At 37.5% G+C, this 243,793-nt stretch overlaps 9 protein-coding genes, 2 non-coding genes and 1 pseudogene across 15 annotated transcripts; 5 read left to right on the forward strand and 7 right to left on the reverse strand.

The window, feature by feature from the left end:
- The first annotated feature begins 9,850 nt into the window (after positions 1–9,850).
- LOC127654299 (transcription factor Sox-21-A-like) lies at positions 9,851–10,555 on the forward strand. The gene has a single exon (XM_052141423.1). It carries the CDS (start codon positions 9,851–9,853, stop codon positions 10,553–10,555), a length of 705 nt encoding a protein of 234 aa, XP_051997383.1.
- Positions 10,556–25,880: 15,325 nt separating this feature from the next.
- LOC127654231 (peptidyl-prolyl cis-trans isomerase FKBP11-like) lies at positions 25,881–30,928 on the reverse strand. The gene is made up of 7 exons (XM_052141326.1): positions 29,954–30,928; positions 29,617–29,758; positions 29,343–29,405; positions 27,933–28,020; positions 27,037–27,070; positions 26,754–26,824; positions 25,881–26,431 (listed from the first exon to the last, which is right to left on the reverse strand). The coding sequence occupies exons 2-7, from the start codon at positions 29,728–29,730 to the stop codon at positions 26,226–26,228; spliced, it is 576 nt and encodes a 191-aa protein (XP_051997286.1). The 5' UTR covers positions 29,731–29,758; positions 29,954–30,928; the 3' UTR covers positions 25,881–26,225.
- Positions 30,929–35,192: 4,264 nt separating this feature from the next.
- LOC127654300 (ADP-ribosylation factor 3) lies at positions 35,193–49,481 on the forward strand. The gene is made up of 5 exons (XM_052141424.1): positions 35,193–35,262; positions 38,777–39,058; positions 42,636–42,746; positions 43,514–43,638; positions 46,325–49,481. The coding sequence occupies exons 2-5, from the start codon at positions 38,911–38,913 to the stop codon at positions 46,484–46,486; spliced, it is 546 nt and encodes a 181-aa protein (XP_051997384.1). The 5' UTR covers positions 35,193–35,262; positions 38,777–38,910; the 3' UTR covers positions 46,487–49,481.
- Positions 49,482–52,681: 3,200 nt separating this feature from the next.
- Positions 52,682–55,610, forward strand: LOC127654312 (receptor tyrosine-protein kinase erbB-3-like; annotated as a pseudogene).
- A 13,417-nt stretch (positions 55,611–69,027) lies between these two features.
- On the forward strand, positions 69,028–87,098 carry LOC127653938 (proliferation-associated protein 2G4-like). The gene is made up of 13 exons (XM_052140809.1): positions 69,028–69,214; positions 72,269–72,397; positions 74,880–74,985; positions 76,169–76,238; positions 76,358–76,450; positions 76,687–76,750; positions 77,105–77,183; positions 77,872–77,950; positions 80,209–80,342; positions 82,641–82,735; positions 82,822–82,949; positions 83,039–83,092; positions 86,123–87,098. Exons 1-13 carry the CDS (start codon positions 69,130–69,132, stop codon positions 86,186–86,188), a joined length of 1,182 nt encoding a protein of 393 aa, XP_051996769.1. The 5' UTR covers positions 69,028–69,129; the 3' UTR covers positions 86,189–87,098.
- A 2,255-nt stretch (positions 87,099–89,353) lies between these two features.
- LOC127653664 (myosin-10-like) lies at positions 89,354–187,193 on the forward strand. Its single transcript, XM_052140428.1, has 43 exons — positions 89,354–89,503; positions 91,399–91,773; positions 98,131–98,287; positions 133,120–133,147; positions 136,340–136,442; positions 137,078–137,107; positions 141,541–141,558; positions 147,142–147,234; positions 148,773–148,836; positions 149,064–149,162; positions 149,269–149,412; positions 150,055–150,150; positions 151,226–151,344; positions 152,203–152,355; positions 152,843–153,016; positions 153,247–153,420; positions 155,585–155,699; positions 167,036–167,229; positions 167,446–167,567; positions 167,718–167,787; positions 168,313–168,473; positions 168,609–168,717; positions 168,880–169,011; positions 169,438–169,644; positions 169,881–170,018; positions 170,240–170,363; positions 170,491–170,662; positions 171,206–171,418; positions 171,939–172,083; positions 173,789–173,995; positions 174,298–174,402; positions 174,577–174,729; positions 177,009–177,257; positions 177,386–177,598; positions 178,222–178,434; positions 178,679–178,840; positions 179,059–179,187; positions 179,408–179,496; positions 180,766–180,889; positions 182,252–182,460; positions 182,540–182,648; positions 182,897–183,069; positions 185,274–187,193. The coding sequence occupies exons 2-43, from the start codon at positions 91,420–91,422 to the stop codon at positions 185,407–185,409; spliced, it is 5,979 nt and encodes a 1,992-aa protein (XP_051996388.1). The 5' UTR covers positions 89,354–89,503; positions 91,399–91,419; the 3' UTR covers positions 185,410–187,193.
- A 179-nt stretch (positions 187,194–187,372) lies between these two features.
- On the reverse strand, positions 187,373–203,889 carry LOC127653665 (ubinuclein-2-like). Of its 2 annotated transcripts, XM_052140429.1 has the most exons (17): positions 203,335–203,889; positions 201,173–201,289; positions 200,943–201,044; positions 200,537–200,665; positions 200,326–200,426; positions 198,007–198,520; positions 196,497–196,567; positions 196,245–196,374; positions 194,859–194,968; positions 194,473–194,583; positions 194,241–194,381; positions 194,105–194,152; positions 193,963–194,008; positions 191,495–192,829; positions 190,181–190,388; positions 189,824–189,892; positions 187,373–189,047 (listed from the first exon to the last, which is right to left on the reverse strand). In XM_052140429.1, exons 1-17 carry the CDS (start codon positions 203,641–203,643, stop codon positions 189,001–189,003), a joined length of 3,588 nt encoding a protein of 1,195 aa, XP_051996389.1. In that variant the 5' UTR covers positions 203,644–203,889; the 3' UTR covers positions 187,373–189,000. The 2 variants fall into 2 exon arrangements, with proteins under 2 accessions (XP_051996389.1, XP_051996390.1); XM_052140430.1 differs by lacking the exon at positions 189,824–189,892.
- Positions 203,890–205,209: 1,320 nt separating this feature from the next.
- Positions 205,210–219,021, reverse strand: LOC127654414 (intraflagellar transport protein 56-like). 4 transcript variants are annotated; one of them, XM_052141599.1, is made up of 18 exons: positions 218,792–219,021; positions 218,629–218,700; positions 218,070–218,216; positions 217,302–217,394; positions 215,916–216,030; positions 215,767–215,816; positions 215,526–215,671; positions 213,899–214,070; positions 212,202–212,379; positions 212,056–212,111; positions 211,891–211,944; positions 211,693–211,756; positions 210,394–210,482; positions 210,224–210,307; positions 210,065–210,134; positions 209,847–209,953; positions 205,782–205,915; positions 205,210–205,565 (listed from the first exon to the last, which is right to left on the reverse strand). In XM_052141599.1, the coding sequence occupies exons 2-18, from the start codon at positions 218,629–218,631 to the stop codon at positions 205,454–205,456; spliced, it is 1,674 nt and encodes a 557-aa protein (XP_051997559.1). In that variant the 5' UTR covers positions 218,632–218,700; positions 218,792–219,021; the 3' UTR covers positions 205,210–205,453. The 4 variants fall into 4 exon arrangements, 2 of the variants coding, with proteins under 2 accessions (XP_051997559.1, XP_051997560.1); XM_052141600.1 differs by having other exon boundaries at positions 218,629–218,667; positions 218,769–219,021; XR_007971929.1 differs by lacking the exon at positions 205,210–205,565 and adding an exon at positions 209,153–209,264.
- A 1,397-nt stretch (positions 219,022–220,418) lies between these two features.
- Positions 220,419–225,529, reverse strand: LOC127654356 (40S ribosomal protein SA). Its single transcript, XM_052141493.1, has 8 exons — positions 225,475–225,529; positions 224,710–224,881; positions 224,208–224,326; positions 223,668–223,913; positions 222,380–222,508; positions 222,072–222,240; positions 221,871–221,906; positions 220,419–220,580 (listed from the first exon to the last, which is right to left on the reverse strand). Exons 2-8 carry the CDS (start codon positions 224,840–224,842, stop codon positions 220,486–220,488), a joined length of 927 nt encoding a protein of 308 aa, XP_051997453.1. The 5' UTR covers positions 224,843–224,881; positions 225,475–225,529; the 3' UTR covers positions 220,419–220,485.
- LOC127654501 (small nucleolar RNA SNORA62/SNORA6 family) lies at positions 223,996–224,136 on the reverse strand. The gene has a single exon (XR_007971939.1). It is a non-coding gene; the product is annotated as a small nucleolar RNA SNORA62/SNORA6 family (small nucleolar RNA).
- LOC127654502 (small nucleolar RNA SNORA62/SNORA6 family) lies at positions 224,966–225,107 on the reverse strand. Its single transcript, XR_007971940.1, has one exon. It is a non-coding gene; the product is annotated as a small nucleolar RNA SNORA62/SNORA6 family (small nucleolar RNA).
- Positions 225,530–226,973: 1,444 nt separating the features above from the next.
- Positions 226,974–243,280, reverse strand: LOC127653972 (mitochondrial glycine transporter B-like). The gene is made up of 9 exons (XM_052140860.1): positions 243,093–243,280; positions 242,630–242,719; positions 242,278–242,427; positions 236,554–236,678; positions 235,408–235,503; positions 234,580–234,760; positions 232,370–232,538; positions 231,918–232,084; positions 226,974–230,048 (listed from the first exon to the last, which is right to left on the reverse strand). Exons 3-9 carry the CDS (start codon positions 242,413–242,415, stop codon positions 229,926–229,928), a joined length of 999 nt encoding a protein of 332 aa, XP_051996820.1. The 5' UTR covers positions 242,416–242,427; positions 242,630–242,719; positions 243,093–243,280; the 3' UTR covers positions 226,974–229,925.
- Positions 243,281–243,793: the final 513 nt, after the last annotated feature.

Genomic DNA, 243,793 nt, shown 5'->3' on the forward strand with positions numbered 1-243,793 from the left:
AGAGTGAATGTGATTAGGTGAAATTGAGTAGACAAAAACACTGGTCATTGTCCTGCCATTTGCTCCCATTGTTCCCATTCTCTGCAGTGAAACCATCAGAACATTAGCCACACAGTTTGACCATCCTTCACTCTCACTGGAGCTGCGCTTTTTCTCCTTTCACATTCACTGGATTCATTACGGCCTACAAAAGACAGCCAACAAAACAGCTTGTGATGTCAGCTGGATTCTGGGTTCCTCGTGGGAGGGCTGTGTGGTCGACGCTGCAGTGGGTGAAAGCCGAGCAGAAAAGACTCAGGACCCCTGTAATGGCTGAGTAAAGGCATGTCAAGCCATGGGTGGCCATTTGTTTAGGGCATATTGGAGGTAGACGCTGGAATCTAGATATTTCATCCAAGTTGAAGGACTCAGTATATATAATTATCAGAATTTCTAGTGCAGTGAAACTGAATTTTTTTTAAATAAAAAAATATTTGGCATTCAATACAAGTTAAGCTCAGTCAACAGCACTTGATACATAATGTTGATTACCTCAAAAAATAGCTTTGACTTGTCAATTCTTTTCTTAAAAAAAAAATATAAATAAATGTGAGGCAGAAATGTGAAACTTATAATTTTACAAAAGCACTTACATTCGTGCTTTTGTTGAAACTCATGTAATATTAGCTGTAAAGTTATACAAATAGTTGTTTTTATGGTCATCTTAGGGTTTTAGGGTTTACAACGTTACGTTACCATGGAAACAAAGTTTTAAAATTGGATATAACTTTAGACAGAAAAGGTTAGTTTGCAATTTTATCACACAAAAATCATGTTAACACACATATTGTTTATATTTTTTGGCAATACTTTTAAAACGGAGAGGATTTTAACATTGACTGATTGGTCCTATTCACTTACATTGTAAGGGCTTTACTGTTACTCTGCTTTTTTTAAAGAAAATGAGGGACAAGTCCAAATTATTTTTTGAGGTTATATTCCTTCAAGGTTTAATGATTGGATCTTAGACAACTTTTACTAAAGATGAAACATTGCAGATCTTCTCAAAGCTTGGAAATTCTTCTACATTGGTTGCTCTTTATTGGAATTCTTGGTAATCCCTGGGAATTGAAGTAACTACTTCTAAAACACACTCTTCTTTCTAGTTTGTCTTCATTTCATTCATTCAAATTAAATAGTGGTGCTTGCTAAGGAATGTAATTATTGCTCTTACAGTAGTAAGTGTTACACTTCAGCATCTAACTTGTTCTGTAAATTTGTACTACAGACTTGAATGATACTTCAAATTATGCAGCTTGTTGAGGAGAGGTGAATTCTTTTTCTAAGCAATCAGTTTGACAAAAAATCACCTAGACTTATGCTGAATGAGGCACCTGAGCCTCCTAGGGTCCAGAATGTCACATAGACTTGGGGGTGGGCTCTTTTGACTTGTGCCTGTAAGCAACCACCAAGAACCACATAGCAATGCCCTGGCAACCACCTACAACACCCTAGCTACTTGCCCTAATCAGGATGTTATCTGTGTGACATAGTTATTTAACTGATTTTTACAGCAACACACACTTGTTTTCTAGAACACAAATGTGAAAAGCACTAAAAGCTTATAGGTGGTTCTGTCCATGTACTGTGGAGACAAAGTACTGAGGGCAGGGTGAAGCTGTACATAGAATGGCCCTTAGCTGAAAATTAAAGGATTTCTCCTATTCTTCTTTCATTGTTCTTTTCTTCCACTCTTCCCCAAAGGTCTTTCTTTTCCTTTCTGCTAAATAAGCTTCTCTTTGAGAGATACAGAGAGCACTCAAGCAATTCCAAGATGTGTTCTGCGATGTTTTCAAGAGCATAAAGAGAGGCTAAACACAGAGCAAGTTTTAAGAGTCATTTGTTCCTTTAATTACTTCAGAGCATATTGTTGTGGTGTAGTCCTGATTCATGAAAGACCTCTCTTAGTTCTCAGGGTATGAGCACTCCATATGAACAATTACAAAAGGAACTTACCACTTCCTGTCTATATGAAAAGATGGTGATAGATAGATAGATAGATAGATAGATAGATAGATAGATAGATAGATAGATAGATAGATAGATAGATAGATAGATAGATAGATAGATAGATAGATAGATAGATAGATAGATCTAGTAAAGTCATCAAAACTATGGAATAACATAAATTGATCTATGTTTTGACTAAACAAAATCCAAAATAAATCAAAACTGTGTTGTATTTTAGCATCTTCAAAGTAGTCACCCTTTGCCTAGGATTTGCAGACCCTTGACATTTTCTCAACCAACTTCTTGAGGAATCACCCTGGGATGCTTTTTAAACAGTATTGAAAGAGTTCCCATCTATGTTGGGCACTTATTGGCTGCTTTTCTTTATTAATTGGTCCCAGTAATCAATTTCAGAAACTTTATTTTTAATAAAATTTTAGTTTAGTATTTGGTAATGGTATAATGGTGGTAAGTTTGGTGGTATAAATAATTATATTTTTGCCTACAATACTAATTTCAAACATTTTTAAGATCATGAGAAACATTTCAGTCAAGTGTTTCAAAACTTTTGACCAGTAGAGTAAATATATATATATATATACACACACACTCACCTAAAGGATTATTAGGAACACCATACTAATACTGTGTTTGACCCCCTTTCGCCTTCAGAACTGCCTTAATTCTACATGGCATTGATTCAACAAGGTGCTGAAAGCATTCTTTAGAAATGTTGGCCCATATTGATAGGATAGCATCTTGCAGTTGATGGAGATTTGTGGGATGCACATCCAGGGCACGAAGCTCCCGTTCCACCACATCCCAAAGATGCTCTATTGGGTTGAGATCTGGTGACTGTGGGGGCCATTTTAGTACAGTGAACTCATTGTCATGTTCAAGAAACCGATTTGAAATGATTCAAGCTTTGTGACATGGTGCATTATCCTGCTGGAAGTAGCCATCAGAGGATGGGTACATGGTGGCAATAAAGGGATGGACATGGTCAGAAACAATGCTCAGGTAGGCCGTGGCATTTAAACGATGCCCAATTGGCACTAAGGGGCCTAAAGTGTGCCAAGAAAACATCCCCCACACCATTACACCACCACCACCAACCTGCACAGTGGTAACAAGGCATGATGGATCCATGTTCTCATTCTGTTTACGCCAAATTCTGACTCTACCATCTGAATGTCTCAACAGAAATCGAGACTCATCAGACCAGGCAACATTTTTCCAGTCTTCAACTGTCCAATTTTGGTGAGCTCTTGCAAATTGTAGCCTCTTTTTCCTATTTGTAGTGGAGATGAGTGGTACCCGGTGGGGTCTTCTGCTGTTGTAGCCCATCCGCCTCAAAGTTGTGCGTGTTGTGGCTTCACAAATGCTTTGCTGCATACCTCGGTTGTAACGAGTGGTTATTTCAGGCAAAGTTGCTCTTCTATCAGCTTGAATCAGTCGGCCCATTCTCCTCTGACCTCTAGCATCAACAAGGCATTTTCGCCCACAGGACTGCCACATACTGGATGTTTTTCCCTTTTCACACCATTCTTTGTAAACCCTAGAAATGGTTGTGCATGAAAATCCCAGTAACTGAGCAGATTGTGAAATACTCAGACCGGCCCGTCTGGCACCAACAACCATGCCACGCTCAAAATTGCTTAAATCACCTTTCTTTCCCATTCTAACATTCAGTTTGGAGTTCAGGAGATTGTCTTGACCAGGACCACACCCCTAAATGCATTGAAGAAACTGCCATGTGATTGGTTGATTAGATAATTGCATTAATGAGAAATTGAACAGGTGTTCCTAATAATCCTTTAGGTGAGTGTGTGTATATATATATATATATATATATATATACACAGTACTCAGCATTAATGAGTACACCCCCAATTCTCAGTGAACACCAAAACAATTAGCAGAATTTTGACAAAACTGAGTTTTATTAAACCTTTGTTTTACTATGAACATAAAAGGTTGGTCACCAACACATTTAGGATAAGAAAATAATACATTTTATTCAAATGATGTGTTGCAATAATGAATGCACCCTACAACAAATTCCACAAAATATAATATTTTGTATGGCCTCCATGATTTTTCAGAGCAGCACCAACTCTTCTAGACATAGAGTGAAGAAGTTGGCGACACACTCCCACGTCTATTTTTGTGTTTTGAATGAGCTTTTTCAGAGCCTGGATGCTGGATGGAGAATGATGATCGACCTGTCTTTTCGGAACTCCCCACAGGTGTTCTATTGGGTTGAGGTCGGGTGACATGTTTGGCCACTCAATCACTTTTACCCTGTTCTTCCTCAGAAATGCAGCAGAGGCCTTGGATGTATGCTTTGGGTCATTATTATGTTGAAAGAGTGCTCGCCGACTCAGGGCACGGAGAGATGTTAGCATCTTCTCTTTCAGTATTTTGCAGAACATCTCTGAATTCATGATGCCATCAATGAAGTGCAATTCCCCGACACCTGCAGCACTCATACAATCCCACAGAAGAAGACTGCCACCTCCATGTTTTACTGTGGGTAGCATGCATTTTTTTATTGTTCTCTTTGCCCTTCGACACCATACAATTTGGATGTCATCAGCTCAAAAAATATTTACCTTTGTCTCATCAGACCAAAGTATGGAGTCCCAATACTCTACACCTTTGTCAACATAAAAGCTAAACGGGCTTTTTTGAGCATGGGCTTCAGCAGTGGCTTTCTTTGTGGATGACACCGTTGCATGCTACTCCTCTGCAGAATACGTCTTATTGTGTCATGTGAAACAGTCACCCCAGTTTGAATTTTTACAGCATTAGCTAACTGTGATGAACTTGCATGGAGATTTTCTTCATCTCTTCTTAGCATAAAACGCTCATCTCGAGGTGTTAGCTTCCTTGGATGGCCTGGACATCTCAGAGAGCTTGCCACAAGTCCATTCTTTGTGTGATGATTGATTAGACTCATCTGTTGTTGAATTCCCGTTAATTTGAATTTTATAAAGTTTGATTCCTGAAACCTTCATTGGGCTGTACTCATTTTTGCACCATGTTCTTAAATCATTTTGGTTAAAAAAAAATATATATTTTTCTTTTTTGTACTGACAAATCTAATTTGCAACCAGAGTTGCTGGAATATTATATTGTATAGGATCCCATAGAAAGTATTAATTCTAAAAAGAGATTTTCTGAGAAATCTGTTGGGGTGTACTCATTTATGCTGTGTACTTTATCCAGGGTTGGGGAGTAATGGAATAAATTTAATGGGATTACATATTTAAAATACTAATTAGAATTAAAATAGGTAGAAATAGGTCATTAGAATACAGTTCCAGGCTTCCAGGTGGCCTTGATATATTATAAAAAATATCAAGCTTTTACCATATTGTACCATCACTGTACCATGATACTGCCACAGCAGGCATTTGAGAAAGATTACTTTGATAAACTTCATCTTGTGCTGTGTAATGTGAAAAGGTGTCAATAAGTTTATAGTCCATAGTTTCATGCTACATAATATATAGTATGTAGGCTACTTAAGTAAATGTTCAAATGATGCTCCTAAAATAACCAAAAATTTGGTGCTGTTTTTGCAAAAAAAAAAAAAGTAAAATCACCAGGGGGAACATGTCCCAGACCCCCTTACAACATCAATAGACAATAGACTTGATGGGCCCCAGACTCCCCAGTAATGATGAAAGCCAGTAAATGTCCCTGCTGTGAAACATACTGTACAATGCGCATAGATTTGCTTTTTTCTATTTTTTTTCTTTCGTTCTTTCCTTTTGTTTATTTTATTTATTTATTGAACACCTTAGACCACTTGGTTTGGTTTTCGTGCACTTTACATTAAGTTTATTTCTATACATGGTGATGCCAATTTAAGACACCTACTTAAGAGGCCATAACATGTTTCTTCCCAACATTGTTTTTACTGCGTCTCGCCTATGGTGCCAAATGGGTTAGGACCGGCACTGAGACCTTTTGTTATTAGGACAAAAATCACATTCTTTATAATATTTTTTTAATTAAATGTTAAAATATCTAAAAATCCATAAAACAACACAGCATAAGATATTTAGGTTTTTCAGAGAATGTATTTTTAACATGTGTATTTTGTCTTACTGTACTGGCAGAGTTTTATTCAAAACAAGTCATTTTACAGCATGTATTCTGTAATCTGTAGTGGAATACATTTCAAAAGTAACCCTACCAACCCAGTGTGTATATATATATATATATATATATATATATATATATGTGTGTGCGTGTGTATGGTTTTTACAATATCCATAAAGCTTTTTTATGAAGCGCTGTAAAACAGTTTTATATTACAAAGGTGTGGGACATGTATAAAGTCATTTCTACCATCCAAACTGTAACTGATAACGTTGTCTATGGATAGGACATCCATGGTTACAACAAGATTATGGACAATTAAGTGCATGCAAACTGATATTGTTAAGATAAACGACAGAGTGATAGAATATCCACTTGAAAAAAAAGAAGCACTTCCCTGAGCTTCTCCTTGGTAATAATAATCCTCTTTTGAAAACCATTCAACAGAATGTGTTACAGTCACATAGTGACAGACAAACATGACATGAAGTATGGACAAAATGTTAGTTGAACCTGCCTACATCTCTTTGAATGACACATTAGGTTTCGACAGCCTATTGTTTATTAACTTGACCTTATAGCTTCTAACCATCTTCAAATGAAAAGTATAATAATTATAATTATTATTTCAGTTTTATGGTTTTGTATATAAGTCTTGAATGGCTTAGATAACTGCTATAAAACTATAAATACAAAATACAATGTAATGTGAGGAATTTGAAACATGACATTTTACAACAGAATATTGATCATACTGGACAACTCTTTGTCAAACATGGTTAAACACTACATTAAAACACATCTAAGCCATTATACTGTCATGCATCAGAATTATAAACTTATAAATCCATCTCTGAACCCACACAAACACTACTGGTTGTCACATCCAAATGGAAATCATGGCCTTGCAAGCAAAAAGCAAAATGATCCCTAACATGCAAGTTCCACCACTGAGACAGAACCTTACTCTCAATGTTAATAAAAGAGCAAAATCTTTAATAAGACATAACTTATGTCAATAATCCATGTACTGTATATTAAAATATGAATAGACCACATTTTTCTGATTAACAATTTTTTATTGATTCACATTCTGAACACAGAAAAACAAAACATACAAATACAGAATCAACAATTATCCCCCATTATCAACCCTCCCCAATCCCCAACCCCACCCTGGCCCCCAACAACATCCTAGTGGTCGTACATGATTATAGACACACTCAAAAAAATAAATAAAAAGAATAATCAAAGATCCTGCAACGTCAGATATCTGCCCCATTTCTCGATAAACAAATTCAGTTTCCCTAGTCTTCTAAATGACCCTTCTTTAAAGGCTGCCACCCTTCCCATCTCCGAGCACCACCTCTAAATAAGGGCGCTCCAACTGACCTCCAACCCCTAAAAAGAATCTGTCTGGCTATCAAGACACTGGTTAGGAACCAACCCTTTATGTGTCTATTCTCAACATCGATGACCATCCCATTATCCAAAATACAGAGTCTGGGGCAAAATGAAACCTGAGTGGCCAATACATCACCCACAAAACTCTGAACCTTCAACCAAAACTCATGGATCGTAGCACACCCCCAAAAGATATGGGTTATGTCAATATCCTCTAATTGGCATCAGGTGGTGGGTGTGTCTTTAAGACCAAGCCTATACAATCTAGCCCCTCTAGGTCCAATCTCTTGATGCAGACTTGATGTTTTTTAGATTCCTAGCCCACTCTCCCTCCTCCAATACCAAGTTTAAATCTTTCTCCCATAATCTCTTGAGAGAAGTTGAAGCTCTGTCACCCTGACTCTGAATTAGCATGGAGTAATATGCTGATGCCTCATGACCTTTTCCAAAAGCAGCAATCCCCACTCCCAGAGTATCTGCCGCTCCATGGGGGTGTATACTAATCCCAAAAATAGTACAGAATAGTACAGAAAAATTGTTTGAAAAGCTACATAATTTTAAGCTGCAGTTAAGATACTCTAAATATGCTGCCAGATCATCGGATGTTTTGCCAGAAAAAGTTTGGCTTCTACGCAATAAGGAAGGCTATTTGTTATGCCGTATGGACCCGCAACTTTACGGATTTTCACCCGTCAGAAGGATTGGGTTACATCTGCTACAGAGAAGGAGAATGAACTAACCTCTGTAGCTTCTGCTGCGAGGACTCCATTAGGGCAGTGTTGTTTCCCTTGAAACGAGCATAAAATGTATTAAGCTCATCCGGGAGAGTCTGTGATGATATTAATTCCCTGCCACGTGCTTCTAGAGTTGGTGTTGAACAGTCCTTCAATCTTGTCCCTGTACTGGAATTTGGCTGCTCTGATAGTTTTGCGTAGGGCATAACTGGCTTGTTTATGCTCCTCCGCTTTCCCAGAATTAAAAGCGGATGTCCATGCATTAAGTGCTGCATGAACATTGCAGTTAATCCATGATTTCTGGTTAGGGTTTTGGTCGGCACTACATCATCTATGCACTTCCTGATGAAACACGTTACGTATCTACTGGAACTTCTCCCCATCCACGTGATCAAAACAGTCCTGTAGCATAAAATCTAATTGGTCCGACCAGCACTGTAAGCGGGTAGATGCAGAATGGAATTGTGGTCCGATTTCCAAATGGTGGATTTGTAGTCATCATGGAAGGGAGAGTAGCGATGGTCCAAAACCCGGTCCCCTCGTGTGTTGCATCTGATGTGTTGGAAGTATTTTGGTGTGATTGACTTGAAGTTGGCTTTATTAAAGTCCTATTAAAGGTTTCATGCATACTTATACTCCCATACAGATGCTTGAGTGCCCGATAACAATGTGACAATGACCGCTGTGAATTCCCTCGGAAGCCAGAATGGTCAACACAGAAGCCTTAGAAACTCCAGATTAGGAGAGAAGAAAGACTTGATAGAATGTATTTCCACTGTGGTCTCAGACATTTGGACTCCCATTGTATTATCTATTTCAAATGACTAACTTTTGTAGAATAATATATACAATTTTTACATTATATAATAAGTAATAATGTTAACATAATGTTTTAATAATATATAACATTGATACACAGTATATATATATATATAGATATATATATATCTTTTTTTTTTTTTTTGTTACATTATACAATAACAAATCGGTAGCACTAAGTAACTTAGTTTGCCTATAGGGAGAACACCGGCACAAACTAATTATGTTGACTGTTATATATTATTATAATGTAAAAATTATTAGCTATTGTATAATTAACAATGCCTGATAACAAAATTATTATAAATGGTTAGGTAAATAAAAAAATTCCTACCAAAGTAAGAACAAAAACTGCCGCACAGCGCCGCTCGGCGGGACATGCAGTGATGTCATTGATTCTCTGTATGAAGTGACACGCCCACTTCATTCAAAACTCTGCGCAGGGCAGGTGATACAATGTAACTAACCACTGTGCACTCAGTGAAATCTCAAATCACTTTAGAGATTCAGACTGCCTGCTTGCTTCAAACACACTGTGCGTCCATGGATAACAACTTCAACCATCGGGACTTGTTTGAGGACCTATCAGAATATCTTACTGCTTTTTAATAAGACACTTAGTTAACACATAATCGGACTGGTTGTATTTTACTTTTTTTTTTTTGGGACGCAGACTCAGATTTTGGTGCCATGTTACAGAGGTAAACATATTCAAGTCGTATTGAACTGTGCGTCAAAGAAACCTTTGGATTCTTAGATAGTTTTTGGACCATAGAGAAAAGAAATCAGAAATGGCGAAACCCATGGACCACGTGAAGCGTCCAATGAACGCTTTTATGGTGTGGTCGAGAGCGCAGAGGAGGAAGATGGCACTGGACAATCCGAAGATGCACAACTCTGAGATCAGCAAGCGCCTCGGAGGAGAATGGAAACTTCTGTCGGACACTGAAAAAAGACCTTTTATAGACGAGGCGAAACGTCTCAGAGCTGTTCACATGAAGGAGCATCCGGATTACAAATACAGACCCCGACGGAAGCCTAAAAACCTCGTTAAAAAAGACACGTATCACTTTAATGTGGCGTATAATTTGGGTGACATGGACCAGCTGAAAAGTGCGCGGTTACCCGGCGACGCGCTCGCGGACTCGATGATGGGGAACGCGGAGAAAACTTCAGCGGCTACCAGAATGTTTTTCGGTCACCATCTGTCCGCCAACCCCTATCCATTTCTCGACGTGACCTCTAAAATGTCGGAATTACCCCATGCACCATTTCCATCTTATTCTGTGCTCGGTTATCCCGCTGGAATCTCCGCGTTTCCCGGGATGGGGATCCTGGCTGGCGCGTCACACGCACATCCGTCTCCGTGTAACCAGGGCCACATGTTGCACTACAACTATCCGGGCTGGCCGCCGGGTTCTGCGGCTGCTGTTCCTTCAGCTTATTTGCTTTTACCAAGAATGACCAAAGCCATGCATGAACCTTATCTGGCGTAGGCGGCGGCCTATGATTGACGAAACTCTTTATGTGGTATAAAGTCATTTGCACATGTTTAAAGTTTTGAATTTGTAAAAATATACAAAATAAAATGAAAAATATGAATTGTACAAAGGTTGCTTTTAATATTTTGAAGTAAAATACATGAAGTCATGAAACAAGCTGATTTATGACTGGCCCTTTCATCCAGTTTTGCATAATAAGTGTATTACACTGGAAAAAGTGAACCTAAAAATGTGCTTCATGTGGTAACAAATAAATTAACTGGTTTTATTTTAAGTCAAACATACTGTATATTATTTAACATCACTGAATTAACCTTAATACATTAGGTTACACCAATAATATATAACAATATTCTGTTGAAAGTATAAAATATTGAGAAGATGACCAAACAATTCACATTAGTCCTGATGGTGGAAATCAAATAGCTAATCTCTCAAAATAAAGGTTATATAACTAGAACTAAAAAGGCCTTTGTAACCCAGTGCCATGGTTAAACTTATATAACTCTAGTAAGATAGTAAACAAAATATTCTCTTGTCAGTTAGGCCTACGCTAACATATAACATATGACAGAAACCAATACACTGATCTGAAGAACATATAATGTAACACCAAGAAATATTTTAATCTTCATATTGGCAACTCAAGAACTCTGTATGGTTCTTGATGAGAAGATCCTCCTTTGCAGTGCCCAATTCTGAAAAGAACTATTGAAGAACATTTTTACGAGTATAAACCTCCACAAAACAGTTCAGATTTTATCTGATGCATTTAGCAAGATGGAGATATTGAGGGTCAACTGGGAACAGCAGAAACAATAGACAGAGAGTGATGTATGAGCTAATGAAAAGCAACAGACTAAATCTGTGAACATCTGAAATATGATATAGAGCAACAGATGAGCAGAAAAGTGACAGAATGGCAAAAATGTGGAAACAATCTGTTGAGAGGGTACACTGTAAAATATCAGTAATTTTAACAGTAGAAGAATGCTACCAGTAAAAAAATTGCATTATATTTATATTTATATTTATATTTATATTTATGCATTTGGCAGACGCTTTATCCAAGCACTTACAGTCAATATTAGGGACAATCCCGAACACCTGGAGTTAAGTGCCTTGCTCAAGACACAATGGTGGTGGCGGGGTTAGAACCAGCGACTTCTGATTAACAGCCCTGTGCTTAGCCACTCCACCACCACATATTTAACAAGACAATACATGTAATCTGATGGTAAAATGTTGAAAACGTTTAGCTTTTTAGATAAAAAAAAAGTATAATTTTAAAATTTCAAAAATTATATTATGTTTAAAAAGAGAAAACATACTTTGTACTGCAAACTATTGTTAAAATGATAGTAAAATACAATAGTGGGGTGTTCCCAGATGTCACTTCATGCGTGACCCATCACATTTAATATTTTATGGAAATAGATATGTTTCCCAAATCTGTTATGTACATTGGGGGGTTCAGTGTTTTATTTTATGTAGTTTAGTTATTGTTTATTGCATTATTGTAGTGTCACATGTGTTAACCTGATGGTGTTTTGTGTTTGTGACACTGTCTCTACATATGTTTTACTTATCAATACTGGAAGGGCCACTCTTGAACTTTAAGTCATCATGTGGCCTTTTGTAGTTAGGGATTACATGTGAATGTCATGTGAATATGTTTATATATACTAGCTTTATTATATATAACAAAGCTAGTTAATTCTAAAGGTGGCTCAGTGTAGCACTGTTGCCTCACAGCAAGAAGGTCTCAGTTTCGAGTCCTGCCTGAACCGGGCCTTTCTGTGTGGAGTTTGCATGTTCTCCCCATGTTCATGTGGATTTTCTCCAGGTGCTTCGGTTTCCCCCACAAGTCCAAAAACATGCAGGTTAATTGAATTGGACACACTAATTGCCCCGTAGTGCCAAGTCAAATATGCGGATCACGGATCTGCAGCCGAAAGAAGAAGAAGAATAAAACCAGTTCATTTTGAAGTTAACAAATGAAGCACATTGTTAAATTTACATTTTACATTTATCTCCAAACAAGCTATACATTTTTCCATAGAATGTTTCATATAATATATATATATATATATATATATATATATATATATATATATATATATATAGCCACCAGTTAACTCCAATAAATGGTGCCACTGAATATTTTAAGTTTAGCAAAGGGCCTTTAACCATGAACACCCTCCTTGGCATATAGATATCACAGCACAGCAACTGGCATGCTGAGGTCACTTGCTGAAGAATGGGAGAACAAGAAGATCCTGAAGTAGATTTGATATCATTAATGGTCTGTGGTTGCAGGTTTAGGGTAGTATCAGGGAATTCCAACAAGATTAGTGCAATCTGGGTTATTTTTCCAAAGGTCCAAATAAAGCAACACAAACTGTCGTTGTAATGAGAACAAATTATGTTCTCGGTTATATATATGTATAACTGAGAGTTACACCACAAAGTTCTCAATATATACTGTATATACAGAATAAATATACACACACTCAAAAAACATTTGTGTATTTTTACGGATTTCAATTTCATTACAAATATACATCAACTTGAATTGTGTCATTTTAGCTAAATTGAATATTTAAAATATGTTTTACAAAATTCAATTTTATGAAAATTTTTAATAAAATTCACTTTTTTGTTAAAGATTACACAATTGAATTTAATTTTGTTGTGAAATTGAAATACATAAATCTTTAAATAATTTGAGATAATAAGATCTCAAACACCTTACACAGCATAAGCTTCAACACTGTCATCTAAACATTGGGAACAGGTTTCAAAGATCATGAGTATTTATCTGCAGCTTGTGTTTTATATTAGTATAAAGATAACAAATCATTAGCAGCAGAATGATTATGCTATCTACAAATGTCAGTTCTGTGATGCAATAAATAAGTTATTCATATCTTTTTCTTTATAGCTATAAACCCAATAATATTGATTTATATAAACAAAGCCTTTTGTTCAGCTATAAAACAACAGTAATATAAAAAGACAATGGGCACCTGATTTGCATTAAAACAAACTAGAAAGAAGTCATCATTAAATACAGTGTCCTGTGGCCAAAAACAAACTAAAAGCCATAGAGCTGTCATTGTTTCTTACTGATTTTTTTTCTCCCAAAAATACCGACCTTAACAATCTTAAAGAACATTTTAGGAGTATATTGAGGATGATAACTATATCACTCAACAACCCTGTTTTACATGAGATAAACTTTCACACAAACTCTTGGCTCTTTTTCAGTCAAGAACATTTTGCAGCCACAGCTCCATCTGTTGCTGACAACCAGTATAACTGTCAATTAAGAGAAACTAAAGTTATAGTTCAACCAAAAATTTAAATTCTTTCTTCAGCAGAACACAAAGATTTTTAGAAGAATATTTCAGCTCTGTAAGTCCATACAATTCAAGGGAATGGGTGCCAAAACTTTTGCACATAAACATAGCATACAAGTAATCCACAAGACTCCAGTGGTTAAATCCATGTCTTCTGAAGTTATATGATAGGTGTGGGTGAGAAACAGATACATATTTAAGTATTAAGTAAGAATAAATGTTCCTCCCTGCCCAGTCAGTGGCAATATGCACAAAGAATGCAAAACCCCAAAAACAAAAGAAGAATGTAAAAGTAAATGTGGTGTATTAAAGGATTTAAATATTGAACTGTTTCTCACCCTCACCTATCATATCGCTTCAGGTGATATGGATTTAAACACTGGAGTGTGATGATTACTTCTATGCTGTTTATGTGCATTTTGGAGCTTCAAAATTTCTGCACCCATTCACTTGCATTGCATGGACCTACAGAGCTGAAATATTTTTCTAAAAATCTTTGTGTTCAGCAGAATAAAGAAAGTCATACACATCTGAGATGGCATGAAGGTGAGTAAATGAGAGATTTTAAATTTTTGGGTTAAGTAGGCCCTGACCCTCTAACACATTACTAAATAATAAAAATGGTAGAGATAATTCTGCCTAAATGATCCAAAAGAAAAAATGTGTTCACATATCTGTACCCACGCACAACTTATCATGATTTATCACGATTAATGTAAATTCACCATCTGCCACTGTCTGGCCCCTCACCAATGTCTTGTAATTGTGTTCACAAGATTTCTCAGGTGATGTTAAAGATACTAGATTTACAGTTCAGCAAACAATATGAAGGTTTGGTTACAGTGAAATGAAGTTTTGTTTCTAGTCTTTGGGAATATCAGGAGCCATGTTACGTAAATAATGTGAAAAGCCAAATTATCTTTTACTGTCCCAAGTGTTAATCATCATAATTGCATTTTAATAGTAAGAATTCCAATTAGAGAGCTCTCGAATTTTACTGCTAAGAATTACTTACAGAGCTCCCTCACAAATTTGTACTAGTAAGAATTCCAATTAGAGCGCTACAATTACATTTTATTTGTAAAACATTTTTACAATTACTACAATTGAATATTTGCTTGTCATATGTTTCCATTGACTTCCATTACATATTTGATGAAGAAGCTCTAAAATAAACATTGTACTGGTAAGAAGTTTAATAAGAGAGCTCTAATTGAATTCTTACTAGTAATAAATCTAAATACAGAGCTCTTTATTTTAATTATTACTTGTAAAAATCAATTATGTGATTCGATTCTTAGTTTTAGAAAAGTTATCTAAACAAAACATTAGGCTACTTGTATTGCAATTACTGCGAGTAACTCTGGGACCATTAAAAGCCAAATCAGCTTGCCATACAGTTGTACGATATGTTTTCCTTACAATAATGGTAGTTATTTGTAAAGGACTTACTACCATGGTTGTTTCAGCCAAAAAATAATATTTGATATTATATTTCCTATAACACTTGTGGGAAAAGGGCTGCAATATTTCATACCATTTTATGAAATAAACGTTATTTGATCTAATATAACAACTACATCTGTTGTTCTTCTAGTGGAAACCACATATCGTAAAATAGACTGCACCTGCTGGACAGATGTGGTAGTACAGCCACGTTTGGCTGCTAGGAAACGGTCAACGAGCCACGGAACTCCAGCGGGCCTACATCAGAAGATAGGACAAACCTAAATAATACTAGTAGCCTTATGAATAACATTTCATATTTACAATTCAATTACATGTGTATTTAGCCTCTCAGTAAATGCTGGCTAGTTCTCCTGCTTCATTAAAACACTGCGTTCAGGCAAGCCTCCACTTGAAAAAACATGGTCAAGATAGCCCCCAAAGTTGTTTTGTGGTACGCGTATACAGTGAACATTTATTTAAATAAAAATACCTTAGTTTTTGTATCAAAATAAAATGCCAAATAATTTGTTGGGAAAAAATATTAATTTTGTATCCAAAAATTTAAAATTGTCTATTCAATTAAGTATCACTATTAGGCTGAAATCTATCTGGACCTATTCTGAATGCAAAGAAAATTATGCTGTACAATTGCTTAGAAACTTTTGTTTTCATTTCACCTACCTCTTCAATCAATTAAAGACAATTTTATAAATAAACAGGTTCATCATTTCAAACTTACATAGTGCAAAATACCAAATAGCAGTAATTTCTAAAATAATTTCTGTCTAGGTTACCCAGCAGCTTGCTATTGCTTGTGGCAAACCCTATTAAATAAATCATGTGTAAAACAGTGGGTATGCTTCTTGTTCTCTGGCAAGGATTAATGCTTTGTTACGCCCCTATTAATCTAGGGGTATCGGAGGGACATCAACATAAACCAGTACAGAACCAACTAGAACAACCTTGTGCAAATAAACAGAAAGCTTAAGCAGACCATCAACAAGGCTTGAAGCGTAAGCAGGCTTTAATGAGAATAATTAAATATATTTACATACATATGATCCAACAAAAGAAAACACAAAAATTGTGAAAAAGGGAACGAGAGTGTTGCCAACAAAAAGAAACAAGGAAAACCAAAAACCAACTACCCAAAAGGCTGAAAAGTCTTACTGAAAACAAAAACACAATATAAATCTGCCTACTCTAGCTAAAAAAAAAACTTACAATTGGTGGCAACCACTCCATACCTGGTGTTACTAGACAGTGTTTAGGTCTACATGTTGCAACATGTGCAGGGCCCCTAATCTGTTCCCAATTCAAAAATATAACATATATCCAGAAATTCCAATGACCTTACAAAGTTGAAAGAAGAAAACAAACTGAGAGACTTGTCAATAAAATACACAAGCAATACAAAACAGGTCCTCTCATATAACAGCCATCTTGGATTTTATAGACCTAGGTGATCTCAGGACTCCACATGCGATTGGCTGATCACACAAGACAGGCAGTGATTGGCTGGAACAAATGCAAATGGAGGAACCAATGGGGGCAGGCTCCTGCTAAAGAAAACACACAGAGAGAAAACAAAACACATATGCCTAGAGGGTGTAACATTTAGACACTTGATTAGTTAGTAAATAAACACGCAGTTGCTAACACCAACAACCGATTAGCTAGCAAGGCTGACTTGCTAACACTAATGTCCAGTGTTATTTACCTTTGCCAGTGCTCTTTTATTCATTCAAGTTAACTAAAGGCAAATCTGAATGATGTTCCATTTTAGCTTGCTAGCTAGCGACTTAGCTATCGATAGCTAGTGAACTCCTAACCTTATCTTATGCTGCGTTCCATTCAACTCAGGAAGTTGGAAAATTGCAATGGAACACCACTTCAAGTAGGAATTCCAACATTGTAAACTCGTGCAAAACGTTTCAACACGTGCCCTTCAAGTGGAATCAGAAAAATGGTAATGACAATTTCCGAGCAAATGAATGACGTCTATTCATCGTATTAATGAATAGGAAACTCAAGAGATCTAGATGAGTGTTTCCGAGTTGGGACATTGGAAGGGGCATGTAGACATGAAAGATGATGAAAAGCAATAATTAAGCAAAGTTATATACGTTATATATGACTCACTAATGACTCGCCCTTCACTGTTTGTTTTAAGCAATTAATTTATAATATGTTAGAAACCATGCATTAATAAATAATGTATGTTGTTTATAAGTGATGCAGGTTTACTCACTAATGTTTACTCACCGGTACAACAGAAAAATGGCTTTTGCCATTGTTCGTTGCATAATTGTTTAAGTTTGGCTTGTTCCGTATTATGTTTCCCACATGAATGAGTGATATGTTTTTGCAACAAATGCATGACATTGAGGAACGAGCTTTCAAAGTGCACTTGAAGGCAGCATCCAGTTTCGCAAGAGATGCAGATGATTGACGTCACACAGTTTTTTTTCCATGCATGTCATTTTCTGGCCATCTGGCACTGGAATGCTTTTATGGTCAGAGATCTGAGATATCAAGTAGGAATATTCCATATCCGAGTTGAATGGAACGCAGCGTGACTCCATATTTACTTGCAGGAATGCAGAAAATTTGCTAACCCAATGCTAGATGGAGCCGCTCTCTCTGACATCTGCAGCTCAAGTGCATTAAAGTTGGGGTTGGGGGGCATGCCTGAACAAGTTGATACAGGAAATCAGCAGCCTAACAAAGAGGTTTACAGGCACAAAGTATTTTATGTATTTTATGAAAATACACAAATACCAAGCTTAAATGTATTTAAATACAAATTACATTAGATTTTTTTTCAAAGACTTTGAAATACAAAGTACAAAATAGTATTTTGTATTTCAAATGCATATTTCAAATACATGTATCTGAAATATTGCCCATCCCTACACGGATATACTATGCATTACAGTAAGAGCGTGTAAGAACTGATTTCAAAATAAAAAAGACCTTCCGGTGAACATCATTTCACATTCAGTCAGTCAGTCTGTCAATAATGAATGGATAAAAAAATTATAAAATACATAAAAATACATTACTAACTACATAATAAAATTATAAATATAAAAAATAACGCCTTCAAACTTAATAATAAATTAATAATAAAGAATACATTTCCAAAGACCATCTGACTTTTAAACACCAAAATGACAGACTGTCAATAAGAATTTTCCTGTTGAATTTCAAAATTAAACCCCTCTCAAATAGCATATGCATGCTGTGTTTCTTCTACATTCAGATAGATATTTAAAGGAAACACCCTGTTAACAAAGAATAGTTTTACTTCATAGTGATAGTAAACCACCTCAGAGTGTCACTCACACTGTCAGGGCAGTCTGATGTTGAATTTCAAAATTAAAGCCCTCTAAATGGCATATACATTCTGTGTTTCTTCTACATTCAGATAGATATTTAAAGGAAGCTCCCTGTTTACAAAGAACACTTTCACTACAGATTGATAGTACACCACGTAAACAATGCCAGGGCAGTCTGATGTTGAATTTCAAAATTAAAGCCCTCTAAACTGGCATATCAAATGCTGTATTTTCTATAAATTCAGATAAATATTTAAAGGAAACTCCCTGAGTGATAGTATACAATTTCAGAATGTCTAAATTTAAAGACATCTAAAATGTCATATATAAGATGTAGACTGTCTACATTCAGATAGATATTTAAAGGAAATAATTTCCTTATAATTTTCAGTACATAAATGCTGTCAGTCACACAGTATTTCTGGTGTATCCTGCAAAAATAGAGTAAGCCGATTCCATCCTTGCAGCAAAACCTTGCAGATTCAGGTATTTAATCAATCAGTATTGTATCCTTTAGAACTGTGGCTATTTGGTGTACCACGTGTGCAGTTGTGCAGCACTGAAGATTCGTTTTTTCCCAATTAGGGAAAAAGCCTCCAGAGAAGGTTGTCAGTGGAGGATATATGCACAGCCGCATCTTGATCTTCCTTGTTCTCATTCGTCTGCTTTTATCTGTGAGATGCTTCTCAGCCCACGATGACCCATTTGCTCTATGGTGCACTTGGAGTGGACTAGAGAGGGCCAGTGGCTGTTACACTGGCCCCTCCATTACTGTGTAGTGGTGTACACTTTCTGTGAATAGTTGGTATTTTTCATGTGTTGTTCGGTTCTGTTCTGTTGTTGTGGCACATATTAACACCCACACTGTTCTACTGACAGTTACAGTTTGTAACCTTTTAAACATATACAGTACTGTAATAGTTAGTGATGGCTGTTGCCCATTGTGTTGTAAGTCAACACTCCTAATGGAGCCACCGAGCCAGTGGGACATTTGCCAACATCCAGCTTCAGCCTTTATCCCAGTAGCAATAGCCCCAAATGGTGGATCCCAACATGAAATATAACATGACATACAATTTGTGTATGTGTATGCAGAGTCTGTTAGGGTTGGGGCCCTTCCTCGGGATTGTGGTAAACAAAAGTTTTCAGTGATGAGCTTGCACATGCGGGGTACACCCAATATAAACCCAATAGCTACACCTACACTCAAGGAATTTAGAGATATAGTTATAGGTATCTCATGTATTTATTACCATTAAAACATACCATTAAGCTTGATTTTTGCCTTTATGAATTTACACTTTATGCAGTCAATACAAATCTTACAAAGATAAATTTGTTTTCATTCAGGATTGTTCAATAGTTTAATCTTTGTGATTGTAGAGTGGGGAAAGAGAAGGCAAACAACTTTCTTTAGCATGGATTCATGAATGAAATTAAAGAGTTTGAGAGGATTATTTGGGTGTATTTAAATTATCAAAAATAATATAATCTTTCTAAGAATATGTATTGGATCATATGTAGCAAATGTTCTCTGCTTTGTTCCAAATGTAAATAAATTCCATGATGCTGTGATATTGCCTGCTGGATGGTAGCAGTGCGAGCAGCCCATGGCTCGGGTGGTTGGAGTCTCTGATGATCTTCTGAGCTTTTTTTACACACTGCCTGGTGTAGATGTCCTTGAGGGAGGGAAGCTTATTGTATGGGGACCCATTACTCCATTCAGTAAGATATCCCCATTTTGCTGGTTGCCTTTGCCCAAATCACATCATGGGTGCTTTCCAATACAATTTATCACCCCTATGCCCTACTCACTAGGAAAGACTGAGCCCATGATGTGGGCATTGCGAGGGAGCATGGCATCACAGTTTAACCCATTGATATGCGCCCCCTTTTTGAGCACAAACCATTAAAATGACATACCTGAACTGGGCTTTATTTCCCAAGTACCAGAATTAATATATGTTGTTAATTTTTAAAGTTAGAGAACTATGAAATTTATAGTAATGGAAATATTTTGTGCTGAACATGTTTTTATATATATATATAAAAAAAAGAAAAGTGCCAAGACAACCCAGAAATACAATGTTCTCAGAGCCACAAGTCTAAAGAAGTTATGTTTCAAATTTGAAGATGATCTAACAAAAATTAGATTTTTTCTCTGTAAAATCACTGGAAGCGTACAGAGTAAAATTAAGGCTCCGCCTCTCAATGTCAACGCAAACTCTGACTGCACTGCTTGGCTATATGAATGAAACTACGCCGCGTTCTTAAAAATAGACTTTGGAGATGGGCTCGTTTTGTTTATAAGACTCTAATATATAAGATAATATACAGGTTTACAACATGAATGCTGCTCAGATTACATAGTTTGTTGAAGAACGACGACGAAGGGTAATTCTTCCAGGCGAGATCTCATGTAAACAATGGAGAATATATCAATATTTCTCAGATTTATCATTTTTATTGACAAAAGTGCATAGAATGAACCCTTGTCATGGTCAATTGACCCAAGTGTGGCGAATTGGATTCATCTGGCGATCGCGATTTCATAATAAAGGTATGAAGTCCCGTTTTGATATTGCATGTTTTCATTCGTACTCCTGGCACAAATAAACAAATTGCTGTTTCTGGAGGATTGCTATCGTGCAACAGAGATCGGATATCAATGTTGAACCCTTAGACCTTTGGAAAGATGTATAATTTGTTAACATTAATTACATAGACGGTAAATTATAAGTTATATGTAAGCAGAGTGACGTCACTCCCGAGTGCAAACAAATGCATATCAACAGGTTAATATAGCCTTCACCAAAGCCTTGTGAAAAGGTCCTTGGTGAAATAAATAACTTATTTCGTTCAGTACAACATTTCAAGCGACGTTCCCCGAACGCCTCCAAGGGTGCATTAATGCCGATCCATAAAACGCGTTTTCTTTCTCAAAGGTACTTCCACATTCTCAACGCAAGCACGACTGTTGTGGCGTGCCTCTGACTCCTAGCGGTAGGCTCCGCACCGCATCCCCTTATTCATCAGATTATTTAATTGCCAGCGTAAGGCATATCGCATAATGATCAGGTCATACAGCGAGTAATTCCTACCTCATGGCATATTTACGTTTTATTATCATTCATGCATCATCAAAGTGTAGAAATTCGTATGGCATGTCTTCATAAATCATTCACTCATCGTTGTTCAGACCACGTTTCAATTTATGGGGATCTTCAAGCACTTGGGGCTTTATCCATGTTCCAAATTGCAAAGCTCGGAGTCTAACAGAGCCCAACTACATTACTTTTAAGTATCAAAGCATTTCGATATGAGCCGTTCCCTTTTAATGCGCATGGTCAGGGTAGTTACATTTTAGTAGCAGGTAAGTAGGTCTGTCAATCACTGGATAAAACCTGTGCCTATAACGGGATATCTTTCAACAAGGTATTGCGCGACAACATCGCCATTATCGTATGGCTTTATGCATGCTGTTCACCTTGGCAAAGATGACCATTAAACAACGGCCACCCTCGCTCGAGGGCTTTAGCCTCATGGAATATCTTTCTACGAAGGGTATTGCACGGAACATCGCCATTATCGTATGGCTCTACGCACGTTGTTCACCTTTCGGCAAAGATAACCATCAAACAACTTTTCCCTCGTCGGAGGGTTTTCATATCAAATGTTGCTTTCTTTCAACGAAGGGATTGCACGCAACGTCGCCATAATCCTATGGCTTTATGCATGTTGTTCACCTTTTGGCAAAGATACCTCAAACAACTTTTCCCTCGTCGGAGGGTTTTCATAATCAAATGTTGTTTATCTTTCAACAGAGACACAGCACAGCAACGCCGGCCTAACGTAGGGCCGCATACCACGTTGTTTGTCTTTGGTAAAGATTCTACACAACCAGGGGCCCTTGACGCACAAGGACAAAATCAACCTCAAGGAGAAAAAGAGAAAACGCACAAGGACAAAATCAAACTCAAGTAGAAGGGAGGAAAAAAAACCCTGCAGCTTTCCCTATTGTAAAGAATGAACACAAGACCTGGCTCCTACCAGTATCTCTTTTGGGGGTAGTCTCCTCACCCCTGCCTCCTATCTCCGGCAGGATATGATGGTTCCGAGTACTACAACTTCGGACCGCCAGACAGGGCCTACGCCAAAGAGAGACATTACTTTTCTGTTTTATATTCATCAAATAAATATCATCTTCAATTTCACTCAAGTCTGCGAGTCTTCCTGACAGAAATGTACATTTACATTTATGCATTTGGCAGACGCTTTTATCCAAAGCGACTTACAGTGCACTTATTACAGGGACAATCTCCCCGGAGCAACCTGGAGTTAAGTGCCTTGCTCAAGGACACAATGGTGGTGGCTGTGGGGATCGAACCAGCGACCCTCTGATTAACAGTTATGTGCTTTTAATTTAAAGAATAGCACGGATGGTCGGAATTACATACTGTTATCACACATACCACTCTAGAAGATTCATGTGTCAACAGTCTATTCAAATACCTGCCGACCGCAGCTTCAGATTTTCAGTGCAACTGTACGTTTAAAAAAATACAGCTAATGAAAATAAGTTGGAGGCCCTATTGCCGCCCACCATTTTTAAGGTGGAACAGTTATTTCGGTGAATAAGGAGCTGCGAATAAGGAGCTGGATTCAGCCTCGTATTCACTATTTTGTCGGTACATCAGAACGTTTTTTATGTCAAAAATATAACAAATATTCAATGTCGGAATGAGGTAGATTCATCGACATGTATCGCCAGCCGATTTGGTCGAAATCATAACATGGAAACTTAAGTTATAGAAAGGTTCGGTGTTCTGCGCATGCGCATGGCCAATCGTCAGTGGATGTGTCGCTAGAAAAACAATATTTTTTTTTACGATACTTGCAAAAACCACATCAGAACGCAAAATGATTAAGATAAAACTTTATGTAATTAGTAAATTAAATTTCAACAAAGTTGTGACTAGGAGAATTCATTTCTTCAAACTGACTTTTTTTTTTGCATCCATACCAAAGAAGAACAGAAATATCTTCTAAAAGTTCATGTGTCTTGCTGAGATATGCCGTAAACTGGAGACTTTCCTTTCCAGCTTGTATCATCAAAACGTTCGCACAGGCTATTTGTTAAGAACTACTCAATCAGAATATCTTCTGTTCAATACAATGTATCATTTGCCTTGACTTTTGAGTTTGAGCCCTTTGTCTTCCTCCTCGGCTCCCAGCTAATGCACGACTGTTTACATCTGGGGAACATCTGACAGTGTTACAACAAGGTTCAGCTGGAACTTTTGTGTCTGATGTGTGATAAGTAATTTTTAGCCCGGGAGAACGAGTAACTGAGGATCTATCTGTAGCAGTACCTGGATGAAATTTGGGTTTCTGATGACAGTGTTCGGCAACAAAATCTTCTGGTGGTGTCGTTTCCTCCTCTTCAGGTCTCTATGGCTACCGAGAGACGTGAGCAAAAACGCTTTGTGGTCCAAGAAGCTGCAAATGTTGCGCAGCAAAGGCTTCAATTTAAGTTGTATAAAAGCACGCAAAAGGCTCTGACAATTAAAATGTTTTAATCATGCCACAGTCCAAATCACTGAGATCACATTTTTCCCCATTCTGATGGTTGATGTGAAAATTAACATCGGTGTAGTTACCTCAATCAACAAACAACAAATACAGTTTGCATTCTATGCCTTGAAAATCAGAAGTGATATTGATTCTGTGGAAGCAACGACCATGAATGATACCTCAAGTCATGCAGCTTGTTGAGGAGAGCGATATGTTATCTTTTCTAATAGATTTTCACCTGGTGGCTAATAAACAGTCTGTTTAGTTACAACTGTGCCCATTTCTTAACAACTCATAATCTAATGATGCAACTTGGATGAGTCGGAAATCTATAGACAATACGTCTTATTGTTAACTAATGAGCTCTGAATGAATACTAAAATTCACAGAAATTGATGCATGTTGCCTAGACACTATTGTATGTCATTTAGTGCAAAGGAGCCAAATCAGGACAATAAAATAAAGCCAACATTTATGAAGCATGCTCATGTAATATACGTGTATACAGGTGAGATTCACCCAATTTCTAACACATGCAATTACTACCTCACATTGCTCACATGTCAACCTTACATAAACAATATCCTTTGAACTTTCCAAACAGTTGAAGACAATAAAACCTAAAGTTCTACAGTACTGAGTCTTAAAAAGCTTTGACACTTCTCCTCCTCTGCCTTCTACAAAACCTGGACTTTTCACCTTGAGAACGGTATAGGCCTACATTCTATTCTGAGCAGGGAAAATCAGATTTACTAACATGAGTGCACAGCTGTATTAGTGTCTTGATTGAATTTCAGCAAGTTGTAAAACATTTCACATGCAAGACACATTGTATTGCTAGACGCATTGTATTGCTGATTATTATCACTACTAATCACTTCAGGCATCTGCAATCTCAGAGAATTATTCAAATGTACCTTAGGATCAAAAGGACAGCTGGTGTAATTTTGAGACACAAATATAAAAGCAATTTTAAGCATAATTCCTAAGATGACATAATCAACAGTTGAAAACATCAAAATACAATGATGTTGAGCTGTATTTCAGGGCTTAAAGGAAAAATTTCAATTCTCTCTTTTTTCACTCCCCCTCACACCTCACCCATATGTATGCTTCTCTCTCTTCTGCAGAATATAAATGAAGATTTTTTTTTTTTTTTTTTTTAATAAAAGCTCAGCTCTGTAGGTCCATACAATGCAAATGAATAGTGGCCAGAACTTTGAAGATCAAAAAAGCACACAAAGGCAGCATAAAAGTAATCCATAAGACTTCATAGGTTTAATCCATACCTTCTGAAGTAATATGATAGGTGTGGGTGAGAAACAGATCAATATGAGTCATTTTTTTTTTTTACTTTAAATCTCCACCTTTGACCACCATTAGGTGGAAATATGCACAAACTGCCATAAAAAAAAAGAAGAATGTGGAAACGAGAGTGTAGATTTATAATTAAAAAGGACTTAAAAATTGATCTGTTTCTCAACCTCAACTTTCATGTCACTTCTGAACACATGGATTTAGCCACTGGAGTCTTATGGATTACATTTATGCTGCCTTTATGTGCTTTTTGGAGCTTCAAAGTTCTGGCCACCATTCACTTATATTGAATGAACCTAAATTCTTCAAAAAATCTTAATTTGTGTTCTTCAGAATAAAGAAATTCATACACATCTGGTATGGCATGAGGGTGAGTACATGAGAGAATTTTCATTTTCGGGTGAACCATTTCTTTAATGCTGCTAATGTTCACATGCATATGCAGGATTCAGCTTAAATGCAGTCTTTCTTTTTTTTTAATTGCCACAGATTGGTAGGTGACTTCAGTGTCCAAAATATCTTTAAAATTACGCAAAAAAAGGAAAACAGACCCAATGCCAAACAAAGATGGAGTTTTTGTCTTTTTTAAATTAAAATAGTTTATTATTTTTGGCTTTGTTCTCATTTCTTTTTGTTTTTCTTGTCTTTGCACTTCTTTCCTTGAGGTTGTGCATTTGCTTTGTTGTAGAGGTAGAGACCTACTAAGCCCAGTAGAGTGGGAACCAGTGCCAAACAAACCAGGGGAAGGACATCATTAACTAACTTCTGCCAGGTGGTTTGCTGGGACAGAGAGATCACCTCCACCTCAAACTCAAGTGCACTGTCTCCTATGGAGACAAAGAGATTGAAGATTAATTATAACATAAAACATGACTGTTACACATAACTCCACCATGCTTATCATAACTCAGCCATAACTACAGTCATTCATCATCAACAAAATAGTCATGATCAATCAGCAGCTGTAACATACTGTAAAAACTTGTCAATGTTACTACTTCTGATGATGATGAATTAGTTTATGGACATCTTTGGTATATGCAGAACATTACTACTGTGACACATTGAACTCTTTAGAGTGTTTTCACCTAGCAGCACCAAGTGTTTTCACTGAGCTTTAGAGTCACTTCAAGTGTGTTGCTATGGTACCTGGGATGGTTGGAGGGTATCCTCTCTTTCCATATCCTAGATGAGCCGGAATTGTGACCTTGATTTTTTGTCTGAGCAAAACACATAGATAGAGAAGACTAAGAGATTGAAAAATAGGCCTTTCAAGTGAGTGATTCAGACATCTCCCTAAAATACCTTATCTGTAAGTGGTATTGGACATACAGTATTTTTCAGTATATGTGCTTATAACGTTCACCATCTCTGCCCACATGCATTGCCGCAGTTGTGCATTCTGAAAGGACAGGCATTCACTTCGACTTACCCTTGACATACTCCAACCAGGGCTTGCTCTAGGCCTGCCAAATAAATAAAATAAACAATTTAAATATATGTTTTATTTAATTATTGGAATAGTGAATTATTTCAGTTTATTACAAGGTTATTACAAGCAAAACATCTGAAATCATGGGCCAAATACAAAAGTGTCATAAAAGCAGTCCACGCAACTCGTGTATCATATTAAAAGTATTCCGTAGGCAGACAATAATTTTGTATAATTATTTAAGAATTTTAATTTTTTGGTGAATAATCCATTTAAGGTGAGTAATGCCTTAAATTACTATTATTTACCAAAAAATTAAAATTCTCATCATTCACTAACCCTCATGTCATCCCCAACTTTCTCTCTTCTGCTTAAGACAAAAGAAGATTTTTAGAAGAATATCTCAGCTCTGTTGGTCCATGCAATGGAAGTGAATGGTGACCAGAACTTTGAAGCTTCAAAAAGCACATAAAGGCAGCATAAAAGTAATTCACACTACTCCATTGGATTAATCCATGTCTTCAGAAGTGATATGATAAGTGTGGGTGAGAAACAGATCAATGTTTAAGTCCTTGTTTTCAATCAGTTCTCCTCCCAGCCCAGTAGGAGGCGATAGTCATGAAGAATGTGAATCAACAAAAACAAATGAAGAAGAATGTGAAAGTGGAGATTTATAGTAAAAAAAGGACATAAATAATTATCTATTTCTCATCTTCAACTTTTTAAATATGGGCCATATGGGTTTGGAAAACATGAGGGTGATTAAATAATGACAGAATTCTCATTTCTGTGTGTGCTGTTCCTAGTAATATAGGATAGGGTGCATATTGGGGCCAGATACATTAGTGGTAAATAAACCTAAAGCTGTTATGTTATTTCTGGTTCAATTTTAGTACCTGTGATGACAGACCTCTTCCCCAACTCTACGGCCATAGGCTCACGAGACAGAGAGGTGTCAATCACTTTCCCGTCCATTAATCGACCCTGTACAGCACACAACAGAGAGGAGAAATAAATTAGGTGGGAATTTCAAATCAAAATGCATAAGCAGACATTGTTTAAGCAGATGCAAAAATGTGTATGTATATTTAAATTGTGTGAAAAATCTAAAATGTGTGTAATGTGTATGTAAAATGAGTAAATAAACTCAGACAGTAGTGAACGGTCAAAACAATGACAGTAGTAAGTAAACTGCAATTGTTACTCCAAGGATCTATTTCTACTTGATTTAAACCTTACAAATCCCTTTCGTTGGTGTAACCTAATTTCAAAGTTTTTTTGGTGAGAACAAACCAAAACATGACCCATTTTTCACTATACATCTTGCCATTGCAGTTTCTAGGCTCGGTCATGATTTCAACCTTGATTAAACTTCCTAGTGCTTGATGCATACGCAGGGCACTAGATGGCACTATATGAAGTGTAATTGAGCTTGAAATCACGATAGCCAAGAACACTTCTTATGTCAAGATTTATAGTGAAAAAGGAATTACATTTCGGTTTGTTCTCACCCAAAACTGATTGGATTGCTTCAGAAGACATGGATTAAACCACAGGAGTCCTATGGATTACTTTCAAAATGCCTTTATGTGATATATGGGCCTACATAGTTCTGGCCACCATTCACTTGCATTGTGAGGACCAACAGAGCTGAATTATTCTTTTAAAAAAAATCTTCCTTTATGTTCTGCAAAATAAAGAAAGTCATACACATCTGGGATGTTACCTTCATGTGAGTAAATTAATTTTAATTTTTGGGACAACTATTCTTTTAAATCAGGCAGAGTATATCTGTTACCACTTTCAGTGTAGTGAAGATTTAAAATATATATATATAGAAAGTTTTCCTGATGTGGAGTACTCTGTTGCTGCTCGCGAGTCGCGAATGACTCAACTGATGACGTGTTGCTCCGCCTTCTCCAGCAGCACATGTAGTTTCCCTTAAAAAAGCGCCGTTAAAATAGCCTTTCGAAACAAAGAAGTGCCTCAATGACACATCCGTTTTAACTGTAGTTTAAATGAAGATCTCCCTTAAAACGGCGTCGGCCTCTTTTACACCAAATGTGTAGCGCACAAATCTATTTTTGTCATGTCTCGCGAGTCCAGCTGTCAGCTTGAGTCTTCCACATCACTGAGACATATTTCATGCGTAAATAAAGCCCCATGAGACGATTTTTCACACGATGTAATTACATCATTTTTACTTTAACACATTAAATTTCATTGGGGTGTCTCGTTTTACAACATAACGAGAGAGAGAAAATACTTTTACGGCGCATTTTAATTATGTATTTATTTATTTTTACCGTGTAGTGGATTTGAAGCGTGTCTCCCATCGTTGATGTAATCGTGCATGTCTCCGGCATCACCTATAAAAATGGTCAAACGATATATTAATCAGAAATAATTATATTAATACAGAACAAGCATCGTAATGCAAAGGACATGAAATGCGCAGAACATTGATTGTATCAAATAAGATACAACGCTGTAAATATCCACAATGTGCAGTTTGCATCTACTGTTCGTGGACTGTAATAGTCACTCGTGTCATTCATTAAAAAACTTGACTAAACTTACCAATGTCTCCACAACCAGCTGTTCGATCACACTTTCCTTGCTTTCATCGTCCTCGGCTGCCACAAATGCAAATGCGACAAGCAAAATCAAAGCGATGCCAGTCCGAATTCCCATTGTGCCTCACGTTATAGCACAAGCAGCACTAGTAAAAGACACAGAAATGATAAAAACAGATGCACTTCCGTCAAGAGATTCTGCTTGCAGCGTTACGGAAGGCAATAAATACTCGCACGCAAAATGTAAGTCCCTCAAGGCAAGACGCCAGTTAAAGCTGATGTGTTATTATAGTGAAGAGATAACGGCGGGGTTTCACCACCCTCGGACACTGGACCAATACCTGGGTCACTGGAATCCCCGCCTCACATTCCCGCCAGCATCCCAGAAGTCTCTCCCTATGGCCTGCAGCTGCTATTGGAGAACTTCACAACTAGTGGGCGCTCGTCATTCTGAGATTGTGAGATTGGGTTGGAATGAGCAAAACACTACTAAAACCTCCTGTGTCAATGTAGTATGTCGTCTTGTACTTGGACACATTCAAACACAATAGCTTTCAGTTACACATGCAGTTGTAGAAATTCGCTATTCACAGTCAGTCATGATTAACCCATGAGTGTCCAAGCAGGGCGGTTACAAAGATTAAAGCTACGTACACACTGCCAGCGACTTTATCGCTGCAGGTCGCCAGTGGCTGGCGGTGAAGTCGCTAGTGGGTGTTCCCACTACTGGTTGCCTAGTAACGTTTATAAATGACATTCACGGACGTCATTCCATTGCTGTTGACAGCGAATCTCTTTTCTTGCCACTAAAAACAAACATTTTGGAGGGAAAAGACTAAATATAAATGGAATCAGTACATAAAATGCTTTATATCAAAGATGAATGAGAAACAAGGCGTGCTGTTTGCCAGAGCGGCTGTTTATCTGCGGCGAAAATGCAAATGTCGGTCTGCATGGGTCCATAAAATCCCCGCGATCTCAGATACACCTTTCCACGCAGTATTTTTCTTTAAAATGTCCTTGTACGTGGGAAGAGACATATCATAGAGCACTGGAACATTTCTAACAGCAAGAATTAGCCTTTCATCCATCTTTCCGTTACTGCAGGAGCTGAGAGAAAGAGAGAAGGATCACGTGAGCTCTCCCGTCGTCTCTCCTATTGGCTGTCGCTTCCGTTAGTCGCTCCAAAGTTGAACTTTTCTCAACTTTGTCGCGTCGCTGGACACGCCCACATCTAGCGCCAACGGTCGCGACAGCTCGTATCGCCGGAAGTCGCTGTGCTCGCATTGAAAATGAATGGTATTGAGTCGCTGTCGCGCGCGATGTCGCTGGCAGTGTGTACGTACCTTTAAGCAAGTAGTATTCTGATGGTCATGTGATATCAACATGATAGCCCCCATGAGGGAGACCCTCTCCATGTAGACTGAAACAGCTTTTATAAGGTTACTAATACCACTTAAGTCTTCATCCCATCTGAGTGATCATGATTTTATACATACTGTATGTTTCAAAATGACAATTAATTTCTTTAAGAGTAAAACTATTAATGAGGATAAAATTACTGAATGTCCCTTTCAATTTAACATTCGAAATATATATTTAAAACATCTTTCAAAACCTAGCAATAGGCCTCTATAAAATGAGTTGTAATTACATGTTTATAGTAAACCAATAAAACAAATTCACTAAAAAAACGTTGTAGTCTATTTGTAAGATTTGCGCATTTCACAAAATTATATTAAACTGAACTGAGTAATCTGAAGTCAAATTAAATTAATAAAACTAAGACATTTAAGTTTTATTAATTAAATTTTGTTAAAGATTACTCATTTCATTTTGATGGAATGTTGTTATGGAATCGAATTGCTTTTTAATTTTAATAAAAGGCAATAATTCTTTACATTGTGAATGTAAAGGAAATGGGCCTAATATTTATGGTTTTAAGGATCAATTCAATTTTTATATATAAAAAAAAATATTACACTACCAACAGTTTTGACAAACCTACACATTCTTTATTATTATTTTCCCACATTTTTAGAAAATTAGTAATCAAATATATGAAATAACACAGTAAGTATGGGAATTATGTAGTGACAACACTATTTTATCTTCTACAAAGCTGCCTTATTTGCCTTGATTACTCACTACAGTGTGTGCATTCTTTTAACAAACTTCATGAAGCATACCCCTGGGATGCTTTTTAAACAATATTGTTTGAATGCCGTCGTGAGCCTGGCTGAAGGGTGGCCCTAAGAGACGGGGCGACGATGACGAGCCGGAGGGTTGGATCATTCCATAACACATGATACATGGTCTTCTGTGACATTGCTAAAATAGCAGAAATGAAACCTGATGGGAAATTAATGATCTGTAAATGAGTTTAATTTTAGCATTCTTACTTTTACTTTTAATCTGGACAATTGTAATAGACTGTTGAATTTTGAATGATGCTTTGTGTATTTTACAATGTTTTGAATTGTCTCCTTATTTAAGCAGTTTTAGATGGTTCTATTTTTTGTGACGGTTCTCAGGTGATACTACCTGAAACAAAAGAAAATATCTGTTGATTGATACCAAATTATAAAGGATTGGCCAATAGGCCTGAGCGGTATCGAGACCAGTGGCAAGAGGTGATGACCCAATGACGGGTAAAACTGTCCAATGGCAAAAAAAGGGGATGCAACCTAAGCTAGGGTATCACTGCCCTGGAAGCCTGCCCAAGAAGGGAGGGTTATATATATTTTACTCCTAACTTGTTATTTTAGGTCAGAAGCATCAAAAGGGAGGTCTAGAAGAAACCTGCTCGGAAATTGAGTTCCAATCAACCTGACTGCATGTTAAAAACCGCTTTACTAAAAAAGCTTATCACAGTGTTAAATAGCAAGAATTCTGTCACTGTGTTATCAGGGGATCATACTCTGTGTGGAAGATTATTTATGGATTGCTTTTGGGGGTGAAGTTTTGAGAACCGTTGTAGACAAAGGAGTGCCTGACTTATTAGTATTAAACAAACCTGGGAATGTTTGGATGATGAATAATTAAGATTGAAAGATGATTTATTTCTTTTACTTATGCTTTTATTGAACTCTTGTACATTTTAATATTAATGAAAAAAAAGGAAAACATGGTGGTGACTAAAGATTAAGATTGCTTGTCTTGTTTGTTCATAACAATTTAAAGAGAATTGTTTAAGAAATGGGGGTGCATGGTTGGCCAAAATTGGTAAAATGATTGGAATAGCAATTCTTGTGAAAGGAATAATATTCTGATTGAGTGTTACCATTGATCAAATCATTCTTGAGGTAGACAAGATCGTTTACTCTTAACTTGTTAAGCGTTTGGGGGAGACTTTTGGTCCTGATGCTCCACAGGAGTGCTGTTCCATGATCTGGTTATTGATAAGAGCGACTGTGACCAATAATTGTTCAATAGAAAGTGATGGGTTAAGGGACTAGACTGTGAAGTAGCACTCTTGAATTAGGCTAATTTAGTAGGACATTGTAGGAAGTCCCAACGGAGGGATAATATGGAATATTTTATTTAATCATTAAGTTAAGAATTGAATTAATATGTATAAAATATGTAGTGATCTAAAAATGACCATGTGTAAACAATGTACTATGAATTTCAATTATGTTATTCAGTTATTCAATATGTTAGATATTTAAACATGAATTTATTGATTTAATTATCCAGTTTAATGATCAAAGTGCAAAGCAATGGAAAAATGCAGCTTAACTTCTCTAGGGAGAATTACAGAAAAGGAAACTAGGGGGGCATAAGATGATTTTATTGGATGAAGAGGCCATCACTCAAAGAGATGAGGTGGAACAGAAACTGTTTAAAAAATGCATGATTCTGAAGTGTAATTGCAGATGCTCCATGGACCACCTCGGCTTTGTTGCTCTGTAATAAAAGTCAATTTTTGGAATCAGAACTTTGCACCTCTGAGAAATCTTTGACTGGACTGTGCTTCAATGGCTGTTGTGTGGAATCTGCCATGACAGTAGAAGGTTTAGAAATTTGAATAAAATACAAATACGGTTAGTGCTTAGAGGTAAGTTTGTTTAAAGGAAAGACAAGTTCATAGTCATTACATTTGCACATAACATTACAACATTACAAGAACAGTGAGCACTGCATTAAAGAAATACAAGAAAAGGGGAAAAAAGGTCAAAGTGTCAGAATATATATATAGATAGATAGATAGATAGATATCACTTATAATATATTAAAGGTAAATACAATTGTCTAAAATATTAAATAAAAGTAAATAAAAGAAAGGCTCAATCAGAAAGATAAATTAGGTCATAACATCTTAGAAATGTTTTGTTCTTTATAGTCATAATATATACATAAAATGTCTGTCATATTGCAAATATACAAATAAATATTATGTAATTTTCCATAATTTTTACATACATGGTAAAAAGTTTAATTTATTTACAAGTACATGTAATTGTATGGTAAAATATTGATTAAAAAATATAATTAGATTTATAAATTAACAGTAATATATATATATATTGTATTTAACAAGAGTATTACTATTAGGGAATGTAGGGCCATAGCAAGATATTCCGGTCCCTCTGACTGTATATTGCTCTGGGCCCCTTTCCTATTAAAAAATACAGAATGTGTATTATAATTTGTTATGGGCCCCTAGAATCATTACCACCAAGCAATGGCCCTGTGTACTATAGTTACAATTATGGTAAAAAAAAAAAAAATCTAATAAAATTATAATAAGTAATTTCCAAAAGATCCTTTTATGACCTGTCATATTTTATTATATTTTATGGGAATAGTTGTTTCTTCTTATTTTTTTATATCAGTTATGTGCATTGGGGTGGTAAGTATTATATTTTGTAGTTTAGTTAATGTTTATTGCATTGTAGTGTCACATGTGTTACCCAGATGGTGTTTTGTGTTTGTGGCACTGTCTCTACATGTGTATTACTTATTGCTTCTTGAAGGTCACAATTGATGAACTTTAAGTCGTCATGTGGCCAGGGGTAGATAATCAAAACAAGCAAGTACATCCCCCAAATCTACACCCTTGCATGAGGCCTTTTATAGTTACTAGGGTGAGTAACGATATGTTAAAGTGAAAAGCAAACTTTTAGGCTCTAGTTCCAGAAGTTTAGTATATCAAGTTTATGTCATTAAATAATACAATGAGAAGCAAACCTTAAAATATACTGGCATCAAAATTGCATTCTGTAAAGCCTGAAACGTGGTCACCATATTTTTTAGAAAAAATTCAGGTAACCACAGCTGCCTATATTTTACAGTATTTTATTTAAGTGTAATTTAACCGTGTTTTATTCTTCTTCTTGTAAACCAGATTTTTGCTTCTTTTTTTAAGAAAAGGCGTGAAGTAGATATAATACATAATAAAAGATAATACAAATAGATATTTGCCACGAATTTACCGTGAGTTTGTTAGTTTGAAGCCTTGTTGTAACACCAAGCATTTCCTTGGCATGTCATTTATGACTACCTGGCCTTACTGGAAGCAGACTTCAGATGCGAAAGCCAATCATCGCGAGACTTCCGCGTCGAGTATTACATAGCCTGTGCTGTCAGCGTGAAATCTCGTGAGATCTCCTCTCCGCTCTGTCTCCTCTCCGTGTCAGCTGGCAAGGTAAGCCAAATATGTTCAATTATTTGATTGTGACAGATCGAAACGCTTCGAAATGTTCCTGGACGGATGAAAATGCTGCTTTTACGCTTAGCAGAATTGGGCAAAGCGTCTTACATCGCTGTTGGAAAAAGAGAGGTGACAGGCCTTCCGCGGGGCGAACGGGCACATCGCGTCTCTTGAAATGAAGGGGGGTCTTTAGCCTCTTCATACATTATGACTGCCATGTTTCGACCGATTTGCTTCTGCATTTACATTGGTGATTCTTCATAACTGAAAATTTTTTATGTATCTGCTCGCTGCCAAACGCGTCTCTCCATGGAAAAGCTCCGATCTTTGTATCCTACGCCGATATTGTGAAAGGGTCGCAGGTCTTTTTGAGATCCAGATTGTTTTGATTGACCGGCAATAATTTTATTTTTATCCATATTGATGTTTTTGACAAACACCATAGTGCTGAATTAAATAAAGACATCCGTCCAGGGCTGTGAGGCCAAAATTGGTCGATGGGGTCTCGTGCACGGGTTTATGTGAGCTTTATGATTCGTCTCGAAACAAGGAGCGTTTAGTTTGTTATAAAATACGTGTGGAAAAATGTTTCCTCGCAGGCAGCGTGTGTTTTCAACAGAGGATGTTTGTTGGAGGTGGGTTTGGCCGTCAGCACCATGGACAGCGCAGCCTGAGTCACTGCAGCTTCCGTAGATCGATATCAGATTATTAACCATTTAAACGAGATTCTCGCGAACATATTGTGCACACTGGAAAAAACTGACTAGTAATATTTGCTTAATTTTTATTTCGCAAGTTTTTGCACTGGGGTTGGTTTAATAATTAGTCAAATCTACTTAAATGAATGATATAATATTGAATAAAGTGAGTACATTTAACGTACACATTTCAGTTACAAAAATACAGTAACTTTTACTTACAAATCTAATGTACATTGTACGTTAAAAAAATTATATGAATGTTTTACAAGAACATTTCCCATTTAAAATTGTTCTTATAAACGCATATTTAATCAAGGAGGTATCACCTGACCTATGGAAGACTAATGCATTCTCTGTAGTCTATTAGATAACATCACCTTGCATTACTGACGACAGAAACAATATTCAGAGTGCACGCAGACCTCAACTCTTGATGCTCAAAACATGATGTTGGTAACAACCAACAGATCCAGTCATTTTGAGTAGAAAATAAACTTCAAAGCAATTTCTACTTTTTGTACCAGTTACAAAAAGTTAAATAAAATGTACTTATTTACCTGTGAAATCTTCTAAAATTAGTGAATAAATAGGACGTTTTCTACTTAAGGATTGATACATGATGACACATTATAAAGTTATCAAACAATCATAAATAATATTTACCTATGAGGTAGAACATTCATTTTTGCATGTTTGAATTTACTACAAATGTAGAATTGACCTAATATTTTTAAGTTCATGTTTAATTATATTACTTATTAAATGTAGAAATTACTTCAGCACAAAATGTTTTTTTAGTGCATAAAGTAAGGTTTATTACAGGTTATGCACCTCAAATATTTATTACCTTTTGTCGTGGTTACATCTGTAGGCTTGTTGTCACACTTTTTATTGCAGTGAATATTTATCAGGGTAGGTTTATTTTTGGAAGTACATTTCTTTGTTGTCATACACCTTAAAGTCTTGGCTAAAAACAAATCTATTGAACGTTTCCACCGTTATTGCCCAGGGGAAAAAAGACAGATCAGAATTTATAAGACCACATGACCCAAATAGCAGGGTATGTTTCACTAAATGGGGTTAAAGCTGTTATTGTGGAAACTTGTCTCTAAAAAGCCAATTATTTGCTTTTCAGCAAGATTCAATCATTAAAACAATTCATTAGAACATTAGAACATGGAACAGCAAGACTGTAGAAGTTAACATTAAACATTTAAAACCTTTGTTTTGGATAACAGAAAATGTAATTAATAAATTTTATAAAATAAAAAAATGTAAAACACAAATACCCTCGTTAAAATCTACCTTCATTATATAGTTTACCCTTGCCATAGTGCGGTTTTGAGGTGTTCACTTGCTTACTAGTAATAGGTATTACAATAATATGAAGATACTGGAAAAAGATTCTCAAAAATTATTATAAAAATGAATTATAATTCAAGAAAGGTGTTTGAAAAAACATATAAAACCAGTGCTAGAGAAAACAAGCATTTGTTTCATAGAACTTTTGACTCAAAACCTTACTCCAGTTTCTCCGATATAGCTCTTGTGACAACTTTCTTGTGTGGAAACTAGCACCAGTTTCCCCTATTCAACAGCACATGTCAGGTAAATGTAATTGCTAGGTTTGACAGACTGAACAATATATTTAATCTTAATTAAGAGCTTTATACTTTGACATTGACAAATTAGGGCGGCATGATGAAGAGAGAATGTGCGTGTTCTATATGTTGAAGAACTGCATCTGGGAATGATCAGGGGTGACTGGTAGGGATTCGTGTGAAGGAAGGATATAGAGAGAGGGATGAACAGATTGTGGTACAGCCTGAAGACATGGCAGACTCATAGTTCTTTCAGATTCAGTGTGTGTGTTTGTGTGTGTGTGTGTGTGTGTGTGTGTGTGTAATTGTACTGTATGTTCTCATTCTGGCCAACATGATCTCATTAATTTTTGTACATGTATTCGTACATTCAGAGGATTCATAAAGATTTTTATTTTCAAAAAGTTGAACATACGAAAGAGTGTTTACTTTTTCAGCACGTTCTCATTATTATACGTAGCAATTTGTACATTCATATTTGTTACATTTAAATGTAGATTTTCGTACATTTGTATAGAGGCAAAAATGTACAATTTGTATTATTGGAATTTGGATTATAGTGAACAAATTAAATTGAATACTTTCATGGTTGTTGTATGGTGCGTTTGTGGTTTATTTATTTATTTATTTTGTTAAATTCTGAACACTTACTTTTTGTGTCTCATGGCAAACAAAATAACAATTATATGCTTAGTGAATGATTAAACAATTACAAAGCTTTTATTCATTTTAACATGTAAAAGTTTAGTCTTGGTTAAAGTGATATAATCCTTTAAAACATTGAAAGGGCAGCAGAAATCACACAGAACAAAATTAACCCTTCATAATGTCATATCAGGTAAATGCATCTGCGTTAACTAAATAGGTAAAATAATTAGATAGGTGTTGTCAGTATGTCAATATTGTATGTTTCAGTCTTTATGCAAACAGCTTGAACCAAATGTCATGTTAGAATACATTCGAATTCTCATGAGATCACATTGACTTTTTGATGTCAAATTATTCATTTCAGTGTCTTTCCAACCATAAATGTTTTGTGTACATTTGATCTACAAATACTGTATCTACAAATACAAACGATGTCACCATGTTCTGGCAGCTTGTACATTAAGAAAACTATTAAATATAATAATGTATATACATGGGATCCGCATTGTAATTGATAGTGAATAACATTTCATTTTTAATTTTTTTTCCCCTATACAGGTTTCCAGGCTCTTTCTCAGCTATTTAACCTTTTTTAATAGGCTTTCAGTGCATTACCTCAGTGGATTATTCCACACAACAGACTTACAGCTTTCTGGATTGTTAATTGGCTAGACGAAGCAAAACATTGAATCATGGGTAATATTTTTGGCAATCTGTTGAAGAGTCTGATAGGAAAGAAAGAAATGAGGATTCTGATGGTCGGATTAGATGCTGCGGGTAAAACCACCATCCTGTACAAATTGAAACTGGGAGAGATCGTAACCACCATCCCAACCATTGGTAAAGTACTTCTCCTTCATCAGCAGTTATTATTGTTGTTGATATGATTGTCATCTAAACAAGAATCTGTACATCTCCAAACATCCTGCAAGGTCTGTTTCCATCGTGAGAGGGCTATAATGTCTAGATTCAAAGTTTGTTTGAGTCATAGGAGATATACTACCAATATAAAAAATTTAAAGATTGCGGGCAAGTGTAGCAACATCAACAAAAAAAATTATATTTGAAAATGATTGACTCTTTAACCTCTTCAACTCTGTGTAGATGCTAGCAGGCCCAAAAGGGGGCGCTATATCGTGAATAACGTTTACACTTAAATTTTGTAGGTCCCAGGATCAACCTCCGTGAAATTGGCACCCCATATAATTAAAAATCACCAAAACTATTCCATTCGTTTGTGCTGTGTTTGTGTTGATTTGTGCTGCAAAAGTGAACATTTGTGCTGGTTTGGTGTTTGAGATATTAAGCATTCTTTTTTGGGCTGTGTGACATCACTGTCCACCCCATCGTGCTCAAATCGCTCCTAATCTGTGCCTTTCATTTGTGCTCGGTTTGAGCCGGTTTGTGGCATATGTGGTATTGTTTGAAAGCTTAGAATCTGAACTTTTCATAGATAACCATCACTTCTGCATTTATCTTACATAAAATAACAAAAAAGGTCTGAAAACATCACATATAAGCGCCTCCTAGTGGTAATGTGGTAGAAATATTAATATGAATAGCACCTAAATAGGCAAGTCATGTATCAAATGAAAGCGCTCATTCCCAGGAATGTGACTCTACAGTTTATTTTGTTGCCCTAATACCATAGTTTGAAAGATTTTAAAAGAATCAGAAAGTGAAATATGTGAAATGTTTTATTAATTTAATACATTTAATACAAACATCTCTTTTATGCACCAATCACTGCTGCTGTAAGCCCCAAATAGCTAAAAATGTTATATCTGCTCTTACCTTTCTATTATATTGAAATGAGCCATTTTGACATGTTTGTGGGCTTGCTTGTGTGAATAATCCAATGTTATACCTTTATGGGATCAAAAACCAGTAAAAAGTATTGCGGTCACGAATCCAAAAATAATAAGCGTGAATAAATTTTGCTCTCTGACCATTTTGCACATATTTAAAAAAATGTGTATGCTTACGCTGTATTTTTCTTTGCTTTTGTTTCCATGTTCTGCATTTGGTTTTCCCTATTGGTCCATTAGTTCTTGATCAACAGCTCCTCAATCATTTGAAGAGGGGAGGTGACATCACTCCAATGCAACTCCGACGGCTGCTGCTCAATATTATATTATTTGTGGTTGTTAGATACGCTACTTGTGTCTGTTTTAAGTATTTTCTGCCAGCTCTTGGAAACAATGTGATGTCATAGTCCGTTAACACATGTATCGAGTCAGCTGAATTTAGTTAGCAGAGTATTTAGTTTAGGGATTATTCAAGACTTCCATGTTTGTAGGTTTGGCTGCATATCTATAAAAAAAAAATAAAAAAAGTCTGGGTTGGTGTGGATGTTTGATGCATGTTTTTACTAGCTGTACCAATGTAGCCGCAAGTTCAGAACCCAACTTGATCTGCTTTTCCATGTTGCTGAATGTGCCGTTATATACTGATCCTATGTTGGCATCGTTGGCATGGCTACATGTAGTTTCTTTTCCACGATACTGCAGCAAAATCAGAAACAAGTGACCAAGTGTGAGAAATGACTTATAGGCATACAACAATCTTCAAAATATGCATACACCTTTTAGATTTTGATATAATAATTTTAAAAAAGTCCAATTATATGTAAGCATTTCTATATTCATCAGTATTGTAATAGGCCTTGGTTTCTGGATCTGGATTTTTGTTTAATGGAAAAGCGGATCAATTTGGGTTCTGAACTCGCGACTACATTTGTACAGCTTGTAAAAACATGCATCAAACATCCACACCAACCCAGACTTGTTTTATAGATATGCAGCCAATAACCTACAAACAAGGAAGTCTTAAATAATCCCTAAACTAAAACTCTGCTAACTAAATTCAGCTGACTCGATACATGTGTTAACGGAATATGATAATGCCCTACTTGGACAACACATTGTTTCCAAGAGCTGTTAGAAAATACTCAAAACAGACACAAGCAGCGTATAATCAACCACAAATAATATAATATTGAGCAGCAGCCGTCAGAATTGCATCTTCAATGATTGAGGAGCTGTCGATCAAGAACTAGTGGACCAATAGGGATGCAAAACGCCCCCTGATTTACATGTCTCTACTCAAAAGTTTTGGAAAACCAAGTGCAGAACTTGGAAACAAAAGCAAAGAAAAATACAGCGTAAGCGTAATTTTTTTTTAAAATATGAGCAAAATTGTCAGAGCACAAAAAACAGTAACATAAGCAAGGAAAACATGATTTTGTTTGCAATTCTGATGACTGCTTTAATTTTAATGTTGTTGTTTTTTTGTTTTTTTTTGCAGTATATTTTAAATGAGTTTATATATTTTTGATTCATGCTTGTTATTTTTTGATCTGCAACAATTATTTTGATCTGTGCTTTTTTTGTGTCTTTTTTTATTTTTGCGCTTATTGTTTTTTTATCTGAAATTATAATTTTTTTATTCACGCTTATTGTTTTTGGATCCGTGACCACAGTACTTTTGATGGGATTTTGATCCCATATATCTTTGATGTCCTGAACAAAATATACGGTCCAACAGGAATCCAACAGAAACATTTTGATGATAAAATGTAACATATCATCGCAAAAGGGAGGATCTCAGCTTTCCAATGACACATAGATGGAGCTTCTTGTCAGAGGCCGAGATATTTAATGAAACATTGGGTGTGGTGCATCAACTGAAAATTCACAAAAAGGCTGAATGAAATGACTGAATCTCTATGGACGAACACATCTGTGAGGGCTAAAATGCGTTAGAGAGTCACATACATTTCTGATCTGCATATTGTGATGGAAGGTGATAGAGGAAAAATATTGTTTTCTAGTACTTGCTGCCATGTAGTGGAATAAAATAAGAGTTGGGGATGGAGATAGAGCAAACAGAAAATGATCATTATACAATTAATATATATAAATATAAATTATTGAAAAATATACATTCTTTTTTATTCCTATTCATCAAAAGATTGTAAACATATACAATATTAATTGTAGGCTTCTTAATTGTAGGGGGGGGGGTTAATTGTCCAAAAATGCCCCAGATTTGAAGAGATGTGGGGCATCTTGATGAATACAGTTTCATTCTTATCAGATGATCAATATATTTAACTATTTTCAAATCATTATATTGTAATTCCTAATATAATGTTTTCTTTAACACATTTTGTAGAATAAAATAAATATTTAAAAAATATTAAAGCATGATTGTTATTACTTTGAGGTATACTCTTATTTGTGGTAAAGTGGGTTAAATGTTTTTTACAGTTGCCCCCGAACTGGTGGAACTTCATTTTTGGAGTTAATATTGTTTATTATAGTTTAATCTAATTGAATTTTACCATCTAAAATAGTAAAATGATGTTGTACTTTTGATTTATAATATAAGTTTGTCATATTTGTGATTGTTTCAGGCTTTAATGTGGAGACTGTGGAATATAAGAACATTAGCTTCACTGTATGGGATGTGGGCGGTCAGGATAAGATCAGACCACTCTGGAGACACTACTTTCAAAATACACAGGGTGAGATACACACACTGTCTGTGTAAAGAATTGTGTAGTTTGCATTAAAGGGGTCATGACATTAGGCATAACATTTTCTTTGATCTTTTGACACATATGAGGTCATTGTACTGAAAATAAAAAATACTGTAAGTTTAAAAACTCAAAACTTCTTTCTCACTGCAAAAAGGGCATTTGTTGAAACCAAGCTGCCAAATCAACTCTGTCTCTAATTTCTCCATATTGTGATGTCACACTGCAGTAGACATTTACATCTGACCACCTCCACAACAACACAATCACTTCCGTAGCCCCGCCCTGTAGTAGTGAGCTGTGAGATAGCTAGAGAAGAGAGCAGGTCAGTCAAGAGCAAAGAGCCAATCATAACAGTGGACGTATACTGTCAAGTCTTAAAGGAGAAGCAGCACCAAAAACGAGCGTTTCTGACAGGGGGTCAGAATGAGGGTGAAAAATGATCATGTTTATCAAATATATGACAGTTTTTGTGCAAATAATATACATACAATTATGCCTGGACCTCCAGAAACATCTTAAATTAATAAGAAAGACTAATGTCATGACCTCATCTAGCCATTCTAGCCATTTTGCAAACATGTTTACATACAAAATAACTTTCATAATAAAATTCAGACACAGTATTCATAAATAAAATAGATTAAATTTATAGCAAAGCAGTACATAGCAGAATAAAACCCCTTTATGTTGTGTGTTAATGTTTGTTAAAATTTCATGAATCTTTTTCTGTATTTCTGCTCTTCTTTTCTTAGGGCTTATCTTTGTGGTTGATAGTAACGATCGGGAGAGAGTTAACGAGGCAAGGGAGGAGTTAATGAGGATGCTTGCAGAGGACGAATTGCGTGATGCCGTTCTTCTTGTTTTTGCAAACAAACAGGTAATCCAACTTTTCTTGACATATTCCTGACATATTTATGGCTGACAGTATCCAATAATTTTTTTTAGGTGCTATAACCATTTTTTAATACCAGGCATAAAATGTCCCTTCAAAATAGGGATGAGTATCACCAACCACTTGATACATTATGATATTTTTCACAAAACTTCACGTTATCCGTACAGTATAGTGACTGATACTGCGGCAAACGCATTAGATAGACCCGGCGTGTCAGCAAGAGAAAGAGTGAATCACGTGGGTTCAGTTTCAGTCGCTTTCAGGCCTCATAGAAGCGTCTCTGACAGCACTGAGAAGCGCCGGTCTCAGAGGCTGCACATATTTAGACAACCTGCTTCTTTGTTATGGAATTGTTGGACATGAAATTAATATACAAATAGATCTAAAGTATCGATACAACATGGTGAGGAAAAAATATTGCGATATATCAATATTTTATTGTATTGGCTCAGTCATAACTGTACTAACTGACAGATATCACTGAAATAGGTGTCCAGAAAACTAGCCAATCGGAAACACTCTATGCCTGTTATTTAGTTTGTGCATTTGGGTTTCCCTGATCATGTGAAAATCACTGTGGCAACATTTTTTCCTACTGGCATTACATGGTTCCTTACACATATCGCTGCAGTTCCAAGGTGAAATGTCCACTGAGGGGCGCTAAAAGTGATTAAAAAAATGTACCCAAACAGATTATTTTTTAAAAGGTTAATGCTCTTGTGAGTTTTAAATAAAAAAATCTACCTCCATACCCTAAATCTTAAACATAAAGTGACTGTGAAATAAAAATCAAATGTTACATAAGAAACACAATTCCTGAAGCAACCATGTTATTTTGTGGGGCTGTTTTGACACTTTCGACTTACGTGTCGACTCGTGTGCTCTTCAGGACTCGTACCTTGATCCTTTGCCTTGCAAGCGTAACATTCTGTCAGTTGAGCTACTGTGCAATTTGATCTTAAACAAGCTTGTAAATGTACTTGGTAATGTAATGCAAAGGCTAAATGTATCATCATGCGCTATAATAAAAGCAACTTGGTCTCATAGAATGAATGTTACTCTCTATAAATGTTTGCAAACTGACTTGTAGATTTGATAAAAACGTAATTTTCACTATTAATCACCCTTCGCTATATTATGATATCAAAACACTTTTACTTTAGTGCATGATTTGAAAAACAAAACATTTTAAAACTTGTAATACAGACCCACATACACACTTATTCCTTTGTCTTTAGTTTACTTAGTAACTCACTTGATAGGGACTATCGGTTAGGTGTTGTTTAGAGTAAGTATGTCTGTTTCTGTTAAATTCTCATTTATTTTTTCGAACACTATTGGTTAAGTTTAGAGTAAAGTTTTAGGTTAGGAAGGTACATTTTACTTATTAAAACCTCCATCTAAAATTCACCTGAAAAACTTTATCTGATTACAACCTCATTTCGCTCGCTTTTGCCGCCCCCCGCTGGACATTTCACTTGAAAACTGCAGCCAAATGTGTAATGAAACACATAATTTCAGTTTTGCAAAAACATCACAATGCTCACGTTGATTTCATGAGACCAGGCTGAATAAAAGTGCAGGTATTTATGAAGTGATAACCTGATAACCCAGAAAAAAGATTGTTGTTGTGTCACCTCTCGTGTTTCTCCTGGAAACTGCCGTGACACGTGCAAGCCACGTAAAAATAATAATTATTTTTTATAAAAAAAGAAAATTTAGGTAACGTGATTCTGTGAGACCAGGTTGGACATTTCCAAAGGATATTTTGGAGAGCCGGTGTGTGGCTGATGTTAGCAAAATGGCAGAATTTGCTTACAGCTGCTTTAAAGAAATAGTTCATCCAAACATTTTTATTTACTCATCATGATTTCACTTTCATGCCATGCCAGATGTGTATGACTTTCTTTCATCTGCAGAACAGATTTTTTGAAGAATATTTCAGCTCTGTTGGTCCTCACAATACAAGTGAATGGATACAAAATGTTTGAAGCACCAAAAAGCACATAAAGGCAGCATAAAGGTAATCCACACACTTCAGTGGTTAAATCTATATCTTCAGAAGTTATATGATATGTGTGGGTGAGAAACAATACAATAAATTGTCCTCCCTGCCCAATAGGTGGCGATATGCACAGAGAATGCGAATCGCCAAAAACAAACGTTTTGCTTGTATTGTGAGAACCAACAGAGCTAAAGCATACTTTTTCAAAAAATCTTCATCTGTGTTCAGCAGACGAAGGAAAGTCATGCACATCTGGAATGGCATGAGGATGAGAAAATGAGAGAACAAACTTGGGCATTTTCCAATCTGTGGGCATTTGCAAACCGGGATGGGCGTTTTTCAACCGCTTTACACGATTTGTGTACTACAATGAGATTCCCTACTTTCATTGGATAGTTGAAAGACGCTCATCCAGGTTTGAAAATGCTCACAGAGAATGGGAAGCCCCCATTATTGTTCCACAGAGACCTACTTTGAAAGTGATGAAAGAAATTTCATTTTTGGGTGAACTATCCCATTAACTCTACTCCTAAAGTTGATAGTTTTATTGCCTCATTCCATCTGAAAGCTATTGAAAATGACCAGGAAATGGTCCTGATTAAAGGCAACTATTGAGTTTGGAAAAACAGGTAATAACATTATTCTTGTCTGCTTTTGCTCTAGGATCTGCCAAACGCTATGAATGCTGCTGAGATCACAGACAAACTCGGCCTCCACTCGCTCCGCCATCGCAACTGGTATATACAAGCGACCTGTGCGACCAGTGGTGATGGTCTGTATGAAGGGCTTGACTGGCTCGCCAATCAGCTCAAGAATAAGAAATGAGGGGCGGGGTTTTCATTACGTGGGCGTATCTCACTTTGGGAAAGGTGTGGGACTAATTTGGCCTTTGGAATCGTTTTGTTTTGTTTTTCTTTGTTTAATGTGGAATATTTTTTGTTTTATTTTGGCAAATATGTGGTTTATAGAGCCTTCCATGCTCTGTATGTATGCACACACAGTTACGCGCACACATGCACACCAACATGTGTCTAATTTCCTTTGTCGACTTCCATTTTTACTGTATGATGAACCGTGTGATTGTACAGTGGCAGTATAAAGCATCAATGTTTTGTCAATGTCTCTCTCCCTCACTCACTCAACTTCTTTCTGTATTTACAATCTGCGATCATTGGTGTCCTTGACTGCCACGAAAAATATTTTTTGATATGCAATTCACTGTTCTCATGTATCATGTAATATGCTCATATGTATTTCCTTGTATTGTCAGAACAACCTCTCTACGCTCTATTTTCAGTATATGCAACAATAATGCAGTTTGCCTCCTCGCATATACAATATTCCACGTCTGTGATTACGTTAGGTACCCTGCTGTGTAGTGTATGGCTCTGTCTCTCAGTGTCATGATTAAGCGTTGTGGTGTAGTAGACAGTAGAACTGCATGTGTGTTTTAGTCACACAGAGCTGCTCTGTGTTGCATGCTGCTTTGTAGCTGTGCTGTAATAGTAAGGACTCAGTGACTGGACACTGTAGAATGAACCTTGTCTAAAATCTGTTTCTGCAGATATCTCTTGCCTAAATTGTGAACGTGGTGCCGTTGTTCCGTCCATCGTAAACATGCTTTACTAGAAAAGCTGTAAATAATGCTCAAGTTTTCAATCAAATGCCCTATTATTTCATTATAGAACTGGTTAATTGTTGCATGGGAAAAATGGTATTGTTGAGTCACACAAAAATCGCTTGGATGGTTAGCATGCTGCACTGTCAGTCCGATAGATAGATAGATAGATAGATAGATAGATAGATAGATAGATAGATAGATAGATAGATAGATAGATAGATAGATAGATAGATAGATAGATAGATTGATTAGCTGCAACCACTAATTTGCCACTAATATTAGATTATTATGATGGTAAACTGTTGTTTTTTGTATTCGCACTTTGACCATTTTAGTTCATACACGTGAACAGCAGAAAAACAGCACACATACACTTGGACACAACACTCGGGTAAATCAGTGGTCTATGGCAAACTGCATTATTATTAATCTTTTTCTATTTTCTATGTATTGCATGAAGTTTTGGGGTGTTTAATTCTCGTAATGTGACGTTTTGTGGGTTCAGACATGTCAACATCTCACCCCATTGAATGTGAATTTTGTTGAGTCTGTGCTGGTGTGCTGACCCATTTTGGCTTTATTTATGCCTTTTTTAATAAATAGAGTTCAGAGAAAAATGTATGAATAATATATTTAGGAAAATCTTGCTGCTTTTGTCCATTAATGTTGGATTCTCTTATTCTATTTACATACTAACGATTCAGTTTATATCAAACCATGATAATATATATCATGGACAAATGTGAAATCAATCACTAACATACTGTATTTGACCATACTAGCTCGTGTAAATACAGCAAACAGATTTATCCTGCATTGCTTATGTGTTTGTAATTCATTTTTCACACAAGACTAATACTAACTCTACTTCCTAGTCTGTTCTTTGTGTAAAGCATTGTTCTTGCATTGCTTTGCATATTATTTTAAGCTAAAACTACCTACCACCACAACCTAAAATGTGTGTATAAATGACATTGACAATGCAGACCAGTTTGAAGATTCAGTAGTGTAGACTGCGAGTGATGCAGGAATGAGAGTTACCAAGACAACTTTGCTGAGCAAGACGCTTAAACTCTAATTGTTCAGTTTGGCTATGGCACACAAGTATAGTTAGCTTATCACCGTGCAGTTTGTCCACCAATATTAGATCAGCATCTAATGTAAACCAACCTCATGAAAAGTGGCTAATTCGTATGAAATCGTATAAGCTTGTTCATATGAATTCGTACGATTTGTTGATGTGAAAATACCAAGAAGTTTAATGCAGAAGTAAGCGAAAGTTCCATGTGTTCTTAATTTTATGCTCATACCCAAACCCCATATCTAAACCTAACCATAGAGTAGAGTCCCAAAGCATATTTTGTAGCAGAAAGAATATGAATGACGCAAGAAATTTACTGCCACGTTTTAGAAGGAGACATGCATGGGACTGTCTCCTGATTGGCTGTTGTGAAAGTCGTACAAATTCATATGAACCAGCTCGAAGAATTTCATACGATTAAGCCACATCTGTACGATTTGAGCCTGAGAGTGTGTTAATGTAAACAGTACAAGGCCATTTATACACAAAGCTCTTAGTCTACTGTGTGAATTGTCCAGTCTGTTAAGTTTCGTGGCCTTATCTTCTTACAAAAGTATGTTTTCACAAGGTTATTTATTAACTAACTTATTGGGTCACTAAGTTACTTTTTAGTTTTGAGTTGATATGGACACAAAAGGGGTTATCTCAAATAATACACCATTTTTGCTTGATTTTGAAGGGGAAAATGCATTTATTCTTTGCTTTAAATCGTTTGTGTGCTTATTGAATAGCTATAGGGTTGATCTTTTAGAATGTTTAAAAGTCTTATTTTCCTCTTCTTCAATATTATATTTTTGTTTATTCCATTATTTTGGTGAGTATTCTGGTGAATGTGTTTTTACCTCTGTGTGCTTATGCTTTTTCTTAATTTTTTACTGTTTTAGCTCAATTATTTTGATGGATTATACCGTGTCTGTGAACATAATCAATGAAGGGGAAAACAACTTCTCATTGAATAAATACATAAAAATACATAGAAATCATGGAAGAAATGTGTAACTGTCTGTTACAGTGGATGAAGAAAGATTTTTGTCGATTATGATGATGTAGACACCAAAATCTTTCTCTCACTATACAATTATTTGACTGTAACACTACACTTGAATAAAAACATGGAAATTACCACCCTGGTGTGTCCATCATTTTCTTTGGCATCTATATTCTTCTGTTCTATATATAAAACCTGCCACTTTTTACCTGAAGAATGGTTAATGACTGCATGATTGTGTATTTAATTAACTACATTATTCTTCACTGTAAATGCAGTTCAAATATAAACTGTGTTTTTGTTGTTTGCCAGAAGATGGCAGCACTTCAGCCAATTTGCATTTCAAAAACTAAGAAAGGGAGAGAACAATAAACAACAAATATTCTTATTGCTGATGTGAAAGTGCTTTCCATTATTTTTTTTCTGTTTGGTTTTTTACCCAGTTTATCAAAAATACTAGATCCTGTGCAAAATATACAATAATAGTAATATAAATTGTATGATTTTTCATTTAACAATCCCTCAGCCTGTTCAGATTCCCTCAACCTGAGCCACCAACGATGATTCAGTGTAATACTGAATGAATTAGAAGGTCTCTTGTCTCAGATTTTTTTATGAACACAGGTAGATATTGTATAGATCTATAGGACCTTCAGCAGATAATCATGTCTCAATTGTCATTTTGGCTTTTTTAATTTGTTGAGATCCGTAAATGCAATGTCTATATTATTTGCTGTTTGTATGAGTTGAACTGGTGGCAAGTTAGTTTTCCCCACAGGGATTAATAAAGCTGTCAATCAATCAATCAATCAATCAGATGAGAGAGAGAGAGAGAGAGAGAGAGAGAGAGAGAGAGAGAGAGAGAGAGAGATGACCTCTCAAAATTACAAATACTCCTAGGAGAAGGAGACAGGGCACATATTGCTGCCCAATATGTATCAACATGCCACAACCTGAGGGACAGTGAAAGATCTGAACAAACACACACACACACACACACACACACACACTTGTAGTGTTTCCATGTTTTATGGGGACTTTCCATAGACATAATGGTTTTTATACTGTACAAACTTTATATTCTATCCCCTAAACCTAACCCTACCCCTAAACCTAAACCTCACAGAAAACTTTCTGCATTTTTACATTTTCAAAAAACATAATTTAGTATGATTTATAAGCTGTTTTCCTCATGGGGACCGACAAAATGTCCCCACAAGGTCAAAAATTTCGGGTTTTACTATCCTTATTATTGGTCCCCACAAAGTGATAAATACACGCTCACACACGCACACACACAATGTGATGTGACGTGATATGGTCAAATAAATAATAATGATTTATATATTGCTGTTATTTATATATTACTAATAATTATATTATATACTGTTCAAGTTATTGGACAAAATGTATTTTGCTTTTATTTTATTTTATTTATTCTAAAAGATGGTTTGGCAACATTGTTTTTGAAACTTTCATGCCAATAAAGCCCATTGAATTGAATTGAATTTAAATGAGAGAGAGATGAAAACATGATGAAACTAAAGTAAGTTTCTAATAATACAGATGATCTTATTTTGACTCAAACATTATTGGCTCCTGTAGATGGACATCAGAAAATTCTTTGGATGATGCAGGGACAGGAAAGCATAAAGGAGAGATGAGATGAGGGAGGCAAGACTTGATAAACAAACTACATGCTCAGCTGTCAGAGTTAGGTTGCACACATCAGATGAAAAAGCATCAAGTCTCAGGAAAACATCTGTCAAGTCTATGGAATTGCAGAGAAAACAAACACATTTTTTTGTTCTGTAGTACTGTCTTTGAGTATGATAACAATAAATCATGCTTTTGGATATGAAATTAATAATTTAATTTGCTAGCGCTAGTTTAGGACACTATATAAACAGTTGGCAGTAACTATGGCTGCTGTGTGCTAATTACCAAGCGACTAAAAAGGACTATAGTTTGGCTTGTTTTGAGTTGTTGTTGCAAGAAAACTTAATGAGTTTCAAACATCAGTTTAAACTTACACCAATTATGTTAGCTAGCTAGTTATTAATGTATCTGCATTTATAAATTTAGAGATAGCTCAGCTAGTTTTGCAAACTTGCAGCTAGTTTAGCTATTAACTCTGCCTAGCGACCAACTCTCTGCTCATTCTGAGACCTTCTGAGGTCGTTTTGCCTGACGCTGGACAATGCAATTCCATAGACTTACTTGACAGAGGTTTTCCTGATGTGTAATGTAAAAGAAGAACGCAAATGTGCAAGAAAGTTTTCTCCAGTTTTGTTATTTGCATATACAGTGTATGCCTTTAATGCTGTAAAACATGTTGAAAATGTTCATGTATGATATGTTGAAGTATACTTAAATATTTTCATAAAGATTAATATCTCTACCTGTTTACCTTTCCCAGTACTTGTTGCAGTGTAGGAATAGTGGGTTAAGCAAGGGAAGTTTGTATATGCATTGTGTTGCAAACTTCTTGCACGCAGCTGGCTTTCAAGAAAGAAAAAAGCGATATGTGTAATGGGGGCCTGTGCCCCAGTAGAGCTTTATTGTCTAGCAACGCCCCTGGTTACAAGTAGACTTTTCAAGCAAAACATATTGTTAGGTTTGAAATGCATGAAAAGTATGTGAACACTTTATGATTGTCAAACATTAGTGGAACATATCCATATTTAATGTAATGAACTACTGCTGTGGTTTCTCCGCTAATACAGCTGTTATCTTGAGGGGAAATTACTTCATACATATGCTAAAAATGACATCAGACCATTTAGTTAAAGGTTTTTGCAAAAGTTAAAAAAGTGAAGTTAGTTCTGAGAAAAGGTTTTTTTTTATATATACGTAAATGCAATGATATTCACACATTTTTAATGTCACTGTGATCTGTGAGGAAACTTATATCATGTTTTTATTTATGTACAGTATATTCACTGTTCAATTTCAAATCCCTTTATTGTCATTCAACCATATAGTGCAACAGATGGTAAAAGTCTTGGGTGTGCTTCCAAGTAACATAGCAGAATGACAATTACAATAAACATCTGATTTACACATAACACAGTTTACACATCTGTTAAACAACACAATATACACCTAATAATATACAATATACAGTATACACAATAAGAAGACTGTATACAATACAGTCAGTGGAAATAAATATTTTTGCAAAATTATGCAAAAGCATTTTTTCCCAAACTAAGGGTTGTAATTTAACCAGCAGGAGACCATCGATGTGTGAACTGATTTTGGTGACACTGCAATGTGTAACAGTGAAGTTATTGAAAATTTTTCATAATAAAAAAATCCTTCATAATTTTTCCAAACAAAGAGTTATACTACTTCTTTAATGAATTTAAGATAAACCAGACCCCAAAGCTACAGGCTGGAATTTTATTCCAATGGGTTCAATCTGTAGAGCAACTAAGTTCTACTTTTTCTACTTTCACTAGTAGTGCTGGATACAACCATCTACCGGCTGAGAGCAGTTCTTAACCATACAGTGATACACTGAGCCTCTAACTTATTTTCTTATCTTCCATTTAGATGCCAGTTAAGTGGATGGCCCTTGAAAGCATTTTATTCTACAGATACACACACCAGAGTGATGTAAAGAGCTATGGTGAGTGCATGTGTTGCACTCGCAATATACCAGTCTAGTGTGAGAGTGTACTTTGGAGCTGAGCATACATTAAAAGAGCACTCTCTTTGTAGGTCTGACTGTCTGGGAAATTATGTCATATGGAGCCTTATTCTGCTATGCGACCACAGGAAGTACCTGATCTCTTAGTAAAAGAAGAACATCTCTCTCAACCTCAGATCTGCACCATAGATGTCTACATTGTCATGGTCTAATGTGTCTTCTTTTTCTCCACATTTCAGACAAAGTGGTACCGTTCTTTTGCTTTTGGGCATCATTCATTCATATATATTTCATCTTGACTTTCTATATGTATATTAATATCAAGAAAAAAGCTTCTGCCAAGATCGTAAATGCAAATGTATGTTTTAAAAGGTTGGATGATTGATGCAAATTTTCAGCAAACTTTCAAAGAGCTAGTCAATGAGTTCACACGAATGGCCAGAGACCCTTCCTGGTGTCTTGTCATCAAAATAAGGCAAACTGTTAGAGAACTTAAATTATTTACTTGTTGCATTTTACATGTCATAACAAGAAAGTCAAAATAGAACTTCTTGCTTCTTTTTAATTTATTTGTTTTTGTGTCTATAATCACATGGGATCACTGGCGTATTTGTGTGGGTGAGCTTGGAGATTGGAGGGGGGTAAAAGAGGGGGTTAAGAATTGATTCTGTTTGTTAGTGTTTTGCTTTTATTTGTTTAATATATGAATCAATAAAAAAATGTTAATCAGAAAAAAAAGAAAAGAAATAGAACTTCTTGTATGTTGTTTGATGTTCCACCATTAAGAGGAATACCATGCTCCTGACTCAGCCCCAGAAGAGTCACACCAGAGAGGCACTGAGAGGGACATTCTTGGGGTGGTGCTGGAGGACCAGGAAGATGAAGTCACGGAAAATGTGATAGACACGCAATCCTACATAACAGCATCTAGACATTTCTCTAGGTTGCGCATAGATTCTCATCGAGTGCGTTTTATTCTGCAGATATGTCCATAATCAACAAATGATGGTGTAAAAATACACAGGACATGTTTAGCTGGTTTGCAGAATCTGTATTAATTACTAATTCAACAGCATGACTTCATGACAAATCACTAGTTGACCCCCAAACCCTTTGTTTCTGGATGTTTCTGGATATTTGCCAATGACCCCCTGGTCTGGAGAGCTCTGTACAGGTAAGTGTTGTATTTAAGATGCCGTCACAATGACCAAAGCTCATTTCATTTTTCTATTTATTAATCTGACGTAGTCAGACTTTTGATTACAAAGAGCAACCATCTCAATTAAATCACATAAATTTTCTCCATAGGTGAATTGATTTTTAACAATATCTTATAAACATTTTAAGAGAGACCTACTGTGACCAAAAGAGACTGTGTGACCAACATGCAAACAGTCATGTGAAATCAACCACAGTTCATTTGTTATATGTGCAACTGGTTATCAATATTTGACTTATAACTGATAATACCACAGCTGAATATATTGTTTGCTTAATTTTCTGCCTGCACTGTTTCTGAGAGTTTGGAAGGGCGAGGGACTGCGGTGGAAAAGGATATGAACGGAGACTTCTTATTGGTTGGCAGAATGAGGATGGTAAAACATCATGAGTACAGTGCATACATGTCTCAATGGGACAGCTCATCACGGCCTCCAGACACACCATCTCCAGGGACACACGGAGAAGAGGACCAAAATGTATACATGTTGCCTGGATTCGGCGACAGTCCAGAAAAAAGGTAAGAATAAAGGTAGTCGCAGACCGGACAAGAAGCATTGTGTCACAGCTAGGACACGGCACAGGTATCAAACATAGGGCACGTTGATGCAGTTCAGGTGGCAGACAGTACACACAAAAGTTACTACAGTTTTCCTTTGATAATGGTTTGCAAGTTGCGTTCTGTGGCGCTGCAGAAATTTGAGCAGCCTCCAGAGTCATAGGTGGGTGCCGCCGACACACACCGAGTCGAGGCGGTGGTGTGTATGCCTTCATGGAAAACATTTGTTTCGCATTTTAGAATGAGCCATGTCTTCCGCCAGATGCGTCTGGCGTGCGAAACCCTTAAGAAAATTGGAGCCGTGTGTGTATGCATGCAACAATTAACTTTGATAATTTTTGGTATTTTCTCTAAAATACAACTGAAATATCAGTGCTCATTTTAATTAACCTTTTTTTATTGATATTTCTTTTAGAAACACTTCTCTTCACATCACCACGTGCTACACTTTCTCAAAGAATACAGTCATGAGGTCATTCCGGTGACTGTTTAGAAGTCCGCAATGGGGCAAATAATGAGTATGAGTATATGAACAACCAGACCCTCTCTCTCTGACCTATTCCAGGGCTGCTTATAGATAATCAGCAACCGACATGAAAACGGAGTGCTTCCTTTAATCCTGGGGGGGTGTATAGGTCGCACAAATCTCCAGGCTCCAGCAGACCCAGTAAGAGATCATAAATTGAGGGCTCAGAAAGTAGCAGAAGTCTCTCCATTTCCTCAACTGACCAAAGGAGTCACAGCGACGAGATTTCCTCTCTAGTGAGGGAGAGTACATGGATGCCGATTTGGATCCCCAGGAGGTTTGTGAGGGATCAAGCAGTTAAGCAAGAGGAGTCACAAGGGAAGTTCAAAAGTAAGGGTTTTATTTCCCAAAAATCATTACAACAAAACCAAAATAAAGTTTTGGGCCCATAAAAGAGGTCAAATAGACAGACAATAACTAACACTCTGAACATAAGAGACTCAAAATACAACTGACCTGGAACAAAAGAAACAAAGGGGACTTATATATTGGCTGATCAAACCAATTAACACACAAGGGAAGACTAACAACAACACTAATACATAAACCACAAATAACAGCAAAACCTACCTAAAAACTTATTCCAAAAGAAATATGCTTTTTCTTAACCTTAACTCAACAAACATACTCAATATAATATGAATTCAACCCCAAAAATATCCAAACAGGGAATAAAGCTACCCCCCTCGGACTTAACAACAGTGGTAGGGTCCAATTAGGCCACCTCCCCTATAAAGCTGCTCCTGCTCCAAACGCCACCCCTTTAAGCCAGCTGAATTCCTGAATCTCTCCCGGGTGTGGAATCCAACATTGGTAAGCTCAGAAACAAAATAATTATACAAACAGAATAGCAATCCAAAAATAACTAATGTTGCGTGCTCCCAAAAACTAAATAAAGTATAATGTGTGTGAAATGAAGTGTCCTGTGAGTTATTTGTAACTAAATAAATATTTGCAACAAATGTATAGTGTGTATGAGGTTACCGCTCCTGAACTGGTTGTGAGGCCATGGCTGTGGCCATCACAAGGTTCAATATGAGTACATGAACATCTGTGGTGATGGAGGACCAGCAACCAACATGACCTCCCAAGACCTTTTTCTCAGCATCCTCTTAGGAAATTGCCACAAGACAATAAAGACAATATGTGGAGGACTATCAGTACACTAACCGACAGCCATGGCTGAGGAATTCACTCATTGGGCAGGAGTTCATTGAAAGGGAATGTGAAGTGTAGGACTATGAGGAAATGGACTCGTTAGCCACAGGTGGTGCCTTGGCAGCTGAATATCAGGACCTAGAGGAAAAAGATGAGAATATTGGGCAGAGGTATAGAGAATGGTTAGGCGAACCCCAGAGCACAGGGCCATATGTAGGGATGGAAAATAAGTCTTTTGATCATCCTGACTACTGGCACAACAGATCATTTCATAAAATCGATGCTTTTGCACATAAGAATGGAGAGTGGGTTGAAGGAACTATGGACGAAACTGAGATGCTAGGAAGATGGAATATTTTGAACAAACGTAGGTTGACCTTGTCTTCAACATTCAAGGTATGATTCAGTAATGCACTTTTTAAAGGTATAAATACAGGAAAAAACAAATACAACCTTAACACAATGTATTTTTTCTTGAAAAATGTGTCATTAAGTGGTTAAATTATCTTTTAAGTGATCTTATATCTATTAATATTAATCTTAAATTGTGGATTTACAACAATTGCCAGATTTATGAGCTACACATTGAGTGCACTGATATTTACATCTAGATCTGTATGTATGTTAGTGTGTGGTTAGTTAAAATGGTCTGTGAATGCAATTGTCAAGTTTGTGTAAACGCCCAGTTGAAAAAACAGCACTTCTGGTCACCAGCAAACAGCATGTTGTGTTTTGAATGCTGCTGTCTTCACCAGGCTTTTTAATTACCTTAACAACCAAGACCTCCTTGGTCAGCCAGCATAAAACGGCCTGGGCCAGTATGGACATTCATGCTGGCCTAAGCTTATCTTTTCTGCAGGGCCATTAAGAGAGGTATGTGTGCTTTTTATGCAGATGTCATTTGAAAATGAATGTTGTCTTTTTGTAATTAAAATGTTTTATTGATTCATATGCACACAACATGAAAACTAAACACATATACTAACATTTTACTTACATCAACATTTTAGATTTAAACCCCACTAAAACAATCCCACTGTAATATCTCAGTCCATGAACAGTTCATCCAACCGCCAGAGGGAGCCTTCTCCCGAATACTGACACTGAACCGTTTCTTTTATGGTGACTTCCTGTTTTAACCATATAAATAGCCATGCTTTTCCATTGTGACTGCAAAGTGTTGCCAGTTCACCTGCCTTACCAAGCATTTTTCATTGCTACTGTTTAAGTCTCATGTTATGACCTTTGTGCCTGTTTATCTGGATTCCGTCTTTTGGATCATTGTTTTGCTTTGTTTCCTTGTTGGACTGTCTGCCTGTTATTTCAACTATGACTCTCTGCTCAGCAACTTGGATTGTTTGACTGTTTATTTATACAATAAAGAGCCTCTGTAACATGGATTCTAATCAGCCTCCTGTAATGGGTTTGTTACACCCACCCTGACCCCCAATACACACAATCCCCCCAAAAATGTAAATATATAAAAAAATAATAAACATACATGATTAAACTAAACTACACTCTCTACAACCTCCCCCAAAAAAAATCCTCAAGTGCAGTTACCCTCCCCATTTCCACACACCACTCCAAAAAAGAGGGTTCTCCACTTGACTTCCAAACCATTAAAATTACTTGCCTGCTGATCATGAGACTGGTCAGAACCCAATTTTGTATGTGCTCATCCCCCAAATTCATGCCCGCCCCATCACAGAGCAAAAATTTAACATTCAAAACATCACAAAAATAATTCTGACCCTTGGATCTTGAATCTTGGATCTTAACACACCCCAAAAGTCATGGGTAGTGTCTCCAACTTCTGATTGGCATGGCCAGCAGGTGGGTGTGTCTTTAAGACCAAGCCTATATAACCTAGAGAGGGGTCCAATTAAATAGATCTTAAATTACATAAGGCGAACCCTTGCATCCCTAGATGCAGACTTGACGTTTTTTAGGATCCTAGCCCACACCCCCTCCTCCAATGTCAAGTTTCGATCTTTCTCACATAATCTTTTGAGAGAATTTAAAGTTCCGTCCCCCAGACTCTGGATTAGCAGGGAGCAATACACTGATACCAGCAATCACCACTCCCAGAATACCTGCCGCACTACTGGGGTGCGTGCCACTCCCAAAAACAGTGCAGAGTAGGTGTCGCAGCTGTAAATACTTATAAAATTGAGATCTGGGAATGCCAAAATGTTGGACCAAATTTTCAAAAGGTCTCAATACTCCACTCTCATATAGGTCACAGTGTGTATTAACCCCCCTCACAATCCAATCAACCAACAGAAAGGGGACTTATTAATACATAGTTTAGGGTTCAGCAATATGCTCGAGGCTACATTTAAATAAATATCCAAATTAAACACTCAGGACACTTTTGTCCATATCGAGTGTAAATGCAAGATAACAGGGTGTGACTTATCTTCTTCGGTTAGTTTGATCGAAAGGCTTTGCAGTGGTGAGATAGGGGCAAGAACATCCTTTTCAATAAAAAATCAGGGAGGGGCTCTCTCAGGTGGAAGCGACCAATGAGCCAAATGTCTGAGACCAAATGTATAAAAAAACGGCCAAGCGGCCTATGTAACTTATTGAAATTTAACCTGGGATGAGAGAGGGACATCTATATGGAGTGACTGTAGCAGGTAGTTGAATTTTGGAATACAATCAATTTTAATAACACTAACCTTCCCAATCATCGATAAATGCAATTAAGCCCACCTGCCCACATCACTCGAAAATCTTTTTATTAAAGGGTTCAAATGAATTCTAACTAAATCAGAAAAATTTTCTGGGAATAAAATACCCAAATACTTAATGCCCTGTTTTGGCCACTGGAAGGCACCCAGCTAGAAGGCCGCTACTGGACAGTACACTGTCAGAGACAAAGCTTCATATTTAGCCCAATTGATTTTGTATCCTGAGAACTTGGAAATTTAATTAATAATTCTGTGGAGGCAAGGCATAGATCTAGTAGGGTCAGAGACAAATAATAAAATATCATCTGCATAAAGCAGAAGCTTATGCGCCACGCCTCTTGCAATCACCCTTGGAAAATCATCCTCCATTCTTATTGCGGCTGCTAATGGTTCCAGGGAAAGACAGAACAATAATGGGGAAAGTGGGCAACCCTGCCGAGTGCCCCTATTCAGAGTAAAATAATCTGAAATTAGTCAATTTATTTGTACTGCTGCTTTGTGTCTATAAAGTAACCTAATCCAACCAATAAATGCACTCCCGAGCCCATACATTTCCAAAATCTTAAAAAGATAATCCCATTCTACCATATCAAATGCCTTTTCTGCATAAAGTGAGATGGCAGCAACCGGAGTCTGATCATTCGCCACTGACCACATGATATTGATGAAACGCCTAATGTTATCAGAAGAGCTGAGGCCCTGAATAAACCCCACCTGATCTATATGTACATATATATATGTTCTTCGGTTAGTTTCATCGAAAGGCTTTGCAGTGGCGAGATAGGGTACACTAAGGCACCAACTATATGATTTATTTTTCTCCATAAAAGAAAGAGGTGACAGCACATCTAAACTCACCAGGGCATGATCTGAGACTAAGATGTTTCCAATTGAGCAATCCACAACAGAGGAAATGAGGGACTTATATATATATAAAATCTATTCTAGAATAAATCTTAATAAATGTACTGATGAAAAAAAATGTATAGTCCCTACCAGGTTCAAAAGTCTGCAAATATCTGTAAGACCAAGGTTTTTACACATTCTGTAAAGTGTCAATGTTGCTCTAGGGGGCTTGCACACTTTTTATTCACTATGATCAAGGACTGAATCCATCAATATATTAAAGTCTCCTCCCAATATTATATCACGAGGGGTGCCAGCAGCATGCAACATCCCTTCAAGATCTATAAAAAAGCCTTGATCATCAGCATTAGGTGCTTAAATATTAGCCAAAATCAGTCTTTGCCCCTGAATTTCAGCTAAAACAATAATGACTCTTCCAAATTAATCATTAATCTGTTTGAGAAATTTAAATTTTAGATGTTTATTTACCAATATAATGACTCCCTTACTTTTACTTGAGCCAGCACTAAAGAAAACATGCCCACCCCATATCTTCTCAAGTTTACCAGCTTCCTGCAGGGAAAGATGAGTTTCTTGAAGAAACACAGTATCGTATTTCTTACGTTTAAGAAAGGAAATAACCTTCCTTCTTTTTATGGGGTGCCCCAACCCATTCACATTCCATATGAAGAGAGATAATCTACTCCTATTAACATTTGACATTTTGATATAATAGAAAAAATTAATTGTGTGTCAAACACAAAATTAAAAATACCACATTTCAGCATCAGTGCAACAATAAAATCCTGAACACCCCCCCCCCAGATTCATCCATAACTGTCCCGAAGCAGTGTTATTCCACAAAACATACTCCAGCTTCTATGCGGAACATCACAAAAAGAAACAAAACATGCGTCCCGGTTCCTCGGATGGTCAAGAATGTATTGAGCGAGTCAAGTTCACTCTGAGGCAGCATGTAAAAAATACACCATGACTTAGTCCGTCAACTTATAAAAGACATCCTTTGAGTAGGCATGTAGATATTTTGCAGTCACCCATCGTGTCCGTTCTAAATCTAGCCGAAAACTTCAGTGTAAAAGTGATCTTCCGTCAATGCAAAAGTTCCTTGGAGTGTCATTCCACAAAACAAACTCCAGGTGCTAGGCGAAACCAACACAAACAGAAACAAAAATGACGCCCATCTTCAAAACTGCCTACATTCAAAAGGATAAGAGAAAATGCCTCTTCTGGAATCTACTTGCTGCACTAACTGCCACAGACTTTTACAAAGGATTGCAATTCTTGAAACAAAGTTACTTACGGGACCACCAAACCAGACGGAACACACAACAGAGCTTCGTCATACAGCCAGTGAGTCCCATGAATCTAGTGCTCCTCGACAGGCCATACTGAGTGTAGAGAAACAAGCCGATCGACTTACAAATCGATGGCACAAACAGGGAGCGAGACCAAGACATCAGATTGTCACGAGCATCACATATTGCCGCAGTAGCATCCTCTACCCTAGATACAGCTTTGACAACGATTGCAAACACTGGTTTCCTACCACCGCCTATACATCTTGAGAACAGATTTGAAGTATTAGTGAATGAGGAATCCCCAAATGTGATGAATGTGATCGAACACAGACTGAATCAGCCAGTAGCTAACACTGATGCTAACTGGTGCTCAAGGTCGAGCAGACAGCGGCATTCAGCTCAGAGCGCAGCTGGGCCCAGGACTCTGATAGTGGGTGACTCCATAATCAGAAACATTAGCAGCAGGGATACAACTACATGCTGCCTTCCACAAGCAACAACTTTGGATGTAAACAGGGAACTTCAGAACATTCTGATGAAACATAAGACTGCAAATCGACTCATCATTCATGTGGGGAAGAATGATATTCATAAAGAGCAGTCAGAACTCCATAAGAAGGATTTCAATGAACTTTTTGAAACACTTAAAAGACTGAAAGTTCAAACATTCATCAGTGGACCACTTCCAGCAAGAGGAACAAACATATTTTCACGGTTGCTTGGGCTTAATACATGGCTGCAAAAAAACCTGCAATATAAAAGGAGTTAACTTCATTGACAACTTCAATCTTTTCTGGAGTCAGAGGCAACTTTTTCGACAGGATAGCCACCACCCAAACAAACTTGGTTCAAGAGTGCTAAAGGACAATATCTACTTCTCCCTCAATCATCCTTCTGCAGTGTGTGCCAATCCACTCAATCTGAATGGCACACACACACACCTGGACACAGTATGAATGACCACAGGACTTCACTTCAGCACCTGAATGGACATGCGGTTGACAAATCACACAAGGACAATGATAACACCACTCAGCCACAACAATTTCTGCTCACGGACACAATCTCAGCTGAGCCCTGCCCACAAATCTCACCACAGACAGACTGTGACATATTAGAACTGCTCCAAGATTCAGCACCCAAGGACGACTTTCTGGAAACACCTAGGGAAACCAGGACAGCATATTACAGCCTCCGATAACACCACAGCAACAGCTCCTCTCACCAGACATGTTATCCCTCTCTCCAGCATCTCCACATCTGTGCTTCTCAGAGAAAATGGAAGAACTGGTGTATGCTGGAACCAAACTATCCCACTCTTTTGCTGCAAGCCCCCAGATATCAAGCAAAAAACGGCAGGCCCCTCAACCACCAAAGCCTGCGGGCCCAGCTCGCCCTCCCCTCCTTCTGTAAGAGCTCTTCAGCCTCTGCCACAACGCCAGGGCTCACACCCTCCTCCATCAGCTCAAGGTGAACCAAAAACAACTGATACCAGCTCTCAGTTATATGTGTCGGGTCCCCTCTATGATACAGTAACTTTCTCAAATGTTTACAAAACAAGCGGGAACCCAGTGTGCCTGTATCTTTCTCTATTGCTGTTCGGTTACATGATAGAAAGTCTAAGGCCTTCAAAAGCCGTACAGCAAACCCATCTAATCTGGTGCCTATTACACACCAAACTAAGATTGCTGTGGGGACAAAAAGTACGACTTTCAAGTTAGCACTTTTAAACATCCGCTCACTTAAAAATAAATCACTTCTAGTCAACAACTTAATAAGCACATACAACCTGGATTTTTTATGTTTCTAAATTAAACTTGGCTAGAAGACAGCTGTAGTGCAACAGACCTTAATGAAACATCCCCTCCTAACTTTACTTTTTTGAGTGTCTGCAGAGAAGGTAGGAGAGGTGGGGGTTTAGCTGCTCTTTTTAAAGATGTCTATCAATGTAAGCAAATATAATTTGGGAATTACCCGTCTTTCGAATATCTGGGTAGTGTGTTAAAAGTTGCTCCACGCATTTTACTTATCATTATTTACAGGCCTGATTCCCAGTGAAATGCTCTAAGACAGCAAGTGCAATGAGTTTGCTTCTTTCTTCTCTGAAAAAATCAATAATATCAGAATGGTGATCAGCACATCCTTGAGTTGTGCTGGGGTCAGACAAATCAAACCACAACCTGAGAAAGTAGTTACTATGTCTGATTTCATAGAAATTAATGGCAAAATTTTGGAAGAAACCGTACAGCACCTTAAAACATCAACCTGCACCCTTGATGCACTTCCCACATCTTTTTTCAAAAGTGTGTTCAACTGTTTAGAAGCAGATCTCCTAGAAGTGATAAACTGCAGTTGTCAAGCCCCTCTTGAAAAAGAGCAATCTGGATAAGACCATATTAAGCAACTATAGACTGATCTCAAATCTTCCTTTCATAGGCAAGATCATTGAAAAAGTCGTCTTCAATCAGCTGAACAAATTCTTGAACTCGAATGGATACTTTGACAATTTTCAATCTGGTTTCCGATCGCATCACAGCACAGAGACAGCGCTCATAAAGATAATAAATGATATTCGCTTAAATACTGATACAGGCAAATTATCAGTACTGGTACTACTCGACCTCAGTGCTGCATTTGACACTGTCGATCACAACATACTTCTTGACAGGCTGGAAAACTAGGTGGGGCTTTCTGGGATGGTCCTAAAATGGTTCAGGTCATACTTAGAAGGGAGAGGTTATTATGTGAGTATAGGAGACCATAAGTCTGAGTGGACGTCCATGACATGCAGAGTCCCTCAAGGCTCAATTCTTGCGCCACTCCTGTTCAACCTGTTATATGCTCCCAATGAGCCAAATAATGAGAGAGAACCAAATTGCTTACCACAGCTATGCAGACGACACACAGATCTACTTAGCCCTATCACCTAACGATTACAGCCCCATTGACTCCCTGTGCCAATGCATTGATGAAGTAAATAGTTGGATGTGCCAAAACTTTCTTCAGTTAAACAAAGACAAAACTGAAGTCATTGTGTTTGGAAACAAAGATGAAGTTCTCAAGGTGAATGCATACCTTGACGCTAGGGTTCAAACAACTAAAACTCAAATCAGGAATCTTGGTGTGTCTCTAGAGTCAGACCTTAGTTTCAGTAGTCATGTCAAAGCAATAACTAAATCAGCATACTATCATCTGAAAAATATTGCAAGAATTAGATGCTTTGTTTCCAGTCAAGACCTAGAGAAACTTGTGCATGCTTTCATCACCAGCAGGGTGGATTATTGTAATGGACTCCTCACTGGCCTTCCCAAAAAGACAATAAGACAGTTGCAGCTCATACAGAACGCTGCTGCCAGGATTCTGAGCAGAACCAGAAAATATGAACATATCACACCAGTCCTCAGGTCTTTACACTGGCTCCCAGTTACATTTAGGATTGATTTTAAAGTATTATTACTGGTATATAAATCACTCAATGGGCTAGGACCTCAATATATTGCAGATATGCTCACTGAATATAAACCCAACAGATCACTCAGATCATTAGGATCACATCAGCTAGAAATACCAAGGGTTCACTCTAAGCAAGGAGAGTCTGCTTTTAGCTATTATGCCAGCCGCAACTGGAACCAGCTTCCAGAAGAGATCAGATGTGCTATTACAGTAGTCACATTCAAATCCAGACTCAAAACACATCTGTTTAGCTGTGCATTTACTGAATGAGCACTGTGACACTGTGTGTCCGACTGTTTGTACTGTATTTTATTTTATTTTATATTCTAAACTGTTTCAATTATTCTTTTTTTATTATTATTCTTATTTTAATCTCTTCTATGTAAAGCACTTTGAATTACCATTGTGTATGAAATGTGCTATATAAATAAACTTGCCTTGCCTTGCCTTGCCCATCTTCCTTCGACAATCGAGTCAATCAACAGTGAGTCGATCCACTCACATGGGAAATACCCAGTGGTTACTCATCCATTGTTTTTATGAATGACAATGATTGTTTTGGGCACAAAAATACCTTGCGACCATCCTTGGTGTCTATTCTCAGTTTCATCAGTGCAAAAGCGATCTTCCATTGATGTAAGAGTTTCTCACATAGCTTGAACCGATTGCGTTTTTCTCTTGTCGAATTTGCATGTCTGGGAACAAGAAAATATTGTGATTCTTCCAAGAAAGATGTATTTTGCTCCTTGCCTGGCACAACACAAGATCTTTATCGGATCATCTGAAATTAGGCCTATCTCCCTCAGCAGATCTCCGAGCCGGGACTCTGTGAGCTTGCTCAATTTCCAGATTATGGTCTGTTATGTCGAGCAGACTCGGGAAGAGCTCGTCTAGGAATTTCACCAAATCTCTGCCCTCCTCTTGCTCAGGAATTCCAACAATTTGGATGTTATTCCTGCGGCTTCTATTCTCAAGATATTCAAGCTTTTCAAAAACATGTTCCAAATCAACTTTTGTCGCTGGTGGATTAGCGGACTATTCCCTCTCCGATGACTCCAGATAATCTATCTGTTTCTCAGCATCCGCCACTCTTGTAACTAACTCAGAGAATTTTGTTTCCATGGCTGTAATAGATCAATGTATTACAGTGTCCTCCAAGTCAGCAACAACCTTCGTCAGCATCACAAACATGTTGGACAGCTGACGCTGGATTTCTCGGGGCGCGCCATCCAAAACGAGTTCCCGGTCCACAGGCCCGTCAGCGCTCTCATCTTGAACATGTAAGTGTCTTTCAATGTCTCCAGAGCCTGAGGATTTTGACTTCTTGGCCATATTTAGCTCAAAGTGCAATACATGTATAACTGGGTATATTGAATTTCACCAGATTATGGCATGAAAATAATAAAAAAATTAGCAAAGTGCGCAGAGCTGTCGCTCACACATCTGCTTCTCGCATGGCGTCACGTGACCTCCTCCCAATTAATGTTGTTCTTAAATGTCTGTTATTTAGTGATTTCATGAAGTGCCAAATTCAGTCAGTAGCTGTTACTGCCACATCACACATCTATCAGATTGCGTTCAAATGGTTTTCCAATTTTAGTGTATTATCCAAAATATCTGAAAATGTATGCATTTCAGATATTTACCTTTGGCCCATTCATGAAATATAATTTAAAGTGATAATGTGAGTTGTTAAGAATTTAAGACATAAATACAGTATACATTATTACTATAGCATAATGTAATATGATTGGCGGGGTTGTATAGGTTTCATAAATTATATAACGTAAAATATGACTTTTTATGTACTTCTATCCCTGTGCAATATTTTTGAAAGAAAAATTCTATATTTTTTAAAGCCTTAAAAGTAATAATATGGCCCTATTTTATTATATGATTTCAAGTTAAACGTCAATAAATTACTACTTAAGGTGTAGGCCTATTTGTAATAAGCATACATGAACCTTAAGAAGTATGACAATTTGTATGACAACTGTTTATCATAATAATTATTTATTATTTCAAATTAATGTCAGCCAAATTTCAAAATCATGACAGCCTTATCTGCAATGGAATCTGAGTTCTTAAGGAGATGTGGTGTGAAGAACAAGGGGTCTAAGACAACACTAATGTGAAGAGGACCAAAAAAGAAACTGGGTCCTCTTTTAAGCCCACTAACATCAACACCAAAAGCACAGGTCACAGGTCATTTGCAGCCGGTTCCCTTTCTGGTTCACTTAAAATGTACTATATATGAATCAATCAATATAAAGTCATGAAAAAAATTGTTAGAAAAGTTCACAGTTATTATGAAGTGATCAGCTATTTTTTTCCATAAATATTTATATTAAATAATATATGACACTGGCCTTGTTGATGCATAAATACATAATGGAGCAAAGCCACAATTCAAATAATGTTCTATTTCAAATTTGAGTATGATATCTTTAAACCTCATAGTTATATGAATAATTTTACAAGACAATGTCTTGTGATTCTGGCATTAGCATAGCATTAGCATTAGTGCCTAAATACAGAATATTAAACATTATAAAATAAAAATTATCTTGAGCATATATTTTACTTTCCATAATAATCTTGTAGCAACCATTTTGTGCACCCTAGCAACCAAAACCCATTGACTTCCATTCAAATTGGCTAAGATGGATATCTCCGGATCAGAATATTCATTGTTGGCTCGTATGACTCAGGCCAGCAAGCAGCCTTGTTAGTATCACTCTGGCAACTGCCTAGCAACCAAATGAACTCACCCTATCAACAAAGTAACAAAACACATATCTCTGCACCAGAACATCGTAGAGACTTCCTAGATGGCTTATTTCACTCAAGCTAGCAAGGAGCCTTGTTAGGATCACCCTAGCAAATGCCAAGCATCCTGATCGGGTCACCCTAACACATGAATAGCAAAACACATATCTCTGCACCAAAACATTGTAGACAATTTCGGGTTGGCTCATTTGACTCAGGCTAGCAAGGAGCCTTGTTAGTATCACCCTAGCAACCAGATGGGCTCACCATAGCAACCGAGTAGCAAAACACATATTTCTACACCTGAACTTCATAGAGACTTGTGGGTTGGCTCATTTGACTCAGGCTAGCAAGGAGCCTTTTAAGGCTCACTTTCTCAACTGCCTAGAAACCAGATGGGATAACCCTAATAATCGAGTAGCAAAATATCTCTGCAGCAGAACATAGTATACACTTCTGGGTTGGTTAATTTGACTCATGCTAGCAAGGAGCCTTGTTAGTATCACCCTGGTAACTGCCTCACAACCAAATGGGATCACCCTAGCAACCAAGTAGTCTGTCTGTCTGTCTGTCTGTCTGTCTATCTAATCAACTTTCAGGCTAGGCTTTTTCAAGCCAACCTAAAGTTTGTCCACAACAGTTTATTATATAGTTCATCCTACTATGGTACGGGATGGGAAAGTCCCTGTCGTGTGGGCACTGAGGTATGCATGATATTTATAGCTTAAAATGTAAAAACATTTACTCTCCCATCTTGAGAGAGTAATTCTTGCAGATTATCTTTAATAAAGTGCATTGATGTCAAATAAACACATGAAAGCATAAAACTGAGCAGAGGTAGGTAAAGCTTCTAAATTACTTATTTTCCGTTCAGTATTTGAACTGTCACTTCCGCGATGCATGTAGATAAAAAGAAACGGAATATTGCTAGTTCATTAATATTTTTTATTTGAAATAACTGTTAGTTACTTCCACTTTAATGCTACGTTATTAATCTAATTCTATTTGAATAAATTTACAAAAGTGCAAGAATTTGTCGTAAAATGCCCCACCTCAGAAATTTGCGCCATTCATAGTCACGCCGCTAACTAGCAAAGGTAAAGCACGTTCGCTATCAGTCGAGATGAGTACAAGCAAAAACTGACATGAAAACACGTATTTTAACACAAAGTTGAAATGTTTATGAAATTAGAATGCAATATACTTCACAAAGTGAGAAACAAATCTTCAGCGGTCAACGGTTGAGAAATTAAAATGTTTGTAAAATTTAACAATATAAATAACTAGTTAATTTTAATTATCGACCATTACTTATTTATGTATTTATTTTTAATCTATTACTTACCATAGTAATCAAAGACGTCCATACCCGAAAGTTTATCGGTTAGTTTTGGCGCCAGTCTCTATTATGACGACACGGTAGACGCGTCTGCGTGGTAGGCGTGGCCAAGCAGTGCGTCGAGGCCATGGGCGGAGCACGACGGTCGGTGTGGTGCCTGGTTGTAGAGCGACAGATTTCTGCTGCCCTGCTCATCAGATCAGATAGAGGGACAGAGACGTTTAGAGAGCCGTTGGAAAGATGTCCGACGACGAACAGCAAGAACAGACCATCGCCGAGGACTTGGTCGTGACCAAGTACAAGATGGGTGGTGACATCGCCAACCGTGAGTTTGACGTTTTAGTGATGGAGATGTTAGGTTGATGACACGGGCCTCCACGCTGTACTCTCTCATGCCATGTGTGAGCAGCGTGGGAATGAGAGCCCAGTGTACTAGCTAATGCAACATGTTGCAAGATAAGTTTCCAATATGCATCTACATATATGCATGGCGGTTACCCCCTATGTATATATGCATCTGCATATATGCATGGCGGTTACACCAATGTTTACCTATTAACCTTGTGCAATGTGCTGCAGTGCTTCAGTTGTATGGAGGGATTCATGCTGGAGCTAATGCTAGCTAGCATTAGCCATCAGTGGATGTCAGTGCAGACTTGTGGCAGCTGCTAGTGTTTAGGTCTAGTAGTCTGTACTCTGTAATGGCATATGTAATTGGTGAGTTGTCTAGGAGAATATGTGTAATACTTTCCTACTATTGTAGATAAATTACTTGACAAGAGAGCGCTTAGACATCCAATCTGTCACTGTTCACCCAGTGCACATTGCTCACACAGGTAGTGAACACCATGGACATACAGGGTACATCTCTTTGATTTTAAGATGAACTATGGCTCGTGAAGGGATGCTGACGGGGGCTTTTGACGTTATCAATGGAGGACAGCTGGTGTCTGAGACTGGGTCATTGTATTGTTGGCACAGTGAGCTGGAATGGTAGTACACTACTCACAGAGCTCTATTGAGGCTTCAGTAATGTAGGGTTTGTGACTTTTGTCTCAAACTTCCTTGGTAATTAATTAATGAGAATATGTTCTTTTGTCATTTTAAAATGTGCCAGATATAAATTCCTTCCATCACATAATTCCGTTCTGCTTTATACATTTGAACTAATGTTTAACTCCTTCTAGTTTTCTGAATAATGTTATATTAGTGATAAAACCAACATTTATAACCATTGTAAAATAGACAATGTTTGCATACCAGTGTGACCACAAACCAGTTTAAATCTATTTTAAAAGAATGTTCTGGATTCAGTTCAAGTTAAAAGGGTAGTTCACTCAAAAATGAGAATTCTCTCATCATTTACTCACACTTATGCAATCCCAGATGATGACTTTTTGTCTTAGCAGAACACAAAGATTTTTAGAAGAATATCTCGACTCTGTAGGTCCATACAATGCAAGTTAATGGTGGTCTGACTTTTGTTGCTCCAAAATTCACAAAGTATACATAAATAAGTAAACATAAGTAAAACATGAGACTCCAGTGGTTAAATCCATGATAGGTGTGGGTAAAAATTTAAGAAACACGTGTATATATATATATAAATAAACGTAATTTTTTACTCTAAATCACCACTTTCATTTATTTATTTTTTACATCTGAAAGTCACATGTGTATGGAGGACCAAACCTGCAAAACTAATAAATAAATGTAATAATAAGAAAATAAATAAAGGAATAAATGTCTTGATAAAACAAATATAATTAGTTTGTAATCAAATTTATTTTTGTATGACTTTTTCCTTTGTTTTCTCTTTTTATTTTTTTAAATTATTTTTATTATTAATCTTTCATTTTATTTATGCGTTCATTTATTTTTATATTTATTCCCACATGTATTTATTTCCATATTTAAATATTCCCACATTTATTTATTTTTGTATTCTTACAATTCTCTCTGTTGTATGATAATTATGTGGGCTGGTCCTGCTTACTATTGGTTTATCGTAGATTGACGCATGTGCTCGATTACTCTTGACTTGTTTTGATGTGAAGTCAGGTCATAGCCATATCTCGTGAAAACTATAGCTGACGCTTCACATATATTTAGAGAGGTGCGCAACTTGGCGAATGATGTAGATAACCATGCATCAAATGACTATGTTTAATTTAGAGTAGAGGTGCTTATTGATGTTTTAATAGAGCTGTATGCCGGTATGAATGTCTAAGCACATCCTGGATTGTTAGACTCTCTGAAAAATGTTTCCCTGCATATTCAAAATCTGTGCGTGTCAGAGGGTGCTAAGGCGGGATGTCCCATCTTATTTGCTTCCGATAAGTACTATTGAGGTCTCAACCAATGATGCACTGGAGCTACGCAAGGACTGCCTCCCTCATTTCCATGTTGCACACAGAAAGGTAAAAATAAATATATATTGGAATATATAAATATGGAAATAAATATATGTGGGCATAAATAAATTTAAAAACACATGAATAAAAAAAAAACAATGCAAAATAAATGAATGAATAAATAAATAAAAGTTAAAAAGAATATAAATAAAGTTAAAAATAAATACAGAAAATAATAAAGGAGAAAAGTTATACAATAATAAATTCAGGAATACATTTAAATAAAAAATTATATATTTGTTTTGTCAAGACATTTATTCGTTTTATTTATTTTCTTATTATTACATTGATTGATTGATTGATTGATTTTTTTTTTTTTTTTTGCAGATTTGGGCCTCCATGCATGTGGTGCCTGTTTAGTTTCACTTTCACATCTGAAAGTTAAACTTGAGATTTAGAGGAAAAAACGACTTAAATATTGTTTATTTCTCACCTACACCTTTTATATTGCTTCTGAAGATATGGATTTAAACACTGGAGTCATATGGATTTCTTGTATGTTTCCTTTATGTGATTTTTAGAGCTACAAATGTCTGATCACCATTCAATTGCATTGTGTGAACCTACAGAGCTGAGATATTCTTCTAAAAATATTTTTGTTCTGCTGAAGAAAGAATGTTATTCACTTTTGGGATGGCATGAGTGTGAGTAAATTATAAGAGAATTTTCTTTTTTTGTGTGAAGCTCAATCCACAGTATTTCTGGCATAATGTTGATTCCCACAAAAATAATTCTAACTCATTCCTCCTAGTTTATGCCAAGTAGCAACATTAATTGGACTTGTAACAAGTGACTCTTTATGATAAAAATAGCAAAAACTAAATTGTTAATACTGTAATCAACAAAGTCTGCTACAATATTTGCAAAGCAGTTGTGCAACAGATATACCGCTGTATCATCATATGATTGATTGGTTTCCTACTCTCATCTTGCGCTCTTTTTTTTTTTATTGGCATTTCTTGCAGAGGCATTGAAGGTGGTCATCGAGGCAGCCAAACCAGGAGTATCAGTTCTGAGCCTCTGTGAGAAAGGAGATGCTTTCATCATGGCTGAAACTGGAAAGATCTTTAAGAGGGAGAAGGACATGAAGAAAGGTGAGGGGAAGGAAGTGAAGGTCTGGAGGAGTGATCAGTCATCTAGATGCGGTTAAATGCTTGTGGTTTGTTCATGAGTGTATTATCTGAGGTATGGCAGGGGTTTAAATTAAGTGATGTTTTATTGAGGGATATTCCAGCTATTGAAGCATAAAGGAATGTTCTAGGTGTTATAAAATGTTAGCTCAATCAACAACATTTGTGGCATAATATTGATTAACACCGCAACTAATTCTGACTTGTCCCTCGTTTATTAAAAAATAGTGTGCCTAGAAATGTTGTATTAAACATGCTTACTAACAATAAAGAGGACAAAATCATCTTAAAAAATATCTCTAAATGACATTAACTGAATTAAGAGAAGGAATTTCAAGGAGGAGTTTTTGTCTTGTTTTCCACATATTCTTTAAAAGCAAGTCTAAATATCTTATATGTTGCATCTCAGTTAAATGTATCTTGTTTTAAGTAGGCTGTTTTTAGATATTTTAAAATATTGTATTCAACTTGCTCCAATAACAATTTTTTCTTCTGCAGCATAGCTACTAATGTAAATGTACGTTGTTTTAAAGGAGTTTTAGATATTATTTTTGGAAAACATGCCAAAAAAGTCTGATCAAGACTGATGCATTGTATAATGGGCTAAGACTACACTCTTTCACTTTTATTTTCACTTCGATCCATCTTTATTTCACAAAAACAAACTCTATCTTCTTAATAGAGCTGCGTATCGCCGATTAACTTGACACTAAGATACACACGTGACACAGGCTACAGTATATTATGATTAAATACGTCGCAATCCATCACATTATTAATCTAGCTACAGCAAACGTGCACGTGGGACGGGTGTCCCCACGCCATAGGGTGCCTCAGTCGGGTGCAGTTTCAATCTATCCCCCGTCACGCGACTCGAGGTGGTGCTGACCGCACAGAGAAATGCCATTATTGTAGTTCGTTTATGATGCACTTCCTTATGTTTTGAAATTTTATAAAGGCTGCATTAATTATTTAATGCCAGGTTGTTTGCTTTTTAGATGCTCTGACATGCAGGTTTTGCTTAAGTGGAATCCCAGATCCGGCTCTGCTTTATTTCACGAATACAGTGCTTCTGTATTTCCTTATTTTGCATTATTCCATTATAATTCCATTATATTATGTGATCAACATCATGTGAAGCTGTTTGGATAGTTTAGAGCATCTGGACATGCGTTTTCTTCATCTCTTCAGTCAGTCACGAGCTGCCGTTCTCCTCTCACGTGTCATCATTAGAGTTTCAGATGGTCTCGTGTTATGTTAAATGAGATCAAAAGACTATTCGACAATGAAAATTTTTGTTGGCAAATTTTTATTGTCGACGTTGTAGATAATGTCGACTAATCGTTTCAGCCCTAAGTGGAAGTGACTTTAAACTTTAAAGTACACACAATGCAGAGATCTTATAGTACTGAGATAAACCTTTGTGGTTCTATCATTGGAGAGAGTGTAATGGCTGGAACGGTCAACTAGCATTTTATGGCAGTTTGCTGATGCTATACAAATGAATGGATAGAGCCGTAAACTGACACCTTCCAATCATAAAATCATCCGTGACTTCTCTTACTGTGTAAAACAGCAATTTTATTATGGTAAACTCCACACTTAGTTCACTCCAAAAGGATTTAGTTTAAAGCAGGTTGATGAATAAATAAATTGTTTAAAAATAATTAATAAAATAATAATTGTATTAACAACCCCAGTGAGCAAGTTGAAGGCGACTGTGGCGAGGAACACAAAACTACATAAGATGTTAGTTAATGGAGAAAAATAACCTTGAGAGAAACCAGAATCACTGTGGGGGCCAGTTCCCCTCAGTATAAATTCAGCATTGTGAAGAATCTCCTCCATAGACATCCATTAAAAAAAAGCACGGCCTCTTGTCTCCTCGCCTGTGTACCGCCATAGAATGTCTATGGAATGGCCGCGTTATGCTAATCTATGCTAACCTTTTAGGCTTCCCTATAAGAAGGGCTTTGCACACTGTTTATTACAGGGTTTACAGCTTTACAGTATGTCATCATGATAACAAGGTCATAATATTGGATATAACTTTTCACAGATAAAGTTATGAAGCAATATTTATCACGCTCATGTTAAAGCATATAATGTTTAAGAGGTGCGGCTATACTTTTGAAACGGTGTGTATTTTGCCATTAATGGACTGTCACCATTCACTTCCATTGTAAGTGACTTACTGTAACATTTTAATTCTAAATTAAGTCTACATTATTTATTGTGGTAATCCACATTATGGCACAAATGTTGTAAATTGAGCTTAACTTGTATTAACCCGGAACATTCCTTTTAACCCATTTAAGTCACAGTGAATAAGTTCATATTTCAACTCCTCCAGAGAAATCTTCAGGTCTAATTTGAAATATTTGTCTCCTCATGCGTTAAGCAGAAGGTCTTTTTGTTGAGAATTAATGATTGTCCTTTCTTGCAGGCAATGCGTTCCCCACCAGTGTGTCAGTCAATAACTGTGTCTGCCACTTCTCTCCCCTGAAGAGCGACCCAGACTATACGCTGAAAGATGGAGATTTGGTCAAAATGTAGGCAAACCCCCCTCTATAGTGTCTAACCTCCCCATCATGTTTCATCCTTCTCCTTCTCCTTGTCATAAATCACCCTTCTCATTTGCAGTGGCTTCCCAGTGCTGTCTCTGTCCCTTCCAAATGTGTCGTCCTGCTTGTTTCCTTCTTTTTTGCAATTCACATATGCAAGTGTGCATGTAAATGTCGCAGTTATTATTTGTATGTTTAAAACACAAGGCTGTGATTTAATCACTTTTAAAGACCCTATGAAATACAACCCAAATTCCCAAAAAGTTTGGAAAGTATGAAAAATGCCAGTAAAAACAAAAAGGATTGATTTGTATTTCAGTTAATCCTTTGTTATATTGAGCACTACAACAACTTGTTATTAGATGCTTTACCTTCTGAATTAATTTAGTTAAATATACACTCAATTAAAATAAATTCTTACATACTGCAGCTTTAAAAGTGCAGTATGTAAGATTCAGAAACCCTTGTTATTAATGACACCTGTGGCTGTTAAGTGAACTGCAGCCTGTTGCTTGTGTGCACACTCCATATTAGGGACGCGAGCATCGACCAAAACAATGACGTAACGTACAAAGTGATTCACCGGCATCATGCTAACATTCGTGTGTTGGATTTTTTTTTTATATACATTTACTATTGAAACAGGAAGTTGGGGGTGGGATAAATTGAACAGCTGTTTCATATAAAAAAATGGCATTAGTTTCCATCACAAAACCATGATTTTACTTGTTAGTTAGTGACAGGTGTTTTTTGTAATTCAGGGAGGGAGGACATTCTAGAGAACATTTTATTTGTGCAGAAGACTATTTTTGGTCTGTTTTCCTGAAGACTTACATCTGTTAAAATATTTTTCAACTTTTAGGAGTGCACTAGCATACCGATGACCTCAAATCTAAAACCACAAAACTCCACTTAATTTCATGGGGTCTTTAAATACTCTTTATTATTTTGAAGCTGCTCAAGCCAAGGTTGGCATATTTTAAATTTGAATTTCCACAAACGTTTGAGGCGGTTCTGCTCTGATGTATGAACTGTGATGGCATTTTTCCAATTTTTGTAGCTATCTGAATAAAGCTTGGACCTTGTATTACTTTGTTCATGTAATAAAGTATTTTCCCTGCTCCCTATTATTTCCTTTTATAACTCCTACATTTCTCCTTTCTCTCAACAGTGATCTAGGAGTACATGTCGATGGCTTCATCTCCAATGTGGCACATAGCTTTGTTATAGGAGCTACTAAGGTGTGTGTGCACTCATATGCTTTTCTCGCTGTTAATAGAAATCTGTGTACTGTTTAATAGCAGTATGGACACCTTGAGGTTATTTTGCTATTAAGTGATGCTGTTTTGATTTCTTGTAGGAAGCACCTGTGACAGGAAGGAAAGCTGATGTCATCAAGGCAGCACAATTGTGTGCTGAGGCCGCTTTGCGTCTCGTCAAACCTGGCAACCAGGTAAGTGGATATTTTGAACAAGAGTTGAGAGTTTGATTTTGTCTTGCATATAGTTAAGGTTTATGTTTTTCATCTTCTTTGTTACACCAGTTAAAGTGAGCAACAGTTGCCATGACTTTATCTAAATATTGCACAGAATGGGCCGTAGATCTTACATTAGCTTTAAAATGTAGTGATGGTCTATTTCTCATGCAGAGTTCTTTTGTCTTCTCTTTCTGTACCGTTTACCTGTGCAGAACACGCAGGTAACTGAGGCCTGGAACAAGATTGCTCAGTCATTCAAGTGCAATCCAATTGAGGGTGAGTTGTCTCTATTATTTAATTTTGGACCGTCCCACCACTAATAAAAAAACATCGTCATTATCCTTCCAGAGAGAGGTTTTGTATTGTAGAGTTAATGTCTTAAGGTCTGGTTAGTCTGAGTGCACATTATTCTAATTATTTATCACTTAAACTGCGATTTAAAAACTCATTACTTCTACAAAAGTTGCCGTAATATCTGACAATGATTTAATAACATGACATTGCATGAAAGATGACAGACATGAAAGGAGGTAAACAACCCCAAAGTCAACAGGAATGTTTGGCTGTATTGTTCTCATTGGTCATAGAAGCATTTCCAGTTATTCAGTTTGTCTCTTTTGTTCATTATAGGTATGCTGTCCCATCAACTAAAGCAACATGTTATTGATGGAGAGAAGACCATTATCCAGAACCCTACAGATCAACAAAGGTATAAACTAGATAGATAAGCAGACTATTGAATAACAAGGGAAACTTTGTATTTACAAGTGTCGCACATTTACCAGTCTTTACCTCATGGTTCAATTTTGATTTTAGGGTCCAAATTCCATTTTAAAATAAGTGAGCAGGTTTGTAATTAGTGGTGCTTGCTTAGGCAGGTATCAGTATTACTATTGCTCCTACTTGGATTATAATACTAAAGATTAGTCTTTGGTACAATTGTTCACACAGAACTGAAAATTCCGTTATCATTAACTCACCCTCATGTCAATCTGAATGTGAATAACTTTCTTTTGCGGAACACAATAGCAAATAATTTAATTAATATGTCATGGCTGAATTCAATACAGTGGCAGTACATAGTGACTCACTATTAAGGCTTATTGAAGCACCCAAAAGTAGTTAATGCGACTGGTGTGTAATAAACTCTACAAAATGCAAACAATTACTTTTCAAGATGAAAAGATTGTAATTTAGGTTGTTATTCACTCTCGAATAAAATAATTAATGAAGTCCTTAAACAGTGTTTTGGCATCCAATAAGACAATTATAATCAAACCTCTTTGGTTCTCTAAATTATACATACTGAGTCATGCTAAATTCAACATGTTTTTGAGAGTACTTTGCACTGAACCTTCATATGAGGGTCTTGACTGGCTATTTGTGTCTCATAACAGGAAGGACCACGAGAAGGCAGAGTTTGAGGTTCATGAAGTGTATGCTGTGGATGTGTTGATCAGCACAGGAGAGGGGAAGGTAGATGATGATCACACACTCCTGAATAATATCTGTTCTGGTTGCATAAAATGTGATTGTCTCAATAGGCTATTAGGTGTAAGTCTACTACAGTGGAGATAAATTGGACTGTGTATTGATACAGATTTCCTGATTCAATTCAGTTATAATGTCCCTTTTGCTTACATATAAAATAAGTTATCTCCCAGCTAAAGCTATTAATTAAACAGGGGATCTATTAACTAGGTACATTAGGAAAATATAAATTTGACAAATTATTGTATTACTTTTTCATCCCTTTGGTCACATTTGGGCTTTGTAAAAATTAACAAATAAATGTATTCAATTGATAATTATTATATTTCATTTATTGTTAAATTGCATAATTTTTACTATTTACCAGTATTTACATTGATTTGTTGAACACGCACTAAAACCGGTGCTGTCTAACAAAAAAAGGCATTTCTGTAAACGGCACCTTTAAATGAGCACACGTTAACTAGAGTGGACTTGAATGGCTTTACCTCATCTGTGTGAAGCATGATTAGAATTAAATGTTTTTTGTTGTTGTTGATATTGTTGTCTTGGACACACATTACAAGGAACAACTTTTACTCTCAACATGCTGTGAAAAGCTCTCGCTGCTGAACACTTCACGACTAAACGACTTATTTAGACTACAATTTAGTCGCGCAGCGCGAAATTTGATTGCAAATACCAGTGATTTCCTCTCGTTGTAGTAGAGGGTTGCGCATTGAGTAAAAGATTGATTTGGGATTTAAGAATTGATATCATGGTTGTTCAAATGAAGATCATGATTAATCGTGAAACCCACCCCTAGAGACAAATGGGCATCAGACAGTACTAAGAATTAATTAGTTTTTACGTGCACTTGGAAAGTTTGATTTCAATCTTCTTAAAGCAATATATAATATTTTTAAAAAGTCCTGTAAATGCTTTAGTCTAACTTTAGTCTGGTTTTGTGAAACTGAGCTAATGGACAATGTGAATGTAGATCGGTTCCATCACGTTTGTGAAATTTGGCTGACAATTAATTTTTAAACAAATAATTGCGATTATGATGATTAATTGCCTGTTTTAGGTATTTCACGAATATGACGATTAATTACCATACCATCTCACTATGTGTGCTGCATGTAAAAGTAATTTATACAAATATTGCTTGGGTTATGTAATAAATTATTTCCTTTTCAGGCTTCAAAAACATAACAAATAGTCAAATATAAATTGTATTTATTTTGTCATCTCCTCTCTCACTGCGTGTTATTAACACTGCATGAATAAACCAACAATGACCACGGACATTTGTCATCACACGGTCGTTAAATGAAACTGGAGCCCTTTGCATTCACAAAATGAATACGTTTATACCTTGTTTATATTTTCACGGGAGTTAGGTGCAAGCCTCTGTAGACGGCGTGCACATCAGAGCGCTTGAGAAGTGGTTCATCTTCACACACTCAAGAGAGCTGCTCTTGTGACGTCCGCGTTGCGGTTCCATGAGATGCTCGGAGTTCAACCGAATGAGACACAAGTGCATTTTCCTGTGCGTTCATGAGACAGCATGCAGGGAAAGACAAGGCTGAATCCAGCTTCTTAATCAACTGCTATTTATTCAGTAAAAGGGCCTCGGTGCTTCGACACTACACAACTCTAACACTGGCGAGTGAAATGTAAAAAAATACCTGCCTTAATGACTTGGCTAATAACAGACATTTTTTGGTCACATAGTGTGAAATTTACTCTCATATGAGAGTGATTTACTTGCAATGTAGAGCGGCGGAGAGATCTTCTCTAGTTAGAACAATCCAGGAGCAAATAGTGTCATCTCTGGCCTTTGGACATCCCCATAAGCAAAATGTATAATGTACATCTGATCTGGACCAAAATAAATGCATAAAGAATGTAAGAAATGCATGTGGCTGTAAAGTTTCCATGTTGTTGTGACTGTTATGTACATCTCATTGAGAAGCTGGTTTGCAGATTTCTATGACATGCTACTATGTTGCATAAGGTCAACCTGAATAAGTTTGTTACTTCCTCAACCGTCCTTTCTTCACCTACTCTTGTGCATAATTTCTTATATACTTGGACAGCGATATGAAGACTGTAGCTTGACAACATAAAAACCAGCGGTAGTCTGATTATAACCACACATATAAACATACTTCGTGATATGTGGTCCCTGCATTTTTCAAACTGACTTTAACCTGCTTAATAGTATTCTTTTTGCTGTGCTCTCTCTCTCACTCCCTCAGGCAAGAGATGGTGGCCAAAGGACAACCATCTATAAACGGGACCCCAATAAGCAGTATGGACTGAAGATGAAGACATCCAGAATGTTCTTCAGTGAAGTGGAAAGACGCTTTGACACTATGCCTTTCACTCTCAGGTAGCTTACAGTTTCATCCAGTTTCAATCAACAAATGCCGTTTCTTGTCCATTTATATTTTGTCATTACTTTGAGGATTGGGTAAGGTTCCATCGTAGCACGCCTTTCTTAACTGATACAATAAGGATTTATTTTAATGCTGTTAAGATTTTTTTGGGTAACAAAAAATTATACATTTTTATTTTAGCAACATATTTAATATCAGAAAATACATATTTGTCCTTTTTAATTTCATAATATTTAAATATTTTTTAATTTGACATTGTTTAAAAAACAAATGACTACAAATAAATTATACGTTTTTTTTTAATTTGCAGTAATAGTTGGAAATTATACAACTATAATGGAACTCCATGAAAGTTATGAATTCATATGCTGAAAAACGATGGCTTACGGTACTTATTATTATTATTATTATGTCTTTCTCAATTTTGACTACTCAGTTATGTTAGCTTGTTAGATTACTTTTACCTTGGTGAAATATTTAAATGAGCTGAATTCACAACAACAAAATTTGCACGGCTTAAAACATATGTACATGATCGATGAATATAAAATGTAGTACCCCTGGGCTGGTTCTGCAACAACTTTCCTATCAACCAATCAGATTTTATTAATTAAATCAGTGTAATTTGATTGAGTGAAATGATTCTCGATACCACAATAATAACCCTATTTTTGTAATATAATGTGTTCTGTAAAAATAAGAACAATGAAATTAATTACAAGCAATAAAACAAAGACAATAGAACAAAGAATTTTTTTATTTTATCAACCACTTGTTCTTTTGACATCCCGAATAGGAATTTTGTTCCAGGTCATACAAAGGATGCTGATCCAGAAACATGTCACTTAACATTAATGATATACACGCTTACAAAAGGAGGAAGATTCCAAGGTGTACATAGTCTTTTAATTGGAGGAAGTCTTAAGATATTTTATTAATTGCTGAAAGAAGCAAGCGTTTTATATATGTTTTACTAGATGTTTGATTTATTGTGAGGAGCTGTAAAAACATGTATGCAACTCTTAATTTAGTAGTAGTCTGGCAGATGGCCTGGAGACTGCTTTAAATTCAATTTCAGTCTGGTTTCTGCTCCTGTCATAGTGTTGAGACTGCATTAGTTAAGATTTCTAATGACTTATTGTTAGCTGCTGATTCAGGTCTTCTATCTATACTTCTTTTGTTCGATTTCACTGCAGCATTTGATACTATCTCGCACAGCATTATGTTGGACAGATTGGAATCGATGGGAATCAGGGGTACTGCCCTGACTTGGTTTCGATCATATTTTATGGGTCATACACAATTTGTACAACTGAAGCATTTTACATCAAAGCCTTCATACGTTAATACTGGGGTTCCACAGGGATCAGTCTTGGGTCCTCTCTTATTTATTATTTATCTTTTACCTCTTGGTAATATTTTTAGGAAATTTTGGTATTCAATTCCACTGCTATGCTGATGACAGCCAACTTTACCTGTCCTCCAAACCTACCTCTACTTTTCCTCCAGCTATCCCCTCAGATTGTGTAGTTGAGATGAAAGAATGGTTTACATCAAGTTTTCTTAATTAAAATAGCTGTAAAATTGAAATTATTCTTGTTTGCTCAAAAACCAACTTGGCAAAGTCTCTTTTTTTAATTTCTTTTTTATGGTCTGCCATCAACACTTCTATATAAACTCCAGCTAGTACAGAATTCAGCAGCACAAATTATTTGCAGAACTCCTACAGTATAACTGAACACATTACTCCCATATTACAATACTTGCATTGGCTCCCGGTTAAATATCGCATTGCCTTTAAAGATCTTCTCCTTATAAGGCACTTAAAAATCTTGCCCCTTCATACTTCTTCAAATCCATACTCTTCCTCACACTTTAAGATCTTTTGCACTCACTCTTGTTCTCCCTCGAGTTCGCACAACATCTATGGGGTCTAGAGCCTTTAGACATGCAGCTCCTCATTTATGGAACTCATTGTCACAGAATGTGCGAAACTGAAATTTTTCTGGATTTTAAATCTCGCCTTAAGACCCATGTTTTTAGGCAGGCTTTTATGCGATTTCTTTTGTGTTTGTATTATGTCTGCTCAGGCTGAAATAATGATTAATTGTTGTTTAATGTTTTTGTTGTAAGATGTCCTTGAGTGTCATTTAAGGCAACTTACATTAATAAATAAAATGTATAATAAATGACTATTGAAGTTAGTAGATTGATTGTCAAGGTTACACAGTAATTTGACAGTAAATCTCAATTTATTGAGAAAATAAAACTATTGGCTTTGTGTCTTGCAGGGCATTTGAGGATGAAGGAAAAGCTCGTTTGGGAGTTGTGGAGTGTGCCAAACATGAGCTACTGCAGCCTTTTAGTGTGCTGAACGAGAAAGAAGGTGAGTCTCATGATCATTGACCCATTGGCAACTTTCTTTACCTGCCAAACAGAAATTCTTCTCAACACCCGTCTCTCTTTTGTTAGGTGAGTTTGTGGCTCAGTTTAAATTCACAGTGCTGCTGATGGCCAATGGTCCTTTGAGAATCACGAGTGCACCATTTGAAGCAGAGCTGTACAAGTCTGAACATGATGTACAAGATCCTGAACTCAAGGTATGTTAAGCCTGTATATGTATATAAATGTAAATATAAATGCATTTCCTTTATCTTTTGTCCTCTTTTCTGTCCTTTTTCCATTACAGTCTCTGATACAGAGTTCTGCAAGTCGCAAAGCACAGAAGAAGAAGAAAAAGAAGGTTAGATCTTTGGTTTGGTTTGGTTTGGTTTGGTGATATTGTTCCAAACCTGTATGATTCTCAATTTTAGTAGATTGTCCTGGTTGCTCTTTTTTTAAGTGAATGGGGAAGGATACTGTCATGCTCCAAAAATGACAAAAAGCAACATTAAAATAGTCCATACAACTTGTGTGTAATATGTAATTGGTCTTCTAAAGCTGTACGATAACTTTGTGAGAGGATGAGACTAAAATCTTTATGCTCCGAAAACCTTCCCTTCTGCATTAGCTCCCAAATCTCATTTGATTCAAACTTGGTGCAGCAGGTTTCTTTGATACACAATGAGAACAATATTAGTTAATGGCTTCAGAAGACTTTAAATATGGTGCAGAAATCGTATGGACGGTTTATGGTGCTTTGTTGTTTTTGGAGCTTGACAGAGTCCATCCTTAATCACTTTCATTGCATGTAAAGGATCACTGTGAACCTTCTGCCTAACATCTCATGAAAGTCATACAGGTTTGTAATTTGTATGTGTACTGTTCCTTTAAACCATCATGGTATTCTGTTCAATTTGTGTAGTTTATCAAGTACTTTAATGGAATAGTTCACCAAAAGATTTTAAATGTATTTACTCACCCTCATGCCATCCCAGATGTGTATGACATTCTTTCTTCTGTTGAACATAAATTAAGATTTTTAGAAGAATATCTCTGTTCAGCTCTGTTGGTACACACAATGCAAGTGAATGGTGACCAACACTTTGAATCCCCTAAATGCACTTAAAGGCAGCATAAATGTAATCATCCGACTCCAGTGGTTTTCTCCATGTCTTCTGAAGCGATTTAATCGATTTTGGGTGAGAACAGACCAAAATGTAGCTCCTTTTTCACTGTACATCTTGCCATTGCGGTATTTAGGCTTGATGATGATTTCAAGCTTGATTACATTTTCTAGTGCTTGACACATGTGCAGAGTGCTTGATGGTGCTAGGAAGTGTAATCGAGCTTGAAATCTTGAATCACCAAGGAGACTGCTGATGTCAAGATTTATAGTGAAAACGTAGTTAATTTTGTCTGTTCTCACCCAAAACCGATTGGATCACTTTAGAACACAGGTGTCAAACTCAACCTCATTTTATGTAGAATGTGCCACTCACTAATCAGTAAGTGCTTTCGTAATTTCGTAATGAGCCTTCTCCTGTCTTCCTACCCTTTTTTTTTTTTTAAGCATTTTTCTCTCTCTCAAAAAGCGCTAAACTGTGGATCAATGTGAAATTTAGCATTATGGTAAGAATGATTTACAGTCAACGAAGTTTTATAAGAGGAAGGATTTAGAAGAATTCACTAATATATATATATATATATATGCTTTTCAATATGACTATTTAATATATTAACACATTGTTGCAGGGCGTATTGCGGGGCCGGGTCGTGATCATACACACCCTGTCCCGTATTAGGCTAATCAAGCCTCTGAGGTTTAAAGTTATTCAATGGAAAGGAGGAGGCGAGAACCGGCTTGACGATGTAAATCATATTTTAATAGAAAACTTAAAAGACAACACAAACACACATGACGGACATGTCCGCTAACGATCTCTCTCTCTCCTGCACGATCCTCTGCAGTCGACCTTTAAACCTCAGAGGCTTGATTAGCCTAATACGGGACCGGGTGTGTATGATCACGACTCGGCCACGCCCTCTGCCCTGCCACACACATCTTTAAGTTTCCAACAAAAATTTACTATATTTCGATATATACTGTTATCGTGATATACAGTTTTGGTCATATTGCCCACCCCTAATGTAATGAAACTGCGCTATCTGCACCAATTATTAGCATGGCTCAATGGATAGAACGGCACAAGCGCAGAGTAGATGTGGTTACTCGTGGACCGGTCACAAATGCGTAGATCATTATCAACAGTGCTAGCCATTACACCGATCAATCATCAGCAAGATGGAATGGAAAAAGGTTCTAGAGTGCAAGACAGATGTATTTAATCGCAGACAATTATAAACCGCGCTCGTGAGAAATGTGTTGCGGATCGTGAAGCCCGTAAAAGTGGCACAGAATTCTTTGTTGCAAAACTTCAAATGCCTTTGTGATTAAACTAGTTTCAACCATATTAAATGGCCCCGACATTCTAAACTGCACTAAAGACAGGTGGGCTATGACATCAATTAGAAGGCATTTCAATCCACAAATCACAAACCATTCAAAAATGTACCATGGATTACTGTTGTAACACTAACTGTATTAACTATGGTATTTAGACTACTGTTCATTACAAAAGTGCATGAGTTTTTTTTATATAGAAATCATTGTTAAAACTATGGATAGTATGAAGAACTATGGTAAATTTTCATAATCATTTCCTCTAATTATTGTAGGATAATGTAACTGTTTTTTATTGCCATCATAAATTCCATGAGATGACTGAAATTGAATAAGTAGGACCATGATGAAAGGCCTCTGTAAAGGAGACTCAACTTAGTCTCTTTCATAATATTTCAATTTAACCATATATAAATTAGGTGTTAATTTTTTCACAAATGTTACTGTTAATATCATAATTTACATCTGCATCCCAAATTCAAAATCAATGCTTAACGGTCAGATGTGAATTTCAATGTACAAAATATGCAATATTATTAGTAATTGCATGGCTGCCAAATCACATGGTGGTTCCACATTTTCAACCGGCCTTTTGACAGCACACCTAATGCTGATGTGGCCTGGGCTGGAATTGAGTTTGACACACCTGCTTTTGAAGACATGGATTAAACCTATGAATTTCTGTTGTGCTGCCTTTTGATTTTTTTTGGAGCTTCATTGTTTTGGTCACCATTCACTTGCATTGTATGGACCTACAGAGCTGAGATATTCTTCTGAAAATCTTCATTTATGTTCTGTACAATAAAATCATACACATATGGGATGGCATGTGGGTGAGTAAATGATCAGAGAATTTTCATTTTGGGGTGAACTATCCCTTTAAGCAATAATGTTTATTTCCTTTTCTGTCTATCATATTATGTTTTATAGGCCTCCAAAACGGCTGAGAATGCTAGTACAGGCCAACCAGCTGAGAATGAGGTTGCAGCCAAATAGAAGCGACATGAATCCACACACTCACCAAACCCTTCAAAGAGCAGAAACTTCAACATTTCAGTCTTGGCCCACTGTTTTAACCTCTTCCTCATCAAACCTTTGATCGAGAGTCACTGTTAAAACCTGTGTGTTTAACAAATTTTGCTTCCTCCTGTAATGGAGAAATGTGTCATTTAGATTTGGACTCTTGAGTGCAACAAATTTGTACTTTCATAATGAATCTATTTACTCCCCAAGCACTCAATTTCAACTGGAACACAATGCCTTTTGCAAAATGTAATTAAAACTTCGCAATTCTTTTGTAGAGTTGCGTTTTTCACAACATTTATTATTGACTTGCCCATAGTGTAATTTGAGTGGTCATTTGATTTGTAACTATTTCTCAGGGTTTTAATTTTATGAAGAAAAAACTAAATCTCCCTCGGCTTAAAAGTACATGTCTACATTTTGAATTGAGAGTTTAGATTGATAATGAAAATTTCCATGATTAATTTTAAGTTTTACAGGGCATTAGAATTGAAATTCTATGTACAGAATTCCTACACACACATGTTGTTGTAAAGCTACAGGATTTTTGAAAATAGAACATAAAAAAGCAGTCTTCTCCAACTGCCATCCCTCTCTACTAGTGATAAGCTTAGTGTTTTCATCTGAAGACAACTTTTTTTTAAATGCTTTTCATGTTTTCCCACCCACTTTCTTTATTAATTACTGAATGTCTTCTCTTTATGGCTTTTGGTGATACAGGGACAAATTTCAAGATGTTATCATTAAAGGTAATATTAGAAAGTCAGGATTATTAGGGTTTAGTTAAAATAGTGTTCTGAAATACATTAATGCTACTTCCCTTGACCCTCTGACCTGCCTAAACTGAATAAAGGGGTCCAAATCTTCCAAACAAATCACATTATCTCTACTTCTACAAAGCAATAGAGCCTCGTTTTGAATGAATATTCAGCTCACAACAGGGCATGAACTGAACTACTGAAATCAGTCTGTAATTTTGCAATCAATGAGAATGGGAAGTAGCTCTAGAACAATTCTGGATTAGATTTTTGGGGTGTTGTTGTATTTGTTCATGTAGATCATTTGGAATGTTAGCCATTGTAATGAGATTTTGTTCCATTTCCAGATTGCCATTTCAGACAATGTCAAAAGGTTTATATTGGAGAGAAGGCCAGAGGTTTGAGATTGACACAATCTTGTTTTTGTAGTACAGAACATATGGGTCTATTTTACAACTAATAAACTAAAACTAAACTTTAAATAATTTTTTCTTAATGACTCTTTATTAATGGAAAAGAAAAAAAAAAAAATGATGCCATGCAATTGCATTGTTGGCGTAGGCCCTTTAGCACTGTTTAAAGTTATAGTTCACCCAAAAATGAAAATTCTATAATTTACTCACCCTCATGACATCCCAGGTGTGAATAATTTTATTGTGCAGAACACAAAGATCTTTAGAAGAGTATCTTGGCTTGTTGGACCATACAATGCAAGTGAATGGTGACCAAAACTCTGAAGCTCCAAAAAGCACATAGGCATTATAAAAGGAATGTGAAGAGATAAATCAGTTTTGGACAAGAACAGACCAAAATGTTACTCCGTCACTGTAAACGTTGCGATTGTGATTTCAACCTTGATTACATTTCCTTCTGCCATCTAGTGCACTGCATATGCGTCAAGCTTGAAATCATGATTGTGCCTAGAGAACGCAATTGCAAGGTTTACAGTGAAAAGGGAGTTAAATTTTGGTCCTCATCCAAAACAGATTTTTCACTTCAGAATAAATTAATTCAACCATTGGAAGATTATGTATTAATTTTATACAGCCTTTATGTGCTTTTTGGAGCTTCAAAGTTTTGGTCACCATTCAATTGCATTGTATGGACCTACAGAGCTGAGATATTCTTCTAAAAATCTTTGTGTTCTGTAGAAGAAAGATAGTCATGAGTAAATGATGAGAGTTTTCATTTTGTGGTGAACTATTTAAATTACAAATATTCCGTAAACATGTAATGGCAATAAGGGGTAAATGTAACACCATTGACTTTTGGAAAAGGTTTCGGGAACTTTTTGGAGATTTATGTCGATGTACAATGTAGCCTATATTCGTGATAATTACTGTTTTTTTTCTATGCTCCAGCCAAAAGAGAAAACAATGTGGGAAACGATGTGCTTATGAAATGCCCACAGGGGGAGCTGTGCGACTTTGATATCCAAATCCCTGTTGAAGTTCATACAAGTCCTAAGACTGAGCTGTGAAAAGTGTGACTAAATTTAGGTAGCAATTTAAATTGAACGTGTTTTTTCCCCTCAGTCATGTTATGTACCTTATTAACATTAGCGCCATATTTAATAAATTATATATATAAAAAAAACAGTCATAAAAATTAGTCTGTGAGCTACAGACAGCCCAATTGATTGTAGGCCAACTATTATTTATATTAGTATTTGGAAACATTGTAATATATATATATATATCCATATCATATATATTTTTGTGCCTTTTTTATATATTATAATCTCTCCTTGCCACTTTCAGTTGGTTTGTGTGTGTGTGTGTGTGTGTGTGTGTGTGTGTGTGTGTGTGTGTGTTTTACAAGTAGTTTTTTACATATCTTGCACAATAAATTGTTTAATTAATATAATAATACAAAAGGCATACTGTTGATGTTTGTTGAATAGGAAGTTAAGGTTTATATTACAAAAAAGTTATATTTGCCGTCAGTTAATTTTAAATAAATAAAGAACTTTTTATGTAAAGAATAAAAAATATATTAACAATTATTCTGCATATACTAATATTATTTTACTAAATATCATGTTTTCTTTCTTTTATTTTACTACAGGTTATGTTAGAAAAAAAAAAATAGTCTCTTGCCCGGCCCCCTTTTGCCAAATATTTTACGCCCGATGCCTTTCTACCAATTTATTTCTATGGATCCAACTCACGCTCCCCGCTAGTGGAAATCTTGCATGAACAATCAGTTTTGTTGGTGGATGTACTGTTCACAAACCAATAGCTTGTGGTCAAGGCCCGATACAATCCAATCGAATCCAAAAGGGACCTGGTGGGTGTGTCCGGAGCGCGACTGAGAGGCGGGCGCAGATAGAGTGTTCGGCGTTGCTGGGTTCGGTTGAGGAGTTCAGAAAGCGGGGCTTCTGCGGACGGTGGCATCAGTGAGTGCAAAGGGGCGAAACAAGGGAGCATTTGGCCGACTTTCAAAATAACTGCATTATAAAAACTGGACGCGCTGGATAGCAACTCATTCATCTCTTTGTGTACGTAGGTCTCATCGCTGACAGCCCTTGGTAAGTTCACGCGTCTATTCATTTTGGTCCCATTTTTCGCGTTGTCGTGTAACGGTTTATTTTTCGCATTACTTTACAAGCGATGGGGAGGAGAGAGCTCGCGCGCTAAACCACGTTAGCTAGTTTGATATTGTGTTGCGGTTTCAACAGATAAGTACATTTCCAATAGTAGAATAGGTGCCTCTGGGAAGCCCCGAGCGCAATATGTCGCCCAATGCACTTATATTAAACGTTTGACCGCCTCGTCAGGCCATCTAACGGGAGGTGATGATAAGGAGGCGCGTGCAACTCCAGGTTTGCAGGCGCGATGAATGACAAGGCGATAGGCGGCTAACTAACGGCCGCAAAAACTTCAGCTCGGGCAGGTGATAAATTTACCGCAGTTAACGTTTACATTGTTGCCTCGTTGATATCCTTGTCAATTTAACCTATTTTGTAGAAATTTCAAGTTGTATTTGGCCGTTTGAAAAGATGGTTCGATGGTTGTGAGGGAGTTTAGAGGATCGTCCCGGACCCTTTTTTTGTTTACTGTGGATTCTTCACCCATAGAACGGCACTTGACGGTGACATTACAGACATGGTGACCCATTTTTTTGTCCCGCTTGTCTTATTTTTAGGACTCTGAGAATTACTCCAGCTCGATGTCCAGTTGTAGGCCAGAGTAGAGAGACGATCACCTGTATCCTGTTTTTACTAGTGTTAATATATATATATATATATATATATATATATATATATAATATATATATATATATATATTGTTTTTTAATTATTTTTATTTTTATTGTTAATGCGACCAATTTTAGCACAAAATCCTTGTGGAGGTCAAGTGGTGCTGAGATGGTTTACTCTGATGGGTTCAGGAAGATATTAGCATGGTTCAACTGTTTATTCTTGTAAGGATGCCTAATTTTAATTTTGAGGTGTGCATGTAAGATCAAATGTATGGCTTATAAATGTTCTTGCCATGGCATCTTAATATGATATTGCAAGGATCTGGTTAACAATTACAGGTTTGTAGGTATTAGTTAAAGTTCTTTTATTTATACAGCAGTTTTCAAAATGTCATCAAGGCTTACCAAAGTGCTGTACAATACAAAATTAAAAAAAAAACACAACAATTTAAGGAGATTACATACTACTAAAAGCCAGTGAAAAGAGATGAGTTTTAAGAGAAGATTTAAAAACAGATAATGAAGGTGACAGTCTGACACTGATAGGCAAACTATTCCATAAACTAGGACCCACAACAGAAAAGGCTCTCCCTCCTCTATGCTTAGCCTCGATCGTGGGACATCGAGGAGATATTGATCACAGGATCTCAGACTTCTAGGTGGATTGTAAGGATGTAATAAGTCAGACAAGTAACTGGGAGCTTGGTTGTGTAATGATTTGTAAACAAACAATACAATTTTAAAATCAATTCTAGCTTGAACCAGTGAAGTGATTTTAAAATGGGGGTAACATTATTGTACTTCCGACTTCCTTTAAGAAATGTTGCTGCTGCATTCTGAACTAATTGAAGTCGAGCAATGAGTGATTTGGAAATTCCACAATATAGAGAATTAAAGTAGTCCAGATGAGACGTTATGAAAGCATGAACTGCTATCTCCAATGATTTCTCAGACAAAAAGTGTTTAACTTTACTGAGTTATGTATTAACCATGTCATATACTGTATATGTTTATAAAAGAGGTGAATGCATATTTCTTTAATGAAATTCTGTTGTCGTGACTTGAAAGTACTTGAATGTACTCGATCTATATTCAAGTAAAACAAATGAAATATTTGACCTTTTATACTCCAATGGTGAGGCTGCGTCATATTGGATGTACAAGTACTTGGAATAAATCTTTGGTCTTCCATCACTAATTCCCTCTTGGCTCTCTTTCCAGGTGGCCTATTTTTAGTTGCTCATGCCGGAGATGGCACAGCGGAGTGGGCAAGAGGACCCTGAGCGATACCTCTTTGTGGACCGGGCAGTGGTCTACAACCCAGCTTGTCAGGCTGACTGGACGGCCAAAAAGCTGGTGTGGGTGCCTTCTGAGCGGCATGGGTTCGAGGCGGCAAGCATCCGAGAGGAACGTGGAGAGGAGGTTTTCGTAGAGCTGGCTGAAAATGGCAAGAAGGCACTTGTGAACAAGGATGACATCCAAAAGATGAACCCACCAAAGTTCAGCAAGGTGGAGGATATGGCAGAGCTCACCTGCCTGAATGAAGCCTCAGTGTTGCACAATCTGAAGGATCGATACTACTCTGGTCTCATATACGTAAGTATGATATCACCTGAAAACACTTTGTTTTTAAAGGTGCAGTCATGTAAAAAAAGAAAAAGAAAAGCTTTAATCCCAGCATTGTATGTAGAAACAACAAAGTAAGCCATTTGTAGGTTGATTCTCCTAAATGGTGATTATTTGGGGCAGGGCTATCTCTGTTTCGAACAATGGTTAACCACTGTAAGTAGGGCTGCACGATTATGACAATTTTTTATTGCCGATTATTTCCATTGATTTTTTAAACAAGATTATTAATTTAGATTAATCAAATTTACATAAAATTCCTTTTTTGTGTGGGGCAAAAAACAATCCATAATTTTTATGTAAACTATACCTCCAAAAACAAGCTTAGAATATGACCTAATTATTGCTTTTATGTCGTTTATTATAATGGGTATGTTCTAGTCTTGTTGCACCATTACTGATAGACTTATGTACTCAACAAACTAACACGTCTGTGATTGGTTACAATGCTCACCCACTGAAAAAATGTAAATATAAAATGTTACTTTAACAGGAGTAGATCTAAATTCAATTATGACGTTTAGTTAATTGCAGCAGCCCAAAATGTAATCTTGATTTATTTTGTGCAGCCCTAACTGTAAGTGTTTCTGAAACCATCCCTCATTATTTTTGCGGTTCGGTAATGCAAGTAGCACAGAAGTTACACACTTCCACTTTATGTTAAAAATGTGATTTCAATCAGCATGGAAATATGTCTATAGCTAATTGAATTTTGAGAATTTGTAGAGTTAATGTGTATTGAATTTGATGTGCTCATTACAGCTTTTCTTTATATTCTACTGGTTCTACTTCTGCAGATATCTCCTTGTGATCTTGACACATTTTATTGCATGTACTAAGAAAGAGAAACTGGTTGACTTCTTTTATGAGAGAGAGAGAGTGAGTGTGAGAGTGAGTGTGAGTGTGAGAGTGAGTGTGAGAGTGAGTGTGAGAGTGAGTGTGAGAGTGAGTGTGAGAGTGAGTGTGAGTGTGAGTGTGAGAGTGAGTGTGAGAGTGAGTGTGAGAGTGAGTGTGAGAGTGAGTGTGAGTGTGAGAGTGAGTGTGAGTGTGTGAGTGAGTGTGAGAGTGAGTGTGTGTGAGTGTGTGAGTGAGTGAGTGAGTGAGTGAGTGAGTGAGTGAGTGAGTGAGTGAGTGAGTGAGTGAGTGAGTGAGTGAGTGAGTGAGTGTGAGGCAAGCTGCTTGGTGTTGTAGCCCCATCATTTCCTTGGTCTCCCCATTGCACAAAAGCTGCTATGAGGTCATTATGGAATCTCAGTGAGAGGGCCCACTTGTCTTTACACTGTCCCTCAAGAGTCTCAGTAGGGATGGAAAGTGTGTGGAATTTAACTGTCCTAATTCTGATTTCTTAGCGGATCCAATAACGATTTGGAAATAAAAAATGCAGTTTTTATTCCACTGCTGATCATGTCTTTGTGATCATTTCAGGTTTCATCAGAACAGATATATCAAATGAGAGATACATTTAATACAATTCTTGCAGAAAGGCATGTTTACACAGACTTTCTAATGATTTTAAGACATTTTAGAGGCATAAATGGAATCCAATAATTGGTCCTACTGTATCTCTGAAATGAAAATGGAAATAAACAATAAAATTCCACTGATTACGACAAAACACATAATATATTGGTTTCGGGTGGTGGTACAATCACATGTGGTCAGCGTTAAATACAGGTGTAAACTGGGTGCAAAACATTTTGTGATCAGATCACAAAAGCACATACGGAGATAGTCAAAAATGCATGTGACCCTATCGCATTTGAGGTATAAACGCTAATGTGTCCTGAATGCATCCCGGACAGCAGTGAAGCACCACCCCTCACCTGTCAATCAACCACTATGCTTTAAGAGTTTAAACTTGGTCAGTTTCAAGCAGCTTCAAAATGAAATAACCATCGAAGCAGAAAGTTTGCAAAAGCAAAAACATTCACAAGCACGACAACTTTACGGTGTGTCTGAAATCAATATGCAGATACACAGATGAGAAGCACGAACATCTGAAGGACTTTAATACTGGTATGCCATGAAAATAACTTTGAATTCTGCTATAAATGTTGCATTTGTGCTTGATTAAATTTCAACTGCATCTGGGAGAAACAGTGCGCTGTTTTTATTTGCGCTGTGTATTTTATGTCTCGGTGCTAATAATTTTATTATCATGCAGTAGTACACGACATAGTGATTGAATTATGTTGTCATGAAATTAGAGACCCTCCCCTTGAAATCCAAACATAAGTGGCCACAGGAGACACATAGGTGTGCACGGCAATGTGTCTTGCCTGACCACATGTGATCGGATCACCCGAGATGCATCTTAACCCCTGGTGTAAACGGGGACATAAAGTGCTTCTGTGCGTTGAACAACTTTGGTTGTGTTCTCTCCGCTTCTGCTTGTTTCCGTCAGCTAGTTTAATCTTGCAAATGCATTTTTCACTACTTCAAAGTGACATCACCTGACGGAGTTTGTCTGTGCACGGCACACTTATTTGACTAATCGATAATTAAATTAGTTTTTGGTAATTTTTTATCAATTAGATGTTGCAGCACTAGATAGCTACTCCATACTCGCAAACTACCATAGATGCTTGTTGTTTTTTGTTTAAGCCTCTGTTCCGTCTAGCTGGTGTGCTCCCCTGTAGACTACAATAATTAACTGTGGAGGCCCATACTCAGCCTAGTAAAAGCTGAAGCTTTATAACAGGGCCCTTGTCTTTGGCATTGAGCTACAGCTGGCTTGCAATATCTGCAAGATGTCAAGAAGCAGACTGCTTGTTGATAACACACGCATAACTCTGTATTCCCCTTCTTGGTCCCCAAATTTTCCAGTTTCCTTGTTACTGTTGGCTAATGCTTGTTTAAAAGAAATATAGACTGTGTTAAATCAAGGTGAAAGCATGGGGTTATGTATTATGGCTGCACGAAACTATAATTGTCGATTATTGCCCTTGAACATTTACATTACATTTACATTTATGCATTTGGCAGACGCTTTTATCCAAAGCGACTTACAGTGCAATTATTACAGGGACAATCCCCCCGGAACAACCTGGAGTTAAGTGCCTTGCTCAAGGACACAATGGTGGTGGCCGTGGGGTTAGAACCTGCGACCTTCTGATTAACAGCCTTGTGCTTTAGCCACTACGCCACGACCACTCACAAATTGAAATTGTAATCGTGATTATTACTGACGATTAATAGATGAAATTACTGTGATGTCACTAAGCAGGCAACCATGTTCTTCAGAACATCAAGTGGAGGTAGGCTGCAGTTTATTTTAAGCATAAAAAACTGTAATAATTTTTGTTACTGTTACCAAAGGTTATTATAAAGGTATATCCAGGGCTGGACTGGTAATTTGGCATACCGGGCATTTTCCCGGTGGGCTGACGCACTTTGGGGCCGATCAGGGGCGTACAGGCCATCGGGAAAACTGAGCGGGCCGGTGGGACGGGTGCGAAACGGGCCGAATGGGCTGCGATAAGCTAAAATGAGCCGCAGTATGCAGAACGTACAACAAATTATTTTCAAGTGTCAGGTGATGTTTCTTAGCACTAATTTTCTGATTGGCTATTGCCGTTTCATTGCTCAGCGCACATGTCTGGGATTGGTTAGAAATTCACGTGCAAAAACACGTTCTAAATAGAAACCATTAACGCAACAGGAAGAAGACTTAAATTGAATGCTGTAATCATCAGTTTTCACGATAACATAATCATGAGAGCCGTTATCATGATTAGTTTTTGGATTAATTGTGCAGCCCCCATAAAGAATATTTATTCTCTACTGTACGCATGGATGGTGACCAAACCTCAGGCTGGTGTGGTATGTGCACTCATCTGCTGTGTGGGCAGAAATGTGGAGTTGCTGCGGTCCTCTCTGCTCTCCCACACCCCTATTTTCTATAATGGCATGACCGGGGATGACAGACAAGTTACAGGACTTTATTTTGATGCCATTTGAGTATTTTTATGATAATAACATCACCTGTCATTAAAGGTGGGGAACAATCAGTTGACTATTTGATAATTTATATTATTCCTTATTAGGGTTCATGGATTTTGACAAGATTAATAAAAATAGGTCAACCCATTAGGTGCTCTGATTTTGTATTAGAATTCTGCCAGAAAATTAAGTTTTATAAAATTGATTATACCTTTCTAGATAAAGGAATATTTCACCCAAAAATTTAAATTCTCTAATCATTTACTCGCCCTTATGACATACCTGATGTATGTGACTTCTGCTGAACACAAACAAAGATTTTTATATTTCAGCTCTGTAGGTCCACACAATGCAAGTAAATGGGTACCAAAATGTTGTAAGCTCCAAAAGCACAAAGGCAGCATATGAGTAATCAGTACATCTCCAGTGGTTAAATTTGCATCTTCAGAAGTGATGTGATAGGTGTGGGTGAGAAACAGATCAATATTTAAATTATATTTACTATAAATCTCCACTTTCACATTTACTTTCACATTTTTCTACTTTTGTTTTTGTCGATTCGCATTCCTTGGGCATATCACCACCTACTGTGCAGGGAGTAGAATTTATATTAAAAAGGGACATAAATATTGATATTTTTCTCACATAAATGAGAGAATAAGTAGTCTTTACAAAAAAGTTTTTTAGTTTTCTGTAATAGGTGCTAATCTGTGACGGTTCTAAATTCATACATGCACTTTTGTTGGGAAAATATTGACATGATGCAAAACATTAGGCCTACTGTTTTTCCTCCCAACCAATTCTAACTGATGCTACTTAAACTTGTTCAAGTCATTATCACAGTTTTTACTAAATCTCATGTGTTACCTATCGAGATTAACTTGGCAACAAGTTTAAATCAGCAAAATTCACAACAACAATATTTAAAACTCCACAGAAACCAAATCTTAAAGATTGCAAGGCATAAAAATGCAAGATCGATAAATATAAGATTTAGGCTTGGGACAAATGACAATTCCACCAAATGACCTATTAAACGAAGTACCGGCCTTCTAAAACTAACTGTTTATTTGTCGGACAACTACTTAACCATCCTGACCGGTCTCTAATATTGTATTTGTTACATATCAAAGGACTGAAGATTCAGGATTTCAACATAGAACACTGATTCATAACTGAGGCAGTGCTTTAAATTTCGGCAGTGTTGGGTGTTACGCTGGTTATTATTACAGTTGTGCATAACTCAAAGAAGCTGTTTTCCTTTCCAGAATGACACTGCAGAGAACAATGTAGCCAAAAGTCTCCTGAGTCCTGAATCTATTGTTCTGGCCTGTGATCTTGTTTGTCAGGGTCTCTTTGTCTAGTGTGCAGTTGGAAGTGGGATGTACACAGATCTGTCCTCACTGCACCCCCATTAGTCCTCCACACCCATATACACCAATTAGCCACAGCATTAAAACCACCTGGCTAATATTGTTTAGCAAGCAATGAGATGCTATTCTTCTCACCACAGTTGAACAGAGCGGTTATCTGAGTTACCATAGATTTTGCCAGTTCGAACCAGTCTGGCCATTCTCTGTTGACCTCTCATCAACAAGGCATTTCCATCTGCAGATCTGCCGTTCATTGGATGTTTTTGGTTTTTGGCACCATTATGAGTAAATTCTAGAGACAGTTGTGTGAAATCCCAGGAGATCAGCAGTTACAGAAATACTCAAACAAGCCCGTCTGGCATCAACAAACATGCTACAATCCAAATCACTGATCACATTTTCCCCATTCTGATGGTTGGTGTGAACATTAACTGAAGCTGCTATATATGCACACTCATAAACGCAACCTTAGCCAAAAGAATGGCCCTTCATCCGACACGGATTACCTCTGACTTGCCTCTTCACAATGTGTCTGGATCACGCAACATTGGTCAAACACATTCAAACGAACACAACTTGCACTCGGTTAGTCTCTTATGAACCTGAAGGACAAGGTTCAATTCCTGTTCATTTCCTCTTTAATGAAGTGCCTGCTCACTGCAGGACTGATGCACTGGCAGTGGTAGCACGCCTTCAGTGCTCAAATGAAATACCAGCATCATAGTATTTGACCATGCACTGGAAGGAAATGTCAAAACTATCATAATTATAAAGCAATTATTTGTCTGCCTGGTGACGCAGTTGATTATATAGTACCCTACATGAGCAGGCATCTCTCAGCTGGAGACAGTGTAGTATAGTTCTTTACAGTCATGCAAATAGAAGGGGTCATAAATGCATGCTTAATTGCTCTGAATTTACTCTGAGATTTACTTGATTTCCTTTTGTTATTAATGTTAAGAAAATAAATAAATAGTTTTTGCTTATTGTTTGTGTTCCTGTCTCTCTGCAGACATACTCTGGGCTCTTCTGCGTGGTCATAAACCCATACAAAAACCTCCCCATATACTGCGAGAACATCATTGAGATGTACAGGGGCAAGAAGAGGCACGAAATGCCACCTCATATCTATGCCATTTCTGAGTCTGCCTACAGATGCATGCTTCAAGGTAAGCATATAAATATAAAATATTCCATTTGTTGGATTGTCTCGGTGGCTTCATGCGTTACAGAAATAATGTTGTGTATTTCTGATTAGGATAATACAAAAATAAAAAGTGTGTTTTATAGTGTGTTTGTTATGGTTCAGCACTTGCTATTTAGATTAACATTAATGGAGAGCTGAATTATAATAGAAGTCTTGGAAAAGTTGCATTTGTATCCTCACAACTATGAGATATACCTGTGTTGAATGAAGCAGGCAATTCCCCCTTTTGTCCTTTTAAGCAATTCAAGATTCTTACTTTTCACCAGAATTTCAATCACTCAATTTACTTGCAGTTCCAGCAAGTCTTTAATTTTATTGGCTATAATTTGTGTTTCATGTTTTTGTCAGGTAGACAGGAGAAATGGAATGGTCAATATTTCCAGCAGAAAATATTTCTTTGTTTTTCTATCCCAAGTGATATATTAATTTTCTTGCCAAAGTTGCTAAATTCTGCCTATTTGAAGAAAGATGGGAAAGATAATATGTATCCGTAACTATTGTTTTAGACCTGGTGCTCTTTTGCTAAAGTTAAACTACTCACTCAAGGTACTTACCGAGCATTCTGGAAATATTTACACATTTTTTGTATGTTGACCTTAAAAGTGCTCCATCAAAATGAACACAAGACCTTTGCTCTGGGAGCATGTCATATTGATCAATAACATAATCTCTTTTGCCCTGGAATAACAGTACTGCCGTTTCCAATGTGTGTTGGCAAATCAGGCCCTTGGAAACAACACTTCTTCGTCATATGTCACTGGCAATGAATACTAAGCTTCTGTCCATCATAGCAGGAGAGCATACAAATAACCCCCATTGCTCCTTAACCCAGACAAATGGAGCTATTTCAGACTGCTATCTGCATGTGTTTTCTTACTGGATCTCTTCTCAATGAGGTGGAAAGGATGGGGTGATAGTAAAAAGCAATACTGGGAGATGTAATGTATGATTCAGTAAACCCATGATTTTTCCTACTTTCTACCGCTGTCATAAACTTTAAGTCATGTCTCAGTAAATCTGGGGCAGTTGGATATTGGAGTGGGCAACTATGGTTCAGATTAAGATGTGGAGTCTGGCAGAGAAGTCTATATTTTCAAAGAAGATATATTGGTGAATGGAGTTTGTTGTAAACAAACTTGAATGTCAAAATTCTATTCAAGTGAATGTAGAAGAATTTGGCATTAATGCAATGTTTAATTCTCACCAAAGCTGACTCTCTGGCATTGGAGAAAGGACAGGCCAGTTGTCCTGATCTGTCAGTGGCCAGAGAACTAGAGCCGTCCCAGACTGGGGAGGAGAGGCTGACCTGGTTTGTGGGGTACAATGATGCCTTTGTGTGGCGATGGTGGGGAGGGCAGTACAAGCTGTGACGTGATGGGTCAATTGTGGCTGGGACACACGGATCATGGTGTCTGCTTCTGGAGGAAACCCCTACAACAATGCTGCACGTGCTGATATCCTTAGATCTACAGGGATTGCAGCAGTGGAACTAAATTGTTTGCTTGCCTCTTGAGATGTTTCCTTTCTTGATGGCTCCATTCCAGTTATTGTGCATGTGCACTTGTGATTTCAATCACATTTATGGTTGAAAGGCAATCTTTACTCTTTAAACAGAGCACCATTTTCTAATTTGTACATGCTTGATCAAAGGATGTGATCGAGCATGCTGAGATTAGCTCTTTCTAAAGCAGCATAGTAACCGTTTCCATTTCAATTTCCTGTTATTGCCATGTTCTTACCATTTGTTGATTTTGTTAACATTTTAGTTACTGATGGTAATAACTTGCCAGGCTGTCCACAAGATCCACAGTCTGTTGTTGCGAAAGACAGACATATTGGCCAGGCTGATTAATCTGCTGATATTTGTCAATTTTGACATTATCGGCATTATTACTAGTGGTTGGCCGATGTATCGCCGCGCCGATAAATCTGCTGGTATTAAGAATTTAACTGTGTGGAGTTTGCATTAGGGATGGGCATTCATCAATAATTTGGTATTTGAATATTTAAGTTCATAAATTAATATTCGAATATTCTATTATTTAGATGAAGGTAGTTAATGAGAGGGACGTTGTAAAAATGTTTTTTTTTAGTCATAAAGATATTTTTTTATGTCACCATTAAAAAAAAACAAGCTTCTAATTATATCCAAAACAAGCTTGTATCATGTCTTGTGTTTTTTTTTGTTGAAAATATTTTAACAAGCAATGCGTGAAAAAGTATAGAATGAAAGCATTTAAGCTCACGCAAAGTGAAGAAAAAGAAACTTAATATAAACACTCGACATATAATAGTTATGTTTATATTGTATCATGTTTTTGTTGAGAAAAACAAGCATATCCACATGCTTAGTAAACTATACTCATTTATACACACCAGTTTAAATGATGGAATGTCCCTTACCTCAGCTTGCAAAGTATTTTTCGGATGCCGTGTTTGTTGTTTACAGAAGCGTTGTGGAGATTACGTTGCTACGGGGGTTTCTGACGAGCTGCACATATATCAGAGTAAAGTATACACCGCTTATCCAGTACATTTAAACAAGAAACCAGCTTTCTCGCAGTAGCCACATTCTCACAATAACCCACTTTTCTGCTGTCCATCTGAACGTACTGACAGAACAGTAACAGGAGCAGCCGAAAGAAGACCAAGTCTGTATGAATTTCTCTAGTGGTTGACCAATATGTTTTTTTAATTGCCGATATCCCGAGAGCAGGGTTGCCGATATATCACACAATTAGGGTTTTGCAGCGGTATACCGGTTTCATGGTATACCACGGTTTGAAAATTGACTTATCATACCATGAACAAAAATGCAACTGGACGGAGAATCTCACATACGCGTGCGCATCTCCTTTATTCCTTGTCTGCCTGTCAGACTCGTCAACTTGCGACACGTACATGCAGCTGTGAAAATATCAGAGAGAAGCGAGGCAAGGGGGTCTGACGTTGTGTGTGTGCGTGCGCGAGTTTAAGCAGTGTTTCTCAACTGGTCTATTTGGACTGGGTTGCGGACCGCAGGGAAAGAACAGTGCCATGGTTCTCCCATTGAAGATATTTCGGCGGCCGCCCAAGTGATCTACTATTTACGACTGCCGAGGCAGATTTAATGATTATCTCGCAAACAGCTAAAGCAGACATGGGCAATTTATAGCCCGTGGGCTGGATCAGGCCCTCCACATGGTTTAATGTGGCCCGTGGCTCATTTATCGTAAAAGCGTTTTTTTTTTCTTCTTTCATTTGATATTTCAGTTAAATTGCATTAGGAACTAACGTGTCTCCACAAGCGTTTAACGTGCTCCGGTTTGCCAGATAAGAGATGCAACAACCCCAGTTTGAGATTTATACTTGCACAAATTGGAAATATTCTGTCTAATGTTATACTTATTTTGTGGAATCTGGCAACCATGCACGCGAGTGCGCTTTTTCTGTTTCTCGCTTTCCCCTTTTAACAAACGTAGTGATCTCTAGTGCAATATTCTGCTCAAGGAAAAGTGTTATACGGCTACTCTGTGTCCATTCTTGAGGCTGCTTGTGATGTTTGGTGCTACTAATTTTGCAGGTAAACCTTCTCAGTGATTAAATTAATATAAAAGTAGATCTCGGCATCATTGACATGCGAGCAAAAAAAAGCCAGAGATACACAGATACACTTCAGAAAATTGAGTACACAACTTTTTCTGGGCTTAAAAGATACAAAAACCAAATCAATGCAGAACATTGTATCTCAAAAGTAATAAATACAATGTGGCCCCCTTTGCACTACTTAAACCCGATGTGGCCCCTTTACCAAAATAGTTAAAAATATTAATAATTACACACCATCACCTTTACAAATTTGTTTCAGGATTTTACATGAGTAAAAGTAACTTATATTTTGACATAATGATATAGTTTCATATGAAATAATCTAAAAGTATAATCTATATAGGCGGGTCTGTGACCAGCGCCGGAAATGGCTGCAGGACCGGATGGCTGCTATATTTACATGCAATTTTTTTTTATCATGTTTATAATTCTGTTAGCTTTTTTATTTTTTCTATTTATTTTATTTTCAAAAGGGAGAGTTTTTTGGTTTCAATTATAATAAAGTGTTTGCTCAAAAATAAATAAATAAAATAACCCTTTTTATTGTGTATTGTAATTGTGTAATACTGTATACAGTGATACTGTGAAACCACATTTTCTGAGACCGTTATCATACCGTGAAAATCTCATACTGTTGCAACCCTACACACAATTTAATATAGTAAATAACATAAACATAAATTTGCTAAAAAAATAAAAATATTATAAACTCTAATGACCCCTAACAGGAGAAGCACTATATTTACTCAATTTCACGCAAAACTTTACTTTGTAAAAAATAATCTAAAAAAATATTGTATTTTAAATGTTAGCAGTTTCTTCTAATTTCTGTTTAGTCATCAAATTTTTGTAATTTATTTGCACATGAAGGAATTGTTAATATATTAAGAAGGAAATAACTGTACACACAGTAGACCAGCAACCATGGATGGCATGTCCATGTTAGCAATCACATTTTCTCCAAAAATACTGAATCAAACCAATTGTACATACAGCGCATGGTGAATAAGACAATTACTTCTAGCACACGTAAGGCACTTTTACTTTGAAGTTGCACTCAAGTGCTCGTGTGGATCCAGACCGTGCAGCAATCTCCTGACAGTTTCAACAGCCTGTATCACCCGCTTGAATTGTTACGGACTAAATGTCATGATTTGTGAATCAGAGAAAGTTGGTTTTTATTCTGGCAGATAGAATACGCGCTTCAGAGGAAGATATTAGATGAGCTCTCGACGGGAAGAAAACGCTGGATTTTCATGAGATTCGTGAATTACATCTGTTTAAACGATATCTGCATATTTGCAGACAGTATATAATAAAAGTTTTATTGATATTTGCCTTTAAACATTAGAAAAGAAAGTTAAAAGTTGAGCTTAGGAGAGGCTGATAGAATATGTTCTTTATGGGTAAATAAATGAGTGCTACACAGGACGATGGATTTGCTCAAGTTTTGTGAGGTTTGTTTATTACATCTGTTTAAACAAGATATGCATATATTTGCAGAAAGTATATGATATTAGTTTTATTTATATTTGTCTTTTTATCTTTAGACAAGACAGTTAGAAGTTACAAGTTTAACTGTTATGGGGAGAATGAAACAGACGAGCACTTTAACATTATGAGCTGAAACCCGTCTGCTGCGGCTCTGATGCGGACTGTTTAAATGACACCGTTGCATTGTGGTCTATTATTGTAGTAACACGTAGTAACATCTATTTTGTGAAATGCACCATTTCCTCCTGCAGCAAAGCACCCCCACAACATGATGCTGCAACCCCCATGCTTCATGATTGGGATGGTGTTCTTTGGCTGGCAAGCCTCACCCTTTTTCCTCCAAATATAACGATGGTCATTTTGGCCAAACAGTTCCCTTTTCGTTTCATCAGACCAGAGGACATTTCTCCAAAAAGTAAGATCTACGGGAAAATGCATATGCAAATATGTATGGATACATAGTTTAAACAGACGTAATTCACGAACCTCACAAAACTTGAGGAAACCCATTGTTTTCTTTGTGTGGAGCAATCATATTTCTTCTGAAGCACGTATTCTGTCTGCCTGGATCACAATTGTGTTCCCTCTCATTCATGAATGTTGAATGACGGGCAGTCCATGACACTCCAAGAAGGCGATCCAGGTGATGTAAACTGAAAGCTGTCTGGTTCTGTTAACCTTTTGATGCGACACTATTCGAATACCAAAGATATACTGAGATTCGTCCTCCGCCACCCGGATTGAGTCACTACACCACCACGAGGACCTAGATTGTGAATTGGGCATTCCAAATTGGGGAGAAAAGGGGGAGGAAGAAAAAGAGGTTAAATGCATACCATGGTACATTTTATAACATCCCCAGACACACAGGCTTACACAACCATGCATCCATTCATATCCGTCTTTTGATAAATCTTCCAAAAAATTTTCATAATCTGGTCTCTGGCTGTTGAATGAACTCCGTTACCAAGGGCTAATTATAACAACTTGGGGAGCTTTGGAAGTCAAAGGTCACTTCAACAAATATTTTTGAAATGGCTCCGTCAGTCCAGCTATGGAGACCACTCTCTGCTGGAACCCAGGAATGTCAGTGGCACTGGTCTTTCTAAAAAGCATATGGAAGCTATAAAATCTAAACAATCACTGACAGGAAATTTATGTCTGAAACATATAATTACAGAATTTAAAATGCAATCTCGCAGCCACATTTACCCATTGCAGAGGCGCACTTAAATTTCAATCATGCTAAAATGTAGTCATCACAGTTATCAGTTAGTCACTGAATGGTTTATTTGGTTAAAACAAAATGTTCCCAGACTGCTTTCTAAGCTAATGTGATGGAATACCTGGGAAATGGCAAAGATTTCTGTTAGACAGAGATTCAAGTCAAGTCAAGTGGTTTTTATTGTCGTTTCAACCATATACAGTTAGTACAGTACACAGCAAAACGAGACAACGTTCCTCCAGGACCATGGTGCTACATAAAAACAACAAAGGACCAACATAGGACCACATGAGACAACACAACGAAATAAAATACCTATATAAAAAACCTATATACCTATATAAAGTGCACGTGCAAACATGTGCAAAAAGTACAGGACAGTACAACAAATTACTGACAATGAACAGGACAATAGACAGTGCAGCGCCGACCAGTACTCAGTAGTGCAAAAAGATGACAGTTTCTACAAATGTAAACATAACATACTATGAGATAATGTTCTATGCACATAGCAGTTATTGAGTTAGCAGACAGTTATAAAGTGACAGTTATTAAAGTGCAACTCAGGACACGTGTGTGTCAAACCAGTCTCTGAGTATTGAGAAGTCTGATGGCTTGGGGGAAGAAGCTGTTACACAGTCTGGCCGTGAGGGCCCGAATGCTTCGGTACCTCTTGCCAGACGGGAGGAGGGTAAAGAGTTTGTGTGAGGGGTGTGTGGGGTCGTCCACAATGCTGGTTGCTTTGCGGATACAGTGTTTTTTGTAAATGTCTTTCATGGAGGGAAGAGAGACCCCAATGATCTTCTCAGCTGTCCTCACTATCCTCTGCAGGGCTTTGCGGTCCGAAACGGTGCAAGTCCCAAACCAGGCAGTGATGCAGCTGCTCAGGATGCTCTCAATAGTCCCTCTATAGAATGTAGTGAGGATGGATTGTTTAGACCGAGAAGTTTAGCGCACGATCAGTGCAACCTATTTGGTGTTGATGTCTCCTTTGAATTCCCTCTCTGTTCTTGATAGTTGTAGATCAAAAGCAACAAAAAAATAAACATTTCATTCTAATCACACTAATCGCACAGGTGTGAAAAAGGCATGTGACCCCACTCTCATTAATGTGTGCTCAACCAAAACCTATCTTTCGAGTGGTCTGCCTAGGTGGTCTACTCCTAACATAGGTAGCTGCCTTGTGCAGCATCGTAAACTAGATGGAGTCTCATTAATGACTGATTTTGGAATACTGTGCATAGGCAGCAACTATGCCGACCACTGTAATAGTGCTCCGCTATTCGCAATTGTTCAGGGTTGGAGAGTAAAGGTAAACATGTAACATATTTGGTATTTTTAATTAATAATCCTAAGTAACTGTATTCCACTACAGTTACAATTTAAATCATTAGTAATTAGAATACGGTTAAATTCAAAAAATATTTTGATTACTGAAGAGATTACTTTCCATGTTATTTTCATTTGTTTCATTTTATATTTAGTCCTTTTCAGATGGAAAACATTTATACATATAAATGATGTGATCCAAAGTGCATTTAAACAGCGGTGAAACACTTTCTTATGATGTGTTACATTCATACGAGCAGACAGAGAAGTACATTTGGAGCAGAAGAAATAGAAATAAACCTTGTGGAAATTGTCAGTTTTATGCTAGGCTAAAATGTCATTTCTAGTCACGACCATATTTTGTTATGAAGAAATTTCAGGTTGGATGATAATTTTTTTTTTCTATTAAGACCTTTGATATTAGGGCAAAAATCGTGTTCTTGATGATCATTTTTGTATTGTTATCCTGTAAAAATATTAAAAAATCCTTAAATCAAGATCAATTAGCTTTAAGTTTGTTTCAGAAACAACACAGCATAAGATATTTAGGTTTATCAGAGAATGTATTTTTAACGTGTATTTTGTCTTACTGTACTGTCATAGTTTTTATAGTCAAAACAAGTGAATAAATCTACCAGTGCTGAAAAAATAATCCGAAGTATTTAGAATACGTTACTGAATATCTACGGAAAATTACATTTTACAGCATGTATTCCGTAATCTGTAGAGGAATACATTTCAAAAGTAAGCCTCCCAACCCTGCAGTTGATCATAGTTAAATGAAAAGTCAATCTTTAACTGGACCCGTATTTGAAATAAAATTCATTAACTGTTTTTAGTGATACTTAGTTTATTAATCAATAAGTATATCTTAAGTAATATTTCTTTCGCTTAATCCACCATCTTGATTAGATTTTTTTTTTTCACTGCTTTTGTTGCAATGCATCATGAGATTGCATTCTTCATGAAGGATGCATGCGATGCTGCCTTTTGAATTTAACCAAAAAAGGTATCTTAGAACCCAGAATAATTATGTTTCCTTGCTTGTGGAACTGTCTCATTGTGTGCTAACACAGTATCTCTGGGGAGATTTGAAGTTTTGACCCCACCTGTTACCAATGACTGTAATGAACAGTAATGGGTTTCATGACTCTGTCGTTTTGAATTTGATCTATCCTGAGCCCACTGGAACATACAGATCTTGTGTAGATTACAATGACCAGAGACTCTATGTTTCAAAGGCATTCCAAGGGGAGCTCAGAAAGGGTTTGTTTTTCCAGATCAGTTTAGCTTTCTTCAATAATTCTCATGGATAATAGGGGCTTCTTGAGGGTTTATAAATATTATTTTATCTTCTAATGCAACGTCCATTTTTTGTTCCTTTTAATAACTATTGTTTGCAGAGTGTTAACTGCCTCTTTTAGTGGTATGTTCAATACATTTGAGACAAATCTAATCCAATCGAGAAACCACATGTTTTTTGATTAAAATTTGTTTCACGTATAAATAATGTTTGACTTTTGCATTTCAGGTTTTGTTTTTTTGTTTTTGCTTTTTGTACATGTGGATGTTTTATAACATAAAGCTACTGGGAGTACCCAGGGTTATTTGTGTCAGACAGCCATGACCTTGTAAGTGAGGTGTTTGTTTTTCTGTAGTCTGAGGTCGGCTGCCCACATTGCAGAACACGCCCCTTCACAACAGGGATCAAGCAACAACTGCCCTCCTACACAGCATGGCTACAGAATCCCATAATGCCTCTGTGAGCTAAGCGTTTGACAAAGCAGATGAGCTCTTCTTAGCTCGCTAAACATTAGCTACTACACCATGATACAGTTTATTTAATTCCAACAAGCTCTATCTCCTGTCTATGAATTAATCCACCTGTAGATTGTATTATTTTTTTTTTTTGGTGTGTACTGTCTAAATGTCTGTATTTATTTGGGTCAGGGATGGGCACGAGTACTCTGGTACTCGGACGTGGCAGCAATGATCGATGGTGATCATGCATGATGTGACTTCATTTAATTTGAAATTCAGTGACAATTTCCTGACAACTAAACACAAAGTGTCAAAGAGAGTGATTTCACAGTGGTTTTGAGGGGTATATTGATCGTCAGAGCAGTTTCATAGCAACCAAAATGATATATGACACTGCAATGCTATCATTACAATTTTCAAAAGAGTGAAATTAGCCGTGTTTTGAACACCTGTCTCCAGGCATGTGGCACTGGACTCAACAGGCTGAAGCAGCGCATATTCAGCAGATGAGTGTTTCAAACAGCTTGAAAGAATGCAGCGAGTGTGTCTAATTGGAACAGAATGCAGCATCTTCAAAATGAACTTCAACGTAACACACATATTAAAAACGCGATGGTTATGGTGTCTCCTGTTAAACCAACTGCAATTTGAAAATAATGATTCAGACACTCACTAAAAAACTGGTGCCCACATACTAAGATTACTATGGTAACCTAAAGGAAGAACAGACAGACACACGTTGTGCACATTCCTTCATTGAGTTGGGCAGCGAATATTCACATAGTGGAAAATATGATTCATTATATTTTTATTATGCAAATTTTTCTACGTTTTGTTACCAATTATTTTATAATAGCCTATAATAATAAATAAACGATACACCGGAACAACAAGACGCAATGCAGCAGCGAAAGACATTTGTCAGACATGTTATTATATATACAGTTATGTCATTGCCCCTCGAGTACTTGATGAGTAATTAGTTCGAGTACTCGAGTAGATAAAATAACCAAAATAATACGTGTCTATGAAAATGTGATGATGTACATTGTAATCGAGGTGCAGTCAACGTCTGATCAGACCATATCTGGCTTGGCTTACTGAGTAACATCTGAGTCATATTTCTCAGTTTGTGATTGACTGGCTCATCACTTCAAACAGCTGCATGCTAAATTCCTGTGGACAGCAGTTGCAGCAGATGGGTTGGTTTTTCTGTTAGGAATGCTTCTCATTGACCTCTTATTACCTAGTGCTTTTGTACTGCAATTTGTTCAAATGATTCACTCAAGCCAGAATATTTTGGCATCTGTGAGCTCAAATGTCCCATTGTAATGCCAATTCCATCTTGTCAAACTGTCATCATTTGTCATCAAGTGAAATAATTTTTTCATTAACAAAATCGTGTATTTGAGAATACACTTGAGTAATTTGAGTAGGGGATGTCAGCTTTAGTGTGTTAATAGAAAAATACATTTTAGACTTACAAACATTACTTTTGCAAATAGAAAAGATTAGAATAGAAGAACAGGGCCCTCTGCAAGACATGGCATTACCCCCACAGAGCCCCCCACTGAACATAGTCAGTCTGTGATACATGAAGAGACAGAAGCAATTGAGACAGCCTAAACAGATAGAAGAATTGTGGTGAATTCTCCAAGAAGCTTGGAACATCCTATCTGCCAACAACCAAGAAAAACTGTGTCCAGGTTTACCTATGAGAATTGGGCTGATTTTAAGTCAAAGGTGGTCATACCAAATATTGATTTAGCTTTTTTATGTTTACTGGACTTGGTATGACATTAAGTGAGAAGTGCCTAAAACATTTGCATAGGCGTGTGTGTGTCTGTGTGTGTGTCTGTGTGTGTGTCTGTGTGTGTGTGTGTGTGTGTGTGTGTGTGTGTGTGTGTGTGTGTGTATATATATATATTAGAGATGCACCGATCACAATTTTCTTGGCCGATTTCGATTTCCGATTTTTTTGCAAGTGTGACCTGCCGATACCGATGTTTTTTTTTTTTTTTTTTTTTAACTATTATTGACTACATATACAAACAAAATCTACCTTTCTTCAATGCTAAATGTTATTTTCATAAAAAAATACATTATTAAACATTACAATTTCCCCCAAACTGCACTGAGTTACAGGATCTTCTCTCACTTAAACCACTCTCAAAATAAAGTGCTCTGTGACTGGAAAGAGGTAGAAATAACAATTAACTGCAAATGAGTTGCTTTATATAACAGATGTCATTTTCCACTATTTTCTAAATTGACCTTTCTCTCTTTATTACTCGTCTAACAAAACAATTCCATAGATCTGAAAAACTGAAGTTTTCAATACGCTCAACTTACGTTAGATGTACAAATATCAGTTGTAAAACTGAGCACTGCTTCGGGAACGGCTTGTAACCATATCTGTCAACACTCCCGTTTTTCCCGGGAGTCTCCCGTTTTGTTATTTCTCCCCAAAAAACTCCCGTAATTTGTATGGCCCAAACCACGTTTTATGAATAATCAAATCAATATATTATTCCAAGGTGGTCCAGTTGCCAGATCTTGAATGAAACACATCCTACTCACACAATCGACACATCATACACATTGCAAATCATTTATGACCATAATCTGGCAACCTACAACCCATTTGCGCTGTTGATATCTGCGCAGGCAGTAGACGCGGGATGTTAAATGAATCATCACTGGTAGAGGGGAGAGGAAGACTTGGCTGGTGTTCCGGTGAAAAAAACAAAATATACATGTACATTTAACAACAGCTGGATGGAATAATTAAATTTCATATCCCGAAGCCATATCGACAATGCCCACGCCTTTTGCAATATGTGTCGCACTGATTTTAATATCAGACACAGTGGGAAAAATTACGTTACTCAGCACATTAAATTACAGTGGCACAATTTGTATGTATTTAGCCTGCCTCTGCCATCCAGCATCCCCCTTCCCCTCTCCCGGATTTGTGTACCCAAATGTTGACAGATAACAGGCTGCGTGTGTAACATGACACAAGATTAAACAACTCTGGCAACGCGATGTCGGAAAATAACCACCTACTCTGTAACGAGGAAATGTATCAGATTTCTGAAGCCTCTGTCCTCAACTATGGAGAACAGCTGGTCATCCAGGGCCATGAATTCCATAATTTTCCTCGTAATTGCTTTGGTCTTTTCGCTGCTCATTCCAAGGGATGATAGGAGAGGCTGCTGACTGGTGACTGGCTCTGAGCTCTGGCTAGCTTTAGCCGCTTTCCCTTATTAGCTTCTTTTTTTAAATGGCCATTTTCAGCTGAGTGATGGTGTTTTAAATGTCTAATTAGGTTTGTTGTTCCAAAAGTTATTGTGGTGGTTCCCCCACGGTTTACTTTGGTCTTACAATTATTACACATTTCGAACTTTATATAGTCTTCACTCACAGTGAAGATCTTCCACGCCAATAATGGCTGTGACGTTATTGCCTGCACCGCTGGCAACAAAACGGACCGGCCGGTCACCGATCCGGCCGAGCATGCGGAAATTCGGCTAATTCCAGTCCCTGGCCGGTCGATCGGTGCATCTGTAATATATATATATATATACTTTTTCTCCAAAAAGTGTGAAATTTTATTACGATTACTCACACAATATTGTGTGAGTGATCGTAATAAAATTTCTCACTTTTTGGAGAAAAAGTTTAAGCCTTTGCTAGGGCTGGGTATCGTTCAAAAAATGTATACCGATATCTTGACTTCGATACCGGTTCCTAAAGCGATACTTTATTCGGTAACAATTTTATGAAATCCGGTTTAACAAGAACAAACATTACCTCAAAAAAACTGGTTTTATTTTTTCAGTTTGTTTAATTTTTTACAGACTCAGACTCATCTCCTGAGCCTTCTGGACTCCTCATGCCAGGGGCGGCAGTGGCAGAGGCTATAAAGTGAATGTGAAGAGGAAAAAAAACAAACAAGAAAGTTAAACTGTTAATTCAGCTGACCCCAAGTATAAGCACGGTTTAACAAGATAACTAGTTTGTGAGTTAAACTTGATCAGTTACTGTCAATCTTAAAGCATTTTTAGCATCGATTTAGCTAGCTATTTATAGCCATACATCCAAACAATATCTAACGTTACATAGGTCCCAGTTTACAGGACAATGTCACAGTGCACAGGAACGTTAATTTAACAAGTACACAAGCATGTACCACTTTAAGTTGGCTGATTTTGTTGGTTTGTTTGCTAAACGTTAACATTACCTGTCGGAGTCCCAGTCATAGTGCCACTGGATTCATCAGTAGTTTTGGAGGACTCGTGTGGTGGGAATGTTCACGGAAGCTCTGTGGCAGGTGGATGCTGAGAGGATGACTGCACCGGCTCGGGCTTCTTGCAGTCAAAGACTGTCAAGTGCGTCATCAGATTTGTCATGTTGCCGATCCTTGCCCTATCTGCTTCTGCATTATTTGAACTGTACTAAAGCTATAATGCATTAAATATAACTGCATTTAAGGTGTAAAGCCGGGGTGTTTCCTATAAAGAGCTCTGCTTATTCCACAACGAGAGTGCTTCTGTATTTACTTATTTTGTATTTTTGCATTATATTTCCCTAATACTTTGCAATCTACATCACCTGAAGCTGTTTGAAAAGTTTAGAGTGCATCTGGACTGTGAGCTGTGTAATTCTTCCTCTCCTCAATCCGGCACAAACTGCAGTGCTGCTCTTGCGTGTCATCATTAGAGTTTAATGTGATCTTCTGTAACGTTAAATGAGATCAAACAACTACTGTTGATAATTTTTTTTTTTATTGTCGACGTCGATAACGTCGACTAATTGTTTCAGCCCTACTGCGCATTCATACTATATATTTGCTAATTGAACAGCCTTTGCGATTCAGAAAGCTATCGCATGTCTCCTATAGTGTTGAAAGGCTTTTTCTCTTTGTCTGTCTCCTCTCTGGTGTCTGGTATGTGAAGACATTGTCCTGTCTTAGGTAGGGATGGGCATTCATCAATAATTTGGTATTTGAATATTTAAGCTCATAAAAAACGAATGTTCAAATATTCTATTATATAAATGAAGATAATTAATGAGAAGCATTGTCAAATATTTTTTTTAATCAAAGTTTGCAAAAAAAAACAAGCTTCTAATAATTTTCAAAACAAGCTTGTATCATGTCTTTTGTTTTCTTTTTTATTCTTTTTTTTATTGTGTGTATATTTATTTATTTACTTGTATGTGTGTGTGTGTATATATATATATATGTATATATATATGTATATATATGTATGTATGTATGTATGTATGTATGTATGTATATATGTATATGTTTATATATATATATATATATATATATATGTATGTATGTATGTATGTGTGTATATATGTATGTGTGTATGTATATGTTTATATATGTATATAGTATATATATATATATATATATATGATGTATATGTGTGTATGCATGCATGTGTGCATATACAGTCAGGTCCATAAATATTGGGACATCGACACAATTCTAATCTTTTTGGCTCTATACACCACCACAATGGATTTGAAATTAAACGAACAAGATGTGCATTAACTGCAGACTTTCAGCTTTAATTTGAGGGTATTTACATCCAAATCAGGTGAACGTTGTAGGAATTACAACAGTTTGTATATGTGCCTCCCACTTTTTAAGGGACCAAAAGTAATGGGACAATTGGCTGCTCAGCTGTTCCATGGCCAGGTGTGTGTTATTCCCTCATTATCCCATTTACAAGGAGCAGATAATAGGTCCAGAGTTCATTTCAAGCATGCTATTGGCATTTGGAATCTGTTGCTGTCAACTCTCAATATGAGATCCAAAGAGCTGTCACTATCAGTGAAGCAAGCCATCATTGGGCTGAAAAATCAAAACAAACCCATCAGAGAGATAGCAAAAACATTAGGTGTGGCCAAATCAACTGTTTGGAACATTCTTAAAAAGAAAGAACACACCGGTGAGTTCAGCAACACCAAAAGTCCCGGAAGACCACGGAAAACAACTGTGGAGGATGACCGAAGAATTCTTTCCCTGGTGAAGAAAACACCCTTCACAACAGTTGGCCAGATCAAGAACACTCTCCAGGAGGTAGGTGTATGTGTGTCAAAGTCAACAATCAAGAGAAGACTTCACCAGAGTGAATACAGAGGGTTCACCACAAGATGTAAACCATTGGTGAGCCTCAAAAACAGGAAGGCCAGATTAGAGTTTGCCAAACAACATCTAAAAAAGCCTTCACAGTTCTGGAACAACATCCTATGGACAGATGAGACAAAGATCATCTTGTACCAGAGTGATGGGAAGAGAAGAGTATGGAGAAGGAAAGGAACTGCTCATGATCCAAAGCATACCACCTCATCAGTGAAGCATGGTGGTGGTAGTGTCATGGCGTGGGCATGTATGGCTGCCAATGGAACTGGTTCTCTTGTATTTATTGATGATGTGACTGCTGACAAAAGCAGCAGGATGAATTCTGAAGTGTTTCGGGCAATATTATCTGCTCATATTCAGCCAAATGCTTCAGAACTCATTGGACGGCCCTTCACAGTACAGATGGACAATGACCCGAAGCATACTGCGAAAGCAACCAAAGAGTTTTTTAAGGGAAAGAAGTGCAATGTTATGCAATGGCCAAGTCAATCACCTGACCTGAATCCGATTGAGCATGCATTTCACTTGCTGAAGACAAAACTGAAGGGAAAATGCCCCAAGAACAAGCAGGAACTGAAGACAGTTGCAGAAGAGGCCTGGCAGAGCATCACCAGGGATGAAACCCAGCGTCTGGTGATGTCTATGCGTTCCAGACTTCAGGCTGTAATTGACTGCAAAGGATTTGCAACCAAGTATTAAAAAGTGATAGTTTGATTTATGATTGTTAATCTGTCCCATTACTTTTGGTCCCTTAAAAAGTGGGAGGCACACATACAAACTGTTGTAATTCCTACACCGTTCACCTGATTTGGATGTAAATACCCTCAAATTAAAGCTGAAAGTCTGCAGTTAATGCACATCTTGTTTGTTTCATTTCAAATCCATTGTGGTGGTGTATAGAGCCAAAAAGATTAGAATTGTGTCTGTCCCAATATTTATGACCTGACTCTGTGTGTGTGTGTGTGTGTGTGTGTGTGTGTGTGTGTGTATGTATATATATATATATATATATATATATATATATATATATATATATATATATATATATATATATATATATATTATTATTATTATTATTATTATTTTAAACAAGCAATGCGTGAAAACAAAAAGAATAGAATGAAAACATTTAAGCTCACGCAAAGCGAAGAATAAGAAACCGCTAATGAAGTAGACTGACGCAGTTAATATACAGGATGACTATTAACACTTGCCATATAATAGTTATCATGTTTATATTGTATCTCGTGTCATGTTTTTGTTGGGAAAAACAAGCATACCCATGTGCTCAGTAAACTATACTCATTTATAACCTGACCTCAGCTAGCATAGTCTTTCTCGGATGCCAGGTTTGTTGTTTACAGAAGCGTCACGTGGATAATGTTGCAACGGGGATGCTGCTTTCTGATGAGCTGCACATATACAAGAGTAAAGTGTACACCTCTTATCCAGTACATTTAAACAGGAACCCAGCTTTCTCACAGTAGCCACATTCTCACAATAACCTGCTTTTTTGGTGTTCATCTGAACGGACTGACAGAACCGTTTGCTCAACAAATGTGATCAACTTGTGTCCACACTCAACAGCTGTTATAACTGCCAGTTTTAGTTTGTGTGTTCAGGATATATATATATATATAGCTGAATGAATATTCGACTACTCGTACACATCCCTAGTCTTGGGTCAATCCAGCGGTGGATTGCGGTTCGAGAAAAGCCAGTTTTAAGGGGCAGTATGGAGCTGATTAGTTTTTTCCTCAAGCCTTTTTTAACTGCCTTTTCAATTCCATATTGCCCTCTAGCTCTGGCAGCGGCACCCTGTAGGTCTTTAACAAGTATAAATAAAAAAACATGATTTTTTTTATTCATTGACATCATAAGCAGCACAATAAAAATGACTCCATAAACAGTATTTCAGAAAATAGGTTCAGGGCTCAGGTTACAAGAACCGGAATCATTTCCTGAGGTGAAGGTCGGTCCCTTGAGAAACTTGCATTGTTATTTCCAGACGTTTCCTTTTGAGTGGCAAACACCCATCTCTGGATGTTCATGACCCTATCTGTTTTGGATATAGAGGCATTGATATGGCAGTCAAGATTTCCGAAGAATGTCCTCTACTATCAGCACAGCTGCAGAAAAGGGAAGGATATTATCAAGTCAAGAGAGGGCTCTTGACTTCTTTTCACTGCATCCTTTGTCAAGGACTCAACAGCTCTTCTGTGAATAATGACATGGTGATTCACGAAATGCTAGCACAAGTATACGGACATAATTAAGCAACATTTCAAGCGTGTGTGAATGTGTGGACGTTCTAGTTCATATAATATGGAGCTTCCAAACACGTATTCAAAGACTGTTTATAAACGTATCTTTTTAATATGACACAAGGTTTGGTCATCACATACTTAATGTGTTTTATTAAATTTGTTCATTAATTAGTTCCAAACACAACCTTTACTGAAGAAGTTGGGGGGAGGAATCAAGTCATATTTATTTGTATATTGCTTTTCACAACACACATCGTTTCAAAGCAGCTGTACAGGAAATCATGCATTAATAGAAAATGAAACCGTAATATCTATATTGTCTTACATTGATCATTGTGTAATTTGATAAAATGTGATTGTATAATGTGTATATACATTAAATAATTAAATAATAATTGTATTTAGAACCCCTGTGAGCAAGTTGAAGGCGACTTTGGCAAGGAACACAAAACTCATAAACAACATGAATATAATGCTAGTATTAGTTATTTGTGTGCAGTGCAAGTCATGGATTTATAAATGAAATTAGCTTTAAGGTCCAGGTTTTTTTTTTTTTTTATAAAATATTTTTTATGAACTTTAAGATGAAGTCCATCCTGGATTAACTGCAGAAGTTTACATAGATGCATTGTCCTTTGTTAGTTGGCTGATGAAGGCTTTTGTTGGCAATTAAATGATAGTCTGTGTATTCAATTTCAAGAGTGTAGTCCACCAGTAGACAAAGATGATGCAGTCTGACATAAATGATGAGGTGCATCGCAGTTCAACCTGCAGGTCATTTTGGTGAGGTTCGGTCCATCCTAAATCAGTGGCAGTGGCATATGGAGTATCCGATGTCTTACAGTTGGAGTTGGCATCAGTTTCATCCTCTGAAGTCCAAAAACTTAAGTGATATCTGGCTAGCACCATCTGTAGTTTGTCATCATCTCTCAGCGACACGTAGCAGTGGAGTCTGACACAAAGCAGGAACGGAACTGGAACTTGCAGGCTCTGGTAACCTCGAAATAGGAGTCCTGAGGTTGAGACATGGAAACAAATAGAATAATATTACCGTGGATGCTATTCAGTTTTATGCAGTTATAGATCATAATGGATGTTTCTGGTTCCGGCAGACCTAACTAAAAAGCGTAATGATAAATTACACTGCTTTCTAAAAGTCTGGAAAATTTTACAGATTTGGATCTTATACAAATAAATTGTTACTTTTATTCACCAAAGTGGCATTCAACCGATCACAATGTATTGTCAGGAAATTAATAACATGAAAAATTACTATTACAATTTGAAACTGCTTCAAAGTGTTCTCATCAAAACATCGTCCATGTGCAGCAATGACAGCTTTGCAGATCCTTGGTATTCTAGCTGTCATTTTGTCCAGATATTCGGGTGACATTTCACCCCATACTTCCTGTAGCATTTGCCATAGATGTGGCTGTTTTGTCAGGCACTTCTCATACACCTTACAGTCCATAACTCTCTTTTCCTATTATCTGTTGTCCAATGTCTGTTTCTTTGCCCTCTCTAACTTTTTTCTTTTTTAATTTCTGTTTGAAAAGTGGCTTTTTCTTTGCAGTTCTTCCCATAAAGCCTGCACCCCGGAGTCTTCTCTTCACTGTTGTACATGGAACTGGTGTTGAGCAGGTGGAATTCAATGAAGCTTTCAGCTGAGGACATGTGAAGCGTCTATTTCTCAAACTAGAGACTCTGATGTACATCTGCTCTTGTTTAGTTGTACACCTGGCCTTCCACATCTCTTTTGTTAGAGTCAATTGTCCTTTATCTTTGAAGACCGTAGTGTACACCTTTGCATGAAATCTTCATCTTTTTTGGCAAATTCAAGCATTGCATGGCCTTCATTCCTCAAAACAATGATTGACTTACCACTCAAGTTTCTAGACAAAGCAGTTTCTTTTTTGCAATTTTTTACCGAATATTGACCTTAAGACATGCCAGTATATTGCATATTCTGGCAATTAAAAAACAAACACAAAGACCGTGTTAAGCTTCATTTAATGAACCAAATATCTTTCAACTGTGTTTGATATAATGGCAAGTGATTTTCTAGTACCAAATTAGCAATTTAGCATGATTACTCAAGGATAAGGTGTTGGAGTAATGGCTGCTGGAAATGGGGCCTGTCTAGATTTGATCAAAAAAAATAATAATTCAAATAGTGAAGGTGCTGTTTTTACATCAGTAATGCCCTGACTATAATTTGTGATCAGTTAAATGCCACTTTGGTGAATTAAAGTACCAATTTCCTTCCGAAACAGCAAAATCTATACATTAATCCAAACTTTTGGCCAACAGTATTCCTGGCTAAATAGATGAGTCTTTATTCTAGACTTAAACTGCATGAGTGTGTCTGCATCCCAAACAGTGTTAGGGAGACACTTCCATAGTTTAAGAGCCAAGTATTATTTGGATCTACCTCCTTTTGTGGATTTTGATATTCTTGGAATTAACAAGCCAGAATTTTGTGATTGTAATGAATGTAATGGAATATAGTGTGTCAGAAGGTCACTTAAGGACTGTGGAGTTAGACCATTCAAAGCTTTGTATGTAGTTAACAGAATTTTAAAGTTAATACAAAATTCAACAGGTAGCCAATGCAAAGATGATAAAATTGGGCTAATTTGATCATATTTCATAGTTCTAGTCCGCAATCTGGCAGCTTAATTTTGAACCAATTGAAGTTCATGTACTGAACTTGCTGGATATCCTCCCAGTAATGCATTACAATAATCTAGTCTTAAGGTCATGAATGCATGAATACATTTTTCGGCATCAGCAACAGAGAGCATGTTGTAATTTAGCAATATTTCTCAGGTGGAAGCTGTTATTGGAAATTTGATTTTCAAAGGACAGATTGGCATCAAATATACCAAATTTTTTTGCTGAAGAAGATGACATAACAGTACGTATATCGAGAGTCAAACTATACTTTAGCAGCTTATTTTTAGATGTTTTTTATTCTAATCGTTATTACCTCTGTTTTGTCGGAATTGAGTAGAAGGAAATTTCTGGCCATCCATTTTTTTATTTCATTGATACACTCTGCTAATTTGAAGAAATACACAGTTTGGTATTGTCAGCATAACAGTGGAAACTTATTCCATGATTCCTGAAAATATCTCCAAGGGGAAGCATGTATAAGGGAAAACACGGACAGGATCGCGGAATCGATACATAAAGGAATTTACTTATAAACACGGAATCTCACAGAATTTGCATATTACTGTGTAGGTATTCCAAACCTAAGTGTTTCACATTACTCGCAATAGTGTAAAAAACTTGCAAACATAACTAGTCAGAGACTTTTGAATCCTGCTAAAATATGGCAAAATGAGTCGATGTTGACTAGTAACCATGTCTCAAATATTCACGTTCACATGTGAATTGCCATCATTGATAAGAAACCTGTCTAAACGACTTGCCTCCGGTAAGACAACTGCATCTAAACAATTAAGAAACACACAATTACTTGCCAAGTACCGGGCAGAACAATATCCCAATGACTACTATGAGTCTGGCCAACAGCTTTTCTGTAAGTTTTGCCAAAACACTGTTGACTGGACTGGACCCAAGATACGTGCAATGACCAACTAAAATCCATCTCAAATCCATCTCAAGTCCATCTCAAGAACAAGTTGAAATAAACTACCGGTAGCTCAGCCCTCCAGGATTCTATCGAAGCTACTTCATCATCAATAGATGCTAAAAGTGAGGTTGTAGAGGATTTTGTTGCAATGTGTGCGGAGACGGACATACCACTTGAGGAAATAAAAAATAAATAAAACTGAATTTGAGAAAAAATTATAAAATAAAAATAAAAGATTTCATAGGGCCCTAATAAGGAGAAAAGCAGAGGTACATACTTTTGTTTGATTTGACAATTCCACATTTACACATACAAACTGGTAGTGGTCTGATAAATAGGACCTAAACCATGCTAATGCAAGTCCATTAATGCCAACATAATTCTCCAGCCTATTCAAGATACCGCCGTGATCTATCTTGTCGAAGGCAGCACCAAGATCTAAAAGCACTAGAAGAGAAATGCAGCCGCAATCAGGTAAGTGCTGTCTCTGTACTGTGATTGGGCCTAAATCCTGACACTACCTTCTAGTATTTTTGACATAAATGGTAGATTTGAAAGCCAATTCTCTAGGATCAAGCTGCGGCTTAAGCGGTTTGATGTCTGCCATTTTAAAGTTTCTTGGCACATGTCCTAAGGATATCGAGGAGTTAATAATATTAAGAGGTTCTGAGATTACTGGGATTACCTCTTTTAAGAGCTTTGTTGGTATTGGATCTAACATACATGTTGTGGTTTTTTTATTTTTTTTTTTATAAGTTTTGTTAGCTCTTCCTGACCTATGACAGGAAAGGATTGAAGTTGCTGAGCAAAATTATGAGATACTGTTTTCTGAGGTGCTGTGACAGTTGGTTGCATAATTCCAATTTATTTTTGATTATTTCAATATTATTCTTTTATCAGTAAAGAAATTTATAAAGTCATTACTATTGTGCTGCAACGGAATATCTGGGTCAGTCGATGCTTTATTACTAACCAATTTAGCCACAGTACTGAATAAACACCTAGGATTGTTGTGGTTATTTTCTATGAGTTTGCTCAAATATGCTGACCTGGCAGCTTTTAGTGGCTGTCTAGCTACAGACACTATCCTTCCATGCACCGCGAAATGCCTCTAATTTTGTATTCTTCCACTTGCACTCCATTTTACGAGCTGCTCTCTTGAGAGCATGAGTGTGATCGTTGTACCACGGTGCAAGGCTTTTTTCTTAAAAATGTTTACATCGAAGGGGCGAGGCACTATTAAGAGTGCTAGAGAAGACTGTATTTATATTTTCTGTTATGTCATCAAGTTCTTCTAGACTTTTTTGGGTCTTTTTGACCATTCCTGAAGATTATTAATGAAGGTATCTTTAGTAATTGAATGAATAGTTCTACCTGAATGATAGCATGGTATAGATTGAGTGACATTAGCTGATGGCAACAAACAAGAGATGAGGTAATGATCTGAGATGCCATTGCTCTGCGGTAGAATTTCTATAGTATCAACACCAACTCCATACGACAGAATTAAATGTAGTGTATGATTATGGGGATGAGTAGGTCCTGTCACATTTTGTCTGACTCCAAGAGAGTTGAGAACATCAATAAATGCAATCAGACGTTGTGTTGAGTGATAGAGACTGTTTGAGCAATCATGAGCGCTTTTAGCTTTACTCTCTTTAACATGAGCGCTCTCTGTGTCAATCAAAGATGTGCACTCCTCAGGTGCTCTCAATATCTCATCATCAGTCACTCATCCCAATTGTGAATTGCAAATTCTTTTTATTCCTTTTTATAGAATACATTTTTTGTTGTGACTATACAAGTCAAGCTGTTTACACCACATGTAAGATTTCTATTCATCCATACAGAACTCAGTGGATTTGTGATTTATTTTTGTACCTGAATATTAAAAGTTAAAATAAGCTATTACACCATTTTAAGCTGAAGTTGATTTTATATGTGAGTTTTATATAAATGCATTAAGCTGAAGACATCTTTTAGTTACATTGTTTGCTTAGTTATTTTTTATAAACAAACAAAAAATAAATAGTCTGCATCTCTATTATCTAGGCAAATACAAGTATCGGATCGGGACTCGTTATCGGCAGATATTTAATATTTAAATATCGTGTCGGGATCAGGGGCCAAAAAAGCTGATCGGGACATCCCTAGTTTTTTATTAAATTTTTTATTTAAACAAGCAATGCGTAAAAACAAAAAATAATAGAATGAAAGCATTTAAGCTCAAGCAAAGCGAAGAAAAAGAAACCGCTGATGAAGTAGACTGACAAAGTTAACGTACAGGACGAGTATAAACACTCGCCATATAATAGTTATCGTGTTTATATTGTCTGTATCTATATATCTCATGTCATGTTTTTGTTGAGAAAAACAAGCATATCCACGTGCTCTGTAAACTATACTCATTTATACACACCAGTTTAAATGACGGAATGTCCCTTACCTCAGCTAGGATAGTCTTTCTCGGATGCCAGGTTTGTTGTTTACAGAAGCGTCACGGGGATTACGTTGCTACGGGGAAGCTGCTTTCTGACAAGCTGCACATATACAAGAGTAAAGTGTACACCTCTTATCCAGTACATTTAAACAGGAACCCAGCTTTCTCACAGTAGCCACATTCTCACAATAACCTGCTTTTTTGGTGTCCATCTGAATGTACTGACAGAACCATTTGATCAACAAATGTGATCAACTTGTGTCCACACTCAACAGCGCCACCCAGTGCATTGTTATAGCTGCCAGTTTTAGTTTGTGTGTTCAGGATTTAACATGTATCTCACTGTATACAGTGCATCCGGAAAGTATTCACAGCGCTTCACTTTTTCCACATTTTGTTATGTTACAGCCTTATTCCAAAATGGATTAAATTTATTATTTTCCTCAATTCTAAAAACAATACCCCATAATGAAAACGTGAAAAAGGTTTGTTTGAAATCTTTGCAAATTTATTAAAAATAAAAAACGATGTACATAAGTATTCACAGCCTTTGCCATGACACTCAAAATTGAGCTCAGGTGCATCCTGTTTCCACTGATCATCCTTGAGATGTTTCTCCAACTTGATTGGAGCCCACCTGTGGTAAATTCAGTTGATTGACATGATTTGGAAAGGCACACACCTATCTATATAAAAGCTCCCACAGTTAACAGTGCATGTCAGAGCTCAAACCAAAGTCTGTCCCTCATCAGTGTCTGACTCTGGTTCAAACATATAGGGCTGAACATCACTATTTTCACTGTCAGTCATATTGCTTATGATGTCTGGTTATCTGAAGCAGAGATGTCAAAACTCTGCCCTATTCTGGATACATGGCGGGGAGCACCAGCTCATTTGCATTTAAAGAGATACACACAAAACCAGCTTGTTTTTACTCCCAGTCAAAAATGGGCATTTTCAGCATTGTATAAAATTATCTGTTGGGTATTTTTAGCTGAAACTTCACAGATACATTCTGGGGACACCAAAGATTTAAATTACATCTTGTGGGGGCATAATATGTGCCCTTTAACATGCATATTGTTTGTCTTGTGGCAATATTTAAAACAATTAGCATTTTAATGTTAAAAAATGGGCCCCCATTTTCTCACTTTAACACTGATTTTAGATTTTTAAAGAAAGGGAAGGGCAAGTCAAAATAAATTTTTGTGGTAATCAGGTAATTATACCACAAATGCTGTTAATTGAGCTTGACTTGTGTTAAACCCGGAATATTCCTTAAGGCCCTGTCATTCTTGCAGAGAAATTCTTTGCTCTGAGCCAGAAAGAAGTTAGAAATAGGTATGCAACTGTATCCACAGTATCGAACGATTTTTCCTACATCCAGTGATGCTTGGTGAGAAATATGGACATTACTTCAGTTGTTAAGTAATTGTTGCAGCATACGTCCATTCATTCTTTCATTGCAGTGGATTTTGAGGAGAGTGTATAATTTCATGTGGACACACATCAGTCACCATATCATGTGTTACTGAATGAAAATAAAAAAAAGTCATTAAGACAAAGAAAGTGTGGGTAAAACCTGCGCTGTTTCTCCCAGATGCAGTTGAGATGTGTTTGCTTGCCATCTTGTCACCCCGCATGTTCAAATCAGACAGTGCAATCAGGAAGTGCAGTGACGTTCTCATCCTTGGGTATATAATCACGTTTTCAAGTGTTCCGATCAGACAGTGATTGACTGGTGAGAGGTGGTGCTCCGCTGCAGTCTGGGACAGATCAGGATAACATTTTAAACCTCAAATGCAATGTGGTTTTTGACTACCTCTTTGTGTTTTTTGTGATCCAATTACTAAATATTTTGCACCCCGTTTACAAGTATATTTAGTAATGAGCATTTGCGACTTGATCATCCGAAACCTGTCTTAAAGGGTCTACAATGACTGCAGCCAGAGATAGGGAATGCCATAGAAAGACTTCGGCAGAAGTCCCACCCACATTTGTTTCCCCAGTAAGACCCCAGCATAAAGGTGGATACTTTTTGTGAACATTCAGACACCGGCCACATCGTTATGGGAGCAGTTTAGTGAAGCATTTAAACATGAGAACACAAGACTACATATAAAACCTATAAAAGGATATTTCACTCAAAAAAAATTAATTCTCTCATTTACTCACCATCATGAAATCCTAGGTGTGTATGACTTACTTTCTTCACCAGAACACATTTGAAAGAAGAAAAAATATATAGAAAAATATCTTTGCTCTGTAGGTCCTTAAAATGGAAGTGAATGGAGATTTCTGTATTGATGCTACGAAAATCACAGACAGTCTGCATACATGTCATCTATGCGACACCAGCTGTGAAATTAATGTATTCTAAAGCGATACGATCGCTTTTGGTACTAAAAAGATAAATGTTTAAGTACTTTTATTTTTAAACTCTTAATCGTGCTTCCATTCTGCAGTGGTATGCTTGTGTGACGTAATTATATTGGAATGTGAGAACTGACGCACGTTTGTCACAGCCGGAAGAGCAGCAATGTTTACAAGTGAGTAGGAGGAACGCTGTACAGAAGCTTGGTTGGGTTTGGTTTAGATCTATATTTATCTGTTTCTTTACTCACAATGGGGCATTTGCATGCTTATCCTGGATGTCTAAACCGATTGGAGAATGTGAGATTACGTCTGTATATTGGCAACGCGAATACGTCACATGAGAGACCGCTTGGACCCTCCCTCTCAGAAGTGTTGGATTATCCGAAACCTTTTGGGATAAAGTGACTTATGTTCAGATAAATGACAGCTTATTTAAATAAAGTGAAATTGACAGTAATGATTATATTGTTAGTGATATCTTAAAATTAGTATTTGCTGAATACTTGTGTTTGGATAACATTTTGTATATTATATTGTTGAAAAAGCCAGTTGAAATCCATATGTATCAAATATGATACAACAGGTTTTTGAGGTATGTCTCTCAATCACCATTATATTCCATTCATGCCAACAACAAAACAAAAATCACAGAGCTTTGAAAATTCTGATATATGCTTTTTATAAGACATGTTTACAGTGAATTATCTAGATTGTGGTGGCCCGCCACAGTCTAATTTTCCCGCCACAGTTTCATAATGAACCTAAAATATTTTTACACTACTCATAATAACATAAAAGATCTCTAACGTTGTGTTTTGCACCGTTGCTTCGGCAAAGCATCTCTCACTCACAGTCAGTCAGACAAGCGCATGCTGACAGACACATGCACTAGAACCACCAGGCTCATTCGAGATGCCAAGGCATTTTGAGGACACAACATCGTTTGAGGTTAATGTTAACTAACGTTACAGTACCTACTGCTGTTATCCACTAATCCAAACATAATTTAAGCAATTATCAATGTACGACAGCAAACCGATAACATTACTGCAGAAGTAATCATTGATAATTAACATTAATCTAACATTAGCCAAGTTAGGTAACGTTAACGTTAGCTTTTAGTCTCCTCGCTTCTGTCGATTGATATATCTGGCTGCTTGTCGTGAAAAACAGTGTATAATGTATGTTACGTTATATCTAGCTAATTATCTAACGTTAACTTTATTTCCAGTTGCTCTGACAACTTAAATATTGTCAGCATGTGAGGAGCAAGTTGGCTCATCATGTTATGTTAGGCTATTTGTAATGTTAACTAATCAAGTTGAAGTAACACTTCTGTTTTAAGCTTGATGTTTGTACCTTGAATTCATCATGAGCATTTTTAAATATTTCAAGAAGAAGAGAGCGAAATCCACCACCAGATGTGGAAGAAACGGCTACAGAGTTAGATGTCAAGTCAATAGCCAAACAGATTATTCATAGGCTTTTATCAAGAAATAAACTGGAGTAACAGTGGAATTTTAATGTTATTTGTTTCTTTGTAGCAGAAGAGACAGCAGGGGCAGCAGTACGATATTTTACGGCATGTGGTAACTCTCTATATAATACAAGTAAATCACTCACATATTTTACCAAATTTCACGCTATATGACTATAATAAATGTGATTAGCCACTGGCTGGTAAATTTCAGATTTCACTCATCAGTGATTGAGTAGTATAGTTAAAAAGAAGTTATTAGCATTGAGATCCTCTCACTGTGTTTTGACTGTAAAAGTTTACTTTAACTTGTTCCATGTCCAAAGACGAGATCCACACATCCTTATGCCATTGAATAATGTCTCTTTAATACCCTTTCTGTTCTTTACAGTCAGTTATTGATTAACAACAACCAAAGAAGAAACATATAATTTTAATCACACATTGATGTGCTAAAGAAACCATTCACTTGTTCTCTCTAATAATTTGGCACATGTTTTATATATAAATGTAAATACTTGTCTTATTTCAAAGGCTGGTGCTAGGTAGGACTCGTCCTTTGTAGGAAACGGTACACAGAACGTCCTCAACTAGAATCAGCTTTGTTTAAACGAGAGGGCCTTTATAGGACAAATGGAAACTGAACATACCATGGTTGCTACAGTGCTGTGGAAAAGTATTTGCCCCCATCCTGATTTCTTCTGTTTTTGTGTATTTTCCATATACATTTTTTTTTTTAGATCTTCAAACAAGATATAACATAAAACAAAGGCAACCAGAGTAAACACAAAAAATACAGTTTTCATACATATATTTTTTTTTATTGAAGCAAAAAAGTTATCCAAAACCTATATCACCCAAGTGGAAATCTGTCCCCTTAAACTTAATAGCTGGTTGTGACACCTTTAGCAGCAACAACTGCAACCAATTGCTTCCGGAGACTGATCTCCATTTGTTCACAACGCTGTGGTGGACTTTTTTCCCACTCTTTTCAGAACTGCATTGGAAGGTTTTCAAGCATGAACTGCCCGTTTAATGTCCTGATACAGCATCTCAATTGGGTTCAAGTCAGGACATTGACTAGGCTACTCCAAAACTTTAGTTTGGCGGCTTTTGAGCCATTCAGAGGTGGACTTACTCTTATGCTTTAGTTCATTGTCTTGCTGCATAATCCAGTTGCGCTTGAGCTTCAACTCAGACTGATGACCGGATGTTCTCTTTTAGGATTTTCTGGTAGAGAGCAGAATCAATGTTTTGCTTAATTATTGCAAGTCACCCTGACCCTGAAGCAGCAAAGCGTCCCCACACAATCACAATACCACCACCATGCTTGACCGTAGGTATGATGTTCTTTTTGTGGAATTCTGTGTTTGATTTATGCCAGATGTAATGGGACTCCTGTCTTCCAAACGGTTCTACAATCGACTCATCAGTCCACAGAATATTCTCCCAAAAGCTTTGAGGATCATCAAGGTGTGTTTTGGAAAAATTCAGACGAGTTCTGGGTTAGCATTGGCTTTTGCCTGGCCACTCTTCCATGGATTGCCTTTTTGGCCAGTTTCTTTCTGATAATGGAGTCATGAACAATGACCTTTATTGATGCGAGAGAGGCATGCAGTTTCTTGAATGTTGTCTTTGGATTTTTTGTGACTTCTGGATGAGTCGTCCGCTGTGCTCTTGGAGGAATTTTGGAAGGTCGGCTTCATCTGGGAAGGTTCAGTCCTATTTCAGAGCCTTTGAAATAGCTTTGTAACCCTTCCCTGACTGATGTATTTCAATCACCTTTTTTCCTCATCATTTCTGGAATTCCTTTCAACCTTGGCAGAGTTTGCTATATGATTGTGACCTTTATCCAACTTCATGTTGCTGAAATTTTTCTATTTAGGTGTTGATTTGATTGATCATGGCTAGCAGTAATCAAGCCTGGGTGTGTCTAGTCCAGCTGAACCCCATTATGAAAGCAGTTTAATAGATTTAAGGATTTAGGAACTACGGGCAAATACTTTTTATCACAGGCCCAGTTGTTATTGTATCTTTTTTGCTTCAATAAATAACATTGTCAACAGATTGCCCTTGTTTTATGTTGGATTTTGTTTGACTTTGTTTTAAAACAATTTAGTATGAAATATACACAAATAGAGAAGAAATCCTTATGGGGAAAATACTTTTATCACTGTACATTTATATCACTGTACATTATGTTATATTAATGTCTTCACAGACATTTGTGCTTGGTGAGAATAGGCTTTTATAGCTTATCACATTGTACAGTAAGTACAATCCACTAAGGTGTTCTGAGTGAGAGAAAAAAAATCAAATTAATTAACCTTAAATTATACCTTAAAAATAGGTATAATTTTAAAGCTCAGAAGCTGCATTTTACAAAGCATATGGGCAATATGACCAACACTTAACAAGTGCTTTTAAATTTGCAGAAATGTGCAGTTTTCAGAACTTATGAAAAACTATTCTTGCCTGTACACCACTAAATGCTGTTCCTTTTTATAGCGTTTTTGGCACCCCAACCACTGAAAAAATAAACAAATATGCAATTGAAAACACTCCTTCACTCCTTGACATATTGAATTAAAATAATGTAGCTGTCAAGTGTTTCTCCTAAACATTGCTTCAAGTTTTTAAAGTTATTATTCAAGAGCTAGTAAAAATGTAGAGAACCGAGTCTGAAGTGCTTCAAGTTTTTTAGAAAATTAGGCGATTAAATTGTGATATTAAAAACCTTACATTTATTAGACTTTAAGCTTCTGAAATTGTCCAGCCAATGATGGTGAGTGCTTTTCTCTTTTTCTTGTCAATATTGTTGTTTAATAATCATGATAGGCTTATAACAGGTGCAGCACCTCTATTAGGATGCCAGTTCTCCTAAGCAACCAACTGGCCTGGTTGCTAGGGAGGGTAGAGTCACATGGGCTAACCACTTCTTGGTGGCAATTAGGGGTTCTCTGTCTCGATGGGGTGCGTGGAAAGTTGTGCATGGATCGCGGAGAGTAACATGAGCCTCCGCATGCTTCGAGTCTCCATGGTGTCATGCACAGCGAGCCACGTGATAAGATGTGCGAAAATGTCCGTACCCTCATGTTGTTCCAAACCAGTGTGACGCTTTGTATTATGTGGAACACAAAATATGTTAGACAGAATGTTAGGGACTGACAGTCTCGGTCACAATTCACTTTCAAAATAATTGAGAAAAACATTCACTGAAAGTAAATAGTGACTCAGGCAAACATTCGGTCTAATATCTCCTTATTGTGTTGCATGGAAGAAAGTCATACGGGTTTAGAATAACATGATGGTGAATGATGACAGAATTTCCATTAATAATAATAATTCTGGTGTACATGTTCAATGTGTATTATGTAATGGAATATAGTGGAGTAAACATCCATTATGTCATTTGTGAAAGTACTCACTACTTGATACGTTTTTTTAACTCTTACTCAAGTAATTATTTATGGTAGTAATTGTACTTTTACTTGAATAGAGTTTTTGGCTACTCCTACCCAACTCTGATAATATAATAGCTATACAGGTTTGCTGTGTTACAAAAGAAGCAAAAGAAAACAAAACATTGAAAAAGTCCAATGGATCAAAAGTAAATCAGCAAATAAGAGATATCATTTAGTTATTTAGACATGTTTTGATAATTAAAATATTTTAATTATTTCAAATTTTATACTTTTATATTTGACTGTCATTCATACATTTTTGAAGCCTGAAAAGGCATTCATATACCCTTATTTTATTATATGACCCAAGCTAAATTTGTAAAAACGACTGTTGTGTGCATGAAGCACACATAGTATATTTGTATGGTAATTAATTGTCATATTTTTAGTTACTCTGGCAGTAAAAACTAAAATGTACTAGCCAAAGACGATTCTTGAATCATATATATATATATATATATATATATATATATATATATATATATATATATATATATATATATATATATATATATATATATATATCTATCTATTGATTCCTTAAGTTGTCGAATTGATAATTTTATGTCACTATGTGCTGTGTTATTGTTGCTCTATGTTTGTTGTGGTTATGTTTATTGTGGTTCCCATGAGTGTAAAACAAATTCCCCATGGGGCAATAAAGGTTTTCATTCATTTTTCATTCATTCTTTCTCCAACATGATTGTAGAGGGTTGACTTACTAAGTAGTGGGAATAGGGCATTCCAAATTGGGAGAAAAGGGGCTAAAACAATTTTTTTAAAGAAAAAAGATCTCCGATCATCTCAGGAGGTTGTTGTGAGTTTAGTTTGCTTTACTTCCACGGAGCAGTTCAAAGTTAACATGCACTGTGAACCAAACTCTCCAGGTTCAGTAATGTATATCTTTGTATTAAAGAAATTTGAAAGTGATTAAATCATAATCTTATGGCAGCATTATTTTGGTAACAAAAGAGAAAATTTGTTTGGCTTTTTATTATAATTTTTACTATCTTTACATTTATAATTGTTTGTAGTTCCTAATCTGTTATTAGGCTATTAGTAATTTTCCACCTGTTGTTGTTGATGGAGATGGTAAATGTTGGATTTGGGGAGGTGGTTAAATACGTTTTTTTGATTACTTTATTTTAATTGCTTTTTTCATTTAGTTTAAAGTGCAATTTTAATTTGGAAATGTCTTTTTGTTTATGTTTTTCATGTTTCAATACATTTATTTAATTGGTCCCTCAGCAGGGGGGTTGACGAAATAATTGTATATCGCAATATTTTTTAAGGTGATTTATTGATTAATTTTTTTTTTGCATATTGCCCAGCCCTAGTGTCTTATCTGTCTTAAATATTGCACTTTCACCATACTGTATATCTGTTGTGCTTTATAGAAAATATGTCTGTGACTACTGTTTTTAGGACTGGTTGGGCAAGTTTATCTTATCTAGTAATACTTGGTTCTGCCAGACACACAAATGCCTGAAGTTTGAAGGAGGGTCTTGCCTGAGCAGTTATCTGATACCACAAGAGCAGCAGTTTAACAGTGCCGTGAAGTTATTTATCTACATCTTTAGCCACATTCTGCAACTACAGATTTGGGAGCTGAGACACCACCCAGTAACAGCTTGGATGAGCTCCCAGTGTGGGTGTGTGTTCGTTTGTGTACTTTTAGCAGCCCCTTGTTTACATTAAATGTGTTCATTCCATTTAATTTTGATCAGATTTACCCTAAATTCACACAGTCAGTGTTTGGGACTGACAACCTCATTTACTTAAAGGTGCGAGTCTTGAAATGGCCTGTTCATACAACCTCTTACAGTAGAAGCTTGAGTTATAGAATGCGGTTCTCACATTCATGAAAAACCGACCTGTGTGTGAACGTAACCGTAATCACTCAAATACAGAACTGACAACAGTAGTCTGCCACAGTTTGAACACCAAATCATCCTAAAACAGTGTGTATTTAATTACTGTAACTGCTGTGTTAAGTAGAGGTTAAAGTGGTTTACTTTCTTAGCTTACGGAATCAGTTGTCCGACCTGAGGAATAGGCTGCAGGATGTTTAGTAATTTGAATCTGCTGATCTATGTCCAATCATATCTCCTGCTCCAAATGGGGCCTGACCTGGGGCTAGTGTGTCCTGACACAGTGGCCAGCATTGGCTATAGTCTCGTAATACTCAAACTCAATTATCCACAGTCTGTATGCATCACTGTTTGATTAAAATTAGCTAAGGCTATCGAAATAAATGCACATGAAGCATGTTAGAGGCTGGTATGTTTTTATTTTTTGGTAGCAACACAAATGGGTTATTCAGACTGATTCTGAGATTTTCTTATGGATGTTGTATTTAAAATAAAATTTGCTACAACTTAATTGTATCCATTTAAACGACATGTTCACATGTAGTGTATGTAGGTCTGACAAGCAAATAACATTTTTCTTTAAGGAAAATGAAATGCAGAAGCAGAATTTTGATCTCAGTGAAGCTAAATCATAATTCACTAAATCATAAGACGTTTAAATGTACATTTTGGAGTCGGCTAGTCTAAAAAAGAATAAACCCTCAAAAATCATTGTGATTATGCAACCCATTTTATATACTTAATCTATTCCAACAGCCAAATCTGAAACAGATGTGGCCTGCGGTGAAATTAAACTTTGTTTACATCTGCTACAGATATCCTCTTTTTATAATAATTATATTATTAATTGTATTTCAAATGTAACATTAACATGACAGTAATTGAAGTGCAGTCTTTGCAAAAAATATAAAGCCAAAAGTAAATGTGAAAAAAACAGTTTAATGGGAAAATACAGACTGACAAGTAATTCCTGTGTCGACTAGCAGCATCAGTACCATTTAAACGACTAGTCTCGCACATCCCTATACCATATACTGTCAGTGAAATGACTTTCAAATCAAAATCCATATCATATAAGAAACAGGATAAATGCTGTTCAAAACCGTTTCTGAACACATTCTCAAATAAGTGGTCACATGAAATCCATATCTTTCTCCTGCAGAGGTTTATTATTGCTATGAAATGACTTTGAGAAATCAGATTGCTTGTTTCATAACTTTCCTATAAACCTTCACATTTAAAGTTAGGAAATCATTCCAGTTTGTGGAAGACCAACCTGTTTATGAAGTGAGATTTACAGAAGACTGACAAGCTTAAGGGAAACCTGCTTTGAATAGAGATGAGATATGACATAACGAGTTTCACAGATGTTTTCTGGCTCATGTTTAGGCCAACAGCAGCATTTTCTGTTGGACTGCATTTCCATTTTAACTGAGGCGTTTTCTTCCATGCTGCTTTCTTTCATTAAGACTTTCCATCAGTCAAAAAGGTGGCCAAAATATACAGTCTTGGAGTATATAAGAATATATCTTGTAATTAATTAACTTTTTGCTTAAACATTAAAATAGCTGTGTAATATATTAAAATTGCTGTGTAGTGTTTTTTGAAGGATTACATACATTAATGTCTTACTGTATTCAATGAAAATGTTTATTTATTTATTTTTGGTGCTGCATTGATTTGAATCAAAAAGTTCCAGGTCCTGATTCATTTTCCCTTTCTGTATTCCTTTTTGTAGACCGTGAGGACCAATCCATTCTTTGCACGTGAGTAACCATTAGATCATCTGTTTTCAAGAGTTAATGATTTTGCAGTCAGTTGGTACTGAAGGGGTGATGTGATATCCCCAGGGTTGCAAGGAGTTTTGGAAATCTGCTTTTTTGGACTTATACATTAAGAGCCATGTACAACAATGCATGAAAACATGAGTCATGTATCATTTTGGCATGAAATGTCAGTAGCTGCTGCTGTTTGGCATGTAGAGCACCTCACACCATGAATCAGACTCTCAGCAAGTCAGTCAATAAGAATTCCTCCACAGAAATGTTCTGTCTGTTGCACTTCGTCAATGACAGTGTCTGTCATGTCCACGTGACTTTGAGAAACTTTGCCAAAAGCACTGTTAGAGCCTATATCTGTCTCAAAGCCAACCCCTTCTGAGCTGATTCCACTGTAGCCTATGAATGTATGATCTATGTCTGTATGGCTACCATGCAGGGTTAAGGAATCTCACACTTGGGGATGGATGAAATTACCAAAAGCTTGTATCATGATAATAGATTAAATAACCATATTGTAATGCCTATTTTTGGACATTTCAGTCAGTGAATTATATACTTTATAAATGAAAACTTATCCGAATTTTTGCTAAGTGCATCTTACGGCTTTTATAATATTCTTTCGCGTGCTTCATTTTGAGGTGGTAAAACCACAATGGATTTTGGATTACCACGAGTGATTTATCTTCGCACAACACAGTTTGCCGTTTAAATTTTTCTGCTCCGTGTCAGCTGTTATGAACAACACCACAGATGTTGCACCTGTTTTAATAACAAGGTCCTTTTCATTTTCTTGATGATTCTATCAATCATATGAGCAATAATTCATCAAATAATGAGTCAGTGGAGTAGTACAGATGCGCTGTGTAGTCAAGCACACTTTCAGCATGTTAAAGAGATGGATCACAGTGACACTGCACAGCAGATTGTGTCAGATTACAATGGTCTCCTGCATCTTACACTATATATTGCTCAGAATCGCAAGTTTGTGGGCCTGTTTGCGCCGTGGCATGGTCTGCATTATTCCTTTAGTGAATTGGGCGCTAAACCAGCGCGTGCAAATAACAGGCATAAATAACAAGGTTTCTCACGAAACCCTGCCCATTGATAGGTACGCTCATGCCATGCACATGGATATTTACAAATCGCGATATACACGATATAGGAAAATCTTTAACGATTGACACTTTATATCATCGGCACAATATTTATCTGTTGATGCCACACACCACTACAGTCCAGACATGTGACAAATATGGGATGAAATTACATTTTATGAGATTTACACGTTATATTTCTTTAATATCAGTTTCAAGTTAATGACTTTACAGGCTTTTGTGGAAAAGGTCTGGATTTGTGTCTTTTTAAAGTTATTTTCCATTTATGGGTAGGTTTGGGTTGACCAAGACAGGGTTTTTCCTGGCTCAAAATTAGGTGGAGGTGGTACCATAATGATACTGACGTTAAAAACACGTAAACGTTGGCTTTGCATTAATACACTACTAATGACCAGGCAACTGAATACTAATGTTAATTTTGTCAGCTGTTTTTCTTTTATTTAGTCTTGGTCTTAATCCTGTGTCAAAGGTCATTTTTAGTTTTTAATCATATTTAGTCAACCTTATCCTTTTTTTTTTTTTTTGTCAAGTTTGTTGAAAAAGTCTGGATTTTTAACGTAGTTTTAGTCAATGAAAGCTGTTGACATTTTAGTCATATTTTAGTAACATTTAGTCATATTGACATTTTTGTCACTGAACACTGTAAACATTTTAGCCATAAGAGTATTATTGATAAGCATTTGTCTATCCAAAACCTATATATATATATATATATATATATATATATATATATATATATATATATATATATATATATATATATATATATATATATATATAAAATATACAGTATCTCACAAAAGTGAGTACACCCCTCACATTTTTGTAAATATTTGATTATATCTTTTCATGTGACAACACTGAAGAAAGGACACTTTGCTACAATGTAAAGTAGTGAGTGTACAGCTTGTACAACAGTGTAAATTTGCTGTCCCCTCAAAATAACTCAACACACAGCCATTAATGTCTAAATCACTGGCAACAAAAGTGAGTACACCCCTAAGTGAAAATGTCCAAAATGTGAGGGGTGTGCTCACTTTTGTGAGATACTGTATATACATATATGTAACACATATTATATTGTTGTTGACAATTTAGTGTTATTTTTCACATAAGATTGATCATATCATGATGATCTCATCAATGATGCAACACGTTGCGAGCTGCAGACAGCAGGGATGAGAGACGAGCGTCTCCGTGTTAGAGTGCGCATCAGCCGGCTAAACTTTAAATCTCTCCCGGTCTCTGCTCCCGCTCAGATTGTGTCTCTTCCGTGACTGGTTGAAGCGGCTCTGACCACACAGAGAATGACAGTTTTGGAGTTTGTGTTTATTTACATGGCACACTCTCATATTATATGAACTTTAATTAAGGATGAAATAAAGATATATCGCCAAGCTGTGATCTGTGTTTATATCAGACACTCGAGCTGCAGCGCTCCTCTCGTCATGCGTGTCATCATTATAGTTTTATATGATCTCAAGTTATGTTAAATGACATCAAGTGACTATTCGGCAATGTCATTTTTGTATTATTATTGCAGAGATTTGTAGTTACAAATGACAATCCACCGAGTGCAACGTTTGTTAGTGTTTTCCACGCAGACACCCACTAGCGTTTTATTGACTGCCGGAGGTGGCATGAAATTTAAATTTCTATGCAGGATAAACCCTGCCAAGAATAATATCTAAATCAGTCATAGTTAATGCATTAACTTTTCATTAAGAACAGGATTACTCTCATCCATTTCGTTGTTCTAAAATAAAAGCAATTAAGACCCCATCTTTTGCATTCCACTGATATTACATAATACTTTTAAAACTTGCCTAATAAAAGCAGTGTCAAATTAACAGTCAGAGGCCCAGCTGCTGAAAGGAGCTACAGCTGGAAAAACAGTTACCAGACCTGTGAAACAGGATGTAGTCAATAGCTTATTTTGCTGGTGGTTTTATCACGCAAATGTGACTAAATATATGCCCTATTTGTTGTGTTGTTTGGGTAAAGCTTACTTTGTCTCACTCATGCTTTTGGTGTGTGCTATGATTTTAATATTCTCTCCTAGAGGGGAATCAGGTGCTGGAAAGACAGAAAACACCAAAATAGTCATCCAGTATCTGGCTCACGTCGCATCCTCTCACAAAGGAAGGAAAGATCACAACATTCCAGTGAGTTCCTTTTCTATCAGACATCCTTTGATTTGCACTGTTCACGTGGTTCCCCGGGTATTCACACTAATAGATGTGTAGTAATGAATTTAAAGTGGAGGCTGTCATAGTCCACTAGTAACATGTAACATCTTCAAGCTAAAATCTACAATCAAAAAGGTTGTAAACATTAGGGTGCACTTTATTTTTTATTTAATTTTTACTAAATTAATGTACATCCATGGATAACATGCACTTGAATGTCATTACTGGTACTGTGTGTAAACTGAATGCACTGTCAATGTTGGCTATGTAAACGTTTATCCAGTAATACCTAAAACCTGTACTGCTGGCTCTTACAGTGTGTGTAATTATTATACGTGGTCCTGTATTCAGTTAAGAAAGCATCTTAAAAATTTTGCAGTTTGCCATACATGTGTATTACATCAGTAAATGAATGCATAAAATATAAGAAAGCATGAGAGTGGCTGAACTTTTTTTTTTTATATGCTACAGTCATTGATCGTACTGTAATCACATGGCCAAATATGCAATGTTTACTAAAGGCTTAGAGCTCTCCTTTGGTCTAAGATACTTTGAGAATGTGACCCCTGATGCCTTCTAACATTTTATATTTGTTTATTATGTACAAGCAGCCAGAATCACCTAAAGCAGTCAAACTCCAGGCAAGTTCACTTTAAGGTTTTTATTTCTGCTCTGCTTGTGCATGCAAAACTAACCTGCTATAGAAATATAAATTAAATGAAGCCAATTCCAGGGGAAATTTTCTGCACTATATATTATAAACGCATTGCTTTTGGGGTTTATATATATATATATATATATATATATATATATATATATATATATATATATATATATATATATATATATATATATATATATATATATATATATATATATATATATATCAAAATCAAAAAAACAAATCACTTTATTGTCACACTACCATGTACACAAGTGCAACAGTAGGTGAAATTCTTGTGTGCAGTTCCGAAGCAACATAGCAGTCATGACAGTGACTGAGACATATACCAATTACAATAAACAACATACTTACACAAAACAATTTACATATCAAATGTACACATACTTACACAAAACAATTTACAAATCAGATGTACACATACTTACACAACACAATAATTATATACAATGCAGAATATAGAACAGAATATACAATACAATACAATAAGTGGGAGTATATGAAATATATATGTGTATATATATATATATAGCAGTTGTATTGAGGAGAATATGTTGACAGTCCAGTGTGAGATTATAGATTAATAAAGTGCAGTGCTAATTATTGATCCTGATAGATCAAGAGTTCAACAGTCTGATTGCTTGGGGAAAAAGCTATCATGTAGTCGGCTGGTGCGGGTCCTGATGCTGCGATACCGCCTGCCTGATGGTAGCAGTGAGAACAGCCCATGACTTGGGTGACTGGAGTCTCTGATGATCCTCCGAGCTTTTTCACACACCGCCTGGTGTATATGTCCTGGAGGGAGGGAAGCTCACCTCCGATGATGTTCCTGGCAGTTCGCACCACCCTTTGCAGGGCTTTGCAGTTGTACGCGGTGCTATTGCCGTACCAGGCGGTGATGCAGCCAGTCAGGATGCTCTCTACAGTGCTGGTGTAGAACCGTGTGAGGATGTGGTGGTTCATTCCAAACTTCCTCAGCCGTCTCAGGAAGAAGAGGCGCTGGTGAGCCTTCTTCACAACGGCCTCAGTGTGGACGGACCATGTGAGTTCCTCAGTAATGTGGACACCGAGGAACTTGAAGCTGCTGACTCTCTCCACCGGTGCTCCATTGATGGTGATGGGGCTGTGTTCTCCGTCTTTCTTCCTGAAGTCCACAACAAGCTCCTTGGTTTTACTGACGTTGAGGGAGAGGTTGTGCTCCTGACACCAGCGTGTCAGAGTGTGCACCTCCTCTCTGTAGGCTCTTTCATCATTGTCAGTGATCAGACCTACCACCGTCGTATCGTCAGCAAACTTAATGATGGCATTGGAGCTATGTGTTGCCACACAGTCATGTGTGTACAGGGAATACAGGAGTGGGCTGAGAACACAGCCCTGCGGGGCTCCAGTGTTGAGGGTCAGTGATGAGGAGGTGTTGCTGCCCATTCTAACCACCTGACGTCTGCCTGACAGGAAATCCAGGATCCAGCTGCACAGCGAGCTGTTTAAGCCCAGAGCCCGGAGTTTCTCATCAAGCTTGGAGGGCACTATGGTGTTGAATGCTGAGCTGTAGTCTACAAACAGCATTCTCACATATGTGTTCCTTTTTCCAGGTGGGAGAGAGCAGTGTGTATTGTAGATGCAATGGCATCATCAGTGGAGCGGTTGTTGCGGTAGGCAAACTGCAATGGGTCCAAAGAGGGGGCAGAACAGAGCAGATGTGATCTCTGATTAACCTCTCGAAGCATTTGCTGATGATGGGGGTCAGAGCAACAGGACACCAGTCATTTAAGCATGTGATTATAGCTTGCTTCGGTACAGGCACAATGGTTGATGTTTTGAAGCATGTGGGGACTACAGACAGGAGAGGGACAGATTGAAAATGTCCGTAAAAACACCAGCCAGTTGATTCGCGCGACGCTCTGATGACGCGGCCCGAATGCCGTCTGGACCAGCGGCTTTACGGATGTTCACCCGTCGGAATGATCGGGTTACATCCACAACAGAGACGGAGAGTGAATCAACCTCTGTAAGCGTCAGCAGCGAGTGCTCTCTCGCGAGGGCGGTGTTACTGTCCTCAAAGCGAGCATAAAATGTATTAAGTTCGTCCGGAGAGATGCAGCGGTGTTCATGGCGGAGACTTTATTCCGCTTGTAGTCCGTGATTGTGTTAATTCCCTGCCACATACTTCTAGAGTCAGTGGTGTTGAACTGGCCTTCAAGCTTGTGCCTGTACTGGCGTTTAGCTGCACTGATAGTGTTACGGAGGGCATAACTGGCTTGTTTACGCTCCTCCGTGTTAGGAGAATTAAAGCGGAGGTCCGCGCAGTGAGTGCCGCTGAACATCGCCGTTAACCCATGGTTTCTGGTTGGGGTATATCCAGTATAGTTTTGGTCGAACAACGTCCTCTACGCACTTCCTGATGAAACACGTTACGCTGTCAGCGTAAACCTCGATAGTCGTCATCAGAGGCGGACCGGAACATCTCCCAGTCCGCGTGATCAAAACAGTCTTGTAGCGCAGAGTCTGATTGGTCCGACCAGCACTGGATCGTTCTGAGGGTGGGTGCTTCCTGTTTCAGTTTCTGCCTGTAAGCGGGCAGAAGCAGAACGGAAGAATGGTCCGATTTGCCAAATGGGGGCGGGGAGGGATTTGTAGCCTTCCGGAAGGGAGAGTAACAATGATCCAAAACCCGGTCCCTCGTGTGTTGAACTTTATGTGTTGGTGGTATTTTGGGGCGATTGCTTTGAAGTTGGCTTTGTTAAAGTCCCGGCAACAATGAGCGCAGCCTCAGGGTGCTGCGGTTTCCTGCTCACTTATACACCCATACAGTTCCCTGAGTGCCCGGTCTGTGTCGGCTTACTGGGGGATGTACACAGCTGTGATGATAACCGCTGTGAATTCCCTCGGCAGCCAGAATGGTCGACACAGAAGCATGAGATATTCCAGATCAGGAGAGCAAAAGACTTGATGAAATGTACGTTCCTCTGATCACACCATGATTTGTTGATCATAAAACATACACCACCACCTCTGCTTTTACCAGAGAGGTCTTTCGCTCTGTCCGCTCGGTGCACGGAAAAGCCCGTGATTTCGATGGCCGAGTCTGGAATCTCCGTAGACAGCCAGGTTTCTGTAAGGCACATAACGCAGCAGTCCCTCGCTCTCGTTGGAAAGAGATCCGCTCTCAGCTCGCAGAGTTTGTTGTCCAGAGACTGAACATTTGCCAGTAGTATACTGGGTAGCGGGGTCGATTTGCACTGACGCCTTACTCTGATGAGAACGCCGGCTCGCTTTTCCTCTTTTCCTTCTGCGCTTCAGCGGCCGAGCAGCACAGACAAAGGGCTCCCGGGCGTGTTTGTAAACAGCGGGTCGGCATTAAGGAATTTGAAGTCCGGTTTTCGATGTGTGATTGTAGAACTAATGTCCAAAAGCGTTTGTCTGTCAGTAAACAATAAGGCAGACAACATCCAAGACAAAAAAACAAAGAACTGTAAACAAAACAAACAATAAACCGCAGTGTTGTAACGGAGCTCATGAACGCAGCAGCCATACTCAGCGCCATCTTGAGTCCAGTAATATATATATATATATTAGTTTTTTTTTTTTATTGACTTCTAGCTTTGCACATTTGCACTGTCTCTTGCTAAATGGTTTTGAATGTATGCAGCTGTGGAGATGTGGTGTTTCAGTCATCTTTAATGTTGAAGACAAATATTACAGATAAATCTACGGTAGTTTACAGATCTCTTTTGCTTGAGGCAAAGCGTTTTTTCAGCTTGCATGATGTGAATTTTTATGACTTTTTCATTTGATCATACTGTATACAATCTGACTTGATGTCTAAGAATAAATCCATTGCTGTTCCTAGCATGTTTAAAAAAAACAATTGCACACACTAAGGTAGTGATCTTTTGATTTTTGCATTAAATAAAAAGGCTTGTCAGTGAGGTCTGTTGTTTTCGAATGCCTTCAAGTGAACTGGGTAAATCTTTAACAGTGTAATGCAACCATATTTGTTCTGATGACATCTGACAAATCAGTTTGTTCAAACATAAATACCAACTGCTCCAGCAACATTCTAAACCAACAGAGAAAAAGCCTTGTTGACAAACTTAGGTTTTTATCCAGCTTCTAAAGGATTGTTCTGGGTTTAATACATGGCACAGTTTTCTTTTTTAGTTTTTTTTAGTTAAGGTTTCAAGCGCTTCAACAAATAGAGCTTCACATTTTTACTTCTAAAACCTCAATTTGCCTTGTCCCATGTACTAAGTGCCAACTTGTATTGAAACTGGAACATTCTTTTAAGTCACCCGCTGCTGTGTACATTCTATCTTGTCAAGCATATATGTGTTTTTCCTCTATTTGTAACATTAACACCTCTGTGTTTCCTTGACCATAATTTGATTACAGAACGGAATCCTGTTTTATGTGAGTAGCTTGTAGTCCTTTTTTTCCTTTTTCCCCACCCCTTTAATGTTATATCTCACACCAGTTCCTAAAAGGGCACATGAAACTTTGCCTTCATTACTTTCACTCTCTTCGTAATTTTATATTGGAATAATTTATTTATTGGTTTATTTTGAATTAGTGTTTCTTTGCTAATGACTTCTCATTCTGCTGTGAAACATCTGCCTTCTAATCTCATTTTGTGAATATTCTCTGTAGCTTTAATCTTCCATCCTTATTCGGGATGATGACCGTAAATATTTAGACAGTGATGCATTTAGGCAAAATACTGCATAATTGTGCAGTGTCAGACACTGTGCTGAATTCCCATTTTACAAATCACATGTTAGCCTGGTCCATGCATGCAGTTCTCTGGAATGTCCAATGGCTCCGTTACAAAGAGATGCTCAAATGCCAGTAGATCTTGGCATATTTTCTGTAATTGATGAAAGTGCCTTTTTGGCTTAATATAGCAACTTGTGCTTCATCAGACCTTCTCATGCTATATTGCTTAAACAATTAAGAAGTCTAAAACTAGGGATTTCAAATTTTACCATGCCAAGGACCCCCAAATACTTTCTAAAATATAAAGGCACCTATATATTTTCAGATATACACTAAAGCTGAGCATTATGGCTTCAGAAATGTTTAATCAGAGGAGCCATCATTTCATCTAAACATCCATTGTAGCAAAGTAGAGTTAATATTTCAAAGATATTAAATAAAAATCTATTTAAAAATGATTAAGTCATTTTTTCCACAGTTTTTCACCGAATTAACACAAGGGAGAGTAAAATTTAATAATTTTCATTGATTTGCAAGTTTATAATTATATTTAACATCCAATCATATATGAAAGCTTAATAAAAATCTTATTCACCTTCATATATTTTTACTAAAACATTTTTCTTTGTGAATGTACAAGGTGTGCAAAAACTACTTGGAAACCAGATGAATATTGCATCTTAATAAATTATTAATGTGGGAGCAAGTCAAGTTTATTATTAGAATATAATACTGAATTATTATTATTTTCAGGATAAGATTTTTAAAGATAAATTCATGTATTTCTGTCCGATTTACTTCAACTACTTTGTTACAATGAAAAGTAGTGAGTATACAGCTTGTATAACAGTGTACATTTGCTGTACCTTCAAAATAACTCAACACACAGCCATTAATGTCTAAACCTCTGGCAACAAAAGTGAGTACACAAATTGGGCCCAATTAGCCATTTTCCCTCTCTGGTGTCATGTGACTCGTTAGTGTTACAAGGTCTCAGGTGTGAATGGGGAGCAGGTGTGTTCAATTTGGTGTCATCGCTCTCACACTCCCTCAAACTGGTCACTGGAAGTTCAACATGGCACCTCATGGCAAATAAATCTCTGAGGATCTGAATTGTTGCTCTACATAAAGATGGCCTAGGCTATAAGAAGATTGCCAAGACCCTGACACTGAGCTGCAGCACGGTGGCCAAGACCATACAGCGGTTTAACAGGCCTCGCCATGGTCGACCAAAGAAGTTGAGTGCACGTGCTCAACGTCATATCCAGAGGTTGTCTTTGGGAAATAGATGTATGAGTGCTGCCAGCATTGCTGCAGAGGTTGAAGGGGTGGGGGGGTCAGCCTGTTAGTGCTCAGACCAAACGCCTGCATCAAATTGGTCTGCATGGCTGTTGTCCCAGAAGGAAGCCTCTTCTAAAGATGATGCACAAGAAAGCCTGCAAACAGATTGCTGAAGACAAGAAGACTAAGGACATGGATTACCGGAGCTATGTCCTGTGGTCCGATGAGACCAAGATAAATTTATTTGGTTCAGATGGTGTCAAGCGTGTGTGGTGGCAACCAGGTGAGGAGTACAAAGACAAGTGTGTCTTACCTACAATCAAGCATGGTGGTGGGAGTGTCATGGTCTGTGGACTGCATGAGTGCTGCCGGCACTGGGGAGCTACAGTTCATTGAGGGAAACACAAATGCCAACATGTAATGTGACATACTGAAGCAGAGTATGATCCCCTCCCTTCGGAGACTGGGCCGCAGGGCAGTATTCCAGTATGATAACGACCCCAAATACACCTCCAAGACAACCACTGCCTTGCTAAAGAGGCTGAGGGTGAAGGTGATGGACTTGCCAAGCATGTCTCCAGACCTAAACCCTATTGAGCATCTGTGGGGCATCCTCAAACAGAAGGTAGAGGAGCACAAGGTCTCTAACATCCACCAGCTCCATGATGTCTTCATGGAGGAGTGGAAGAGGACTTCATTGGCAACCTGTGAAGCTCTGGTGAACTCCATGCCCAAGAGGGTTAAAGCAGTGCTTGAAAATTATGGTGGCCACACAAAATATTGACAATTTGGGCCCAATTTGGACATTTTCACTTAGGGGTGTACTCACTTTTGTTGCCAGAGGTTTAGACATTAATGGCTGTGTGTTGAGTTATTTTGAGGGGACAGCAAATTTACACTGTTGTACAAACTGTACACTCACTACTTTACATTGTAGCAAAGTGCTATTTCTTCAGTGTTGTCGCATGAAAAGATATAATCAAATATTTACAAAAATGTGAGGGGTGTACTCACTTTTGTGAGATTGTGTGTGCACGTGTGTGTGTATATATATGTATATATATATATATATATATATATATATATATATATATATATATATATATATATATATATATATATATATATATATATATATATATATTTTTTTTTTTTTCCAATTAAATAGGCTACAGTAAATAACAACATCATACCCACACAGTGAAGAAATAAACTCAACAATAAGTCAATAAAGGAAAAGAAAAAAATAATTAAATGAGTAGATCGAAAGAGACAGTAGGCAACCAATTGAATAACAAACCTTCTCAGACCGCTTCAGCAAAATGCATGATGGGTAGTCCATACTGCTGATTCAGCCCAGGCAAAGCCACTCACTCACTCCATTGATTTAATGTAGGCCATAGCTTCTTATGGGCATCTGAAAGTCTTACGACCATCCTTGGCATACATTTTCAGCTTAGCCAGGAAAAGCAATGCAAAGCTCACATCCTGTGAATGAAGTAACTTCTTACACTCTATGAATCTCTCCCGTTTCACTTGCTGTTATTCCTCGCCGCGCCTAATATAAAGTCTCTGTCTGCCGACCGTACTGATCTTAAGATTAAGATTCAACTTTATTGTCATTGTGCAGAGTAAATGTACAGACAGAGTAAAGGTACCAATTAAGCTGGGGTTAGAGCGCAGGGTCAGTCATGAAACGGCGCCCCTGGAGCAGATAGGGTGAAGGGCCTTGCTCAAGGGCCCAACAGTGGTATCTTGGCAGTGCTGGGGCTTGAACCCCCAACCTTTCGATCAGTAACCCAGAGCCTTAACCACTCAGCCACCACTGGCCCTCTTGTCAGTATGGATCGGGGTCTCTCACCTGCTTTGGGAAGCCAACCGAGGGCTCTGTGTGGACGCTTTTCCAGATGACAGCCTGCTGTGTCTAATACATTCGGAATAAGCCCATCCAGGATTTTGACCATATCTTGAGCTTCCTTTCCCTCAGGGATTCCAATATAATGAACATTATTACCTCAGCTTTGATTTTCCACATCGTCTAATTTATCCCACACCTGATCGTATCAGTTTTTGTGGCCGAAAGGTTGGTCGCAGCTTTTCAGCCTCATCCATTCTTGTGATCAGGGTGGAAAGTTTCACCTCCATAGATGTGATCACTCTACATATTTCTGTGAGGCTTTATATGTCAGTTGAGGTTTTCGTTAGCACTTCATAAATATTCTCAATATCTTGACCTACACCCTGAGGCGCACTGTCTTTCCTGACCAGACACCCGCCATCTTGCTCTTGAGAGGCGTCAGACACTTGTGGCTGTAAATGCTTTTTAATGTACCCACAGTCCAACTATTTTGAATTATTTGACATCCTACACTCCCAGTGCAAATTAATAGTTAAAACAAAATCTGTTCTCACAGAGTAATATTGATTGAAAGGATAATTGTAGCAAAGTGTAGTGGAGAATGCATAGCATCACATGACTCCTTTTTTCCACAACCAAGAACACAGCAATGTCTGAGGATATTACTTTACTCTCTTCACTGGTTAAAAGCAAAGTACAGTTACAATAGTACCATTTTCAGTGTTGCAGCAGTATTCCAGCCACTTTCTCAATCTGTTAACTCACTGGCCGTGACTATTACACATGTTGTGGAGGCATGGAAATGACACTACACTGTGGTGTCACAATATAGTCAATTTTAAAACGAGTAGTTTTTGCTGGGTGGAAACAGTAAAATGCTCTTTTTGGACTGGAATGGAAGCTTTGAGTTCTAAAACTTACATTATGCTTTTGTAGTACAATAAACTCAGGTGCCTAAATATAAAGGAAAATGTGATTCCTCATGTCATGGGTTGGGGTTAGGGTCAAAAGATTTTTAAGATCATTAGAAACATTTCAGTCAAGTGTTTCAAAACTTTTTGACCGGTAGTATACACCCAGTCGAGCAAAAAGTATTTTAATCTACCAATAAACACTGAATTTGATTCAGTTCATTTCAAGCAGGTACAGTTTATTTTAGGCTTTTACTGGCCTTTTATAATGCAGTAAGTTGCTGTGAGTATCAAAACTGCTCAAACTCTAGACCACAAAACAATCCACTGGACTGTATCCACTATTTCGCTGTCATTTGACTTTGGGTTATGTAATCGAGCAGCTCCCCGCAGTCCAAGGTTGCATATAAGCAAAAATCACAGTAGCTCTCTTCTCGTATATTCCTCCTGTCACATGATGACAGCAGTATTTTGGAACATTGAAACACCTGTCCAAACTTCTGTCAATTTGACATGAACAACACAGAGGTCTGGGCAATTGAAGAGGTAGATGTCCCACATTTTGAGTTTTGGGGAGCTGTAATGCAGACTATATCTGTGAATTGACACATTAGGTTTACAGTATAGTATATTTTTACTCAAATCTAGATGATCTGCTTTTGGTTTGAGGGTCAAATGCAGAGAAATGGCTTTGCTGTAAAAGCAAACTAGTCGTTATTAGCTAGTTTCTTAATTGCATTTCGCAATATTGTGCTTTTAAATGACTTTATCCACATCTGTAAAGAATTCAGTACACAAGTGTTTTGTGATCTAGATCTGATGGAACATTGAGTTTGTAGTTATCTGACCCATTCTTTAACTTTTTCCAGTTATATAAGGTTGTTTAAAATTTTTGCAATGAGACTCATCTCTCTTGATATTTGGAAATATGTTTCTTATTTAAATAAACTAACCCTAAATGAACAGTTTAATACTGCTGAGGGTGAAAGCAGGCAAAACATTCTCTTCTTGATCTGTGTATTGGCGTTAAATAGCAGACTTTCACTTAATTTCTTCTCAAGGTCTTGCATCATGCCAGTTAAATTTTACAGCCTACATAGTTTGTTTACTTTTTTTTTTTTAAGGAAATGCATCACTTTTGAATTAGAAGTCATTTGTATCTGTTGTTGTATGATCCCCCATTTCATCAGATATCTTGATAATTTTTCTAACCTGAGTGTTTTATTACAGGGAGAGTTAGAGCGTCAACTCCTGCAGGCAAACCCTATTCTGGAATCCTTTGGGAATGCCAAAACAGTGAAAAATGACAACTCTTCACGCTTTGTAAGTTGTTTTTTTCTGATTAATACAATTGCACTTTACGGTTTGACTTGACTCTACTCACTTTACTTTTCTGAGCTTGCTTCTCCACTGCTGTTTAGTGCCACCTCAACATGGGTGGGATTATAGATTGATCGTCATAGTTAAATTGGCCTGGTTGTTTTAGAAGTAAGCTTTCCAGTAGATGGTCAACTAAATAAAGTGAAGCTTTCAAGCAGAGTATAGAGTTAACCTACCATCCGCCATCATGGACTCCAGCCGTGGCTGAATCCAGGGCACTCTCCCTCCCATTGCTCGCCGGTCTAGATAGCATCCATTTGATCAAACCACTTCCACTTCTCTTTTATGGTTCTGTAGTTACTTTTTTTTTTTTACTTTTCCCTACACTGTTGGTAGGTCCGGTGGTAGCCGTGTCTCAGCTGTGCGGCCAACAGTTAGACACTTTCTGAAAGACTTTTCCGCTTCGTTCGTCGCTAATGAGAGGAACATCTGCACCTCGTTTATTGACCTCGGCGTGGTTTCTTTTTCAATTCAATAGTCGCATGAACAAATGATACTGCTATCACTGTAGCTAACTTTAAAACTAAAGTCCAGGGCCATTCGCCAAGCCAAAGATGAACGCACATTCCACATCTTCTACCAGCTGTTGAATGGTGCTGGGGAACATCTCGGATGTGAGTATATCTTTTTCATGTGGGAATTTCCTGTGTAATTAATTAGATATTGTTGGTGTCCCTTGTCGGAAATCCAGTGACGCCAGTAGTGATGATTCTCTCGGACCAATCAGTGATCTGCAGGGTTTTGAAGTCACTTTTAGTATCGCTCGGCTCGCTTGGAACCTCGACCGAGGTGATACTAAAAAAAGTACTAGGTACTATCCACAGTGGAAAACCTCCAAAAAGCAAGCTGAGTCCTGCTGAGTTGTACTGTGCAGTGGAAAAGCCCCACAATAGTACCATCCTTGTTTTTCCAACTGTAACATTACTTGAAATAAAGGGAAAAGCCACTCTGTTTTGCTGTTTTTATGTTTGTAGCCATTTTGGACTGGATATTGGACACATAGCATTTGGAAAGATCTAACCAGGCACACTGTCACCCAAATACAAATTCAGCACTCTGAAAGTGTTTGGAGTCTTTTTCTCGATTTTTGCGTCGGCTAATCTGGCCAGTTGAATGTGCCAAAGTCAGCAGAAAGCTCTTAAAGATGCAAACAAGTCAAAAGCCACAGAGGAATTTTGATTATTCGGGTCCTTCTGTAGGTAATTATTTTGGGGGCATTTGCATTAAATGAACGTGTCTGTTTGCCTTTAACGCATGCTTTAAGTCCAGATCCCTTGAAGCAGGGCTGTTTAAATATGCTCCATATCACGCATGCACAAGCCACTCTTTCCAAATGATGAAAGAGTCCATCATCTGGCCGTTCAAAAGGATTCTTGGAAATGTTGATTAGGCCCATAACAAATGATAGTTACATGATGCAAAGATATGTTTTTAATGAGCCTGACCATTATAACTACAACCAAGTATTTGTTTTTTAACAGGGCAAGTTTATCCGCATCAACTTTGATGTAACTGGTTACATTGTGGGGGCCAACATTGAAACCTGTATCCTGAATTGATATCAGTTATATCACATGTTTCAGCAGTGATGAGCTGTCCATATCTTGACGTGGAAAACTTGTGGTTTTAACTTGAGTTTATTTTATTTAAAACTTCCTTCCTTTATGCATACATAAGTTTACTATTTAAGATTAAGTCTACTACTGATGACAATTGAAGTTGAGCTGTAAATGTGAACTTTTTATGAGAAATAGTCCTTAATTGTCTGTAAGATCTTCTTGAAAAGTCCAGGGCCATTCGCCAAGCCAAAGATGAACGCACCTTCCACATCTTCTACCAGCTGTTGGCTGGTGCTGGGGAACATCTCAGATGTGAGTATATCTTTTTGCATGAGGGAATTTCCTGTGTAATTAATTATGGTTAGTGTGGTGTCTGCAGAATATAGAAGTTTTATTAATTCTCTTGTTCCCCTGTCAGCTGATTTACTCCTAGAGGGCTTCAATAACTACCGGTTTCTCTCCAATGGTAACATTCCCATTCCTGGCCAACAGGACAAGGACAATTTTCAAGAGACCATGGAGGCCATGCATATTATGAGCTTTTCCCATGATGAAATTTTATGTAAGGATACATGGAACACACAAACGTACAGGGGTGATTCTCACATAACCTGTCAAGAAAATGTCCTACTTTTATTATACTCAAAAATCAAAAGAGTCAAATAAGTTTTACAAGTAAAACATTTGCTTTCACACTTTTCACCCTCAATTTCTCATTATCACAATCGAAAAGGATGGTCATAATGAGATACTCATTACTGCAATGTAAAATATAATGACATATTTCAGTTGTATAGTGTTTATACATCATAGTAGTACACTCTGTACTGCCTTTCATTTTTGCTGATTCTAATTAAAAATCATTGTAGGAAAAACTACTATGTTAAGGTAAAGAGTATCATCATTGAAAACAATGGGAAAAGTAAACTGTTCAGACATGTTTCCAAAAAATAATGTCACAATGCAAAAAAAAAAAAAAAAATAGAAATCTTAATATTCCTAAATGTTGGCTTCATTTTCTTTATGCAAATTAAAATGTTACTTTTTCAATTTTTCTTGACAGGTTTCTTTAGAATTGCATACATTTACCTAAACAGGACATTCCATACAATAGACTTCTATTGTTTTTTTTGTTGTTGTTGTTTTTAAATATTAAACTAACTAATATCTTCAGACTAACTGAGCTGTTTCTCTGTCACTGCAGCAATGCTGAAGGTGGTATCGGCTGTTCTGCAGTTTGGCAACATTTTGTTCAAGAAGGAGAGGAACACCGATCAGGCCTCTATGCCAGAAAACACTGGTACCACAAACACTCTATTTACACCACACTGAAGAATTTAATAGATCACAAACATACATGAAGTCCTGAGTAGACCCCTGAGAATGTTTTTTTGATTGATAATTATATTTCCATTTATACATGGGCAGGAAGCCTCTATGTGCTTGTTACACAATTTAATTACAACTTAAAGTTGGCATGTAAAATTGCTGTGCCTCTAACGGCACCCAATGGAGTTGCAAAAATAATTGTTTCCTAAAATGTTTGCCAAACACACCCTGTCTTCCATTGTGTTGTCAAACAAGTAGCCCTGGCCCAAATTTGAGCCATTAGTTGAGCCAAAATTCCTATGTTGAGCCACTACAACAAACAGGTAACAATTCAGAAGTAACTTTGTTAATATTTTGGATTTGTATAATTCAGATTTTTTTGCCAGAGATGATAATAATTTTTTCAGTAATGGAAAGTCTGATATAGTATTTGAAGTTGAACTGTAAATCTATTTGCAGTGCACTAGTATTAAAGTGAGTAGAATCCATACCACCCTCCGATCTCATCCCTGCACCAGATGGTTTTGAGCAGTTCAGAGATGGTCTGTTTTGACAAATTACACCTCTGACTTCTCTGGCTCCAGTAGTGACAGCTTGAATGGTTCATTGGATACATTTCATATGACAAGAAAATACTAGAATAGTTGTGTTAAGTTGCATTAAATAAAACATGTTTGAGCCTCAAAAGCAACCAGCGTTTTATTGTTTTTATCATCACTGTTCATAGAGAGATATGGAGAGTTTCGTCTGTTCAAGCCACTGAGTTGTTTCATTCATCGCATGAGGCTCGGAAAATGATAGTCCTGCCGGTGGTCCTATGGGGAAACGTTGGTTTGTCTTGCTGCTAAATGGGCTGCACTGGTTTTAGAAAGTCAATAAATTGTAATAATGGCCATACTCAGGGGTAAATGTGTCTTATAATAACTTCTCTCACCACCTTATAAGTCCATGCAAGCAGCTGCTAAAATCTTGTGAACAGAAAAAGAATGGCACCATTTTTGGCGAGTCTGGATTAGTGTTTGAATATTTGCTCCTCTGTTTTCCAGCTGCTCAAAAGCTTTGCCACCTACTTGGCATGAATGTCATGGAATTCACACGTGCCATTCTGTCCCCAAGAATCAAAGTGGGCAGAGACTATGTACAGAAGGCCCAAACTAAAGAACAGGTAATTAACTGTTCCCTTCTCACTATATATCTGTCAGCTCACACACTTTCATCTATGAAACAATATTTTCATTAGTCGTCACCTGTTAGCACTTGCTTTGGGCTGATCTTGAGTCAGTGCTGTCATTTGCACGTCACATTTCCTTTTCACCTCTGTGTCCATTTACAACAATAGGCTGTTCCTCTCCTATCATAAAAAAAAAGAAATCCCTCATAACTGTGAGGGATTTGCACAAGTAATCGATTAATAGAGTACTAATTCAGCTTCAAATATTTGACTAGTAAAAACACTTCTTGAATATTGCAATTTGATTTTCATTTGTGCCTTTGCCTGCCGTGGGCATTAATGAAACGACTTCTTTCACTTAATTCCTGCCGTTGCAATCTTACATGTTGTAAAATAATTAGTTGACCCAATTAATTAAAATTCTGTCATTACTTAAAGTGATTGTATTGTTTCAGAAGACCTGGAATCTATGTTTTTAAGTATGAATGCAAATGTGTTATTGTCATTTTTGAATCTAGATGTTGTGTTTTATGCATGGTGCTCATTTGTTCATAAGAAAAAGAGGATTAAAGGTTGAACTGAAATTCTAAATTCAAGTAATCCATTACTCTCTCTGTTTTTTTTTTAATGGATCAGATTACTTGACTAAATAATTACTCAAAATGGCCATCCCGAATAACTGTTCCAATCCAACACAACTGATGATATTGGTATTTACTTTAGATTCCTGTAGTTCTCAAAAGTAAATATTGCTTACACTTTTATAGCATTATTTTATACAACTGTAATCTGTAAAGATTTTAATGCACATTGTTTGTAAATGAGAGGTCTGTATTACTTGTTCCTCTGCAGGCTGACTTTGCGGTGGAGGCTCTGGCCAAGGCCACGTACGAAAGGTTGTTCCGTTGGCTCGTTCACCGCATAAATAAAGCTCTGGACAGGACCAAGCGCCAGGGAGCTTCCTTCATTGGCATTTTGGACATTGCTGGCTTTGAGATATTCCAGGTAGGACTCCCTTGGTTATAATACTCTGCTGTCTCTGCTCTAAATCATAGGCATGAATCGTTATACTGCAACAAGTCAGAGGGTTTATTATACGGTTGATGTGACTTCCTAAATATCCAGGGAATGCAAAAACTTGAAAGTACTGGGGAAAAATAAAAAATTTTATTATGAAACTCACTTAATGGGAAAAAATAGAGGACATCACATAAACATGAGGCTTAGTTCTAATATCCATTAAAAATGGAGAATGATCGACTGTGCCAGACCTTATTTTCAAAAAGTTTCACCAACTTCATCATAAGATGCATCTGCTGAAATAAGGTGTAATCAAATTATGAAATAGTTAGAAAGAAATTAAGGTATCAAGAGACTAGTATAATTGGATAACTTCAGAACACAAATATTCAATTCTGGTCAAAGTCAATTTCACATGTTCTGGGACTAAAAATGAATGAATATTTGTGTTGCTCTCTCCATTTCTTGGCAGTTGAACTCATTTGAACAGCTCTGCATTAACTACACCAACGAGAAGCTCCAGCAGCTTTTCAACCACACCATGTTCATCCTAGAGCAGGAAGAGTACCAGCGTGAAGGCATTGAATGGAGCTTCATCGACTTTGGCCTCGACTTGCAGCCCTGCATTGACCTCATAGAGAGACCGGTGAGCTTTCATCTCAACACTTTTTTGCACACATCCATATTTGTAATTGCATTTGAATTTCTTATTCTAGGTTTCTACAAATGTTTTCTTCCCCAAGCATTTAATGAATGTAATGTGTTAGAAGTCATTGTTGCCACAGTAGAGAATGCTGTCAAGAAAGGGGCTTTTAGTGTTGGACTTTTTGACTCTTCTATAAATGAACAGTAGATTTGACATGGTAACATTCCTAGGCAAATCCTCCTGGTGTGTTGGCTCTGTTGGATGAGGAGTGCTGGTTCCCTAAAGCCACTGATAAAACATTTGTGGACAAACTGGTGCAGGAGCAGGGCACTCATACAAAATTCCAGAAACCACGGCAGCTAAAGGACAAGGCTGATTTCTGCATCATTCACTATGCTGGCAAGGTATGTCTGCATTAATAATGACACAATACAACTGATTCACTTCTTTTGACAAAATGATTATATAATGAAGAATTTAATTTGAATTATTATTGAACCAGCCATTTAAACTGAACTGAAGTTCTGTGTAATGGCTATAATGCAAGTCTGTTGTCAGTGTTCTTTTCCCAGTAAAATAATGGAATGCATCTTAAGCTTATGTTATTGGATTTTGTCTGGCCGTACTGGTTTGTAGTGGAAGGCTGTCTTTAAGCATAGCAGCATCCAGCTGTGGTATGTGGCAACCATAAGCCACATCTGTTTCAGATCAACAGGCCGTTTGCAATAGTAACTTGACACTGCATGAAAGGGGGAACTTTTGATTTTTCACTCCCTTTGAGCTCTATTCAGGTTAAAAGCCTGAACATTTGATGTTGCTTTGTTTGCTTTTGTACAAGTGGGAAAAAAGTTAATTGATACTCAAAGCTACTTTCAGTAGTTGCATAACAGTATACAACCCCTGGCAAAAGTTCTGGAATCACCACACTTAGAGGATGTTCACCCAGCTTTTTTAATTCATAGCAAATAAACAAATCACAGATATGACACAAAACAATTGTTTAATAGCTGAACATTCTGGCTTTGTGAAACATCCCTCAAACAAATTAAATGACATTATTTGAATTAATGCCATATATTTTTCCTGATTAATTAGAGAATCACTCAATGATAAGGAAAACATTATGGAATCACTTTGTAATTTGCATTTCTAAATCAAATACCGGCACAAGTCTAAAAATGCAAATTAGTCTGCAGTTAAAAGAGAGCTTAACTTAACGAGCTGTTGGACTTGGTTAATTGAAAGGAAACATGGCCCCAACAAGAGAGTTGTCAAGTGAAACAAAGGAAAGGATTATAAAACTCCAAGAAGGAAATCCAACTCAGAGTGTGGCAAAAGAAGTTGGTTGTCAGCTGTGTCTAAAATTCGGTGCAAGTATAAACAAAATGGGAAGGTTATAAATGTAAAACATAAAAGTAGACCAAGGATGACGTTAAAGCATCAGGATAGAAAACTCAGAGCAATATGTCTTGAAAATAGACACATCAAAACAAATGAAAAACAAATGGGTGGATAAAGTGTTTGTGAAAGAACTGTAAGAAATTGGTTGAATGAAATGGTATATACATATAGAAAACCCAAATGAAAACCTGCACTAACACCTAAACGGAAGAAAACTAGGGTACAGTGGTCTAAAGAGAAGCAATAATGGAGTCTGGATGATTGGATGAAAGTGATGAATCGTGAATCTGCATTGGCCAAGGCGATGATGCTGGAACTTTTGTCTGGTGCTGTTCTAATGAAACGTATAAAGATGACTGCCTGAAGAAAACAATCAAATTTCCCCAGTCATTTATGATATGGGGTTGCATGTCAGGTAAAGGACCAGAGGAGATGGCAATCATTACCTCAACAGTCAATGCATCATTCCATGGATTGAAAATATTTTTGGTGATGATGAAATCATTTTACAGGTTGATAATGAATATTGCCACAGAGCAATATATTCCTTTTCTTCAGGAAAGGCATATCAACTCAATGGCATGGCCAGCAAACAGTCCGGATCTCAATCCGATTGAAAAGTTTTGGTGGAAATTGAAAGAATTTGTCCATGACAAGGCTCCATCCTGCAAAGCTGATCTGTCAACCGCTATTTCAGAAAGTTGGAACCAGCTTGATGGACAATATTGTTTTTCATTAGTGAAGTCCATGCCTCAAAGAATTCAGGCCATCATAAAGTCAGAGCAGGAGCAACAAAGTACTAATTGTGATTTGTTTGTTTTGTTTTGTTTTTTTAATAATTCCATAATTTATTCCTCTACTTAATCTGGGAAAACTATGCCATTAAATTAATGTAATTTAATTGGTTTGAGGGATGTTTTACGAAGCTAGAATGTTTTGTCATATCTGTGATTTTGTTTGTTTGCTACAAATGAAAAAAGCTGGGTGAACATCCTCTTAAGTGTGGTGATTCCATTATTTTTGCCAAGGGTTGTACAAACAGACAATGCCAACTAAACCTCTAAACTGAACAGTCCGTTAAGATTAATAAACTGGCTGAATTCCATCATTCCAATCTTGAGTGTTTTAATGCTCTAACTTGGTGTTTTTCTCCCTTGTCCACTGCAGGTTGACTACAAGGCAGATGAGTGGTTAATGAAAAACATGGACCCTCTAAATGACAATGTGGCCACGCTCCTGCACCAGTCCACGGATAAGTTTGTGGCTGAACTGTGGAAGGACGGTAAGTGGTTTCCTTCTCGAGTGCCTTCCCAACACCCCTGACATCTGAAAAGTTTAACAGGCCAATTTTATGGCTCTGCCCTCCCACTATGTAAAGAAAGAGACCGTTGTTTTCATTGTTCAGTTTCATATCTTTTATGCCATGTAAGAAGTGCTTGTAATGCATTATGGTGGCTTGATACAAATATTTTAACTTGGAAGGGGGAGGACAATTTTCTTACTAGTAATTCAGTTGCAAAGGGTCAGTTAGTGCTGGGAAATGTTCTTAATTTACTGTGCTGTACTGTATACACTATGGTAAGTTTATTTGCAGCTATTGGTGGGCATGAATTATTTACACATGTGAGTGATGATGGAATGTAAAGTAATATGAAATTATAGAGCGGGATGTGTCCTAAGCGAGTTAAGATGTGGAATGACATGTTATTAAAGGAATAGTTCACCCAAAAATGAAAAATTGTTGATGATTTACTCACCCTCAGGCCATCCAAGATGTATCTGAAAAAACATTACTGCAGTAAATAGCCATCCTTTATTTCAGAGCAATGCCATTGCATTATCTACTTGTGCTTTTTCTTTAGCAGAAATATATAGGCTATATGAGTCAGGAATTCAAGCCACACATGTTGTAGTTAGTGAAACCAAGTGCGAGAGCATTTACTGAGATTCACAGGATTTTTCAAGTTTTATGCAGTGAGATCAATGGTACAGGTGATATCACACAGAAGAGAAGCTTCACAAACTGAAGGTGTAACAGGTGAAACAGCAGGGTAAGCAATAAACAGATATAGACGAAGATCAAGAGCAAATACAGACAGTTAAATAAACTGCATTAGAGCAGCGCAGTTAAACTAGAGTCCTTTGTGTGAGACTTGAGAGTGAAGTGGCGTGAAGGCGAGTTATGCAAGCAGTGGTGAGCAAGTGAATTGAGGGCAGGTGTGGTGAATTAGAAATCGGGTGGTGCAGAGCACGAGTGAGGTGTGACAATTACAACGTTTTCACACATACCGCTGGAAAAACAGCACTGGCACAGCCGATGAATTCAGATATCGACCCTTTGTTTCTTTCGATTGTCTGAAATCCTGAGGTGTAAAATGTTCACTGCACACCCTCCAATATTTGAGAGAATTTAGGGGGGTACCGATATCCAGGTTCAGTGTGAAAAGCCAGAGCTTCAATTGCTCATGATCATGTATAGGCAATCGATGAATAGTTCCTACCGTGCATTTCTTTGGGGTTTCTGAAGGTTGAAGCATCCAGGATACACATGCTAAATTAACATTTTCAACAATACACTTATACAAATACAAATCTACAGCAAAGGCAATTAAACTTTTGTACAGCGCTCCTCTTGTAAACATTGACGCGCTTCCTGCCTCCTCCACGTGACGCATGACCTTACCAACAAGCTTACGTCATCCCTCTCATGAGCGCACGTCACAGAGATGTACGGAAGCTAACATTTTTAGTTAAAAAGTGAAATCCAAAATCTTAAATTCTGTTTTGTTGAAGAAAGAAACTACATCATGGATGGCCTGAGGGTGAATAAATTATGGGGTGAACTTTACCTTAAAGGAGTGTTATTAGGCAACATGTAGTGGAGTTTATGGTTGCAGAGAAACGCAGCGACTTTAATTTAAATGTGCCTCCAATTAGAATTTAGAGTTGGAACTATCCATTCTGTTTTATAATGTTAGTTTTACTATTTTGCGCCTTTTTGTTTTGAAGTCAAATGAATAGATACTGTATATTCTGTAAGTGTATATAAGTCTATATATAAATTTCTGTTCGCTTGATTTTGAGCAATACATACTGTATGCTGTCAACATGAAATAAGGTCTTCATCATCCGTCCATCCCTGGTCATTAACAAAACAAAACAAAAAAAGATTTTAAAATCTTAAAGTTATAGATCTTTTTTGTGTGTGCGCACTAAGATAGATCATATTTATTTTTTAAATAAAGGATACCTACATCCCCAAACAATCGGAAGCTAGTGCAAATGGAATGATGACTTACTATTTGCTTGTTCTAACCTTTGTTGCACAGCACTAACCAGTGTGTTTACTTCCATTTGTGCCTTTTATGTGCTAGCTGTGTTCTACTATTGTTTTATTTATATATTTTTATCTATCTCCCTTTTGCCCCCTTTTCTGTCTCTCAACCATAGAGATTCAGAATTTCCAAAGAGCGTCTTTTTATGATGTCTCTAGTCTCGATGAATCGCCAGGTGAAGGTATACGATGCTATAGGTCTTTGCTTACAAGCGCATTGTGTACTTTCAAATGCTCCCATGGCTTGTAGACCTGGGCCCTGGTCCTGCTAGCTCGCTAACTTTAGAGTTAGCTGGATTAATTTAGAAGGTAGCTTGACTTGGCTGATTCAATAGGATGCCCAAACTGACCAGGAGTTATGATTGCATGATAAATGAAAGCATGTGGATAGTGATTTAATTCAAAATACTTGCACTGCAAAACAGGACATTTACAGCATGATCTATGTAACTCAAAGTGCTAGCTATAAGGATTTAGGGCCCTGTTTGTTATATTTTCAGCAATTGTATCTTTTTTACACTGCCCCCTATAAGTATTTTCCCTGTAACTTAATAGGTTATATCTAGCAAGTATTTAACAACATTAGTATAAAATGATTGAGCGTGTTTACATGCATGTACTGATTAAGTTTAATAAGCCAACAATGAGTATGGTCATGTAAACGCCTTAAACGTTTTTCTTTTTTTAAATGGTTAAGGGAAAAAACTTTGCCACACATCGATTTTACCTAGCCCATTACCCTGATTTAGTTTTGTATGTAAACGGCTTTCATAAATGTATACATACATTACAGTTATCCAATGTGTGCAATTGTTGTGCGCATGCCTTTTTATGTTTTGATGTTAAAAGCAGAGAATTCTATGATCATTTCAAATCTAATCTGATTTTCTTAAATAAGCTGATTTTGGTAGTTATCAGTGTGTTGTTTTGCATTTAACAATGCCATTATTACATCTGGATTTATTATTGAGGAGCATTGTCAGTCCAGGCCATGTTGAAGAAGTCCATTTTAATAGATTAGCAGGTGAATCTCACAAAACTGGGTCAAAGTTCACAGCAAAATGGTAATTAAGGTAATTTGCCTCCAAAGGTAGCACTTTAAGAGATCAGAGGCATGATCCGATGTGAAGACTGTTCCAAAAGATAGGTACAGTTCATCCGGAAAGTATTCACAGCGCTTCACTTTTTACACATTTTGTTGTTACAGCCTTATTCCAAAATGAATTAAATTCATTATTTTCCTCACAATTCTACAAACAATACCCCATAATAACAACGTGAAAGAATTGAGTTTGAAATCATTGAAAATTTATAAAAACAAAACACAAGTAGTCACAGCCTTTGCCATGACACTCAAAATTGAGCTCAGGTGCATCCTGTTTCCACTGATCATCCTTGAGATGTTTCTACAACTTGATTGGAGTCCACCTGTGGTAAATTCAGTTGATTGACATGATTTGGGAAGGCACACACCTATCTATATAAAAGCTCCCACAGTTAACAGTGCATGTCAGAGCTCAAACCAAGCCATGAAGTCCAAGGAATTGTCTTTAGACTTCCAAGACAGGATTGTATCGAGGCACAGATTCTGGGAAGGGTGCAGAAAAATGTCTGCTGCATTGAAGGTCCCAATGAGCACAGTGGCCTCCATGATCCGTAAATGGAAGAAGTTTGGAACCACCAGACTCTTCCTTGAGCTGGCCGCCCGGCCAAACTGAGCGATCGGGGGAGAAGAGCCTTAGTCAGGGAGGTGACCAAGAACCCGATGGTCACTCTGACAGAGCTCCAGAGTTTCTCTGTGGAGAGAGGAGATCCTTCCAGAAGAACAACCATCTCTGCAGCACTCCACCAATCAGGCCTGTATGGTAGAGTGGCCAGATGGAAGTCACTCCTCAGTAAAAGGCACATGACAGCCCACCTGGGGTTTGCCAAAAGGCACCTGAAGGACTCTGACAATGCTAAACAAAATTCTCTGGTCTGATGAAACAAAAATTGAACTCTTTGGCCTGAATGGCAATGTCTGGAGGAAACCAGGCACCGCTCATCACCTGGACAATACTATCCCTACAGTTAAGTAGATTAAGTTATGTTTTTTAGCGCCAGGAACTGGGAGACTAGTCATGACTGAGGGAAAGATGAATGCAGCAATGTACAGAAACATCCTTGATGAAAACCTGCTCCAGAGCACTCTGGACCTCAGACTGGGGCAAAGGTTCATCTTCCAACAGGACAACAACCCTAAGCACACAGCAAAGATAACAAAGGTGTGGCTATGGGACAACTCTGTGAATGTCCTTGAGTGGCCCAGCCAGAGCCCAGACTTGAACCCGATTGAACATCTCTGGAGAGATCTGAAAATGGCTGTGCACCGATGCTCTCCATCCAACCTGATGGAGCTTGAGAGGTCCTGTAAAGAAGAATTGGAGAAACTGCCCAAAAATAGGTGTGCCAAGCTTGTAGCATCATACACAAAAAGACTTGAGGCTGGAATTGGAGCCTAAGGTGCTTCAATTAAGTATTGAGCAAAGGCTGTGAATACTTGTGATTTTTTTTTTTTTTTTCTTTTTATTCTTTCTTCGTTTTGTTTTTTATACATTTGCAAAGATTTCAAACAAACTTCTTTCAAGTTGTCTTTATGGGGTATTTTTTGTAGAATTTTAAGGAAAATAATGAATTTAATCAATTTTGGAATAAGGCTGTAACATAACAAAATGTGGAAAAAGTGAAGTGCTGTGAATACTTTCCGGATGCACTGTATCTTAATTATGCTGCCTCCTATGATTTGGCTAAATTCTACATTTTGGCCAAATTCTTAAGTAGTATCTTATGTAACCTTCCTTGGGTAGGTCATCCCAGAATATACACCATGATGAGCTCGGTGGAAAAATAAATCCAAGATGGTGGACAAAGATATATTTGTGTTATGAATATGCTTATACTCACCTACAATATTATGAACACCTGTGCACCTACCTATTCGTGCAATTATCTAAACAGCCAATCAAGTGGCAGCAGTGCAATACATAAAATCCTGCTGAAACAGGTCAGGAGCTTCACTTAAAGGTGGGGTATGTGATTTTCTTTTTTGACCATTTTTTCAAAATAACTTGAAATCCTATTCCTAACCCACTTACTGGCTGTAAATTAGAAGCACTGAAATGAAAATTAAGCAATTTAATCATCTGTGGAACGGGCAGGACTCGAAAAACTCCAGCCGATCATTTTCAAGACCATCTAGAATCATTGGACAGAAAATGTGTCAATCAAACGGTCGTACCATGCCCCCTCCCCCACCACCCTGGCTGCGTGTCCGTTAGTCATCAGCTGCTTTCAGATGGGCGGCATTTACTACACAGAGCTGTAGTTCATCACTGACAAGCTGGGCAATTTACCCTTCATTATCACGGCCCAGCTTGTTAGTGAACTACGGCTCTGTGTAGTATACGCCGCTCCATCTGAAAGCAGCTGATGGCGATTTACTAATCAATGAATGCACTTTATGTTATGTGCTTTACTGATCGAGATGCGCATAACACTCTCATCTGATAACGTTATATCGGTCAGCCCTATATTTAGCCATAAACTTCGGTGACAACCAGGACGTCCAATATATTTTTAGATATTTTATATTTATACAATATATATTTACATTTCAAAAACATCAATTTTCTAACAATACTAATGATTTATGTGACTGTTGAATGTTAATAATATCTGGTGCAACTTAACGCTGAATGTTGTGCCATGTTGACGGTCTTAGCAGGTAAATGGTGACGTCATGCAGAAACTCCAACCTATGCTAGCCTGGCTCGCTCTCACGCATCTGAGTTTTCGCTGCGTGCATGATTGCGGCGTCCATGTTTTTCGAATGGGTGGAGTCAGGGCCAGCGTTGGAGGAGAGAAGGTAGGACCTTATGAGTTGTGTATTTTCAAAATCTGCCGGCCGTTTTGCAAATCACATACCCCACCTTTAATATTCACATCAAACATCAGAATAGGGATAAAAAGATGATCTCAGTGATTTCGACCGTGCCATGATTTTGGTGCCAGAAGTTTGAGTATTTCTGTAACTGCTGATCTCCTGGGATTTTCACACACAACAGTCGTAAGAATTTACTCAGAATGGTGCCAAAGACAAAAAATATCCGGTTAGAGGCAGTTCTGTGGATGGAAACTAATTTCAAGAGTTCATCAGAAAATGGCTAGACTGGTCCGAGCTGACAGAAAGGCTAATTCAAGATACCCCTCTGTACAATTGTAGTGAGCAGAATAGTATCTCAAAATGCACATGTCGTCGAACCTTGAGGCATGTGTTCGACCGCGTTGGGCACTTTATTATGACCATAGTGTTCCTAATAAAGTGGTCGGTGAAAATATAATCCATTCAGTACTGAAAAGGATAGATTAAAAAAATATAATAGAAAACATTTTTATACGTATATATGCTATACGTATTCATGCTCATTAGAGTATTGCGTCGTTCTTCTCACGTCACCTGTACTGAAATCCGTAGTAAGTCGAGTTTCCCATGTGCGGTGCGTGAGGACCGTTATTTGAATGATGGGTGAAGTTGCTGCCTACGTATAGAACGTTCGTTATCAATCACTTATGAGGCTCTAATGCGGCCATAGAAGACAGCTGCCTATATAGGCAGGAGACTGTGAAGCAGCTCACCAAGTTTTAGAACAGTCCTTAATTCTGGGGTGAAATATGACCTGGACATGTTTTCATAAAATCCATCCAAACACCCAATGCAGCTTGGATTTCAGCAGACAGTATGTGTGGTAATGTGGGCATGCCCTTGCTCTTCTAGGTCAGACATATTTGTTTTAAGTGTCAGCCTTTTGATTGGCTGTGTGAGGGAGCTGGAGTTTGGGTGAGGGGTGGAGGAATTCTGTAGTGTCTCCGACAGGGAACTTGGAACAATACTGGTCTTGTCTCATTGGAATTCAAATGACTTGCTCAGTCCTGTGCCATTCAACACTGACCGATCAGTAGATTCTTCAAAAAAGTATTGCAAGACACGTCAGTGGCCCTGTGTATGTATGTACAGTACTGTGCAAAAGGTTTAGGCATTTGTGAACAACTTTAAAAGTGAGGATTTCTTAAAAAAGAAAAGAAAATACTTTTCATTAATCAAATAACGTCATACAAAATCCATTAAACCGAAAAAGAGCTAAATCAATATTTGCATTCAAAACCGCCCCAATTCTCCTACTTAGACCTGGACACAGTTTTTCTTGGTTGTCAGCAGATTATCTTCCAAGCTTCTTTGAGAATTCTCCACAATTCTTTTATTTATTTAGGCTGTCACAATTACTTCTGTCTCTTCGTGTAAGCCCAAACTGACTCGATGTTCAGTGGGGGGCTGTGGGAGTGCCATGACATCTGTTGCAGGGCTCCCAGTTCTTCTATTCTATTTTGAAAAGGAATGTTTGAGAGTATAAAATGTATATTTCCTACGCTAAAGTAGCAGATATAAATAACCATATGAAGACAAATGTTTTTGTGATACATCTTATGTGCCTAAGACTTTTGCACATTACTGTATGTACACGTGTGTGTGTCTGTCTGTCTGTGTGTGTGTCTGTCTGTCTGTGTGTGTGTGTGTGTGTGTGTGTGTGTGTGTGTGTGTGTGTGTGTGTGTGTGTGTGCGCACATATATGAACCATATATTTACTGTAACCATCTGTTTACTGTAAATCTCATAATTACAGTAAATATTTTTTGCCACAATTATTGGCACTCCTACACATTTTTATGAGTAAAATATATCTGAAATATTTTCACATTTAAATTTTTTTAGTACACCTGGGTGACTAAGAACATGAACTTGTTTGGCCATGACTTTCTGGGTTATAAATATGAGGTAACACAAGCCAAATTCCATTAAAATGGGTAAGACCAAAGAATTTAGTTATGATGTGTGGCAGAAGGTCCTTGAGCTTCACAAAATGGGGAGGAGCTATAAGAAAATAGCTAACGCATTGAAAATTCCCATTTCCACCATCAGGGCATTAATTAAGACGTTCCAATCCACTGGAGATGTTACAAATTGACCTGGAAGAGCATGTGTCTTTATTGTGTCCACTTATGCTGAGGGGTGATTGTTTGAGTGGCCAAAAATTCTCAACTGGACAGTTGCATAAATTAGTTAGGTCTTAGGTTCAGAAAGTCTCAAAAATCAGACGTCACTTACATCACATGTTGTTTGGAAGCATTTCAAGAAAAAAAGCCTCTGCTCTCATCCAACAACAAACTCAAGCATCTTCAGTTTGACAGACACTACTGGAACTTCAAATGGGACCAGGTTCTATGGTCAGATAAAACCAAAATAGAGGTTTTTGGCAGCAAACGCCAGATATGGATTTGGCACACAAAGAGAGGGGTAGCCATATGGAAAAGTATCTCCTGCCCATGGTTAAATATGGTGGTGGAGCTTTAAATAGGGTGTTGGCTGTTTTTATGCTAGAAGTCCTGGACATCTTGTTCAGATACATGGCATCATGGACTATCAAATACCAACAGATAAAAAAATCAAAATCTGAATACCTTTGCCAGAAACTTAAAATGAGCTGTTGTTGGATTTTCCAGCAGGACAATGATCCATAACAAACATTAAAATCAACACAAAAATGGTTTACTGACCACAAAGTCAAGGTTCTGACATGGCCATACCAGTCCCCTGACCTGAACCCCATAGAAAACCTGTGGGGTGAACTGAAGAGGAGTCACCAGCGTGAACCTCGGAATTTGAAGAATTTGGAGAGATTCTGAATGGCCTCAGATCCCTTGCCATGTGTTTTTCAACCTCATTATGCATTAAAGGAGAAGGCTTGGAGCTGTTATTTTGACAAAGGGAGAATTCACAAAATATTGAAGGGTGCCAATAATTGCCCCACACATACAATGGCGGCCAAAAGTTTGGAATAATGTACAGATTTTGCTCTTATGGAAAGAAATTGGTACTTTTATTCACCAAAGTGCCATTCAACTGATCACAATGTACATCAGGATATTAATAACATTAAAAATTACTATTACAATTTGAAAAAAATGTACTACTTAAACTACTTAAGAGTTCTCATCGATCAATCCTCCATGTGCAGCAATGACAGCTTTGCAAATCCTCGGCATTCTAGCTGTCAGTTTGTCCAGATACCTCCTGTAGCACTTGTCATAGATGTGGCTGTCGGGCACTTCTCATGCACCTTACCGTCTAGCTGATCCTACAAAATATAGAATTCAATGAAGCTCTCAGCTGAGGAAATGTGTGGTGTCTTTTTATCAAACTAAAGACTTTAATGTACTTATCCTCTTGTTTAGTTGTACATCTGGCCATCCACATCTCTTTCGATCCTTGTTAGAGCCAGTTGTCCTTCAATTTCAATTGCATTGTCTAGCCTTTATTTCTCAAACCAATGATCTACTGATGAGTTTCTAGAGAAACCGGTTTCTTTTTTAAATATTTTTACCAAGACATGCCAGTATATTGCATGCTGTGGCAACTCAAAAACAAACACAAAGACAATGTTAAGCTTCATTTAATGAACCAAATAGCTTTCAACTGTGTTTGATATAATGGCAAGTGATTTGTAGTGACACTACCCAGAGCATTCCAAAAACAATAACCACCTTATCATTTCTCAGACACAAACGCAATATAAAAAAATTGGTTTTAAGACTTGACTTAAAGTCTCCACAGAAGGAGACTGGGAAATTTGGAGTGGCAGATTGCTCCATAATTTTGAGGCAGCAATTGAAAATGCCCAATCGCCTTAAGATTTTAATATAGAGTGAGTTAAATATGCAATATAGTGATCTGACTAGTTATGCAATGCTTTAAAAACTGTTAATAGGATTTTAAAATCAATTCTATACTGAACCGTCAACCAGTGAAGGGAAAACAGGACGGGAGTAATACTTTCCCCTCTTCCTGGTGCCAGTCAGTAGCCTTGTCGCTGACAGGTTCCATAGTAAAGACTATTGCAATAATCCAGGCCAGATGTAATAAAATCATGAACAACTGTCTCTTTTTAAGAGTTTCTGCTTATCGAATTTAAGCGCAGAGTCAAAGATGATACCGAGGTTTAATATCTTCCATACAGTCCAAAAGATGATTCATAGAGTTGTTTTCACCAATTTTCAGAGGGAGATATAATTGTGTATCATCATTATATAGATGATAGGAAATGTTGTATTGTCTACAGATAGTCCCTAGAGGCCTTTATGTACAAAAAAAATAATATTGGACCCAAAATAGAGTTTTGAGCCATATTTTAAAGCAACTGAGGAGGATGCAGAGTTTCCAATTTTCACAATCTATTTTCCAAATAGGAGTGAAACCATTTCAGTGCAGTCCCTCGAATGCCAACTTCCCTATAAAGAAGAATGATCAACAGTGTCGAAAGCGGCACTTAAGTCCAACATACTTTAAGAGAACTGACTCAGTGCTGTGAAAAGGTCTAAAACCTGACTTTTAAATTATATATAAAGATATAATTTTCAAATATAAAAGGGGATAACTGATCTTTGAAATTGGTCAGAAATGAGTTAAGAGCACTGTTTGGGAGACAAAAATCTACTTTTGAGCATTATGCATACAAATTGCTGGTCCTAATAAATTTATTTTCTTTTTTCCCCCTTTTTTTAATTTTCCTTTTTTTTTTTGTTTTTTTTTTTTATTGAAATTAATGTCTTAAAAGCGTAAAGACTTAAAATTGGCCTCGCTTTCTTTCATTTGATTTTGAGGTGAAACATGATTCAGGCATGAGACAGGTTTTGTAAGATTCACCCTGCCAGTGAGATGATTTCATTTCTTTTGCAGCTTGTGCTTGTTTTTAGATGTAACCTTGCCTTCGGCACTCTTCATCTATCTCATGTCTCCATTTGCCTAGCCCTGGTCATGTTTGCATAGTTGGCCATATAAGGTCCAATGGCACTTGAATTGGCTGTCTGAACTTGTGGCATTGAGTCAAAATACACTGTTCTACTTTCTAAGTTTTTTTGTTTGCTTTTGGGAAATAAAGATTTTAGATGATTAAAGCCCTGAAAGAATCAAAGGACCATTGCTTTAAATGCTCTTTGTAAACATGCAAATAAGCACAGCGTATTTTGACCTTGACCCCTCTGCTTAGTGTTGTTGAAATATAGCCTTAGTTGTAGATTTCCCTTGTTCATATTCACATTGTTTGGCTGTGCTGTGATTCTGTTTTTTAATTATATTCTGTAGCATTGACTGAAGAACAACCGAACTGATCTTTCTTTCTCACTTTTCATGGCAGTGGACCGTATTGTTGGTTTGGACCAAGTGGCAGGAATGAACGAGACTGCGTTTGGAGCTACATATAAGACCAAGAAGGGCATGTTCCGTACAGTGGGTCAGCTCTATAAAGAGTCTCTTACAAAACTGATGGCCACACTCAGGAACACCAACCCCAACTTTGTCCGCTGTATCATCCCCAATCATGAGAAAAGAGTAAGTTACATGTAGCACCTCCGATTTTCATATGGCATGGTTCTTTAAAAAGTAAAAATGGATTATAGTTATAAAGGCCATGTGTTGTAGTTACCCTATTAAATTTTCACATTTATTGTGGCTATAGCATGGTTGGATATAAACCAGTTGTGAACTATGATTAGAGTTTATCAAATGGTCATATGCTTAATTGCCTTTCCCTCTCTTCTCTGTTAGGCTGGAAAACTGGAGCCCCACCTGGTTCTAGATCAGCTGAGGTGTAATGGGGTTCTAGAGGGGATCAGGATCTGCCGACAGGGATTTCCCAACCGTATTGTCTTCCAAGAGTTTAGACAAAGGTTTTTTTCAGATATCTTTTTAACAATAATTAGAAATCTTGTTATATTTGAAGAGAAGAGGTCCACTTTACCTCTTTAGTTGCAGTGTCAATATTCAGTAATTGTAGTTTGCCAGCGATAAAATCGTTCTGAATCTATTTCCCCTCCTAGATATGAGATCCTTACTCCCAATGCAATCCCCAAAGGTTTTATGGATGGCAAGCAGGCTTGTGAAAGAATGGTGAGGTTTATTTTTTTTATTTTTTCATTCTCAGTTGACTGGCAAAACAGGTTAGCCATTCATTTTTCAAGTAGATAACATGCTGCTTCATATGGAGGACCAAATGACTCAAATTGAAATTAATTAATGAGTAATTACATTCATAATTATATGTACAAATGTATTTTGTGATGTTCAATGAAAATATAACCGTTATTGTTTGAAACTTTCCATAATAAAAATAACTTTAAATAATAATAATTACTGTCAATTTCTGAATGACAGCCAGTGGAGGAATCCTGCATTTCTGATCTCCAATATGTCTAAAGACCTTATTATTAATAATAATAATAAAATAAGTTTAGAAATAATTATTCATAGTACATTGAAATAGTAAAATATTACAAAATAAACAGGCATGTTTGATTGATGTTTTATTTCATTTTGAGTTGGCCGTCTCAGAATATTTTCATATGAGGTTTAATATGGAAAAAGAGCATGTGCTATATATTACCTAGTATCACTCATTAACATCCTGATCTGTAGATCAGAGCATTGGAGCTTGACCCAAACCTCTTCCGGATCGGTCAGAGTAAAATCTTCTTCCGCACTGGAGTTTTAGCACACCTGGAAGAAGAGAGAGACCTGAAAATAACAGACATAATCATCTACTTTCAGTCAGTCTGTCGAGGATACCTGTCTCGCAAGTGAGTCCAAATGCAGACACCCTAAGTAATGTTGAAGCTATTGCCATTTTAAGACAAGAAATAACACAATATTTGAAATGTACTCCTATGACATTTTGTGAAATGAATTAAATGTTCTGTGGTTGTGTTCCTCAGAGCCTTCGCTAAAAAACAACAGCAGCTCAGTGCTTTAAAAGTGCTCCAGAGAAACTGTGCCGCCTATCTGAAACTACGCCACTGGCAATGGTGGAGACTCTTCACCAAGGTTGATTTCAGTTCTTAAAAGAGGCAGTTTACCTAAATGTTCAAGTTATTTGATATATCTTTGTCTGTGTGGTTATATGAGAAACCGACTATAACGGTTATAATATGTCTGTGCTTATGGGTATGTTTAGCTTTCTATTGAGGCATGTATTATTGTTTGCAGGTGAAACCCCTCTTGCAGGTGACCCGTCAGGAAGAGGAGATGCAAGCCAAGGATGAGGAGCTTGTTAAAGTGAAGGAGAGGCAGGTGAAAGTGGAGAGCGAGCTTGTGGAAATGGAGCGAAAACACCAGCAGGTTAGCAATCACAAACACTCACCTGATCACTCTGTTATATAATTCTGCATATCAGATTAATTATCAGTAAAATTAACTTTGTTACAACGGATTGTTCCGGCCCTAAAATTTGATTTGGATGAGCCATATTCAAGTCAGTGTAAAATAGCCGATATAAGCACACATGACATAAGAGTTGGTTATTGTGATCATTAGCATTCAAAATTAATTAATATTGCAATTTATTACAATGTAATTTATTGAAAGTTGGTATTACTCCACTTTTTGTATAACAAAACGGCTTTTTCCAAGTTAAAATCATGGAATCTCTATAATCTTCTGAAGCCTACGATCTTCTCCAGCCTAATCTTGTCAACCAAATTGAATCCCAAAAATGTTACGGAATGTAGAAATGGACATGTAAGATCTTCATGATGTTTCCTTCAGCTCTCGGAAGAGAAGAACATCTTGGCAGAGCAACTGCAGGCCGAGACGGAATTGTTTGCCGAAGCAGAAGAGATGAGGGCTCGTCTGGTAGCTAAAAAACAAGAGCTGGAGGAGATCCTCCATGACCTGGAGTCTCGTGTGGAGGAGGAAGAGGAGCGGAATCAGTCTTTGCAGAATGAGAAGAAGAAAATGCAGTCGCACGTACAGGTGAAGACTTTACTGGGGAAATATAATCTTGGATCCATGATAGACTCTAAAATAAGGCTCCAAGTGACAAGGAGGTCTAAACTCATACCTAACATGGAAAAGGTCCTGTCACAATGTGGTACACAAGAACAATGTATAGCAAATTAGGGAAACTATTAGCTAGTGGAATCAAACAATATTACACTATTGGTGTCCATAAGCCAAATGTTTTCACGTGTCTTTGTCTATCCTAACAGGACTTGGAGGAACAGCTGGATGAAGAGGAGGCTGCACGACAGAAACTTCAGCTGGAGAAGGTGACAGCTGAAGCTAAAATTAAAAAGATGGAGGAGGATATTCTGCTGTTGGAGGACCAGAACTCCAAATTTCTGAAGGTCAGTACAGGCTTCAGAATGTCATGTCTTTGCATTAATAATAATAAATGTTTTTTACAATACAAATGATCAGGGAAATGCATCCATCTGCAAACAGGGTTTCATTAAATGGAGAAAAAAATGTAAAATAATAATACGTTTCTTTGGCCTTTACAGAAAGATGTGTGTTTGGCAGCTGTTTTGGCTGAACCTAAACTCTTTCCTCTCTCCCTGTCCTTCAGGAAAAGAAACTCCTGGAAGACCGTGTCAGCGAAATGACCTCCCAGCTGGCTGAGGAAGAGGAGAAAGCCAAGAACCTTGGCAAAGTCAAGAACAAGCAAGAAATGATGATGGTAGATCTGGAAGGTGAGGACGGGGATAAATCTAGCTTTTTTTTATTATTATGAAATGTATGTAGATGGAACACTCTTTGCGACTTGTCAAATGCGTGTAAAGGATTGGTTGTGTTTGTGCTGGCTTGTTTGATTTTCAGAGCGTCTGAAGAAGGAAGAGAAAACACGGCAAGAACTTGAGAAAGCCAAGCGAAAGCTGGATGGTGAGACCACAGACCTACAAGATCAGATAGCTGAGCTGCAGGCCCAAATCGAGGAACTCAAGATCCAGCTGGCCAAGAAAGAAGAGGAACTACAAGCTGTACTGGCCAGGTGAATCTCTGACCAACCAGGAGCACATCAAAAAAGAGGAAGGAAAAGAAGGTTACTCTAACAGGGGGGAGAAAATGTTCCTTTGGAGCAAAAATAGTTTGGCTATCGTGTAGCTGACCGTGTCTAAACAATAGCTTATGGTAGGCTGAGTTATGTTAGGATGAAATTAATTGGTATATTAGTCACAGAATATTTATTTCTTGACCTCTTGGTTTGTTTACTTTGGCCAATTGTGAAGAAATTCAGGTCAAATGAGAACATAAGACTAATCTGTGCATTTAAAAAAATTCAGATTTGGGCCCCTTTCAACTGCTGTGTGAGTGTTGAAGGAACTTAACTAGCCCCACCGCAATGACTGACCCCACTGATGCATTTACATAATAACACCAATTCAATTTAATTCTAAACAGGCCAGTTTAACTCAGAGTATCATGTAAAACAAATTACATATGTCATTTAGTTTATTTTTCAATGCTACAAAAGTGTTATTTTATGTTCCCAAATTATCCTTATCTTTTGATAAGACTGGTGTGTGTTCCACAGAGGTGATGAGGAGGTTGCTCAGAAGAACAATGCCCTGAAGCAGGTGCGGGAGCTGCAAGCCCAGCTAGCTGAACTGCAGGAAGATCTAGAGTCTGAGAAAGCAGCCCGAAACAAAGCAGAGAAACTCAAGAGAGATCTGAGTGAGGAGCTGGAGGCTCTAAAGACTGAGCTGGAAGACACCCTGGACACCACTGCTGCTCAACAGGAGCTGAGGTACAAGAGTTTGCTCAAGGAATTAAATCAAGTCTACACACTTGTTCCACTTTCCCAAAAATCAAAGAAAAATGGGTAGTTTTAATTTGTGTTTAAAAAACAAAACAAAAACCTGGAAGATAATTCATATTGTTTTAAGTATTGAATATAATCAAGTAGTTATTTTAGCACACATGCTCCACACACATTGAGCCGCAGTGCTCATGTGAATGATGAAGGCCCGTGTCCTGATCCCATTCACTTCACCTTCCACTAGTCACTCCCTCTGTCTAATACAATAGCAAAAGCCCAATAAAGAATCCGGGTATTTAGTTTAGTTAGGTAGTTTGTAAATTTGTCTAATGTGTTTGAGTGATTTGGAATCATAGTAATACTACCACAAATTGGGCCTTTAAATTGGGTAATTTAAATAGACAGCCATTAAATTAATATTATAATTTGACTTCAGCACCCTATCAGTTTGCACATGCTTGCTTCTGGTGTCTTTAGACAAATGTGTCTGAATCCATTTTGTATAAAGGTCCAAACGAGAGCAGGAGGTGGCAGAACTAAAGAAGGCCATTGATGACGAAACGAGAAACCATGAGTCTCAGATCCAGGAGATGAGGCAAAGGCATGGCACAGCTCTGGAGGAGATCTCTGAGCAGCTGGAGCAGGCCAAGAGAGTAAGCCACTGAGATACTGAGTAAATTACTCATTACTGTGGGGAGAGATTTCAGTTCTAATGTCTAGATTGGAAAGCTGTCGGTCGGCTGGTGTAAGAATTATGTGTTTGGAATTAATTTCCTCCTCCACCGAGTTAACCCTCTGGGATCTGAGGGTGTTTTTGGGCCCTGAAGAAGTTTTGACATGCCTTGACATTTCTGCTTATTTCAGTTGCTTAAAAACACATTAATGGCTAAAGTCTGATAACACTGTATTCAGCACAAACTGGTCTACATTAATATGTGTGCAAAATGTATGTACATGTTTGTATTTTTGAGAAAATAAAGTTTATGCATGGTTTTTGAAAAAATTAAATAATGTAAGTCACTGAAATAAGGCTATATAACATACTAAACATTTGTCCACAATACTTTTGAGAACTGGATCAAGCCTAGTGTTTCTGCTACAAAATGATGTGAAAACCATCCTGATCACTCATTCATACAAAATAATATAGTCATTTGACTTTTGTAAGACACGTTTAGTGTTTTAAAGGCCATATGCAAGGACGCTTGAATGATCATGAATATTGATGTGATTCACACCTGAGGAGACAAAGACCCCTCCCCTGGGAACAGAATAAAATGTATTATCTCATATAGGGCATTTACACAATATATAAAATAAAATCAATAATAAATGTAATAAAATAGAAACATTTTCAGGATTCTTTGTATAGAAAGTTCAAAATAACAGCATTTATCTGAAATAGAAAGTTTTGTAACATTATAAATGTCTTTACTGTCACTTTTCAATATATCAAGATCAATATATTGCATCCTTGATGAATAAAAGTATTAATTCTTAAAAAAATATATATATATGTATATATATATATATACATATATATATATATATATATATATATATATATATATATATATATATATATATATCTTACTGACCCAAACTTTTGAACGGTAGTGTATAATGTAACAAAAGCTTTCTATTTTAGATAAATGCTGTTATTTTGAACTTTCTATTCATCAAAGAAACCTGAAACAAATTGTACACAAATATTGTACACAACTGTTTTCAACATTGATAATAATAAATGTCTCTTGAGCAACAAATCAGCATATTAGAAGGATTTCCGAAGGATAATGTGACTTTGAAGACTGGTTTAATGATGCTGAAAATTCAGCTTTACATCACAGGAATAAATAGCATTTTAATAAATATATATATATATATATATATATATATATATATATATATATATATATATATATATATATATATTATGGACATTTGTTTTAAATTTGAAGACATTTTAAGCTTTCTTTAGACATCGTTTCATGTTTGTGTGAAAAGTATTCAGCTGAGTTTCAGTTCATTTTTGTGGCGTGTTTCAGAAATATGCTCTCTGAGAGCGAAACGGCTGAAAGCCCACCCTTTTTATTTTCTTTATTTATATTTATATTGTTATTGTGAGTGCACACATATGAAAGTAGACCCTTTATAGTTTCTAAAGATGTCTTACACTTATCTGTATGCCCCAAAATTTTTTATTTTATGTTGTTTCCGCTGTTATGCGGGGGAAAAATCCAGCAGGACACGCCGGCACATCCGTCAACCCATGAGGTTTAATGAAATATTGTCTCCAGTTAACACAGTTAAGGCAAAATCTGTCTCTCTCTCACACTTTCTGTCTGTCTACATCAGGTTAAGACAAATCTGGAGAAAAACAAACAGACTTTGGAGAGTGATAATAAGGAGTTGTCCGGTGAGGTGAAAGGTTTGCAGCAGGCCAAGTCTGAGTCGGAGCACAAGAGAAAGAAACTAGAGGCTCAGCTACAGGAGTTCATGGCGCGCTTCACTGAAGGAGAGAAGGTTAAAGGAGAACTTTCAGACCGCTCCCATAAACTACAGGTCAGTGTCGTTACTTTCCCTCACACAAACTACAGATCAGTGCTGTTACATAACCCTCACATAAACTTCTCACCTGTACTGTTACACTTTTTTCTACATAAAGTAAAGTGCTGTTACAGTAAAAAAAAAAGGTGCTAAATTTGCTCTCAAAGAGTAACGTTCTCAACACAAGAACAAAAAAGAACAGTGCACTGAAAAATGGTCCATAGATTAATCAGTACATTCGTTTTTTTACTATTTAATGAACTGATTATCTACATCTTCTCTTCTTTTTTTTCTTTTTTTTTTGTCATTTGTTGTAGGTGGAACTAGACAATGTTTCTGCTCTTCTGGAAGATGCTGAGAAGAAGGGAATCAAATCGGCCAAAGACGCCTCCAGCCTTGAGAGTCAGCTGCAGGACACTCAGGTAACTTCTCTCTGCAAACAGAAAGTGAATGAAACTGTCACGGTTTAATTGTTGAAACTGCAACAGGCAATGCACATTTTCAATAAAAAAAACCAATGGATTTTGATCTGTTAGAGAGGTGATACTGACAGATGTGGTGAAGAGTTGTGATTGTTTCAAATTGTTTTTGTGTAGGAACTACTTCAAGAGGAAACGCGGCAGAAACTGAACCTGAGCAGCTGTATCCGTCAGCTGGAGGAAGAGAAGAACAGCTTGCTGGAGCAGCAGGAGGAGGAAGAGGAGGCACGCAGGAACCTGGAGAGACAACTGGCAACCCTACAAGCCCAGGTACACGCAATCACTCCATATGCTTAAATGAGAACACAGTTTGTGTCTGTTCATATCAGCATCAATGCTTCAGTTGACACACTACTTATGGAATTTAAATGGGGTCGCCAATTATTTTGTTGTTGAATTGCATCAATACAAATAATAATAATTATAGAAACACCTCACACACGCTTTAAAACAATTCCCTCGTAAAAATCAAGGATGTGGTTAACTAACCTCAGCATATGTTGATTACTGTGATCACACGTGACGAGGCTAACATAATTTGCGTGCAAAGTTTGTAAGGAAATCAGAACGGCAAGATTTCTTCACCGACCTGTGTCTTTAACGACCCCTTCAAGTACAAATAAGAAACAGACATGTAAAAGACAAAGAAAATATGATGACACCTTCCTTCAGAATGGATTTACTAGCATAACAGAAAACAACAAGGAGAAGCCTAAATGTCTGTTGTGTCGTAACATCTTGTCTGTAGAGAGAATGAAACCCAACAAGCTCAAAAGACATTTTGAGGCAACACATAAAGAATATGTAGGCAAACCTAAATCTTTCTTTGAAAAGAAACCTGCCGAACTGAATAAGCAGCGAGTCTATTTCGAAAAGGCAATGACTGTCAATGAGCGAGCCTTAAAAACATCTTTTAAGGTGAGCTATCTTGTTGCAAAGGTGTCTGATAATGCAATAAAAAGAAGAATAGATGCGATCGCTAACGACCAAGAGAGCACGCTAACAGAATGGCTGTGAAATTCCCCCGCCTATGCTCTACAAATGGATGTCAGCACAGAAGGAAATAATGCCCATGTTTTGACATTTGTTCATTACATGCAGGATAATGCTAATCATGAGTATATTTTATACTGTCTCCCTCTTCCTGAGAATGAGAATGAACCATGGTCAACTACATCGATCCACATCCACCGCGTGCACGTCTTTTTGCAAAATGATGTGGCGATACACGACAATTTGCTCTTTCACACAGAAGCACGGTGGTAAGGTGCTGGAGCGATTTTTTTTCAAACTGAGAAATGAACTGTTGCCGTTTTCCATGGATGTGAAAAAGGCTGATTTTTATCCGTGACCAGCAAAAATACTGGCAAAATAAAATCTTCAATTTGTGCACTAATCTGTGGCTTGTCCTGGCTATTCTGCCTCCGATAGCCGTCCACAATAATATACATAAAATAACCTAAATGTGTTGTAAAATGAGCATTTACTTTTAATATAGCATTACAAATTCTATTACATGATCAAAAACAAATACATTTTTGTAATAGAGATTGTGTTTTGAATGTCTGGGGTCACTAGAGTTTTGTGATGTCAAAGTGGGGTCACGAGCCAAAATAGGTCGTGATCCACTGCCTTAGATCCTCGCAAAAGGCTGTAATGTTTGCTTGTATTTTTGCCAAATTTCTGATAACTTCTCCAGAAATGGACAGCGGTGTAATAATGTTTTTCATGCCAGATTATGAATGAGTATTGACAACTAATAGATCATTTGAATGCTTTTGTGCTTCAAGATTCAATATCTTGAAATTATTTTGCACTCAATAGTTACAGCATAAGTGTTATTAAGAATTTTTGGCCTTAATTTTCAGGCTTATGCTGAATGGAAATCAGATTTGAAGAGGAATTCCATAATACTTCAGAATGGTTGTAAAAATAAACATTTAAAAGATGTATAATACAACATATTGAGTTGTGGTGCTCACGAGTGCAACTCAAGTTTGGTTCCAGCTCACATCATGTCCTGATATAATTCCAACCCTTTTCTCCCCATCATATCATGTCCTGTCCACTATACTGTCAAGAAAAACTGTAAAAAAAAAAATAAATAAAGCCAGATGTGCATTCCTAACCGCACACATCTGCACTCTTCTACGTCATTTTATAGTGCAAATAGCATATAAACACTGACAATGCAACAAAAATGAATGTGTGAATGTTGGGCACTTCATTCACGCAAGACAGCACATTAGTTATGTACGCTATGTGAATATGTATGTTGTTTGAGATACAAGTGTTGAACTAAGGCTGGTTAATGCAACAACACGTCACATGCGGTTGAAGTGTCATTTCCATCAGCTGTTAAATGGCAAATGATTCTGTGTAGTAAAGCATTAAGGGTTCCATTTGGGATGATACTACACCTAGAAAATTCATACACTACATGGCCGAGTGCATAGTGTACATTGTCAGTGCGTAGTGTATAGTGTGTCATTCCCAAACTGTCCCAACACAGCTCAGGTCTCCTGTAATCCTCCATTTTCTTTCAATAGCTGGTTGAGACGAAGAAGAAGCTGGAGGATGATGTGGGAACCCTGGAGGGTCTTGAGGAGGTCAAGAGGAAGCTACAGAAGGACATGGAGGGGGTCAGTCAGAAACTGGAAGAAAAAGTCATCGCTTATGACAAGCTGGAGAAAACCAAGAACAGACTGCAGCAGGAGCTTGATGACCTCATGGTGGACCTGGACCACCAAAGACAGATCGTCTCGAACCTAGAGAAGAAACAGAAGAAGTTTGACCAGGTATGAATTGGTTTCGGTTAACTATATTTAAGGCTTGTTCATTTAAAATATCTTTGAATACTGATATAAAGCCTTATCGGTCATTAAATAAATGTATTCACACAAAGCATTTCTGACAAACGTGACAGATGCTGGCAGAGGAGAAGACCATCTCGGCACGTTACGCTGAGGAGAGAGACCGTGCTGAGGCTGAGGCCAGAGAGAAGGATACCAAAGCTCTGTCTATGGCCCGGGCCCTGGATGAGGCTCTGGAAGCTAAAGAGGAATTTGAGAGGCTCAACAAGCAGCTCAGAGCCGAGATGGAGGACCTGATGAGTTCGAAGGATGATGTAGGCAAGAATGTAAGTGTGTGTTAACATGAAACACCATTTTTAACTCATATTTCTTCGGTAATGTAACATTTCCAAGTGAAACGGGATATTCAACTAGAAAAAATATGGATGTTGTCAAGTGGGCATTTCATACCAGAATGGGGCCAGACTTGAATAAAATATGTGATTTAAAGGGGGAGAGGGGGGGGAGATTAAAAAGAAAGTAGATTCAGATGTAGATCAATTTCTTATATTTTGATAAAAGATTACAAAGACACATTTTTCTTTTTTTTCTTTGGAATAATATGCACTGATGAATCATGCACAATAATACAATCTCTGTAATATCTTGACACACCAGGAACAATGCATCAAGTTTTGGCCCATTTGATGTTTAATGTACAGCTGTGGAGCAAGATTTTGGACCAATGAGGTTTCACTGTGTGCTGTGCTACAAAGTGCACCACAATGAAAACTAACCAAGTGATTTAAAAAATTTTGCCATCTAATGCTTGCTGCTTTATTGTGTTGACTGGTTAGGACACTGTTTAGACGGCAGAAATTCTTTCAGTGGGTGCAATGTTTTATTTTTATTTTTTTTATATGCAATTATTAGTTTTTTTATTCCTGTTCTTTCCACCTGTAATCTGTAGGTCCATGAGCTGGAAAAATCCAAACGCACTCTGGAGCAGCAGGTGGAGGAGATGCGCACGCAGCTAGAAGAGCTGGAGGATGAACTACAGGCCACAGAAGATGCCAAGCTGCGCCTGGAGGTCAACATGCAGGCCATGAAGGCCCAGTTTGACCGAGACCTTCAGGCCAGAGATGAGCAGAATGAGGAGAAGAAGAGAACACTGGTCAAACAGGTTAGTGGAATTTACGGTTCAGACATTTTGTGGTCCGATTTCTATCAACAATTATTGCAACTGCAATTGCAAATTTAATTTATACGAATAGTCTTCGCATTAATACATTTTAGAAATACAGCATCAAGTTTGCAATTATTTGTATGACAATTAATTAATCTGCTAAAATGTAACGACAAGCTGTAATTATTATGAGATAATCCAAATGTTGTGGCCTTTTGACCCATGAGTCTTGCTCTCTCAGGTGCGTGAGATGGAGGCGGAGCTTGAAGATGAAAGGAAACAGAGAGCTCTCGCTGTTGCAGCCAAGAAGAAACTGGAAATGGACCTAAAAGATGCGGAAGTACAGATCGAGGCTGCAAACAAGGCCCGTGATGAGGCCATCAAACAACTGCGCAAACTCCAGGTAAAACATTAAAATGTTGCAGTTCACACCTGCAGTCTTTCAGTTTGTTGATCAGTGAAAGTATACTTTTACAATAAACACAACACATTTATCTTCATAAGCTCTTAATATATTCTCATGCCTGCATTAAAAAAACTTTTAGGCCACAAGAATTAGTGTAGAGACAGTATATTCCTGTGCTTCTAACAACTTGGCATGTCTGTTTGTTTTCAAACCAGGCCCAGATGAAGGACTACCAGCGGGAGCTGGAGGAGGCACGCGCCTCTCGTGATGAGATATTCGCTCAGTCTAAGGAGAACGAGAAGAAACTCAAGAGTCTCGAAGCTGAGATTCTGCAGCTGCAAGAGGTGAGCCAGCACCGCAATGCCTAAAATACACTGCTGTAAAAACCCTACTTTTTGAGTTCATTTCTGTCCAGTAAATTACCTTGTTTATTCCATATTGTCGCTGCTCCAGGGAATATATTGGTTTTTTTCTTCATACTGTTATAATCAAGAAGGTTAATTTGAGTGATGCTGAACTTGGGTCTTGAATCTATCTCAAATTATGATTCATATGTGTTTTTAGGACCTGGCATCTTCAGAGAGAGCCAGACGACATGCTGAACAGGAAAAAGATGAGCTTGCAGATGAGATTTCCAACAGCACTTCTGGAAAGTGAGTCATTTTGCTGGAAAGTGGTTCTGGTGGAACTTAATGGGTTGGCTATACACTGGCGGCCAAAAGTTTGGATTAATGTACAGATTTACATTAATAAATCTGAATTGGTACTTTTATTCACCAAAGTGGCATTCAACTGATCACAAAGTATAGTCAGGACATTACTGATGTAAAAAAAAAAAAGGTAATTTTTGATCAAATCTAGACAGGCCGCTTTTCCAGCAGCCATCACTCCAACCCCTTATCCTTGAGTAATCATGCTAAATTGCTAATTTGGTACTAGAAAATCACTTGCCATTATATCAAACACAGTTGAAAGATATTTGGTTCGTTAAATGAAGCTTAACATTGTCTTTGTGTTTGTTTTTGAGTTGCCACAGTATGCAATATACTGGCATGTCTTTAGGTCAATATTAGGTAAAAAAAAAAGATGGCAAAAAAGAAACTGCTTTCTCTTGAAACTCCTCAGTCAATCATTGTTTTTAGGAATGATGGCCAACTGTCTCTAACAAGGACAGAAAGAGATGTGGAAGGCCAGATGTACAACTAAACAAGAGAATAAGTACATCATAGTCTCTAGTTTGAGAAATAGACGCTTCACATGTCCTCAGCTGACAGCTTCATTGAATTCTACCTGCTCAACACCAGTTTCATGTACAACAGTAAAGAGAAGACTCAGAAGTGCAGGCCCTTTTTTTGCAAAGAAAAAGCCACTTTTGAAATAGAAAAAAACTTAAAGAAAAGGTTTGAGTGGGCAAAGAAACACAGACATTGGACAACAGATAATTGGAAAAGAGTGTTATGGATCTTAATCCCATTGAGCTTTTGTGGGATCAGCTAGACTGTAAGGTGCGTGAGAAGTGCCCGACAAGACATCCACATCTATGACAAGTGCTACAGGAGGTATCTGGACAAACTGACAGCTAGAATGCCAAGGATCTGCAAAGCTGTCATTGCTGCACATGGAGGATGTTTTGATCAGAACTACGTATTTGAAGAAGTTCTGAACAATTTTTGTTTTTTTTATTGTAATAATAATTTTTCCCATTATTAATGACCTGACTATACATTGTGATCAGTTGAATGACACTTTGGTGAATAAAAGTATCAATGCCTTTCATAAGAGCAAAATCTGTACATTATTCCAAACTTTTGGCCAACAGTGTGTGTGTATAAAGTGGATATTTCTATTCTTGATTCTGTGTTCATAATTTAATCAAAGGCGAGTTTTATCATTCATTCATAATTTTTGTGTTCTATCTTCAGGGCAGCTCTTTTGGATGAGAAAAGGAGGCTGGAAGCTCGTATCGCCCAGCTGGAGGAAGAACTAGAGGAGGAGCAGAGCAATATGGAGCTCTTGAATGACCGCTTCCGCAAGACCACAATGCAGGTGCTGTGTCATGGAAGCAGTATGAAGTTATTAATAACTTTAGTACTGTATTACAGGTGCATGAGTCGCATCAGGCGCTATACGCACATGACAGCTCAGAAATGCTACCGAGTTTGGATGGGAGAGTGTCAAGATGGTACAATGTTTTTTTTAAATAAATATAATCATTTTACAGATATATTTATTATTTGTGGCAGTTTTTAGCTCTATTTGAATCATTATGAAAATATATATTAATGAGTTAAACATGACAAACAGTACTAAGATTTATTGTATATACCATTTTATAAGAATAAGTGTTATTACTGTTATTATATTATCCTTCATGTAAGATAAATGTACATATTTGTACATTATTGTTTCTATGTCATCTCCAGCATGCTCTCCCACTCTCTCCAATGCTCCTTGTTTACGTCAGTATATAAATTTGGTCACTCGTTGTCTGATAAAGTGAGCTCACAGACATCCACTATAGGAATGAGTGAGTGATTTCAGACACAGCAGAGGATTCCTTATTGCACACAGCTTGATGGAGTGCAAATCTGAATACAGGGATCTCAAACTATGGTACTAGGAAGTTTCAAACTATGTGTAACCTGAAACAGTGACCAAAATTTTGTATATATGACGCAAAGCAACCAAAATGGCAGTAAAGGTTTGCTGTGGACTGTAGGCCACTTTTTGGCTTATGTGCAATAATATGGAAATAAATAATATAGCCAATTTTGGTATTGTCTTTTCAATGCTTTATTCGTCTGCCGTAATAATGTTATTTGAATGTTGAAATAATATAAGTATTATTTTTTATAATTAATATATATATATATATATATATATATATATATATATATATATATATATAGAGAGAGAGAGAGAATTATTTTGAAATAATCAACATATCATATAATTAATTCAGTTAGAAACTTTTATTGATTGACAGCCTTACTTTTACATTTTAATTTTAAGCAGTACTTTAACATACAGATTGACAATAATTATAGTTTAAATAAACAACAAAAAAGAAAGTTGAATAACCAAATTAAAAATATACTATTTTGAACTACTTGTTCAACTACATTTTTTTTTTTAAAGACAGCATAAAATACTGCACAGGGACTTTAGAGTACAATACTGACTGAAGACCCTTGAATTGGTGAATAGTTTTTTGAGAGCAATTGCTCTCAAAACTCTGCTCTGGTGAGCTTTGCAACGTATATAATTCCAAGTCATTTTCCCAGGGGGTTTCCCTTGAATTATTTTTAACTGCATTTCACACCTTTTGTATCTCTATTATCAGTTCAGCTTTACAGAATTTAACTTCAGTATTCAGAATAGAAACAGCCTTTGTATCTGAATTTTCAGGTGGACACTTTGAACACAGAGCTGACGGGAGAGCGCAGTGCCGCCCAGAAGAGTGAAAACGCCCGTCAGCAGCTGGAGAGGCAAAACAAAGAGTTGAAGGCCAAACTGCAGGAACTGGAGGGATCCATCAAATCCAAGTTTAAGGCTTCTATCGCTGCCCTGGAAGCCAAGATTATCCAGCTAGAGGAGCAGCTTGAACAGGAAGCAAAGTAAGCAATGGATATATAACATTACTGGCACTAGCTCAGTCAAGGCAGCAGTGTACAAGTGTATCTGTGCACTTCACAGAGAGAGAGCTGCAGCCAATAAGATTGTACGTCGCACAGAGAAGAAACTGAAGGAGGTGTTCATGCAAGTGGAGGATGAACGTCGCCATGCCGACCAGTACAAGGAGCAGGTGAGCAGAAATTCTAATCCTTATCTAGCTCTGTCTAATTTTTTTACTCAGTCTCCAACTGTTTCTACTTATTAAATGCAAAGATTTTCAAACTGAATTCACAGTCTCAGATATATTGTGCATCAATGTGGAGCAGACTTAATGCCGTATGCCACTAGTGAAACGTTTGGCTATATTTCCATAATCTATTTCTCTCCCATCCTGTCATTTAAGAGGAAGATCATAATTCCTGTGCACATTTGATTTAGATGGAAAAGGCAAACTTGCGCATGAAGCAGCTGAAGAGGCAGCTGGAGGAGGCAGAGGAGGAGGCAACTCGAGCAAATGCCTCCCGAAGGAAGCTTCAGAGAGAGCTGGATGATGCCACTGAAGCCAGCGAGGGTTTGAGCCGTGAAGTCAGCACTCTCAAAAACCGCCTCAGGTAAAACACACATATTCTCGCTCAAAATGTCAGCAGTACTACATTCATAGATAAGTTAAATGGAAGTGGTATGGTCAGGGGCCACAATTAACACCTGCCAAATGTGGAATGAGTGTAAACTTTGTCTTTTGCAAGTAAACAATCAATGCATAATGTACAGTTATAGTGGAAGTAAAGGAATAGTTCATCCAAAAAATGAAAACAATTCTGTCATAATTTGCTCACCCTAATGTCTTATGCGAACACACAAGATGTTTTAATGAATATTTTAGTCTGTCTTTTCAATACAGTATAGTAGGACTGGGTAAAAACTTTGATTTTCCGATGCGTTGCAAACTTTATTTGGACAATTTCGATATCGATTTTTAAATCCCAATATTGATCTTTTTACTCTATGCACAACGCTCTACAATGCGAGTAAAAGGGAGTGGTGGTGGTGTAGTGGTCTAATGCACATAATTGGTAAACTGGTAATCAGAAGGTTGGTGGTTCGATCCCCATAGCCACCACCATTGTGTCCTTGAGCAAGGCACTTAACTCCAGGTTGCTCCGGGATTGTCCCTGTAATAAGTGCACTGTAAGTCGCTTTCGCTCATTTAAAACAAAAGCTTCTGTGAGACTCTGCCACCATTCTTAGAGAGATGGTCCATCCATCCAAGCAGCGATGAGATTCCCAGCCCACCGAACCGCACACCTTCCCCACCCTGACTACGCCTCGATATCCATGTCCGTGAATATCACAAACAGGATTGGTGACAAAGCGCAGCCTTGGTGGAGACCAACCCCCACATGGAATGAACTCGACTTCGTGCCGAGGACCCGGACACAGCTCTCGCTTTGGACGTACAGGGATTGGATCGCCCTAAAGAAGGGACCCCCCCACCCCGTACTCCCGCAGCACCTCCCACAGTCTCTCCCGGGGGACCTGGTCAGAAGAAAGTTAATCATCTCAGATGAAAGAAATGAGTGAGATGAGAGACTGAAACTAGTTCAGCTATATCAGAAATCGAGTTATGACTGGTCAGTTAGTGACTATAAAACACATACACATTTGCCAGATCCACAAAACACATGTAGACCGGATGGGCATACTCCGAGGCCCCCTCCAGGGAGATGGTACCGATTTATATACATACATGGTGATTTAAAAAAAAAAATTGTAAACTGAAAAAAAATAAGTATTACAAAAATAAATGGAAAACTAAACTAAACTAATGATAATGAACGTTTTTGTATTCATCAGTCATCATAGTAAGCACAATGACCTGTGTGGCTGTGTCGGTGAACGCCTACAGATGGTGATGTGGCATTTGGTTCTTGGTAGAATCCAGTAGTGTAGTCTAGCGCTAAGAATAATGAGTAGACTTTTGCCCGTAACTCTTCAATCTACTGAGGTGATGCCACAGCAACGTTGAGGGAATTTTTAATTTTTTTCCCCAACAACCGTACAGTCAAAGATTCTCTCTAAACGTGCACAGAGCAGCAGGAGGACTGACCTGAAGGCACAGGCAAGATTGACAGTCCAATTTAGCTGAGCAAATAATCAGAACATAGGTTTTTGCCAGGATGAGATATTTGCTTACTAATCATAGTTTCTGTTAAAAATAAAAGTTTTCCTATTGATCTTCCATTTAAAGGTCTTGATTATTTTAGATGTAAATAACTCTGGAAGTGCTCCTAAACTATAATTACTAAAACTGAAACTAGAATATATAAAAACAAAACTATTAATGAAACTAAAACTAAACTGAAATTTATAGCCAATTTGACTGTATATTATCTATTTAATATACAGCTACTTACCAAATAAATGAACATGAAGTATTGATTTGAGAAGAAAGTTAATCATCTCAGATGAAAGAAACGAGTGAGATGAGAGACTGAAACTAGTTCAGCTATATCAGAAATCGATTGCCTGGTCAGTTAGTGACTATAAAACAATATATAATAAAAATATTTGAGTACAAAAATCTGTGATTAGAACCAAGTCTTCCAGAGAGTCGTGTAATAAAACAAAGATGTTTTGTAAAAAAATTGCTTGATTATGCATAGTTTAAATTAAGAAGAACCTGGCTTATTTAACTGACAAAAGTGAATCATATTATAAAAACACAAATGGATCAAGTTCAGCGATTGGTTTGATGTGTCGTTAATGTTATCATATGTTGGTTAGAAACCCTCTGCCATCTCTCGCTCTCCTGCAGGCGAGGAGGTCCCGTCAGCTTCTCGTCAAGCCGCTCTGGACGCAGACAGCTGCAGGTGGAAGGAGAATTCTCTGATGATGATGCAGACAGCAAGGCCAGTGACCTGAATGAGAACCAGTCAGCTCATGCAGAGTAGAGCACGGTGCCCTCCTGTGGCCATTTAGCCCCACTGCTTTCTCCGCTCCAAATGTCATCTTGCAGCCCAAGTCTTCTCCTTTCTCTAGAAGCAGTGGCGATGGGACCAGCGAGCGATGTGCACACACACACACACACACACACACACACACACACACACACACACACACACAGCACTAACACCTTTCCATACCCACAAAATACATGCCACTGTGTGCTTTAGAAAAATCCACTTGCCCCACACATGCGTGCAACCCTAAGTTTCTATCCCCTCCCCTAACATGGGAGTGTCAACTCTGCCTTACTCTAAATACGACATGCTTCATGACCAGGTGTACATCTGCTAATAAGTATTACAGTGCAACAGTAGCCTTCAAAGTACATGAAATATTACAATCAAGACAGAACATTATAGAAGTGCAGTCACATGAAACTGTGCACAGGATATTCATGTCCTCACAGCAGGGACAGTATTCACTTGAATCTAATTTTGTAATGTAAACCTTTCGCCTTGCTAAGCAAATGTGACGGATTGGGTTGTACGGTACAGCTCTCCAAATAAACCGATCTGTAGATTGTTGTATCCATAGAGATGCATGTGCTGCTTGTTTGCTACAAGTTAACACTTAAAAGAAAAGGGAAAAAGGTCCTGTGGCAAATCCCGGATTGGATCGGAAGGAGAAAATGTGAAAAAGGTTCAGCATCTCAATACATTTCAAGTGCATTGAACAAATAACTTGGTTAAAATGTAAAACAATATGGCAGGTGACTGCTTTTGTGATTGATCTTCATTAAATTCAAGGCCTGTTTGATTTTATTTCGCTAAAACTATTTAGAGATTCAGTCGACGGAGGCATTTTGTGTTTTCAAGAATTTGTTTGTAACTGTAAATTGCTATTAACTGCACATCACAGGAAAAGCCATACAAGGCCACTTCAACTGGAAAGGATATATGAAGTACTCTGGAAGCATATGCATGTCAAGATGAAGAACTTTGACCTTTATTCAAGTTGTCTCAATAGTGTTTTTTCCCCTGTATGTGATACAAATTGATGGTACTGCTCAAATCCAGCTGCTCTATCTATAGTTAGATACACTACAAATAAATACATAATAGAAGTGGACTTAGATGAAGGAAGACTAATTGTTTGCAACACTTCAGTTGGTTGGTGGTTTGAGATCATTGTTTAAAGACTATGAGTTTGCCATAAAGAGTATAGCTATGGATGTAATGCTTCAGACACTATAGTAGAATTGCTCTCATCAGTATTATACAATAAGAGGATGAAAGGAAACGGTACTAATCATTTCCAATGTTAGCATTTAATGACGTTTTTTTTTTTTTAAAGTGCCTTAGACACTAATTAGAAAACATCCACAAATATAAAGAAATTTAAATAAAAACAAATGCTATGTAAGCCTTTTGTTATTTTTTATTTTACTGTGCTATGAATCATATCCATTATATAGGTCTCCCATTCCTGGTATTCTCATTAAAACATGGGAGAAAAACAGTACTCAACCATTTGAGGTAAAGAAGCTTCTGGCAGCAAGGAGCAAGCATGATTTCATTTGGTATTAACGCTTTATCATCCATGATCTAGTTACTATTATTACAGAGCTAAATTATCCCTTCTATCATTGGATTGGCTGTTGACAACCAAGCATTCAACTGCAAATGTCTCTACTCTAGTTTTTCTCTTGTATACTGTAACTATTTCTAGATGACAGTGAGTTTTGTAAAGGAAAAAATAAAACATTCGTTGTAGAAGCATGGTTTATTTTCCGAATGTGGTCTTGATTTATTATGGTTTAATTTTAAACTAACTGTATGAGGTGGACTCACAAATCCCGTTAGATAATTATCCTGATACTATTTTATTCCCAAAACTAATCAATTATGTAAATGCAGTGACACATTTTACCCCAATTCTCATTACACAATATAACAAAAGATAATTATCATGATTATATTACTGTGAGAAAAAAAAATATATAGGTTTAGTTTGAAAAGTATTTAACCGTCAAGGTAGTACTCCCTGGGTCCTGGAATTGTTTTAGGATGACCAACTTCCCGTATGTGGAAAACCATATACCTGTTTTTTTTTTACAAGTCAACATATAATGGTATTCACAAACCATTTTACATACAATTATCACTACAAAAAATACATTACAGTGAGTTGATTTTGAAAAATCTGTTAGGGAAGTGCAAAACCATCAGCTAAAAGTTTTATTGAATTATTGTTTAGAGCTTGCACTTGAGACAAAAATGACGGCATTTTTATTTCAGAATCAAGACCAAAATAATCTACCAAAATAAGAACTCCTATACTTATTCCAGTTCCAGTCAAAAACACCCCCACCCCAATCAATATTTAGAAAATAAAATAAATCCATATATACATTCAATCTCAAAATTCTGTCCATCACAATATCCACAGAGACAACCAGTGACCACGCATTAAGGTTGGCCTACAAAATTGAGACAGGATGTTAGAACAAGCACACACAAACACAACCTGTTACTTGTCAACTCTTGATATAATGCGGTCATCTTTGGTGCCATTTCTCATTTTTACACAGAAGATGCTGGCGAGCAGGGCTAGACATTTTGAAATGCTGGATAGTGAAAAAGGCAGCACAGACATGAAAAGAAGATCTCTATTGGGACAAAAGTGACAAGACAATGTAGAAACACACAATCCCCCACAAACACTAATGGTTTAAAGTGGAGAGCTAAGCAATAGCTTAGACACATTTACAGTCCTGCATAGTTATTCAAACAAAAGCGTTTTATTAAAAGGTGAGGAAGATTTTGTATGGATGTTTAGCAATAAAATGAAACCATTCAAGTAGGCTATATTGTTATAATTCTCCTCTATGAAAGCTTGCACACATACATGATTCATTCTTCATCCATAACTGAAACTTTAACCTCAAGTTTTTACAAGGTCCAGTGAGATACACAGCACCAGAAACAGCGAGACATCTGCGCACGCGCACACACACGCATCCTGACTTTGAAAGAAAATAGATCACATATTTATGTATATTTTATATACATACCATTTTATTCTACTAACACACCTTAAACATCATAATATGTCCCTGTGTCAAAAATTTATAAATAATTTACCCATATGTATTATTATTAATAGCTACTATTTTAACAGTCTTTAAAATAAAACTGTTGGCCTATAACTTCCCTTTAGGAGTTTTAAACAAAACTACTCGGAAAATAAACACAGTAATGCACATTTTCAGCCGACATTAACTTAAATAGAAATTATGTTACTTTGTTTCTTTACTTCCTTTTATTAGCTCTATGTCCACAGTGATTAAGGTCTTGTGTAAACATGTTGACACAAAAAAATAGCAATAATTAAAACCCACCCAGCTCACTCCAATCATCCAGAACACTGATCAATTAAAAGCAGAATGACGTTAATCAAGTCCCTCAATATCATCTAATGAAAGTTTACATCACTCCCCCTTCCATGTCAATCCACGATTCTTTTCCATTCAGAATCTGAGCAGCTGAAAACATCCGTCGCCAACAGAGCGAAAGTGTACATTCTGGTTACAGCGGTCAGTGGGGCTTCCTCTTTGTGTCTCCCCCCTGACTTTGGTTTGCATCTGTAAGCGCAAGACAAAATGTTCAAATATAGTGATCTGGACACGATTCCGCTTAAGGAAAAGGATCATGGAAACTACAATGTGCTAAATAGATTTCACTTCAATCAAAAAGAAGTCTGAATTTCAAAATAGTCAAATATCCAAACCTAATGAGCTGTCTACTAAAGCAATATTTTTAGGCATCAGAGGCGTGCTGCCAAAGCAATGTCCGTTTCAAACAGTAGGCAGAAAATATGCTGCCTTAAGACTAGAGTATTCTTTCATTTCCAAAACATCATCGGAAATGTTTAAAGGCTTTTGTTTGTTTCTTTGTCAATGATAGGCAAAATGAAAAAGTGGATGAAGATGTAAACTTTACGTTGGCCAGAATGGGTAACCGGAGTTGTGAACATCGTAAAACTGCACTACACAATGCAATATCCTAAACTGGATAAAACACAGAAAATGTGTAACTCAGATTTTTCTACAACTGGGCTGCATGTGGCAAGTCCAAATGTATTGTTCTGATGATGAAGTTAGCATGAGATGCACTGCTAGAGACCTTCCGGTATGCGGCGAACCATATTATACTTTGGCTTTAAAGTTTCCACTTTTCTTTGGATGCATCCATTAAAGGGAACTGCCCGTGTAGACAGTAGAAACCAAGGCAGCTCACTAGGCTTTGGAACAGAATTAAATGTCACATAATGTAGCAGAAGTTAAGGGAGGGTGAACTTACAACAAGCCAAAATTATGACAAGATAAGCGACAGTGAGCTGAAGATTTGCAGCATTTACCTGAGAAAGCAAGCTGCAAGTGGGGAGGTAGAGCAATCTGAGACCCTAGCTGCAGACTCTTAAACAGATCTGGGGGAAAGCAGGACAGGTGGAAAGAAAGATGGACAAAAGAGTGCAGACCAATCCAGGAGCAAATGAGATTGCAGAAATACAGCACCAAACAGACAATGTAGAGAAAAGGAAGAAAATTAGAAAACAAAAAACAAATGAAAGATAAAAAGGGTTAGGGAGACAGGAAATGCAAGCAGAACACAGCCAAACACGATACATGCAAACATACAAGCACGACCTAAATGCTTTTCCCAAAAAAGTCAAACCATGTGATTTGTACATGTCAAGTCACATGTAGTCACTCACTCTGTGCCAGGGTGTATCCTGAGTTTGTGGTGGGTGACGCCCCCATGTTGCTGCAGCCAGGAACTCCAGGGCCTGTGGGGTTGAAATTGAGAAGCGAGGGGAACTGGAAGGGTAGGGAAACGGGCACTAGACCCCCAAGCATCCCAAAACCCAGGGGGAGGGAGGGGGGCACTGAGCCCAAGAGGTTACTTCCTGATGCCGTAGACCCCTGGAGGAGGTGAGCATTTAGTAAGTGCATCTATAAATGTTTTTGAAATTACTGTACAAACAGACATGGGCTCTTCATCTGTTAGTAACTTTAAAAAGCAGAATAAAGTCCTGTTCACACAAAGTGTGACAAAAATAAATTATTAATCTAGTCAAATTATGACTCTTAAAAAAAGGATACTTGATTGAACTGTTCTGCCTTTAATAAACACCAATATAGACATTTTTCAGACACCTGAATTGTTTGCAAACAAAAAACTTTTTGCACCCAATGCTGAATTTTTGACATTGTCTGAAAAGGGTTCATGCAGCATTGTATGGCTTTCAAACAAATAAAATCACTAAAAAACAAAATTATATTTGCAAACATGTTTCACACCAGTGCTATTTTTCGTCACTCTCTGAAAACATGACACCTGAATGAACTTTGCATTCAAACAATTAAATATAAATAAATTAATATAATGTTTATTTATTTTATAATAAATAATTAAAATAAATAATTAATTATAATAATAAATTAATAAATGTTTATTTATTTGCACAAATGTAAAAAAAAAAAAAAAAATCACTCTCTGAAAAATGTTTGGATCACTAAATTAATTGTTTGACATCCAAACAAATAAAAAAAATAAAAAATCTCAACTAAATTTATTTTTTCAGAAATGCTGTTTTTTGTTTTTTTGCCATTCTTTGAAAAACTTTTAGATAGATACTTTTACAAATTGTTTTGCATCCAAAAAATAAAGTAATGCCCGGGTGGGGGGGACTGACCTACCCTCTGAAGGAAAAAAAAAAAAACTGATTCTGTATTCAGTAAGCTCATAGACATGGATTGTTTAATTATAGAGGAGGCTATTAGTCATGCATGTGCATATATTATTACTGTAGCGTAACTGATAGAGCCATGGGTTCGACTCCCAGGTATACAAATACTAATAAAATATATACCTTGGTTACACTGTATGTTGCTTTAGATCAAAGGCATAAATGTAAATATAAACTGCTTCCACTTAGGGCTAACTAGAAACTGGCATATCATAGCTATGCATTTGTAGAAAACAAGTTTTAAACCATTGTGATGGAGACAGTGGGCACTGCACTCACCTGTGGCAGGTGAGAGGAGACAGGAGGAGAGGGTAGCGTCATGGCTGATGCTCGACTTGTTGACGACTTGGCACTCTGACTAGTCCCTCCTATGGTCCTCTGACGCTGGGTGTGATTGACAGGTACTGCAGAAGGGGAGGGGCTGCAGTCCTGGACACTTGCAGACAGGGGTTTGGCCATTGGGGTGGTAATGGTGTTACCTGAACCACCACTTGATAGACTAGTGGATTTCTGTCCGCCTGCGAAACTGTAGCTCGCTTGTCCTGATTTGACACCAGATCCCTGTGCGGTGAATGGCGGTCTGAACCCTGGGCTCTTGGGGCTGTACTGGTGTGGGCTGGTTATCATTTGGGGTCTCAGATGAGTCAGGGAGGGCGATAATGAAGGCGAGGGAGAGGAGGAGGGAGGAGTCGGAGTCGGAGCAGGGGGCCTAGGCGTGAGTTTGATGATGGGAGAGCTGCTACTGTGGGAAGACTTGGTGAGTGTGGCTTGCATGGGTGTAATAAAGTTTGACTGGCTGTGTGGCATAGTGGGGGTCTTGGCCTGCAATAACAGGGTGGAAGGGGAAGAGGGCATCGAAGGGGTAGAGTTGGGTACCCGTGACTGTTGAGGGCTCTTGGCATTCATCTGAGAGGGGTGAGTGTTCATACGAGGCTGTTGAGAAACCGCAGTACCAGAGATTCCGTTGACGCCAGTACCAGATTTGTTTACACAGTTCTTCGCCTGTCCAATAGGGTGCAGAGTCTGACTCTGCTTTACTCCCATCACCCCAAAAGACCTCTGCTGTGGAGGCAAGAGGGGTGAGGCTGTAGGGGGTGGGCGAGGCTTAGCAGACTGTCCCACATTCAATCCCGCTCTGTGAGTGGGTTTTACCAAGTTTCTCTGCAAGGACCCACTGTCCTTTACCAACCCAAAGGTCTCTCCTCGCATAGAAGACGAAGGAGATGAGGTGAAAGGAGAGGAGAGGGAGGGAGAGGTAGATAGATTGCTCATATTTGCCAGAGAGATACCCGAAAGCTCAATGTTTGCTGGAAGGGTGGAATGTGAGAGAGGAGAGTAGTGGTGGCTGACCCCAGATGAGGATCCGATGATTCCAGGAGGAGAGGCGGCAGGAATGCCGTTGTTTGACGTCAGACCCTTGGCAGCATTGCTGAGGAGAGCGAGAGCTTGAGAAATAGAGTCCAGAGAGTTAGCAGCCAGATCCTCATCCAATGAATCAGAGAGGCAGATGGGTTCAGAGGGGGAGGAGGGCAGTATGCACGCAGTAGCAGGTAAGGCTGGAGAGGCAGAAGTGGTTCCGACACCTGGAGCTGGTCTCTGCATCCAGCCGACCTCCTGGATCAGATCATGGGAAGAACAAATACTGAGCTCAAGTAATCACATCATATGAAAAGGAAGTCAAGGAATCTATGGACGTAAAGGAGATTCGACATGACTTGCGTCGTGGCGTCAACGCACCACTCGAAATCAGCATCAAGCCCCACTTAGACCTCCAGATAAAATGCGTTTTAGAGAACAGGTATTGATTTGAGCGCTGCAATCGGCAAGGTAATACGTCATCTGATTTGTCCAGTAATTACTGGCCGACACGTCGAAAGGTCAGAGGCAATGTGGTCAAAGTCAATCTTATAAACTTTGAGCATTGCATTACAATGCTTGGGTGCAGCAAAGCTGATTAACTCTGTAGCGCTCCATGTATTTGGCAACAGAGACACAAGTCATGAAAGAACCCCTCAATGATGTAGTTCAGTTTTATTTTAGAGGTGGGAGATTAATATTTCAAAGGATTGGGATATTATATGCACAGGACTGTATCAGTCTCATGTAAAGAATCAGTATTTTTACTACTATTTTTCACATTAACACTTTGAGAGAGCAAGCCTGTATGAAGGTAAAAAAATATACTGCACCACTGACCCCATTTACACTTGGTACTAATTTGCATCACATGTGATCAGATCACATGTTGTCAGGCGCGACACATCATGGTTTACACCTGGCCACTAAAAATTTATCTCCTGTGACCACTTGTGTTTGGATTTCGAGGGGAGGGTCTCTGATTTCATGATGAAATTCTTCAATCACTGTCAGTGTGTTACTGCATGACATTAATGCGTAACAGTCAGAAAAGACAAAGAAAGTGTGAACAAAGCTGCCGCACCATTTCTCCCAGATGCAGTTGAAATTTAATCCAAGCATAAATGCAACATATGATCGGATCACCTGAAACACATTTTAATACCAGGTGTAAACGGGGTCATTAATTCAACACACTAGAATAGAAACAGAATGTTACAAGAATATATAGTAGGCTAATTGCACAAACCCCTGAAGTTCAACAGATTAATGAGAAATATGGCAATATAATTATAGCATTGCATTACAATGCAAATAAGAATCACAATATTATGTCATGACTGAGATATCAATATAAAATTGCAGTTGGTTCCCACCCCCATATTAAATACCGTCATTTTGGCAGCTTTTGAGGTTGTAACAATCCTTTTCCTGCCCCTATGAAAAAAGAAGTTATCAAAATGAGGCATTAAAGTCTATAAGAAACTATAACAAATGTAAATGGTGTACATATGAAGAGGTTGATATACTCACAGGCCTGTAAGGTGACCGTGTACCCCACGACTCTCTTTGAAAAGCATCCTAAAAAAAAGCTTCTGGTTACATCATAGTTTACCAGCTTTTGTAAAACCCAGCACACAATCATAGAAGCACACACTGAGGCACACACCTGGCCTGCATCCAGCCTTTAGGCCAGAGGGGTTTGACTTCATTCTCCATGAAGGATTTGAGATAGTCCTCCACAGACAGAGCGCACTGCTCCAGCTCATAACAGCTCAGCTTCACGCGCACCAGGTTACACAACAGAGTCCTGGAAAACACACACACGGGGTAAAACCTTTATTCTTGCAACTAGCAGCCCATTAGTGGGGTTACAACTAACAGCTTTAAGCAGTACAAACCTGAGTTTATCATCCCATATGAACTTCTTTCTTGGTCCCATCACCCTCTTTCCTGGTTTCTCTTCATCATCATCCTCTGATCCATTCTTCTCTGCTTCCTCAGTCTGCTGCCTGTGCAACATACACACACACACAGTACCTCATTAGTCTTAAAGCTCTGTATGTCCACATCATTTGGATTGTTGTTACTGCAAATTCTTAATTTCGCCAATCACATTCGATCAACATATTGTACCATACATCCCACTTTAAAATGTCAGAATAGGTCATGGTTCAAGAATCATACAGTCTAAGATCTAAATCGCACCCTTTTCAGTTTTTACCCCCCACTAGACTACACTCATGCTGAAATAAAATACAGATCTGTTCCAGCAGTTTGGACTTACTTGGAAGCAGCTTTTGCCATGCAATCCATGTTATATCTGGCAATCTGCTCTGGCATCACACTGCACACGGCCAGTTTGAGTTTTAACAGGGGTGTTCGCAGACGGTCGTCCTGAGGAAAAGACAGACAGGAAGAGAAGAGGAGAATATGCAGACTTTTGTGAAATCAGACAACTATTACCAAAAGCTAACAAGGCTGTTGGGTGAATGACTGGGTCTCATTTCACCCCAAAATCAAATAAGATAATAAATTATATTTTGCTAACAGAAATGTCTTTGTGGACAAGATTTTTTGTTCTGTGCAATTATTTTTATTTCACAATTAAGCACATTCCCATAAATAACTTTATTACAGTTAATAGAATCTAATGAGAACCACCATTAGTAAAATGTCCAGATGCATTAAAGGGATAGTTCACCTATAAATGTAATTTCTCTCATCATTTACTCATCCTCATGATATCCCAGGACTATCTTTCATCTCTTGAACACATTTGAAGAAAAAGAGAAAAATATCACAGCTCAGTAGGTCCTTAAAATGCAAGTGGGTGGTGATTCAACTTTAAGCTCCAAAAATCACAGACAGTCAGCATAAACATCATCCATACGACTCCAGCGGATAAATTCACGACTTCTAAGGTGACACTATTGCTTTTGGTGTGAAAAATATAAATATCCAAGTTCTTTTTTAACTATAAATCATTGCTTCATGTAAGCAGCAGTATGCAAATGTGACATAATTAGAGCGGTTTATTAATGAGTAGGAGGAACGCTGTACAGAAGCTTTGTTGGTTTTGATCTGTATTTGTATCCGTTTATTCACTCACAATGATGCATTTGTATGATTATCCTGAATGTCTCAACCATGTGAAAAAATTTTGAGATTGCACCCATAACACGGTAACCCCAATACGTTGCATGAAAGAGACGCCGTGAATTCTGCTCTCTCATCAATGCGTATACTGCTGCTGACCGGAAGATGGTTTATAGTTAAAAATTACTTAAATATTGATCTTTTTCCACACCAAATGTGATCGTATTGCTTTAGAAGTCACCGCCCACTTGCATTTTAGGACCTACTGAGCTGAGATATTTTTCTAGTTTTCTTGAAATGTGTTCTGGCGAATTTTTGGGTGAACTATGTCTTTAAGATAATGAGAATTTGAGTGGAAATGTGCTTAATTGTAATGACAAAAACAAAAGAATATCTAAAAATAGGCTTCGTTCTCTTAAGTAAACCAAAATATATATTTTTTTATTATGGGGTGAAATGTTACATGCTAGGACAGGTCGTGAGCTTAACCCTGTAATTTAAACTTCCCACCTTCTATGGTAATAACTTGTTAGTCTTTTCAGCCCAGAAAAACAAGAGTAATCTGAATCCTCACCTGGATGTTGAGGCTCAGTTTCTTGAGTCGTTTGAGTAGCGCCTCCTTGTTACAGGGCACAAAGGCCTCCAGGTGAGAGTACACCTGCGAACGCACGTCTGCCGGCTGCTCCTGAACCTGCAGCTCAATACTGAAGGAGAGGAATGATGATACACGTCAACTAAAGATAGATTCGGTCTATATCAGTCCAAGTCACAGCATTTAAAAACCTTTAATAAATGTTGAATGAGGACAGTAAAAGAATTGACTTACTCCAGCAAAATATTATTCATATCCAGAGTGAAGAATTTCTTTCTGCCTTCCTGATCAAATTGCCTCGATGCCTGTGTAAAAAAACAATTCTAGTTATGCAGAAGAACGGCGTTACTGTCAGACCATGAACTCCCTGAAGTGCTTTTAAAATTACGAATCTACATCCTACAGATCTCTTGAAATGTCTGAGAGCTCAGTAATAAGAATTTCCACGATTACTGGCCTGAACTGCTCATTTACGTTTCTCATTGAAGACTTTACTTACATTTAAATGTCTTGCAGTGAAAAGGATTGGTGAACATTTCTATCAGTAGTAATGTTGCTGTAGTTAATACTGTGGTAAATATATTTCCGCAGCTAATGGTGGGCAAGACTACTTCACGTTTTACATTTAAAAGTGATGAAGAAATAGAGTGTGATGTGTCCTAATCGATGTGGTCCAATCAGAATTTAGTCAGAACTATCCAATTTATAAAATTAGTTTTGAGTCTTTGGTTTTTAAACTCAAGTGTTAGATAATAAGAAGCTGTTCATGCACAAAACCTATAATTTGTCATGTACCTTACAGTAATAGTTCACCCAAAAATGAAAATACTCTCATTTACTCTCCCTCATGCCATTACAGATGTGTATAACTTTCTCTCTTCTGCAGAACACAAATTAAGATTTTTAGAAGAAATATCAGCTCGGTTGATCCATTCAATGGAAGTGAATGGTGGCTAGAACAAAAAGCACATAAAGTCAGCATAAAAGTAATCCATGCAACTCCAGTGGTAAAATCCATGTCTTCAGAAGTGATATGATAGGTGTAGGTGAGAAACAGATCAATATTCAAGTCCTTTTTTTCTCATAAATTCTCCTCTCTGCCCAGTAGGTGGCAATATGCACAAAGAATGTGGATTTCTAAAACAGAACAATGTGAAAGTGAAGATTTATAGTAAAAAAGGACTTAAATATTGATCTGTTTCTCACCCACACCTATCATATCACTTCTGAAGATGCAGATTTAACCACTGGAGTTGCATGGATTACTTTTATGCTGACTTTATGTGCTTTTTGTTCTGTCCACCCTTCACTTGCATTGTATGGACCTTCAGAGCTGAAATATTCATTTTTGTTTTGCAGAAGAAAGAAAGTCACACACATCTGTGATGGCATGAGGATGAGAAAATGAGGTATTTTTCACTATTTTTGGATGAACTATCCTTTAAAGTAAATAATTTACTGGATTATCCAAAATAGATACGTTTTAATTTTCCAGCTTAGTTAACTACATTAATACATACCATCAGTACTGCATAAAATTACTAATAAAGAGATATGCAACTTCGGTCATAACACCCACCCTTATTATAGAAGGAATGGAAATGCAGTGCCATAACTGTAAACCTATCATTACCATATTTAGTGGCATTTGTATTTTCTCAAATTATATATACTGTATTTTAACCATCTTTTAATGGTTTACCTAAAAGGAGGACTGCATCCAAACAACAAAATTCAGACTTACAGCCCTTAGGTCTTCTATACGTTTGATCAAGGGTGCAGGAAGTCCATCTGGGAGAGGTGGAGGAGAGATGAGCCCCCCCTGCCCTCGACTCAGCCCACCTCCACCAATCTTGTGCCCAGCTGACGAACCCACACCAATCTGCCCATTCTCCCTTACTGACGGGGGCATCTGGGGCACTGCGTCTAAAAAACTGAAGTCGAGGTCCCGCATGAGATCCTGAAGCTCGCTTTCATTGGCTGAACCTAGCAATGACATCATGGCGGGGTCGGCCGTCAGTTCGGCAAGCGGAAGCTCATTGTTGGCGTTGCCGTGGAGATGAGAGTTCTGCGGTACGTTGTTGGAGTTGGGGGTGCTGGTGAGACCAGGGCCCAGATGAGACACTTTGGGGTCTCGTTTCCGCATTTCTTCCTTCTCTCGTGTGAAACGTCGAAGCATTGCAGCCAGACAGAGTGAATCCTTCATCAGTTTCTTCCTCTTCTTTTTCTCCGGACGGTGAAGGTTGAGAGCAGCCACTCTGAGCAAATTTCATGCCACATACACATACATTCCAAGAATAAGCATTTATTCACAAAACACGAACATATTTCTTTAGGAAAACTTGATTTAAAAGGATAGTTCACTCAAAAATGAAAATTCTCTCATCATTTACTCATCCTCATGCCATCACAGATGTGTATGACTTTCTTTCTTCAGCAGAAAACAAAGATTTTTAGAAGAATATCTGAGCTCTGTATGTCCATACAATGTAAGTGAATGGTGACCAGACCTCTGAAGATCCAAAAATGACATAAAGGCAGCATAAAAGTAATCCATACGACTCCATAAGGTTTAATTCATGTCTTCAGAAGTGATAAGTGTAGGTGAAAAACAGATCAATATTTAAGTCCTTTTTTACAATAAATTTCTACCTTTGACCAGTACCAACCAGTAGGTGCTGATATGCATGAAGAATGCAAATTGCCAAAAAACAAAAGAAGAATGTGAAAGTGGATATTTTGGGCAAATTCCAAACGAAAGTGATCGTCCTCATGCCCAACTCACTTTGAAGGACAGATCTCTCGATGGAGCATGGCATTAATGTATAAATGTACCCTTAACTAACAGTTTTGTGGAAGGGCCCATCAAGGGCACAAAACTGTTATATGGAAAATACCCTTATAGTAAAAAAGGACTTAAATATTGAGCTGTTTCTCACCCACACCTATCACATCACTTCTAAAGACAGATTTAAACACAGTTTGAGTCGTATGGATTTCTTTTATGCTGCCTTTATTTGCTTTCTGGAGCTTCAAAATTCTGGTCACCATTCACTTGTATTGTATGGAGTAACAGAACTGAGGTATACTTAAAAACATAAAAATAATCTTCATTTGTGTTCTGCTGAAGAAAAAAGTCATATACATCTGGAATGACATAAGATTTTACTTCGATATCATTGAACAAAACCCTGTTATTGACCTACTTTCCTCTGCTCTATATTTAACTGTTGGCCCATGCACTCATGAGTCAGACAGATGCTTTTGGAGCATCTTAATTTGGTTGCACTTTGGTTTGTCTCACTAGTTTTCAACACCTCTAGTCCCAAGCGCTGTGTTCCAAGCATTTGTGATGCAAAACACAAACAATTAAGACACGACAACAAAAAAGCCACAGCAAAACGAAATTAGGCCAATTAAATAATCAGAAAAGTTGTGGCTTAATAATGTTGTTCTGTGGCTTTTTTGTTGTGTTGTGACTTTGCTCTGTTGAGGCTCAATTTCCATTGTGTTTTCAGATTTGATTTGGCTTTGTAAATTTTGATGTGCTGTGCACTCCTGGGCCACCACTCTAGGTGTGTTGCCTGTACATCTGGAGTGCTGACTGCCCCCTACTGCATCAAGTTTAGGTACATAAAGCTTTAATTGCTCCAATGGTAGGAACATACCTAAAGGAATTTACACGGAGGTCGGGGGCATGATTGCTTGAATTAATTAAAAGAAATATATATATATATATATATATATATATATATATATATTTATTTTTTTTTTTACATAAATCACACTAAATTAACATGTTAAATTGACAGCCTTCGCATGGAGTTTAAATCATAAGTGCTCCACATCCACCCATGCCTTCTACGCCCTCTGAATTTTGCCATGCAAAGGGAAATATGACCGTGCCTTTATACTCCGTTTTCTTGACTAAGAACACCCCTTAAGTAAACTTTGGTTAGATGCGAACGCCAAGCGCCTGTGTACAATACTTGGGCTTAACACACACCATTAAGTCCATATTGATTTATTTATCTTCATATTTACGAAAACACTTTATTCTCACCCTTGTTTAGCTACTTTGTTCCTTCTTGGTTTTTTCTCCTCTATACTTGTGACATCTTTCATCTTCCTTCTCTTTATCTGTGGCTCCTCTCCATCTCTCATCTACAAACAGAGAACACCATGAATCAAATGAATACATATCATTACGAAAAACAGGCTCTTAACAGATCTATGAGACATCAACTGAGTCACATCGCAGAGTGAAAACTCACTCTGGATTTTTCATCTTTTGCTCCCTCTTCTCCTTCAGATTCGGAGGCAGCTCTGAACTGTAATGTACCGGTGTTGATGTAGAATCCTCCAAGCTTGGTTGTCAGAGATGCTGGTACAAGCTCATCATACTGATCGGAAGACACACAATGATTTACATTGGTGCTTTCACTATTTATCGCCTGCATCTTAAAGTTTGAGGCTTTTATGAATGCAGAAACTTTAAGAACATCTTTAAAGCACAATCTAAATCAATCACTGTCTTTCAAACAATCCATCTGAATATGAATTTAAAAAAACCTTTCAGTTCAGAGCACAATGAAATAGAGTTGGTAAACAGCATGTTAAATGGCAATCGATCATCACTGTAGTGACGGATGTCTGTTGCCATGGCAAGAGCCCACTCACAGCTTCAGAGTTGTCTATGAAGGGGTCACTCTCATCATAGCCAAAGCCGATGTCAATCAAATCCTGCATCCGATCTTTCCGCTTCTTTTTCCCTGCGTTACCCTGTAACGTTAACGGCAAAATAATGGACAAGTCTTATGCAAGCTCTCATTTGGCATTTCATGCCCTCTTCTTCATGCATTTGAAAATGCATTTCACATAAACAACAGAATCAATATATACACACTTACATATTTGCTTTCAAACTTTTTTGCCAAAGCCTCGACCTGTAGACGTTCTCTCTCATCATCGTTGAAAGGGTTGTCCAGATCCAGGGAAGACTTAGAACCTGGTGGATTCTTCTTGGTCTGAGAAAAGACAACATATGTTAGCACCATCATGAAGTGGATTTTCGAAAATAATAACCGTTTTCAAACAGTTTTTTCAAACAGTTCAGACAGCTCCGAATATTGTTTATATCACCTGTAATGCAAGGTGATCTTGTTTAATAGACTACATAGCATGCATTTAAGCTTCCTTTTGGAAGGCTTCAGTGTCATGTTGCACATGACAGAGTACGTAAAAAAAAAAAAAAATGCAAAGCTTAATTCAGTGCTACACTGCGTGAGGACATTACAAACAAAGATTGAATTACATTTACTTGAAACGGAGTATTGCAATGCAAAGTTTTGGGGGGAATTTCTAATTAAACCACCAAAAATTTCAAGAAGCCTTTACTTAAACATATGGTCTGTTAAATTTACAAGGAATTTCCGCATGTAAATTATGATTTTTTTTTTTTTAAGTAAACCCCGCTCATTTTTTCAATGTCAAAGACTAGGTCTACAATCATAAACAAAACTTACAAGCATGCCACTGAATTAAGTACAAATAAATATTTCAACCAAAAACACAAATGCTGTCATTTATTTACCCTCATGTCATAAAACATGTATGACTTTGTCTTCCATGTAACAAAAGATGTGATGTTTTGAATAATATTCCAGCTGCTCTTTTCCATACAATGAAAGTAAATGGGGACTGAGGTTGACAAGCTCCAAAGATTAAACACTGCAAATGTAGTCCATGACTTGAACAATATATTCTAATTTCAGTCTGTTCCTCATACAAGGCTGTCGCATGGCACGAAATCGTGTGACCCAACCTGTGGAATTTTAAGCCTGAACCATTGTAGGCGACTGCAAGAGACGGTGAAACAGCGAGACATGTTTACATAGAAAAACAAGCGAACAGTAGCACAGGCACGCGCAAAAACATATATTGTGAACAGCCCTTAACTCGTCTGTTTGTGTGAGTGACAGTGTGTTGGGTCGGGTAGCAGACCTCTAATGTAGACTACTTTTACGACCATTTTTGTCATTTTCGGAGCTTGACAACCTGTGCCTCAATTCACTTTAAAGTGATAGTTCACCCAAAAAATTAAGATTCTCTCATTTACTCACCCTCATGCCATCCCAGATGTGTATGAATTTCTTTCTTCTGCAGAACACAAATGGAGATTTTTTTTGTATATTATCTCAGCTCTGTTGGCCCATTCAATGCAAGTGAATGGTGGACAGAACATTTTGTGGTTTGGGTGCGGCTTCCGATTTGGCGCCACGAAATCATCCTACCCATCTATGCCTAGAAACGGCCCTGCCCACACCTATCATATCACTTCTGAAGACATGGATTTAACCACTGGAGTCGTATGGATTACTTTTCTGCTGCCTTTATGTGCTTTTAGGAGCTTCAAAGTTCTAGCCACCATTCACTTTGAATGGACCAACAGAGCTGAAATATTCTCTAAAATTCTTTGTGTTCAGCAGAAGAAAGAAAATCATACCCATCTGAGATGGCATATGGGTGAAGTTTTTTCCGTTCTGGGGTGATCTATTGCTTTAATTGTATGAAAAAGAGCTCAATCAACATTATGCTAACCATCCCTGCAAACGCAAGAAATTACCATTTTTTTGGAATGACATATGGGAGGGTAAATAATGAAAGAATGACACTTTTTTTTGTTGACCCATCCTTTTAATCGCAAATCTACGCGCACCCTCCTAAAGCACAGGGACTATGGGGGGCCGCTGGGGTGACGTACACAACAAAGTGCTCTTAAGTTTGAGCCTCATGAAGTGACACAGGACTTACCACATGTTATAAATTAAATGCCCAGCATACTGCCTTACACACTCGCTCATAACATATGCCACACTTGCCATAAAAACTGAGCTCTTCTACTGAGGACTTTTTTTAATCCTCTCCCATTTAAGGTCTGCTAACAGGCTAATGCATAAGCAAACTCAGCAAAAAAAAAGCAGCTGTCTGTATAACAACAAGCAAAGGATAGACTATATAATCTAATCTTCCCTAAACTGGTCCGAACAGTTATTCCCCCTCATTTAGGTACCTGTTGAGACTGGATGAGCTCGCTGTAGTTGAACTCGGCCGAGCACTGCTCGTTGGGCTCGGACAGACACAGATTGAGCCGCACTGTCTTCTTCCCTTTGGGCTCATCGCCGTCTCTCTTCCCGATCAAACCCCCGCGGTCACCCGCAGCAGCCGTCACCCCGGTGCCCGACATCTTCATCCTGCCCTCGCTGTCAAAGCTCATCTCCGCGCCCCCGTCCTCCTCCAGCCGCCGTATCCAGCCCTCCGCGCCCTGACCGCCAGCCATGGCCGACAGGGTGACAAACTGCACTTTTCTCGGTTCGGCCATTTGGATGTTCAGGGCTCTTGGTCACACTCACTCTCTCAGTGGTGCGGCTTGACTTCGCCAAACAACTTGATTTAAAGAGCTTCAAGCCGGATGGAAGGGGCGTTAGGAGGATTTATGGATACGAGAATCCCTCCGCACCTCACGGGCGGATGATTAGGGGAAGAGATGGCCGGGTGAGAGTTGATTTTGGAGGCGCAAACATCCTCGATCGCTAGGCTCGCGGGACCGAGGCGCTCCGAACAGCCATCTTAGATGAGTGAGAGTAAATAAAGAGCGGAGATGAGCGAACTGAGCCTGCGCGCACATGGACACCGGAAGCGGCGTGCACGAAGGAGAGGTCGGACTGGCCAATTGGAGCACGCCAACTGCAGCGGCGCGTCCAATCAGTGGCGGACCTCCCGGCAACAGACGCTTTAATGAGCAATTAGACATGAAAGAGGATTCCCCTTGAAATTGAACTAACAGAGTGAAATATAACTAATAGAGTGAAATGTTTCTCGAAAGGTTGTAGTATTATATTAAGAGATACTATTTCTTTGGATATGAGAGGAACGGGTTAATGTATTGAAATAATTTAATAAATTATGTTGTTTCAGAGAGGATGAGTGTCAGAAAAAAAAATCGTAGTTTTTATTAATTAATTTTTCGAGGATGTTTAATGGTGCTATAATAGCACATTTGTTTCTTTTATCTTTGAAATTGTCATATAACATAAACTGCACTTCTTCAGTCATCAATGAACCTCATAATATATATATATATATATATATATATATATATATATATATATATATATATATATATATATATATATATATATTATCTAGTTACTTCAATTGAAGGCATCATTCACCCAAAAATAAAAACTCTCTCATCATTTACTCACCCTCATACATCCCAAAAATGTATGACTTTTTTCTTCTGCAGAACACAAACGAAGATATTTACAAGAATATCTCAGCTCTTTAAATCCATACAATGCAAGTGAATGGTGACCAGAACACTAAATGTCCAAAAAGGCAGCATAAAAGTAATCCAGAAGACTCCCGTGGTTTAATCCATGTCTTCTGAAGAGATATGATCGGTGTAGGTGAGAAAAATAGCAATATTTAAGTCCTTTTTTACTACAAATTTTCCAAAAACAAAGTCACCAAAAACAAAAGAATATGAAAGTGAAGATTTAGAGTGAAAAATTATTTAAATATTTATGTTTCTTACCCACACCTATCATATTACTTCTTAAGACACTGATTTGACCTCTGGAGTCATATGGATTACTTTTATTATGTGCTTTTTTGACCTTCATAGTTCTGGTCACCATTCACTTGCATTGTTTGAAACTGCAGAGCTGAGATATTCTTCTACAAATCATCATTTGTGTTCAGCAGAAGAAAGTCAGTCATATGCTTCACATACTGCATGAGGGTGAGTAAATGATGAGAGAATTGTCACTTGTGGGTGAACAATCCCTTTAAGTGTAAAATTAAAACATTGGCAGACATTCAGTTAGCTTTCATTTTTTGGGATTAAACGTTCAAACACAACGTTTGAAAAGATACAGCTTTAATTAGTTGCATAATCCATCTAGCAAAAAAAAAAAAAAAATACATTTAAAACATTTGAAATTAACTGACATGGATAAATGGTAAATATAGAAGTATCATTTAAGTTGTATCCGAACTGGTGCGTTCATTTCATATTTTGTTGAGAAAGAAACAAGCAGACAATGCAATAAAAGTTTAAACATTATGATTTTATACAGATTCAAGTACATGTATTGCATCGGGTGTTGGCTGATGTGTAAAGGTTATCAGAGAGCCACTCTGTTGTCTTTGGCCCATTTCTTCATAATACGGATGATGTATTCAACTTGTGGGTTACCAGTGCTCCTCAACATCGGCAAAACCTCCCTCAGTGTTTCTCTGCAACAAACAACAACACAATATATATACACAGAAAGCATTATGATTACAGGTCAAAAGCTTAATCCTGTTAGAGCATCATAAACTTTCAACAGACTGTTACATTTTTGTGCAAATCTTTGGTGAACTAAATCTGACCATTCTAAGTAAAGACATTTTTACATAGAGCCGAAACTAATAATAATGTCTTGTGTAAGGCTTGGCATAGGTTCATACCTGGATTCTCTGCTTGCCAGTATAAGTTGGAAGATCCCAACACATGCTCCACGCTTTCCCTCCCAGTACTCAGGGTTTTGATCCAATCTCTCCAGAGCATCAAATGCTTTAGCTGCATAATAGAACTGCCCCATCTAAGAAGAATACATACTTTATATTTCACATCTACTGAAATCTTGTATCATATGAAAACACTTTTGAGACCAAAGGGAAAGTAGTTTTGCTTTTTACAATGTGTCGATTGAATCAGCAACATTCTGTAATTGTATCATCAGGCAGGTTGCTATCTATAGATCATCCTAAAGAATCATCTGCCTGAATAGTTTAGTAACTCTAATATTCTATCGTTACAACATTTTACAGATTATTATTATTATTTAGAAAACAGAACTAACTCTTATGGTAATTCTGATTGGATGAATCACGTTCGAAGCTGCTGTACACCCAAAATATCCCAGGGTTATTATACAGTGAGGAAAATAAGTATTTGAACACCCTGCTATTTTGCAAGTTCTCCCACTTGGAAATCATGGAGGGGTCTGAAATTGTCATCGTAGGTGCATGTCCACTGTGAGAGATATAATCTAAAAAAAAAAATCCAGAAATCACAATGTATGATTTTTTAACTATTTATTTGTATGATACAGCTGCAAATAAGTATTTGAACACCTGTCTATCAGCTAGAATTCTGACCCGCAAAGACCTGTTAGTCTGCCTTTAAAATGTCCACCTCCACTCCATTTATTATCCTAAATTAGATGCACCTGTTTGAGGTTGTTAGCTGCATAAAGACACCTGTCCACCCCATACAATCAGTAAGAATCCAACTACTAACATGGCCAAGACCAAAGAGCTGTCCAAAGACACTAGAGACAAAATTGTACACCTCCACAAGGCTGGAAAGGGCTACGGGAAATTGCCAAGCAGCTTGGTGAAAAAAGTTCCACTGTTGGAGCAATCATTAGAAAATGGAAGAAGCTAAACATGACTGTCAATCTCCCTCGGACTGGGGCTCCATGCAAGATCTCACCTCGTGGGGTCTCAATGATCCTAAGAAAGGTGAGAAATCAGCCCAGAACTACACGGGAGGAGCTGGTCAATGACCTGAAAAGAGCTGGGACCACCGTTTCCAAGGTTACTGTTGGTAATACACTAAGACGTCATGGTTTGAAATCATGCATGGCACGGAAGGTTCCCCTGCTTAAACCAGCACGTCAAGGCCCGTCTTAAGTTAGCCAATGACCATTTGGATGATCCAGAGGAGTCATGGGAGAAAGTCATGTGGTCAGATGAGACCAAAATAGAACTTTTTGGTCATAATTCCACTAACCGTGTTTGGAGGAAGAAGAATGATGAGTACCATCCCAAGAACACCATCCCTACTGTGAAGCATGGGGGTGGTAGCATCATGCTTTGGGGGTGTTTTTTCTGCACATGGGACAGGGCTGACTGCACTGTATTAAGGAGAGGATGACCGGGGCCATGTATTGCGAGATTTTGGGGAACAACCTCCTTCCCTCAGTTAGAGCATTGAAGATGGGTCGAGGCTGGGTCTTCCAACATGACAATGACCCGAAGCACACAGCCAGGATAACCAAGAAGTGGCTCTGTAAGAAGCATATCAAGGTTCTGGCGTGGCCTAGCCAGTCTCCAGACCTAAACCCAATAGAGAATCTTTGGAGGGAGCTCAAACTCTGTGTTTCTCAGCGACAGCCCAGAAACCTGACTGATCTAGAGAAGATCTGTGTGGAGGAGTGGGCCAAAATCCCTCCTGCAGTGTGTGCAAACCTGGTGAAAAACTACAGGAAACGTTTGACCTCTGTAATTGCAAACAAAGGCTACTGTACCAAATATTAACATTGATTTTCTCAGGTGTTCAAATACTTATTTGCAGCTGTATCATACAAATAAATAGTTAAAAAATCATACATTGTGATTTCTGGATTTTTTTTTTTAGATTATGTCTCTCACAGTGGACATGCACCTACGATGACAATTTCAGACCCCTCCATGATTTCTAAGTGGGAGAACTTGCAAAATAGCAGGGTGTTCAAATACTTATTTTCCTCACTGTAATTTTGAAAATGTCACTATCTTTTATTTTGCTTTGTTATTTCAGTATTATTTTAGTTAGTTTTAATGGTGCAAATTGTTTCTTTCTCTTTATAGTTTTAGTTTTCATCCATTACCTTTGTTAATGTTAATTCCAACATATACTAGCATATTTTAACATTAAACGTTTGTTAATATATGATATCTGTTAACATTATTTAATGCATAATGAATTAACATGAACTACAATGAACAACTGTAAATGTATACATTAACATTGCCAAGTTTAATGTAACTTTATTATGTTGGTTTGATAAAGCCAAAATACTGTTATTCTGTTATTATACTTTTCCAAAATCCTTAAACCAGGACTATCAATTGTATCAAAATTATCAATTGTAACTCCAAGAGCTTTCAAGCTGCATCCGCTTGGCACAGACCTTCAGACTGTTCTGACTTTGTGTACTATATCTTTTCTAACTGATTGAACTTAATCTTTTCTCATAATGGATAATCAAAAAATCCCAAAATGCCATATATTTACATTAATGGAATGTTCAAACGGGCTAAGACTCTGTCACAGAACGTTTAAGATTTCATGGTTTATCTGTCTGTCTGTTTATCTGACATTAGGGCCAGTGCAACCTTCAAACTTAAAGCTTTTAACGTTCGTTTAAAGTTTAAAGTCAAAGTTCGTCTTGACAAACTTTACCTATCTAGTTGAAAAATTGTGTTTTTTTTATCATGATATTGTTACCACTGTTTACTAAAAAAAAAGAAGCCATGAATGGCCGTGCATTATAGTGATTTTACCATGTTAAAGATTTGCATTGTGCTCAATAACACCACTTACTCACCTCTTTTAGCTTATTGTTTTAAAAGAATGTTCCAGGTTCAATTCAAGAAATGCTCAACAGCATTTGTTGCATAATGTTGATTATCAGAAAACAAATTTAATCTTGTCCATTGTTTATTCACAAAAATTGCACATCAAGGCACTTACAATGGCAGTGAATGAGGCCAGTCCATAAACGTTAAAATACACACAGTTTTAAAAGTATAGCCACAAGAGGTAAACATTATACCAGCATTATGGTATTTACCAAATTAAAGGGCTTACCAGTCATTGCAACACAGTTGTAATATAAATCATGTTAAAACTTCTAATATTTACATCTTGTGGATATATATATATATATATATATATATATATATATATATATATATATATATATATATATATATATATATGGACTGGCCCTATTCACATCCACTGTAAATTCCTGTCTATAACCACGGTGTGACAGTGCGGCCCCTACCGTCCACCAAAAATGTGGCGGGATGTTCCGTCCACCAGGGGCCGGAGGTATGCCGTTGATCCGTCCGGGGAAGCACGGCTGTCATCCATTAGAGGGTGGGGGAGTGACCAAGCTACGGCGTATCGGAGAACCGGTGAGTAAGTGTTTTTTTTCTCTTTCCTCTCGCTCTTCCACTGTCGCTCCCTGTTGGCCTTTCCCTCTCTTTTTAAAATGTTTTTTGTTAATTTGTCACGATCGTCATTATGGCATGTAGGTGCCACACTTATTTTTGTTTCCCTCCCCTTAAATCCTCCCTCATCCAGGTAGACAGGGATGACCTGCCAGTAGACGGTGCGGAAGGCACGCCCCTCCGCAGTGAAAGGGAGGGGTGCACGTTATGCCGGGGGCTCCCCGGCCTGAAAGAACAAGGGAGGAATGTGACAGGGCGGAGGGCAGGTCGTGATTCCGCACACCCGGCCCCTAATCAGGCTAATCAAGCCTCAGAGAGGGACAAGGGCCAACTGGAAGCTGCAGAGCGAGAGAGAGAGAGATTTACGGACAGCTGTCCGACACCTGTGTGTGTGTGTTTGTCTTTTTGGATCAGTTTATTATTAAAATATGACTTATATTGAACTTGTATTGAACCCTGATCATGTATTTTCTGTCATGACTGGCAAAGTTGGAATGAAACTCCAATGTGGTATTATCCCAGCACCTTATAGCAGTCATTTGCGATGAGCTGCAGGAGGCTGAATGAGTCAGATGATGTTTCTATCCTCAGATACAGCTCCCAGGCCTGACGAGCCTTCTGATTCATGATGTCTACAACAGAGAGGACAATGACATCAGAGAGTCAGTGGTCTGGTTAATCTAAAGTATGACCAATCAGAAAACACTCCAAAGAACTTTTCAAAGCAATGTTGTTGAACCTACAGCAGTGAGCTAACCAGCTCAGGTAAACATAGTCATTCTTGATCTTCTCACTCTGGATGAGCAGGAAAACCTGTTCACATTAAATACAGATTCAGTGCAAAAGCCAATAATCAGATGTGCTTGCCAAATAAAACATACTGATACGCAGTCATGCCATACCTCTTCAGCCTCCCGGTAGTTTCCCATGGAAGCCTTGGCCTGGGCATAGTTGAAGTTGAAACTGTCATCATTGTAAAAGTAATTCTACAAGGAAAAACATGAATATTTAATGCAGATGTTTTAATGTTGCTGTAATGAATCCAAAAACAATGATACAGTATGTACATTACCTTGACTGAATTGAGATATATTAGCACATCTTTAAACTGCTTCAGCAGGAAGAAACAAGAGGCCATGCACTGCCTTCCAGGTATTGTGTCTTATAAGATCAAGAAAGAGGGGAAATAGTGCATTAATTTGGTTTTACTACATCCAAGTAACTATGTCATATATCTTATGTTCTTATCGTAAATTCTCCATAAATACTTCGTAATAAAATACTCAATTTAAAACTATTTTACAGAGCATTTGGCTAATTCAGCCATTTTTGTTACGACATTTTATGAGACTACACGGAATTGTCCTATAAAAATTATTGGTCTCACTGCAGAACCATTTAAAATGAAGGAAGGCAAAACATTTATTAAAATGATGAAAGTGTATAATGACCAATCACAGCAACAAAAATATAAATTTTTGCATTGACAGTTATATAAAACCTTCTAAAGTCTCTATAAGCAACAATTTATCTCAAAAGAAGTTGATTTAAAAAAACATTAACATTACGACATAATTGGGTATTGACAGTTACATGTCAAATACCTACATCCGGTCAAAGGCAAAAGAAAGTGTGTCCTTCTTGGACCTAAGATACAAAATATATATTATACTTTATGATAAGAATAAAAACTAGGCACAAATTAACTTTGGTAATAAAATAGTGATGACACTAAGTCAAGAGCCACCGTTAAAGGGGTCATGTCATGAGGAATAAAATTTTCCTTGATCTTTTGACATATACAGTAAGAAGTCATTGTACTATAAAAACATACTGTAAGTTTCATAACTCAAAACTTCCTCCACACTGCAAAATGAGCATTTGTTTAAATCTGCCAAAATGACTGTAATGTCACACTGTGGTAAAGAGTTGCATCTGACCGCCTCCACAACAACACTTTAACTTATCACTTCCATAGCCCCGACCAGTAGCGGTGAGCAGTGAGATGACAAGAGGAGAGAGTAGGTCAGTCAAGAGCAGAGAGCCAATCACAAAAGTGGGCGTTTACTCTCAAGTCTTGAAGGAGAAGCAAGACCAAAACCGTTTCTGACAGAGTGAGGCTGGAAAATGATCATGTATATATATATATATATATATATATATATATATATATATATATATATATATATATATATATATATACATAAAGGCATATCATGACCCCTTTAAAGGTGGTTTTCAGTCTAGGACAAGGCTTAGCCTGTGCCGAAAAAACAAACTCATAGATTAACAGTAAATCTGTCACACTGCATGGGGGACGCTGCTGAAACAGGGCTAATATTGTTATTGTTAGCCTGAATAATGATGTTACCACATTCACTGGCTGAGCCTCCAACCAACTGGAAAAACTGCTGGGCAATTTTTAAATGGTCCCTCTGTAAGAATACAAAAGCATATAGAGAGATAAGGGAACATGGATTCAGAAACTCATACTAGTGGAACCATTCACCAAGATGATGCTAAGAAAAAAGTTTGAGAGAAAATACTGTTATGAATAAATGTTACAAACCGATCCAATTTCTTGTCCCAAAGAAGCATTTACCACTCCCTTCAGAATATATTCCTGGGGAGGACATAAGAGGTTAAAAAACAAGCTTTAAACACTGAGAAAACACTAATCCAGTCAAAAAATAGAGAGGAAAAGAGGTAAACAGTATTAGTGTGGGCTTAATACCTGGGGTGTGGTGGGCTCAAGGTCTTTGATAAGTTTGTAGGCCTCCTGAATATCATCTAGAAGTGAGATGACAATGTTAATAACAAACTGATAAGCCAGTCTCAATGTACCTGCTTAAGACAAGAGACCATGTCTGATCAACACACCTTGTCTAAGATAGTAGATGACCAGGTTGAGTCTGGCCTCTGATATGACGTCAATCAGAGGAGGTAAAACTTGCAGAGCTCCCTCACCCCCACGAAACACCACCAGATTGTGCTGGATAAGCTCTTTAGCAAACTGAAAAGAGCTGGAGGAGATATCAATCAGGTTCTTCAACTCTGTCTGCAAGAGGGAGAATTTTTTTTTTTATTATTTAAATGAATAGTTCCCCAAAACATGCAAATTCTGTCATCATTCATTCACCGCCATGCCATCACAGATGTGCATGACTTTCTTTCATCTGCAAAAAAAAAAACTAAAAACAATGCAAGTGAATGGTGAGCAAAATTTTGAAGCTCCAAAAAGCACATGGAGGCAGCACAAAAGTAATCAATAAGTCTCCAGTGGTTTAATCAATGTCTTCTGAAGTTATCCAATAGATTTGAACAGACCAAAATAAACATTTCACTAGATGAGGCTATTCTCACCCCTAAACCGATTGGAGCGCTTCAGAAGACATGGATTAAACTCCTGGAATTATTGATAACTTTTATGCTGCCTTTATGTGCTTTTTGGAGCTTCAAAGTTTTGCTCACCATTCACTTGTATTGTATGGGCCTACTGAGCTGAGATATTCTTCTAGAAATCTTAACCTTATTAACTTTTTAATAGACGCCCCTGCTCTTATTGAGGACAATTTATCAATACACGTTTTTGTTTTTCATATTTGCTCAAAATGTTACTCTTTCCAAACAAGAAGGTCAGTCATGGCATTCAGTTTATTCATTATATCAAATGTTTTAGAATAATGACTGCTAAACTGTATAAAAGACTGTCTAATGTTCATCAAAAATATTAAAAAGATTTCACAATAATGACTGACTGATTGCACAATATCCCGTACATATCATAGCCTACATTTTCCACTTCCTATGATCCAACTGAATTCCGATAGATAAACTCAAGTTCTGCCCTACTTAATTTCCTGCTAAATATAGTTTTGTGTCACATATGTCACATTACTAAAGTTAAATGTCTTTAAAATTATAATCATCAAAATTTCATCTGAGTGACTCCAGCCAGGTCTCCTAAGCAACCAAATTTGTCCGGTTGCTAGGGAGGGTAGAGTCACATGGGGTAACCTCCTCGTGGTCGCGATTAGAGGTTATCTCTCTCAATGGTGCACGTGGTACGTTGTGCATGCTCAGAGAATAATAGCATGAAGCCTCCACATGCTGCGAGTCTCCGAGGTGTCATGCATAACAAGCCACGTGATAAAATGCGTGGATTGACTGTCTCAGAAGCAGAGGTCTTGTCCTCCGCTAACCGGATTGAGGTGAGTAACCGCGCCACCATGAGGACCTACTAAGTTCTGCTTTGTGATACTCTTTTAGTACAGTCAACTGCAGGTGCAGGTGCTGACGATGCACACAGTCCACGTGGATTGTGCTGATGACGAAATTTGCGTCACACATACTTTGCGCTGAGCGATCCTCAATGCAAACAACCAAAGTATATACTTAGACCTTTAGCATATATGGTAGCATGGTCGGCCCAGTGGGGGATAGGATGGGCATTGCAACATGATTTGCCTTGTGCCCCCCCAGAAACTAATGACACTGCCCTTGGGATTGACATCCAAAAACAATCAAGAACAACCTGTTGTCCACACTAAAGATCAAGATTCATCAGAGCAGTTGACCTCAGCAGCTTTGCCGTTATACAGTCTGAAGTGGTTGCAGGCTTTAAGGTTGAGGGCGACGGTAGAGTCGGGAATACTCTGCAGATACACAGCCAAAACCTCCTGAGATACGTCATAATAATCCAGTTTATAGTAGCACAAAGCTACATACACATTCAGGGCAAGCAAGTCTCTGTAGAATTAAAGACAAATAATTATTCAGAATTGCTGTTTTTAATCATTTTTTTTTTAATCATACAATGGTTAGTTTTGGTCCACTTATTTGATTGGACAAGTGTGTTACAAGAATAGTGATATTTCATATACCAATTGCAATCCTGCTTTGGCTTCATTTGGAACTATTTTCATTGGTGGAGCAAAAACTAAAATAAATAGCTGGACATAACACATCGATTGCTTGATACTGACGTTATGTTTTCAGAACTGCTGTACACAAGGCGCGGTCACATTTACCTTCGCACAGCGAAATTCCATGAGCAAAATAAATTAATCTCAATGGGAATCTGTGCGTTAGTAAATTGTCTGCAATGGACTTCCAATGGCAAAGAGTTTTGCGTGGGTTCAAGTTCGGTAAACCACGTTGACCAACAGGAAGTTGCTTGGTTTGGCAGTGACCTCTGTGCGGGTGGTGCTTCATGCACAACTACACTGAATAATCACAATGGTCAATGATTTCATTTTAGCGGCAAGTTTTTTTAAATTCAATCTCCCAGAGTACAAATCGCAGCATTAAAAATAGGTTGCTCAACGTCACGCTCAACGTCACCCCACACCTTCTGTCCAAAAGGTAAATGTGCCTTCACATTTACCTTTGCATGGTGAAATTCTGCACAAAATTCATGATAGCGAGTCCCATTAAGATGACTGTATTTCAACCGCAACATTTCGCTGTGCGAAAGTAAAAGTGGCCGCACCTTAAACATGTTTAAACTCTCTGGAATACTCAATTCTGATTGGTCAATCACTCTCTCCAGCAGTCTGATATTTCTGAATAATTTCGACACATCCATGGATTGACTGATATTTTGCAGTTAACTAGGTATTGGGAGTTATGTTTCCTAATTCTAGTATTACTATGGGATCTTTACATGTAAGCGAATACAATTATTTCAAATCAAATTGATATTAACATGTTCATTTCTTTATTCATTTGGCGTGCGTCATCTAATAACCGGATTAAAAAGCAGTCAGACAGTCATTTTCACAATATAGACACCTTACAGAAATCTAACGCAAACAGGTGGCATTCAGCGGATTCTGGAGACTCTGTGGTCTCTTTCTCAGCATAATTTAAATGCAAATAATTATTTATTATTATTATTGACATTTATTATATATACATTTAATTATTTACAATAAACCACTTCAGCGAGAAAAAAGTCTGAAACCACCCTATCTGGGTTTATTTTCTGATAACTACCAACTGACTGCACATTATCCCTTACATACCACGCTCACAATCGTGCTTTTGTACTAAATATCAGCACGGCTGCGATTACTTGACACATCGTACAATAGCTGAATCACTGATATGCTTAAATGTAAGAAATGTATTGTCTCTGTCAGGGGTGCTGGTTCATATGTTGATGTGCTGACGGTGTGACTGGTTCAGTATGTTCTAATACACCTGTTTTGCAGTAAGATCCGTTTGTAGGTGTCAATGGCCTCCTGATAGTGAGAGCGCATGTAGTGAATGGAGGCCAAACTCAGCTGATCTTCTGTCACATCTTCCAGGTTCTGATGGAAACCCATCAGCTTCTTTTCATCATTAAACTTTAGAGAGAAAAATAAAGCAGATGATGATGCCATCATCATTATCGTTAGATAGTATGCACACCACGATTATGCAAAATAGTAGGAGAACTGACCTTATGTGCTAAATGAAAAAGCAGGCGATTTTGAAGTTGAGTCTTCAGTCCTGAAAAAGATGGTAGCAGGCAATGTTTGCATAATTTGCTTGCTTGAAAAGCTGTTGAGCAAAAAATGAGAAAAGAGGCATTGGAAAGGAATGACACACCTTTTAATGCGGCCTCCTCAGCTTCTTTATAAAGCCCCAGGAAAAAGAGGGAACAGCCCAGATATACCCACACATCCACTGGACAATCTGGCCTCAGAGTGAGGGCTTTGTACTCCTGAACAAATATGAATACTTTTTAAAAATATAATATGCCTTAAAGCTACACTATGTAACTTTTTTGGGGTTAAACAATAACAAAATGTTATTAATGAGAGAGTGCAACAAAACCCATCTCCCAAACCATTTACTTTACCCAAATACACTTGGATAAACATATAATAACGATATTAGATTATAAATATTTTAGAGCTGTCGGGACAGATTTTGTCATTCGCCCTTTGCGTGTTGATGTCATTTCCTTACACAGAGAAAAAAAGATCTGTAGCGCACGTGTGGGAAAGTTTGTTGTCACAACGAACAACAAAATTTGAACATGGATCATTCAAAACAGCAAACCTCAGGGGAATAACTTTGTAAAAAACAAAGAAACCCCGAACAGAGCAGCGTTTACAAGCAAAAAGGGAAAGCGACAGTCCGTAATAAAACCCGAATCAACATCGGCTTGGCTTTTCAGAGGTGGCGACAACTCCGAGATCTGAAAGGATTCAGAAGCGACCCAGAGATGGATTTTCTTACTCAACATAAGATATTTTATTGATATGGTTTATGTATAGCTGTGTAATCACACACACGTCTGGGTCTGTACACGTATATACTGTAATCGGTGCAGAACTTTATATATTTATAACAGCTATAATTTATATAAATAAATCCTTTAGTTCTAGGCTTGCCAAGGACATGTGAGTCTTGAAATGATGTTGATCACTGGTTGGTAACAATGACAATCTATAAATTAGTTACTACCGTGGTCTATTTGGCCAGAATATCCTGCCATTATAAAAGCTTTACAACGTTTGACCTTATCAGACTAGCAATCACCATGTCTAATGTTATCAAACGCAGCCTAACTTTTGTAATGTCATTTATTTAAAAACATCAATGTTTCCAGTAAGTCAAAACAACAGCATAAGATATGGCACTTATCTGCTCAGACGACATGTTTTCGGATATCCGTCTTTTCCATTCTTTTGTTAATTATTTGTCCATTCGCTCTAATAAAATGTCCTGTATTCATGTGTACACCGGTGCCTTGAACCACATTCATCCGTGCAGAGGAGTATAGCCGAACCACAACCGAAACAATGTTATTCCGCAAGACACATGCTGTTTTATTTTTTTAACCGCTAGAGGGCCAAACGTTACATAGTGTAGGTTTAAATGCAACTGCTATTTCAAAATGTACTAATGCAAAAATTCACACACTCTCTCTCTCTAAGATTCATCTTACTTGCCCAGTCATTAATTCTTATTCTCTCTTCTACTAACCTCCATTGCTCTCTTGTGGTCCCCCAAATGAAAGGCACAGTAGCCGATCCAAAGGTCTGAATGCTCCACTGACACGCCGCCATTACGCTGGAACTGGACGATACGGAGTTCAAGGTCATATAAATACTATGAAGCAGCACCACAACCTTGAACTCCATTTGAACTCCGTTAAAGGGGTCATGTCATGCCTTTTTTTATTATTATTTTATTATGTTCCTTGAGAACCACTTTTAATAATGGTAAAGGTTTTTGCACAAGAAACATTATAATTTTCCAGTCTCATTCTGACCCTCTGTCAGAAACGGTTTTGGTGCTGCTTCTCCTTTAAGACTTGACAGTAAATGCCCACTGTTGTGATTGGCTCTTTTTTCTTGACTGACCTGCTCTCTCCTCTTGACACCTCACTGCTCACCGCTACTGGGCGGGGCTACAAAATTGAAAAGGTAAAGTAGGCATTGATGTGTTGTTGTGGAGGCAGTCAGATGCAAATGTTTACCACAGTGTGACATCACAATGTGGAGGAAGTAGAGATTGAGTCATTTTGGCAGCTTGGTTTTAACAAATGCTCTTTTTGCAGTGAGGAGGAAGTTTTGAGGTTTGAAACATACAGTATGTTTTTAAAGTACAATGACCTCTTTTATGTCAAAAGATCAAGGAAAATTTATCATGTCATGACCCCTTTAAAAACATTCAAACACAATAATATATGCATCTCAAATTGTATTCAATAAAGCAGGTCTCATTCACTGACGTGATTGTTGTCTGTACCTCTAACAAAGTCAGGGAACCCAGGTAGTCTCTTTGGCTTAGATAATCCTCAAGTCTTGGAAATTGTTTTGTTTTATTTTTTCTTTTCTTCTCGCTAGAATTGGTGGACGCCTCACCAGACACTGCAGGTTTCATCCGGGACAAAAGCTCCAGAACAGAAATAACAGTTTTAAAGTGAGCAGTACTTACAATGTATGTTATGTAACTAAACAGTTTAATGCAAAACTATGAAACAACACAACTTGAAGTACTGGAACTATCTTATATTTAAGTTTCTTCAAAGTAGCCACCATTTTCATAGATCACAGCTGTGCACATTTTGGGCATTCTCTCATATAAAAATTATACAAATGTATCAAATGCAAAATGATCGAAGGAAACATGTTACAATTTAAAGGTAAAAAATATATGCGCATAATAAAGTTCTTTCGTGCATATGTCTCTGCCTACATCAAAAAAATTAAACTGTGTTTGCTTATCCATTTTATTGTATGACTTAAAAAAACAAACATAAAACACGTGAATGAACAAGAATTTGGCTATGAGGTAAGGTACTCACCATGGTGACGATGCTTCACTGTCCAGCAAAAACACAGCCCTGAAACTCGCAGACGGTTAGCCAGTAATTTTACTGGCATTCATAAAGCAGACAAAAGATATCAAAACTAGAGCTACATGTACCACTAATTAATAACTTACCAATCAATTCAGAAAAGACTTACTTCGCTGGATGGGGTGAATTAGCCAGCTAGCTAACCAGCTAGTTTAAGTTAGCGAACAAGCTTGCGTTTCTGTGAGATATTCAACAGATCGCGTATTTTTTTTACATTAAGACACCCCTCGTACCGTATGAACTAAATCAAACTGTAAATGAATGTGCAAAAAGGTCTAAATGTGCTCATTATGTGGTGTTTAATAATCGCTAGCTAATCTCGACTGCCATGTTTGGCTGTGTGGCATCATCACGCTGTTGCTACGCAACGCGTTCTTCAATATGAGGGGGGCATGTGATTTGATTCTTGTGAATAAAAATGTGATGATTTCAGTAGAAACTCAATTACGACGAAAATCCCAGTGGCTTGATGGGTAAAACCTTCTAAACTAAGGATTATGGGCTCGAGCCCAATCTGAGATGAAACTTTTTCGTTACATCGAGTAACCAAAATCACATAATAACAATTATCACATGCGCATAAAACACAGCACAAAAGCTAGATATTTTACTGATATAATAAATAAATAACATTTATAACCTGACATATTTCACTATCAGCTTCAGAGATGCCCGTGATTTAAAACCAAACTATTGAGCAAATCTCGTATTTTCCTAATTTCTGCATTTTATAAACAAATTCTTTCTACTGCTCAGATAAATCTGGGGTGCTAAAACAATATTACTCTAAACCAGTTCAAAGAATGTTTTTAAAAAAAAACAACTTTTATAAACAAGTTGTTATATTTAGGTTTTCAAAATTCATACAAGAAAACCATGTTATAGAAATCTAAATGAAGTGAACATTGTGAATTGGTGCTCACACTTTACATAAAAATCATGTTACTTCTTCAATACTGCGATTTTGTTGAAAAGGATGTCACAATATGTATAGCATTCAAACGGAAATACTTGACAAGGTTTTATTTGTTAACATTAGTTCATGTATGGGGTATCTTGAGCTAACACTTTCTTACAGCATTTATTAATTGTGGTTAATATTCATTATCAAATATAGTATTGTTCATTCTTGGTTCAAAACACAATTTGTAATTTAAACATTTGAATTAACCTCACATTAAGGCTTTAAGCATGTCTATCTGCATTAAAGGAATAGTTCACCCAAAAATGAAAATTCTCTGAATTTACTCTCTCATGCCATTCCAGATATGTATGGCTTTCATCTGCTAAACTCAAATGAAGATTTTTAGAAGAATTTCTCAGCTCTTTTGGTCCATACAATGCAAGTAAATCTGATCACTTCTGAAGATGTGGATTAAAACACTGGAGTTTTATGGATCACTTTTATGCTCCCTTTGTGCTTTGAGTGTCAAAATGTTGGCACCCACTCACACTTGCATTATATAAACCTACAGAGCTGAAATATTATTTAAAAAATTATAATTTGTGTTCTGCAGAAAAAAGTCATACACATTTGGCAAGGCACGAGGGCGAATAAATTACGAGTTTTCATGTTTGGGTGACCTATCCCTTTAATTGATTTTAGACACAAACCCTTAATGTACGACTTCTTGGAATAAAACTTTATATCAACAAACTAATCCAGAACACAAGCTTATGACACCTAACTGTTTCTCTAGCATTCAAATTATTCATAAAGAAAACACATGGAGAAATTAGATTTTAAACAATCAAATTTATTGATTCAATGGCATAGCACTGGACTCTTAGTAAGCGCTTCACTTAAGACCAGTCTGCAGTGGTGCCACCCCATTCTCCGGCCTGAGCTGTAGGAGCAGCAGACCAGTCTTCAGTGGCAGGCTGAGCACTCCAGTCCTCTGTTTGAGAGAAAGGTTAAAAATTACACCTAATGTTGCGTACCACATAGTAGTGTTGTCACATTTCAGTAGTCAATACCAATATCAGTGAAATTTCACAGTTCTCTATACCAATCTCGATAACACAGCAAAGATATGCTAATATGATGTGCTATTGAACGCACAAGTTGTTATTTTTAATAATAATAATTATTATTATTATTTGAGAACATGTTTTAAGTTTAATTTAATCATCAAAATGGTGTCCAATCAATGAATTCTTAACTTTTAATAAGTGAAATTAGAACTTTAACATTGCATTATTTTGCCAAACATTTATTCAACATCTTAAAGTCTTGCTTTTGATAAACTGATTAATTATTTTTTTATTACAGAGAACGTTATTTTTATTAGAGTTGTAATATATTTTTGGTTTAATTTCTTACATTTCTAGCATTTAAGCTTTTACTTTAAATCGTGCTTTTATTATGATGTGTTTTTTTGCCGGAAGCTTCACTTTTGCAGATAAACCGTTTGCGACACAGTCCAGTGTTATCATTGAAGAATTTCAAGTCACGTCTGAAATCTCATCGGTTTACAATGTCGTTTGAGTCTGAAAAATGAAATGTAGGACACAGTTTTGAAGTGTTTGTATTTTAGGTTACTGGTGTTTGTGTATGTGGTAATTTTGAAATGTTATGTTTTAAATTTTATTACTGTGAAACTCTTTGGTCAACTCTGTTGTTTTAAATTCTATGTAAAGTTGAGATTAAAGTGCAAATGCTGTGATTTAATTATATAAATGTATAGTTTACATGTGCTGTGTGGTTCACAGTGGATTAGTGCTCTGCCGTCATCTCAAACAACGTGAATGATTCTCAATATCTGAGTTTCCAGAGTATGAGGATTTATACAAAGTGCGCAGCTCATCAACGCTAAGATTGCAGCCTTCAGCGGATTAATAAATCACACTAGGACATGTCACTTGGATTAATGGTCTATTTCAGTGTAAAAGGAGTAACAGTATGCGTTCAAAATAAGTCTGAGCATTTTAAAGTTGTCGTGTGTCAGTCATATTGCGCGCTGGCACCGGAGGGAGTCGGTACTCTGTACTACCGGTACTGCAGAAACACTGGTATCGTTACATCTTATTTTTAGTACCGACTTGGTACCGAAGTACCGGTACTTTTGACAACACTACCACAGACACAAACCTATTGCACATGCTGTGCCATAGTTGTTAATTTGACCATTGGTTTGTCTCAAGTAAATGTATAGACAACAATAAAGGAAAAAAAAAAAAAAGCTTACCTGCATACGCCTCAGTTGGAGCAGCCTTGGCAGGAGCTGCAGTTGGGAATGGTAATGTATTAGTTCAGTGATCTCCCTCACAGAATCAGAGGTTATGTCCAGCAACATACTGGACTCCATTTCATATGTTAATGTTAAAACAACAGTCCGAGATGGTCAATATCCCCCAAAAATTATGACTTCCAAACATAATCAACTTACCCTCTACGCCAGCAGGGAACTGCTGGATGGGCACAGATGGAACCTGAACACCCTCAGACCAGTCAGCAACCTCAGGCTGGTTAAAATCGGGCACAGGAGCAGTCCATTCACCCTGGAACTCCTCCTTACCCACAGCCTTCTCGGCAGCAGCCTGTTCTTCCTTCTCAATCTAAAAATAGAATAAAGAATTAGTGAAGATCCCACACACATGGAACGAATATCTAAAACCAAAAAGCTCTTCTTCATTGATAAACATGCATCATGGGCAGTAAGCTGGCATTAGACTATGACAAAGGGCAGATTCGTACCTCCTCAGGATCTCTATAGAAGTACAGATCAGGCATAACCTCCCATGGGTGCTCCCGAGAGATGGTACCCCTCATTCTCAGCACCTCTCTGGCCAACATCCACCACATCAAACCAACTGAGTGGTGACCCTGAAACAAGCATTTGAAACAATAGTCTCTCATACAGAACAATCACAGAAAACAATATTAGAGAATCTCTTTTTGGGCCACTAGTAGGGCTGGGACAACACGTCGACGTCATCGATGACGTTGACGCAAAAAATACGTCGACGCAAAACCTGCGCGTCGATTCGTCGGACCCAAAACAAAGATGGTGGCGCTGAAGTGCAAGGCGGCATGCACTCGTTCCTCTAAAGTATGGGAATTCTTTAATTTAAAAGGAAACAATTCCGTGATATGTCGTCTTTGCAAAATGGAGATGGCCTTCCATTCTAGCACCACGGCAATGCACCAGCATCTGAAGAGGCGCCACCCGGGAGCAGCTGCAGATGACAGAGCACCGTAAGTTTTTTTCAACTCCCCACTTTGCACTCGATGTTGGAGTAGGCTATAATACGTTGTCGACACCTAAAGTTTTAAGCTATAGCAATTAATAATGCGCTTATAGCTATGAATGTCGTGAAAAATACATAGAGGACACTGACAACGCGCTGACAGACAGGACCAAGCAGGTAACATTTAATAAAGTCTCAACTTTCAAATTAGGTCATTCAAAGAAAATTAAACCATAAATAGGCCTACTATTTTGTGGCTCTTTAATGCGTCATGACAGATTGCCTTAGTTAAAGCTGCTCGTGAACCGATCATCTTTTCCTTGGTTAATTTATAGCATCAAATAGGCTAAACATGAATGTAGCCTACATCAGAAGGACTGTTGTTTTAACCGCGGAAAGATGTCAGTACAGTAGCATACAATCCATTATTCAAATTCAAATCCACCGACGTTAATCTCTCTCCTGACTACTTTGTCGGACAAAAATGGCGTATTATGATTGATCAGATCGCCAGTCAATCAAACTCCCAGCAAATGTTTTTTTTAAACATTTTATACACCCCCCACCCCCGATGAAACCGGTATTGTCACAAGTCGATTAATCGAAATCGAATCGGACTGAAAAAAAAAAATTAATCGTTAGATTAATCGATGCATCGGAAAAATAAATAGCTAGAATAATCGTTTAAAAAATAATCGTTTATCCCAGCCCTAGCCACTAGACAACGTTAGAGAAAAATAAAAACTAGATTCCATGTAAACACTAACCTAATGGATTTAGTTTGTCATTAGTACCTTGTTGTTGCATGGGATGGCAATGTCGACGTATCTCAGAGGGGAGTCTGTGTTGCAGAGGGCGATGGTTGGGATGTTGACGTAAGAGGCTTCAGTCAGCGGCTGGTGATCAGCACGAGGATCAGTCACAATCAGGAGGCGGGGCTCTCTGAAAGCAGCCTGAATCTGATTGGTGAAGGTTCCAGGAGTGAAACGCCCAGCAAAGGTGGTAGCACCAGTACCAGAGGCGAACTTGAGCACAGCTCTCTGACAGGAAACAATTGCGACAGTGAACACGACAAACAATTCTCAATGCAAAACATTTATTTCAAGTGAAACACTCAATTCAGTTTGTGGCTCAGGTCACTATCAAACCCCAGTCATGGGGCAAAGTGCCCTCATGGTGTTAGCGAAAACCCAGCCGATTCACTATAGCACATTTCCGACACCCAAACACCGACATCAGTGCTGAGTTTTAATAATGTGCAAAATCAAATTGTTGCGATTAATATTTTCCAGTTGTGCTTGACTGGTTATTGAGTTGGCTTGCGTTTCAAGTACCTGGCCAGTGTTTCTGGAGGAGATAACGCACACATCAGCTGGATTCTCAATGGCAACGATGGCACGAGCAGCCAGCAGCAGTTTCTCCCAAGTCTTTTTAAGATTGATGATGTACACGCCTGCACAAAAGTATATTTCTAAGTATTCTACAAAGCTTTAACATTACAGGAATGGTTTACCAAAGAACTAGACAGAGGCGAGAAATTCTTCAAAAAATCTTAATTTGTGTTCAGCTGAAAAAAGTCATACACATCAAGGATGGCATGAGGGTGAGGAAATTATTAAAGAATATTCGTTTTTGGATTAATTATTACTTTAAGAACTGCACTTCGAACACTTTCTGCATAATCTAGGTTTGTTACACAGATGTAGGAATGTGATAAAACTATGAAATTAGCATCTACCTACCTAAAAGCTGAAATAATATTGAATCTCCTGCACATCACTTGTAACCACATTCCTATACTTTTTCCAATCTGGCTGATCGTCTTAAAACACTTACCGTCACTCTTTCTCTTATAGACGTAATGCTCCATCTGGAAGTCCAGGTTGGTTCCTCCCAGGTGGGTTCCTGCTGCCAGGAACTTCAGTACATCTTCCTCCTTCATTTGAAGGACATCCAGACCTCCGGACATCGTGACCGCTTTCCCTGCGTAACGAGTTTAGTGGGATAGCTGGAAAGGGAAATGCATAATCACACAGAGTGCTCAATCAAAATAAAACGACCCGTATTGTGAGATTTTCTAACTTAAAATGAATTCTGTAGCTCAGGTCACCATCAAACCCCAGTCATAGGACGCATCTGCCCTCATGGTGTTAGCGAAAACCCGTCTTGATTGCTTTAGCACACTTCCGACACCCAAACACCGACCTCAATGCCAGGCTTTAACAGTGTGCAAAACCTCATTTTGCGTCATCTACTGGAAACTCCAGTCTAGCGCCGACTCGATAATTATAAGGACATTATGTGGGCCAATTTATAAACGGAAAACTTCAAAACTCTAACAAACCACACAGTACAAGGACCCTTAAACTCTTGTTTTTATTTATAATTTGCTACTCACGCGCTATACTCTAGCCGTGCTCGAGCTTCTTCGCGCGCATTCACGTTGCAGTTTAGGCCTTAATTTTTTTTTTTTTACATAACTAGGGAGGTGGGGGGGCGTCATGTTTAATATGACTTCTGATATATTCAGACGTCCACTGAGAAACGTCTGGCTCGATAATTTTTTTTTAAAGTGGACAAATTTATTAAAAATCAGCTCACCACGAGACAACGCCGTATGGAGTGCTGTACTTCACGGCATAAAGAGAGCGAGATGAGGAAATGACGTAAGTTTTATAGTCGGTTGTCCACCAATCATACAGCGCAGTTTCTTGCGCTCTACACTCCACCGGTAAAATAGTGATAAACTCATACTGCCTCCTTCTGGTGGAGGGTAGAACCATCCAACATAACTAACATTAAGAAGTTTGTGGATGGGGAACTATGTAGGGTATAGAGACACTTGCCCACATAGTAGATGGTTCTGCAAGGTAAAACATTATTCACAGTTTGTAATTATACTGTGGGACTTGTTTTGAAATTCTAATAGAAGCAGGATTTATCTTATTGAGTGTTTTTCTTTGGTTAAGTTAATAAAATAAAGATGATTTAACTTTGTCAGGCTTTGTCACAGGACCACTAATAAAGTACATATTTATTCAAAATTTAGAAGACAGACATTGGTCCTTTTAAAGGAACAGTTCACTCAAAAATGAAAATGTTCACATTGTTTTCATCATGCTATCCCAGATTATTATGACTTACTTCTGCAGAACACAAATGAAGATTTCTAGAAGAATATCTCAGCTCTTTAGGTCCATTCAAGTAACTGGTGGCCAGAACTTTGAAGCTCCAAAAAGCACATAAAGGCAGCATAAACATAATCCATAAAACTCTGGTGGTTTAATTAATGTCCTCTGAAGCAATCCAATCAATTTTGAGTGAAAACAGACCAAAATATAACTCTTTATCTAACTTCTTTTTCTTGTCATAGAAGTCTAATTTTCAAGCTCGATTTCACTTCATAGCACTTGATGCATTCACAGAGTGCTAGATTAGGTCACTTCAGAAGACATGGATTATACCACGAGTTTTATGTATTATTTGTATGATGCCTTTATGTGCTTATCGGAGCTTTATAGTTTTGGTCATCATTCACTTGCATTGTGAGGACTTATAGAGTTGATATATTCTTCAAAAAATATAGAGCTGAGATATTCTTCTAAAAAATATAAGTTTGTGTTTGGCAGATGAAAGGAAGTCATACTTTTGGATGACATGAGTGAAAAAATGTCGAGATAATTTTCATTTTTGGGTAAACTATTCCTTAAAGTAATGGTCATATTGCCAATACTTAAGTTCACCAAGTTGTGCAAATCTGCAAACCCAGTGTCTCCATTTAAGAATTGTATGGTTTTCTAATTACATTTTGTGACATGTTTTCATTGTATGAATGAGCAGGTCAAAAGGGACTGAACGGTTTATGAGCACTATGCTTAGGCCATTGTACATTTGGGTAAATAAAAGATGACAGGAGACCTTCAAAACTCAAACATCTAATATAATTGATGAGGTCTGGTCATTCGAGTTATAAAGGTCTTCCTGAATTAATGCTCCCCTTTTGATTTGGGTCATTGTGGTGATTCAGTCCCTCTAGGAGTCCTCATGCCACCCCCCACTGTTTGGATGGATGTCTGGGGAGGCAGAGCCATCATGCGGTTTTCTTTTTTTTATTTATTTTTGAAGCAGCAGCACCAGGCAAAGATAAACAGAGACTCAATTTTGGGGCCAAACTTGTACTAGACAACTTGTATTAAAAATTGAAACATTTCATATGCAATACAAAGCTTGTTAAATGTGTATAATTGTGAATGGCATTGTTTATGTCCTTTCTACTATTTGTCTTATAAAGTGAAAAAAAAAAACATGAACATCACCAATCTTCACTTCACAATATTTTGAAGTTCATTGTCAAAAGCTTTAGGTTATCATAAACAGCAAACATATCACATCCATTTATAAAATGGGACTGATTTATTCACATAGGCACAATATTTGCATGTGCAAGTACTCCTATGCACAGGCAAAATATCAACAGCCAAGACAATAAGAAATGCTGAAGAGACAATACTGATCGTGTTGAGGCAAAACAAAAACATCTTCACAGTACAGCACAAAGCACAATGGCATACATATACACAGCAATGCAGATCCAGAACATGTTTGACCACCACACACACAAACCAGCTTCAGGAGTTAACATTACCAAATAAAGTGCTTTCACAAACTATGATTTGTGGGCCCATGTATTGTGGAGTGATCACAACTTAAACCACCTAAAAACAAATCTAAATCTAGTATAATTTGGCTCCATTTTCTCCTCAACACTTATTTAGATTTCATATATAGGCATTAAACTGCATTTGGAGTATATAAGCTTGCATTGTTAATGTTAGACCAACCAAATGTTAATCATTTCCCAATTTCAAACAATGCATTAAATTAGCAGAGTGAATTCTGCTGAATGTATTCAATTCTGAATTAAGTTCAAGAGAGGATTTACAGGAAAGTTCAGAGTTTAATACAATTTAAGTTCAGTTAACAGCATTTGTGGCATAATGTTTAATCATGTCCCTCCTTAACTTTAAAAAAAAGCTAAAATCAGTGAGGCACTTACAATGGAAGTGAATGTGCCAAATACTCAAATGTATTGCCACAAGACATAAACGTTATGCCTGTTAACATGATTTTAGTGTGATAAAACAAACCTTTTCTGTGTAAAGTTACACTTTAAGTTCAAAATTGTATCAAATTTTGCAACTTCGTTGTCATGACAACGTACCCCATAAACCCTAAAACGACTATTTAAACAACTCAAATAATACAAGAGTTTTAACAGAAGCATTAAAAGATTTTATAAAATGATACCCTCCAAAAATTAGCCCATTCACTTTTTTTTTTAACCCTTCAGTTGCCAAACAAGGAACATAGCACTTAGGGGAAAAGTTCTAGGCTCTGGTGTCATTTTGATGTTTTGACACTGCATTACAATTTTTAAATACAAGTTTTCTGGTATATCACAGCTGTCTCGTAAGTTTTTATATTAAGTTTTTCTAAACAACTTCTTTGTTAGATTATCCTCCTATGAGGATGTCATGAAGTTTCAGACCAAAAAGTTAAAAGTTAAATTGATGTAAATTGGTGTTAAAAGTTTAAACGGGTCAAAGTGACGCAGAACTGCATTAAAGAAAAGGAGGGGCATATCAAACTTATTTCTGTGGTAATCAACATTATGCCACAAAAGCTGTCAGTTGATCTTAACTTAATTTACATCCAGATAAATAACTGCCAGCCTCACGGACGTAAAATTCTATTGGTTCCTGCAACTCAGTCAAAATAATTAAAGTGCATATATGAACTCTCAAAGGTTCATTTTTGTGCACTTTTAGAGCAAAGTCACACCTCAAACACTAGAGTTTTCACACTGAAACAGTGTGAGAAATATTAGTGAGCAAAGTACCATAACAATACAGAAGAGACTGAGAAAGGCTCATGGCGGAAGTAGTACTAGCATTACACTGATGTGTTCACAATGAGAACACTAATGCAACCACAGTGTCTTACAGCAGGAATTACTAAAACAACACCAATCAAAATGAGCATTTGCAAATATTATGAATTAACTAATGCAGTTTTTAACTGATATGTGTAAACATCATTCTACTTTAAAAAAAATAAAATAATGCTTTTCTCAGGAACTACAACACCAATTCTTATGTTTTGTTTGTATAATATTAAGCCTTTTTTCTGGTCTAACTAAAAAAAATTCCTTGCTTTACCTGTGCTCAGGACACTGCAGTTTCCTTTTGAGCATTAGTGAAAGGAAAAAAAAAATTGGAATGCACTAAATAACTTGAACTAAATCAAGAGATCAGTAGCACAGCACAAATCATCGCATAAAGACGCATTAATATCAGTTAGTAGTTGAGTCATGTGGTGTCAGTTAAGTTTCTCAGCAATGGAGTAATTCAGTCTGATTGTCTGAGCGCTGGAGAATTATGTCAACTTGATAAAGCCAGCATCCTTCACTCCCGTAAAGTCTCATCCAAGACTAAAATTGATTTTCGACTGAGAGAACTAGACTTACAAACTTTCTCAGACATAGGAGTCCATAGAGTCTTTGTTGGGTTAAAAAAATGTATGAACCCAGCAAAGGTGAACACTTTCCAGTGTCTGCTACAAGTTCAGTGGTTGGTTGACATGATGTTTGAGTTTGAAAGGAGTGTTTTGGGTGAGCTGAAGGTACACGGTTTGGCTGTCTGTCTCTCATTGGTATTCTTGAGTGCAGATCCCTGTCTGAATGTGCTAGCGTCAACATCCTTAGGCTGACAGATCCACACTGTGGCAATTCAGGAAAGTCACTGTCAGAGGTGTCACAGGGTAAAGACTCACTGCACTTGAAAACACAAACACACACAGACATGATCGCTCACACACACAACTCTTCTGTCACCTGTACCGTAGCCAGTTCTAGCTGCTGTCGTTTTTGTCAAACTCTTAAAGGCTGACAGAACGGCATCTTTCTGCCATTATCTGCAAACACTATAAACACAAACTCTCTGTAACTGATGCACACTGTATGGACGTACACAGATAAAGTGTGTCAAGTGGCTTTAGGACTTCAGGCCCATGAGTGCCATCAGCTGCTCGTACACAGTCCAGGCCATGGCAGCCATGAGAGTTCTCCTCAGAGAACGAGGAACCGCTCCCCTAAAGAACCCACTCAAGCCATGCTCCTGAAATGAGAAGGAGAATCATGAAACAATATACAAAATGTATTTAATTTCTGTAATGTGATATGTGCCTGTCTGAAGCAGAATATTCAGTAAGAAACAATGTCGGGAGGGACTTGACTTTTTCCAAGGGATTTGACTGAATCATGAAAAGTAGAAACAAGTTAGGTTAAAATTTAATAGGGTTGGGAACAGAGTTGCAAACAATTATTTTAATATATAGAAACCATATGATTTTCATGAATTTCAGTTCCATTAATGGTTCGTGAATAAGCATTCTTCTGCCGATGCAGACTGGACACCGTACTAAAATATTTTGACCGTATTTCTTGCTATCACTCTTCTTGCACACTGCAACATGGAGCAGAGCGAAACATACAGCGTGTCCAGTGTAGTCTGATTCCTGAACAAATGATTCCTATGAGCCGGTTCTTTTGAATCACCACTGCAAAACATACAGTGCTTCCTCCAGAACAAATGACTCTTCTCAGCCATTCATTTTAGTGAACAAAAACATACTAAACCGCAAGTCATTAATTTAATTAAATTACAAGAGACTTAAATCAGAATAATGAGCTTACTGGATGGTTTTTGATATGACAATGTGTAGTAAAAGATACACATTGACCACGTTTACATGGACAACAGAAAGCGTCTTATTGCGAGAAAGCGGGTTATTGCAAGAAAACAGCATTACGGTTTACATGCACTGTGTAAGCGGCATCCTCTTTATACTCCCGTGTACATGCGGCTCATTCAGTAAGTTTCTGCGACGCTTGTGCAAATAACACATATGGCATCTGAGGAAAACGTCACTATTTTACTCTCTGTTGATTTGCTTTATTTCCAGATATTCCAGAGTTGTTGCTGTGTTTGTTTCCTTAACTTACTATTGCGATTCACAACATGGAGCTGAATTTCGACACAGAAGTGGGGTTTCCCTAATACATAAAAATCTGGGATTGCCCAATGTACAAGTGCACATATGCGGACTCATATTTTACATTTGTGTGTATAAATATATTGTTTATATTGCATGTGATTATCCCACTGAACTCCAAGAAATGTTTAATTCTTTCCACTGTGTTGACTTGTTGTTGGGCTCCGTCCTATGATGTTTGTTATCCCGGTCTGTTCCTCGCATTCTTCAAACACCTATCAGAACGCTGCTGATGCATTTACATGGCCACATTAAGCTGCATTCTCCAAGAGAAACCTAGGTGTGTTAAACTGCTTATACAATGTTTTAATATTTAAAGATATTAAATCTTTAACTGGTAATAACTGGTAAATACCAGTACATAACTGGTAATCTGGTAATCAGTAGGGCGCTGGTTTGAGCCCCACAGCCACCACCATTGTGTCCTTGAGCAAGGCACTTAACTCCAGGTTGCTCCAGGGGGATTGTCCCTGTAATAAGTCCCTGTAAGTCGCTTTGGATAAAAGCGTCTGCCAAATGCATAAATGTAAATGTAAATGTAATGTAAAGATAACTATGTATAATTATATTTTTATATAAATATAATCATTATATATTTAATTATTGTTATATGAGGGGCTTTATCAGCAAATATTTGAATATGCAATTAATCGCGATTAATTAATCGGGACACAATGTAATTAATTTTTATCGATTGACAGCCCTAATTATAATCTGTTAAAAAGTAGTTCTTATATTTTGAGGGAAATTTTATGAGAGATAATTTATTAATTTCATCTTGAGAATAACATGCAAAAGACCAGAGTCATTATAAAGAAAGTTAACAGGGTGAATTTTGATTACATGCTGTCTTTATAATAACTTTTTGTATCTGACATGAGTATCAAAGGTCAATGAAACTCAAAAGAATATGTTTGTTCTGTGATACTTACTGCATAAATGAAGCGTATGGCATCGCTGGTTTTGCGATACAGTGCTGGGCTCACTTGCATGTGGGTTTTTACCACATCTGCTGGCTGAGTGGCCAAAGAGGCCAAAATACCAGCCACCACACCACACCCAAAATTAACCAGTGGGACATAGGATGACGAGCTTATCTCTGAGTGAGGGAGGGAGGGAGAGAGAGAGCGAGCGAGAAGACATTTGAAACAAATGGGACAATATGTAAATAACAGAATGACCATATCATATAAATTGTTCTGAAACAATACAATATAAGCCATCTATTTCAAATTACAGCAATTGTATATATATATATATATATATATATATATATATATATATATATATATATATATATATATATATATATATATATATATATATATATATATATATATATATATATGAGAGCACAAACACACAATTTTCTTATTAAACTCACCATGTGGTAAATATTTTTTGGCCTGGCTGTAGAACATGACATATATGCCAGAGAATGGGGCGTCTCTGAGTAGAGTTGCTGTAAGCCCAGAGTAAAGAGCCCTTGGACCCTCGTTCTTACACACACTTTTAAGAGCTCCAGCCACGCTAACGTAGTTGTACCGTCCACTCTGAAATAAATCAATCCCATATGTAAATATAATAGGATATCCTGTTTGTTGGATTCATTTCATAACAGGGTGTTTCTTCAACTTGGGCACTTTTAACACAGTGGAATTTACAATGGCAAATTTCATAGATAACATTTGATGTATCCAATATACACAAAAATAACAATTATTTTCACACTTTTTGTATAATTTGTAATTGATTGGAATTGATGCCTGTAGTGCGAAGGAGGGCAGGGCCAGGCCGAAATTATGCACGCTCGGACCCCAATCAACCTGATGAGGCAGGCAAGGCGACCTGAGACAGCAGTTCGAGAGGGAGAGAGAACTAGAAGCAGCAGCCCTGTATGTGTTTGTGTGTTTTTATTTATATTGTCACGCCGGTACTCGCCTCCACCTTTCCCTTATAACCCCTTTAAATTGGGAATCACAGAGGGCCCCGCCCTCCTCCGAGCTACAATGCCCATAAAGATTTTCAGCTCACACGTGATATTAACTTTGAATTTTCTTATTCGCATATTTAATCTTAATTATGCTCTTAACTGACTATTTTATCGACTTGGTTAACAAATACACTAACTTTTAAAAATCTTTATCTGAGGCAAAATTATCAGTTGTGGTGGAAATTACACCACAATCACAAAAAAGCATTTGAAAAGTGTACTGACACAAAAAATGAAGACCTGGTAAAATTATATACACACACACACACACACACACACACACACACCTAAACAATTATTAGAAAGACCATACTAATACTGCGTTTGACCCACTTTCACCTTCAGAACTGCCTTAATTCTACGTGGCATTGATTCAACAAGGTGCTGAAAGCATTCTTTAGAAATGTTGGCCCATATTGATAGGATAGCATCTTGCAGTTGATGGAGATTTGTGGGATGCACATCCAGGGCACGAAGCTCCCGTTCCACCACATCCCAAAGATGCTCTATTGGGTTGAGATCTGGTGACTGTGGGGGCCATTTTAGTACAGTGAACTCATTGTCATGTTCAAGAAACCAATTTGAAATGATTCGAGCTTTGTGACATGGTGCATTATCCTGCTGGAAGTAGCCATCAGAGGATGGGTACATGGTGCCCATAAAGGGATGGACATGGTCAGAAACAATGCTCAGGTGGCCGTGGCATTAAAAGTGTGCCAAGAAAACATCCCCCACAACATTACACCACCACCACCAGCCTGCACAGTGGTAACAAGGCATGATGGATCCATGTTCTCATTCTGTTTACGCCAAATTCTGACTCTACCATCTGAATGTCTCAACAGAAATGGAGACTCATCAGACCAGGCAACATTTTTCCAGTCTTCAACTGTCCAATTTTGGTGAGCTCTTGCAAATTGTAGCCTCTTTTTCCTATTTGTAGTGGAGATGAGTGGTACCCGGTGGGGTCTTCTGCTGTTGTAGCCCATCCGCCTCAAGGTTGTGTGTGTTGTGGCTTCACAAATGCTTTGCTGCATACCTCGGTTGTAACGAGTGGTTATTTCAGGCAAAGTTGCTCTTCTATCAGCTTGAATCAGTCGGCCCATTCTCCTCTGACCTCTAGCATCAACAAGGCATTTTCAGCCCACAGGACTGCCACATACTGGATGTTTTTCCTTTTCACACCATTCTTTGTAAACCCTAGAAATGGTTGTGCGTGAAAATCCCAGTAACTGAGCAGATTGTGAAATACTCAGACCGGCCCGTCTGGCACAAACAACCATGCCACGCTCAAAATTGCTTAAATCACCTTTCTTTCCCATTCTGACATTCAGTTTGGAGTTCAGAAGATTGTCTTGACCAGGACCACACCCCTAAATGCATTGAAGCAACTGCCATGTGATTGGTTGATTAGAAAATTGCATTAATGAGAAATTGAACAGGTGTTCCTAATAATCCTTAATGTGAGTGATATATATATATATATTAGTATTATCATATATACACAAATTAGTTTTAGTAAATAAACAGACATATACAGATGAATATTCATTGTATTTCCATTTTCAAAGCTAGTTTCAGCTGTGCTCAATGTTCCTCACCTCAAAACGAGTCTTAATGACTGTTATGGGAAGCATGACCACGCCTGCCATGCAACGAGCACCCGCCCCTAGCAACACTGCCTCCCCAGCTCCTGGAGAGCCATCCTGGATTAAATGCTGCTTCAGTGAGTAAAATGTGCTGAAGTAGATCCCTACACCAGGGATACAGCGCATAAAGCGACTGCAAGAAAGAAAGAGACAAACATTGAAACATTTAGAATTAATATTTAGCAACAAACAACAGAAAAATTGTAGTTTTAACCAAGACAACACACAGATGTTATGAATATGTAATTATGCATCACTGAGAATTAGCCCTGCTAGCATAGACCATGGAGTAGATGCCAAATTAAATTTGCCTGTTCAATTTGTTAAATGTCTGTCAATGCGTCTTACTGTATGTCTTAAAGGGATACTTTGCTAAAAATTAAAAGGAGATTTTAGGAGAATGTTAGCCTTAGTCCCCAGTCGCTTGCACTGAATGGTAAAAAGAAGCAATGAAAGTGTATGGCTCCTTTTGTGATCCACAGAATAAAGAATGTCAGACAGGCTTGGATCGACATTCCAGGTGAGTAAATAATCACAGAATCGTCATTTTTGTAAGAACTATCCCTTCAAGATCCCAGATCATATAAGAGTTTTTACTGTCCACTGGAAAGTTGTGTAGTTCGAAAGGCATATTTGCAATGTTTGTCAGGTTCCCCGGGACATCCAGATCTTCCCTCCTTCACAACCTTGTTGTCATTTATGCTAAATAAAATATGGCAACTTCTCTGACAAAGACTGTATACAACAGCACTTAAGAACAACATGAGCCTCAGCTAGCACACTGGACTCACCGGTGAAACCCCTTTCCAGAGGCCAAACAGCTTCTCTGTGCGTATCACATTCAAAAAGACTGTAATCATTCCCACTTTAGGAGCACTAAGAGACAATGAGAGAGAGACAGAAATAGAAACGTTCATGGGCTTGGACATGGCCTGAGTGACAAAGAAGATGTAAACAGACAGATGCAGCCAAAAAAATTCTCAACATGCTGTGCATAACAGCAATTCATGAGGACATAAAAATTGCCATTGGTAATGTGTTATTCTCTTCAGAACTAAAAGAGGGGCAGAGAGTTTAATAATAGAGACAGTGTCACACCCACACTGCATACAGTGTCACAGAGAGGGCACAGTTATATAAACACAGACAGGCACACAAACATTCAAAACACATCTTACTATAAAATTGAGTCTAATCCCTCCCTTTTGCCACAACAATGAAAATAACAAAGCTAAATAATTTACTTTAGTCTGAGAGCACTCATGGAGTAGCGGTAATGCAGATACGTGCCTAAATAGTAAATTACATTTCACACTTCTAAATTCAGTTAAAATGCAAATCAGTGTGGTTCCCACTGAAGTTTAATACTTAGGGTTGGGGCTTTGTTCAAATCCCTTACCCAAGTATGAGCAACAGTAATAAGAATGCTTGCATTACCAAACCACTAAATTATGACAAATTACATCAAACATAAACAGCAGGACCAGAAATGCACAATATGTGTACATATTGATATTTGTCAATATAAGTTTTTTCATTTATCGTGTCAATCTGATATTAGAATCAAATCTGAGATTATTTTTCACAACAAAAACGTACTAAACTTCTATCCATCTGTTTTGACAAAAATAATTATTGGTAATGGTATCTGACCATTTCTATATGGTCTCTCCCTAGACAGGACTAATATCAATTTATGTTTATGTTTGACATACTAATTAGCCCATGTCAGAAGGCCAGCATAAGCAATCATGCACATTATATCTGTGTAGACAGAAAATGTGTATTATCTGTCAATCATGTCCTGAAACCCAGCTCTGACACCTAATGCCAAACAAAGATCAATTAGACACAAGGCTGCAGCCTAACTGCAGGCTTATGTCTAGACGTGGTCAGTGAGGGTCACAGCAGTTGACAGTGTCTTACCCCGGGTGCATGTTGTTCTGCAGAGTCTGCAGTCTGGTCTTCACCAGATCCAACGGCTGGAACAGCAGAGTGGAGCAAGTGCCGCTGAGAGAGCCGCATATAAATGCCTTCAGGGCAGGATGAGCCTGAGAGAACAAACCCATAAATACAGAATTTAAGAATACGAGAACTGAAAGGGAGGACAAATGTTTAAGCAAGAGAAGAATAAGAATGGGTGGTCAGAAAATGCAGGGTGAAAGCAGAAGGGAAGTGAAAAGATTGTGAGAAAAAGAATGGAAGAATAAGATGCAGCAACATTCAGAACACAATTCAGGCAACACATTAAAGGGGCCATATGCAACAATCTCTTTATCTATTAATCTTTTAAGTCCACTTGTACATTTTAGATTATTTAGTTTATAGTCATAAATTAGTTTTGCATGACCTTATTCATCCTCTCAATGACCCTTAAAATCAAACAGTGCCAAAGGTCTCTACGATCAACTTAAGCTTGTGATACTGTTGGGAAACACAGCCCCGTTTTGTTTGCTTCTGTTACTTCAAAGATAAAGTGTCTAATTTCTGTGTCACTAGCGTCATCAAATAAAATCATAAAAATAATAGAATCCAAAAGGTTTCTGGAATGTTGAGGGAATCAACCTATAGGTATCTCCAGGAGAAAATATTTTAACATCAAATAAATTACACACATTACCTTCAAGACTTGCATGTTAATGACCTCTGATAAGATTGTCTGACTTTTGCATACATATGTAAAAGAGTGCAACAGTTCCCGCCCACTTTATCAGCCACCTTAGTTCCAGAAATATTTTTTTTAATTAATTTTCCCATAGGGATCTTTTGGTTTTTGGTTGTTGATTATAATTATAGAAACAATCTATTTTGATTGTTTCTGTGAAATATTTTCTGATATGTACAAATATTTAAGTAAGTTTAATTTAAGAGTAAAAGGGTCGACTCAATTGCGTCATGGAAGTGAGTGGTGGCTGCTGGGCTCATTTGATGGGCTTTTTTTTTCTCTGATTGGTGGATCTTCCTCTGCTGGACCAGACATTTCTGCAATTTAACATGATTTTGAATCACTGAAGTTGAAATAACTGGTGGCTTCAACAGAGGCATGTCCCATTGACAAACAACCTTGGAGCTCATGGTAGGCCTGCCTTTAAAGGTGATCTTAAAAATCAAGTTGCCTATGTTTTAATTATCGATTTGTGTCTTACACCAACCAATCGGTTTTCTTCAAAAGACATTAATTGATCGACTTGAGTCATGTAGATTTCTTTTATGCTGCCTAAATATTCCTTTTGGACCATCAAATTGCCAGCAGCCTGATGACACCCGTTTACTTAAATTTTAAGAACCTACAGAGCTTCAACATTTTTCTTTGTGTTTGTGTTCTGCTGTAGAAAGACCATCATACACATCTGGGATGGCATCAGGGTAAGTGAATAATGAGTAAATTTTCATTTTTGGGTGAACCATTCCTTTAAGCTCAATCAACAGTAATTGTGGCATAATGTTGATTACCACAAAAATATTTTTGATAAGTCCCTCTTTTGTTTAAATAAAAAAAAGAGAAGCAAACAGTCACAGTAACAGTGAGGTATTTAAAAGGGAAGTGAATGAGACCAATGTTTGGAGGTTTTAAAAAGGCAGAAATGTGAAGATGTGAAATGTAAACGCACTAACATTAATTCTTCTGTTAATGTATTATTTGAGCTGTAAAGTTTTTGTAAAATTGGCTAAAACTTTACAAAAAAAAAAGATTAGTAAGTGATTTTATCACACTAAAATCGTGTTAACATGCATATTGTTTTAGTCTTGTGACTATACTTTTAAAACGAGGGCTGTGTCTCATTTGGAAGGCTGCATCCTCCGGAGGTCGCATTTGTTGGCCACATATGTCATCGAGGCTGTCTCGTTTCAGAAAAGAGTCGCCTTCGAATGCGACCTTCTTTCATGGGAATTCGGAGGATGCATGAGGTGTATCCTTCGTGGGCACTCATAACCCACAATACTTTGCTTCAACGGAAATGTCTAAAACAAATTACGCCAATTTGCCCGTAAATATGATGTTCAAATGCAAGGAATGTTAATTCCCAAGTTGAAATACCTCAGTAGATGGGTGCAGAGTACATAATATGTATAATTATATTAATATATACATATATTAAGTATTAGACTAGAAGTACACCTGTAAAATCTATTTTCTTATCTCTTTACATCATTATAACTCTCCTAAAATGTACCTCATACATTCCCTTCCAGAGGGACTTTGTTCCCTTCTCACTCAAAGCGCTCCTGCTTGTTAAAGAGTGGCGTGCTGTCATAGCAACCATGTTGTTCCATTTCCATTTGTCCTACGAAGGCCATCTCATTTAAACAAGGCTTGTTTAAAGGAGGACACTCTGCATACTGCAGCCTTCAAAGGACGCATCCTACCTAGCATGCAGCCTTCCAAACGAGACACAGCCAGTACTATTTTAACTTTTACGGATTTGCCCCATTTAATTCCATTGTAAGTGCCTCACTGTAACCCAGTTTTTAGCTTTTGTCAGAAGGAAATTGTTATTTTAATCCACCAAAGTGGGATTCAACTGATCACAAAGTATAGTCAGGACATTACTGATATAAAAAAAACATCACTATTTGAAAAAAGTCATTTTTGATCAAACCTAGACAGGCCCCATTTCCAGCAGCCATCACTCCAACCCCTTATTCTTGAGTAATCATGCTAAATTGCTAATTTGGTACTAGAAAATCACTTGCCATTATATCAAACACAGTTGAAAGCTATTTAGTTAATTAAATGTAACTTAACATTGTCTTTGTGTACAACTAAACAAGAGGATAAGTACATCAGAGTCTCTAGTTTGAGAAATAGACGCCTCACATATCCTCAGCTGACAGCTTCATTGAATTCCACCTGCTCAACACCAGTTTCATGTACAACAGTAAAGAGAAGACTCTAAAGGTGCAGGCCTTATGGGAAGAATTGAAAAGAAAAAGCCACTTTTGAAATAGAAAAACAAAAAGACAAGGTTAGAGTGGGCAAAGAAACATAGATTATTGGAAAAGAGTGTTATGGATCTTAACCATATTGATATTTTGTGGGATCAGCTAGAGGTGTAAGGTGTGTGAGAAGTGCCCGACAAACAGCCACATTTATGGCAAGTGCTACAGGAAGTGTGGGGTGAAATGTCACTTGAGTATCTGGACAAACTGACAGCTAGAATGCCGAGGATCTGCAAAGCTCATTGCTGCATGTGGAGGACTTTTTTGATGAGAACTCTTTGAAGTAGTTTAAGTTCTGACATTTTTTCCAAATTATAATAGTAATTTTTCACATTGTGACTATACATTGTGATCTGTTGAATGCCACTTTGGTGAATAAAAGTACCAATTTCTTTCCATAAGAGCAAAATCTGTATATTATTCCAAACTTTTGGCCACCAATGTACGTATAGCAAAATATTAAATTTTATTGTAAAATATCCAGATATTTACAAATATATAAGCAGTCTGACAATGTAGAGAGACTGACTCGATTGCATCATTCCCAGTGCATCATGGGAGTGAACGATTGCTGCTAAGAATGTTTTATTTTTTTTTGCCATGGTTTGTCATAATTGGTGAATTTTGCATTCTCAGGATCATGGGTAGTCTAGTTCTTCATTGGTAATTATACTATTTAACCAGTTCCCCCCCCCCATTTTCTCCCCAATTTGGAATTCCCAATGTGCTATAAATCCTTGTGGTGGTGTAGTGACTCGTGCTACGCTACCCGGATTGAGGCAAATCTCAGTTACCTCCGCGTCTGAGACCATCAACCCGCGTATCTTATCACGTGACTTGTTGAGCACGTTACTGTGGAGTCATACCTCATGTGGAGGCTTCACGCTATTCTCCACAGCATCCACGCACAACTCACCACACGCCCCACCGAGAGCAAACCACATTACAGCAACCACGAGGAGGTTACCCCATGTGACTCTACCCACCCTAGCAACCGGGCCAATTTGGTTGCAATTTGGAGACTTGGCTAAAGTCACTCAGCATGCCCTGGTTTCGAACTCGCGACTCCAGGGGTGGTAGTCAGCGTCTTTACTCTATGAGCTTTTTTTTAAATGAAACCGAATTAATGCAGATTGATGGCTTCAGCAGAAGCATACAGTATACCATCGGTTTTATGAGACTGTTCTCTATTCAGTCATTCCTCAGGTCAGACCAAGTTGGTTAATAGGCAGGCTAAACATGTGTCATGTTAATGTACTCATGGTGGTGATGTCACAAATCTGTGATGATTTCATATGTATTTGCAGCTTAGTTAACATAAATGGTCTAGGTGAACTGAGAAGGAAGCAGTTTGTTTGGAATATTAGAATAGCACTTTTAACTTTCACATTTCAAAAGGAAAATCATGTTTTCCATTATATGCCCCCTTTAAGAGCCTTGGATACAAAAACTGCCTTTATTTTCTCAAGCAGTCACCACTTACTGCAAGAAGACCAAAATAATATCACAGTAAGCCACATTGACACCCAAGATAAAAGGATATTCTCTTATTCTCAGGCACTGAATATCCAACCTGGATATTTATCCTGTATTTGGTGCCCTGCAGAGACACCAAACCTTAAAATACACTGTGCCATTTGCATGTGAAGTTATGCAAATACAAAATACAGTTTACATTGCAAGGTCAAAACAAATTGACAACCACACACTGAAACAGTCAGCATCAACACAATCATACTGACATGCACATCATGACTTGAGTGCGGCTGACAGGTTTCTCTGAGCGCTGAGATTCATACAGAAGCATGAAAACAGCAAGACATGAGTGACCATGATTGGCAGACACACACACAGCTGTGCAAAAATAAACAAAAAACACACTATATGGAAAACCCACAGAGATACACAGTGAGGCACTGACTAATCTGCCCTACCTTTCCCAGGCTGCTGGTAGATTTGGGATGTGGGTCCTTTTTGTCTTGCATCTCTCTTTCTCTCACTCTGTCTGTTGCAGCTAACAGCACATGACAGAATAAGCCCCCTTCTCTCTCCTTTCTCAAACACAATACCCAGCAATTTCTCTCTCTCCACCCCCCACAGTAGGAGATTCAATGGCTTAATCCACAAGCTTCCATGCTTGCCATCCTCAGCTTTGCTTCTCCGCACTCCTAACCGTTCCCTCGCACCAATTTCACAATCTCACTCCCTGTTTGCATTCTTTCTCATCAGATCATCATGTCTTTTGAGTACAGCATGAGTCATACAGTTGCCAAAGGCATAGGAGTTTGTGTTTGTTAATAAGCATGTGGCTTGTGAGGATGTGACAGAGAGAATGTGGGTCATTCTTTGGATGCCTGTATACTTTAATTGCAACATGGGTTCAGCAAGACAAATAATGTATTTTAGATCTTCATATGCGCTTTCCACTAAAATGGGTTAGATGGTGTGTGTTCATCATTCAAAGCACCCTCTCTCTGACTTCTAATTGTCAAGAGAAACAACAAACAATAGTCCTATTCCTCATTCTCTACCTAGAAAAAAATGTCCTTCAAATATGATAAGTCACATATTAATGAAGATGTGTGATGTTACATGCAATCAACAGTGTGGAATAATTATTACAACATCTTCCAATTTATTAACTAGACAGATTAGTGATGAACCTGATGAATCAACATTAATATTAGAGAAGAGGAAAAAAGGACTCACCAGGGCAATCTCCATTGCAGATGGAGATGATGATGATGATGAAGGATGTGCAGAAGAGCTCAACTCCCTCCTTTCTTTCTCCTGTATGGCCGTGGTGATGTCTGGCACTTCAATGCTTCCAGAGTGCATGAGAGACATTTAATACCCAACCTGATAAAAAAAAAAAAAAAAAAGAGAAGAAAAAAAGAACAATATCAGAAATACAAATATCAGACAAAATCAAGCATACATTAAAGAGAAACTGGAGTTAGGTGTATTAAAGCTCATAATCTCTCTAGTAGAAACACAGTTGACTGGTGGTTGTTAAAAGAGAGTCTGTCAGCAAGATATAAGTGTGTTTAAAGTATAATACCTGTCTGTTAAGGACCGAAGAGGAAGAATGACTGAGGAATAGTCTTCATCTTTTCTAATTCTCGCACTTTCTGTCACTCCATGCACACAGCTGGTTGAAGAGCAAGAGGAGAGAACAGACGATTTAGACACAGATAATCACCATTTAATATATAGAATTTAACGTAGAAGTGTTCACATATGCAGTATAGCACTAATGTAAATAAATAAATATTAAAGTACCAATCCAGATATGAGGACAAGCTAATGCTAATGTCTCTCGCGACTGTGGTGACCCAACATAACGAATTGCAAATATTCATCAACTGTTTATCAATTATCCTATATTGTTTTTCACATAATACACTAAACTGACACAAAGACACTAAACTATTGGAAAAGAAAGCTGGACAACAGCACGACAGCTGATTTCTGTCAGTTAGCCGGTTTTGCTAGCACTGCTGTCACCGTTGACTTTAACTTACATATATTCCTGACCAGCGTTTTCCTGTATAAAACTGCGCTTTTGGTCTAAACGGCCGATAAATTGTGACAGGACGGACAAATTTCCGGTGATACGGTGGGCGAATGCGTTACACAAGAGATTTCGATATCACATTTATCTGCGGAGACCTTCCAGACCTTGAGATTAGAGTTACGCTTGCGTAAGAAAGTTGTGCGTCGTTTACGTAAAGCAATTTCTTTTCGTAACACCTCAGTACTCTCCAGAACAACATGTGAACCGGTTTCAGCTCGATTATTCCAGCGGTGCCGGTGTTGTGTCGAAGTCTGTTCCCCCTATGTTTCCCCGGTTTGTGCTCCCCGTATTGCCGTTAAACATTAAACATAGGAGTTAACAGACTTCGACACTAACCTAAGGAGAAACATAGGGGGAACAGACTTCAACAGCGCCGTTGTAAATATAGGGGAAACAGACCCATATGTTTAACCCTTGTGCATCAATAAAAAAAGTTATTCAGAGAACCTTAGAGGACAAAAATGTCCGCGTCAAATAACTGCCTTAATAATATTCTATATTAATATTATTTTCCACTTTCAATTAGTTAATTGTTTTAACCACCATTTGTCCTGATCATAACTACCAAATAGTCATTCATTTTCAGGAGTTTAACCCTTTAAATGCCAGTTTATTTACATAATGCCACTGTTGTTTTTATACACACAA

Source organism: Xyrauchen texanus, chromosome 13 (genome assembly GCF_025860055.1).
Source record: "Xyrauchen texanus isolate HMW12.3.18 chromosome 13, RBS_HiC_50CHRs, whole genome shotgun sequence".
Taxonomy (NCBI): Eukaryota; Metazoa; Chordata; class Actinopteri; order Cypriniformes; family Catostomidae; genus Xyrauchen; species Xyrauchen texanus.

What these genes read in the sequence shown, in the direction of transcription:
- LOC127654414 (XM_052141599.1), bottom strand. An exon ending in TCGCAAATGACTGCTATAAG is followed by an intron (nt 205,916 to 209,846) that starts GTGCTGGGATAA and finishes TATTCTTCTTAG; the next exon opens with ATGGGGCAGTTCTATTATGC. An exon ending in CTGGCAAGCAGAGAATCCAG is followed by an intron (nt 205,566 to 205,781) that starts GTATGAACCTAT and finishes TGTTTGTTGCAG; the next exon opens with AGAAACACTGAGGGAGGTTT.
- LOC127654300 (XM_052141424.1), top strand. Translation starts at nt 38,911, where the DNA reads ATGGGTAATATTTTTGGCAATCTGTTGAAGAGTCTGATAGGAAAGAAA. An exon ending in CTACTTTCAAAATACACAGG is followed by an intron (nt 42,747 to 43,513) that starts GTGAGATACACA and finishes TTCTTTTCTTAG; the next exon opens with GGCTTATCTTTGTGGTTGAT. An exon ending in TTGTTTTTGCAAACAAACAG is followed by an intron (nt 43,639 to 46,324) that starts GTAATCCAACTT and finishes CTTTTGCTCTAG; the next exon opens with GATCTGCCAAACGCTATGAA.
- LOC127654299 (XM_052141423.1), top strand. Translation starts at nt 9,851, where the DNA reads ATGGCGAAACCCATGGACCACGTGAAGCGTCCAATGAACGCTTTTATG.
- LOC127654231 (XM_052141326.1), bottom strand. Translation starts at nt 29,730, where the DNA reads ATGGGAATTCGGACTGGCATCGCTTTGATTTTGCTTGTCGCATTTGCA. An exon ending in CGCTTCAAATCCACTACACG is followed by an intron (nt 28,021 to 29,342) that starts GTAAAAATAAAT and finishes TGTGCTGTACAG; the next exon opens with GGTCGATTAATGGACGGGAA. An exon ending in CTGGTTGGAGTATGTCAAGG is followed by an intron (nt 26,825 to 27,036) that starts GTAAGTCGAAGT and finishes TGTTTTGCTCAG; the next exon opens with ACAAAAAATCAAGGTCACAA.
- LOC127653972 (XM_052140860.1), bottom strand. Translation starts at nt 242,415, where the DNA reads ATGTCTCTCATGCACTCTGGAAGCATTGAAGTGCCAGACATCACCACG. An exon ending in TCATTAAGACTCGTTTTGAG is followed by an intron (nt 232,539 to 234,579) that starts GTGAGGAACATT and finishes GATTTATTTCAG; the next exon opens with AGTGGACGGTACAACTACGT. An exon ending in CAAAAAATATTTACCACATG is followed by an intron (nt 232,085 to 232,369) that starts GTGAGTTTAATA and finishes TCCCTCACTCAG; the next exon opens with AGATAAGCTCGTCATCCTAT.
- LOC127653665 (XM_052140429.1), bottom strand. Translation starts at nt 203,643, where the DNA reads ATGGCCGAACCGAGAAAAGTGCAGTTTGTCACCCTGTCGGCCATGGCT. An exon ending in CAAAAGATGAAAAATCCAGA is followed by an intron (nt 200,427 to 200,536) that starts GTGAGTTTTCAC and finishes CTCTGTTTGTAG; the next exon opens with ATGAGAGATGGAGAGGAGCC. An exon ending in ATGGCAAAAGCTGCTTCCAA is followed by an intron (nt 194,584 to 194,858) that starts GTAAGTCCAAAC and finishes TATGTTGCACAG; the next exon opens with GCAGCAGACTGAGGAAGCAG.
- LOC127653938 (XM_052140809.1), top strand. Translation starts at nt 69,130, where the DNA reads ATGTCCGACGACGAACAGCAAGAACAGACCATCGCCGAGGACTTGGTC. An exon ending in TTGTTATAGGAGCTACTAAG is followed by an intron (nt 76,239 to 76,357) that starts GTGTGTGTGCAC and finishes GATTTCTTGTAG; the next exon opens with GAAGCACCTGTGACAGGAAG. An exon ending in ACTATGCCTTTCACTCTCAG is followed by an intron (nt 80,343 to 82,640) that starts GTAGCTTACAGT and finishes TGTGTCTTGCAG; the next exon opens with GGCATTTGAGGATGAAGGAA.
- LOC127653664 (XM_052140428.1), top strand. Translation starts at nt 91,420, where the DNA reads ATGCCGGAGATGGCACAGCGGAGTGGGCAAGAGGACCCTGAGCGATAC. An exon ending in ATGACAACTCTTCACGCTTT is followed by an intron (nt 147,235 to 148,772) that starts GTAAGTTGTTTT and finishes GTTTTTTAACAG; the next exon opens with GGCAAGTTTATCCGCATCAA. An exon ending in AACAACTGCGCAAACTCCAG is followed by an intron (nt 178,841 to 179,058) that starts GTAAAACATTAA and finishes TTTTCAAACCAG; the next exon opens with GCCCAGATGAAGGACTACCA.
- LOC127654356 (XM_052141493.1), bottom strand. Translation starts at nt 224,842, where the DNA reads ATGTCCGGAGGTCTGGATGTCCTTCAAATGAAGGAGGAAGATGTACTG. An exon ending in CCTCCAGAAACACTGGCCAG is followed by an intron (nt 223,914 to 224,207) that starts GTACTTGAAACG and finishes GTTTCCTGTCAG; the next exon opens with AGAGCTGTGCTCAAGTTCGC. An exon ending in CCATCCCATGCAACAACAAG is followed by an intron (nt 222,509 to 223,667) that starts GTACTAATGACA and finishes TGCTTGTTTCAG; the next exon opens with GGTCACCACTCAGTTGGTTT.